Source organism: Tachysurus vachellii, chromosome 4 (genome assembly GCF_030014155.1).
Source record: "Tachysurus vachellii isolate PV-2020 chromosome 4, HZAU_Pvac_v1, whole genome shotgun sequence".
Lineage (NCBI taxonomy): Eukaryota > Metazoa > Chordata > Actinopteri > Siluriformes > Bagridae > Tachysurus > Tachysurus vachellii.
The window spans coordinates 26,969,270-27,197,754 of NC_083463.1; the positions used below are offsets into that span (position 1 = coordinate 26,969,270).

General features: G+C 38.1%; 17 protein-coding genes, 1 long non-coding RNA gene and 1 other non-coding gene across 29 annotated transcripts; 8 read left to right on the plus strand and 11 right to left on the minus strand.

Moving 5' to 3' along the window:
* Positions 1–14,482: 14,482 nt before the first annotated feature.
* kcnj3b (potassium inwardly rectifying channel subfamily J member 3b) lies at positions 14,483–31,715 on the plus strand. Its single transcript, XM_060868640.1, has 3 exons — positions 14,483–15,728; positions 18,292–18,508; positions 29,014–31,715. Exons 1-3 carry the CDS (start codon positions 15,060–15,062, stop codon positions 29,727–29,729), a joined length of 1,602 nt encoding a protein of 533 aa, XP_060724623.1. The 5' UTR covers positions 14,483–15,059; the 3' UTR covers positions 29,730–31,715.
* Positions 31,716–39,985: 8,270 nt separating this feature from the next.
* ino80db (INO80 complex subunit Db) lies at positions 39,986–49,243 on the minus strand. The gene is made up of 10 exons (XM_060868641.1): positions 48,291–49,243; positions 46,751–46,997; positions 46,000–46,667; positions 45,839–45,923; positions 44,975–45,184; positions 44,211–44,308; positions 42,729–42,862; positions 42,279–42,511; positions 42,046–42,200; positions 39,986–41,911 (listed from the first exon to the last, which is right to left on the minus strand). The coding sequence occupies exons 2-10, from the start codon at positions 46,966–46,968 to the stop codon at positions 41,202–41,204; spliced, it is 2,511 nt and encodes an 836-aa protein (XP_060724624.1). The 5' UTR covers positions 46,969–46,997; positions 48,291–49,243; the 3' UTR covers positions 39,986–41,201.
* Positions 49,244–49,374: 131 nt separating this feature from the next.
* On the minus strand, positions 49,375–58,928 carry ndufs1 (NADH:ubiquinone oxidoreductase core subunit S1). Its single transcript, XM_060868642.1, has 19 exons — positions 58,792–58,928; positions 56,795–56,877; positions 56,446–56,537; positions 56,223–56,330; positions 55,659–55,735; positions 55,488–55,569; positions 55,216–55,346; positions 54,271–54,456; positions 53,992–54,126; positions 53,750–53,864; positions 53,480–53,625; positions 53,198–53,326; positions 52,933–53,062; positions 52,156–52,316; positions 51,665–51,819; positions 50,684–50,859; positions 50,437–50,571; positions 49,818–49,890; positions 49,375–49,648 (listed from the first exon to the last, which is right to left on the minus strand). The coding sequence occupies exons 2-19, from the start codon at positions 56,871–56,873 to the stop codon at positions 49,557–49,559; spliced, it is 2,202 nt and encodes a 733-aa protein (XP_060724625.1). The 5' UTR covers positions 56,874–56,877; positions 58,792–58,928; the 3' UTR covers positions 49,375–49,556.
* Positions 58,929–59,575: 647 nt separating this feature from the next.
* Positions 59,576–62,472, plus strand: eef1b2 (eukaryotic translation elongation factor 1 beta 2). Its single transcript, XM_060868644.1, has 6 exons — positions 59,576–59,736; positions 60,861–60,983; positions 61,176–61,308; positions 61,496–61,559; positions 61,847–61,972; positions 62,270–62,472. The coding sequence occupies exons 1-6, from the start codon at positions 59,657–59,659 to the stop codon at positions 62,422–62,424; spliced, it is 681 nt and encodes a 226-aa protein (XP_060724627.1). The 5' UTR covers positions 59,576–59,656; the 3' UTR covers positions 62,425–62,472.
* Positions 61,350–61,425, plus strand: LOC132845095 (small nucleolar RNA SNORD51). The gene has a single exon (XR_009648396.1). It is a non-coding gene; the product is annotated as a small nucleolar RNA SNORD51 (small nucleolar RNA).
* A 361-nt stretch (positions 62,473–62,833) lies between the features above and the next one.
* Positions 62,834–69,515, plus strand: zdbf2 (zinc finger, DBF-type containing 2). Its single transcript, XM_060868645.1, has 7 exons — positions 62,834–62,947; positions 63,700–63,801; positions 63,888–63,932; positions 64,019–64,052; positions 64,349–64,448; positions 65,456–65,586; positions 66,797–69,515. The coding sequence occupies exons 3-7, from the start codon at positions 63,896–63,898 to the stop codon at positions 69,111–69,113; spliced, it is 2,619 nt and encodes an 872-aa protein (XP_060724628.1). The 5' UTR covers positions 62,834–62,947; positions 63,700–63,801; positions 63,888–63,895; the 3' UTR covers positions 69,114–69,515.
* Positions 69,516–69,885: 370 nt separating this feature from the next.
* Positions 69,886–85,808, plus strand: adam23a (ADAM metallopeptidase domain 23a). Of its 4 annotated transcripts, XM_060868648.1 has the most exons (27): positions 69,886–70,139; positions 70,716–70,939; positions 71,747–71,823; positions 72,258–72,321; positions 72,397–72,479; positions 72,783–72,846; positions 72,947–73,019; positions 73,145–73,230; positions 73,334–73,399; positions 73,640–73,708; positions 73,885–74,051; positions 74,500–74,584; positions 74,699–74,786; positions 74,895–74,946; positions 75,082–75,181; positions 75,637–75,708; positions 75,889–75,975; positions 76,887–76,967; positions 77,089–77,139; positions 77,271–77,334; positions 77,417–77,522; positions 77,635–77,754; positions 79,114–79,282; positions 80,189–80,300; positions 82,169–82,259; positions 83,526–83,722; positions 84,476–85,808. In XM_060868648.1, exons 1-26 carry the CDS (start codon positions 70,061–70,063, stop codon positions 83,536–83,538), a joined length of 2,343 nt encoding a protein of 780 aa, XP_060724631.1. In that variant the 5' UTR covers positions 69,886–70,060; the 3' UTR covers positions 83,539–83,722; positions 84,476–85,808. The 4 variants fall into 4 exon arrangements, with proteins under 4 accessions (XP_060724631.1, XP_060724630.1, XP_060724629.1 ...); XM_060868647.1 differs by lacking the exons at positions 82,169–82,259; positions 83,526–83,722 and adding an exon at positions 80,503–80,593; XM_060868646.1 differs by lacking the exon at positions 83,526–83,722.
* Positions 85,809–85,820: 12 nt separating this feature from the next.
* Positions 85,821–93,044, minus strand: dytn (dystrotelin). 2 transcript variants are annotated; one of them, XM_060868651.1, is made up of 14 exons: positions 92,887–93,044; positions 92,498–92,572; positions 92,062–92,251; positions 91,894–91,979; positions 91,661–91,761; positions 90,476–90,547; positions 90,231–90,394; positions 89,878–89,989; positions 89,568–89,701; positions 89,337–89,499; positions 89,182–89,255; positions 88,946–89,096; positions 87,204–87,846; positions 85,821–86,884 (listed from the first exon to the last, which is right to left on the minus strand). In XM_060868651.1, exons 1-14 carry the CDS (start codon positions 92,903–92,905, stop codon positions 86,697–86,699), a joined length of 2,172 nt encoding a protein of 723 aa, XP_060724634.1. In that variant the 5' UTR covers positions 92,906–93,044; the 3' UTR covers positions 85,821–86,696. The 2 variants fall into 2 exon arrangements, with proteins under 2 accessions (XP_060724634.1, XP_060724633.1); XM_060868650.1 differs by having other exon boundaries at positions 89,337–89,517.
* Positions 93,045–93,628: 584 nt separating this feature from the next.
* Positions 93,629–97,286, plus strand: casp20 (caspase 20, apoptosis-related cysteine peptidase). The gene is made up of 6 exons (XM_060868655.1): positions 93,629–93,825; positions 94,740–95,036; positions 95,142–95,167; positions 95,392–95,500; positions 95,837–96,359; positions 96,760–97,286. The coding sequence occupies exons 1-6, from the start codon at positions 93,630–93,632 to the stop codon at positions 96,908–96,910; spliced, it is 1,302 nt and encodes a 433-aa protein (XP_060724638.1). The 5' UTR covers position 93,629; the 3' UTR covers positions 96,911–97,286.
* casp8 (caspase 8, apoptosis-related cysteine peptidase) lies at positions 97,238–103,202 on the minus strand. Of its 3 annotated transcripts, none has more exons than XM_060868654.1 (10): positions 103,061–103,202; positions 101,304–101,614; positions 100,584–100,683; positions 100,311–100,479; positions 100,099–100,151; positions 99,886–99,916; positions 99,667–99,752; positions 99,454–99,571; positions 98,813–99,302; positions 97,238–98,280 (listed from the first exon to the last, which is right to left on the minus strand). In XM_060868654.1, the coding sequence occupies exons 2-10, from the start codon at positions 101,591–101,593 to the stop codon at positions 98,151–98,153; spliced, it is 1,467 nt and encodes a 488-aa protein (XP_060724637.1). In that variant the 5' UTR covers positions 101,594–101,614; positions 103,061–103,202; the 3' UTR covers positions 97,238–98,150. The 3 variants fall into 3 exon arrangements, with proteins under 3 accessions (XP_060724637.1, XP_060724635.1, XP_060724636.1); XM_060868652.1 differs by having other exon boundaries at positions 99,667–99,761; XM_060868653.1 differs by lacking the exon at positions 103,061–103,202 and adding an exon at positions 102,653–102,786 and having other exon boundaries at positions 99,667–99,761.
* Positions 103,203–104,806: 1,604 nt separating this feature from the next.
* Positions 104,807–111,459, minus strand: catip (ciliogenesis associated TTC17 interacting protein). Of its 2 annotated transcripts, XM_060867182.1 has the most exons (9): positions 111,053–111,459; positions 109,917–110,102; positions 108,063–108,118; positions 107,892–107,978; positions 107,549–107,716; positions 107,118–107,242; positions 106,858–106,934; positions 106,649–106,737; positions 104,807–105,642 (listed from the first exon to the last, which is right to left on the minus strand). In XM_060867182.1, exons 1-9 carry the CDS (start codon positions 111,147–111,149, stop codon positions 105,430–105,432), a joined length of 1,098 nt encoding a protein of 365 aa, XP_060723165.1. In that variant the 5' UTR covers positions 111,150–111,459; the 3' UTR covers positions 104,807–105,429. The 2 variants fall into 2 exon arrangements, with proteins under 2 accessions (XP_060723165.1, XP_060723164.1); XM_060867181.1 differs by having other exon boundaries at positions 106,649–106,934.
* A 308-nt stretch (positions 111,460–111,767) lies between these two features.
* pnkd (PNKD metallo-beta-lactamase domain containing) lies at positions 111,768–117,998 on the minus strand. The gene is made up of 9 exons (XM_060868657.1): positions 117,816–117,998; positions 117,041–117,156; positions 116,274–116,386; positions 115,928–115,986; positions 115,226–115,318; positions 114,896–115,062; positions 113,834–113,920; positions 113,529–113,644; positions 111,768–113,369 (listed from the first exon to the last, which is right to left on the minus strand). Exons 1-9 carry the CDS (start codon positions 117,977–117,979, stop codon positions 113,196–113,198), a joined length of 1,089 nt encoding a protein of 362 aa, XP_060724640.1. The 5' UTR covers positions 117,980–117,998; the 3' UTR covers positions 111,768–113,195.
* Positions 117,999–119,656: 1,658 nt separating this feature from the next.
* LOC132844026 (uncharacterized) lies at positions 119,657–122,832 on the minus strand. Its single transcript, XR_009648326.1, has 2 exons — positions 122,761–122,832; positions 119,657–121,091 (listed from the first exon to the last, which is right to left on the minus strand). It is a non-coding gene; the product is annotated as an uncharacterized LOC132844026 (long non-coding RNA).
* A 3,723-nt stretch (positions 122,833–126,555) lies between these two features.
* On the minus strand, positions 126,556–161,905 carry ube2o (ubiquitin-conjugating enzyme E2O). The gene is made up of 20 exons (XM_060868658.1): positions 161,254–161,905; positions 147,991–148,050; positions 147,624–147,734; positions 146,746–146,843; positions 146,383–146,446; positions 145,690–145,833; positions 145,297–145,406; positions 142,545–142,695; positions 142,336–142,438; positions 140,006–140,345; positions 137,204–137,358; positions 136,319–136,431; positions 136,066–136,188; positions 135,440–135,529; positions 134,749–135,013; positions 132,928–133,380; positions 132,317–132,453; positions 131,972–132,175; positions 131,081–131,138; positions 126,556–130,699 (listed from the first exon to the last, which is right to left on the minus strand). The coding sequence occupies exons 1-20, from the start codon at positions 161,710–161,712 to the stop codon at positions 130,035–130,037; spliced, it is 3,903 nt and encodes a 1,300-aa protein (XP_060724641.1). The 5' UTR covers positions 161,713–161,905; the 3' UTR covers positions 126,556–130,034.
* Positions 161,906–166,748: 4,843 nt separating this feature from the next.
* On the minus strand, positions 166,749–174,771 carry LOC132844027 (ADP/ATP translocase 2-like). Of its 2 annotated transcripts, none has more exons than XM_060867184.1 (4): positions 174,634–174,771; positions 171,982–172,468; positions 169,147–169,287; positions 166,749–167,889 (listed from the first exon to the last, which is right to left on the minus strand). In XM_060867184.1, the coding sequence occupies exons 1-4, from the start codon at positions 174,742–174,744 to the stop codon at positions 167,735–167,737; spliced, it is 894 nt and encodes a 297-aa protein (XP_060723167.1). In that variant the 5' UTR covers positions 174,745–174,771; the 3' UTR covers positions 166,749–167,734. The 2 variants fall into 2 exon arrangements, with proteins under 2 accessions (XP_060723167.1, XP_060723166.1); XM_060867183.1 differs by having other exon boundaries at positions 166,749–167,892.
* A 3,126-nt stretch (positions 174,772–177,897) lies between these two features.
* On the plus strand, positions 177,898–182,027 carry aanat1 (arylalkylamine N-acetyltransferase 1). Its single transcript, XM_060868659.1, has 3 exons — positions 177,898–178,226; positions 179,487–179,641; positions 180,405–182,027. The coding sequence occupies exons 1-3, from the start codon at positions 178,079–178,081 to the stop codon at positions 180,708–180,710; spliced, it is 609 nt and encodes a 202-aa protein (XP_060724642.1). The 5' UTR covers positions 177,898–178,078; the 3' UTR covers positions 180,711–182,027.
* A 3,184-nt stretch (positions 182,028–185,211) lies between these two features.
* On the minus strand, positions 185,212–208,483 carry LOC132844831 (inactive rhomboid protein 2-like). Of its 2 annotated transcripts, XM_060868660.1 has the most exons (19): positions 208,294–208,483; positions 203,509–203,593; positions 199,948–200,097; positions 197,655–197,782; positions 197,284–197,467; positions 196,971–197,186; positions 196,511–196,639; positions 196,241–196,356; positions 195,914–196,120; positions 195,161–195,272; positions 194,913–194,987; positions 193,656–193,817; positions 192,772–192,857; positions 191,809–191,872; positions 191,265–191,359; positions 190,950–191,025; positions 190,362–190,462; positions 189,941–190,094; positions 185,212–186,558 (listed from the first exon to the last, which is right to left on the minus strand). In XM_060868660.1, exons 3-19 carry the CDS (start codon positions 200,086–200,088, stop codon positions 186,139–186,141), a joined length of 2,466 nt encoding a protein of 821 aa, XP_060724643.1. In that variant the 5' UTR covers positions 200,089–200,097; positions 203,509–203,593; positions 208,294–208,483; the 3' UTR covers positions 185,212–186,138. The 2 variants fall into 2 exon arrangements, with proteins under 2 accessions (XP_060724643.1, XP_060724644.1); XM_060868661.1 differs by lacking the exons at positions 203,509–203,593; positions 208,294–208,483 and adding an exon at positions 200,224–200,416.
* Positions 208,484–210,070: 1,587 nt separating this feature from the next.
* Positions 210,071–223,678, minus strand: acox1 (acyl-CoA oxidase 1, palmitoyl). Of its 2 annotated transcripts, none has more exons than XM_060868662.1 (14): positions 223,434–223,678; positions 221,662–221,821; positions 217,957–218,117; positions 217,193–217,300; positions 216,770–216,889; positions 216,412–216,527; positions 216,067–216,236; positions 215,516–215,678; positions 214,947–215,137; positions 214,630–214,806; positions 214,228–214,333; positions 213,472–213,615; positions 212,409–212,615; positions 210,071–211,454 (listed from the first exon to the last, which is right to left on the minus strand). In XM_060868662.1, the coding sequence occupies exons 1-14, from the start codon at positions 223,540–223,542 to the stop codon at positions 211,404–211,406; spliced, it is 1,983 nt and encodes a 660-aa protein (XP_060724645.1). In that variant the 5' UTR covers positions 223,543–223,678; the 3' UTR covers positions 210,071–211,403. The 2 variants fall into 2 exon arrangements, with proteins under 2 accessions (XP_060724645.1, XP_060724646.1); XM_060868663.1 differs by lacking the exon at positions 217,957–218,117 and adding an exon at positions 219,780–219,940.
* An 84-nt stretch (positions 223,679–223,762) lies between these two features.
* ten1 (TEN1 subunit of CST complex) lies at positions 223,763–227,289 on the plus strand. The gene is made up of 3 exons (XM_060868664.1): positions 223,763–223,959; positions 226,340–226,497; positions 226,577–227,289. Exons 1-3 carry the CDS (start codon positions 223,871–223,873, stop codon positions 226,708–226,710), a joined length of 381 nt encoding a protein of 126 aa, XP_060724647.1. The 5' UTR covers positions 223,763–223,870; the 3' UTR covers positions 226,711–227,289.
* Positions 227,290–228,485: the final 1,196 nt, after the last annotated feature.

The window sequence follows — 228,485 nt, forward strand, 5'->3', positions numbered from 1 at the left end:
AATGTTCATAATGGTGCATTTTCATAATGGTGCATGTTCATAATGGTGCATATTCTTAATGGTGCATGTTCATGAATTGGTGCATGTTCATGAATTGGTGCATGTTCATAATGGTGCATGTTCATAATGGTGCATGTTCATGAATTGGTGCATGTTTATAATTGTTTGTGTTCATAATGGTGCATGTTCATGAATTCAAATACACTGTGAACAAAGGTATGTCTCAAGCTGAGATTCATTTCTACACTCTTAGTTAAAACGTGTACTACGTGCATGTTCATGAATTGATGCATGTTCATAATGGTGCATATTCATAATGGTGCATGTTCATGAATTGTTGCATGTTCATAATGGTGCATGTTCATAATGGTTCATGAATTGGTGCATGTTCATAATGGTGCACGTTCATAATTGTGCATATTCATAATGGTGCATGTTCATGAATTGGTGCATGTTCATAATGGTGCATGTTCATGAATTGGTGCATGTTCATAATGTTGCATGTTCATAATGGTGCATTTTCATAATGGTGCATGTTCATAATGGTGCATATTCATAATGGTGCATGTTCATGAATTGGTGCATGTTCATGAATTGGTGCATGTTCATAATGGTGCATGTTCATAATGGTGCATGTTCATGAATTGGTGCATGTTTATAATTGTTTGTGTTCATAATGGTGCGTGTTCATGAATTCAAATACACTGTGAACAAAGGTATGTCTCAAGCTGAGATTCATTTCTACACTCTTAGTTAAAACATGTACTACGTGCATGTTCATGAATTGGTGCATGTTCATGAATTGATGCATGTTCATAATGGTGCATATTCATAATGGTGCATGTTCATGAATTGTTGCATGTTCATAATGGTGCATGTTCATAATGGTTCATGAATTGGTGCATGTTCATAATGGTGCATGTTCATAATTGTGCATATTCATAATGGTGCATGTTCATGAATTGGTGCATGTTCATAATGGTGCATGTTCATGAATTGGTGCATGTTCATAATGTTGCATGTTCATAATGGTGCATTTTCATAATGGTGCATGTTCATAATGGTGCATATTCATAATGGTGCATGTTCATGAATTGGTGCATGTTCATGAATTGGTGCATGTTCATAATGGTGCATGTTCATAATGGTGCATGTTCATGAATTGGTGCATGTTTATAATTGTTTGTGTTCATAATGGTGCATGTTCATGAATTCAAATACACTGTGAACAAAGGTATGTCTCTCCAGATTTTTTTATGATTCAAATCCTGACATACATTATGTACGCGAACCTTACACAAATTTTTATTACAGTAGCACATCTTATGTGTATATACATCATTAAGTAACTGGAATATATATAGTCATGATAATATGAACAAAAGAATTGCCAACGCATGTCATTTTTGGGGTCAACTTCTTATGTGATGCTGAACATACTTTTCAAACATCAATTATGTCATATTATTTTAATTCATATAATATGTTTACAATATACACACATGCTATATATGATATAAAATTGCAATTACTCTCATTTTCTTCTCTTGAAAAAGAGAAGAAATTTGACGTTTTCGTATTTTTCCTCTTGCAGTAACAGAGATGTAACAACAGAGGGTGGTGTTGTTCACCTTAAATGTGAGAAGGCTATTTTCACACTGAACTACCATTGAGTATTTATCTTATATAATCCTATACAAAGCTTTCAGCAGGTCTGTCAGATAAAAAGCACCTGTCAGATTTAAAAGCACTGCCACCAAAATTCTTTTCACCAGAGCAAAAACGTTCAAAAGTTGAAAAGTTTAAACATTTCAGAAAAATTAATCAGGTCACAGAATAAAAAGAGGGAAAATTTGTCCCATAATTCTGAAAAAAAATTACAATGCTTACCCTTAGTGGCCAGTATATTAGGAACACTTGTACTTGTATTTGTTCTAATCAGCTCATACATAGAGCTGTGTAAAATGCTGACACTATAATTTACTCAGGTTTGAAAACAAATAACATTCAGTCCTGTGGCTTGTCTGCTTTGAGCTGATGACTATTCAATAACTTTCATTCCATTATATTTGTATAGCGCCTTTAATAATAGACATTGATTCAAAGCAGATTTACAGAAATATAAAAATTCCGAATAAAAATTACAAAGTTAAAATGGTTACTTTTCATTTCATTTCATATTTATCCCTAATGAGCAAGACTACAACTGTGTGTGATGATTGTGAAACCAGGAACACAACACATTGAACAACAATAGAACCACTGAAAACTGGAAAAAGACATTTTGTGCATGTACACTGATGGGGTGAGTATTTATTTATTTATTTATTTAATTTATTTATTTTCTAGCTGCTAATACCAGCAATGCTTGCTTGACCTAATATAGTGTATACATACATACACACACACACACACACACATATATATGTATATATATATATATATATATATATATATATATATATATATATATATATATAAGTTACAGTCTGTAACTGATAATGGTGATTTGGCATATATATATATATATATATATATATATATATATATATATATATATATATATATATATATATATATATATACGTGTGTGTGTGTGTGTGTATATATATATATATATATACACACACACACACACACACACGTATATATATACGTATATATATATATATATATATATATATATATATATATATATATATATATATATATATATATATATATATATATAGCTAGAATTCTTCTAACCTAATGTTAAATAAAAAATCTGCTTAACGAAAGCTTAAACCTATGAAGGATTATACGTTATTCTTTGCTAAATAAAATCAGTTTTTATATATATGTTTATAATTAGTCTTAGTTGAGATCTCAGCTGAGCAACATCTGCTATACCAGAATCTGTGAATGAGATGTTACTAGAAAACATACAGTATTTATTATATCTAATGCAAGATATGATATCTAAAGCAAGTTGCTATACACATATAAGATATTAATTAGAACACATAAACAATGTTTTGTATATTTTGTACATTTTATATACTGAGAGTCATCAATTTCTATTTAAATTAAGAAGGGTAAAACGGTGTGGGGTTCTAGGTACTAAGCTGCAGTAAACTGCGTCAGAGCTATTTTATAAGACACACTGTATACTTTTTCAAGCTCCTTGGGTGGAACAGGTTAAGCACAAAAGGTGCTTAGTTTTACTCAAGCATGGCATTTTACTCAACTGCCAATAAACTGGAGCGTACCAAATGTAAACAGTTTTTTTTAAGAACTGAGAGTCCACTCTTCTGCTGTCTATTTTGCATGCTCTTTCTCCTACGCAAAGCTTTTCCATGTGTACATGATTCATTAGTCCAATCCAGAGGGAGAGAGACAGAGAGAGTGGGGGAGGATGGCAAAGGAAAGAAGTGAGAGAGAAAAAGAGAGAACGAGAACGAGCAAGAGAGAGAGAGAGAGAGAGAGAGAGAGAGAGAGAGAGAGAGAGAGAGAGAGAGATTGAGAGAGCACCAAGGACATACTGCTATTCTTGTCTGGGTGTTTCTGTGCAGAGCCGAATTACACTCTCGTCAAAAAGCTGCCTCTGTGAAGAGCTTTCTCCTCTCTCAGCACTTTATGTGTATCTGTGTGTGTGAGAGTGGGTGTGTGTTTGTGATAGAAGAAAGAGAGAGAGAGAGAGAGAGAGAGAGAGAGAGAGAGAGAGAGAGAGAGAGAGAGAGAGAGAGAGAGAGTGTAACAAAAAAGAAGATGGCATGGAGAGGAAAAGGTGTAGATGGGTAGAGAAGAGGGAGGAGAAGCAGAGAGAAATGTACGAGAGAAAAGAAAGCTATTTTCAGAGACAGATTTGGACAGATTTAACTCCCCAGTCATAGTCCTTACATGTTCAAATATGGAGCTTTATTTTTTAAAAGAGAGATTTAAAATTACTTTATATTTGAAATGACTGCTTCAATCCTAAGCTTGGGTTCCTCCCTGTACGGTTCCCCCCCATCTCCCAAAAACATGCTGGTCTATCAGATCGGCTTTTGCAAAATCACTGCTATGTGTAAACGAGTGTGTGAATGTGTTCATGCATGGCATTTCCAAGATTCACTCTGGATTCACTGCACAGTAATGAATGGATTTAGCAGAAGTCACATGAATGAGTCAGTGCTGCAACCAAATCGAACAATAGAGAGATAGACTTAAGAAGTTTTAAATTTCTTTTACATAGCATATTGGTAACACTGGTCATAATACATCCATCCATTTTCTGTACCGTTTATCCTACCCAAGGTAGTATGGAACATGGAGTCTATCCCAGGGGACTTGGAGCGCAAACAGAGGGACACCCTGGACAGGATGCCAACTCATCACAAGACACAATCACAGACGCTCACAATTTATAAATGCCAATCAGTCTTTAACACATGGAGCTTATTTTTAGGACATTATTCATAATAACACTCTACGGTGTTTGTAACAATTTATAATCACACCCTCCAGTGTCACCCAAATGAGGATGAGGTACCCCTTTGAGTCTGGTTCCTCTCAATGTTTCTTCCTCTTCCGTCTAAAGGAGTTTTTCCTCACCACAGTCACCTCAGTCACCTCAGGGTAGTTCATTAGGGATAAATACAACCACATTTATATATAAGTCTAATATAAATCTTAAATCTTTGTATAAATCTTTGTATAATATTAACCATTTGTACTTGTTGCAAAATTTCGTACGTTTTGTAAACCTGCTCTGAGACAATGTTCATTATTAAAATCGCTATACAAACGAAATAGAATTGAACTGAATCGAATTGAACACCAGATGTGCAAGGCAAAGTTGCTTACCATTAAAGCACCTCCCTCAGATGTATTCATTCAAACTATGAACTATGCAATCTTATATATCTTAAACAAAGACTGCTTCTGTATTGAGCTCCACTATCCACGATCCGCTTCCACTATCACAGAGCCTCAAGTAAAATGAGTCTGAATTTCGATCAGGTGGAATGTAGGCCCTGATGAGTGTGGATTCATGCTGGGGGAGCCAGTGGAGTGTGGCACGGTTGTAACATTCATTTTTCTTGATTGAAGTCCAGATGATGTGCCACAGCATTCACATTCTTTATATAATCACATAGACAAATTTTAGACCTACAGCAAAAGATCTCTGAAACTGAAAGTGTTGTTCTTCTAAATATTATCATAGAAGATTTTTTCTCCCTGCCACTTATTATATGTCTAAATTCTTAATATAATGTTTTACCTCTAACAAAGGTCATGCAATATGAAGTAGCATATGTAATGGCATTTAAAGGCAGTTATTTTTAAGTCCTCTGCCATTTAGAGATTTAGCACATTGAAAGAAATAAATTTCACCTTTGATGAGTGCAAAATAAAATGCATACCTGTAGGCCAAAATTAATCCAACCAATTTACTTATAAATAAATGACATTTAGTGTGTTTTATTTCAGTTGTTTCCTTTAGTGTTTTATAGTCCCTAAATGTAAAATGTCTGAATAACTTTATAGCTTAACATAACACGAAAAAAATAAATAAAATTACATGCCAATTTAATTATATACAGTATTTCTTAAGTTATTGTTTAGAGATTTGTTGAAAAACAGCGGGACAATTTCCTTTTCAAAGACTATATCATATGCAATATTGTAAATTGTATCCTAATTTTTATTCAGTGTTTGCTCTATACCTTTTTTTTTGCAAGAAAATAAGGTTCTATAATAGAAAATAATGGTTCTAGAAAATAAGAACCATGAAGAAAACTCAAATCATAATAATAACATTCTAATTACTTTAATGCTATCTTTGTAAAGCAGATATCATTCATGCTTGCAGATATCATTTAGTTGCAATAATAAATGCATGTTTGACGTGCATTGTGGGTAATGCATACTGTCATACATATCTGCCACCAAGAATAGTACTGGATATGATTACTAAAAATGATGAGTATAGAGAAATCTTAATAGAACTGATTAAAATGGCTGATATTTCACTTATATCACTATATAGACATGTAGCTTTGGGGCCGCATAGAAGCAGGAAAAAGAAAGCATTGTTTTAGTGATCTGCGTTAACATTTATACACTGTATTGTTATAATGTACTGACAATTTCATGTGACTCGAGAAGAAGCCTGGTGATCTGTATTGGACATTCAAGCATTTGACATTGATGCTTTTTGTATTTGAAGTTTATATGAGGCACTGATTGAGCAGCTTATTGTGCTTTTTTGCAAAGAAGCAATAAGCACAAAATTAAAGAGCAAATATATTTCCATTAAGTTAAGGATAGACATTTTCAGACTAAAAATTTCTCCTCCGAATTCTTGGACAGCTCTGTGTGTTTTGTTCATAAGTTCATGTTGGAAAGGTTTAGTGCTGATTCTAAATGTGACATTTCCTTCTGGAGTCTGTTGTTGTTGTCTCTCAAAATGATGTCCAAGACGTGTCAATGTTAGTAAACTATGTTTTCATTGAGCTTATGGATGGAAAAAAAACACTGAATAAGTCAATTTTGATATATGATGACTAATGTGATAGATATAATGACTAATATAATTCTTGTAGTCATGGTGCAGTATGCAGATACCATTTATTAGAATTTTATAGGCCCAGGGATTAATTTCTCACCACAAGCATAAAATACCACTTGTAGAAAATTAGTATGAGTAAATTAGCATGAGTGCCCTGCGATGGGTTGGCACTCCGTCCAGGGTGTATCCTGCCTTGATGCCCGATGACACCTGAGATAGGCACAGGCTCCCCGTGACCCGAGGTAGTTTGGATAAGCGGTAGAAGATGAGATGATGAGAAATTAGCATGAGGATTATTTTATATCTAGTTTCAGTATGTTTGATGATTGATTTTTACCATGGTGTCTGTAGTGTATTTTCTGGGCATATCGAAGCCCATGTATGGCCTCAGCTGCAATTGTATATTACATTTACATTTCTGGCATTTAGCAGACACTCTTACCCAGAGTGATTTTTTTTATTTCAATTTATACAACAATTGAGGGATAAGGGCCTTATTCAAGGGCTCGACAGTGGCAGCTTGGTAGACCTGGGACCTGGGAATCGACAACCGAGAGCCTTAATCACTTGAGTCACCACTGCCCTAATATACCTTAATATAAATTGCAATAAAAATAACGTACTACATTAGAAATTAAGCAAAACAGAAGTATTTTCACTCTCAGACTTTGACTCCACTGTATTGTTCCATACACCTTTTTGCAACTATTAGAGAGACTCTGACCTGCATTTAAAGCCCTGTTTCAATTCTGCCTTGTTTCATTCTAAATAAAGGCAGCTACCCACCAACTGTCTCACCAAACTTCACACTCAGATGTGAAGTTAATTTTCCTTGTCATGTTTCATGAAGTTAATCATTTTTAAAAGTAAAGAGTTGACTCCTTGAGTCTTTAGGATTGACTCATACTTTACCTGAAATCGACTCCCAGCATCTTCCGTGTCAACTGACTTGGCTCATAATATATTTATTTCTGTATGTTAAGACAATTCTATTATGTATTAAGTACTTATATGCTAATTTGTTTAAATAGTATAACTTCTTGCTTTGCTATTAAGTCGTGCAGTGAACACCATAGCATCGCTTTAATGAATCAAATGGACCATTGAGTCAACTGGACTCATTTGCATATGTGTAACAAATGAGAAAACAACATGGATGAGACTCAGACACGATTGATTGGATAGATTCCAAACATGCCCAAATTGTTAATTGGTTAATAGAATCAAAATTCAAATCATAATTAAATAAATAAAAATACACTAAAATAAACACTAAGCTCAGAAAAACAAGTAGTTTCAATTAAATGTGCATGAAAAATGACTCACTCATGTTGATTTCTAAGCAACATAATGAGCTGTTCACCAAACACAGGTGGTGGAAAAATCCAGAAGGATGGGAACCAAGGACACTTAATATTCTGTGTATTTATGTTTGATTACATTGTCCTTGAAGAGTGAGAGATAATGGTGTCCGATAAACTCCCAACTGTCCGGTGAGGAAAATGTGGTGAAACCTTGTCAGCTGAGGGCTTAGTGCTTGATAACGAGAATGGATAAAAAGAGTATGGAATTGAGTCTCATTTTGTAGAAGCATGGATGATGTGTCGGATCAGCGCTTATCATCAATAAACTTTGCTTTTCCATTCAGATGAATTTGGTCTTTACTTTTCTGTATCATGCTAGATTCGGCTATTCAGGTCAATGTGGTGACTGGAGTCAGATGGATTATTTTAGTGAAACAGGTTTTTGTCTAGGGTATTTTTTTACCACATGTTTTTAAATAAAATTGTATTTGGAGCCGTCTGGCTGGCTTTTAAAAAGAAGGCCTCATTTCAAATATGGGTGTAATGAGTTTTAGGTTCTTTCCTCGAGCAGTCACAGCTCAGAGCCATGTTGTTAGCGAGCAACACTGAGATCAATAACAGATCACTGTCATGTTAGAAACTCCAACATTCTGGACCAGCAGCAGCTGACTCGGCCCTCGCTCTAGTTGTTACAATATGTTATATAAGGTCTGCAAGATGTGACATGCCATGTAGTATAAGGATTACAAGTTGTGTATGTGACGTCATTAGAATGCGGCAACACGTGAAGTGAAGTAAAGAAAGCACAGAAGAATATGCATGTGTGAGGCTCTTTTATTTAAGGGTGAATACATAAGTAATAGAGTGAACTGCACATAAAACACTAGTATCCTAACTGCTCAACCTGATAAGTATGAGAGATATTCAACCAAGTGCCAGGCATCTTTGTTACAATGCTCACTATATTTTTTGTTCCATATCTCATTAGATTTAACTACTTGTCTTTTTTAGACATTTCTCCATGTCTCCATTTCTCAGTGTTCCTCCTGGTGTCCTCCATTTCAAATGTAAAATGTATGTGTTTGGTTTTCATAAGAAAACGACTGTGCTGCATTCTCGACTAACTGGATACAAGCCAGAGCTCCCTGAATAAGGATTGCAATATTATGCATGTGATGACACATATCCTGAAAGGACTATGCATGTCCAATTTTAGCATTTCTTAAAGTTAAAAACTAGGATTGAAATAGGTATACGTCTTAAAAAGGATTTTTACAAAATACTTGCTAGTTTTCAGGCAAAGGATTTAATGGTGGATTCTAAAAAAACTCAGGGCCAATTACAAAGACTTCTGTTTTATATTTATTTAACCTAACTAAGTTATAACACGTCTCATAACATTAGATTGGTCAACATACTGAAACGTTTTTTAATCTTTTACATTTTACTGACACATCAGCATGAAACAGAAAGGAACATTAAAATTGAATTGAGGCCAAGAATAGGCAGCAAGAGAGCACAACAAGAACTACGATGTACAAGATTAAAAAATAAGCCGTTAAGATTATTTCCCAACATACCACATCAATGATTGTGCTAGAAGTATGTTTAAAATGGTGCACCATTAAAACACAGTTAGCAGACGCCCTTATCCAAAGCGACTTACATTTTATCTCATTTTACACAACTGAGAAATCATGGGTTAAGAGTTTTGCTCAGAGGGCCAGCAGTGGCAGCTTGGTGGATCTGGGCTAGGAACTTACAACCTTCCAATTGTTAGTCCAACACATTTAACTCTAGATGTCCACATCCCACAATCCCATCCCATTCCAATCAATACTGAAGTAGAACCTTCATAGGACCGGTACATGGTTCTCTATCTGGAGAACAGTGTACAACCTGTGAAAACCTTTATCTATGTTCAAGCTTTGGGTCAGAAAGGGTTGACTGTGTGCAAAGAAGTTGTTCTCCACCAGATAATCCCCATACACACTGAAGCCAGTGTAACGCACAGGGAGGTGACCTCCTTTTTTTTTACTGTATTCCCCAATTTCCACTTTATTTGGGATTGCCAAGACCGCAGACCAATAACCCAAGAATTCCCTTGCACATAATATTATTATTATGGGTCATGAATATTATGCTACCTGTATATCTCCTTCAGATATAATCATGCTCTGAAGTGGATCTGATACATATACTGTACAAACAAATAACCTATGTCAGGTGACTCAGTCAAGTTTAATATATAGTCATTTTTTTCAACATTCAGAAACCAGGCTGGAAAAATGAAGTACAACCTATAATTCAGTGCAACCTTTCACTGCAACAAGAAGTTACAATAATCCTTATCTCTCACATCATTTTGGAGAAATTTTGATCCACTCTTCTTTGCAACAATCAATGATGTTTGAGGGCATTGGGGTTGAGGTTTGGACTTTTCTTATTTAGCCAATCATATGTCAGTTTGCCAGTGTGCCTGTGATCATTGTCCCATTGCATGTCTTAATTTTGACCCAGCTTCATCTGCAGTGCAGATGACTTCATGTTTGTCTCAAGATTATTCTGGTATAAAGTAGTTTTATCACTGACTGCAAGTTTGCTTTGGCTGCAAAAAGCCCAAATCGTCATACTTCTACTAGAATTGGTATGAGGTGTTTGTCATGATGTGATTTTTTTTAACATGGTCCATTGTATAATTAAAAAACACCACCTTGATCTCACCATTTTAAAGGATTTTGTTTCAGACCGTTTATGCTTTCTTCAGATACCTAAGTCATGTAGCTATATTGTTTTTGAAGAGAAGGAGATTTTTCCTAGCTACCCTACCATTCCCATGAACAGAAAGAAATTTTCAGGTCACATGATGCAGCATAAACAGTGTACTTAAAAACATCATGCCATGGAATATATATGAAGCCCTGAAACAAGACACTCTTCATCAGCAGATGATCATCAGATCACCATGAAATATTGCAATCTCTAAACCTGAACAGCAAAAAAACAGCCACTGTCTTCACAAATTTAGACTTTCATAGCATCTACAACCTGATCAAAATTTGAGAGGGTGATGAGTAGAAAACTGCTTTTAGCACAACCTTGGGACATTATGAATATTTAATAATGCCATATGGCCTGGTCAACACCCCCTGTCTGATACAGGGATTGATTCCATCCTCTGAGAGACGATAGGCAGATTTATCATATTGCACATTTTGTTTTATTCCAGTTCCACAGTAGAACTCATGTAGCATGTTAAATGGTCCTTCTGAAAATTAATAGCTAATAAATTATTTGTTAAAGCAAAATCTTATGAATTTTTTACACCCCATTTTGTGGTATGTCCCTAATGGGGAAAGTGTTACCATGAATGGCAATCCCCCTGAAGCAGTGAGGCCCTTCAGAGGATTTGAGGGTTCCTCGTTTTTTATTGTCATTTCATCAGAAACATTCCATTACCACATCACTCAACTAATTTTTTTAGGAAATGTGGAACAACTAAGTCATAAGAGCTTAAACCACCGCACTCACTCTAAAACATCCTGACCCCAACCTTTCAGTCTTTCATTATCAAAGAAGATACCTCAGAAGAAAGAGCCAAGGCTATTTACTTCACCTTAAAATAAAATTACCTCTCTTACCCCCGTTTCATTTTATTTTTACTTCTGGAAAGATAAATACTACCTTTGTCAGAACAAAATTACAGTAAAACTCCATATAACGAATACAGTATTTATCATGTACAGATGCTATGCTCTACTTTTTTACTCTTTTGCTCTGTGCATTTTCTCAGCCTCTGTATAATGTTTTAGCTTAACAAGTGTAGCGTGTCTAGTGATGGACCAGATTACATGTAAATGACTATTTATGATGTCATATTCAACTGTTGTTTGCAAAGAATTTAAACATTCTAAAATATATACTATATATAGTTGCTACATTATTTTCGCCATGTGTACAATAGTTTTTTCATCTACACAGAAATGCAAACATAGATGAGAGGAAAATGAATATAACAAGCAGACACAGATTGTGCATGCCACTCGAACCGGGAACTGCATGCCATTTAGGCAATTTAAACGTGTTTCTTGGTTTGATATGATGCACATTAGAAAAGATGGATATAAGACAAAAAAAGCCAAATTGAGCATAAACAGGTTGAATACAAAGTAATTTTTCTTCCAGGCAGAAATGCAGTATATCTTGTATATAGCTATGTTCAATTGTATAATATTGACCATAACATCACCAACCAGAATTATATTAACTGGAATAAAGTGTATAGGAGACACATTTAAAAAAGAATCATTCAGGACTTGGATCTTGAAGGCCATATCGTGAGGTGAGTTTTTAAATAAACACTACTTGTCCAAAAGTCTTCCTATCACACCCATTAATAGACGTTCTCCAAAAAGAAAGCTGCATCCATACAGTTGTACAGGATGTCTTTGTATGTTATAGCGTTAAAGTTTCCCTACACTGAAACTTAGAGGACCAAATCTGTTTTATCATCACAATGCCCCCGTGAAGAAAGTCAGGTCCATGAAGACATGGTATGAAAAGAGCCCGAGTGTCCTGCACAGAACCATGACCTCAATCCCACCGAACACCTTTGGGATGAATTGAAATGCTGATTGTGCATCAAGCTTCTTCAGCTGACTTCTGTGTCTGACCAGGTTAATTGTTCTGTGACTGAATGAGCAAATCCTCACAGCCACACTCTAAAATCTAATGTTAAGCCTTCTCAAAGATTAGTTGCTATTATAACAGGAAATGGGATCTGGAATGGGATGTTCAATAAGCACATATGAGTGTTATGGTCAGTTGGATCGGATTTGTTTAAACATGGCTCACAGCTTTCCCGGAAAAAATAATTCTTAACGGGTCTTTAGACAAAGTTCGTCTTAGCTTCCTTAATATGTTCTACTGACAAAGAGCTTTAAAAGAGTTGCAGAGTTTTACATCAACCATTAGTCTTGTCTACAGAGGCACAAATAAAAGAAGTGTTAATCTTTATATATATTTAGTTACAGTGTACTGCAATGACCCACTATGCAGCAAACCTCATAAGCACATACCTTTCTCAAATCTGAACCTGTTGCTATTATACGTCTGCTTTGAAATTGTGTCTGTGTTTCTGACAACTGCCTCAAAAGACATTTTCACAGATGGCCTGTAACAAGAGCACCTGTATTCAATTAGTAGCTACTTCTGGGTTTTATCAAAGAACTGTGAACATCATGGTTTGGTTTGACATATAAGGTCAGCGATAGTATGAAAGAATGGCTGGGTCAGTGAGCAGATTTTGAGTGCATAGGTAAGACAGGAGTGGTGGATGATGTGTGATGACAGTGGTGTTATCTAAGTGAGGTCCAGAACAGTTCAACACAGTGGATAGCAACTAAAGCGCTACACAATCAGCCCTTTTTAGAACACAGGCCATTTAAATGCCACTAAAATAACAAACTAATGTTTGGGCTTATCATATTGGTCTCTTACAGTGAAGAGGCAGATTCAGAGAAAGCAAACACACACACACACACATAAGCAAACGTCATTAGACACTGCGTCACAAATGGCATTTGCAAATTGACAAATGTACTCAGCTCTACTTCGTCAATTCATTCAGACACCATTGGGATAATTACATCATGTACATGTATCAGATGCATTTGTTATTTTGGTGCTTTTGAATCTCTTTGTTGCTAAATACAGTGTGATAATAAATGTCTGCTTTCTCTGTAATTTAGATGTTTTATATATAGTTAGGTGTAAGGATATACTGTCATATATGTAGTTAGATATAGTTTGAAATGGAATATTTAAATATTAGATAATCCTTAATTTAGATCATGCTTTTCTGTTTTGAAAGCATCAAAAACTGTTGATTAAGATCTAATGTTAACTCAGCTCATGGACATTTGAGTTTAAACAAATTTTCAACAACTTGTACCAAAAGTACCAACATTTACTACTACTGCTACAAAACAACAATAACAACAACAACAATAATAATAATAATAATAATAAATTTAGTTAAGTCAAGTTTAAAAAGGCAAAGTATAACATCATAAAGAACATACAACCCATTCCTCCCTCCATCATTTAGTTCCCAGAAGTTCCTTTCATGTGCCGAATCTGCGCACTGGAGGGAGTTGGAGAAGAGAAGGCGCGCAATGCGCAGGATCCGTTAAGTGTTTAACAGCGAGCATTACGACTCATTCTATTGATTCGGTTCAAATCAACAAGCACGCGTCAATGAATCATTTAGGTGTGTTTTGATTTGTCTGCTCAGAGAAATGCTCACTATTAGAAGAGAAATGCTCACTACAAAATCAATTGTGTCATACAAGGAAGCAAGGTGTCACATTGGCTAACTGAAACCCAGTGCCTTTGTTTGATAATGGGAATAAATCATTCTGCATTTAATGAGATCAAGATAATAGAGAACAGAAAATATTGGCTCATGCATTTCAAATTTCATTTCAATTGTTTGGTAAAACCACACGTCAAAGCACAACTTCTAAATTCACGATTCGTTCGGGAATCGTGTTTACGAGTCGGTTCTCCCGACTCGTCTTACAAGAGTCATTCTGAATGCACCGATTCGTTCCTGAATGGCCCTTCGCTATACTTGACAGTAGGGAGAACGCGGTGGAGCAGAGGATGAATGTCGGCGCTAGTGCACATACAGTGACAAGGGAAAGTTGGCGCGGTCTTTTAACGTCTTTTCACGAGATTTTTTGGCATCACCCGAAAAAGCAGGTCTGGATACTGGTGCGGCTGCGGCGCTTAACTGATCCAAGAGCGCAGTTTCTTCGTGTGTGTGTGTGTGTGTGTGTGTGTGTGTGTGTGTGTGTGTGTGTGTGTGTTTTCAAGCTGTCATCATAAATAGGTTTGGAAAATTTCCAGCTGAAAGTCAAAACCAGATGTGAGATGCATCTGCCCGTCCCATGACAGAGACGCAGCGGAGAGAGACTCCTGTGGCGCAGCGGAGAAAGCTGAGGCGTCGGATTTCCATCACTTCCAACACCCACACTTCTCTCAAGCAACACTCTCAAAATCTCTTTATTCGCAACTTTTTTTAGTGTCGGCGTGAGACATGCGGGAAAGGCAGGCGTCTGCGGGAGAGCTCTGAATAAAGCCGAGATCGGAGACTGCGCTCAGGGAGAGAAGCGACAACGCTCAGCCGAACCTGCCTTAACTTCTTCAGCAACACAATGTCAGCGTTGCGGAAGAAATTCGGGGACGATTTCCAGGTAGCGACGACGTCCTCGAGCGGCGGCGCTTATAAGCAGGAGAAGAAGAGAAAGCGCCAGCGCTTCGTGGACAAGAACGGGCGCTGCAACGTGCAGCACGGCAACCTGGGCGGCGAGACGAGCCGCTACCTGTCGGACCTCTTTACCACTCTGGTGGACCTCAAGTGGCGCTGGAACCTGTTCATCTTCGTGCTAACGTACACGGTAGCGTGGCTCTTCATGGCCTTTATGTGGTGGCTGATCGCCTTTGTGCGCGGTGACCTGGAGCGCGCGCGCGACGACAAATACACGCCGTGCGTAGCCAACGTGCACAACTTTCCGTCCGCTTTCCTCTTCTTTATCGAGACCGAGGCCACTATCGGCTACGGCTACCGTTACATCACGGACAAGTGCCCCGAGGGCATCATTCTTTTCCTGTTCCAGTCCATCCTGGGCTCCATCGTCGACGCCTTTCTTATCGGCTGCATGTTCATCAAGATGTCGCAGCCGAAGAAACGCGCCGAGACGCTCATGTTCAGCGAACACGCGGCCATCTCGATGCGCGATGGCAAGCTCACGCTCATGTTCCGGGTGGGCAACCTGAGGAACAGCCACATGGTGTCCGCGCAAATCCGATGCAAACTTTTAAAAGTGAGCCTGTTTACTTCTAGAGTACTTCTCTACCGTTAAAGTTTATCTGATGAACCCGTGAGTCTTATGTCTTGATGCTTCGTTACGCACAGAAACAAATGCGCATAATGGCAATCCAGTTGTTTTGTCACTTAGTCTAACATTTATCCATTCTGGCATCTAGTTTTGGCATGCTTAAATAGATTCATTTGATTTCGTAAAAATATACACTGTCACAATGCAGCTTTGTAGAATTTACATTTAGAATTTACAGATTTCTATTTTGATTCGTGTTAAACAACCCTGAGGTGCAGGAAAAACTCAATGAGATAACATGCAGAAGAAATCTTGCCAGAAACTAGACTCATAATGGAACCCATCCTTATCTGTGTGTAACTGGATAGTGATTTATAAGTCATTACTCAGCAGTAATAGAGTAGAAAAGACGTTTGGTGTTATCAACACAGTTTTAATGATTATGGCAACAGTTCTCAGAAATCTACAGTATTCATGATTATATTTTGAAGACAGTGGACTCTTTAAGGTATCCATGTAAGATCATGTACCTGTGCTGAGAGTGATTCATGATTATCTGTGTGTGTTGAGATGGTTATTAGTGTGCCATAATTCTTTGTATAGGTTGCATAAGAAGGACATAGTCTATGCTCATTTTAAAACATGAGGTCTGCAACCTAAGGTCTGAAAGTACAAGTTGTTAGGGTATAAATAAATGATGACTGATACAGTATGTGATTCAGTGCTGAGCAGAAGTGACATAATGGGTTCAAAAACCTAGAATAAGCTAAGAAAATCATAGGAAAATTGTTGTGTCGGCAGAGGAAGGTTGTTGACACACAGAGGTGGCTGCAGGCAAAAACAATTTGTGGGAAAAAGAGAAAGGATAGCATTTTTGTCTGAGAGCATGTCTGAACTTCTTCTTAGGTTAAAGCAGAGATTGGCTTTGGGTATAGAATCCAGATAGATAGAAAGGCTATGTGAGAAGGATGCTAGGGAGCGAGTTAATAAAGACATGCATGCATGCAACTGTAAAGCATTGTTGGATTAGTGTCTGGGGAGGCATTACAGCCAATAATGTCAGGTATTTGAAAAATGTTGACAGTAATGCTTATATTGAAATTATATTAAAAAAATCTGAAATGAAAATGTCAAGAGATGTATCTTAAGAATGTGTGTTTTTCTATATCAGCAAACATGCATGTGGTGTTCTGTATTAGTCATGTGGGTGGCACAGTAGGCAGCATGGTGGCACAGTAGGTAGCATTGCCACTTTCCAGATCCAGTGTCCTTCGTTCAGTCCTAAACTACAGGTACAGTCTGGGTTGACTTTCAGATGTTCTCCTCATGTTCTTGTGTGTTTGCTCTTGGTTCTCTGGTTCCTCGTAGTCTAAAAAAAACAAACCATAGGTGAACTGGCTACTGTTAATTGCCTTTAACTTTGAATGAGTGTGTGCATGGGGTACAAGGATAGCATGACATCCGATGATAGGCTCAGGATTCAATCTGAATAGGTCCAGGTTGAAAATAGTTATTGAACATGAATGAAAACGTGAAAATAATTAGCCAAAGTAACAAAGCATTTGTGCAATTTGTTTTTAACTTCTAGCGTATATATTAGTGACACTTAAAGTCATTTTTCTAATACACAGTAATTTAAGTATTACAATCTTGAGTCTTTTTTTCCTGAGCTTTGATCAGAAGTTGAACCGGAACAGTGTATCATTAAAACTCGCTTCTTATTTTATTCCAACAAGAGTTTAATTCTAACCAGAAACCTACAGATGAAATATCTGAAACAAGATAAGTGCATAACAGGATGACATCCAGTTGTTTGTTCATGCAGATTTAATTTGAGACTGGTCGTTGTATTAATTAATCTAAATCTTTCTTATGAAGTAAGATACACATCTAATGAATCATGAAACATTTATGACCTCTTCTATATGCATAAAACGTATTATAATGGATAGCATAGTGGGTATAGTCAGAGCATTTATAACACTGCCCTATCGCTTTAGCTCTGTATTTTAGTTTATTCTGATTATAGATATTGTAAAATTTTCAAAACAGAAATTAGTCAGGACTCTACAACTGTCCTGCATATTTCAGTGTTTTCACCTTTTTTGACTCATCATTAACTAAAATGCCAGAAAATAGTAAAATTGGGTGTTAAAGCACACCAAAATGTGCAGGATTAAGATGAAGAATTAGAGCAATGCATTAGAGTAAATAGTATGGAAATAAATTGGTGTGGAATTAAATTTTCATCCAAGAAGTATGGTGAAGATATCATGATCCATTGTAAAATAATCAGCGATCCTCTCACCAGTCCTATTACGTTGTTGGTTGTTGTCTCTGGTTGTCACTCTGTATTTTTCTCTTTCTCTCTCTAGCCCAATAGTTGGGTGTGGATTTTATTTTAGTAAAAAAATTTGTTTTGAATGAAGCACAGATGAAAATGTAAGCCGTCATTTTAGCCATGCATCATCGATGAAGTCTGGTGTACCTTTTGAAATGCTGTTTTTGAAATTAAGCTCGCTTTCTCTAAGATCTTCTCTGTCTGTAGTCTCGACAGACTCCTGAGGGTGAATTCCTGCCTCTGGACCAGCTGGAGCTGGACGTTGGCTTCAGTACAGGAGCCGATCAGCTCTTTCTTGTGTCGCCTCTCACCATCTGCCATGTTATTGACTCGAAGAGCCCGTTCTATGACCTTTCACTGCGGTCCATGCAGACCGAGCAGTTTGAGATTGTGGTGATCCTGGAAGGCATTGTGGAGACCACAGGTAAGACTCACTCCACAAAGCACATGCAAAACCACACCTATGACGATTGGCTGTTTTGTTCTGGTTTAAGTGCACATCTTACATTTATGAATTTGATGATTGTGGTCTGGAATTATAATTTTTGATCATTATGGTAATGTAGGAAGTACTACTATACTATCAACTACGTTGAGAAATGGTAGAAGCTATATAGAGCTAGCTAACTAGGTGAACTCCATTTATATATGTACTAATCAGTGCGGAAATTGGTTCAATTTATGTCTTGCTTTGGCAGATAGACTGCTAGTTCTTTACAGGCTTTATTTTGCTTCACAAAGCTATTCACCCAATTTATGTAACTGTATCAAATTTTCAAACAGTAAATAGGAACTAACTGCCGGTAGATGTTGTGAGTAAGCAAACTGAAGAAATGGCATTTGTCAGTTCACTGTTTTATACCTACTTAATTTGAATGCAATTAAGAAACTCTGAATTCAGTTATATGTGTTGTTGCTATGTTGCTTGCTGCTGTTGCTCTGTGTCATGCAAATACACAGAAAATGAATTGTCATCTGTCTCTTTGTCACTTGAACATCATTCTTTTCACATACTGGTCAATGATCAATAAATAAAGAGAGAATAATGAAGTATAAACAAGTATAAGCAGCTCCAGTGGTATTAGTAGTCAGAATTGCTAGAAAGTGTGCAACAAAGAGGTTTTTACAGTATATCAATGATACATACTTCTAAAAGATTTAAGGCTAACTTGCAGTAGAGTGCCAAATAATACATCCGATCATTGCAATACCAAACAGGGCTGTAAGTAACATTGATCAGATGTGGCCAATTAGTCCCCCTCAACATTTCACAGTCTTGATTCTGCTCTCCTGCATTACTTTACACACAGCTATGTATGATGTTAAGGTGACAAAACCTAAACTAAAAAAACATTTAAATTTTAGCGCGGTTTGCCTTGGTAGTCTAGCAGAGCTTGTTGGTGTCAAAACAAGATGCCGGGGTTTACAAACGCTTCAGGTTTAACTGTGAAGGGCTGTGAAACGACTGACAGTAATATCCAGGGAATCAAACCTTTACATATTTCATAGAATGTAATGCATTTCTGTTCATTCGACGAGACAAGAAACATTTTCCAGAGCAACAGTCGGTATATTAGGCATAAGATTAATAACAAAAGTGTGAATAATGAGAGAGAATTTAATGAACTTGGTTAACTAGCTTTCATGGTTGCATATAAAAAATTCACTTGTCTAAGGAAATAAGATAAATAAAACACACAATGGAAGATTTATCAACCTCAAACTTAAACCAAAAACATTTATGAAAACATTTACATTTATGATCCAAACAAGCCGCTCTAAATGGTTTACCCTCACCCCCATTTTCAAGACGTGGTTACAGCTTTGTTACCAGGTAATGGTAAAGCAAAGGATGTGCCAGATGGACATGAACATCCACACACGCTCTCTTCCAATCATTCTTGAGTCTTCCAACACTTTCCAAACACGTGTCTTTAGGGATTCTGCAGAGAGAACGTAGAGTTAGCCACCACAAGGTTATTTTTGTTCTAGTTAAAAAAAGATACGAAAAAAACACGATTTTTTTGTTTTGTTTGGGGTGTTTGAGAGTATGTACACTGTTGTCAGTGGGTGTAGGTGGCTAATCACTAAAGCATTAGACTGACTCCTTCGTGCTGTAGAGGAGTGTTAGTGTCGAACGGAACACTAAAAAAAGAGAGAGAAAGCAAAAGGGAGCGAGAGCAACAGCCTTGTTATGTAAGACGTGTGAAACATAAAGGGAATCTTTATTTAGCACGTCGCATCTCAGTGGTCTTACATGGTGTAGGATCAGCAAACCTGTCAATCATAAGTAAGTTCACCTGTACTTTTAGTGCCTCAGGCTTCAAATGTACCAAATCATGCAAGTATACCAGTTTGAATAGAGCAGAATGAAGAAATATATATACAAAGCACGCTGAGCCATACCAAGACCAATAAACAACAACCCCCCCCCCACACACACACACACACACACACACACACACACACACACACACAAACACATCACAATGTGTCTGAATGTTTCACACAGTCTCCACACAGTGTACAGTGGTGTTCCACTGACAGGTCTTCCACATGAACAGTGCATGCACAGCAGCAAGCAGTCTGAATATTCCACCCACAGAAAGTGAGCGGATTTGTAGGTAAAAACAGAATTATGTACAGTTAGTCAGCACACTGTTCTCCCCATTGTGAATCAGTTTCCATAGCAACTAAATCTCCTCCTCCTTAAGTGGGCTCAGTACAGTAAAGTCGCACAGCCTGTTTGAGGTACAGAGAAGTATGTGAGAGGAACACTGATCTGTTTTTTTCCCTTCGTGTGTATTACATAAACACATAAACTAGAGATGGACAAAATTGAAGTTTTAATGATTGATAAGCTCATTGTCACACTTTTTATTGTCATGGTATAGACTTGTAATTGAAAAGAGGTGGAATTAAATAACAATAATGATGATAATAATAATAATAATAATATATACACGTATATATAGAAATGCAAAAAATCAATTTGATTTAAGTAAAAAAATATAAGCAAGTACTAAAACATGATATAGTGTGAGATTATTGATGTGATATGCAACTTCTTTACCTATAACACTGATTTATTCCACATAATTTTCTACAGAAATGTACACATTTTTATTATTCTATATTCAATAGTTATTTCTTTATATTAGGGACTATATGTAGTTACATTTAATGTCCATGAAATGAATTAGATCCTCCCATCACTTACATTCTAATACTGTAGGTGTTAACCGTCGTTCCTTCACCAGACTCCTCTTTCTTTTTTTTTAAGTGAAGTGAATAAGAAATATCTTGTCACGAGCAATTTGTCAATATGTGCTAAAGATTAGATTATTCGATTATTAGATTATAGTATCAGAATAACTATATTAAATAGAAACCCAAAATTCACTTTGCAGTGCGCATTATTGTCAGCTGCTATTATAGAAAATTAGTGTATATCTTCTGACCAATCAGAATCCAGAACCCACTTAATAAGCGTATTCTAAATCAGGGTTTCTCAAAACCTTTTACAGCCAAGCCCCACAGAACAAATTTATTTTATTAACCTAAATAAGCTTTCCAAATATTTTTGTCATTATTTAAATAAGTGTATAAAGATATTTTGGTTATTTTTTGGAGCCATAGAACTTAGAGGCATTTTTAATTCCTATAACTTCCACTAATAGATCACATTGGTTCTGCTGACATTATTTATAGACGTCTTTTTTTTTTTTTTAAGTTTTGAGTTTTGGATTAAATAATTTCAGCAGGCGTGACCAGGAAGGAACATTACAATCATCTAAAAGAATGTGCTGGCCACTTTATTAGGAAAACTTGAACATTCATGCAGTTATTTCTTCAGTTGTTCATGTGACAACACCACATGTAAAAAAAAAAAAAAAAAAAACAGAGCTTTGTTAATGTTTAGATTAAACATCAAAATTTGGATTGTAATCTCAATGACTAATTGTGGCACAGTTATTAGTTCCAGGGAGGCTGGTTTGGGTATTTTAGAAACTTCTGGGATTTTCACACACAACACTCTCTGTTTATACTGAACGGTGTTGTAGTCCTGATGGTAGAAATGTCTTGTTGTCGAGGTCAATTGACAGACTAACAGACCTGTCTGAGCGGACGAGAAGGATAAGGTTACTCAAACGACACTTAAAAGTCAGGTTGGGCATCTCAGAATGCACTATGCAGTAAACCTTGAGACTGGGCTACAACAGCAGGAGACTATATCAAGTTGCACTCCATCATCCTGTCAGGTCTTGTTTGGCTTTTCTGCTTATCACTGTTGTAAAGTGATTATTGAAGTTTAATGTTTTTAAAATCCCTGAAAATTCATCAGCTTCTCAAACCAACCTGTTTGGCACCAACATGCCACTATCAAATTCACTGAGATCACATTTTCTTCCCCGTTCTGAAGTTTGATGTGAACATCACCTGAGGCTGTTAAACTGCATTATCTGCATGATTTGATGCATTATGTAAGTGTATATTAGCACTAATAATAGTGATAGGGTAGCGATTTCTCCTGCTGTAGGAAACTAAAATAATGACAGACCTCCAGGTTAGGCTCAACAGATGCAACTTTGAGAGTCTACAGTATAAATAACCCATAAAGAATTAAAGGAATATCCCAGAAATCAGTCGGCAACTCAGCAACATTCCATTCTTTCAGGATAATGTATTGAAATTCTTGCCCATGTTACTCATAGGCTACAGATGCAGTGGGTAGCAATTAGGTTAAAAGATGCTGAAAAGATTTTGTCATTCATTGGATGAAACCTAGGACTTCAGCTTCCTGTCAGAGACACTCTCATACTTCAATGCATTTTCTGATACTGTAAGCGGCTCCTCTGTGTCTTTTCCATAGCTGGTGCCTATTATATCACAGCCAATATTTTGAAATCTGCCTGACTCAGATGAGCACATGGCACAGGTCGTGTAGAGATTAAATTAGTGTATCGTGTTTGAGAGGAACTTTAGACTTAGAAATAGAGTACATACAATGTGTTAAAGTCACTGTCCTTATGTGGACTATTCATGTATTCAGCAGAGGGATGTTTAGGTTACGAGGTATTGCAAATGGTACACTGAATGAGAAATGATAATCAATTTGGCTTTGTGCTAGACTCCCTTATGACTGTGGCAAATTGGAAGAACTCGGCTACTTCTCCACTCCAAAACCCCTGAAGTCTTGTCCCCTGTGTCAGTGGGGAAGACTGAGTTCAGCTGGATGGTCGATTACAGCCAATAGCTTAGTGATGTGCCGTGTCAGTCACCACACACTCACACACACACACACACACACACACACACACACACAGAAAGAGTAAAAGAAACAGATTATAGTAAAGCTGTTTAGATCAGCGAACACATAATGGCACACAAAATGAGACATCAATACAGATAATGATGATCATAATGGAGGTAATGATGATAGGTAGAGGTAGCTTATTAGAAAGAGACATAAAGTATCCAAAGGGAGCCTGCCCACCTGCAGAGGGATCAAGGGAGAGCAAAAAGTGGCATGAGCACAGGAGCAAAACAATGCAAGTGAGAAAAAATGCAAGCGATGGTGAAGCATAGCGAGAAAAAGATGACAGAACCAGGTCATTGAGAGCACCTCTGTGCTAAGCGAACAGCGCGCTTAATGACGGTCACCATAGAAACACATTATCTCTGTTGAAAATATAAATTGCCCTCGTAACTGTCATCTAGAGGAGTGTAGTGATATGATGTTTTGGTTTGTTTGTTTTTAATCTGAACACGATATAATATGCGCAACCGCTTCTCAAACAATCGCCGGTAATGAAATTTCATTGTAATGGGTGAATATGGGGTGATTATGTAAGCACCGTTAGAGGAAAATCAGGCTGGAACCTCACTTGCCATGCACACACACATATGCACACACACACTCTGTGAACATCAGAAAGCCTGTTTAATATTTCATGAGCTGAATAATAATATTTCACACTCTTGTCGAGTCAGAAATGTTAGTTTTACAATGGACAAGCACGAACAGTAAACTTTCTCATATGGTGTGGGTGAGAGACAGACTGTGTTTTGGATAGGCTGGGTGATGGGTGCGTTTGTGTCTAATGGTTAGATCATGGTCTGAGCTAGTTTATGTAACCTGGGGGTGTGTGTTCTCTGCTGCAGACAGCAAGGTCTCGGATGATCCTCTGTCGTTTCCATCCTGAGCTTTCTTTCCTGTGTTTGCAGGAGCAGCGATAGACAGACTTGCTCTCCAAATGACTTTAAGTGCCACTTTAAGCAGCTCAGAGCCCCATTCAGGGATCCCCAAACAATCCAAATACCCTGTCTTCCCACTGCCTTTAACACTGCCATAAGATCATGAGAACCCTTCAGATGCACCCAAAGCTCTAAACACAAGTCCAGGTGCTCTCGTTTACTACTGTTGTACCTTGGATTTTGTCTCAGTACTGTAAATATTTCCTTGTCTTTGGTGCATGGTGCTGATTGTGAACACTGAGTAAATCCTTCCATTCTACTTCAGATGGATTCTTCTGTTTTGAGCCTGATCTATTAAGGTTAACCATCTCACCTATTTATTTTTGTGCTTTCTGTTAAATTTTCTCAAATCTCAGCTCACATACATGATGATACTACATCTACTGTATAAATGTTCACAGCAGATGCATGTCAGAGTATTAAGAGCACGCATCTTGTTATATTCTAATTTCCGCTATGTCATATTTGTTTACTTTTTTATAAAGTATAAACATGTACTTACATTGACATAAAAGGTCAAGTGTGTTAGTAAGGTTTCGGGTCAAATTAAGCTACCAGAACAGGTTCACCGAGCCTTGAATTTAAAAATCTCGAGAACTTAAGTAATGATTTTATGATGATAGTCTCTCCAAATTTCTCTTATAGGTGTTCAAGAAGGTGGAGATCTTGGAAATATGAAGGCCAAAGCACAGGATTTAAATGATGTGAAAATTAGAAATATGCCTTTATGTTCTGTTGATCTCTTGATTTATGACTATATTTATATTTTATATAGAGTGAAATACGGCTGGTAGGGCAAATGTGTTTTATTTTGTTTGAGCTGATTATAAAAAAAAACAGAATACATAAAAATAATGCATTCTTGTGAGTGTGTGTGTGCATGCGTGTGTGTGTGTGTGTGTGTGTGCGTGTTTTAGAAAGCTTGTCGGAAAAATTCTCAGGGTGGTTGAGACTAGAGGTCTTTATGTATGTGTTAGGACTGTGGTCCAAAAGATATCACCCATGCAGGAGTTGTATCTTGTTGTGAGTGAGCAGTGTGCAAGATAACCATTGATCACATTCATTAATATAAACATGTGGCAGTCATCAATATCTGTCTGCTCTGCCTCATGGTGCTTTACTTTAGGCTACTAATTTGTTTCGATTTTGGGAAAAAATGAACCAACATTTGTTAGAAAATATATCACAGAACTAAAGCGCTGCTTTTTACGAACTGAAGTGATGTTGCTGAGGAACTCTCGGGGGCAGAATTCATAGAACGCGCTTATAGTGCCTGCCATTTTACCTCTGGGTTTTTTCCAGTGTTTGCAGGGGAATAGCATTAAGGTTCATAGTTAATTTAAAAACCTTCTAGGTTAGATCTGTGTTTAGTCATCTTGTGTTCTTTACTTCACTAGTACACGCACAGGGCAGTCGCAGTAATACAAACGCTTTATTTCTATATCTTTATCCCATGCAGTTGCTAGAAAAATGGGATGTAATTTCACGATGCTGTTTCATCAATGCCTCTTCTCTATACAGGTTTGTTCTCACAAGGAACTGAGTCCTCAAATAATATGGACAGAACAGGCCATATGATGCTATCAAACTGCTGTCAATGGCCGGGAGTCGAGCAAACAAACTGTCTGTGCTCTTATCGTGGGAGGAATGGCATATTCTCTCTAAGTTCTTTCAGAGTGACACTAGCCAGTCATTCACTCAGCACAAGGTAGATAGCATGTTCCTCTGAGTGGTTTATGCCGCCCTGGGACACAGCACAAGCAGTTTGAAAAGACGTGGACGTTGGTTTTGTGTGTATGCCCCACTCTCCATAGCTGCTGGGCGATGAGGAATGGTGAGAACTGGCAAACCCAAATTGAAGAGAAAATGGGGGGATAATCTCTTTGGAACATTGTAATAATACGGCTGATTAGGATTGGCTGGCAAAGATGGTGATTGGTTTGAAAACCAATCAATATGACACAGCATGATGTTCTGTTACTTCGATGCACTACAACACAAGCGATTAAAATAGCAGAAGGAGAGGCAGAGCGAGGGGGTGCGTATTTGTAGTTGGTGTGTTGGATGTCTAGAAAACTCATTTGTCAGTGCAGTTTTACTTCACTGAGTCATTTATTAAACAGCAGTTCTTACTCCCCTGCGGGACTCCTAACACTATCCCATTAGATTTCTTCTGGATGGCTGAGAAACTTCATGTGCTCTCTGTAGAACACATCTAGACTGTCTGTCTGACCACAAGAACAAGCAAATGTTGATGAGGGGATCAAACCACAGCTCTGAATATACGGTTACATCCATGGTCTTTGGTGAAAACAGATAACTTTTGCGTATTGCACCTTTTCTGGCCTTTCTCAGGGTTATTTTCTTCCAGACAAAAAACACCTTTATGGTTTTTTGTTTCATTTTTGATACAGAAAAGTTCTGTTTCTGGATGTCTGTGAAAAATCTTTTAATAGTCTTTGTTTTATGTGCTCTAATTAAGGTGACGCAGTGTGGTTCATCCACAGAACTAACGAATTTCCCTCTGTCAAAGCTCTTGTTTTCATGCAGCCAAATGGTCTGTGAACAGACGTTCCCGTGGGTGTTGCTCAACAGTAAATGCTACTCCCATGCGCATGCATATATATGTGTTTGTGTGTGTGTGTGTGTGTGTGTGCTTCTGTTTGTGTACAACAGTACAATTTGTTCTTACCAACAAAGAATGATACCGTAGTGAAGATTAATACTGACAAATGTTCTATGCAGTTCAGCTGAGTTCAGAAGATTTCTAGACTGAAAATGGAAACTATCCTCCTCTGGGTGACACAGGATAGTGGGGAATGGTGGCATTGGTTCTCCAGGGGCAAGTGGGACAGACCTGTACTGTACACATGTACATTTGCTTGTTCATGCAGTTATCTATTCAGCCAATTATATGCCAGTAAAGCAATGCATAAAATCATGTAGATACATGTCAAAAGCTTCAGTCAATCTTCACATCAAACATCAGAATGGGAGGAAAAACTGACTTTAACTTTGGCAGTGTTGTTGCTTCCAGATGGGCCAGGTTACGTATTTGAGATAATGCTGATATCATTGAAATTTTCACACAGAACAGCATCTAAATGGAGTAAAATGTTTTTACCCAAACTGGACAAACCCCTGGACAACCCCAGCCCAAATTCACCTGTTCTTTTTCCAGTCTGCAACAATCCAGTTTCTATGAGTCTGTATCAATGATAGCCTCAGATTCTTGTTCATGGCTGAAAGGAGTGGAATTTGTTGCTGTATTCCTCTCTTGTAGCTCATCCACCCTCAGGATGTAATGATACTGAGGTGTTCTGAAGTGCTTTTCTGCTCAAAACAGTTGTAAAGGGAGCTTATATGAGATTCTGCATCCTTTCTATCCAGTCTTTCTCCAGTCTTTCTTCAGACCTCTCTTATGAACAAGGCATTTCCACCAATAGAAAATCCCAGGAAATCATCAGTTTCAGTTAATTATCAGTGGGATACACAGACCAGCTCTTCTGTCACCATCAACTGTGCCGTAATCAAAGTCACTAATATCACACTTTTCCTCCATTCTAATGTATGATGTGAACATTACCTGAAGCTCTGTGCTTGAATCTGCATGATGTGTATGGTCACATATTTAATCCAATGTTTTTACATTGCCCCATTTATTATGATATAGGTCTTTTTAAACCTAGTGATCCAAAAAAATGATTCTAAAAGCATCCCAGAGAGTTCTACGGGGTCCAGAAAATACGCTGTTACATACTTACTCTGTGAATGTTTTCAGCGGAGGTACAATGCAGTTAATTACAGGGTTTCCAGGGTAACAGTTTTTTGTACACCCAATTGAGCTAGTTTTAAAAATATTCTGTTGCTGTTTCATAGAAAATAATGGGAATTACATCTAATTAATTTCCACAAACAAAGCAAAGTGTTCAGACGTTGTGTCTATGATGTACAGAACTATTGTAAAATACAGTATATTGCAAAGATTGAGAGATAGTAAGTGGAGTTAAGGGGTGGATCATGACCGCACGTCAGAAATGCATGAGGACCACTGTGACCTTGTTTCCCACTGAAAAGCTGAAAGAAAAATCTGTCTCTCTTTTCCAGCACCTGAACATTTTTGGCTTTTGTGTGGTTCTTAAGATGAACTTGCACAGAAAATGTGCTGCCACCTGGCAACTATGGTTATAAAAACAAGATGTTAGACTACACATGACACAATGACACAGTACGGTCACTGATCATCTATAATGGGGTTACTATTAGCCTGTAGCCTAAGTTGAGTGTGATAGTGACTCGACTTAATTTTGTTTGTAGCTATGTCCTTATTGTCACACTGTTAACCTGCCACACCTAAATCTATGGTTGTGAGCCAGTGCAGATGAAAGGTTTATAATTAATCATGGTATATAGTTGTAGAAGAGTGGAGACAGGCAGTACTGTTTGTTCTGCAGTTTATTTGTTCATGTTTATATGTGCAAGCTTTGGTTTAGGAAATAAATGACCTAAATTACTGGGAGAATATTTGTACTTGAGAAGTGTTGACATTTATAATTACACCCTGACAGACTTTCAGTTAAAAGTCTAAACTTGTCATTACTGGGTCTCAGCATTGTGTCATGCCATTGATTTTTTTATATAAGTATATATGTGTTTGTTGGTTTGTATTAGGCATGACCTGCCAGGCAAGAACATCATATACTGAGGACGAAGTCCTCTGGGGTCACCGCTTTTACCCAGTCATCTCTTTGGAGGAGGGCTTCTTCAAGGTGGACTACTCACAGTTCCATGGTACATTTGAGGTGCCCACGCCTCCACACAGCATTAAGGAGCAGGAGGAAAGCTTGCTGCTGTCCTCGCCACTCACCGCCCCATCACTCTGCCACAGCACAGGAGGCCTGACCGAAGGCAGCAGCACCATGGACGGACTAGAAGCCCTGCAGAGCGATACCGAGACCGGCTCAATTAACATGGCTGCCCCTTTGGCCAGCACCAAGCTTCCAGCTAAGTTACAGAGGCTTACAGGAAGGGACGGCATGCCACGCAAGTTGATGCGCATGAGTTCTGAGATCACGTACAACCTGGGTGAGCTGCCCGCCAAACTTCAGCGAATCAGCTCAGCCCCTGGCGTAGCCGAGGACAGGCTTCCACCAATCAGCTCGCTGCTCAGCCCAGTAGAGGACAAGCTGCCTTCTAAGCTAGGTCTAATAGGGGGTGGAGTTGATCCTATCAGCCAATCAGTGACGGACCTGCCACCGAAGCTGCAGCGACTAGCCGGAGGTATAGGAGGAGTTGGGGTCGGAATTGGAGGACGAATGGACGGGCACCTGCCTCCCAAACTGCGAAAGATGAACTCGGAGAGATTCACGGGGTTAAGTCTGAAATGAACATATACTTGCTTTCTTCATTTACCTCCTTTGTAAACTGGACAATAATGTTACATATGGAACAATTTATATATAAATATAACTTTGACCTAATATTGCTTAACACAATCTGGCATGTTTTTTTTCCCACAAACAGCATGAAATAAAGATACATATCCAACATGTTATTCATAAACATGAGAAACATGAGAAATATTAACCTCATAGTCCAGAGCTTTTAAATGATTCACTATTCTTATCAAATGTTTAACATTATGTTTATGATGTTTCACACCATAAATATTCAAATGTTCTTTATGGTCTCTATTCTTCAATGTATGGTAAGAAATCCAAGAAGTCAGTGACTCCTTGTATGCCTGATTTACTCGTCGCTCGTTATGTCTGCTCTGAGGTTCTCCATCTATTACACAAGAAAAAAGATTATTATTTAATATGAACACATCACTTTCAAAAAATTCATGTCTGGCATTTTAGTATCCAAAAAATTGCCTCGAGCTCATGAATACTCTATTGCATGTTCAATATTTGTTCATAACCAAAAACATATGATCTCAAATCTAAGAACAAGCCTTAACTTGTTTGATGTTTTGTTAGGAATTGTGTTTTTCTGTTTGATGTGAGACAGAGCACATTACTGTGTGATGTATTCACTCACCGTGATGGGCTGCTTTACTGGATATGAGTCTAGAGCATTAAAATTGTGTTTGTTTTTCACATATTTAAAAAAAAAAAAAAAAAAAAAAAAAAGAAATCTAACTTTGTAATGGTTTTTGTGTTTGAAAGCTGAAGCAATAATCCTTCGGATTTCTGTGATACTTTTGACTGAACATTCTTGTACATGTGTTGTGTTAATGTTTTGGTTTCAGAATGTTAAGAAATATTTCTGGCCAAAATTGAATGTGCCAAATTACAGAGTTTTTAAACACTGGAATAAATGTGTTGCACAAATGTAAGTGTCTGTATGCAGATGGTGGATGATAGACAGCTATCTGAATGATGGAGCTCTTACTTAAATATTGCTTCAAAGACTTTTCCCGTTAATACCCTATCAAAGTCAACATTTAGTACTTTGAATATGTCTTCTAATATGGAAGTGCGTGATGCATTTTTAAAGAGATGGAAAGATTTACATGTATCTTGTGTCTTTGAAGACATTGATCAACGTTAGAAGCAAAATACCATAAATTACTCATTTCATCTTTAATCTCACACCTTCTTCAAATGAATGCTTGTTAATGAGCATATTAGTTAGACGTTTTTAATTGTGACATCATTACTGTATTTAATTTTATTCATAAAGTTGTTTATATTTTCATTGTGTTGCCTCTGTGTTAAAAAGGATGTGACTCAGAACACAACTAAGTGTCGAATGACATTATATGGCGGCCAAGAAAAAAATAGGGTGGCTACAAAAACATGTACTACCAACATCCACCGATCTGCTCTGCTTTCAAATTACTGTATAAACAGCTTTATGGCTGAAAGTCGTAGGATAGAAGTTTACACATTGAAGGATATTGTTTGCTATTTTTAAGTCATGTCTTTAAAAATATCCAAATAGCAAGCATGATAGTCAGAAAGGTCAGCTTGCCTGTAGTGTCCAAGCCTCATAAAACTTGGTTCTGCAATTTGTTCCTTTGTGTAATTTGTAGGTTCAGTGGGCAATGCTGACTCAGTCCTTACTTCTACTTTCTCCAAAGACAATTTTAAAAAGATGGGATTGACAAAGTGATCCACCTCGTTCATGTTTATTACACCTGGTGTTTTAATTCATGCCTTTTCAACGATGTGTACAGTCTGGGTTAGAAAGAAATCAGCCTCACCCAGCCTGTATACTGTGGATATGTCTATATACTGTTATGTTTCTTTTTCTTTGCTTGGTTACACAAACTAAACTGAACCTTATTTTATGTACAGTATGTTTTCTTTCAAAAAGCAGAGGACATTGCCCTGTTAGCCTATTTCTACCAGATAACTCTGTTTACATGAACAATCCTTCATATTAAAGTATTTACCTCCTGCTTTAGTGACATTTACTGAAAATTACTTTCTTATATAATTAAGACAAATATCATGCACTTTATTTCTTAATTTATTTTTTTGACATCTTTTTTATGTAAATCAACCTAAATCCAACAATAATCAGCATTTTGGGAAATTGATCTCTGATTAGGGATTGGATTCTAATAAACAAACAAAAATATCATGAATGCAATTGATCTCAAATCAGAGACTTTTGGTTCTGGATATAGAAAATATATTGTGGTTTAATGTGTTTCCATTCTAGTTGGTGGGGTTTGGACATTGACTTGTACAGCAATCAGCCATAATATTAAAACCACTTGTGCTACCAAAACAGCTCTGAACCATCAAGGCATTGATTTTACAAGAACTCTGAAGGTGTGCTGTGGTATCTGGCACCAAGACGTTAGCAGAAGACCCATTGTAGGTCATTTTTGGTGGTCGACAAGGGTCAGCTTTGGCTACGCAGCCCCACAAACTGCAATGGACTGTCTTCTAACACTTTTCCATTATAGCCAGCAACTTTCTTTTGCAATATGAAGTTGACAAATGATTGAAAAATCTTTGCAATACATTACTGAGAACCAAAAAAGAAGCGCTTCAAAGTTCCTCTGTGCTAAAATAATCTCATGGTGCGAATCCTCAGACTTATTAACACGTTCCCTCTTCACAGGAGGCCAATATCCTGAACTTTATCTGCAGAGAGCTAATTATAAAAAATGTCTCGGTGTGTCTGTGTGAGAGACAGATAAAGTTACAGAGGGAGAAAATACAGTTCCAGAATTACTGGCACCTCCCTGTAAAGATGTGGAGAAAAGGTTAGAAAAATGTCAATGGTTAATTAGTTTAATCTCACACTGAAAAGTACATTTAGACTAAGAAATCAAAATTAAATGTTCATTCATGAATTGATGAATTTATTTATTCATACACATTCATATACATGAAACAGGAAGTATCAGAGTTTAAATCTTTAGTAAATTAAACACAAAGATTTTCATAACTTTTTTAATATCAAGATAATAATGACTTGCTTTAACAAGAAAACAGTTTGAGCATTCATTTTTATATTTTATATATATGTATTTTTATTCATAACAAATATTTTGCACTGAAGAGGAGAAATATTTAGACAATTCTTAAAAGATGCTCACATATCGTGTTATCGATTATACTGTATATCAACATATCAAAAAAATGATAGTGAAGATCTTTCTGAAAGGCAGACAGCATTATGATCTTTATTTCTCTGACCTGTTTGAGGGAAATTTTGTCACACCTAATGATAAACTCATTTCCCTGCAGCACAATTTCACCTATTTTGTAAATCATTTTAACAATTTACCAGCTATTGGCTTAATAACGTGTCAGTTGTGTTATTGTTCTGTCAGTGGGCAGTTAATGAGGTCTTTAATGGAGCATTTTTGCTTTCAGATGAAAATGAAATCACAGCCTTTATGAAATCGTTCTTCATACCACACAGAGCTGCCATCTTTATTACAGGCTATAAAGAAAGAACTAAATCTCGGTTCATCTTGATAAACGCATTTTACAGGCATATATTCTGCATAGAAAGAAGCTGCCTTCAAGTTTTCTGTCGATTAGGATAATGTCCCCAAATGGAAAGGTTAATTACATGGAAAATACTGAATTGGCACATTTTGGTAACACTCAAGTCACAAATCACCAAATACTAATCACATGGGACAAATTACAGAGGTAGCGATGAGTGCTTGCCTAAAAAGGGCCTTCATTTAAAAAGTTTCTGCTGTTTCTTAATCCACCATATGCAAAGGCATGTTTTTGAAGCCATAGCTCATTAAGCTACAGATGCTTCCTGGGCATAATTAAGACTTTAAAAAAAACAGACAGTGTGTGAATATTTGTTAAATTATTCATGACTTCTTTAAAAGCATAAGTCTGATTTAAACCCTGTCTACGGTGCGTCTCTTAATCAGACATTTTGTCAGCATTTTATGGCGTTTCTGTTCATACCTCAGCTGAAAGGCTATCAAATCAAAAATATCCATTTTTAAATAGGCTGCTTTCAAACCCTCAGACTAAACTAAACTGAACGAGACCTTTCATATATGAAATTTGTAAAGAAAGAGATGAATGAAAAAAACTGCATTGCAGCTCAAGAGAACACATTCCCTTCGCTCATCTTTGTATTAAATTCGTACATTGTTTACATAGGATTAGGAAAACGTGCTTTATTTTATCAAGACCTTTTATCTAATTGCTGCTGAAAATTAATCAAATTCCTGCGGCTCTGCCTACTTCACTGCCTTAGTAAGCTGTGCTCTGGGCCTTATCTCTGATCAGGTGGGAAAAGTAATTATTTTAAATGCCTGATTTTTTTTTGCAGGGAGAAATTGGCTGAACACATGACTTAACGTAATTGGAGTCTGTCAAGGGTGCAGATGCATCAGAAACATATCAGGCAATAACAACTGGTGCACAATCTGTTTTTTTTTTTTTACAGATTAAAACATGCTTGACATGATACTTAATGTCTGCCACAGTTATAAAGAACATGCCCTCTTCCCTTACTAGCACATTATATTAAGTGTTTAAGATATGAAATCGAACTCTGTTTATAGGAAGCCTAAAATAAAACCATTTGACTAAAAATGTATTCCTTCTTCTTTTCATTATGATTTTTTGGAAATGTAAGTTAGAATGTAAGATAGAATTCCAAGACAATCTAGAAACAATTTCGCTTCTGAATGTAAAGTTTTTGCCTCTGAATATATATATATATATATTTTTTTTTTATTTTTTTATTTTATTTATTTATTTATTTTTTGAGCTGTTAACAAAATATTTCATGATTTCATTCTACCACAATGGCTGATTTTGTTGGTCATAACTCAGCCTAATTCACCAGTTCAGCGCTGTTAAGTTTCTGCTACCTAACAGAATAGAATAAACACTTACAACAAATACAACTTACCCATAGAAAACACATAATTTCACTGAATGAATCCCTTTTTTTAGTGTTTTTTTTTATGTTAGAGTTAAACACAAACTTTCTCTTTTAAAGGACCTTGCAAACTATGAGTAAAGCTTATACTGTAGATAAATTAAATAAAAATGACCTAGAGTGAGGGCACCCTGTTAAACCTACAATCTTGCCAGGTACAGACAGGTGTTGGATAAAGCTCTGGATGGCAGGGTGGATGTGTGGCTGGGCAAAAGGTAGAACATGCTGGGTCAGCACGGATCAGCACCATAGAGACAGAATACCACGGGGTTGTGAGAATTTGGGGAAAATGTGTCATTAAGACTGATTTCCATTTCAATTCTTTAATGTTTTAACCGAAGGGTGTAACGGTATAAATTATATACAATTATTTACATTATATAAAATGTAAAGAGAATCGGTTTGAAACAATATTAAAAATAGTACGCTTGGTCTCCTAGCATATATCAGATACTGCACTAATCATCATCACATCACTGTTTATGATCATGTGTACTCGCCATCCACTTTATTAGGAACATCTCTTCTTACATTCACAGTTATCTAATCAACCAATCATGTGTATAAAGAAAATCAGGTAGATACAGGTCAAAAGATTCAGGTAATGTTTACATCAAACATTAGAATGAAGAAAAAGTGTGAGTTCAGTTACTTTGCTTGTGGCTTGGGTTTGTTGACAGATAGGCTGGTTTAAGTATTTTAAAAACTAATGATCTGGGAATTTCATGACAGAGGTCTCTAGAGTTTACAACAGTCTCTAGAGTTTATACAGAATGGTGCGAAAAAACAAAAAACATTGAGCAAACAATAGTTCTGTGGGAGGACATGCCTTTTTGATGAGAGTCAGAGGGAAATTACTCAAGCTCTGAAATAGCAAACTCCACACTCTGTCTAACATGCATGCATAAAGAGTCAGGTTTGTGATGCACTGTACACAGAGGTGCTGTGGCTTCTGCAGTTAGAGATATCCAGGTGTTCTCACTCACTCACAAACACACACACACACACACGTTTCTTTTTGTCTCTCTTCTCTTTTAAGGTCTCACATGCAGTCTATAGAGATAAGAAGAGAAACTGAGAAAAACAGTTTCTCTCTAGCTCACATACAAATAGACTCTCCACAACACACAAACACACACGCGCACACACACAGTTATCCTTCTCCGCTGCATATTTATTAACGTAGCAAATAATTTTAATGTAGCAAAACATTTCACTTTTATCTAGACCTCAGTAACCAAAAGGTTCCATTTTGCTGCAGATTTTAAGTGGTTTTAAATGTCAAATGTCCCCACAAGGTCACAATTGTCAGATATTCCTTTCTTATTCTATATATTATTGTAGGACATTTGGTCCTTACCAAGATCTAAAAACATGCACCTCCTACACACACGAACACACAGTTCCTCTCAATCTCTTTTTACTCTCTAATATATACACTCTTTCTCTCTCTCTCTCTCTCTCTCTCTCTCTCTCTCTCTCTCTCTCTCACACACACACACACACACAGAAATAGACACTTGTGTGTGTGGGTCTCTCTCTCTCACACACACCCACACACACACACATACAAACACAGAAATAAACACTTGTGTGTGTGTGTTTGTCTCTCTCTCCCTCTCTCTCGCACACACACACACACACACACACACACACACACATACAAACATAGAAATACTCACTTGTGTGTGTGTCTCTGCCAACATTTCTTCAAATAATAAGAAAGAAAGAAAGAAAGAAAGAAAGAAAGAAAGAAAGAAAGAAAGAAAGAAAGAAAAGATATGTATGGATACTATGGATATGGATATATATGGATATGTATGGATACTATACTTGGATATGTTGTCGTTTGTCCTGTCATCATTATACTCATTACTGTGAATCAATCAGTGAATCAGTGAATCAGTGATTCTCTGGAGGTGCGCGTGATTCCTTCGCGCCCATTTATAAGTTAACTGTGCAGTCGGTAGTGAAGGCGGTCGGGTGTTTGGGCTGCTTTCCATCTTCTACATTGAACATAAGCCTTTAAAGAGGTTGTTGGTTTGAGAGGATGGAAATGGAAATGGAAAAGGCCACGCCATGAATGTTTCAGCAGGCGGAGAGAGCGCGCGGCACCGAAATAGCACCAGCGGCGCAGCTCGGAGCGCGCGCGAGAGAGTACAGCGCGAGAGTGCGTTGCTAGGTAACGCCCGAGCCAATCCGTGAGCGCTCTCACACCCCCGCGAGCGTTCTAATGACGGAAAGCAGCTTTGCATCATTACCGCCATCATCGAAGTTCCCGCCGCTTATCGCATTATTACTCACGGGTAAGCGAACCTTCAGCACTCCCACACACGCGTGGATTCGGTGTGGGAGTTCAGCTCGAGCTCTACATCATGTTCGGGTTGTCTGTTAAGGACTTGAACCACCTACCGGTTCGCCACATAGGTACGAGTCCTGTTTAACTTGTGCACGTGCAAGGCTCGTGCGCCCTCTGCTGTTTGTACCACGCATAACATCTAACCAACGTGACAGCTGCCCCCCTGAAATAAGCCTTGCCACCTCAGCTGCCACCCTGGGAGGTATTCTGGGAGCAGGTATAAAGGAAACATGTAATCTTACCATGCGTTATACTTCTAAACTGAACAGCTTCAGGAAAATTCAAGTTAAAAGAGAAATCCAGTTGTTATTCCTTATTTGTGGGTCTTTTATTCAACATCACTGTTACTGTACTATCAAAATACTGACAATCCTGTAACATCACAGCTGCTGAATAGGAAATAATCAAAAGGAAATAAAGAAAATACAGCAACAGATGAACACATTATCACCACGAGCACAAAGCATGCCACAAGCTCACGTTATTTACAATAGTATAATGTAGATATTCTGATGCATCCCTTGTATATTATAAAGTATAGAGCAACTATGAAACTAGTATATTAAAGCAAGTGTGTACAATTTATTTTGAAGCAAGGAACAAATGAAATATTCTGCAAATGCTACCTTGCCCTTGGATACTACTCCCTGCTGCTAAGGTATCAGGCACATAGAACATACTTTTTTTTTACACACTTGTAAATAATGATAGGTGATGTCAGGCCCTCAGGGTAAAATATACAGAGACAGCAGGAGAATCCTAGCCTTTTCAATTTTCAAAACAAATTGATGCAAATGATACCACAATTGCAGCAAATTATTTCCATAATGGTACATGTCATGGAGAAAACTAATTTCCTTTCTCTGTCATGCTCTTCAGTGCCTTTTTTTTTCGGATGCTGCTCATATTTTTCCATGTTGTATATAGTAGTTCTACAAAAAAAAGCTTCTGTTGGACAACAGAAACGTGGCAGCACGTTAAGCCAAACTTTTATTCATATTATGAAATCCATATTTATATGAAAATGCAAATCACAAACACCCACAACCATGCACTTGAGTCCCCTGGTAAAATAGAAGGCAAGAAAAACTTTTGATTACTGGAGTATTTTATATATTGCTGTTGCATGTTTAATAACAACACAGTGTCTCTTTTTTAATAAAAAAAAACCTCTTTTTTTTAATAATAAATGTCTTCATAAAAGCAATTTTTATGAATAAGCTTTGAAGAGATCATTTATAAACTCATTTGAAGCAGGTGTTTTTGTGCTGAAGTTTTCATCAGCATCAAGATTAATTTTTTCCCCTTAAATTCTGCACACAAACTATGTTTTTTTTTTTTGTAATTTTGACTTTTGCATTTGTGGAATAAAGTCTTATTATATGTGCATTAATTTATCACTCATGTTCTTCTACCTAGAGCAAAATTATGTTTTTCTCCAGCCAAATTTATAAATGTATGCATGCATTATGTCAAAGCTTTCAAGTAGATTTGCAGCCCCAATATGCAATATTCAGCTTTATAATGTATAATAGAGCACCAATAAAGCTTTTATGTAAAGAAATAAAAAATACTTATATAGACACGTGTTTGTTTGAAGTCTAATACAGTGTAAATTTATTCTAAGTTTATTACACAATCTGCGAACATGGACTCAAACTGATGAAAGTTCCATTGTCTTCCTATTGGATTGCTTTCTAAATAATGCAATTTCACTCCTTTAAGTGCTTTAAAGAAAGAAATTTTAATGAATTCAACTGATTTACTCAGTGTGAAATAAACAGTGTTAAATAATTAGGGCTAATTATCAAAAAAGCCAAATTTAGCTCTCAAATTAAAATTTAATTGTATTTGTATTGATGTTTTCACAAAGCAGCTGAATGTAGGCACTAATGAGCTTCTCAGACGACATGGTGCGGTAAGGTGGGGTAAGCACAAGTAGCACCAAGTCTGTTTTGTACTATAAAAGTGCAAAAGTGTTAAAAATGTGTAAACAAGGATCAAGTAATTAAAGTGCAAAAGCAATAATAATAAAGTTTGCTCAAAGCTCAAATTGTCACACTATGTGACTTGAAATTTAAACAATATATTTTGAATGACTTCACTATAGATATAGTTAGGTTAGTATGCTTAGGGTAATGTTCCTATCAGAAGACTGACCTGACCCTGTCTCAAGCATCTTGAAAGATGGAACTGGTATTCTTTTGGTTTCATCCAGTTTCCCTACATCTCATCAGAGCACAGACTGACAGTTCTGGGTTTGCTCTAACAGAAATGTCTTCTGGGAAAATCCTAATAGGATTTCATATGGCTTTCATATTTCTAAGAGAAACTGGTTTCAAGCACAACTAATTAGTTGTTTGTGCAGAAATGGGGGTAAATACTTAAATAATTTTGCTTTATATTAATGTTGATATTTAGAATTATTTCAATCCCACTTCTATATTATGTGCTATATTGTATGGATTCAAGGCATATAATCCTGTTTACATTTAGTTACTTAGTGCATGCTGCTTGCTGTGCACTTGGTTGTGTAGCTGTCAGAGTGCCCATGCTGCCATCTGATGCTCCTACAAATGGCATGTGAACATCAGAGCTGGACCCTGGAGCGATGTTAGAAGGTGGCCTGGTCTGGTGAATCACTTTTGTTTTTTTACATCGTGTAGAAGGCCGAGTGTATGTAGGATACCTAGGGAAGAAATGGCACAAGGATGGTTGTGCTGGTGGGAGGCAAGCTAGCAGAGGCAACTTCTTACAATCTTAAAATAGACTGATTCATTAACACCAACACTAACATCATCATTATCTCTAGAGACTAATATATACTGTATATATATATAACATGCTACTATGCATTGCTTGAACTTAACAATTAAAATAATAGAGACGTTGTCTAATAGTCATAGCAGATTTAATTTACGCATTTCTGATAAAACAAACAAAAAATGTGATACATCTGTGTTTATCACATACCCACATCCACAACCTTTAGTAACAAAAAAGTCAAGACATTTCAATACATGAAGCAGAGGGGGCGATAAAATTCTATTGGTTATAATAAACAAATCCTTCCATCATTCAATACATTCAGTGAATACAAATACAAAAAAAAAAATACAGGTCCCAGCTTCTCTGTTTATGCAGGAGTAATATACTGTTATTGACACTGATGAAAGCAGCATTATCTGAGACACTGGCAGGCCTACTCGAATGAAACACACTTTTTTCTCTGTTCTTATCTGACACCAACTTGTCTTTGACTGAAATTTCATGCGATGTGAGAATATGAGATTGGTGTGATGTTACCGTGAAGATAATTAATACAATCCGTTCTTACAGAGGCCTTGAGATGATGCAAACATTACTGATCTTTGATCCGTTACACAAGCGACAAAACATCTTCCAAAAATTAATCGCAAATGTGGAAGCCAGAAAATATGGATTCCTGGCATCAGGGTTACATTACATATACAGAATGAGATGTTCATAACAAGGACATTTTAAGCATATCTATAGCTCTTCTTCAAAGGACACTATTGATTTGCAGCACACTGATTATGAAAAGGTTTACATAGCTTTCATGGCACTTGACACTAAAAAAGCAGAACCCAACAGCAGAACAGCTACGAAAAGCACAAACACCAGCCGCCGATATAACCACTTTAACTGTTACAGGACAGGAGGAGACAACCGATACACCTGTGATATCTTTCAGCCATTGTTTTGTTCCATCATATAACCATTCCATATTATTTCTAAACGAGTAACCACATTTCTAACAGTAAACCACATGTTTGGACTCATCATTAAAACTAGCTGTGCACATCACTACTCTATAAATATATTAAATATGCATATATAAGAATACAAGTGGTGTGCATCCATGGCTAAAATCCATCTAATTTATCTGTCGTAGAAAATAAGCGTGCCATATACTCTTGCTTGTGGGGTTTCCTTATTGCTCTGGGGTGTGCAAGTGACAGAAAAAACCCATCAGGATATTGGAAGATAGAGTAGTTAAGCTGAAGAACCCATGCAAGTTATAAAATTAAAACCTTCCCTGAATACTAAGAGATGTGCACTTGAAAATGTTCATGATGGCCGTTCAGGTCTGGTCCATAGTGGGCGCTGGAGCGCTGTGGTGAGGCTGCAAGTCAGCAGGAATTCCGCAGTGGCTTAACAGAGTAGAGAGTGAGTGTTTGAGCTGCCCTGGAAACAGGAAGTCCACCCTGGGTGAAGAAGAGGAAGCAGAAGTGACTGGGATGGTCAGGCTGCTCTCAGGTAGGGCAGAAAGCGTGGCGGTGGGTCGGCAAGGGGCTGTTGGCATGGGAGTAGGTGGCGTGGACAACGCTGTGGACATGAGCAGGCCGTCTGAGGTGATGAGATTGTGGAGCTGAGTCGAGTCACTGAGGGGCAGAGCGAGGACACCCCAGGAGCCGTGCGACACGTCCTCATCCACCAGATCATCTTTGGGGTCATCGATGTGCGTTAAGTGACGCCTCTGTGAACGAGAATTGTCTCTTAGGTGACTTATAGAAGAAGGGGGGGAGCGTGGGGAAGAGGGGAAGGTGTCCTCTGTTGTCGGAAGCAGGCTTGGGTCCAACTCCAGACTGGACAGGGTCTCAGCTGAAAGACGAGCACCAAGCAGGTCCATGACACCGCCTTCCATCCCACGGCAGTCCGAGCCCTCCACTGGACCCAGCTCAGCTATACTGCTCAGGCATGCCAGGGATTCTGGGTAGGACCCCATGTCCTGTAGGACCCGCACCAGCTCCTCAGCTTCCTCTGAAGTAGGTAAGAGCTCATTTTGCTTACCTGTGTTCAAAACCATAACGTTATGATGGTTAAAAGAAGTTCTAAGCGCATTATGGTTCATATGTCACAATGGCACTAAATCTCAATTCATGACCAAAGCATCCTTTAGTAAGGTGTGATTTCTGTTTTGCTACCTTCAAACAGATCAAAGTCTTGCAGGTCGTCTGGGAATCGGGACAGAACATCAAAATCTTCCTGATTCAGCTCCAGGTCATGAGGAATGTCACTGATGTCACTAGTGATGTCATCCGGAAGCTCATCAGCACTCAAATCAGGGGTCAAAGGACTCCTGTCATTATAAAAAAAATTAGACAATAAGGTACATACATACAAATACAGACACACAAGCTCACACACAGAATATTACCTTATCCCAGTTGCTTGTGTCAGTAGGCACAGGACAGAGGGTATTCCGAGGTTACCCTGGGGCAGTGCAGGGGGGATGGGTTTCTGAGGTCGCCGTACTGCTCCTCTTCTACCCTTCTTCTTCTGTTTTTTGCTCAACGTCGGAAGTTTGGCCTTCTTTAGCCGCCGCCGTTGCTGCAGCTGCTGCTGGTGATGGTACGTTCTGCGACTGACATCTCCACGTAGGAAGTTATCCTGCTCCGTGTGCAAGAGAGTACACATGTGACCCACATATACTTGACCCATACTAAAAGACAGATGACTCGCTTGCCTATAACCATTCACTACAGTACAGTTGTGAATACATTCAAATACATTCAATAAAAATAACGAGAAGAGTCTGATCCAATTGTGCTTATCAGAGGGTTAGAGCCCACCCCAAAAAAATAAATAAATAAATAAATCAACGCACCATTTTCTTTGCATGTTCTTGACAGAGTGGTGTCTGATGTGTGATGTCGAAGACTGGGACAGAACACTGTGCCCCATCTGCAAAACGTGCAGTGCAGCTTGAGAACAGCTGCTGTGACCTGTTGTGCAGGATATCTGAGCACCACCACTAAGGACCAATACGGTATACAACACAAAACAAGAACATACACACAATAACACTAATAGATTAGAGTATAAACACATCAGATCACGGCTGTCCCAAGTGGAAGGCGTTTGCACGATATTATGCGCACATGACAATATTTGAGTCCTACATTTAAATGAAACAAATCCAAATATCATTTCCATACAACTGAACAGCCAGCAGTTGACTAGTAATATCATTATGGTTTATTTTTCAATGACAAATCATTCTCTGTGATCAATAACAATCATTTCATTTACATATGCTGACAGATGGCAAATACACCTCCTCTTTATTCTCTTCCTGCCTGAGGTTCCTGTTGTTTGGCAAAGCTCATTCTGAGATTAAGTAGTGCTTGATCTACAATGACAACTACTACTACTACTACTACTACTGCTACTAATAATAATAATAATAATAATAATAATAATAATAATAATAATAGCTAGATTTGTAAAGTTCGTCGCGACAAACTTTTATGTTGGCTTTGACGATGCAAGTATTCGCAAAGGGCGGTGCTTTTTGGAGGCGAGTGGACATAAGGGTCAGTGTTACTTTTGGAAGCAAGTAAACAGAAAGCTCGGGTGCCAAAACATTTGGAGGTAAGTGGAGACGAGCATGTGCTGTCATCCGAATACTCTTGAGGAAGTTCTAGTCATTGTGTTTTGATATGTCACAAGTCCATGTTGTGCTAATTATTAATTTTCACGTGACATCACGTGACGTCACGTGACCTCATCAGAATACCTGTGAGGACGTTCCCCTCATTGTTCTGAGTGTTTTGATATGTCACATGTCCATGTTGTAAAACAGTTTTTTGATTTTGCATATTTTGGGGGCGGGGCTGCGGGACAATCAAAAGGCCAGTCGGTACACCAATTTAAAACTTTGTTCAGAGTCTCACCTTAAAGGAGCTGGCCGAGTTTGGTGTAGATAGTTTGAAAGCTTGCCGAGTTATAAACCTCAAAAGTTTATAATGGGAGTCTATGGGAAAAAAGGCCACTTTGAGACCCGGTTCCCGGAAGTACCGGTACTCAGATCGCTTAGAAAAGTAACAGCAACAAACTACAGACCAGGGTTTACAACATATCCGAATTTGGTGCATGTGGCTCGAAAGCCCTAGGAGGAGTTACTATTTATACATTTTTGTCTAAGCTTAAATAGGAAAACAGAATGTTGACTTCTACAAAGTCAACATAATAAGCATTTTCAGGAGTTGCTCAACATCTATTTGGCATGCAGTATCTTCTGCTAGAATTGTATAGTCAGTGTCCACGCATTGACATGGCTGTGCATTAACCATGTTTGAAAGGATACGTTGGAGGCAGTGTCTGGTGAAAGGCAAGGAGTGGTTAGTGCAGGCTTTGCCGTTAACCTGGGCCACACACAGTCCTGAGTCTGAGCTGCCTGCAGTACTAGCAAAACAGACGCATCCGATTAGCATCTCATTTACTTTCGCTGACACTGAAGACGGGTCACATATTTCCATGGGTGTTAATAAGTCCAGTCGTTTGACATAGTATTTTTAAACATTTCAACACACACAAACACCAACACCCACACACACACACACATGCACGCACACTCTAACAGAGATCATACTTTGTCCCCATTCTGATTTCTGAACATTAACTAAAGCTCTTGACCTGTGACCTTATACACACCCATTAAGTACAGTAGAAACACATTAAATCTACATTACAATTTTAACATTCCTTACATATTTCTTTCAGTATTCAGAACCTAGATTTCTAGATTTTTCTAGAATTCCTGCATTCATGAAGTTTTTCATACACATTCTTGCTCCTAACTAGAAGAATATTACAGATATTAGAAGGAAATTCACTAAATGCTTCTATTATTGTTGTTGGATCAACAATATTTCATACTGCATAAAATATTTATAATGTCTTCTTAATTAGTTGAACGGAAGTGCAATAAATATATCAAAGTCCAAAGCAACAAATACATTTAGCAACAATTAGCTGGTTTGTAGAGTTTGTAGAGTCTTGCCTTAATGCATGGGACACATTTACATAATAAAGCCAGAATCAATAAGATGCTCTTGGCTGTGTGTTTACCTTGAGATTTCAGTATGACGCTGCTGAATTATTTGAGCAGTATGATCAGAGTCATGTGTGGCTGCCTGAAGCAAAGCATTACGGAGAGTGTGCTGGGACTGTCTCTCTCTCCTGAACCCTCTTTCCGATCTACGCAATTGTCTGTGCTTTTGCCTCAAATAGCCGCAAAGCCCCGCCAGTCGCTCCCTGCGGGAACCAGAACCAGCAGCCCTGTTGTACAGAACGAACACAGATTAGATACAGATTAGCACGTCTCGTGTCATCTTTGTTTTAACCTTATTACGTTAAAATAAAAGTTCATTTTTCAGGTTAATGGAGACGTGCAGTCTGAAAGCTGCTTGTTGCAAGCTGCAGTCATGAATACTCAGCTGGATGATGGATTTCTAGCTGTATTGTAAATATTTACATTTTATATTTTTTACATACAAATTCTACATATACCAGGATAGAAATGGTATTAGTTCATCTTTTAAATGTTTTTGACTACTAATGTGAGATGATTGAGAGGATCGGGGCTTCCAGTGGTTCAGTTAATATCAGAGAGTTAAAAAAAAAAAAAAAGATTGATGTGCTGATTGGCTCATCTACAGTTATACATCATAATGATGCTCCGACACAAAATGTGCAAAGGCTTGCAGTGCTGGTGATATGATATCATCAGAGTAATCATCACAAATATTGTTATATCAAGCTTCACTCAATGGACTAAAATCAATGCCACGGTGTTGGCACTTTTGTTACTGATAACCACTGTGTTTCATTTGCCTCTGCATATCAGACATTTGACTGCTTATCTATAGGATTTGTAAAGAACAACCAGCTGTCACCGCCTATCAAAAGAAAAATCTCTATTCTTCCGCACACCTTTTTTCCTGTGGGCTCTGATATTCAAACAATGTCACTTTCTCCATTTGACTCTCTTCGTCCTCTCCGCTGTCCTCGAACAGCTCTGCAATAGAGATAGTTAGTAAAGCTTAAACGCTACATAAGAAATTACTGCAGGACACAAATCAGTAATTACACACCAAAATGAGGTCTTGGATCTTCATGCTTTCTTCTCTGCTGCTCTATCAGCCTGTGAAGCTGCATCAAGCATGGAGCCTGATGATGCGCTGGTGCTCTCAGCTCCTTTGCTGGGCCCAAACATGTGCTTGGAGTTGAAGGTACAACTCTCTGGGTAAGAGCAAGCTCTGCATGCATCTCTGGCTTGGGATTGGTGGTGATCAAGGTTTGATGGCCAGCCTGAACAGGAGCTGTTGTGCATACTGGTCCTGATTTAGGTTTTGGATGTTGTGAGATGGATATAAGAGGGGATTTGGATGCTAAAGAAGCTTGGGCAGGTCCTACAGCATGTTGAGAATGAATAGGAATGGGATGTGGGGAGATGACTGGGGTCACGGTGTGATCTTTATGTCTTTGTTTATGATTAATTGAACGGTTTGTGACTTTCTTCCCCAAGTTAGGGCCTTCTTTCTTCACTTTATCAACCTTAAAGAAGGCATAGGGGTCCAACGGGAGCAGACGAGTAAGTAAGGAGGGTGAAGTTGGCAGTAAGTGGTCCAGGTCATTAGATGCTTTCAGAGCCAGAGAGGGCACAGTGATGTTAAGGGCCAGAGAGTCAAGAGTGTCTTGCTTCTTCTTTCTCTCTTTCTTTGGCAGGACACCCATTACTTGGAGGTGACTGCTGCAATATCTGATTAAAAAAAATCAAAAATAAATGTATGTATACTATAAAAATTTGTTTAAAACAATAATGTAATATATAACAAAACTTACTTGCGGTCTTGAGTCTTTGGGATGGGGTTGGTGCAGCGCTGACTGTTGTACTTGGCTACATATTCACACTGCCTAAAAGGGGCGCTCCGGTCCTCCAGAACATGTCGAATGCAAAAAGCGTAGCCATTAAGCCTGCGCTGTTTGCAGAGCTTTGGGCTGTATGAACAAAGAGGCTTGTGGTCCACCTCCGAATAGTGAATATGTTTCCCTTCATACATCCCAAGGCTGAATCTCTCTGAAACATCAGCTGGCAGAAAAATATCTGATTAAAACCTTTCATGAAAAGCACACGTCTGAGGATTGTTTGACATGAGGACTATAACGGTACCATAAGCCACTACATGTTCATTACAGTACCATGTAAAAGATACACACTAATGATGGAACCTCTCCAGTAACCAGGAAAGGTCCAATTAACTACTAAAATTCTCAAGGGAGTGGATAATCTTTATTATAAATGATGCAAGTACTAATTATCAGCTATCTCCATTAATAGGAGGTCAAATACCCAGAGCCAAACTATCAGAGCTCTCTGTAATCCACTTTATATAAAATAAAATGTACGAGTCGTCCTGTTAAAACTTTTAATTGGTTCCTCATAATCTTCACAAATCTCCATAGAACACTGTTTCTGATTATAAGACTGAGGAAAGGGTTTGGGATGGGTTTTTTCCCCCTTATCTCCTTTAAATAATAATGAAACACCAGTCACACCTACATCCACACTGTGTGTGCGTGCGCGCGCGCGTGCGTGTGAGCACGAGTCACTTTTGTGCATTATAGACTAATAAATACTGATTATGTTGCATGTGTCCTTGCATTTCGAGCTTTTTTCTCCTTTCACAAACTACACCAAGGCGTGAAAGTGTGGTGTTATAATAATTATTATTAAAAAAAAACACGGTGCAATGCTGAAAGTATGAGTTTAGTAATTCTTGGTAAAGCAGGTGCATTGAGCGCGTGAAGGGATAAATCCTAAAATGTTAAAGGAGTAAAAAAAAAAAGTGCACGGAAGGTTTTGACATGCAAAGCGAGTTTAAACGCGCAAGGGGATGGCGGCCAAAACCTCCCGCCTCCTGCTCTATCTCTCACACACACGGGTCGCGTTATCAGTTACTTAAGAGGCCAGGATTAGGAGAGACGCTTAAAGTAGCGCGCGCGCGGTCACCGTTTGATCATTCCGCTGCGGATGAAAGAGGGACAACGAGAAAGATAGGAAAGTGATTAGCTTGCTAGGTGGAGTTGGACCGATATGATGGATTTAAACACTAAATCATCATATTAACAAAATTACATCCACGGTACATTAACGATCTGTGGTGTATTCTGTTTAATTCGTCGTGATTAGTTTGTTTTAATGCGCAAAAATGGTGCCGTGACGCAAAAACAATAGTAAAAAAAAAATTCGTTTAAAAATCCCAAACGCGAGACTGTAACTGTAGACTTTTTTTTTGGAATGGTCATGTTTATCAAACCAGTCGTGTTTTTTCGTCGTGCATGTTTCCATTTTAAGTGTTTTTTAAGCTAAATTCGTAGTTACCGTGGGCCTACAGAATCCTCCTGAGTCACGTAGGAAGCAACCCGCTCCGCCTCGCACTTGCGCGGGCTTTCTACTCACTCCGACTCCCGTGCTGCGCCAGCTGCTCGCTTCCGGTTTTAGCTTAGCCCGCTAGCGCTAGCGTTAGCCGGACAAGGCTCGCTTTTTCACCCACTATAGACGGCTATTACGAATGACCGGCTTAATCCCGAGGTGTTTTCTCCGCGTATATCCGGCGATGGTCCTGATTTGGTTCCCGCACGCACCTTTGAGCGAATGTCGGGCGCGTTTGGATGTCGGTTATTTGGATAAAAATGCGCGTATACATGGAGCACAGGGTGTTGGTTTGGTCGCCGGATCGAGGCTTCTTACAGCACTACTACAGGCACCGGGGGGACATGACAACAGGCGACAGTGCAACAACAACCTCCGCAACCATTTTGGAATTCAACTTTTGTGTGTTCAGCTTTATTCTAAATCCCCTTCGTTTCTCAAAGCTGGAACATGAATGAAGAGTTTGGTGGGATGATGTTAGAAGTGCGCACACGTCAAGTTTGGCTTCATTTGACTTCCCTCGTTATTGATTTTAAACTTGATCTCCCTCAAGTCTCCTCCGGCAGCTTCATCACTCGTCTCATTCAAGCTTTTAATGAAATTCTGAACTTGACTTTACAGGCAATGCGACACAAAATCGCACGTGACACTGACAACATTGTCTCATTCTCACTATCCCATAATAATAGCATTCGATACAGACAATAAAAAATGAAGTCGAAATCAGAAAAGCAAATTACAACTAGGCTTGAACACACAATGTATGAGATGATGCCCCCTATCAACCTCCATATAACGTAATTTAAAAAAAAAAAAAAAAAAAAGTGCCACAATTAATGCAGATTTCTACAGTGTGAACATAAACATAAAAGTCATGTCTAAAATAAAAGAAAGAACTGAACGCTGAATGTAAATAACGAAACTGAATACGTTTTATCAAAAACCGCCTCGCAGTTTCTCTGGCATTCGTAAGATATGGTTTGCACAGATGTAGTGCTTTTGCCAGTGCAAATAGTGTACATGAGGACAAACGTACATCATACATCTTTATTAATTAAGAGCTTTTGATAAACAAAGCAGTTCTCCCTCGGTTTCGGGAAGGTAAATGTGTACAGCATTCTTTTTATGCACGTTTAAATAGAAGCAAGATTTAGCAGAGCAAACGTTCAATTTGTTCAAGTCTAACAGATGATAACGGACCAAGACGTGTACGTTTTAGCAGATAGCAGGCTCCTCTACTGCTGCTGCTCCTTCTGTCACAGCCTTTACACACTTGGCCATTGTCTGGGAGGCTCTGCTAATGGAGTCTATAAAGGAAAAAAAAAAAAGAAAATACAATAAAATTGTCAGATTATAGTTCAAGCGCAGTGTGACCGTGTGTCTGAAATTCATCAGGTTCCTTTAACAGTAAAGTGCTAATCTTTATTTTAAAATAAAGTTTACACAGCACTATAGTAAATGGGTGTCATTCGTTACCTGTCATGTAGAAATCTTTCACTGAAAGCTGAGGTGGAACAAGAGGCTCTGCAAGGAGGGACTGATTCACAGCCTGGGAAGAGAAGAGATTAGATATATAATCTAAATACCTGCCAATGATTACATAGGCATGGGGTGGAAAAATCAGTAGCCTGGGATATTAGTGGTTTTGCCTTTTTTTTTTTTTTTTTTAAAAAACTGATACTTGCAATTTGATGATTATTTGGTGCTGTAACTATAGTACTTGTTCTGTATCCTGCCATCAGCTGCACTAGTAAGATTAAACGACTTTCATGATGGACGTCTAAACGTTTCTGAATGTGGAACGCAATATTTTATGTACGAAAAGAAACACCACAGCTCATAACTAATGATTTACTGATCAATTTGTTTTTGTCCAGGGTACAAATTTCTTAGAAAAACATGACTGCTTGAGTTATCCACTATACAGGAATTTATATACTTATTTGTATCTGTATTAATGCACTTAACTACGTAGCCATGTTAACCACAATTTATTATGTTATGCTATCATTTTTGTGCCCCCACATCATTACACTTCAATTACACAATTAGCACATTCAGTTGTCTCCCAAACACAAACAAGAAAGACACTTACCATAGCAAGCTCATTAGCCTGTTTGAAGTAGTTTGCTTCCTCCACATCATCGTAACGCACCAGGTTGGGTGCCACCTCTGCCAGTCTGTTCCTCACCTCATCTAATGTCTCATAGGGCAGTGTGACTCCAGCAAGCTAGCACACACAAAACAATACAATATGGAAAAAATCCTAAACAGACCAAAAGGTGAACCCAACGTAAATGAATTCAGTAAGTGGATGAAATCTGATGTTTTTCCAACTCCACCTCAGAGATGGCGCGAAGGATCTTCCAGTCATCACGAGCCATACCAGGTGGAGTGACTGCCACCCTGGTTTGCTGGGCACGCCCCTCTGTATTTACGTATGTGCCGTTCTTCTCTGTGTATGCTGCACCAGGAAGGATGATGTCAGCCATGAGAGCGCCCACATCACCATGATGACCTGCATGAAGAGCAAGAGGGGTGATGGTTGTGAGACACTCATTGCCCTGCGAATGCAATTAATATAATCTACACAGGAGCTGAATAATGTACTCGATTGTTCAACTGTCACATACATACAGTATATTGCGATATGTGTTGAAATGCTTCCACTTCAAACTTTTTTTGAATTTTTTTTTGAAGTTTTGAAGTAAAGAAAATATTAACAAGCACAAACCATATTTATTTTAAACAAATTGCAATTGAAAATCAGACACCAAAAATGTCCAAAAATTTATTCTTTGTAATTGTCAACATTGGCTTTGCAATAGCTTTGATGTGTCTATAGTAACTAGGTTTTTGCAGCATTGTGGTTTAATTTTTGCCCATTCCTCTTGGCAAATAATTTTAAATCCCAGAAGTTACCAAGTTCTTCTCTAACATGTTAATTATTCCTTTGGTGATGTGTAATGCCCCAGTACTGTTTGCAGAGAAGCAACCACGTATTATAGTAAACTTACTTTCTTGAAACATAAGCTAAATTATTGCCAAAAAATTCTACCGTTTTGTCTTTTGTCCCAGGAAAGTTCTTAAGAGGTGTAGGAACAGAGATGGTTGTGATGCATCTGTTTATTGTTCTCTATGCAAGTATTTATCCTGCTGCTTTCCAGTTGTTCTGCAACTTATTCTTTTTCGAATGACTACTTGTTTCATTGGTTTGCAAAATTGATTGTGTAACATCTTTTTCTGTAAGTCACTGTAACAGCGAGTCTGTTTAGACATCTCTGCTCTTGTGAGGTAACCTGGGGTGGACTAGAAGGACTCACCCTGATAGATAATGAAAGTGTCTTTGGGCAGGTCTGCTTTAGTAATGCATCCAGCATCAGCTCCCAGCAGGAATAACACTTTAGGGGGGTTCTTCCTGATAGCCTCCACGCCAGGTTTATAGCCCAGATCCAGTGCTGCTACCTGACTTGCCACTCTACACACACACACACACACACACACACCTCTGCATTAAATCAGCCTACAGATGTTGATGTCCAAAGGTTAAAACCATTAGTTCATATATAGAAACATTTGGTGATACTTAACTTTCTATTGATTATAACTTAAGTTTAAAAAAATCCAGTAAAACTTTATGGGGGAGAAAACTGGTCTAGGATTAAAACAGATTTAATGAACTAGTTGTCTTACTAATACACTGACAATCTATGAAATCTATCCAACAATGTCTGAACATACACTTGACACAAAGTTTGTCACACACAAGGCAGTTGCTTTATAAAAAGATAGACATACATGAAACTGGACTAACCTGTGCAGCACATTCAGGACCTTCCATCCCTCACCAACCCCACTGCTAACACGAGCATTCTGAGCAATTGTGGATACAGCACTCAAGATTGCAGCACCATCTGCCCTCTGGAGACAGGAGCTTCCAACCACCACTACTGGCCGCTTGGCCTGGGCCAGCACCTAACCCCAGGAGACAGTGTTATCAGTGTTAAAACTGCCATCATGGATTGACTCAAATGTTCCACATAGTCCTTGTTCAACAAAAAGGTGCTGGTGCTGGTTCCAGAGCTGATGCCTAATACTGACATTTGTTTTACTCATTAGGCAGAAAAAGTTAGTTTCCTACCACCTCCCAAAGACAGAAGAACTGGTCTACTATGAATGGATCCAAGTGTGAATATGTGTGTATAGTGCACTCTGATGACCTGGTGTCTCTGTCTAGGTTAATTTTTTTTTTTTTAAACCACACACACACCAGTGGTGTAATTCTTTGGTAACAATTGACATATAATCAGTTCTGATTCATGATAACCGATTAATGATTGTTGCCTTGATTCATTTCAGTCATTGCCTTTTAAATTGATCAATCTAATCAATCTAAACTGTTAAATACATCATGTATCATGTTTTGAAAATAGGCTCTGTATTTACCTTAAACCAGATAAAGTGCTTAAAGCTGAATGAATGAATGAAACAAGCCAACAAATTTCTTCTATCAGTCAATTGTTTGAACCAGAGTCAGCACCTCAGCAACTATACTGACCCTGATAGACAGCAAGAAGAAAGACGGAGTTACCTGGCAGTAAGGGTGGGTTCCAGCAGCTATCTCCTGCAGTACCTGAGCAGAATCACCCAGGTGATTGTAAGAATAGCTAAGATCCACCTGATGACCCACCACAGAGACTTGCAACTCATTATGGAGCCAACTAGAAAGACGAGAGAAATGATTTCAACATTACTTTAAAATGTAATTTGCATTAAACACGTACGGAAGTAAGAACGATAAGTGTTAAATATATTTATAAACGAGTTATAGTAATTCCGTGCAGACAGATGAGCACCTCTTGCGGATGCGTGCATTGAAAAGAGGAGCCTCGTAGCGTGGGTTTGTTCCAATCAGAAGAAGCTGATCACACTCTTCAATGCCAGATATACGAGAGTTCAGCAGGTAATTAGAGCGTAGATCGGTTCTGGATGAAGGACAGAGTTCAAAGTGTATTTTATACACATACCATCCATGCACACATCTCATATATGTATATGGACTCGTATATAATAGCATGCGTGCTAAATATGGGGTTTTACCAGAGATGAATAAAAAGAGATTAACTAATGGAACTGACCCAGCACCAGCCATAGGGAAGATCTCCTCTGTGCACAGGGTTTCACTGTCCAACTTGTTCAGCAGGTCCTTCAAGGCCACCAGAGACTCTGCATCTACCAACCCACCAGCAATGGCTGCAACCTCAGAGCCCTGGACTCCCTGTAGCTGCCAATACATTCACACATTTTATTAAAAGAATAAAAGGTATATACATACATAATTTACAGACAATTTACCACACAAAATATTTAGCGCTAGTTCATGTCCCAAATCTATTTTAGATCATTACCACTCCAGCTACACGTGTGAGAACATCCTCCCATAATGTGGGCACCAGCTGACCGCTGGCATCCTTGATCATGGGCTGTGTCAGGCGTTGCCTCTTCAGTCCATCGTACGCAAACCTGAGTGAAGAAAAAGAGAGGAAAGAAGAGGGAAAATTAAGAATAAGCTAAGAATTCCATTTAGAGTACGCTCCTTATAAAAGGTTTAGCAAAACAAGTAATGTTTTTGAGCCAGCTTGAAGTTTACCTGGTTTTGTCCGAGATCCACTCCTCATTGACGTCCTCATTAAGGCGAGGCAGGATCCTCATTACCTCACCGCCTCTTGTACTCACCACGATATTAGAACACACCGCATCAAGCACATCAATAGATTCTGTCTTTCTGTTAACAGAAATAATACACACAATGGGTCACACCAGATGCTGGTCTTTATAAAAGGCTTACTAAACACTCCGATAAGAGTTTCATTTACAATCAGAGCCTTCATCTATAGTTCTATGTTACTGACCATTTTAACGGTTTTACCTTGTCTCCCAGGGTCGGGCTGTGAAAGCGTAAGGTTTTGATGTCAGCGCTCCAACAGGACACACATCGATCACATTCCCGGACAACTCAGACATGAACATTTTCTCTACGTAAGTGCCAATCTGCATGCTGTTGCCACGTCCTGTGGTGCCCAGATCCTCCACACCAGCGATCTCACTAGCAAAGCTGCAATGAAACAATATTTCAGTGATTAATCAGGTGTTCCGCAATGGAAATCTTGCAATGCCTCTTCTGCAATGTCTGTGTGTCTATTCTCCTAAATTCTTTTTAAACCTAATCTTAATAAACAGGTAAAGAAAAGCTGCTTAGGCTCTTTTTACACTCTAATCAAAGCAACAGTTTTATCAGACCAAGCTACCATCAGCTAAGGAAAATATTTTAGTTTACAACCTGGATAAAGACTTGTCATTAATTAAAAAAATCTAATTCAGAGATGCTGCTGCGACTTCACTGAATGCAGTCAGACTCGGTTTCTGGTAAGTGCCCTAAAGTTATTTCCAGTATTAGCAATAAAATCATTTTGAATCAGTTTCATAAAAAAAAAAAAAAAAAAATTCTCACTCGCCCCCAACAATTAATTTGCTGGGAAAGATTTTTTTTTATTTTTAAATAAATAAAACCTCCCCCCCCCCCCCATGTTTAACCTTTTCAAAATTTTATTGAAGAATAACATTCATTAAAATGTTATTCACTACGTGCTTTTTTTTCTACCTATAAATTTACTGCAATCAAAAACTTTAAATGTAAAATATTTTAATAAAGACTGACTAATATGCCTTTTGAAATCATTTACACTCCGTTACACTAAGTGATTGATTTGAGTTCTATTTATCAATCTTGAGGATATAAATTCATGCCTAAAATTCAAATGAAATAAAAATGGATATATGTATGACATAAAGCACTGGATCCCAGTTCACTTACCGGACACAGCGTGTGCACTGAATGCAGCGTGTCATAATCGTTTTAATGAGAGGACCAAGGTTTTTGTCCTCCACTGCTCTCTTCCCCTCTGTAAATCGACTTCGGTCCGAACCAAACATCATCGACTGATCCTATAACAAAAGGCCAGTGTTCAAGAGAGAGAGAGAGAGAGAGAGGAAGAAAGAGAGAGAGAGAGAGAGAGAGAGAGAGAGAGAGAGAGAGAGAGAGAGACAGACAGAGAGAGAGAGAGAGACAGACAGAGATCTTCCTACCTGCAAGTCACATTCTCCTCCTTGGTCACAGATTGGGCAGTCAAGAGGGTGATTGGCAAGCAGGAACTCCATGACTCCCTCTCTAAAAAAAACAATAATAATAATAAATCAATTAGTATAAGGATTTAGGACGGCTTAACTGTGGCTGTAAAGTTACAGGAGAAATAATACCTGGCCTTTCGCGTCTTTTCAGAGTTTGTCAGTATGTTCCAGCCTTTCATGACAGGCATCGCACACGCAGCAACCGGCTATCATTAATGAAAGAACAAACATTATAGCTGACAGTTATACTTTGACTGGAGCGTAGAACAAGAGCTGGTTTCATAATAACAAGAATATATTCTGGTACCTCTGATTATCTCAAGTCGGTTAATTAACCAAACACACGGCGCTTGATTCATCAAAGTGGTCAAAATTGATTGTAAATAATTCATTTTCATTTTTTTTCAGTTTCATTTTCATCTGTATGATCAAACTCACATCTGGTTAGAGAAGGTATAAAGGTTACTGTATAGACGTAACTTCATATCATCGCTGTAATTATGTAATTATATACATTTTTACAGTCTGTCTTTCTGTGTTGAATTCATCAGAAATATTTCTAGATAATTCTAATCGGACACATGCTTTAATAAAATCTCAGCTGTAAACGGACTACTGTGGTATATTAGATATTTATTTCTAACGTATTCTGCAACTGTTAGAGTTTTGGGGTTACTTTTAAGAAAACAACACCTTTGGTGCTCGCTCGATCTCCACCAGACACATACGACAGTTTCCTGCCACAGACAGACGTTCATGGTAGCAGAAGCGAGGTATCTGCACTCCAACTTTCTCACAGGCCTGAGTAAAAAAAAGAAAAGAGCAGTTCAGTATTTCAGATCACCTGTTAAATGTTTACATGTAATATAATCAACTAATGCCCATCAGTAAACACTGCAAGCCAGTGCTGCTTCACCTGGAGTACAGTTGTCCCGGGTTCCACCATTACAGGCTTGCCATCTACAAACACCTCGACCATGTTACTCGAAGCCCGGATTGATGTCCTTACTGTAATATAACATAATTAACACATCATAATTAATCCTCTCAACAATTAGTGTGCTTCTGGGTATGTATCAAATTCTATCAGCTTTGAAGTGAATGATGAAAGATGTGATGCAGAGCTTTAAGCAGACACATGGAAAAAGATCTTTACTGTGATATTAAAACAATGTTTCAGCCCTGACGGATCTTCAATACATGTGATTTGTTGCTTTTCAGCATCTTAGCTCACCAGTTAAGAGACTTTGTGTGTGTGTATGTACCATTGCTAGAGGTAGCGAGGTTCCCTTTAGAGTGGGCTGCCCCGGCCAAGGCCCGACCAACTGATGGCAAACGCAACATGACGCTGCCAAGAAAGAAAAGACTGTTACGGAAAAAACCATCAGCTTCATCCGCATGAGGACATACACATTAGGAATATAAATTTCTTTTTTTTTAAAAATTGTTTTATATAAGTTCCTAAATCCAAAAAATATTTTTATTCCCACGTTGCTTCATCAGCAATCAGGTCTGTGCTGAACTCAGAGTTTACAATGACCCATTAGTTCCTCAGGAGCTCTCGGCTGCACTGTTATAAACTGTTGTAGAAAGTACATTATTTACATTTACACTATTTACTAGAGTGTCACCCATATGAGGATGTTTCTTCCTCATATTCTCCCAGGGAGTTTTTCCATGTCACCATCACCTCCGGCTTGCTCATTAGTGATAGGGATAGATATATAGCATTTTAAATTTTAAGTTACTATTTTTTAAATTAATTTTAAACTTAGAATTGTATATATTAATTTATTTATTTTTATCCTTATTTTTTTCCTTCTTCTTCTTCTTCTTATTATTATTATTATATTTATTTATTTTTTCTCTGTCTTCTGTTTCCATACTTCTGTAAAGCTGCTTTGAGACAAGGGGAATTGTTAAAAGCGCTATACAAACAAACTGAATTGAAAATTAAAATTAACCTTATCGCAATTCACACAAAAAGCAATAGAAAATACCAGCACTGTCAGTATGATGTGTTAATTTGTACATTTCGTGTCAAAAGAGTCCCTTAACCTCTGCTTCATCACTCGAGGTCATAAATGATCTCAGCCGGAGATAATCACAGGACTGTTCATTTTATTTATTTAATTTTTAATCTTGTTCACAAAGATGCTCAGGTCAGTTTAGCTGGTTGTATAAACAAACATGAAGTCTGATATAATCTACAGAGACTGTGACCAGGCAGTTATTAAAGAGTAATGAATAGATGCTATAAATGTGTTTTAATTATACATGGTCTTTTGAATTTGAATGCTCACTCATGCCTGTAGAAAATAAAAGTCTCTTTGTTTTTGTTGTCCTCCACAGGGTTCCAGTGTCAATGTCCACCTTTAGTCTCGATCAGATGCCATGTCAACCTTTCTGTGCCTCTAAATCATTTGTTTATTCTCATTAATGTTTTTGTATTCATCAACTAAAGTCCATAGGTTTGAATCCTCTTCAGACATTATTTGATGAGCAAATTATTATATAAGCAATATTATAAATAAATAAATAAATAAAACATTTTCTCACAGAAAACTGAAAGTGGGTTCTTTGCTGATTTTTTTTTTTTAAAGAGAAAAGTCAGGATAAAGGAGTCTGCAAACATACTGACATTTAATATTAGATTTATTGTTGTATAATTAGCTGAGTTACCTGTTCACTTGGATTGAAAAACAAACAATTAGCTCTATAAATAATGTTAATTTGCTCGAAGACGTTTCTGGAACAGAAAATACTGTTGCACAGATTTAAAAGGTTTCAAACATTTAAACATTTAGATTATGTCCAGAAATCAGTTCTAAGCGGTAAATAGGTTTATGGTTAATGTTCCAAAATGAAAACTCCAGATCTAGGGGAAAGAAGAGAAACAAAAATTGAAGCAAACGAAACGCAAACTAGTCGAATAAACGACATTAGAATGTTCTGACAGGTCAAATACGTGTCGTAGGAAAAGTGCATAAATGTAATGAGCTAAAAACACAGGAGTAGCTGCACAGAAACGCATTTTAAAACCCAACACCGTTATGTGTCCACCTGTGTTGACGTTTCGCAGGTTTAGCATTGCTAATGCTAAGAAGCTAAACCGCTGGTCAAACCAAGGACAGAGAGAACATTTAATCATTTTACACGTCGCACTCGTAATAACATGTCTATAGTTTCCTTGTCTGATGGTACAGACAATCAGAAGCCAACAGTAAGCCACTGATACTGAAAATAAAATCGTGTATCTTACCTTGACGCTATTTGGCCTTCTGGACCAGAACAGCGCAACCGTAATGCATTCACTTATGAAGGAGTTTGTAACACGATATACTTCCCACCTGTATTCCGACTACTTCAGTATCCGACGCGATGATTGGGTAGACCTCAAATTCACCGTTCACTGTCAAGCCCCCTCCCGCCCCCCGAGGACACAGACAGTATTTCATTGGCGGATATTGTTTTTGTGTTTGACTAAAAAGCCAATCATAAGAAGCAATATCAAATACGGGTATAAAAAAGAATACTTTTTCGCGATGTCGGAAATTCACCATTTAATTTTAATAGGTAAAGAAAAACTATGGTTACAATTGCAATTAAAATAGCAATATCAGTTATAGAAATAAATTATAATTGCAAAAAAATATATATATATTATGATGCCCTTCTGGTTCAAACTCTGACCCATTCTCTTAGGTCAGAGGTTAACGCGTTATTTCCGTGTATCTGTTTTTTCTTCAGTGTACATAAAATAAATTAAAATATCTTGTTGTTAACTTAGTGTCAGCTATAAGAAAATAAAAATGCACCTTGTTTTATTTTCAGATGTTATAAAAGTTTAACTAGTCGTTCACAAGCCTGTTTGGAGTTTATTATTATTATTATTACTATTATTATTATTATTATTATTATTATTATTATTTTCTATATTTTACAGGAACTCAAGCTGAATTTTTACATTTGTTTAAAAGCCTGTATGGGACAAAAGGAGGAGGAGGAGGAGGGTCATGGCGTCATCACTATAAAGGCTTTAACGTGTTCCTTTCTCGTTCCTTCGCTCTTCCTTCGAGCCACCGAGCTGCCATCTGCCCACGTGGTCTTTAGACTGTATTTCAACAATGGGCTTTGGTGATTTGAAAACATCCACAGGCCTTAAAGTCTTAAATGATTTTTTGGCAGACAAGAGCTATATCGAGGGGTGAGTAACTTTAAACGCGTTTGATAACGGTTCAATTACCTGTTAGCTGCTGGCTAGCAGGCCTATGTCCGAAAATCCGGGTGCGCGTATATACGGCGTTTTAAGGGCAGCCGCAGGCACTTGGGGGCGTAAAAACTTGTTAAAGTTTAAAATATTTAAGTAAAGCTTAAAATAACGTTTAAGCTTTAAAGGTTACGTACAGAAATCACAGAATAAGTTAGGTATTTCCGCGTTTTAAGTAAAATAGGCAGGGTAGCGACCCGCTAGTTACCGTAAAACTCTGTATATACGCGCCTCCTTTGACCGTGGCTCTGACTTGTGTATACAACTTTGTAATGCACAATTTTTATTACTTTTTAGTATTGTAACTCGGTTGTATGCGTGTTCTTTTGTGCAAGTATGCTTTATCTGCTAATGCAAATTATAATTAATCTGCAAGCCCAAATTGGGAATGTAGATTTAAGGAAAAGTACACATGTATGTATTTTTTTTATTTTTTTATTTATTTATTTATTTTCTGTGCTGTTTCTAGTTTTAAACACAAATCTGTTGTGAACATTTTTATAATGTCTAGACTCTATTTACAATTCTTCTATTTTATGCATAAATGATCAAATTGTATCCTCTTTGTCTTTAGCTTTAAGAAAACTTATTTAAAACCACACATTCCTGAGCAGTTGAGCTATTGTAATGTAAAATATTTTCTTGGATTTTATTTTATTTTTTTTAAATGTATGAAAGTACAATCTCCTTGTTTAGATTTGTCATGGGCAGTTAAACATGGACAAACATTAATGGACCTGCTTCGTGTTGTGATTGCAACCTGAATTCCCAACTTTCCCAGTCCAATCTCTCTGAACCATTATCAATCCATGACCCCTATACAGCAACAGGCAACTATCCATAGTACACACATGGATGATTATCGACAGAATTTGTTACAATCATTATATACATGTGGGTGGATGTTGCCCTGAGTTTTGTCGGAATCTCCATTATAGGAGATCTTTGAAACAATTTTGGATTTATTAAAGCATCTGATCAGAGCATTAATGTTAATGAAAGCAGCTCATAATTATTATTGGTCTCCCTGGTGTCCTTAATCAATCTGTCTTGTCTTGTAGCTTTGTACCATCCCAGGCTGACGTTGCTGTATTTGACGCCCTGTCTGGTACTCCACCTGCAGACCTGTGCCATGCCCTTCGGTGGTACAACCATATCAAGTCTTACCAGAAAGAGAAGGCCAGGTAACTATTACCATGTCATGGCACCAGGAATAGTAGAATTTTCCCGTTTGTGATGAGTTTAATATCACCATCTTTCGCCTGAGTAGATGATGCACAATCATTTAAACACTGATGCACCTGGGATGCAGTTGGCTTCTTTTGTGGTTATGTGTATGAAATGAGAACTTACTCTGCCATGTTTGACTACATTAGCCTCCCAGGAGTGAAGAAGCCTCTGGGTCAGTATGGTCCTGCCGGTGTCGAGGACACGACCGGTGGTGCTGCTCCTGTGAAGGAAGAGGAGGAGGATGACGACCTCGATCTGTTTGGTTCTGATGAAGAGGAGGTCAGTTTAATGGCATTGTGTACCAGCAGGAAATTCTTCTCCTGGTTACGTGATGAGTACTTTTCTCACCATCTTTCGGCTGATGTTGTGATGGATCTTTTCATATCTGATGACCAGTATTTGTGGAAATGAGTTTAGAACTAATTTTCTCTGACTTAACTAACCCCCTTTCCTCCAACTTTCATAGGATGAGGAGACCAAGAGGATCAAGGAGGAGAGACTAGCAGCCTACAATGAAAAGAAGTCTAAAAGTGTGTTTGTTTTTTTTTTTTTTTTGTTTTCTTATTTTTAATCACTTCTTTTTGTATTGGTATAACTGTTACAACCCTTTTTTAACATCAGGCATAACATTTCCTGTTGGAATAATTTTTGGCTGGCTAGTGTAATGATGATTATCTCACCATCTTTCGGCTGATAAATGAAATGATGGACACTTTTTCTACCTGAATTCTAGCCAGTGTTTTGTGTGTCTTACTCCTGTTTTTGTTTCTTTTGTGATTGATTTTACAAGTCAAACCATTTTATAATGCTCCTACAGAGCCAGCCCTTATCGCCAAGTCTTCCATCCTTCTGGACGTCAAGCCTTGGGATGATGAAACCGATATGGCCAAACTTGAAGAGTGTGTTCGCAGCATCGATTTAGACGGCCTGGTTTGGGGCCAGTGTAAGTGTGCAGTCTTTTAATTTCGATTTTGGCTAAACTGATTTCAGTCTTGTTCTGCGTTATTTACAACACAGGTTCCCAACCCTGGTCCAGGATTATCCACAGGCCTGAATGTTTTAGTGTTTTTCCTGATCACAACTCCTGATTCAAATGGTTTACTAATTCCGTCCTCTCTTAATTGAAGAGTTTATATTAAAGTTGGGAAGATGTTAGTGTGTAGGACGGCGGATTCTCTAGGTCCAGGGTTGTGGCCAAGCGTACGGTTCTATTTTAAATAATTGTTTTATCCATTTACAGCCAAACTCGTGCCTGTTGGATATGGCATTAAGAAGCTGCAGATCGCGTGCGTGGTGGAAGACGACAAAGTTGGAACTGATCAGTTGGAGGAGCTCATTACTGCTTTTGAGGACTTTGTGCAGTCCATGGACGTAGCTGCTTTCAACAAAATTTAAAATGTCTCAGTGAAATGCCTTGCACAATAAAATAGCACTTGAAATTGGTTTCTTTGTTTGATAATTCAGTTGGTTCTGACCACGTATAAAACCCACACAGCCTGGGTTTTTCTTTGAGAGAATTTGGGGTTTTTTGTTTTTGTTGCAAACAACTTTACACACTATTAGAAGTAGTGACTTTGAGTAATAGATGAAGTTTCTTGACCCACATTTTATGGAGAAGTTCTGGAGTTCATCACTTCATGAGGTAAACAAAAACCTGACTGATATTTGGGCCTTCAAGGAGCTGGAATAAATATGGAAGGTTTTAGGAGAGTATAAAGGACCCAGAAAGATTCAAATAACTCATTTTGACTGCACATTTCAGTAGTAAAACTTTATTAAACCCCATTATTAAAGTCCTGGCTGTGGAGATCAGGGCGGGTTCCCGCGCTTTCCGTTGACGTCACGCCCCGGAAAGAGCTGCGCCAAATACGGATGCCGAAGGGATCTGAAAGTAGCATTTTCAATCCGATGAAAGCAAGTACGGAACCCAGTTTTTATTTTCGCAAATCATTTTTTTCATATGCACTTAAAGAACTCATGTCGTCCTTTGGTCTGCCAGCTTGTCAAATCCACAAAATGAATAAATCGCTAGAAGTGTCGTCGTGCTACATAACAGTGGCTTTGCTAATAGCTAACATGCCTGAAACATCTGTTTGTGTGTTTAGGGAATTTCTAACTGTTGTATCTGGTTTTAAAAGAAAGTAACATTTGTAAAAAGTAAAATATTATCTGCTGTAACCGGGAAGATAAATGTGTTTAGAAAACATCCCGTTAACGAGGCTCGTCTTTTGGATGATGCTAGCGAATTTGGGGTGTGTCCCAAATCGCTTCACTTTACCTCTGTAGGTGCACTACATAGGGTTAGTTAAAGGGGACGGGTGCATGGTTTCTGCACCCTACACTATGCACTATATATCCTAGATGATGTATTTGGGCGGAAACGCCTGCAGGCCAATTAGCCTTAGCTTGGCTATTCGAGCTAACTTGTATTTTTGCAAAACAAGTTAACAAATTCAGATTCTAAAGCAGAACAATTTTTTTATATATAGCTCATAGATTTCCAAAAACAATGGAGATCTTTTGGGATATAAAAAAAAGTTATAGATAAATATATATAAATGTAATGTGTTCAATAAAGTTTTTGTTTGTTTGTTTGTTTGTTTAAATGTTAAAGCCCACAATTCTCCAACATGTCCTTATTGTCATTTTGTGTGTGTTGCTTGGTTTTAGATGAGACCTTTAAGTTCTCTCACGTGGTTCCTTGAGGTATTGTGTATATATGTAGTTATGTGATTAGAAATCCCTGTAAAGTTCATCAGCTCTCCTCCTGAGGTGAGTATATTGTATAATCCCCACAAATCTATGCAGATAAGTGTAACATGATGTCACAGAGAAAACCTAACTATTGGTGTTTTCAGACAGTAACATGCCTCTGGAGGAGGGACCAGCACCCACTGCTGAAAGTAAGTATTGTAGAGGTTTCTTTCACTCTTTCTTTTTCATTCACTGTATTGTATTTATCTGACCCACCCATTTTTTATTTCTGTAGATGCAGATAGGGAGCAAACCAACATGGCCGAAAGGTGAGTTTATGTTAAAGACAACAAAAACTTTTTTCAAACTTTTTTTTTTTTCCTAAAATATTAGTATTCCTTAATGGCATTTGATCTGAGATCTGTAGCGTTTACTACATGCTTTTACAAGGACAGATAATATCCTCACCAGGGTCACAGTGGAAATATGTTCTGTCCTGGGAACAATCTAGATGGGCTGTACTTATTAAATATTAGTAATAAAGTACCCATTAACATTGGTTTGATTAGTTAAGCACTGTTCATGTTTAAGGCTCAACAATTTGTTAATTTATTTGACACCATAGGTCAAGCAGCATGGAACAGCCGGTCGCTGGTCCCTCAAACCCTTCACAGCGACAGGGCTTCTGCAGCTACTGTCAGGTCGTGTATAACAGCATAGAGCAGGTATATTACCTTCTTATTCTATTCTGTGCATTGTTGCTTTTAATCACCAAATACAGGGGTTAATGTCTAACACAAGCTTCCTTCGAGACTCTTAAAAGCAACCAATCACATCTTTTAGAACAGCTACTCATGCTGTGACAGTGTAACCCTAAGGAAACACCCTAAGGAAATCTCTTCTACATACATACATCACACAAACACGAACAACTAGCTAGTGTCACTTTGATGGATGGGGAGAGAAACAGTGGCTGGATTCTTCGCTCCCAGCCCCGGATTTAAATGGTTTGTCATGTTTAGTGACATGTAATACAGCATGAATAGCTTCTCAAAAAGTTGTGATTGGATGGATTTAAGTGTCAGTATGGATCCTTTTTAAAATACCATTACGAACCCCATATGTTACAACATGCGGCAATCAATATATGTTTAAACAGAAGAGATAATACGTGAAATAAAAAATATATATAATTGCCTATTATCTATTATGTTTAAACATATATTGATTGCCCAGTTGTTGTAATGTATGGGGTTTGTAATGATATTTTAATAAGGAACCATATTGATGTAAATTAACAAGCAGCTGCTAACTCAGTATGCATTTGAATATACTGAAATTAAAACGTTACACAAATTGTGCTGACGTATGACAATTTCAAATTAATTTGCGATATGTGATTGAGAATATTCTATTGAGCACACATGTTTAGGAAAAGGAAAATAGATTCAGAAAGAATACTCCTTAACTAAATAAAATCAAAGATGAATCATGTTTATGTACAGACCACCCACATTTCCTTAACTTAAATTCACTGCTATATTCCAGGCAGCACAACAGTAAATCTGTAATCAATGTGTCGATGTTTTACAATTTCACAACTAGGCTTGCTAGAAGTTTTTATTTACAGCTGCACAGACTGTTAATGTGATGTTTAGGAGCTATGGTTTTAGTTGTTCCTTCAATTTATATTATAAACTAGCTTGCTGTTTCCTTTTGTGGAATTCTGTAGCACATCCAGAGCACCAGGCACAGAGAAGTGGTGGTACGACCAGCAAGGACAAATGTATCCTGTGGAAACCTGATGGAGCGATTCCTCCAGGACGTGCTTCATCACCATCCTCATGGCTACAACGACACACGGTGTGCCTAATAACTCATTACAAATTCTAAGCTCATCAGATCTGTGCAATTCCAGCATTATGGTTGAGAATTATGAACTCAGGTCGGATTTGGCAGTCTAATAAAAATGCTGTGAACACAGGACACAAATTGTGTTAAGGCTTACTACCAGCACAAAACATTTACTAGCAGTGAATCTTTCTGGTAACTTACAGTCTGGTAACCAGAACATATTTATATAATATCATATTATGGGTATAAGTTGCTATACATTATACGTGTATCAGATTTGAAAAATGAATTTCATTTTGGAACTGGAAATACTCAAATTACACAGCTATATTTTAAAGAAAACAGTATTAAATCTGTACACATATCTGTTTGATATGCAAGATCTCAGAATTGGAAAAGATAAAAGGGGAGTTGTGCCATGTCTAATTTTGACTTAAAACTTTATCATCATTATAGCATTGGAAATAGAAAAATGGAAAAGTGCCACCTTATATGTGATGTTTCATTAAAAACACCAACCAATATGTACAAATATATTAATTTACTTGTTTATTTATTGGCATTCAAGGAAAAATAAGCATGACTCATTTTCATCAAATTCTGTTCATATTAAGCACTCCTGCAGAAATCCTATCCATCGTATGACAGGAACTTAAATGTATCCAGAAATTATGGGTTTGAAAGTATTTGTTGTGTTGAAATAAATACTCTGAGCAAATACTAGACAAGCTAAGAACACTAGATAAATCAATTGTGTGATGTGTCTAAACCTTTTTAGTTTTTTGCAGGCTATGTTATATGGTTATGTGATTAATTGCCGTCTCAAACAGCTACAGTAAAAATAAAAAAATGTAATTAAAAAAGTTATTAATAAAGCCTATCGTAGACTTGGTGTTGGATAAACAGTGTGATCAAATATGTGCATGGAATTACTCATTTTAAAATCCAACAGGAATTGTGAAGGTTAGTTTGTTTAATGAACTAGACAGTACTTTGGTGTATGATATTTATCATTTCTTTGAGATTTGCCTGTTGAGATGTATATGGATACTTTTTTCTTTCCACAGTATTTGTTCATAATCTTAATTTTGTTCTAATCATTTGTTAATCTCATACTAATCATATACTAGGAAGTATTGTACTAGGAAGTATTGTATTAGGAAGTATTGCGTAAACCACTAATTTTACACTATTATTTTACGTTTTTCTATCTGTTTAGTCCCACCCATGCTGACTTACCTTGCCTCAGTAAGGTACCAGTTCCAAGAGAAGTATTATCAGAAGTATACTGTAGATCGGAGGACGACGGGCTTTCTGTTGGGACCAGAGAGGAAATGCTCAGCTCTGATGAAGAATTCTGTCAGATGGTGCAAGCTGAACCCACTACCACATGTAGTATGAACCAAGAACATGCAAGCACTTTTGTGGCTAAGCCTTTGGGTGTTGCGATAGAAAAGAGTGAACAAGCTGGCTTTAAAACAGTAAAACTGAAAATTGAACCCCCACTCCCTGAAAGGTATTCCCCCACACAGGGGTTCTTACATAGGACTAGTAGTGAGTCTGGTATGGACAGACAACACGCATCAAAAGGGACAACACAAGCAGTAACTTTACAACTCAAACAGCCTTGTAGCTCTCAAACTCCAGAATCCCCAAGGTTTCAACACAGGAAGGCACACAGAAAAACGAATAGACATAGAGAAGACAATGATTCAAGCCCAGGCCCCACTACATCACCAGTCACAAAGTGCATTACCTCAAAAGCCCAGCATGGGCAATCACAGCTAACTAGGACTGCAGTGCTACCACTCTGGAAGGGGCCAAACAAGGTAAGGTCATTCAGTGAAAAGTCAGACGAAATACGGGCGATTATTGAAGAGGTCATTGAAAGGCACTGCTATGGCCGCAGTCCTAAATCCAGCCAGGAGGACGAAAGCGTTTTCCACCTGAGTTTGCAATCCAATGAGTCTAAAGACAGTGATGAATGGGACAACACCTTTCAGGCAGCTTTGCAAAAAAACACAACCGAGGATAAACGTCTTGCATGCCTTACGCAGGTACATATAAACCTTGAGGACCAAGGGTACAAAGCCCAGCTGGACACAGCATTGAATACTGTGTTAGAAAGCGAGAATACAGAGCCTGGGGAAGCTAAAAAGAACGAGGCTGAAGAGATCATTCCAGATCTTCCACACATACCACCATCCTTTGTGGGAAAAACGTGGGCACAAGTAAGGTATGAGGATGACTTAAAGATAGACTGCCTGGTGAGAGAGTTCCGACAGGGCTGCTTTCGTTGCTATTTTGACAGTGAATCACTGGCTAATTTTGGGAAGCACCACAGGAAAGATAAAAAGAGGAGGAAACAAGAGGACAAGGTGGCTGATTTTGAGTGTAAAGATGTGTTTCCTCTTATTGAGCATCATGAGGATGACTCAAAACACATACCTGTGTTTAGGAAGACTAGGCATCGAATATACAGAATGGCATCACGCTGTCAAGTGGTGAAGGTGAGCCATGGAACACAAACTGCACCCTTGAACTTCCCTCTAGTGCGGAGAAAAACATTACCTGAAACTGCCACTTTACTCAGTATATGTGAGACTCAAAAGGACCCAAGTCCTGAGAGGACACCAGACATGAAAACAAGAATGTGTGCACTCAAACTCCCTGAGTCCTACTGTAAAATTATGAGCCCTCTGCAGCCGAAAACTGTGGTTTATGTTCTTTCTTCCCCAGATGGTGGGCAGGGTTCCTTTAAGCCCACTCCTGTTAAGAGAGTGGGCAGAAAGCGGAAATCAAGTGATGAAGAATGTACAATTAAATACAAGTACAAAAAGACCCCTCTCAAATATTATGACCCCCTGACCAATAGAATTCTTAAGAATCCACCTAGAGGGATGCCCTCAACCTCTACAACCAAATCACTCTCCCACGTTAGACAGTTATTCCGTAGTCTCAGTCCAGACATCAACAAGGAACTCCAAGGTTCAGTACAGGGACGATCACCTCGAGGCTCTAGAAAGGGTCAGGGTGAGAGTAGCATGGCAGACCTTTCTGCATCTACCTCTGGCTCTTGGCTGGACTGTGGGGGCCCCTCTGAGCCTGGCTCTTCTGTTTCCAGCAAGAAGGCCCTGTTCAGCAAATCCTCCATCTCTAGCGGCAGCCGTTTCCTCCTGGGGCAGATAAGGTCATCTGCTTCCCACACAGGCAGCTCCCATTCAAGACCAAAACGTCCTTCACGTACAGGCAGTTCTCTCACGGTTCCAGGGACAAAGCCAACATCAGACCATGCACAGGCGCAAGTGGACCAAACACCAAGTAGACGTCGGAAACAGGGGCAGAGAGGTACAGATAAACCTCTGACTCCAGCCAAAAAACCATCCTCACCTTCTTACAGGACCAAGCGGAAGTCAACCAAAGCCAGAGCAAAGTCTAGAAATGTTCTCCAGCGGAAGGTCAGCACCCGTGTTGCTACCGGATATAGAATGTCAACTCGGAATAGAAATTCCACCAGCACTTCACCCAGATCATAAGCTTCTTCTAACGTGGATGTCTTGGCCCCTAAACAGTATCCAACGGACTCACTGCTAGCAGCCTACCCTATTGGGTTTGGTGCTATGAAACCTACTGTACAACAGGCAAAACATTAATTTATAAGCCAGCATTTTAGCTTAACCTCTTTTATATGTGAGGAGAGATATGTAGGCAGAGTACTTCTTGTTACTGTCTATTAATTGCTGTATAATTTTGCACAGCTGGATTTTTAGGTGGAATTCATTCTGTCTGTATTTCTTGTTTCCTAGTCAAATCATGCATTTCTAAAAAGGGTTCAAGGGAATATTTTTTACATTTTTTTAATGAATATTTTTGTCCAGCGGTTGAATATTTAATAATGATTGCACATTAAAGTTTATTATATAAATGTATTTCTTTCACTTTGTCTTTGGCATTTCTTTTTCACTTCTCTGGCCAGATTTGTTGTTCGTTTGAATGAAACACCCTTATAATATTTGTTCTGATATTTATGCGGATGTTATTTCCTCCCTATCATGAATAATATGAAATGGTGAAATAATACGAAAGTGACAGGCCTAACTGTTATTACCAGGTAGCCTTTCACCTAATGGCCTACTTCTTAGGTCCAGAAATATTACAACGTGTCCACTGTGATTAGAGAAGAGAGTGTCACTGTGTGCCAATGGTATTCGTAAACGCAGAGGCAGATGCTGTTGGGAGAGAGAGAGAGAGAGCTGGATGCATTGCGCATGCGCAGTGCTTCTCCTGATGTATGCGCTGCTTGGCCACCGCCTTCCAGTCTTACAACCTTCTTTCCCTCAGCTTCCCTGTCGTCCTCGCTACTATCCATCCTTCCATCCTTTTATTTCCCTTTTATTCTTTCCGCTCGCGCAATCATGGGCCAGGATCTCCGTTGCGATCTGATGCCCTGATGTCATTATTTTAAGGTATTCAAATATGAATCATGCGTCTGATATTCCATCCGAGTCTGCTCGCTAGCGTCTTAATTACACTGCTACCTTCGTTTTCCTCCGCCTCAGTGGGTAGGTACTGTTTACTTGTATTAAATATGATAACATATATGTTATGATTCATGCTCAAGGCTGTTAACCAGGCGCGCTTTGCGTGTTTGACTGCAATGTGCTCTAAATGCCTGCGCCGCGTTAGGACATCCCCATCATCCATGGAATAAGCCTCCATTAGCAGTCCACTTAGTTGGGTTTATTGCTTATGCGCTTGTATCAGCTAGTCTCTAAGTAAAACACGGATCTTTAGCAGGCCTCAAAGCTTTAACAAACAAACATCAGTGTAAAAGCAATAAATCTTTGATATACAGCTACAATCCTAATCCTTATATGGCCGTCTTATATTATTCACATATGAGCTAAATACACAACTGTGGTCTTGTTGTGGAACAAGACATCATTACATTACCAGAGAAGTAGGTGCTGGATTTTTCTGAATTAACTGAATTGACTTTCAAGGCTTTCTTTAGTCTACATTGGAATTCTGTTGTTTTGTAATTCATGGGTCACTCAGAGCCATAGCTGCTTTTGTAGCCCTGTTTGTTACTAACTGAGGGGATTCCATTCAGAAGTAACAGCATGTTGGTCCTGCAGTTTCCGCGGAGAATGAGGTTGTCGATGAGCGAGGGTCTGCGACACTGTGGCAAGATGCAACGACAGCACCCGAGACTAAGAGCAATGAGAACGTTACAAGCAGACAGGAGAAGGAGGTGGCCATCACTTACCCCTTTCGCTTGGTCTACTACGTGAATGAGGAAGCAGAAAGCACATACCATGACTTGGACACTCGTGCACGAAACCAGGCCAGTGAAGGCCAGGTGAGTTAGTCCCAGATGTACGATCAGAGATGGATGAGCAGGGGTGCCAGGAGGATTTTTTTATTTATTTATTTTTTTGCATAAATCCACCCCAACTCACATCCTGGACAGTTTTAGTATATAGGAGTCCCTGTGCATCCTCCCCTCCTTTACGGCACCCCTGGCTGTGAGAGTATATGTAATTCATTTTGAATTGGTGGCCTGATAGGTTGGTCAGTATAGCAGTCTTTAATACATGTACTTAAATCTGAATGCAGATGTTTGCATTTGATTGTATATAGGTGATGTGCATATAGTTTTGAGAGGTATAGTCCGAGCATATGATGGAATGCTGACTGAGCACTTTATTGTTGTGAGGCAAAAACTGCAAGTCCACCTGCCCCCCCTTCCTTCCTCCCTCCCTCTTTCTCGGCAGCTGCTGAGAGTGCTGCATTGTGTACATCATCAAGCCTGGTGCGTGGACTCATGCATTCTTTTTTTTTTTTTTTTTTACTAAAGTAGCAGTTGTAGCAGTTTGTTTTACCCCTATAGAGAGATGAAGGGCTTGCAGTTCACATGTCCTGCCTCAGGCTGCCAGTGCAGCATTTCAGCCAAAAACAGCACTGCTGCGTAATTTGAGTGTTTTTTTTCTGCATCTTTAAGTTAAGCTAAATAACTAAAGTTCTATAGAGTAAGTGTTTTTCAGCTATCCGTTGGTTAAATGCTGGCAATTATAATGTAAACGTAATCTTTTACTGTTGTTTCGTAAACACCAGTAAAAGAACATGATACATTTGTGTGTCTGTCTGTCTAATAAAACTCCTTTAGGTCATCCACTTGGCACAGGCAAGCTTCCAGCTGGACGCCTTTGGTTCTACTTTTATTCTGGATCTTACACTAAACAAGTAGGTGTAGCGATGTGTATTTATTTTGTTTGCAAAGAGAGGGTGAATTGTGAAGCATTTAGCAGTGTCACTCACCACAGCGCTTTCTCAAAGGAGCCGCAGTTAGTACAACGTAGACTGTAGAGACTGTTCAAGTGAACACTTAGCAAACGAAACCTCTGGGATTAAAAAGAGTCCAAGGGATTTCAGATATGCGTCTGCTTCTCGTGGGTGGTGAGTGGGTGTGCGTCTGTGTTCATATAAGTGCAGTGACTCATTGCAGTGTCTGAGTTTTAATATGTAATGTGAACTGAAATAGATTGATAACCTGCATTAGTCTGGGCAGCAGTTCTAGCCTCATAGGGTGCTATAGAAATGTAATCAATTATTCAATAGTTTATTATAGTATTGATATAGTATGCCAATTAATTAATTCATTGTTTTATTTTTTTTAGTGATCTGCTGTCCTCAAATTATGTTGAGATCCACTATGAAAAAGACAAACCAGTTTTCTCCAAGGTAAAATGCACATATAGCTTATAAACACACCGTTTTAGACAAATCTCATGTTACATTGTGTCTGTGTGGTTTCAGGGAGGCGAACACTGCTACTACCATGGTCAAGTAAGAGGGAAAGAGGTCTCTCATGTTGCTCTGTCCACTTGCAATGGGCTCCAGTAAGACACAGCATCAGTCCTTGGTGTTTGTGGGTGTGTGTGAGTGTGTGTGCACACAAACCTTGCTAATGCTTGCGTGTGTGTTTGGAGGCCCACTGTGAAGCCAGATGGCAGGTGGGGCTCATGAAAGGCTTTGAATGTCATCATGTTAGTGTGTGGTGGTGGATAACAGAGCGAGACAGACAGAGAGGGCCAACATGTGCTATAATAGCAATTATGATATTTTATATCACAAACACGTGAAATGATTCCTCTTGTTTTTGCAAATTTTCAGTCATTTTTTCTTCTGTTCCTTGTCCACAGTGGAATGTTTGACGATGGAATGTTTGTCTACCTCATTGCGCCCTTGAACCAAACTCAAGCTGCGGTAAAAATCACAATGTGGTCTTTTTCCATTTGCTAAAATGTACTCTGCATGACTATATTTGACCAGTTTCAGTCTGCATTATTTGACCTTTGACCTACAGGGCACGGGGCCGAGGGCCCACACCTTACATCGGACATCGTCACTCCGTATGGGCCGCGACCCTGCTGATGTTGGTATGAACCTGCAGTTATAAATTTTTTAATTCTTTTTTTCTTAAGATTCCCAGTGAGTTACATGGATCTTAGCCTGGTTTCCATGGTTACACCTCTCCATCTGTCTATGTCTTTCTCTCTTTCAGCTTCTGAGGACCAGGGGGAGGATGAGGAGGAGGAAGAACAGATCTTGTCCGACATGCCTTGGCTCAGGCGGCGCAGGAAACGAGCAGTGAGAACCCTTATTCCATTATTTTGCCTTTTTTTCCTTGGATCTCTTGAAAATTCTCTCTGAGTGTTTATACTTTGTAGTTATGCTTTAATGTCTGTTTTAGGTACCACAGAAGGTGTTTGATGAGATCAAGTACCTGGAGATCATGATAGTCAGCGACCACAACACGGTTGGTTTATAAAAATGAAAATAAATGTGGAAAAAAAATGTACTTTATTAGTTAATACAAAGTTAAATTAATGAATGTTTATTTCTGACTGTATAATTCACATGATCTGATCTGAAGTATAGCTGTTGGTCACAAGGGGGCACAATATAACAAATAACAATATAACAACAAATAAACAAATGTAACGGTAACCCATACATGGTTTTGTGTAATATTTACATCATGTTTTCATTTTTCCAGTTTAAAAGACATAAAAGCAAAAAGCATACAAGGAATTTTGCCAAATCAGTGGTGAACCTTGTAGACGCTGTAAGTAAAATAAAAATATATAATATAAAAAGCCACAATGCTGCAGCATGATTGTTTATTTCAATGCCAACACCAAACCTATATTACCTATTATTATTATTATTATTATTATTATTTATTGTGTATATATTATCCATATTCTATCATCTATTGTCTATTATATGCCATACCTTCAGATATTTAAGGAACAGCTTAACACACACGTGGTGTTGGTTGCTGTCGAGATCTGGACAGATAGGGACAGGATTCCTCTCAGTGTCAAGCCTCTGGACATGCTGAAAGATTTCTCCAAGTACCGGCAGCAAAACATCGGCGTCAACGCGGATGCTGTTCACCTCTTCACGTGAGGCTTCAGTGGGGATTGATGGATCTATAGTCAAATAACATATAACTTTTATTATGTAATGCTTTTCTTAAAATCAAGGTCACATTGAGTACAGCAACCATTGTCAGGACATTTGTGAATGTAGATTAATTCACATGGGTAAAATAACCTTTTTTTGCAGCAGTTCAACAGGCAAGTGTTTCAATCAGATGATGTAAATAATACATAGCCCCAAAACTTGCTCACCACAGGCCCAAAACATGTACAAATAAGTACCATGTTACAGAGCTTTTATCGTAAGTATACTGAGGATTATGTCTTGTAACATAGGTTATTTTTTTGTAGTTAATTTTCAGCAAGGAGAATCAATTTCTTTTTTTTTTTTTTGGAATGTCTTTTTTGTTTTTCCTTCATTTATACAGTATAGTTGATTGCTATGCTGAAAAAAGTATTGTCTGTGTTTCAGGAATGTTACATTTCATTATGGCCGCAGCAGCATGGCCTACATCGGAGGCGTATGTTCCGTGGGAAGAGGAGTAGGGGTTAACGAGGTGAAGCTGATTTCCAAATCAGCTCTAATGAAAGGTTTGCATTAATAGAACATCAGTTAAAATGCTTCAGCCTCTCTCTCTCTCTCTCTCTCTCTCTCTCTCTCTCTCTCTCAGTTTGGCAGCACTTGGACGATGGCGGCCTCTCTCTCCCAGAGCCTGGCACAGAATCTGGGCATCCAGTGGGACCCTGTTAGCAGGAGAAGTATGTCTGAAACTGTGTCATACTCCACAATTTCTTTTTAACACGCCTCAGGGGTGATATACGGCTTGGATTTGAGCTTAATGTTCTGTCTGTTTCGTGCTTGTCCAGAGGAGTGCGGCTGCATGGATTCCTGGGTGGGATGCATAATGGAAGATACCGGGTATATATATTTACACACAAAACACACACACAACACACCAATGTCGATTTAAATCTTGTACTTCCTTCCATAACTGTCATCAGAATACAATCGATTTTACTGTAAACAAAATTTCATTTTCATTTTTCATTTCAGAGTGCAGCATCCTCGCAGGTTCTCCAAATGCAGCATCACAGACTTTAAAAACTTTCTGCTAAAGGGAGGAGCTTCCTGTTTATTCAACAGACCTAATAAGGTGATCCCAAACACCACTGCTGTGTCCAAATTCGCCTAGAATCCTTCCTGAATAGTATCTGAGAGAATCCACATCTAAAAATGTGTTAAAAATAAATCAAGTATAATAGTATAAACGACATAAGGGAATAACGAAGAAAAGAAAAAGAAAAGATGAACTGCACCAAGGTGATTGTTTACGGCGACAGTGTACGTAGCTAAGCAACATGACATGTCAGTTTGTCCCAGTACTTTTACTTTTTTACTACAAACTCAAAAGTGTGTAATACTTCTACACAATACAGACTACATGCTTTTAGTGCGTAGTATAAGAAGGCGATTTAGGATGCACATATCTTCCCTCACACAGTTCGCAGATCATTCAGCTTAAATACTTCTCTCTATACATTCACACAATCATGAATAATCACAGTGTACAATACTGTAAGTCAGCGATAATCTTGTGTCTGTTGGCAGCTCTTCGAGGCTACAGAATGTGGCAATGGGTATGTAGAGGTGGGAGAGGAGTGTGACTGTGGAACCAGGATGGTGAGTTAATATCCACCATTAATACCACTTATTATTGCAAAGCAGCACATATGAATCTGCATTAGTGTCACTCCTGTCAAAGCTGTGTCTTCCGATCCGGTCTCTAATGACATCAAAAATGTATGAGCGTTGTAAGAATGCAGTGTGATGTGCATGTGCGTGTGCGTTTTTCTGAAGCAGGAGTGCTATAAAGACTGCTGTAAGAAGTGCTCGCTGTCTAATGGCGCTCACTGTAGTGATGGGCCGTGCTGCAACAGCACCTGTCTGGTAAGAGCTCAGCACTTCCTGGTCTTCGTTCTCTTAATGGTGAGGGGGGGTTGTACGAAGAAGCATCGCTAAAAGCATCCAGGTCTTATTTATGCTCCTTACTGAATTACAGAAATAAATGTGGCGCTTGCTGAAATTATTGGATAACCCCATCCAAGTTCCAGCAATCTATGGAATTTACATTAAATATAACTTATAGATCATGGTTGTATCTCTGTTTTATGGTAACAGCCTGTTTTATGCCGCTTCAAAACATCTTTAATTCTTGCTTTTCCTTTCAATGATCTGTTGTGTTATGAGCTGATTGGACAGAAGACGTTGATAAATTTTCTAGACCATTAGCTCTGACAGTCGTGTCGGCTGTAATTCAAATCGCAGGTATACATTATTAATATGTTATTGTTTCTATAGTAGAAACATCCATTTGGAAGGAGTTGTGTGTAGGATGCTCTACATAATCTTAAGCGTAATACAAATAAATAAATAAAAGGATAAGGAATGACTGCTTATAGCCACTATAGCGATATAATAGCGAGTGATAACAGGAACTAGCTTGTCTCAAGGATGTTTCACAGCATTGACATAACTATAATTGTTTAATAGTACAACATATGATTCTGTAAAAGATATAAAAGTATAAGAGGAGGAAAATGATACGGTGTTATTTCAGGCACACATTACCTCACGCCTTCTTTGATTATTTTGCCATAACAACACACCCCATCATGTTTTATTCCTTATTCATGAATGCTTGATTTAATATTACTGAATAAACCAACTTCCTCCTTTGCTGTTCTTTGTGGTTAACGTTGGAAGGTAATTAAAAAGGTCATAGTTCTACAGTCAAAACTTCAAAACACAATCTCTGATCTATTTCCTTCTCTTTTCTTTTCTTTTTTTTTTCTCAACAGTTTCTTCCAAGGGGCTACGGCTGCCGCTACTCTGTGAATGATTGCGACATTTCAGAGTCTTGTTCAGGAGATTCAGGACAGGTTAAAACTTACACGGTCACACAGACAAATCTCATGTTGCGCATCCTTTCATGATTATGTACTCTCCGAGCTGAACGCTTAGGGAAGCTAATAAATGTTACTAAACTGTCTTTTCATGCAGTGTCCTCCCAACCTACATAAGCAGGACGGGTATCCCTGTCAGCTCAACCAGGTGAACCATATTTAGTCTCAGAGTAAAATATGATGCCCATTACTGAATAAGGCAGGCGATTGCAATTTAAACGTGTACTTTAAGCTTTTCACCAGAACTGTTGTTTCTTACTGCCCCTTTTGCTGCTCCAGGGCCGATGTTATGGAGGTGAATGCAAGACCAGGGACAGCCAGTGCAAATACATCTGGGGTACAAGTGAGTTATGAAAAAACAGACAGATAATGCAAACACTGACTAAGCCACAGAAATATAATGTGTTCTGTTTTTACCCTCTCAGAGGCAGGAGGCTCAGAGAAGCACTGCTACGAAAAGTTGAACACCGAGGGGACGGAGAAAGGAAATTGTGGGAAAGATGGAGAGAAATGGATCCCCTGCAGTAAACAGTAAGTGCACATTTAATTGTCATTAATTGTTGAGCTTGCATGTTGAGATTCTGCTACAGATCTTGATGTGCATGTGTCAGAAAAATCTGCCTTGAACGATCTCCCTCTGCAGTGATGTGTTCTGCGGGTATCTGCTGTGCACCAACATTGGAAGAAACCCCAGGATTGGGACGCTGAAGGGCGACATCACGCCCACCACTTTCAACCATCAGGGACGTCTGGTAGACTGCAGGTCCGTACCGCCGTGTGTTTCAAAAATAAAAATGCTTTACAAAATAGAAGAGTGCTTTGAAATGTTCTAATATAAATAATCAAAACAAAGTTTATATAGTAGGTCTGATTGAGCTGATGGAGATCAGCTGCATCATGGATTAGAACACATGCATTAGAAACTATGCATTAGAAACTAATCTCTACAAGACTCTCCCAAAACCCTGTCAGTCAGAATGATCCTCACCAACAGCAATCTCAGTGGTATCCTCTATCAAAACATAGCTTATGCATAATACATAAACTGTTCAAAACATTATCTATTATGGTTCATTACTGAATTTGTCAATCAATCTGGAAATATTATAAGGCTGCAAGAGATTTCACCAGAGATATCTTTCCTGGGCCATCATTTATTGGCATAAATTGAGAAACAGCAGCATATATTGGCATAAGTATTGTTAATGAAGGTTAATAAATGATTACTTACAGTTGCTGTGCGCATGCAAATAATCATGTCGTTATGATACACAAATAGACCATGGAAAAATATGCAATGTGAAAATTCTTTTCAAGCAGATTGTTTTATGTGAATTATTTACCCACTTGCCCAGGACCACCCACCACTGAAGACGAGGGTCCCAAGGGTTCGTGATGTATCTCCTTGCTTTATTTCTGTTCTAAACAGACAGCCATAAAACTTTAATGCATAATACATATGCATAGAAGGGTGCATAGAATGCATAGAAGGGTGCGGTAATAGAATACATGCTTCCACCAAGAGACAAGAAGCCAGAAATTATATGTTTTTAAAATTGTTTCATCATACGCCATATCCCATTGGTTCAAACCACCATTGCTGGTTTTCCCGACATCGCTGAAGCCGATGACTTCCAATTAAATTGTGCTAATTGTAGCACATTTATTGGACTACACAAACTGTTATATGAAGCATATTTGTCATTATTAAACTGTTCCCTGCTGGGCAAGTGGGTAAATAATTCACATAAAACAATCTGCTTGAAAAGAATTTTCACATTGCATATTTTTGCATGGTCTATTTGTGTATCATAACGACATGATTATTTGCATGCGCACAGCAACTGTAAGTAATCATTTATTAACCTTCATTACCTTCATCTCTTGCAGCCTTATAATATTTCCAGATTGATTGGCAAATTCAGTAATGAACCATAATAGATAATGTTTTGAATAGTTTATGTATTATGCATACTGTATGTATTCAGGATTCTGGTTTCAAACCCAGAGCTTCTAAGGCTAAGATCTGTGAGATATGAGACATGCCATGACTCATGTGTCATCTCATTCTTGTTCCTTCTCATTTCTGTTTGGATTCATCTCTTTCGCTTCGCACCTTCAGCGGTGGCCGTGTACTCTTGGACGATGACACTGATCTGGGTTATGTGGAGGACGGGACACCATGTGGCCCCTCCATGATGTGCCTTGAGAGGAAGTGTGTGCCTATTTCCTCCCTCAACCTTACAGCCTGTCCTTCTGGACCCAATGGACGCGTGTGCTCTTCACATGGAGTAAGTCACAAAATTAAACATGCTTGTCATACATTGTTTTCCAGTCCTGGGGATCTAATATATGGATCTGTTTGGTGAATAAATTTCTTTTACACCGGTTCTGGCCAATTCCAATTGCATGTTTATATTAATACGTTAATGTTTTTACTGTTACAACAAGTAACATAGAGGTAAATAATTTTCTTGACTTATAATAAAGATATGTGAAAAGTTTTTTAGCAAAGAAAACCTCAAATCATTTATCAAGGTAAAGGATTCTCTAAGGATATATTTATTTAAGGAGTCTCCGGTTTCAGGACTTTGTAACATTCAGTACGTTTTCCACCAAAGGAGAGTCTTTAGGACATAATATTCTAGCTTCTTGGAAACAAGACAGTTTTTCTGCATGAGAGAGTTCTTTGTTAGCTGCAGAAAACATGTTAAACATAGCAAGAAAATCTGTTTGTGAACGATTGTAACATTTCCAGTTTCAGTTTTCTAATTCTGATTCTCTCTAGTAATCAATTTACTTAAAAATAAAAATGTTTTATTTTGCGTTTTTGCTGAAACATATTGCTGAATAAGCTCCAACCTTTCTCTCCCACTAAGCTGTCTTCATCTGAATCAGGTGCAATTATAGCTGCACTAATGTTAATGAATGCATTGTGCTGTGTACCAGAGAGAGCCGGCACTCTTATTCCCAACAAAGGTTTTAATGGTAATGTGCTGTGGTGAATGGATCTTGCATCACAGAGGCTCTAAACAGCTGCTTTATTGATGTTGTTGATATCTGATATGTGTCTGGAGCATGGGTGGGGCAGTTAAGTTGTCTCTTTGCCGATTTCCCAGTAGATTCTTGGCTGTCTTTATACCATCCGTGCTGTAAATGAATGATCATATTTTGCTGCATTTATCCTTTATTCTCAGGTGTGCAATAATGAAGCCACATGCACCTGCGATGCCACCTGGGCCGGAACAGACTGCAGCATGCACGACCCACCGAAAGGACCACCCACCACTGAAGACGAGGGTCCCAAGGGTTCGTGATGCATCTCCTTGCCTTATTTCTGTTCCAAACAGACAGCCATAAAACTTTAATTGCAGTGATACCCAAATATAGACCCTCAACCACATACAAAAACACTTCTTCAAACTGGGCTTCCCCATACGCATATGGATTCATAGCTTGGGGTTTTAACTTACATTTTCTCTTCTGAATCCCCCCTATTTCCTCTGCGCAGTGAGCGTGGCAACTAACAGGCTGATAGGGGCAGTGGCAGGGACCATTCTGGCCCTGGGGGTGATTTTTGGAGGCACTGGGTGGGGAATAGAGTAAGCACTTCTTATCCCTTTCAACGCCACTCCCCAAACGAGTGGGAGATCTTGTGATCCCTTGTTTACGTGTCTGTGTGTTTTCCTCCCAGTGGCTTTTGTCCATCGTGGTTGTTGTGCCTGTGCCATGTGATTGATCGGTGTTGTGTAACCTGCTGGATCGATCAGTAAATATCATTTTCTCCCTTTTTCCTTGACTGTAATCACTTTGGATATTATCATTATTACTCTGTGTGATGCAGTGTTGCATTGCTCTCCTTTCTGGTCCATGTGGGGCATTTACACACAGAAAAAGAGAAAATAAGAAAGGAGGATTAACAGAGATGTATAGAAATAAGCAGATGCGTATGAAAATGCAGAATTTAAAATTGTCAAGCCTACTTATGTACTAAAAGTACTCTGTATGCAGCCCAGCTCCAGAGAGTGCAAATGTGTTACGGAGCCTCAGTGTATTCGTTTATCTGTTGCACAAATTCTGTGTGTGTTTATCTTTCTGTTTGTGTTTAATCCTACTACTTTTTCATTAGTATCAGAATCAGTAACAGTTAGAAAGACCGATACACACGTGTTTCCCGTGCTCTAACATGATGCGTCTCTTCCTAGTAGCAAACACAGTAAATAGAAATACTATGAGTGCTCTTTGCCATCTCTTTTGTTCAAACTCGTTTTGTCAAAATAACCCATCTTATTAGGGTTTATTACATCTGCCATTGTATTTCATGCACGCTTTGTCAATCAGTGCTGATAGGTTTTTATGGCTATATCAGTGAAGCATCCTTGAATCGATTAGCCCCAATGCACAGAAAACCTATCACTTGACACAACTGTCAACAATAGGCTGTGTGAATGTACAGTCTGGGCCAGAATGAAATTATCCCGGTTCTCTTCTTCAACATCATATTGTTTTTGTTTTTTTAATGATCTATTGTTGCAGCTGTTGTTCTTTGTTCCATAGAAGGAAAAGAAACAAGTTCTATAAGTTATTTCTTTACCGCAAACATGAAGATGTGTATTGATGGATTTTCCTTCGTTTATGTGTATTTAGTTCTGGGCCCTGCTAAAATGCCTTAGTCTTGCGTCATATTTTAGCTCTTACAATAGAAAAATAGGACTATTGGTTCTTTATTAGTGTTTGTGTGTTGCTCAGGTTGTGTATATGTGTATATCTGTGTATATTTGTAAGCTTAGTCTTGTCAGACCCCCAGGCACTGTTACTATGTTTTTGTCACTAAGTCATGTTGCCCTTAGCGAGTGTTTTGTGGATTTTTAATGGGTTATTATCTTTACTAGTGCCAACCCCGACCACCAACATCAACATGCTCCTGTATATACCAGTAATATGTTTTGTTTGGGCTTTTATGTACTCTGCCATTTGTATCCTCCTGATAACATCCAAGACACCCTGAGAAACTTTTCTAAGGCTCTCGAACAACTAGTGCTGGAACAGCTAATGCAACGGAGCTAGCGAAGGAGAATATGACATCCTCTTTCATTTCATGTGTAAAAGCCTACGTGCTGTGTGTACTGCCCTACACAGCTTACATCGTGTCTCTCTCCCATCATGCCCCTCTGCAGGTCCTAGTGCCACCAACCTTATCATAGGCTCCATCGCGGGGGCCATCCTGATGGCAGCCATAGTGCTGGGGGGGACGGGATGGGGATTTAAGTAAGATTCACACCGCATGCTTCTTACTGCCTGCCTGCCTGGTTCAGGCTAACACACACGAAAACACACATGCATACACATAGCAGCATCACACATACATCAGGGCCTGAGCTTCTGCTACAGATTATTACATAGCATAACATGCAAGAGTGGCATTTCTGATGATGTGGGCTAAAATCTGTGCCTATAAAATATACTAATATAATAAAGTAATAAATATGTCTTGTAATCAATATTTAGTTAATAGTAATCTGTAATAGTAATCTGTACTTATTACTCATGACTAAATTCACATATATATCACACACACACACACACACACACACACACACACACACGATAACCTCTTTGAAATCATATAATGTATATATCAATAATTTGATAATATTTTAAAATGTATAAATACTTGATTAATAAAATGTGTATTAGAGATCAGTCACACAGTTAATCAATTCAATCTGGTTCTAATTTATTCATACAAAATGTTTGGGATCGGCTAAGCCTCTGTAGACTGTAGCAGAACCTCCAGAAAACTGGCCCGACGCTTGAGATGCATGCGTGCAAAATGATAAAATAACAGTTATGAATCATGTTTCTATTAAAATAAGTTGATGGGAACAAAGAGGAAGATGCTAATTAACGATCAGAAAATTTGAGTACTATTTTCTCTTTACAAACAAGATGTGTGAAATTTAAATTTCATTCTTAATCCAGTCCATAGTATATAAACCAAAATGTTCTTTTGATAAAACTGTTGCATTGGATTTTTAAATGGATTTGTAATGCTTAAGCAAGTGCCTTTTTGTATTTTTTTATTGTGTTAAATGTAAACATTTAAGTTCATAAAATTTGTTCATTATAAAAAAAAAAAAATAAATTATTATTTGCAAGGAAGTATAATGTAGCTAATGGGCTCACTAGCTAGCTAACCTTGGAAAGTGTATAGTAGTCTAGGGGGATTTAGTTCACTTCAGCATGCTGGTCTGCACATGGCATCTTGACCACATAAGGTTTGTGCATGTGGACTGGCACCTACAAGACAGAGCTATAACAGGATGCTGTGTATAAGAGCATTGCACAAAGGCCAAGCTCACCTCGCTGGGCGGGAGGGGACGGTTTTCCAGGGTTCATGGGGAGGGGATTTTGGTATTTAGGGGTCGGGTTTTGATTTATTTTAGGGGGAATTGGGGTGGGATGACCACTTTCTGACCCGCTCTCCTCGCCGTGACCTCTCTTTCAATCCCTTCCCCTTCCGTTGTCTGAAAGGGTGAAAGTATGAGCGAAGAGGGGTGGAGGTTGTGTCGTAGGCAGCCTTTGTACCATGGCTGGCTGCTACGCCTCTCTCTAACCTCGTGGAAGGCCCTGGCCCCCCCTCGAAAACCTAGAACAGAGCAAGACCCCTCACGCCCCCACCCGGACCCGCCCGACACTGCTGCCTTTACTGCCTGCTTCACTGAGACCTGGTACAGATACGCGCTGCACCGCACCTGCATGCTTCCCCGAACCTCCTCCTCTGTCCCCCCACACTCAGCGATAGTGGCGTCTCCCGCCTAACCTCTATGTGGACAGGTGCATGTTAAACTGCTGGGATGCCCCACATCACACCATGCTACAGGGAGATTGTGTCAAACCTCCCTCTGTCGTTTGTGACTCTTGTTGCCTTTCTTGTTGTCGCTGGTGGTATTGTTCGTCGTCGTTCATGTTGTGGGTGTGAACATCCTGTTCTGACCCTCAGTGTTGTACACTGTTTAGTCCCTTTTTTGTGTGTGTCACTGTTCTCTCCCAGGAGGTAACGTTGTTTTTCCATTTCCTTCTTTGTCTTTCTTATGCACACTCACACCCAGTAGGAGGGACACTTCTACGTCCACTCCAACTGCACAGGAGGGCCACTGTTACCCCATGCAACCCAACAATTTCAAACAGTGTCACACTTAATATTTACAGGAATAATATTCTGGAATACTTAAATACTTTAATACAGCAGTTTGTTAATTCTTAAAAATCAAGATCAAGGCAAACAACTTTATTTATCAAGTTCAATACAAGTACTCGCTCATATGTGATTGCTTTCATATGGTGATTGCTGGGTTGCTCGGGTTCAGTGGTTAAGTTCAGTGTTCAGAAAGAGCTTTTGTGGTGTAACTTTGATGCTTCTGGCATTGCCTGCACTAACTCCTGTACCTTCTGTTCCCTCTGCGTTTGGCCACGCCACCAAGAAACGTCAAAAAAAGACGGTACGACCCCAACGCCAGTGCAATCTAAAGGACCGGAGACTTCAGCATCGCCTGGTTTCCCTTGGGATTCAGAAAGTGAGCTACCTGCTGGACTGTACCCTCTACTGCTGCTGACAGCCAGTTAGCTTTACTTGAACACAAGAAAAAAAAATGAAGGAAGACAAAGATGAGTAGAATTTTTTTCACACAGTCTTGTACCCAAAGCCTGCCCTAGTCCCCTCTACTCTTCCATGACCTTTGAGCCATTACCCAGTTTAGGATGGTGGTGTGTGCTTGTTCCTGACTTTCTGGCTTGATTTGGCATGACCATCCCTGGCTCTGGCACTTGCATGGCAGTGGAGGGTCACTAGCTCAAAACAAAGAGGAAAAAAAATGGAGAGCAAATATTCCTAGAGAAGAGCAATCTAGAGAAGAGCATACACCGAATATGCTGCATTGATTGTGGAATCATTGCCAGGTGGGACTCGCCTGTGGTGGTCATATTGTCCGAATGGACCTAGATCGCCAGACACACACTTCGACATGGGAAAGAAAAAAAAACTCATTCTATTTTGAGACACACATGAGAGTTTGATCTTCTGGTCTCAATATTGTTTTACATGGACATGAATTTAAACAGCTTTTTCTTTCAAGTTTCAGCATGTTGTATTGCAGGCATTTTATGCCACATTAATGAACAAAAAAAAACAAAAAACAAAGAAAGAGCATCCAACAATTTGGCCAGCAGCTTCTTTTTCTGCTTAATGAGTTCACCTTAAATCGCCCCACAAATGCACAATTAATTATATATGCCTGGTAATGTCAATAACCGCTCCCCTTATTATACTGAACCACCATGTGTGGTCTGTCCTAACGGTTAATTGGAGAGCTGCATGAAAAAAACTGCACTGGGCGCGGAGCCATGTGAAGCCTGCCACGCTTCTTAAGGTAACTGCATGTCAAAAGGAAAAACAGTTAACTTTTACTTACTATGCAAAAAGGAAATGTCGCACAAACCCTATGAATCAGTACCATAGAGAAATGATACAAACATCAAAATTGCTTTCATTAGGCAGTCTTTTATATGCTTGGACATGTTGGTATTTTAAATTAATAACTTCTATTTAAAATGAATGTTTTAAAAAAAAAAGGACCTTTAAAAATTGAATATTTGTTACCATACTCATACTTGTGGGACAGATAAATACAAAATACTTGTAAGTAGTCAGTACCGGGCAATCGATTGGATCTGGTGGTGGGGTCATTTTGGGTTTTCAAGGGGTTTCTCCACTGACTTAGGGCACCAGATGTTAATTATTATCTCCTTAACACTTAAAAAAAAATCTCATTTTCCCATGGAAACTTACGAATAAAGACGAATAAAGTTAATAAAACATAAAAAAAAGTTTGTTGGTTTTTCTGTCTTTGGAATTTACATAGTTAGTCAGTTTGAATATAAAAAATAAAGTGAAAGAAAATCGATGAATCAAGAAAGTACAATTTGCAATGCTGCTCGATTAGTGATTTCCTGCATACAGACAAGAAGGTTTCTAGTGTTTAAGAATGGGTAAAGAAAAATTAAAAAAGGAAAAGGTTTTTATATTTCTACATAGTTGTGAACCTGACTCACCTAAAGTACCATCAAATTCAGCCATCAAAATACTACAAAATAAATCAATAATTTACAACACCTCTTTATAAATAGTATTACATTTAAGAATAAAAGGTGTAGGGTTTAAGTTCGTTAAAAAATTATTTCATTTTGAACTTCATGTATTTGACAGTCAAAAAGGTCACAACCTTCTCACAAGCACATTCTTAGAATTCTTCATGTTCTGACAAATGTGACTTATGTGTCATCCGTGATGAATATTTTAGTCCCTGTTTTCAGTTTCTAGTTTTTCTAGTTAGGCCAAGAACCAGAAATTCTGAATTCTACATTTGAATTTTAGTTTTGAATTATACTGAATTGGGTATTTCAGTGCTGGAATATTAACAAGAACAACTATTGAAGTAGGGCTGAGTGTTGAATGACATGGATTGCTTAAGCATGATTAAAAAGCTGTAACTGAGTATGTGCGTGTGTGTATGCGTGTGTGTGTGTGTGCATGTGTGTGTGTTTGTGTGTGCGTGTGTGTGTATAAATTCAAACACAACCTTTTTTTATATTGTTTAGTTTTTATATTGTTTAGCTGTGTGAACGCAAAAGATAAAGAATCCTGTTTCATTGGTGGGAAAAGAAACTTGCTTGATGGCACAAGGCTTTGCCATGTGGACTGCTGTTTGCTGACCTCTGTTCTGTGTCCTCTCCGTGTGAAGTGATTGATTTGAGAGAAGTAACAAGATGAAACAACGAATCTCCAACCTCTCCTGCTGCCTCTAGCAGTGCTTCTGTTTGCCATGAACCACATCCTGTATATCAAGAACAAGCATAACCATCTATAAATAACATGAATGTTGGTGATGTTGCTATTCACATGACTTACAGTAAGACTTTAGTCGTTATTTGAAATACAAAACAAATCAGAAAACCAAGACAGAACGTTTACAAACTTTCTTTTCTATGATGACATCAGATCTGCATTCAGATAAGAATCTTAAGTGTACAATAAAAGTGAAATAAGCCACATGTCCCTTTGGGTACAGAAACACTGTACTGATTGATGTGATTTTCTTAATTTCCCTTAATTTACACAAAGTAGTTCAATTGACCTTCACCCTGTACACTTGCCTGTTAGTGTGGATAGGAGCGCACCATGAAGTCTCTCCACAAGGTCACAAAGCTCTTCTTCCTCATCTAAGTTTTCTGTCCCAGAATCCCCCACATTGACAGGAACGTCAAGGGTTGTATAATTTCCAATAAACTGTTGTCTGTAAAGATGTGGCTCCTCTTCCTCCTCCCACTCATTCTCCTCCTCTTCTTCAGACTCCCCAACATGTTCTGTAAATACTACATCTGTATGCCTTTCCTCTTGCACCTGATTCAGAGTCTCTTCTCCTTCTGCTTCTTCTTTTACTCCTTCTTTTCCTCCTCCTTTTTCTTTTTCTTCTTCTTCTCCTTTTCCTTCTTCTTCTTCTCCTTTTCTTTCTTTGTCTCCTTCTCCTTTTCCTTCTTCATCTTCTTTTTCTTCTTCATCTTCTTCTTCTTCTTCTTTTTCTTCTTTTCCTCCTCCTTCTTCTTCTTCTTCTCCTTCTTCTTCTTCTTCCATCTGCTGTTCTGTCTCACTCAATTCCTGATCCTTTTCTGTAGTAGTGCATGAAGCTGGACATTCAGATTCTGTAAACTGCTTCTGGGTGGTGTTATCTCTACTGGGTTGCTGAGGAGGAGTGGAGATGTCACTTCCAAACTCATCTGTTCCTCTTATACTCAATGCCTGAACAAGATAAATATCAAGAATATTTAACATGTATTTTCTAGTAAAAAATAAGTCGAAATGTGAGACAGAATTCCTAACTGAGCCATTGAAGAAGAAGAAGAAGACGAAGAAGGGCCTTGCTAGAGAGCACAACAGTGGCAGACTGGTCGACACAAAACCTTCCAACCAGTAGCGCAATTCTTTAACATGTAACACACCACGGCTGTATATTGTGTTTAGCTTGAGAGTAGCAATGCCAAAAAGGTTGCTGCTGAAAATCTGAAATTTGGTCATTTTTTGGAAGTGTCCTATGCTCATTTTTCTCCTGCCATCAGGTAACCTCAAGCCTATAAAAAGGTTGTTTGTCTGCTTATTTTCAGAAGTCATTCATTCCTATTCTACCACTCTATTCTGATCAAGGTCATAGTGGATCAGGAGCCCATTCCAAACACTGGGTGTGAGATGGGAATACTCCTGAATGGGATCACATTTTACTGGCATGTTTTCAGAAGGGTGAAGGAAGCCAGATATTCTGTAGAAATTCACGTGGACAGTAATGAGAAGCGGCAAGTTTTCCTGATGTTCAGAAATGTTCCTAATAGTTGAGATCATGGTAAGATATACTGTTTTAAAAGGAATATTCCAGTGTACTTTATCCTCATCTTCTTCTACAACATTGGTAGAGTATGTGCAAATACCACATATAAGTTCACCATGTTTCTCTATATGTTTCACCATGTTTCTCTGTATAAATACAGAGAAACATTTATTATGTATAATTACTTATAAATAACTAATGACCTTCAAATCACTTTTGATAGAAGTTTAAAAAGCAACTGTTTAATTCCATCAATAATTACACATATTCGTTTAGAATACTTTCATGAACACTTCAAGTCTGTGGTATTTCTAAGTGATTAATTCTGCAGAAATGAAATGAAGCATAGACTACAGTAGCATTTTTATTTTGTTTATATTCGGAGAAACTGTGTAGTGCCGTGTAGTAAAGTCAATCAAACCAGGTGTACGCAATAGTTATACCAGCCTTCAAATATCATTTAAATCATCAGCATATCTTTCTCTCTTTCTGTAACTCTTTCTGATTTTTTCCACTTACATATCTGACTTGTCCGAGCTCCTGCTCCAGCTGTTGGTTGTGCTGGATCAGCGCCCCCATAGTGTCCTCCAGCTCCTTGCACCTGTCTTCCAGAGAGTCATGCTCTGACTGTGCAGCTACTTTCCACACCAGAAACTCTTTCTCCAAAAGCCTGACAACAAAGAAAACACACATACACACACTATAGCCATCGCAACACACTGTTTAATGTACATTGAATGCACGATCATCGTTACCCTTTATCTCTCTGCAGCTCTTTCATAGTGTTTTGCGTGATGCTAAGGTCCTTTTGGAGTAATGACATCTTTCTCTGTAACACACAAAACTAACTTCAGATACAAGAGAAATCAAAATTGAAAGAGAGAGCACTGCAGTTTTAGTAAAGAGCTACCTGAGGCTGGGTGTCAGACTCATCTGTCTGGAGTGATTTTGACTCCATGTTAAGTTGCGGAGCAGGATGGGAAAGAGGAGGAGGGAGAGGAACATTTTCAGAGACAATGATGTCCATGCCTTCCAGATTACCCACACACTCCTGCTGCTGCAGCCCTGATACACTGATGGAAAGAGCACACCTTTGAAGAGAACATTTACATTAATGAACACATACAAACCTTTTCTGTACCTGTCATGTGTCTCCTCATTAGGTCTAGCTATAAGAGCTCTCCTCCTCTCTGTTTCTCTCCTTGTGTAGCGCCGTGGCAGAAGAACATGGCGGGCACTGGATGCCAATGATGCCACTGATTCCTTCCATGAGGGCTGGCGTGATGTATAATATATTATCATAACCAAGAAGATTTAGTTCCATGGGAATTATACAAGATAATAGGTAAGTATTTCCACAAGCCTGTATTAAGTATTAAGCATGCCTTAGAAGGGCATTATACTTAGTTTTGATGAGTATATTACACTGGTAATTGCACTGGCAACAATACCTGAGTGCAGTATTCCAGGACTGGATGCGAAGGCTTGTGCTTCCTTGTATGTTTCTTGCTCAGGAAACAGTTTTGGCATAGGTGGACGTTCAAACACTTCAAACAGCGATACCTGCAAAGATATCACACCTGCCCAAGGTGAACAAATGCACAATTCATTCAGGCTTTATCTGTCACATGCACATTTTAACGGTAGCTATTCAGGAACAGGAAAAATGTGTGTGAATAACAAAGAAAAAGGATGATGTGTTTATGCAATCACCAAATGAGACATTTTATTATTTTACACAATTTAATTTAAAAAGAAAAGGAAGGCACATCCCCCACTACTGTACGTGGACTCAGAAACGCACCTGAGGCCTGTGATGGGGAAGGCCTTGCAAGTGTGGCAGCGCACTCTGTGCTGTACTGCTTCGCTAACTGAAAGTCTGTAAAGGGTGGACAGCCACAGCAGCAAACGGGGCTCTGACTGCAGCCAGCTCACAAAATGCTCCTCCTCTGTCCTCCCACTGATAATCTATGTAAAGTCGAAAACACACTAAGCTCCTGGGGAGGTCTGTGTATGAACAGTACATCTGTGTGTAGAAGTAGAACGTACCCCAGTGAAGCAGGATTGGATTGCAGCCTCCACAGGACCAAACACATGGCTCTCCTGAACCACAGCTGGCACCTGAACAAGCAGTGGATATGGTGGTCAATGGTTTTATATTAGTATGGAGAAAGATATCTACATTTTGAGCAATTACCATCCTCATTTGGGAAGAGGGTCAGAACTGAGTGATTCTCTTCCTTAAGTCACGGGGACATATGTATGAAAGTATGGGACATTTTAGCCGAGACACCATCACAATCATGGTCTAGGTTGCTATTGCTACTCAGAAAGTAAATGAACAAATGGGACTGCTTGAGTACATCTGAATTCAGTCTCAATCTCCTCTGTTGTATTTATGTAAAATGACTGGGGAAGACAGTTGTCCACAGGAAATTTCTCTATTTATACTATTGTACCTTGCATTGAAAGTCAAACTCAGTGTTAAATACACACAGGGAACCAATGACAAATGAGAACAAAAGAACACATGACTAACAAAAACCAATCAGAACATGACGCATACACTATGCCAGAGAACATGAGGGCAAGGGAAGCAAGATACAAAAAGTAAGAAACAGGTTACAAAATAAAAGACTTGAAAACCAGAACATGAAACAAAACCCAAAAACAATGTTACAACTATTAATATAAGCACATTATAGACTGAAGAGGGAACTATCACTGCCAGTCCCAAGTCCAGATAAAATGGGAGGGTTACATCAGGAAGGTATCCGGCATAAAACCTGTGCCAAAATCGAACATGTGGACCAGATGATCCACTGTGGCGACACCAAACTGGGAGCAGCCAAAAGAACAACAATTCAGTTCAATTCAATTTATTTGTGTAGCACTTTCAACAGTTGTCATTGTCCCAAAGCAGCTTTACAGAAACATAGAAACAGAATAAAAATTTATATCCAACATCTAACCCTAATGAGCAAGCCTGAGGTGACGGCGCCAAGGATGAGATGATATGAGGAAGAAACCTTGAGAGAAACAAGGATGCCCATCATCATTTGGGTGACACTGGACAGTAAATAATGTAAATGTAAATAATGTCCTTTCTACAACAGTTTGTAGTAGAGTGGAACTGTGCAACCAAGAGCTCCTGAGGAACTAATACTAACACAATGGAGGTTCAAAAATGGAGTGATAGTCTTCAACAAATATCAACTGATGAGGGCTTCTCACCTGACTAAGGTCATCAAGAAGGTTCCTGAGACTGGCACGGCTAACAAAAGTGTCTTCCGTGCCTTGTCTTCTGCTACAGCTCACAGCCAGCTGGAACAGAGCTGCAGAAAACAAATAAGAAAATGACTCATGGCTGTGCATATTAAATATAGCTGTACATTATATAATATATAAACCAATTATTGGCAACATATGATAAAAACGCAAACTAATGCTATGCACATGATTCGCACCTCTGTGTTTGGCTGAAAGTGTGTCCCCTGAAAGCACTATCAATACCGCTTCCACAGATCTGAGAAGGACAAAGCCAGTCTTCTCCCTATGAAAAACATCACAAACCCAATTGCACATATGATGCATACATACGCATACTAAATGAAAAGAATGTTGAATTTTCTTACCTGTCATACAGCTTGAAGAGAAGTCTGGCAGTCTGCTCTGTAGCTTCTGGTACCACATGAACAGGGAATTTCTGTAAAACGCCCTTGAAGAGTTGTTCTAGGCTCTGTTTCAAGTTTTCTTGGGAAGTATTCCCAGAGTCGCCTACAGCCCAGAGAGCTGAGCGCAAATCCTGGATCGAAACCATATGCACTGAAACACAGGCATGAATAATGATAACTAGGAATGTACTACATTTTTTAGTTGTTGTATCAACAATCAACCTCAGTGTGGTAACATCACATGATTATTTTTTGTATAAAAGCAAGCTTTTTTATTATTTCATAATTAATGTAATTGTATTAAAAGCAGTTAGAAGAAATCCTTAAGCAATTCAGTAGTTCAGCCCAATTACAAAAAATGGTCTTTGGTTACAAGATTCTATAATAATAACATTACTGTAGCATAATTTCTGCAGGGAACGAAGCTTCAGTGCAGCACGGTATACTGCAGGACAGGCATCATTCAGGCCTTCTATAGGGAAAAAAAAAACAGAACCACAGATCAAAAGCAGAGCTTCGTATTTCAAATACACCCACACACACACCACTATATTCAGTAACAACTACAAGAACAAAATCCCAGTGTTATAAAACACAGACAGTATAACTAGGGTAGCAGTGGATCCTATATCATCTCAGGCTGTTTGTTTTATGATTATGTCACACTCAGATACACACTATGCACATTCTCTTGCAATAGCAGTAACACAAGCTTTCTTTCCACACATGCTGCTATATTAGTAAAACATATTAGTAATCAGCACACTGGAGACTTATCAAACTTACCTCTTCCATTCAGATCCATTGCAGCAGCTCATAAACAGAATACTCTTTTTATTCAGAGGTTTACAGTGGACTTAGACACAAATTAAATTATTTGTTTTGGGTTTTGACGTATATAGGCCTGGAGCTTTCACAGGGGACACCCTGGACAGAGGGCGAGTCTACAGTCGCGCGCACACACACACACACACACACATACACACACCCCTATTCACATACGACAGACAATTTAGAGATGGCTATGTAACTTAAGTGTGAATAGCTCCTGATTTGATCAAAATTACCTCCTGATGATGGGAGTAACCATCAGAGGGGTTCTTCATCACTTGCCTCTTCTTTTTTTTTCCATAATTCTATAGACCATCACATGAGCTTTGTGCATGACATGTTCCATCTTTTTGACATTTATATATATATATATATATATATATATATATATATATATATATATATATATATATATATATATATATATGTATATAAAATATATATATAGATAGATAGATAGATAGATAGATAGATAGATAGATAGATGAAAATAAAGTAATAACCAGAACATGAAACAAAACCCAAAAACAATGTTACAACTATTAATATAAGCACATTATAGACTGAAGAGGGAACTATCACTGCCAGTCCCAAGTCCAGATAAAATGGGAGGGTTACAATGGGAAAATGGGAGTGTATATTTTTAGCATACATATATATACATATATATATATATATAAAATGCTTACAAACTTAACATGTATGACGTGAACATCCGTTTTTTCTCCGCTCTGCCAACAACTGATTTCCGGGAAGAAATCAGAATGACTCATGACCAAGAAACCAAGAATTATCTGTTATACTGTATCTCTAAAGCATCTTGTGCTCCTTCCGGTTTGTCTGTCGATACCGCAGATCTTTTAGCGCGCTGTTTCTCTACTCGCGACGACTGTGGTGAGTAATTTAACGTAAATAATGATAAATAAACAACACAATAAACAAACAGAAAGGACTGTGTTTAGTTCTGAGTTACACCTGAACCTAAAAACGTCAATACAATGTTATTACGGCGTGATTAAATGCAGACGTACAAAGTAAATAATAAATAAATTAGCCGTTAGCTAAGCATCTACTTTGCCCTACTCTTTTTTTTTTACCTTTGCATTCAGGAGCAGGTGAGACAGCAGCTTATCGTCTCCTCACATTTATTATTTTGATTGTGGTCTATTCCAGTCTACAACAAGAGCTACACACTTACTTGTCTTGTATTACCTGCTCTTTAAATATTTACTACATAGTTCTGCTTCCTGGATGTAAAATGCACCTGTCTGTCTTCTCCTGTTTTCTGTTATCAAGAGCCACAAATGCTTGGTATCTAACCAAACAGGTTAGATTTAAAGAGCAACATGAGTGAAGATTACGAGTAAATGCAATTACATAACCGTGATCTAAAGTACAAACATACTTTAGCAATTCATCTAATAAAATTAGGATTATTAATTTGAGGGAATAAGCTATAGAGTTTCCAAGCGACAGGTGCAAAATGAGCATATATTAAAGTTATGGGTTTATAATGCTTCAGTATGCTTTCAGTTCTGTGTGTACAGCATGAAATTGCCTCCTGTAAAGGGCAAAGCGAAGTCTTTCTGTCATTAGTTTGAACATTCATTCATTCATTCATTTTCTGCCGCTTATCCGAACTACCTCGGGTCACGGGGAGCCTGTGCCTATCTCAGGCGTCATCGGGCATCAAGGCAGGACACACCCTGGACGGAGTGCCAACCCATCGCAGGGCACACACACTTAGTTTGAACAGTAATGTATAAATTAGAAGTCAATGAAATGTGCTGTCTGATTCTGTCCTAGAGCCATGGAGCGTCTGCTTGAAAAGAAAGTCTTCCTTATCAGCACCTTGTCGGCTGACCCTGTCTTCATCTTGCAGCATGTCCAACAGGATAAAATCATCACCAGTCGTGAATACAACAATCTTAAGCACATTAATCATACACATGAGAAAATTGTCACTAACCTTCTGGACACTGTAATGAGCAAGGGTGATGCGTCGTGTCACAAATTTATGGAACTTTTGCAGCAAAAAGAGGTTCAGGACACTTTCCCTGTGCTGAAGGAATTTTTCATCCCTGCACCTACAGCACACAATCAGGGTATGAGAACATGGAAGCCATCATAGCATTTTATTTCTGTGAGTTGGAATATACAGTAGCAACAGTTGGTGAAATATATATTCTTGTTTTTTTTTTCCCTTCCAGATAATAAAGTCAAAGCAGGTGATGAGGTAATTCAAAATGTATAAAATCCCTTCCTGTAGCAAAACAGTTCAGTTTGGTCCAGCTAGGCATATAACCTTCACATCCATAATAATAATAGTATTATAGTAGAGGTATCAGCACATTGTCCTGGAGAATTTCGGAGATCATTTGGGCTGATTTTGAGTATTTAACTATGTACCAACATGAGTCAAATGCATAATGATTTAATTACAGAAAACTCTCTTTTCAGATTAATGAATACAAAATGTCCAGCGTACCACGTGGTCTCTGTTTGATCATTAACAATATAACATTTGTTTCACCCAACCAAGTCCGTAACGGATCTATTTTGGATGAAGGTTAGACTTTTTGTTTTCTTTTTGTAGACTTTTTTACCTACATATTGTTTGAATGCGAACATTTCAAAACGTTGTGTCTTATGTTTTCCATTTGTGAAATCTTTTTTAAAGGGATGACGTTTAAATACTTTAATACAAATACAGTGAACACGGTATTAGTAGTAGAGTGGAGTAGAGTAGAGTAGATATGGACTGATACTATTAATAAAGAACTACTGTAGATGCCAGTAGATCATCTCACCAGCAGATCTGATTATTCTGACATGGAAGTTATTTTGCTCTAAAACATGAATCATTTGTGTGAAAAATGGTCTTTTTGTGTTGTTTGTTCAACAGAGTCTCTCCAAAAGTTGTTCCAGTGGCTGGGTTTCAGTCTTCATGTGTATAGAAATCAAACCGCAGAACAGATGAAGGTTCTGTTGAAGACCTTCAGCCAGAAACACCACGATGGAGATTGTTTTGTCTGCTGCATCCTGAGCCATGGCTCCAAAGACGGGGTGCTTGGCACAGATAGAGGCATTATTTCCAAAGATGACATCTTTGGCCCATTTAGTGGAAATTCGTGTCCAAGTCTAGTCAATAAACCCAAAGTATTTTTCATCCAGGCTTGCCGAGGAGACCAGCACCAACTGCCTGTTGAAGTGCAGACTGATAGCTACGGGGACGTGGAAGCAAAAGTGGAAATGGAAGACAAAGAATCATTAGAATTGGATAGTTTTGAAATGACCACCATACCATCTGATGCAGATTTCCTTGTGGCGTGGTCAAGCACTAATGGATACGTCTCGATCAGGGAGAAAGCTTCAGGTTCTTGGTTCATTCAGTCCTTGTGTGAGCAACTAAAAACACACTGCCCAAAGTAAGTACTGAACAAATGTAACCTGCTCCTTTGGTTGTATTCACAGAGAATATTAGCTTCATTGTTACTTCTGTTTTTAAACTGATTTTAAACCATCTAAGGGGAAGTGCAGGATTTGCCCCATTGCTAGTGAGTGACAAGCTTATGTGGTATAAATATATCTTCAGCAAATGCTGATAGTTTCATTTCAAAGAATTGATTTACAGCAATTATGTAGCAGACGATAGTATAGTTTATGAGCACTTAAATCATTTCAAATATATTACACACCTTTTTTGCCATTTAGGAACCTCAAAATACTTTGTGAAAATCCCTTAAGTCTACACTCATGCTGACTTATCATTTAGCTGACTTATCATTTAGCCAAGTAGTAATGTACTTTTTGTTATCTGTTTTCTAGGGGTGAGGATGTCCTGTCTATCCTGCTGCATGTCAATAATGAAGTCGGTGACAAAACTGCTAGAATTCGTCACGTGGCTCCCACTAAACAGATGCCTGTTCATGAAGTGACCTTGAGGAAGAAGCTGGTGTTCCCTGTCCTAAATTTATAATGAGCATTTCCTAATGGGCATTCCCCCTGAGCATTATTCATGAGCATTAATGATCATGTCTATGGATGTTGAGCTCCTGTTAATAGCTCAACTTTCTGTTACTATTAATTATGTACTCTAAGCCATAATGTATAAAATAGGAAACATCAGGAATTTTTTATGAAAAATAATTGTGCTGTTTATTTTACTTTTGATAAAAAAAAATTTTTTTCCAAAGCTAGTCTCATGCGGGACATATTTTGATTTATAAAGTAATAAACATTCAGCTGAAATAACATTTGTTCAGTGTAATATCCACTTTGCTGAATTAAAGAAAACGAGAAAATGTTAGGGGGAAAATCTGTTTATTAAAATAAAACCTTTTTTACGAAATATAGACAGGATTTTGTCATCATTGTTATCTATCACATCCTATAATTTATACATTTCATTATAGATCAAATTATTTTATTTAACATCATACATATCTACAAATTACTTTAAATGTTGTTGGGGGGCAATGGATGAATGAATTAATATGAGGGTGACTCAGATACACACCATATTGTTTTATTTTTCATTGTTTATTAAAAATAACTGACACAAAAGTACATCATTTGTGTCTGTTTTGATCAGTGCAAGTGTTCAAGCTTTTAACAGGATTTCTTCTAACACTATGTATACATATAGATATCAGTTCATCATGTACACCCACTGAAATTAAGGCCTGCATTTGATTCACCCTCATAGATTTATAAAATCTTATTCAAACATTAGCAGGATCTATATTCAGTATTACTATAACTTTCTCATCTTGATATAAATGTAAACAGTTCAGGATTTCTAATACAGATAATCTAAATTCAGTTAAAGATTCAAAAATAATGAAAGTTACTGCTGAGAGTGTAAAAGGCTCAGCAAAAAATAGTTTTCCCATTTCACCGATGGTTAAAAGACATGGTCATACGTCCATGTCTGAGAATGTCTTATCCAAATGTGTCCAAACAACTGAAAGACCCTGGAACAAATTTTGCCAATCAAATGATTGGGTACCTTTACAAAAGTAATTTAGAACAAAAATAATCAGAATTGCAAGAGCAGAACACACTGGCCTGCTTTCCTATTAAATTAGATGGTGCAATTTTAAAAATATAGGCACCTAAAAAAAAAAAAAAAAAAGAATCCATGATGAATCAGGATTAAATCCTTTAAAGAGAAAGTATAAGCAAATGTAACGGAAGACAGAAAAACTGCAAGCCATTCAGTCCATAGGCAGCACCAGTTTCTTAGTAAGAGTGTAGCGAGGCTCAGGCATCTGCTTGCAATAATTTAACTCTTTCTCACTCACGCTGCTGTTTACCCTCGTTAGTATTGACAGGATGTCTTCATTTCTGTTAAAAAAAAAAACAAACAAAAGATTTCAATTCTCATATTATCTGAGGATATAACTGGTCACAACAACAAATTAAGGACATTAGTCTAACTAACAATGTGTGTTTATGGGTTTAAGGGACATGTAATAGTCTAGTGGATAAGGTGATGGTCTACTGATCAGAAGGGTGTGAGCCTGAATCCCAGCTCCACCAAGCTGCCAGTGCTGGGCCCCTGAGCAAGGCCCTTAACCGTCAGTTGCTCAGTTGTAATTATAATAATAAAAAAAAAAAAGGTAAAATGCAAGTCACTCTGGATAAGTCATGCCATAAATGTATTGTTAAAGATGAAAAGAATTTTAAATTACAGATTAAAAAAACAAACATGTCTGAGATTTTGCTCAGTCATATGTAGGGGGGAAAATAGAACTGTAAAGAATAAAGAACTGTGTGTTTGCAGCAGTGGCATATTCAAAAACACTGACAAATTATTTTGCTTTATAGAAAAAATATGTTCTAAAAATAATAAATCCAGGTTTCCCCACTCACGTACCTACTGCAGCCTAACTGCAGGTATTTGCACAACTCCTGGATGAAAATGGATCCGGTTTTTACGTGACGGAAAGATTTGTAGGACTCCACAGTTGCCATACCAATGAGGAAGTCTGCTTCAATAGGGACACTTTTGAGAACAGCTCTTTCAGCATCATACTCAAACTGGTCATCTTCCGTTCCGTCTTCATCCCACACACTCTGCAGCTTATTGCCCTGACATGCCTGAATGAAGAAGAGTTTGGGCTTGCCAGTGAGCATCTTACAGCAGGCAAATGGTTTTGTGAGATCACGGATCAGAACAGGTTTTCCGTCAGTCCCTAACACGGTGCCCTTCTCACCATGTGAGAGGATGCAGCACACAAAGGCATCCATTTTGGAGTGGTCCTTCTCTGAAAACTCCTTCACAGTTTTCAGCATGTCTGAACTCAATAGATCTCTTCTTTCTTCCACTTTGAAATGCATTCTCTGGAATACTTCAGTAAGTGAATCTACACAACAATAAGAAAGTGTGTGGGGGAAAAAATAGCAAAAGAACTATTCTTAATTATATGAAAGGAATAAAACAGAGCCATCACACTATGACAGAATCTAACTTTCAGTCATGCTCCAATTAGCAAGAAATAAGCAAGAAATAAATACCTTTATCTGCATGTGTCCCTTTCCTTTCACCGAGATTAGAGCTCGGGTGAAAGATGTGGTTGTTAATAATCAGACAATATCCTACAGGCCGCTGGGTCATGGGATAACAGTCATCCACCTTGAGGAGCACACAATTTGTTAGTCATGTTATGTATTATTCATTAATGCTTAATGTTATAATATTGTGATATACTGAATTGAATTTGAACAAACATTGATTTCATTTGCTGGTGATGTTTCGGAGGCTTGAAATTTTTGAGAGTCTGTGTCCATACTCTCAATGGACAAGGAACTGGTCACTGGGGAGATTGAATGAGATGGGAAAATGCATAGAAATGAAAGGACAGTATAAGATTAGTGTCTGCTTACATTGTGAAAATTCTACATGTTTAAAAATATTTACAAGACCAGAACAAAGAAAGTCAAACCTACATTCTGGGTTTGTTTCTGCTATGGACATATTCTTCATCGAGATCCAGGGGCACACCAAGGGAAAGAAGAGATAATATTGTACAAAACACAGACAAGGATTTCTATAATGTCTATATATTGTACAACATCAGGAATCTTTTTGTCATTAATATCACAACTTAAGGTTTTTCTGGTGTTTGTTAATTTAGCCTAGTCTTGTGTCCCTATACTTACAGGCAGAAATTCATCCTGAGGCTGTACAGGCAGATGGTTTTCTTCATCCTGACCTATACAAAAAAAAGGATGAGAGGGTTAAAAAAAAAAATAGTCTTAAAAAAGATGGCAGAATGCATTCCAAGACATAAAGAAATGAAGGAAGGAGGAAGGGTAGAAGGATGCAAGCAAGCAGGGAAGGAATATGGAAAGAGATGGAGAGACAGAATTACCTGGTGTTGAGATGTAAACAGGATTCGTTATCTCACTTGCCTTCTTGAATCTCTGTACCCTATAAGCTAGCTCTTTACTACAATTACTCAGAACATGTTCTAGTGCACCCAGGTTGTCTTTTCCAAGCATTTCCGTTTTCTCCATCTCAGCTAGGACCTCCAAAAAAGTCTGCAATATTCAAGAATGCATAAAGCAGAGTAAAATAGAATAATATTGTCAGTATTTAAGTTCTCAAGCACTCAAAAAATAGTCTTTGAGCTTAATATACATACAGCAGAAGCCATTTTTGCTTTAGGTAGGTTGTGCAGAAGGAACTTTATGTCACGAAGGTTTTCATCTGTTACATTTTCAGACAGCTCATACAGCATCTTTCTAAAACACACAAGGTACAAATCAAAAGTTTACATTTATTTATTCAAAATGAATGTGACTACATTTTAAAAAATACTGAAACATGATTAGAAATATTTAATAGCACAGCATTAAATATTCAAATATAAAACCACAGGTGTTCCAGATAATGTAAAAAAAATAAATCCATTAAGATTTTTTTAAAGGTTAAAAATCAATAATAATTAATAATGAAGCTTACTATGTGTAATTTAAATCTCCAGTGTCAAGCTCTTTGTAACAGTCAGAGGTAAAACCGTAACTAAGTTTTCCTCTACGGTGACATTTATGGTATGTGGACAATGCCGTTACATCATCAGTAATAAGAACAAACCAATCATTTCAGCAACAATAAACACAACTATAAACAGGTAGGTAACATTCTTCTTTTACATATAATGACAAAAGGACATTCTGTTATTGATGAATATTAAACTTCATGGTTCTAACCAGTATAGACCACACTGTCGTTGATCGTTTTCTAGAACATGCTAAGCTGTTGCATTTCCTAAAATATGTTAGTACACCATAACATTTCTGAGGAACAGCAGATTAGTCTACATGCTTATACAAAAGATGTAATTCTTCCTGTTTATTTTTACCTGTACAATGAAACACCAGAGCTCTGATATTCCAACTGCTTGCTGACATGTGTTTTGTTAGTGTCCAGGATGGGTAGAAGGTCATAACGTCTAATAGTGTAGAGCAGATCAGGGAGAAAGAGTTTATCCATGAGCAAATCTTGCTCTGTGAACCGGAGGAACAGATCTTTCGCATCCTTCACAGACTCCAGTCGTTTCCTGCCAAGGTGATCCATGCAGAGAAACTTCAGAGCTGCAACTTCACTCTTTGTAAGCTCCTCATCAATCTTATGAAGTTTATTGAGATCCATGTTGAGTTGAGCCAGAAGATACTGTGGTGCATGGTAGAGAACATTTTAAGATGCTCAAACTGCAGTCAAATATTAAATTATCTCACACTGTCCTAGCATATTATAGAAATATTAATATAGGTCATATTTGCCATCTTTGGGACTGTAGGTAAACTACACTGTATGTCCAAAAGTATGTGGACACATGATCGGCACACCAGAATATCCTTGCTTACTATCCCAGTCCAAAACCTTAAAAATTGAGTCGTTCTTATTTGCTCTTCTTAGAAAGCTTTTCAGTAGATTTTGGAATGTGTTTGTGGGAATCTGCCAAATAAACATTAGTTAGTTTGAGCACCAATGTCAGACAAGAAGGCCTGACACAGTAGACACAGATTTATCTCAAAAGCATGGAATGGGCTTGGGGTCAGGGCTCTTTCCAGGCCACTTCCACACCAGCCTTGGTAAACCAGGACTTTACAGACCTCACTTTGTGCAAAGGAGAACTGTCATACTGCAACATATTTGGGTCTGACTGAAACATTATAATTCCCTTTAACTGACAGAAAATTATAATGTTACAACACACAAAAACCTGCGATGTACAGAATTCCCACATATGGCTGTGATGGTCAGATATCCACATACTTTCTGCTAGCTAGCTGATAGCTTTTCTGTGGTTCTCCATATTAGAATCTCAATCTTATTCCTAATCAAATTTGCAGTCAAACAAACAAAACAAAACAAAACAAAAACTCTAAAGGGTCTTTTTTTTTTTAAATGTAATGACTTAACTTAAGCTCAAAGAGTTGAACTTTTGAGCCTAAGTTTTGTTACTCCTAAACAGCTAACTCTTTTCATTTCTTTTCTACTTTGTGAAAGACTAGTGAATGATACATAAGACTAGTGAATGATACATGATAGTTAGCTGATTTATCCTCTTTTTATCTTAACTTAGTTGAGAAGTTACTGAAGATGAATGAAAATATTGATATAAATACAAATACAAACATGTGTCTGGATAGGAAACATTAAAAAAAATTCTCAGTTGACAAAAGATAAACGAGAGATTTCACATACCTCAAAAATGTTTCAATTTCCATGATCTACACTGTAGGTTTATTTGTTTAGAGACTCTTTAAACTATTATTTGTATAAAAGTGACTCAGTATTCGTTCTCCAATCTCCTCCCGGAAATAAACAAACTCGAGTTTTATATATTTATAGCCTATATTTTAACTATCATTAGATTTTTTTTTAGAAATTTTTAGATTTTTTTTAGAAATAAAAACAAATCGTTATAACATGACAGCTAGTTTACACCAAGCAAAGTTAAGTAAACAACAACGTCGACCCATAGAAAATGCTAGTCGTCTGAGCTAATAGCAAGCCTACCAGCTAAAGAGCTAACGTAGAACTAAAAGTAGAATTAAATTAATAGTTAACAAATAGTTAAGTTAATAAAAATCCGTCTACATCATTTCTTACCTTCGCATTTAGAAAAGGACGAGGTTTAAACCTTTCGGACCGACTCAATTTCAACTTACTCCCAAAGTTACAGGACAGAAAATGTTCAATGTTTCACTCTGCTTTCAGTTTATATACTGTATACTGTATATGTTACCTGGAAAACAACAGGGACTTTTTTTGTGTCTTTCGTGTTAGAAAGTGCAAAACTTCTCATCTGGAGTGTGTTTTGACACAGGAACACAAATGAACACAGGAACACAAAAGTTTTGACACAAGAACTTTATGAATTTATAAATGGATTTTTTGACAGGAAATAGATGTGATTCATTTGTTCACAGAAAGTTACTTTAGGGTGAATACTTTAGCAAGCCTCACATCCAAAATTTTACAAGTTCATTTATGATGAGACTCACTCAATGAGAAATACTGCACATGGCCAAATTTTAGAAATGGGGAAGTCGAAGTTTGATACCATTGGAATCCTTTTACAGAAGGAAATGGAAAGAGTCCAAGAAAATGCTATAAAGGTTTTGGTCATGCTCTACTGCTCATAATTAGTCTGTTTTACAAATAATGTTCATATCAAGTATGTTAAACGAAGCCCATTGTTAGAACTGTATAACTGTAGCTTTGCACTTTGTACTTAATCTTAACCTCTAAGTGGAAAGAAATCTCTTTTTCTTTTGCTGTCAACAATATTGGAGTTGTTATTAGAGAAGAAAGAATGTTTGATTAATTCCAATCAGATTTAAGAACTCAGCAGCACTGTGGTACAATCTGTGTCCACACCGAAGGAGAATATGCAAGTTAATTACAGATGTACTGGTGGTTGAATTTTTTTGCTTTGGCTAACACCACTGATTTTTAAACATGTGTTGTTTACAGTACAGTATATGTGTTTTTTCTAATTTCCTGCGTGCTCTTTTGTCCCTAGTTTAAATGACATAGACATTCCTCCCTAGGAGAACTATAGTACAACAAGCTGTATGACAAGCTGCTGACTACTATCGAGGAGATCTGTGGATGAATGAGGAACATGTTTGCAGAGAAATCTGGCTAGCTCATTCAGCTAATGATTCAGTAAAGAGTGTTTGTTACCTTCATAGACATACACTAGACACTCATCTATATAGGGCTCTGATGTTTGTGGTTGTAACCAATCATGTCATGTAAATATTTATAGCCTATATTTTAACTATCATTAGATTTTTATTTTTTTTTAGAAATAAAAACAAATCGTTATAACATGACAGCTAGTTTACACCAAGCAAAGTTAAGTAAACAACAACGTCGACCCATAGAAAATGCTAGTCGTCTGAGCTAATAGCAAGCCTACCAGCTAAAGAGCTAACGTACCACTAAAAGTAGAATAAAATTAATAGTTAACAAATAGTTAAGTTAATAAAAATACGTCTACATCATTTCTTACCTTCGCATTTAGAAAAGGACGAGGTTTAAACCTTTCGGACCGACTCAATTTCAACTTACTCCCAAAGTTACAGGACAGAAAATGTTCAATGTTTCACTCTGCTTTCAGTTTATATACTGTATACTGTATATGTTACCTGGAAAACAACAGGGACTTTTTTTTGTGTCTTTCGTGTTAGAAAGTGCAAAACTTCTCATCTGGAGTGTGTTTTGACACAGGAACACAAATGAACACAGGAACACAAATGAACACAGGAACTTTATGAATTTATAAATGGATTTTTTGACAGGAAATAGATGTGATTCATTTGTTCACAGAAAGTTACTTTAGGGTGAATACTTTAGCAAGCCTCGCATCCAAAATTTTACAAGTTCATTTATGATGAGACTCACTCAATGAGAAATACTGCACATGGCCAAATTTTAGAAATGGGGAAGTCGAAGTTTGATACCATTGGAATCCTTTTACAGAAGGAAATGGAAAGAGTCCAAGAAAATGCTATAAATAGTGTAATAGTAAAGAGTGTTTGTTACCTTCATAGACATACACTAGACACTCATCTATATAGGGCTCTGATGTTTGTGGTTGTAACCAATCATGTCATGTGATAAGTAACTAGTTTATTTATTTGACATATATTTCAGTTCGATCATACAGCTTGAAAGGTTAAAGGCCATGCTCAATGACTCTTCCAGTGCAGTCCCGTGTAATCAAACTAAACATTAAAGCCTGATTTCTTTCTAGCCAAACTGCAAATTCATTCTGCCTATTAGTGACAGTAATGTACAGTCAAATCCCATGATAGAGCCACTATACAGCCTTTAACCCTCTGCTGTATGCCTTGCTGAGGTATGCAAGTGCTGTACTGTAATTTAAATATAAAGGGAAGGTTTACATTTGACACAAAAGAAAAAACTTTATTAAATTATTCACTGCAAAACATTAAAACCTGGTTTGACTAGGATTTATCTTGTTCAGCTGTTATATTTTGTGACGTGAAAACGGTGTTTTCTGCTGGACGCTGAGAGTCGAAAGGAATAAAGAAGTCATGGGCAAAGGATAAAACATCCTGAGGCTTTCTCAACAGCAGCATTTGTAGGAAGTCAGCCAGTAGTGCTTTAAGCTCAGGGTGCTGTCTAACATAGGTGGAGTGATCAGCCTTCAGCTCTTCCTGAAATGAAGACATTAGAAAGAACAGACAGATACTTAGCCTCTGTTCATACCATGAAAATCAATTACTGTTCTGAGATAGTGCTATTCTCTTCTGCCGAATGAAACTTTTAACACAGTCCCCAATGTACATCGCACCATTTTTATAATCTGCTCATATATGCTTGGTGAAAAGTTATTATTTTTGCTGTTAATGACAACAGACATTTCTTTAAAATGATGCTCATGCATTTCTGACCTTAAAAGATCTGTTAGATCTTTGCTACTGGTTAATGATTAATAATTAGTAAAATTTTGTGTATTGTGTATTGAAATTTTTACTGTGGAGCTGTTTGTAGGAATCTGACCTTCCGTGAACGTTACTGGTAGTTGTTTGGGACTAGAATTTGTTATTACCAGAGATTGTTTTTGTAAAATATCAGAGTGCGCTTCTAGGCAGACCTTGGTAAGGATAAAATTATCCATATCAGGAGATGGGCAACTAAGCCAATGATTGATGATGTTTTTTCCTTATATGTTTTCTTGTTTGAATCATGTCTATAAAATCTCAATGTAATGAATGATTGGTGCGCAAGCTCTCTGATGCTACATGAATAGTGTTGGGTCTAGTTGCGCAGCACCACAAAATAAATTGTGAACCTTGCTCATGCCTACCAGTATGATTTTTGTGTTTTTCTCAGATCCTTACAAACACAACACTCATTTGTCAAAATTCACAGTTCTACAATACTTTGAGGGGGAATTTCCTTGTCACTGTTATTGACTCTAGACTTAAGTAGCAGAAATTGCAAAAAGGCATCTGATCAAACATGATAGCTACAATAACTGTCATTGCTAGCTGATTAGCAAGCTAGTAAATGTTCTGCATTACTAAATCATATGAGCTTGTTAACAAGAGAGTGGGGAAAACAGGATTAAAAGTCTCTCATATATGTTGTTTTCCTATTGTTATTTAAATCATTGAATTTACTTGAAGAATGTATTTGTTTCTAATCATGAATAGCTACCTTTCTGTCAAGGAACTTTGAGTACAGTTCGATATCCTCTTCCCAGACCAGGGGCTTTTTCTCACAGCCTGACTTACGATCTCTCTCATCTAAAAACAAACATAACAGAACATTACATTTAAAAAATGTTAGATGTACACCAGAAAACATCAGAAAAGTGTTTCTGATGAAGATATAATCAGTGGAAAGTAAAAGACCAATATACAGACCTTCACTGACTATAAGTGGAAGCTGTAGGAGGTTCATTGTTACTGATGAGCCAACCTGCACTCTGCTGGCTAAATGTCTGGGGTAAAAAAGTAATAAAAGCAGACAACATAAGTCTCATGACTCCATCATGAGATCATATATTTTATACTGTAACTAAAGTAAACAGACTATCTGACTGTTTTGAATGACTATTCAAAGATTTTATTGAATTGAACAGTCCCAGAGTATTCCTTAATCAATAAAGAGGAAGAGGTCTTACCCATCTGGCAGGAAGTAGCAGTGCCACGTTGCAGGGATTTTTTCTGCCGAGGAGACAGTCCTCTCAATGCCAAACACCTCCACCACCTCTGTGCCAATTACCTGCTTCTTGACATCCAGCTCCCTCTGAATTAGTGTGAAACAGGCTTTAGATTATTACTCTTAGTAATAATCTAATATTAGTACATTTTAAGAGAAGCTAATCCACCAACAAAAGTGCCAATTAAAAAACACGGAGATGACAGTTTTACACTCAAGCCTCTATTACAACGAGCTGGAAAATAGAATGAATTTCTTGGTTACAGAATTGCCCTTTTTGGCAATAGAGTACACAGTTGTAGATGGGAAACTATTTATAATTGCATTATCTGGTGTCACCCAGTTGAGAATGGGTTCCCTTTCAAATCTGAAAAATCTACCATAAATACATACATAGGTTGACACTCCAATCTGGGTGTTGGTATCAAATGAGAGGAATGTCAAATTTTCTGGAACTTTTTTCCGTTTAGCCAAAATGCGCAGGATCACCAGGTTTGAGCTCTCAGACAAAAAACCTTGCAGAGAATCCAGAGGGAATGTGAATGCTTGCTTTTTCACTTCCTACATGAAAGCAGAAATGTACAAAAACAGTTAACCGAAATTCATGCACCTTCATGCATCATCATCATGCATCTTACTGTAATTTTTTTCTTAGACCTTATGCAAACACGTGGAGTTGAAACATTGACAGTTTATATATTTACATAGCATTAGATAATAAAACCACTGCACTTACATCTTTCTCTGTGATGATTGTGTTCACAATGAGATGACTGCCTTGCCTCATAATGTGTAACTTCTTTTCCAGTGTATGTTCCTGCAGCTGCAGCATTTACAACACAACAATGAATGAATAAGCTACGTCTGAATATTTTCTAGAATTAAGTATTAGATAGATAGATAGAACCTTCATATATTCATCATGATTCTCCTCTAGTGTAGCTAGGCTCCTGGATAAATAAGCTGTAAGTGGAATGTACAAGTACAGTTAATTATAGTACATTTATATATATATCTCTATCTATATATATATATATATATATATATATACACAGGGAGTGCAGAATTATTAGGGAAGTTGTATTTTTGAGGATTAATTTTATTATTGAACAACAACCATGTTCTCAATGAACCCAAAAAACTCATTAATAGCAAAGCTGAATATTTTTGGAAGTAGTTTTTAGTTTGTTTGTAGTTTTAGCTATTTTAGGAGGATATCTGTGTGGGCAGGTGACTATTACTGTGCATAATTATTAGGCAACTTAACAAAAAACAAATATATACCCATTTCAATTATTTATTTTCACCAGTGAAACCAATATTACATCTCAACATTCACTAATATACATTTCTGACATTCAAAAACAAAACAAAAACAAATCAGTGACCAATATAGCCACCTTTCTTTGCAAGGACACTCAAAAGCCTGCCATCCATGGATTCTGTCAGTGTTTTGATCTGTTCACCGTCAACATTGCGTGCAGCAGCAACCACAGCCTCCCAGACACTCTTCAGAGAGGTGTACTGTTTTCCCTCCTTGTAAATCTCACATTTGATGATGGACCACAGGTTCTCTATGGGGTTCAGATCAGGTGAACAAGGAGGCCATGTCATTAGTTTTTCTTCTTTTAGACCCTTTCTTGCCAGCCATGCTGTGGAGTACTTGGACGCGTGTGATGGAGCATTGTCCTGCATGAAAATCATGTTTTTCTTGAAGGATGCAGACTTCTTCCTGTACCACTGCTTGAAGAAGGTGTCTTCCAGAAACTGGCAGTAGGACTGGGAGTTGAGCTTGACCCCATCCTCAACCCGAAAAGGCCCCACAAGCTCATCTTTGATGATACCAGCCCAAACCAGTACTCCACCTCCACCTTGCTGGCGTCTCAGTCGGACTGGAGCTCTCTGCCCTTTACCGATCCAGCCACGAGCCCATCCATCTGGCCCATCAAGACTCACTCTCATTTCATCAGTCCATAAAACCTTAGAAAAATCAGTCTTCAGATATTTCTTGGCCCAGTCTTGACGTTTCATCTTGTGTGTCTTGTTCAGTGGTGGTCGTTTTTCAGCCTTTCTTACCTTGGCCATGTCTCTGAGTATTGCACACCTTGTGCTTTTGGGCACTCCAGTGATGTTGCAGCTCTGAAATATGGCAAAACTGGTGGCAAGTGGCATCTTGGCAGCTGCACGCTTGACTTTTCTCAGTTCATGGGCAGTTATTTTGCGCCTTGGTTTTTCCACACGCTTCTTGCGACCCTGTTGACTATTTTGAATGAAACGCTTGATTGTTCGATGATCACGCTTCAGAAGCTTGGCAATTTTAAGAGTGCTGCATCCCTCTGCAAGATATCTCACTATTTTTGACTTTTCGGAGCCTGTCAAGTCCTTCTTTTGACCCATTTTGCCAAAGGAAAGGAAGTTGCCTAATAATTATGCACACCTGATATAGGGTGTAGATGTCATTAGACCACACCCCTTCTCATTACAGAGATGCACATCACCTAATATGCTTAATTGGTTGTAGGCTTTCGAGCCTATACAGCTTGGAGTAAGGCAACATGCATAAAGAGGATGATGTGGTCAAAATACTCATTTGCCTAATAATTCTGCACTCCCTGTATATATATATATATATATATATGTCTATATATATCTATATATATATATATATCTATATATATATATATATATATTGATTGATTTTTTTTTTACATTTTTTTTTGTAATTTGCAGAACTTTATTCAACTTTATGTGCTGAACTCACCCGTGATAGAAGTGCCACAGGGGATATTGTCGATTGTTCCATGGCTGTTAGCATGTACCAAATAACAAGGTTCTTCATTATAGCTGGCTTTCTGTACACTAACACAGAACTCTCCTAGCTCTCTTCCAGTGTCTGAAACCGTCACCATAGAGTCCACAAACAGGCACTGATCTACATCTTTAGGTTCTGAGAGACAAATAAGAAACAATTAAGTCAATTTGAATATAATTCGGACATTCTGATAAAATTAGAATTGATTTTACTTGACTTTGTTTACATTTTTCATTAAGTTATGAATAAAAAATGTATTTAAAAAAAAGCCTATCTATACTATATGACCAAAAGTATGTAGACACCGGAGTATTTGACATGCTACACGGGGGCATGTGGCAGCCTAATGGTTAAGGTGTTGGGCTACCAATTGGAAGGTTGTGAGTTCAATCCCAGGTCCATCAAGCTGTCACTGTTGGGCCCCTGAGCAAGGCCCTTAACCCTCAATTGCTTAGTTGTATAAAAAAAAAAATAGATAATGTAAGTTGCTCTGGATACAAGGGCGTCTGCTAAATTCTGTAAATGTAAAAACCATGGGTATTAAAGTCAAGTTGCTTCCCCTTTGCCAGTGTGATGATGAGGTGTCCACAAGCTTTTCTGATCTGATCTGAGGATCTGACGTGACATACAGCTAAGTATGGTGACCCATACTCAGAATTTGTTCTCTGCGTTTAACCCATCCAAAGTGAACACACACCCAGAGCAGTGTATAGTGTAGGTCTTGCCTTGACAGGCTGGATTCACTGTCAGTGCAAACACTGCTTAAAACACAAATCTGAACTTATTAGCCAGTCTGTTAGCTATTTCTCAGAATTAAAACTATCTCACGCTGGAGGCAGTTGCACCTAATTATAATGACAACTGATAACTAGAATGTACATTTCCTGAAGAAAATGTGAATGGTGCTTGCATAAAGGCTGGTGAAAGTGCGTCCTCTAGTGGTAAGAGTACAGACTTCTGTCATTACCAGATGGTAATTGTTTCAGTTTAATACTGATCCAAGAACAGGCAGCTCTGATAAGGGACCATCTCAAAGTTTGGACAGGATACTGGGGTCAAAGTATAAAAATTATGGAGTCACTTACCAATGCTGGAAAGAAACTCTAAAGCTTCGTTGGAGGCTTTTAGATCTGTCTTTTCATGTAACTCCGCGGTTTCGTTCATATCCATCAGTGTAAACATTGATTATAAAAAGCTTAAAACAGAGTACAGTGGGTCTGAAGAAGCTACACTGCCATAAGGTTCTTTAAAAACAGCTAGTTGCTTGCTAACTGTAAATGTGCTAAGATTTAACAAGCTAGTTAAATTTACAAAACAACTGGTTTCAGATAGCTCCAATATACCGTTCCGTACCGTAGCTTGTTAAACACGAAAGAAAATGAAAGAATCAATAATGTAAAGTTACAGAGATGTTACGTTCATTCGCCAAACTCGCTCGGTCTTTGGTATCCATAGCGACGATGATGCGAACTTGTACACCACCGTAAATCTGTGTGTAGCTGCGCCCCCGATAATCACAGACAACAGCGAGTTTGACTACATACTGTAATGCATTCATGCATCCATGTACTAATACGTATGTTATAATATAATAATGTTGTACAACATACCTGTACAATAACAGGTAAAATGTTTACGTTGTTTGTTACCGATTTCCCGGAGAAATACTACCATAATTCTACACCATTCTGTGTTATTGGTGTTACCGTAAACCCTTTAATCGCCCCGCACAAAAAAAACAGAGTTCGACACAAAGGCTACAGAGGGGGAAAAGTGAATAGATTTAATAATAAAGTGCAATTGTTCAAAAGACTCATTATTAAAATCACTACAGTACATCTCATTTTACACTGGTTATAGTACTAAGTTAGCGTTGCACAAAACAGTCATTTTAAGACCTACCCTATAGGAGCAGGTCTACAGTTACACAATATAGCCAAAAGCCCACCTCATTATTGTTTTTTTTTGGTGTTTTAAACACTTATTGCTAACAGGTGCATAAAATCAAAAATTGGAAGTAAAATGTGTTGTAACAAAATTGCTTTAAACAATCCACTGCCATAGGATGACGCCTTAATCACAAGTCAGTAAATGAAATTCCAGCCTTGCTAGATCTGTCCTGATCAGCTGTCAAGGCTGTTATGGTGAAAATGAAGCATGCAAAATCAACAAAAGCATAGGCAGGTAATTCCAAGTGCTCCAGGGCTTCAAGAAATGGGTTTCCATAGCCAAACAGCTGTACACACTATTACACAATGCCAGTTATCTAGAGTGGCTTATAGCACACAGTCACTGTACTCTGGAACAATTGAAACATGTTCAATTCACCCTTCGCTACCTGGAAGTCTCTCTATCAGGAATGGATAGCACCAACAGTAAAGGTTGGTGGAGGAAGCAAAATATTCTGGGACTGTTTTTCAGTGTTTAGACTAGGTGCCTTAGTTCCAGTAAGGTTGTTAATATTAGTTGCAGTTAATGTTAATGCTAAATCAAAAATAGCCATTATAAACAATTTTGTTTCCTGTTCCATCATGACTGTGCCACTGTGCACAATATGAAGTCCAGTCACAAATGGTTTTCATGTGGGTTTATGCTTGGTGTGGAGGAACTCCATTGACCTGCTCAGAGCCCTGACCTCAATTCCAGTGAATACCGATTATTTCCAGTCAAAAGCTACTCCAGACGAGTGGAAGCTGTTATAACCTTTGGAAAAAGGTGTGCATCACCATGACATGGCACTATAACAGTCTTCCAATTTGAACATACTGCCTGGAGACTAGAGTCCAACCAATTGTGCCTAACAATAAGTGTATACATCACTGTAGGTATTCATAATGAAATGGCCTGTGAATTTCAGAAGTATGAAAGTAGATATACATAATACATGATGCCGAATAGTGATATAAATTTGTTCATTTGGACATTTAAAAAAAAAATAAACCAGTCTGTTCTGTGCAAAGCTAGTAATGTTTACGGTTTATGTAGTTTAAATATACAATCTAATCTAGGTTAGACTAGAAACCTCTCTATTCACTAAATCACTACAATATCTGAAAAAAACTTCACACATAGTTATATTTAATCACATCTATCTCAATAATGCTCTACATCTTAGTATCAGGGTATTTTACATTTTACTTCACAGTCTACATTTCTGTGCGTGGTCTCCTTATGGAGCAATAGCAGGCACTGTGCGTGAGAAATACAACAGGGCCAATTGGAATGTGTTCAACGGCCCTTGTAAATGTCCTTCCGTCTGCGTAACTCCTCTAAAACCCGAGCCCTATAAGAAGTCCAGTCTTCATCATGGTTCTGCTGCAAGCCCAGAGCTTGATGAAGATCCAGAGCATGGCTCCTCAAAAATGGATTGTACTGCTTCTCTTCTTCCAGAGTAGATGGGCTCTAAAATGAAAGGAGAATTTTTTTTAATGATAAATTATGGGGCATAGACGTACAGGTTCACTGTAGACTATGTTCCAATGAGATCATATATTCCTTCCAGAAATTAACTAGATATATAAAGTATATTTATAATTATGAAACTGCAGAAGTCTTCCTCACTGTGCACAGTTGTTGACCTCGTTGTTGTAAGACCCACTGTAACTTCTGTTCACGTGCCACATTACCAGGCTCCACCTCTGCAGCAAACAGCAGGTTATCTTCAGCATACTCATGCCCTAAGAAAAAAATGATACAATTCCATCACTGGCATTCATCTCTTTATTGCTATGTCAGGGCTCATAACCAGGTATAACCAGAACTCTCAACATGAGCTACTGCTATCTGCTATCACTGGAAGACAGATCAACAGGAAAGCTGTGAAAAATAAAAAATAATGAGTTAGATGAATCACATTAGAGCCTTACCAGGCCAGAGCAGTGCGTCGTCATTCAGTGAGCTAACTGTGTCCAGTGATGATAACATCGTTGAAGCAGTTCCTTCAAACATTCGCCCTAAAAAGGCAAAGAATGTGTGATATAAGTGTAACAGAAATTAAGAGCTAACCACAACAATACATTTAATACAGTGTAGTTAATGTTTTGTTGACAAGTTTATACAGTTTATTGATTTTAATTACACATTAATTTTGTGCATATTTGGTAAAACCTAGTCATTTCATGTTACCATATATCATACCATATTATGACTTGAACAAAACAAGCCCACAAATTAAGACAAAGTACAGAAATGGTGTCAGAATTAGCGTGTCTGTGGTACGGCAATACTGAAATATCACCCCTTGGAAGTGTTTTGGTCTTTCACTATTAATTCAGCATTTAGTAATTTCCAACTTTGTGCTTTGCATTTTGTGGATTTTTGCAGCCGCCTGTAAATGAGAATCAGCTATGCCATGATTGTGTTTGGTAATTCATGGTTTACTGGCAGTTTACCAAAGTTTTGGCAACTTTCCAAAAAGTTACCAAAGTTACCAAAACTTCGGTAAATATGATGTTGTTTTTACATGGTCATTTAGACAAACTAGCTACGTGCAGATATTTCTTGCATGGCACACAGCCAGTGAGACCGTCTACACACTTAAAAATAAAGACATCAAAAATAAACTGTTGTACTTTTCTGGTACACCAAAAAGAGAATAATAGCATTTGAAGCCATTGATGCAATTCGACTATTTTCAACCGCATGTACTGTACCATAACAAATGAGGTCCAACCAAAACAAGTTGGACAGGACATAGTGTGACAATAAAACTTAAAACTATTTAACGAAATAGCATTAAGGAATGATATCCAAATGGTATCCTTAGTCTATGACCTAGTGAACCAGTGTTGATGTATTCATTGATAAACTTCAAAGCACTTTTACATGTTCCTCTGGATAGATATGTTCCTTCTACCAAATACCGTAAATGGAAATGGAATACAGATAATTATATAAGGTAGCTGGATTCTTGAAATCCTCAGACTTACCACAACCTGAGAGGAAGAGCAGATCTCCTGAGAAGAGGCTGCTGGGACCACCAAAAAGTCTGCCATCCAGGAGGTAGATCATGTGCCCCACAGTATGACCAGGGGTATAGAAAGCCCTAAACTGTAGCCGTGTCCCAACATCTATGACATCTTTGTCTGTTACAGGGCTAGACAATCCCGACAAAGAGCTATATTTAGCAACACTTAAAACATTTTGTGCGTTGCACTTTTGAGCACAGCAATGTTTATAAAACTGTTGAGGTAATGTGGGGATCTTTAAAGCACTAGTATGAAGCTGAATGTCAGAATCCACTAGTGAAATACACTTACTGTGTAAGACCAGGGATGTTATCCATAGCATTTCCATACACCCTACATGAGCTGTGGTGCCTTTTTAGAGCTCGGTTTCCTCCACTGTGGTCCCTGACAAACAAAATCATGCACACATCTATGTTTACATATAATGGATATGAAAAAGTCTACAAAGCCCCGTTAAAATGGTAGGTATTTTTGATGTTAAAAATGAAACTAAGAAGAAAAAAAAATAGATGGAACTTAAAGGACATCATCATCAATAGGTGGGAAGAGAGAAACGCAACTAAATGTCCACAAACAATGTGGCAAAATGTGTTATGCTCTGTTAAGACAAATTCCAACAGAAATAATAATTCAATAATTCTTAAAGGTACGTTTGGTGCAAGTAAAGTACATATCACCAAACAAACCCCATACCCATGGTGCAGCATAATGGTGGCATCATCATACTTTGTGCTTTTCTTCAGCCAGAACATTCTGACATTCTGAACTTTTTTATATCATAAAAATCTGCTACTTTAGACTGTAGACTGTAGATTTTCAAGAGGGAGACCCACAGTTTACATTTCACATTACTATCCTACAGGTACCTCAAGGCCAGACCTGAAATTTATTTGCTTGACCATGACTTGGCTTATCACAGCTTAGATTAGAACGTGACACAAAAACTAAACTGTGTAAACTGTGTAAAGGTCAACAGCTCTTTTCTCTACTCACCAGTGTTTGTGTGTGCAAAGTATGGCTTCTAATGTCACCCCTTCCTCGTCCAGACAACTCTGTATGGATGTAAGTGATCAAACCAAGAAATAAGACATATGTGCAATCCGGATATGTTACAAAAAGGGTCTTGTGGGTACCAAAGATATCCAATAATTATACTTAGTATATGTGATAGGCTTACAATACAGCAAGATAAATAAAATCAAATTGCAGTGCTTTCGGTATGACATTCCAAACACAAAGGTACACCGAAATTAAATGGATATAAACAGAAATGCCTTAGAAAACTTTTAAGAGAAAGCAGGGATGTTTAAAAGAAAAACCATGTCCAGGGGACACACACCTGGACAGAGCGAGGATCGGCAGGGTCCACCACCACGGCAAGGTCCGAAGCTGTGTCAATGATCACATAGCTGTAGTTGTCAGACAGGATGGGTAATGGAATGATCTTGATACCTATTATAACACAAATGTAATGAAAAATAAGAATGTGTTCATAAAACCTGGAAAGATTTTTTTATTCAAGATTCAAGATTTTTATTTGTCACATACACAATTAGATAGAGCATATATAACCAGCAGTGAAATGTGAGTCAGGTCCGTGCCATGGACAGTGCGATTATTAAAAAATACAACACAGATGAAAATATAAGTAAATATAGCTATGAAAGAATGAAATAAAAGTAAACAATAAAAATATAAAAAATAAAATATAAAAAAAAGATGTATACTGTAGAATTAAATATAGAATGGAAAATAAATGTGCATGAAAGTAAACTGTAGTCTTAACTATACACAGGGATGTATCTAGAGGGAGATAAAGTTAGAGTTTCTATAGTACTAACCTATTAACACAGACTTGCATGGCATACACTCCTCACAATCTGAGTCTAATAATAAATGGACCTTTATTTAAAATTTATGGAAGGAGTCTCAAGTGTCAGCACTTTGTATCTATCGGTACGTTTCTGAGCGTTCAGAACAGAGGATTTTGTAAGGACATTGTCGTTTCATGACATTAAATATAACTACAAATTATTATAAGGAATAACAATCACACATTTCACATGGTGAAAACTTCTACAAACCACCGCAGATGGTACTCCTCACCATTTACTATTGTAGGCTCAGTTCTTGAGTGACCACTTGGGAACTTCTCTCTTGCTTTTCTCATCTGGCGTTTGTAAAACATGTAGCCAAGTTTGGTCCGTGTGTATAGAGAATACCTGGATAAACACAAGAGACATTCTCCTTCTTGACACAATGCTGTTTAACAACCTTAAAACCTTCCTTTTGGGAAGGAATTTGCCAACAACTTCTCAGTGACAATCAGTGCAGTTTGATTTGTGGCAAACATCTTATGTCTGTATTCTTTACTGTCCCTTGCTCTTATAATAATAACAATTAATAATAATAACAATGAACAATAATAATAATAATAATAATAATAATAATAATAATAATAATAATAATGTGATAAATACTGACAATGTAAAGAACAATAATTATTGGATTTGTATCTTTTTTCCTTTTCTGGGGATGTTAAACGTACAAGGACATATAAATACACTTTGTACAGATGTTTTCCTCTTTCTTTCTTTTTTTATTTCTAGCACCGCTGTAACCATGACAACGTACAATTAGTTTATCATAGCATGAGAATCTCACAGCTTAACCACGCGTACAGTCACGATGCACGACTCTAGACTAAAAACACACAGTTTGTGCAGTGATGTCTGACCTCATCACGCCTGTCTCTTTAATCTAAAAACGACAAATATCTGTATATACCGGAGATCCGCTATAAATAAAAAACCTTTTTATAAAAGATGTGCCATATTCGATCTATCTATCAACCCATGTAATGTACATCACCCTTACTTACGCTATCCAAAACAGCGGTCTCTCTGTGCGCGCCATCAATTCCGCAACAAGACCTCTTTTCCATGTGGTTTTCGCAGGATTTCTGAGAAGTCTGTATATGTAAAAGCCCCCACAAATCGACGCAGCGACACCAAGTAAACACACGGTCCAGTCCGGAAGCGCCATAATAATGGGCGTGGCCTCGATGACGTGACCGCGTGGCTAAATGCCAAAGCGCCCCTAAGTGCTCACTAAAGTTCACTAGATAGTGACCAGTAGAACACCTTATTGTTCAGTGCACTTCTACACAGAGCATGACGCCATTTGGGATTTAAACATGCGCCAGCAAAAACATAGACCTAACGAACTATCCTATTTGGTAGACAAAATTGGTTGGAGTTAGTAAGTTCTGGGTGTGGTTCTACAGCACAGAAATCTAACAATAAATAAATGCACTAGCTTTATTTACAATCTCAGTTTAACCCTACTGCAGTATAGGCTATTAGTTATAGGGTAGTCAGGTCAATTAGACAGGTACATTCAATGTTTTGAGTCTCTACACAGTAATAAAGTGGTGTGTGAGTGTAAATATTAGACACAGTGGGGATCTGATCCTGCATTGGTATCACTGCCATCCTCCAGCTCCCAAGTTACCCGGTTTGATCCATGAACACCGAGCTTGGTTTAACATCTGTGTGAAGTTCATACAGTATGTTCCCTCTGGGTCTGCATGGCTTGGCTGCAAATGCTCTGGTTTTCCCCACTTCCCAAAAACATGCATGTAGATAAACTTAGCTACACATTATTGCCCCTAGGTATGAATGTGTGCACACGCATGTTACCTTGCAATGGACCCATGTCCAATCCAGGGTGTATTCCCACATCAAGACCAAGATATTTACAGCATTTAGCAGACACTCAGAGTGACTTTTTTAATTTCAGTTTATACACCTGAGCAATTGAGGGTTAAGGGCCTTGCTCAGGGGCCCTGCAGTGGCAACTTGGTGGACCTGGGATTTGAACCAATGACCTTCCGATCAGTAATCAAATACCTTAACCACTGAGCTACCACATCCCCAATATATACAATATTATCTTGTATAGTATAGTGTTATTTATGTCTGTACTTTTGGGTCACAAACACCTGGAACCAAATTCCTTGTGTGTGTCAACACGCTTGGCCAATAAACCTGATTCTGAATTCTGACATCCCTGGGGTAGTCTCCAGATCCACCAAGTCAATAAACAGGATAAATACGGTAATCGAGATGGAATTAGAAATATTTGACACATAAATAGGTTCTATGTGGACTGTAAGCATCACATATCCGGGACTGAATTCTAAGCCTTGAGTATTTGTATAGTTTTTAATAACAGCATTCAACAAAACTAATATATTCAAGATACTCCCCATTTTATTATGTCTTTAGGATATGTCCCAAGCCAAATACTGTTGCACTAAGCAGAATGTTAAAATAGTGTGCCACTACGGTACTAACAAGAGTATCTAACTTAACCTATACATGAACCAGCAACCCAAGAAATTGTGGCACAATTTTTTGCACCATAATTATATTTAACCAACATCAATCTGCTTTATTTAATTACAATATCATTTATCGAGACAAACAGCTAACAGCAAAAAGCACAAACTATTTGACTTTTACTGTTGCTTACATAGTCGTCAATATGTGTCGACAAATATTAAATAATACGGTAAAGTCATTCCTCGTACTTATTCCTTAACATGATGTACACATTTCATGAAAAATATGGAAGTAATGCATTTATTCCTCTGTAATCATGCCCTTGAACCTACAAGGCCAAACTAAACCAACATAAACTTTAGAAGTTTTATCGAGATTGGCTTGTTTGTTTGTTTTTATTTTGCTTTTATTTCACGTTCCATACATTTCATGCATTGGCACAAATGAAAAATGATTCATATTTCATGACCTAAAATAATAAATATTTTACATTATATACAACCATTCAGACATAGAACCAGTGGCCGCTTTATTAGTTATATTTACAGTGCGTTTACATGGACAATCAGGTTCATCTTGTTACATTGATATTTACCTAATGAAGTGACCACTGTGTGTGTGTGTGGGGGGGGGGATGTTAGTAAGGTGTTGGGTCACTATTAGCCACAAGAACAGCTTTATTTCACCATGGCATAGACTTTACAAGGATCTGGAAGTGTGTTGGAGACATCAACATTGCTCTTCCAAATGTTTTCCAATCATTCCAACTATCTATTTTGACGATATCTAATGCATTAATCCAAAATCTCCCATGGGGACAATGTAATCGAACATAGACCACTGCTATCAGGATAAAAATGTTGATCAGCAGAAGAACCTGGTATTCATTTGTAATTACATTTACTTCTAAGAGGAAGAGTGTTGTTAACCCATGCAGCGAAATAATAACAGGTACCAGGGGTGTGTAAGTCAACTCAAATTGTTGTCAACAAAATTTGTTGTTGTCATGTTTGTTGTTGTTTCCTGTAGTGTGGAATTTAAATTGCACCACCATCAGACAAATTGTTAATACACAGCAGAATGAATAATCATGATTTCATGTTATTTAGGATAAAAACTGAAACGATCTGCAAATTAAGATTTGTCAAAACAGGTGACTTTACTTCAGCTGTCAGGCTGTGGTGAGTCTGTGTCCATTGTAACCTGGAGTTCCTGTACTTGACTTACGGGAGTTGAGCCGCTGTAGCCCATTAACTTTAGGGTTCGACGTGCTGTGCGCTCCGAGATGCTCTTCTGTACACCGCTGTTATAACGCATGGTTATTTCAGTTACTGTTGCCTTCCTGTCAGCTTGCACCAGTCTAGCCATTCTCCTCTGTCCTTTCTCATTAACAAGACGTTTTCTCCCACAGAAATGCCGTTCACTGGATGTTTTTTCTCTCTCACGCCATTCTGTGAAAACTCTGGATACTGTTGTGCGTGAAAATCCTAAGAGTTCAGCAGTTTCAGAAACACTCAAACCAGCCCGTCTGGCTCCAACAACCAAGCCACGGTCAAAGGCACTTAGATCAGATTTCCTACCCATCCCAGTGTTTTGAATTTCCTTTTGGAATTTACAGTCCCAAAAGTGAAGAATCAGTTAAACAACCTTGAGGTAGTCCATGTAGCTCCTGCCAATCACCACCAACTTTTTTGGAGGGGGATGGAAATGACATAATTTTCGGCCTTTTCCCCAGACAGGTCTTTATTCCGTATGCATCTGCTTCATCTCTGTTTCTGTCTGTTTCCCTTAAGGCCAAACAATAATATAAACTGCAAAGAAAACAACAAGTGTTTAACACTTTCAGGGTCAGAAATCCTGTTCATTAAGAATAAACTAATGTGTGTGTGTGTGTATATATATATATATATATACATAGTACTGTGCAAAAGTTTTAGGCAGGTGTGAAAAAATGCTGTAAACAAATAATGCTTTCAAAAATGGAAGTATTAAACATTTTTTTTTCATAAATGAACAAAATGCAGTGAATGAACAAAAGAGAAATCTAAATCAAATCAATATTTGGTGTGACCACCCTTTGACAGCAATTCGTCTAGGTACACTTGCACACAGTTTTTGAAGGAACTCGGCTGGTAGGTTGTTCCAAACATCTTGGAGAACTAACCACAGATCTTCTGTGGATGTAGGCTTTCTCACATCCTTCTGTCTCTTCATGTAATCCCAGACACACTCGATGATGTTGAGATCAGAGCTCTGTGGGGGTCGTGCCATCACTTCATGCTGGTTTGAAGGCAAAAGGTAGTAACACCAAATATTGATTTGATTTAGATTTTTCTTTTGTTTGCTCACTTTGCGTTTTGTAAATTGACAGAAATAAACACTCATTATTTATATTTCTAAAAGCATTCTTTGTTTACAGCATTTTTTTCACACCTGCCTAAACCGTTTGCACAGTACTGTATGTATATATGTGTATATATGTGTATATATATATAAGTATTTGAGTGATAGCATGTATTTAACTACACAGTTAAAATGCTTACAATCCATCAAGGTTGTCATGTCTGGTAATATAAACAGAGTAAACTTCTCTGATTCTCTTCTCTGAACTACTCTGAACTAAACTTCTCTGACTTCTCTGAACTACTGATTAATTCAGTATATTGTATGAATCTAGTAGTCATTTTTTTATTTTGCTGGCATTATTATCTTTTTTATTATTATTTATTATTATCATCATTATTATCTTTCAAGTCATTTACCAAAGATCATTGTTGAGATAACTCTGGTTGTTATCCGGTTACATGCATATAAACCTCCTAATTGCCAGGATTTTAACTGTGTGTAAAGGCTTGCATACTCTATATCAGAAGGTTATAAGGAACCAAATCACCCTGAGACTGACAGGCTTTTGGATAAGTTTACTGCACATCACTGTTAGGAACTTTTATGTTGATCTTGTAAACTATGAGATCTAAAGTGATGTGCAAGAGGCTGCAGCATAGACCTTCTGGATCAGCATATTTTAGTTATATGTCTAGTTTAATGGGTAGTTACGTGGCTAGTTAAATGGCTAGTTTAATGGGTAGTTACGTGGCTAGTTAAATGGCTAGTTTAATGGGTAGTTACGTGGCTAGTTTAATGGGTAGTTACGTGGCTAGTATAATGGCTATTTAAATGGCTAGTTAAGTGGCTATTAAAATGGGTAGTTAAGTGGCTAGTTTAATGGCTAGTTAAGTCGCTAGTTAAATGGCTATTTTAATGGCTACTTAAATGGGTAGTTACCTGGCTAGTTAAATGACTAGTATAATGGCTAGTTAAATGGCTAGCTCAGACCTACGCTAGTCATATCAAAGCTGATACAAAGTCTATCATGTAACATGCTATATATTTAAACTGCTCATAAACCCTTCATGTTTTGAGACTAACAATGAAAACTATATAAATTAGTACTGATAGCAAATTAACTTAAAAACTCACCTCTGCTAACAAAAAATAATAATAATACTGCTTCTTCTTTCTTCTATTTAATAGCGTTATGGTGAATTAGTGCCACCATCTGGCCTGGCGTGGAGAAGCGCCAGGTTAGATATACAATGATGCCTGGTTAATTTATGTAATATTTTATTCCCTTCTCCAGCAATTTGTTAATCATAACCTCTTGTTCTGCTTTGTAGGAAAACATAGTCCATATATATTTTATATGTATATATGAAATGTCCTCCAATCATTTTTTCTCTAGCTCTCACTACACCAACCTGTCTCTTTATTTTATACAGGTGTCTTCCTGTTTCATTCCCATCTACCCCAATATAGTCTAATATCTACAACAGGCAAAGGCTCATGCCGGCATAATATGTATCGTTGTTGCAACACTCCATAAATGATTTCCAGTCTGCATCCAGACCTCTCTGTAATCATGTATCCTAAAGAGACTGCGCCATTATCAACTATTCCTAATTTAACATCCTACACCATCTGAAGAGCTAGCAGAATTGCTACGACTCATTTACTCATCTTCAGTAAATGCTTTACTCTTGTTAGGGTCATGGTGGTTCTAGAGTCAGTCCTTTGGAAAGCTGGATGGAGACACTAGAGCTGTGAGGTAGCAACACTCACATCACGTTTTTTATTAGCCGAGATTCACATGCTAATCCAAAACTCACCTAACTGTTGCTCAGTCAATTTGACTTATCTGCTTGTCTAGACATCTTATGACATTTAGACCCTTCTTGCGTTTTACCTTAAATAAAAGGACAATTCATATTTAGAACAGAGTACTTTATTTAAGTAAACAAATATTTTGTGTGACAAAAGAAATAGCAGCGATAAAAGAAAACACATGCACAGCAACCTAAATAACAAATTCACACATTGCTTTTCTTAAATACTCTGGAAAGCTTGGCTTTGATTGCAGATGCACATGTGAAGGAATAGTTACAGTGATTACATTCAAAAAGAAACTTAAAGCTTCATCACTTTGAATATGATGCTTCTATAAAGTGGCCACACTCTGATTTGGTTGCTATTTTTGCATTTAAATATCATGCATATAATACAGTCAATACAAAGAAAAAAAAACATTATTATACATTATTAGTTTAAGTTCACAAAAAGCCATAATCGAAGCTTCAATGCACCTTAACAGCAGCTACGATAATAGGATGAACACCAAAAGATATACTTTTCATAGAAGAGACAATTCCGCAATTAGTTTGTTGATGATGGCGGAGAACGGTGTCTAATGACAGGTGTTCGACTGACTGTCAAGGACACAGCATGTGAATAACGGCATATGGTTTCATAGAATCCATTCAGTGAGGTCCTCTGCCTTGTGGATGGGGTTGGGGCTATCCTGAAAAAGACCCATCCTGTAAGATAGAAACAGCTTATCATAGGTTGAAGGTGATCAGTCAGATGACATGCTTTGATGCTTATAGGTTATAAGATTATGGATGAGATTAAGATGTGTTAAATATTTCCAGCAACAATACTTCTGTAGCATTTAAACAATGCTCCTTTGCATGCCAAGAAAATATTCCCCACATCTTTACACCACCACCAGGATAAAGAATGAATACACAGTAGGTTGAATCCATGGTTTACACAACTATTAGCAAATTGAGAATTTCTGAATGAGGCAATGGTTTCCCTGCTTCAGCTATCCAACTGTGGTAAACCACCGAGGCCTGATTTTGTACTTGCCTTATGGGAGTAGATGATGGTCTTTTGCTGTAGCCCATCCACTTCAGGGTCCGACGTGTTGTGCTTTCAGAGATGCCTTTCTGTGAACCGCTGTTATAGCGCATAGTTATTTCAGTTATTGTCGCTGACCTGTCAGCTTGCACTAATCGGTCCAATCTCCTCTGACCTCTCTGATTAATGAGTCGTTTTCGCCCACAGGAATGCCGTTCACTGGATGTTTTTTCTTTCTCTCGCCATTCTGTGTAAACTCTGGATACTGTTGTGCGTGAAAACCCTAAGAGTTCAGCAGTTTCTGAAATACTCCAACCAGCCTGTCTGGTTCCAACAACCAAGCCACGGTCAAAGTCACTTAGATCAGATTTCTTCCCCATCCTGGTGTTTTTAAATTTTCTTTCGAAATTCAGAGTACAGCACGTGAACTCTAGCCCTGAGATACCAAATTTTTACACAGTTTGTATAGATTATTTATTTGAGCTGAGAGCACCAGCTCACTTTTTCTATCTTTCTCCTTTTTCCTGACTTTGACTCTGCTTTAATCCGTGTACTTTTTCCGCGTGCTTAATCTCTTCCCTGTAGGATAGACAGTGATGTATAGCTGAAAAAAGCAAAACACATCCATTTTTAATATAGATAAGAAAGCCTGTTAATTATGAATACATTTGTTCAAGACTAGAACTTTACTAAAACATAGCAATCACTCCAGCGTATAAAAATTTAAAATAACATCTACTAGTACTGATATGATTCACAGCAAAACCTTTATTGTTTTTAAAAAAAAAAATGGAAACACACCAATATGCTACCTGCTATGCTTGCCTTTGACCACCAGGTGTCACTGGTGTTCAACATGCTGAAAATCTTCGACTAATGAACTCTTTTGGAAACAGTTAGTAGAGAAGCTTCATTGCTTTACAAAGCTTTATTTTTGCCATCATCAGGATGAGCCCACATTCTGCTGCAATTTTGTTCTTTTTTTAAAAACTGGTCAAAAAACATTAGCGTCTTGCAATAAAAAACGTTAACTGCGCGCATTCTTACTGATACTAAATTAGTCATACACTCACCTCACCCAAAACAGCTTCTTCTTCCGCTTGTTTTATGGTGGCTGCCAAACAGGATCGCCACCTATTGGTAGCTACAACGCACGCATTCAAAAAAAATTGGTGAAAGGTGCACTACCGCCACCTGCTGGTCACGAGTGCTGTTGCAAAAACCGTTCCCCCACTTTATGAACACATTTTTTTTTCAGTTTTCTCTGCTCTGTTTTTGAATCTCCACTGATGGAGATAAAATGTGGAATGACTAATATTAAATTGTTTAATTGAAAACTAAACAGCATAGATAATGTAAGATCATTTGTTATATTCTATCTCTAATATACTATTTGCTGATTAAAATCGATGAACAAACAGGGAAAAAAGTCGACACCACAGCATTTTCCCAAATTTCCCAAAATTTCACTTGTTTTCCCAAAACAAGGTGCCTCCACACAGCTCTAGGGTCCACGGTTTGAGCTTAAGTTATTGTCTGTGTAATTTCTGTGCATGTTCTCTGGTTTCTTTCCACCTTCCAAAAACATGACAGTAAATTGAATGAGTGGTGAATTTGCCACACTGAATTGCCCCTAGATGTGAAGGTGTGTGTGTGTGTGTGTGTGTAATGTTAAATTCTATGTGTTTTCCTGCCTTACTCACAGTCTACCCCTGATAAACTCTGCATCCACACTTATGCAGTTGGGCCAGCGCCACACAAAGTGGTTACTCAAGATGAATGAATAATATTTAAAATCAATTAATTAAATATAAATAATTTATATTTGGGGGTCCAACAGTCAGTCTACTCATTAAAATGCTTTATTTTGCTTACTTTTTTGTATACAATTTGTCTTTTCTAAACCGAGTGAAATCTAGTATTCGGTACAAGCATTTGTGTAGCCCTGATTTTGCTATAACGACAGATTTTGGTTTCCAGATATTGCTAGTTCAGCTACTTGCTTCTGTAAGTCAAATTTAAATAATGGGATTTTCCCCTCAGAAACAGATCTATTTAGAAAAAGAAACAAACAAGATCTCTGGTTCTGCTGACCAAGAGTTTAATGCTTCACTTTATACATTTGAATTTTTAATGCAACCAAAATAAATTGTTAAAAAAATACAAAGGAACAAAAAGAAAATACAGTAACACACACTCCGCAATTAATATGCCCCAAGCATTCACATTAATCACTTGAACTCATGTTTGTTAAATATATATATAATCTATGTATTTATATATAGTCATGACTTCTGTACAGAGGAAATCAGGCTACAAATCTTGTTTTTTTTTCTCATTAGTTTACCAATACAGGCCACTGTGGAAATGTTCTATATCATACAGTCAAGTCTTGTGAGCAGCCGGAAGGCTTAAAGCGACATGTTACATGCTTTGGCTGTTGTCTCTCGTCAACAGGACTGAAGGTGGATTTTTACATGAGGCGAGAAAAACGGGTCAGAGCTTCATGTGCTTGATGTCTGATTTGTTTTAAGACTTCACATTTGTTTTCATTGCAGCAGAACTGGTGAGGGTTGGATGTCAAAGTTGAGCAACAGGATATCAGCAGGACAAAGACGCAGTTAAACATGGGCCATGTCCTGAACCAATTCCTAATTAGTGGAGATCCACAGGGCTGGAATTAAGCAGCATTTCAACCAAATCCCAAATAGTCCAATATGATACATTCCCAAAACAACACATAAAAAACTAATTAAAAAAAACTCAAACAAAAAAAGATCCACTGATGTCTGTTCTTTTGTGGGAGATGCACAGACTGACCAGAATGGAGATGGACTGTACTGCTCGAAAGATTAAAGTTCAATAAAAGGATAAAGATCTTTATAATACAAAGAACTTTCCTAGGCTAATTTTGGAGGACCTGGGGAACATGCAGTTTAGTGCATTTTCCTGCTCCAACACAGAAAAGCAGTGCAAACATCTATAGTCCAATTCAGTGCCATTAAGATCCAGCAAAATTCACCTTGATTCATTTCTCTCTGCTCGAATACATCCACACTGTCAGCAAGAGCCTGCTGTTTAGCTGATGGAAAATGAAAACTAAACTATATTTAAATAGGCACGGCATGACTTTTCCATGTCCAGTTTTATAAAGTGCTTCACTGGACATCTTCATTCTAGTATATCCTGACAAATATATACTCAGGAAGGTGGAGAAAATGCAATTCTGTCACATTTCTGTGAAATGCATAAAGCTATGAGCAACCGTAAATAATCAGGTTCCCTCAAAGAAATTTACACAGCAATCCATTTACTGATCAGCATAAAAAATAATAAAGGGTGGCATGTAAAAAAAAAAAAAGAGAGAGAGAGAGAAACAAGAAAGGAAGAGAGAAAAATTGGAAGAGAAAAAAATTGGAAGTAGGAAAAAAGAAAAAAGAAAGAAAGAATGAAATGAAGAAATGTGAAAATGAAGGAATGAACAGGGAAAATGTGCTGAATGTGTGCACACTAACACTAGTTTTCCTTCCTTGCAGTAATACTAGAATGCATCTATTAACCTGCGGATCTAATGAGTTTCCAAGAAACCCAGATTTAATGCAGCATAATCAGGTCTTTTCTGGTTAGAAGCCGTGTAGGTCATCGTTCAAGTCAATTTTATCGATGAACACTGAAGAAAAAAAAAAAGCCTGACATATAAATGATATGTGAAAGGGCTGAAAGACTGAAGCATGTACAGGGTGCACACTATAAAGACGAGTACACTATTAAAACCTGCCACCTTTCACTTTTACAGCTCTTCTGGTGTGAACAAGAATAACCTTCTTTCTGCCTGCCGCAGTTTTCCTATCATGCTTAGGGAAGAAAATTGCAAAACAGTCTAAAATTCAGAGTTTCTACCTTAGCCAGATTGTGTGCTAATACACTGTACAATAAGCCTGTATTTCCAAACAGCCACGATTTTATCTTTCACGTCCCCTCAAGCTGTATACACTGTGCGTTTACAGGAAAAAGTACTCCAGTCGCCACCTGGTGGTCAGAATAAGATATGTATACAATATTCACCTCCCTTTTTGTGCTACATCATAATACTGGTTGATCCATAAACACAATGTCTCAAAAGAAAGTGCTAAATGCAATCATACCTAAGAAGAATACATACAAAGTTGGATAAAAGGATCATTTCACAACATGAAAAAGGGTTGGGATTGTGCTTCTGAATATAACTCCTGTTAAGAATAATCTGCAGTGTGTATTGTATGGCGTCGTAAAGTGTGGGGCAGTGTATGAAAGATATGATGTTCACTAGCTAAGGGAAAGGATGGAGAAGATGTGAAGAGAGAGACAGAAAGAAAGAGAGATATGTAGGGATCGTGTCTATGCGCTTCGTTCAAGCCCAGATCTTTAAAAGCTTGTCTCTTCAAAGTCTAGCACAAGTCTTAACACTTGCTTGTGGATTATAAAGACAATGAGTAGCAAAACTGTAACATTTCCTTATAAAAAGTGTAAAATGTATTGTACATGAATGGAGTGAGTTTAAAGAGAAGGCAGAAATGAGCTACACAGAACGAGGTCTCGATGGCAGATGTAAAGCAACTCCAGTGATCTAGTTCTGAGAATCGAAAGAGTTTACTGTGTCTTGTTTGTTTTTGCATGTAAACTTGGTAACCAGGTGTACTAACTGATTATCAGGCTCACAGCCACATTTGGGCAGTTTTATGACATTCAGTATACATGTAGTTGTGAGTGTGTGTGTGTGTGTGTGTGTGTGAGTGTGAGTGTGTGTGTGTGTGTGTGTGTGTGTGTGTGTGTGTGTGTGTGAGTGTGTGTGAGAGAGAGAGAGAGAGAGAGAGAGAGAGAAGGGGGTGGGGGTTGGAGTGTGTGTGTGAGGTTTGGGGCAAAATATGACAAAACCTTCAAGCAACACTAATGATAAAAGAGCTTGACTCAAAAGTGAAAATGAAAGTAACAGAGCAGCACTTTATGAGGAAATGAAGAATAGAGAGCATGCTGGGAAGTGTAGTTCTCCAGTGACGAAGAGGATGACAATCAGACGAGCCAAAACATCACCATGACATGGATGAGAACAAGCAACAACTCTTCTTTTTGCCCAGAGGTCAAAAACAAAAAAACTTTGTGCAAAACCTTTTGCTTGTTTCAGTATCATGAAATCCTCTCCGTCAGTTTTGGTCTTGTGGCTCAGGATTCAAGACAACGCCATTTCAGTGTTGAATGGTGTACCTGTCCCAGCGCTCTCATAATACTCTACCTCATAGATCACTAAAATTCAACATAGGTCTTTTTTTGTGATTCAAAAAGATTTTTGTCATCCTCTTTCTCCTCCTCCAAGCGCCTCAGGCATCTCAATATCTCCCTGAGAGACCAGAATCGATATGAAAGAGGTGTTTTTCACAGCAACAGAGGGGTTTAGGACAACACAAGAAAAAATAAGAAAAAAAAAAACGCTTGGCTAGCTGAAGGAGCATAGCCTTGCTGGAGGTTTGCGGGTTAAAGGGATTGAATGCAGCTCTCAGAAGGAAAATATGAAGGATGATTGATTATTTCTCTTCCGGGATGCCAGTGCCATTCAGTGCTGCTCGATACTGAAACAGGACGCCACGCATGCTCTTCACAAAGCCTTTTGAGAGGGGAAAGAGTGGAAAGCCGATGTCCGGGTAGCCACTACGTTCAGGAAGGAAGCTGCGGTAGCTCCGTCTCCGCTTCTTTGGCCTGACAGATGGCTGAGACTCCTGTGTCGCTTTGCCACCCTGCTGTGCAGGCTCTGCACCTCTGGATCCATCCAAATCTGAGCTCACGATGATGTCTTTGGAAGCACCGAGACCAGAGTCTTCAAGATCTTCCTCACCTCTGGCTTCAGGTTTGCCTGTAGGACTGCTGTGCGCCAGTGCCTCAGGAACCTCCTCATCTAGTGGCTCAGCCCGCATGGTGCTGGCGTTTCGAGCAACACGATCAGACACGGCCGTGTCCAGCTCCAGCCAGGACTCGAGTCGCTGCACAAGTCTCCAGCCGCTGGTACAGAAGTGCTCACGGATCTCCTGATGGAAGACCTCAACCGGCTGTGCCAACAGCTGTGTCATGGACTGCACCATCTTAATGAGGGCCATCTCGTTGTAGCAACGACTGTTTTCATAGCCCTCCTGCAGGCCACGGTCACTGTCAAAGCCTGCCTCATTGTAGTACGGCTCATTGACCAAAATTAGGCCTGGAATGAAGAATGTACATGTTGGACATGGTTTAAACATCAATAGAACATCTTATACTTAGCAAGGTCACATCTATGCATGCACTGATACTGATGCTAGTATGGAGCTGATGCATAATACAGCATAAGCCACCCACTTGTTCCTCCCCTTATTCATATTATTAATGTTTATTTATGTACATGTTATACAGTACCTCATTTTCTCAAGCTTTACATGTTATGTTGCTCTGGACGAATTAATCAATCAAATTCGTATCAGTCAGTCATTGCTTTAGTAACCTGGCTAGTGGGTTCACTAACAGTTTCATGCTGTCCTGGATAAAAATAAATACTGTTGTATGATTACTTGATGCTGTGTAATGCAGCAGAGCAGTAACTTACCTTGAATAGAGATGAGCACCTGCAAGAGACTCGACTTGCTCGTCCACCTCTCTGTGCCCTAAGGATACAAAAAAAAAAAAATATATAAAAGCTCTGCAAAGATTAAAAGAGGATCAGAGGGCATGAGAAAATAAGTACTGCAACGAATAAAGCTTATGAAGCTAAATAAAAAGCTAAAGGCATGAGAGGAACACACCATGGCGAGGGTTAAACTAACTCCTGAGCTTTATCATTTAATTGTGAATCTCCCGTATAAATGAAATGGACATTTTTTATAACCAGCCCCAACTTACTACACCGTTTAATTTACCCTCTTATCAGCTTACCCTCATGGTTGAATATCCAACTGTACCACGTCAAAAGAATAAAATCCAACATGCACAATATAATGGCTCATCACAAATATTTCACTATAGACTTATTTTTAGACACTTCTTTAACATTTTCAACCGACCCATGTGTCTTGTGTTGGAGCTATGAGTCATGTTGCTAAGAAATAACAGACATAGGTTTTTTTTTTTTACAATCCGGCCTGACTAAATCACACACTTGCAACCAATATCTAACTAAAAAAAAAATCTGCATTAGCAAGAAAATAAATAATTATGTATATTAACTATATACACTAGAGCTTCAACCAAACTTTGAGGTTGCAGCTGTACAGTGTTTGTTACTAAGGCCATGTGTGTTACTGTAATCAGTCCCAAGACATGCTCCTTCCCTCTTGGCTGTTCGTACACACTCGTGTTCTGTAGATGTGATACATTTCTGAAGCTGACAAGAGTGTGTTTAAAAACAGCGCTGGAACATGGCCCAAGGCTTAGTTCAAATCTGTCAAATGCACACAAAGGAAGAAAGCCAGATAAGCAGAATGAGTGGCAGGGCTCTTACCTTGCCAATCCATGTTCCTAGCAGACTGACACACACTTTGCCGTTGTCGTAGAGGTTTGGGTTTAGGCGTCCGCTGCACTGTGACAGGTAGCGGAATAGCGGTGGCACAGCGGGGTAGATATTGGGCAACTGGATGTCAAACAAGAACAGGCCATCCTCATATGGTGTACGTGTAGGACCCTTGATTAGAGCTGAGAACAGGTCCTGGAGAGGTGGGACATATAGGACTGAAGTCAGTAAACCAGACATATTTCCAAGCATTTGATTCCCCAAAAAGTTATGTATCGATAGAATGGGATAGAAATCAGTTCTTATTGGCTGCGTCTTATTATGCAATGCACTCACCATGCGGTCCTCAAATGTTTTGACCATTATGCCATCAGGCAACGATGTGGCCAGCAAAGCCATCTCCTTTCTGACTGTACTGAAGAACTTCTTAGCTTCAGCTGGCTGGAACTCCATCTTCTTAAACGTGTGGGTATCTAGAGCAGGCAGGTAAAACATTTCTCAAGTTTAATTAAAGTGCATGGTCAGGTATATTGCTTTATTAACATCTGGGATGTTACCAGATTGCCTCACTCATATCAGTCAGGTTGCTAAAACATTTCTGGTACAGATGAGTGACTGATGATTTAGACATGCAGTCAGAACAGTCTGAGAAAACGAAAGCTGTCCTTTCATCTTGTATCTTATTTTCTCTTATCTTATAACTTGGTTAAAGGAAACATGTACATTTCTTTTTCCCCCAAAACAGTGTCTTTGGTGATAAATTGTGCTTTTTGAATATCCAACAATATTTCAAATGTCTTTCTTGTACTATTTAGAGAATTATTAGTATATTAATATGAATCACAATACCAATTTTTTCAGAATTTGTCATTATCTTATTTAGAGGTTACATCCAATGTGGAATCTCCTTTCATACTTTGTAAATAATAAATTTGACTAATTCACACCTGGTGCCCACTCGAGTACAGAGAATACCTCGCCCTTGGCACTGGTGAAAGTGACACCAGGTTTACCGCCGCTTTGCTGGCACAGGACAGGCGTATCACTGGGCCACTCCGAGCGCACCGGTGTCTGAGGCTCAGCAGGGGCGGACACACGCTCCTCTTCCATCTTCTCCTCTTCCGCGATGGCCACATTGTCCAGTGTTTTCTTCAGGTTCTCCTGCAGCTTCTTAATGTCATCCAGAAAGCGCTTCTCCTTTGTGGGCTTGACATCGGCTGGGGTGGCGGTGCCAGTGGCGCCTGTCGGCTCGGCTGTGGGTGAGGTGGGCGATCCAGTCCACAGCTGCTCCACTGTCATGTTCTTCAGGCTTTCCAGGATCTTCAGGGCTTCTTTGAGCTCACGGAAGGCCAGCCGCGGTGTCTCCTTATTGGGTTTCTCCTCACTTGTTGGTGCTCCACCTCCACAAGGAAAATAAGTGAGAATTAATGTTCTCAGATTGTTACTGAATAACCTTTTATATGCTAACTGACTGTATGAACTGCTCATTTAAATTTTATATTGAATAAAATTTTTTATAGTCTGGACCAAGTAATACAAGATCAGTTGGGGTGTCCTAACTTTTTCACATGATTGTAGTTACTACAACAGCTTGTTCACTGGGACTTTACTGCTTGACAAAAGGTTAAAAACACTGATATGGTCAGGTTTTCTGTTAGGAGAAATTACTTTAGTATAATATAAAAATATAAAAATAATTATTTTTATAAGTCTGTTATGGCGGGGGGACACGACGGCTTAGTGGTTAGCACGTTCGCCTCACACCTCCAGGGTTGGGGGTTCGATTCCCGCCTCCGCCTTGTGTGTGGAGTTTGCATGTTCTCCCCGTGCCTCGGGGGTTTCCTCCGGGTACTCCGGTTTCCTCCCCCGGTCCAAAGACATGCATGGTAGGTTGATTGGCATCTCTGGAAAATTGTCCGTAGTGTGTGAGTGAATGAGAGTGTGTGTGTGCCCTGCGATGGGTTGGCACTCCGTCCAGGGTGTATCCTGCCTCAATGCCCGATAACGCCTGAGATAGGCACAGGCTCCCCGTGACCCGAGGTAGTTCGGATAAGCGGTAGAAGATGAGTGAGTGAGTGAGTGAGTCTGTTATGGCCATTTAAATCTTTGCCTATATATTATCATTATTTAAGTGCTTGCTGCTGCATTTGCAGTTAAAGGAATCCTAAATGTTGGCAACTTGTCTTTGATTACTACTTTAATTTGATGCATCATCAAGTTTGGATTGTAGTATTTATGATAGAGACCAAACCTTCAAACTGACCAATTGATTTGTTACTTCAAATAACGCCATCCGCTCAGGGTTAGATACTTCATGAGCACTTTACCACACAGGATTAAAACCACAGTCTAATGTGGATTCCATTAAAACCCCCATGTACTAGTTTCTAAAACAGCTGGTAAGAAATGACAATTAACAGTAAAGCTCTCGGTATACTTAATGCACAGATAACATCTGTTAGGTTTGTGCAGAAGACAAAAATGTCTGCCAGTGTTTAAAATCATTTATATTCAAACTCTCTGGTATGATCCAAATGAGGATGGGTTCCATTTTGAGTCTGGTTCCTCTCAAGGTGGCTTTTCCGTGCCACAGTCGCCTCAGGCTTTCCTCATTAAAAGATAAGTTATATATTTTTTATATTCTGTTCTGGTTTGAGACAAAGTACCTAGTTTACAATCTCTCAGACTCTGCAGTTTCATATTGTTTCAATACCAGATGCTAGGATGAAATTATTTATTTATTTGACATTTGTTCCCTCATTTTCTACCTGTAGGCATTTCAGGTGTAGCAGGTGTCCCCTGTGTCTCTGTGCTAGCCATGGCACAGGGCGTCGAGGCTTTAACCTCAGGCACATTTTCTGATTTGGGGGTGGAGTCTTCTACACCTGTCCCCGCCTCCTCCTCCACCTGGCCATTATCAGTCTCCCAGCTGTCGCTCTCATCCTCCCACTCCTCTGAAGAGGCACCGCTGGTGCTGCCCTCACCCGAGTCGTAATACGTCTCCTCAATCTCTGACTCGACATTGTATAGGTGCTGAAAAAATGTTAGATGGACATGTTATCAAATGAATGTTGGAAAATTCAACCTGTTTAATAAATCAAATGTCTGACACGTACTTCGTAGATGGTAATAAGACAATTATATCTCACAAATCATCATTACACAAAGTAAAGCAATAAACAAACAAAACTGTCTAATCATTACTGATTATAAATAAATAAAAGACATTTATTAAAAAAAAAAAAAAACTTTTAGTTTAGATGCTGCCTAACAACCATCCAGTAATTATGTGTAAGATTTACATCCTAATAAATATAATGTTCTTGTATAATAAAACTGTTTGTCAGAATACCGATGGAACTGGTTAGAAATATGAAAATACAGGATATATGAAGAATATATGATGGATAAAGACTAGAGGCTAGAGATGTAATGTAATGATGATGAATGGACAGATACCTGGGGCAAGACGACAGATTTAGAGTTATCAGCCCAGACTACTTCCACCTTACTGCTGACATCAACTCTGCACACTTGTCCCACAGTCCTCTGTACGCGCACACACACACACAAACACATACAGACACAGACATGTTGGGTACAAGACACAGATAACAGAGTAGAGGGGTATATTTAGACAGACATGTCACATAATAACAGTAAACACATCTTTATATTGTATTTTCTTCTCGTATCTGAAGTTTTTTTATTTTATTAATTTTATTATTTTTTCTATTAAAAGGTGCAATTTGTGTGGTGCTTTTTTCTATTCAAATATTATTCATATTATATTCATATAATAAAATTATTATTATTTGATTAATTATTACCCCATAATTGCCTCGTTACAATGTGGTAGGGAAAAGGTTTGGTAAATAACTGAAAAAACATATCAACATATGTCTACTGTGGTCAACAAGAACACAGGAATTAACTTCAAAATAACACAACAGGTCAATTTTCATGTTTTTTCAAACCTTTTCAGAATAATTAAGCTAGCTGTAATAAGCATCAGCCCAAAATACATTCAAGAAACCTTGATCAGAACTGGAAGTTCAGGAAAGTGATAATGGAAGATACGTTACTTCATTGTTGAACTCCTCTGACCCGGAGTTGCCTATCCGTATGACGATGTCCGTGGTGTGAAAGTGGAAGTCAGGGTGATCTGATATGTCGTAAACACTGACGTCTTCTTCTTCACCAATCACCTGGAATTAATGCAACAAAGTAAAACAAACAAAAAGTGGCTGAAACGAGACACTTCACAAAAAAAAAAATTGATGAAGGAAGTGTAGGAAAGTTCGTCAACCAGGCTGTGAGGCTAAACAAAGCTCTTACCTCCACATCGTCTCCTGTAGAGTTCAGTTTGATCCACTTCACCACACATGTCCTGGCCTTGTGGTCTCCTCTCTGAATCACACCATACACGCTCGGGTCCTGCAGAGCTTGGCCTGTAAATCAAGCATTTGCTTTATGCCTTAACAATAAAAGGTTACAGTTATTTAGGCAGCATACAAATTAGTTTAAAAATATTTAATAAATGAAGTAGAAATAGAATTTCTCCCGTATACTCAATCAGCCAAGACAAATCTGTTGTTCGTTGTTTTCTGCTTTAGTTTTCCTACTGGTGCTACCGGGCTAGTGTAGCATAAAAAAATATCAACTTACAAGTCTATACAACACAAGCACTAGTGAGCTCATTGAAGGCAGAGTGCACTGATGACAAGGTTTCTGTATCATTTGTTAGCATTGTGAGTAAAGTAGGAAACATTAACCAGTAGACCAAGGAAGATGAAGCTACAAACAGTTAACTAAGAATTTAGTGATAAAATAAATCTAAGGATCACATTATAAATGACAAATTTCCAGTTATTCACAGTGGATTTTTCCTTTGTGTTTTGCACATGTTTATAAATATGTAAATTACATTAAGTCACACTAAATCACTTCGGCAAGTCCATGTGACATTACTGAAGAACTGGATAAGGCATATATTTCTGAACAAATCTGGGTAAGAATATTCTAGCTATATTAAGATGTACAAAGAAATAAATGAAAGACACAAAATATGTCTGGGCTGATTTTTTTTAAATTTACATTTGTATCAAATGTTCCAACAACAAAAATACGACCACTAGTGCATGTTATATTTAAGCAGGAAAATCACACACTGCTTATTAAGAGCAAGTTAGTATGGCATTAATGTAAGAGTGGAGCACTTACTGCGTTTGTCTACTACGTAGTCTCCAGGGCAGAACTCGTGGTTGTCCAGGTGTTGGATTGGGATGAGATCGTTAGAACGAATTCCTGTCTCTAGCCGACCGTCCTTCCACATGACATCAGCTGAAGTAACCGTGGAAACGACCTCAACAGCCACTCTGCGTGCACACACACACATACACACACACGCACACTTTTTAAATTCTAACAACTTTAACACTTCCATTTATACTAGAACAGCTGATTCTATACGTCACTGCACACCATACACACATGCTGCTATATAAAGCATAGCCGTGCCGACAGTTTGACTCCTCAGAGAGACAGAAATGAGAAGAAATTGGGACACAGTTAAAAAAGGCCTCTCTGGCCTGGCTGCCGGTTTTCTATTATGCCTCTATCTATTTCAAGTGCTCTTTTTGGATCTTTGTTCACGTCATCACAACATGATAACTAAACACAAAAACGACGCACACACACACATACATGCACACACATTTTGTTTTGATTCACATTACACCAAGGCCCCAAGGTAGGGAGTGTGTAAAAGACACTTACTGATATTTCAAACAAAGCCAGTGACATTGTAAGACACAGACAGTGCAAGAGAGCGGTCAATAAACACGTCTGTGTGTGTGCAGGGTGTTAAATATCCCCTACTGCGGCTGATTAAGAGATGCTTCACTGGCAAGAGAGCTCATAAAGACTCTTATAGACCTGGTTTATATTTTCAGAATGTGTAGACATTCTCACTCACTCACTCTCACTCATTTTCTACCGCTTATCCGAACTACCTCGGGTCACGGGGAGCCTGTGCCTATCTCAGGCGTCATCGGGCATCAAGGCAATGTGTAGACAGCAGACTATAATACCACTAAACTTCTGTATAAACAGACTGGGTTGAAAAGGAAAGCTTGAAAGGTTAGTAAAGTAGCTTGTATATAAGAAGGGGAGTAACACAATGGAACTACACTGTATGTTTATATGTATCTGTCGTCAGATTTAAACCTGAAGTGGGTTTGTCATATTATATATTATATATATATATATATATATATATATATATATATATATATATATATATATATATATATATATATATATATATATATATATATATATATATATATATATAAAAATACACACACACACACACACACACACACACTTAACTAGAGTTGAGGGCTACACTGTGGTTTTTTTTTAATCCTGCAACTAGTGAAGAGAATTTTTCCTAATGTATGAAAATAAGATCTGTCCCAATCCTAAAGCTAATGTTTATCTAGTCTCAATCCAAAGCAAGGAAGAGGTGAATATTGCAGAGCAGGAAATATCAAAGATTAGAAAGGAGGAGGTGAGGAAGGTTCTGAGGTGAATCAAGAGTGGAAAGTCTGTTGGTCCAGATGACATACCTGTGGAGGTCTGAAAGTGTCTAGGAGAGACAGCAGGGGAGTTTCTAACTAGATTGTTCAACAGGATTTTAGAGATTGAAATGCCTGAGGAATGGAGGAGAAGAGTTCTAGTGTGGCTCTTTAAGAACAAGGGTGATGTGCAGAGAGGTATAAAGTTGAAGATCCACACAATGAAGCTATGGGAAAGAGAAGGGGAAGCTAGGCTAAGAAAGGAAGTGGATATTTGTGAGCAGCAGTATGGTTTCATGCACAGAAAGAACACTACTGATGCAATTTTTGCTCTGAGAATGTTAATGAAGAAGTACAAAGATGGTCAGAAGGAGCAGCACTGTGTGTTTGTGGATTTAGAGAAAGTGTATGACAGGGTGCCAAGAGAGGAGCTATGGTAATGTGTGAAGATGTCAGGAGGGGCAGAGAAGTAAGTCAGAGTAGTTCAGGATATGTATGAGAGGAGTATGACAGCAGTGAGATGTGCCTAAGGTCAGACAGAGGATTTCAAGGTGGAGGTGCGGCTACATCAAGGATCGGCTTTGAGTCCCTTCTTGTTTGCTATGGTGATGGACAGGTTGACAAATTAAGTCAGACAGGGATCGCTGTGGACAATGATGTTTGTGGATGACATTGTGATCTGTAGTGAGAGTAGAGAGCACATGGAGGAACACCTGGAAAGGTGGAGGTTTCTCTGGAGGTAGAAGAGGAATGAAAGCCAGTCGTAGTAAAACAAAAATACATGTGTTTGAATGAGAGGGAGTGAAGTAGAACAGTGATCAAAAGACATGAGGCAGAGATGGCGGTAGCAGAGATGAGAATGGACAGGATTAGAAAAGAGCACATCAGAGGGTCAGCTCAGGTTGGCAGGTTTGGGGACAAGGACAGAGAGGCTAGATTGAGATGGTTTGGACATGTACAGGTAGAAGGATGTTGGATATGGAGCTGCCAGGTAAGATGTCAAGAGGAAGGACAAAGAGGAGATTATAGGGATGTGTTAAATGAAGACATGAAATTAAATGGTGCAATACTAGAGGATGCCGAGGACGGAGTTAGGTGGAAACAGATGATTCGCTTTGGCGAACCCTTACGGGAAAATCCAAAAGTAGAAGAAGAGTTCTGTGTTAAATCATTGCAGGTTGGTTAATTGGAATTGATGGCTAAAAATAGCAGTTACTGGGTAGAACAGAGAACATCCCACTGGTTAGCTAATAATTTTAGATATGTTTATCCCCAATATGACTGATACACATACATGTGAATGTGTTCATTCATCAGAGCTGAACAGCTCACCTGAAGGGGTGTATCCAGACTAGTGTATCACTCTGAGCTGGCCACCATTTACACCAATTATATCCAACAATAATGCAGCACATTTTACACAATTAATAGAAATTTAACTTACCTGTCTCCTGGTTTGAACTCTCGAGAGAACTTAGTCTTCTTCTTCTTGTGTTTCCTCTTCAGGTTGCGGATAGACAGAGGGATGCTCTTCTTTCTGCTCGGGCCGCTGTGCAGCGAGGCTGTAGAGCTGGCCGAGGAAGTAATTGAGCTTGTATCGTCCGTGTCTTCTGCTGCGTCCTCATCTGACTCCAGCTCCCCGAGTAGAGGCCACTGTGCCTGACGCATTGTAGGTTCCTGATCCCTTATTTCCTCTACTGCTTCATTTGGGACAGGGCCATTATTGGAGCTTTGTTGGCCAGAGTTCTCCTCTGTATAGATATGAGGTGCCTCTGATTGTTGCTCTATTAAAAATGTGAATAATAAGAATAATTAATATAAAAACAAATACTAATTAAATAAGGCAATTACACATAGGCACTAAACCTCCCAAAACCAAGCACAAGCTGCTTGCTTATATTTGAAATTCTTATTGCACTGAATATTTCTAAAAGAAAAAGTTAAAAAAAAAAAAAAAAAAAAAAAACACAAAGGAACTAATTCTTTTTTTGTCTTAAATTGACAGAATAAGCCTTTGCATCATTTTAAAAAAATAGTAATTATTAAAGGATTCAATTATTATTATCCAAGCTTTGATCATTGGAATCAACAACAATGTTTGTTATGCATATCAGTGTTTTATAGAACATGAACCTCAGTCGTATCAGCTCGGTGGCACAAAGACTTTTGATTAATTTAAAGTATCATAAATAGGTCAACCAAACATGTTTTTGGGGAACATTTTTGGACTAGTTTGCCAATGCCACTACATCACAGGTCAGCGCAACAAACTTGGAGGAAAGAGCCATCTACCCACCTCCACAAACAGATACCCACGAGTGACGAGCGGGTAGAGAGAAAGAGTATAAACCTGCATTGCCAGAATTCAAACCATTACACACAAAATATATTGTTTAACTGGGAAGTAGCACTGAACAGCTCAACAGACAAAGCCAAGATAGAAACAATCTAATCAGAACTACATTTTTACCCAGAATCGCTTCCTCAATTAATCTTTATGCCACACTGAAAACCCAATACTGCTTGCATACAGTGATACCATACTACATACAGAGAAGGTGGAGCTCCTGATTTTAGCACTTTGACCTCCTTTTTGTCTATTTATACAGATAACGGTGTGTTCTACAGTGTCAAAGCACAGCAGTAATCGAAAATGACACGTTCAAGACTTGAACAAAGCAGTGTATGATTTAGTCTTCACAGTGCTAAACCAGAGTTTATCTGCTTTGATATTAAAGACAAAAATACCTGCAGTGCAAAAATAAAAAAGATGCATATTTCATACCCTGAGCCTGATTGGCTGATATGGGGATTATGAAGCATTAGAAAAATGGTACAATTTTATTTCAGTGGGAACAAAGAGAAAAAAAATGCAGCAGGAGAAGAAGAAAGGTTCACGTTTGAAACTATGAGCCATGGTAGAGACTGCGGGACTCCGTTTGGTGACTCATGCACCGAATTCCATGCCAATTTGATCTGCCCTCAACAAAACCATCCACCCCTGAAGCCTTTAAAGGAATATACTGATTAATAAATCAGTTTTCTCTGCAAGTGTAAGCTTAGCCTTCGTCTTCATTGATTAATCATTTAGATGTATGCATGTGGCAAACCCTTTCATCCAAAACAACTTGTAAGCAGGTACAACAGCTGATGCCAGCAGTGTGGATTTGGACTTCCTGGCCACTTAATCAAAACCTTACCCCTAAACACTCCACATACAGGGAGCAAAAAGGCATTTGAGAAACTCAGTGATGCAGTGGAGCCTAGCAAAGAAATGTCAGGTCATCAATGACATAACAAGAAAGGATGACAAGAATTTAGCATCATCATAGGAAGGGCAATGAACTGGACAAGCAAGACATTGAAGCAGCACTTAAAGCGGCTATTACTTAAGTGTAACTGTACAGCTCTATGAATTTAGGGCATCTATGTGACCATCCATAGCAGGAGAACCTGATTCACAGTGGAGCAGAAAGCACTCGTCAGAAGTAGAATTAACTCAACTGTTGGTCTGTTACAATATTTCTTTTGAACAAACGGTTTATTAAGTCACAATTTTCAAAGTGAGATGGAAGAAGAGCCGCAGGATGTAAATCCTTTACAGATTAGCTTTAGGTTAGATTATCCTCTGATTCACTTGTAAGTGACTCTATAAAAGTACCTGTCATTGGCTAATGTAATGGGTTAACAAAATAGAATTGAGCGACTGAGAAACGTCATCTGTCTGCTTTCAACACTGAGAACAACAGCAGAGAAATAAACCCGCAAATTCACCTTCAGCTTCATCCGTTTTCCCAGCCGTCTGCACACTGTTAGACTGTGATTCTGCGCTCTCCGTTGCCTTCTTTCCTGGGTGCTTTTTAAACATTCGTTTGACCTGTAAAACAGGAGCAGAGACGTCTAACTCTAGGAAGGCTGTTTTTTTTCTGTCTGTATGAGAGTTAAAGTTAGTAAAAGTTTCTGTGTGTGTGAATCCACCTCACCTTCCGGATGACTGGGTCTTCAGGTAAGACCGGCGCCCCTTCTGGCCCCTCACAGGTGATTCGTGTTGCATCTCCTTTAGCGGGAAAGACGTACAGAGCTCTCTCGCCCAGCTGCCTCTGTGTGTGATCAAAGTATCCCAGGCGCTTCACTCTAAACAGATCAGACAACATAAAATCGTATGATCTGGCAACACAGCTTGATTCAAATTTAGTAACATATAATTAATTTAATTGAATTGAGTTTACAAATAATTCAAACAAAGTCAAAAACAGTCAGGTAGACGTACATAATTTGACAATTTCAAAATATCAACAGCAAAAGCATGTTGTCTACATAGGAATATCCTATGCCTCCTAAATACTTTCTCTCTTTTGAGTCATACATTTAACAGTGTGCACGCAACAAGAGATTATTATTCCTAAATAATGCATTATGTTCATTTTTTTTAATTATCCATGTTTGCACAACCTGCAGGGTTTTTTTTTCCTGAGTGAAGAGTTAACTTTTAGATTAATAAAGGTTTAACATTGCCAAGTAGGTCATTCTGCCTGAGACTGAGGACACAACGTCAAGTTGTCTGAATTAAATCCAAATAAACCTTGTAACATATTGCTGTTTAATAAGTTAATTGTATGACACAGCAAAACAAAAGGAGCAAAGTCTGTGTGATCTGAAGGTCACTTAGATTTGCTCTCATTTCCCAGGCTGTATCATGTCTCAGTACAGCTATAATAGACACTATCGTGCACAATCTTCTCCCTTTCTTAAGCCTGAATATGAGCGCATGTACTTACTTAACATTAAATAATTAGCCAGGTCACGAAACAGTATGTTTAAAGATTCCCAGTTTACTCAGTAGCCATTAAATCACAAACATGAATGTTCATACACTTAGTAGGCTTAATCTTTACAATGGTATCTAGTTCATTTGAAATGAATCAGATTAGTTAACCTTGGTTCGAGTAGGATTACAGAAAAGTGCTTCTGAACAGCTGTAAGTGGACACGTTTTATTGTTGTCGTTGAAGCAGAATCAAATGTTTAGAAGTGAAGTGATTTCAAGTCAAAGTTTCTCTGCATACTCATTTCACTGGACCATGAACATTGTAATCATTATAAATGACTGGTATTGTGTTGTCTATTGTTTTTTTAAACACAGTAAAGATGTTTTATTGTGTTACTTTATTTTTAGAAGATGATGTAGTGCCTCCTCCGGATATATTCAGACAGTACGTTTTGCTGTGATCCAGTTCAATGTTACTTTGTGTTGTGTTTCATTCTGTTCATTGGCACAACACTGGGTTTACATTATAGTCTAGCATGTTGGTATTTTGGTTTAGATTATATTTGGTATAGAAATAATTTCTTTCATCAAGATACTGCACACGCATCTTTTTTTTTCTTTCTTTCTTTAACCAGGTGAGTCAGTTGAGAACCAGTTCTCATTTACAATGACAACCTGACCAATTTCTATCTTTCATTTTTTGTTTATAGGTTTGGTCTTATCTTCACAACCTAGAGTTTCAGAAAAGATTTACTTGCAAGAGGTTACTGCAGTGGGAAATCTGAATAGCTATAAGCCACGCAATAGAGATGATCGAGTATTACTGCACTGCTGCAAGGAGAAATTTCCAGCAGAATATCAGAGCTTTACTGTAAGCAACACCACTTGACAGCACTGCAGTGCACGATGTTCATTCAAAAGCAAAACTGGATGAATCTAACAGTGTATACTGTGTTATACAGACTACTACTGAGGATAGGTTTAGTTCATCACTGCTGTAGATCGACACCTTAATATTTATAAGAAGGGTTTATATATTTAGGGTAAAACTTGTTAAATATAATTCTAAAAATTTAACCCCTTAAAACTGAATATTCTGAATTTTACCATGCAATGATTCATTGTGTTTTAGGCTCCTAACATTATTCTAACATTATTTAAATAATGCAACCCATGATAAGGGCCAGATGTGGGGTAGGGGAGGATTGCCACATTGAACATTTTATTAGAAAAATGCAATATTTACACCAATTAACAGGATTTCACAGAATTCTACTTCTGGAATGAGAAAACCAGCAACTTTATACATAATGATCAATGGAGTTATATAAACCTCACCATAAGCATTGGTGTGAAATTAAAAATAATTGTTGTTCTGCGAGCGTTATCTATTTAATCTAATAATCATGTTAGAGACAGACAGACAGACAGACAGACAGACAGAGCTAAGGCAGTCAGTCACAGAAAGGATAGACAGACAGATATTGAGGCAGGTAAAATGAAAGGTTGACAAAAAGGGGGATAGAGATAGAGAGAGACAGACAAAAAGGCAGGCATACAAAAGGTAGACAGAAGGGTAGATAAAGGACAAAGAAATAGAGAAACAGATGGAAGCAAAAAAATACAGACAGACAAGCTTCTGAAGGCTTTATCTGGTTATTTTATAAATAATGTAATCATAAGCAGTTACAGATAGGTATGGCGGTAGGTAGGTAGATAGATAGATAGACAGACTGACACTTTTTCAGTCACACTGTTCCACTGTTTATTAGTAATTAGAAATAGATATTTAAAAGGTGAACATGAAAAAGGAACCAAAATAAAACTGTTACTCCAGCGATGCTAAATAAGAATGGTTTTCATTTACAAATACAAATTAAATAATATCCCAATTATGTGATTTCCATTGCTGCTGAACTTCATACAGGAGACTACTGTAGTTGTGTTACTGTGAAATGGTGTTCGTACCTGCAGAGGTTCTCCTGTGTGATGGTGGATGGCGGGGGAAAGACACTGTCCGAGCCTTGAGGGGAGTAGCTCTTAGTGATCCATGTGACTTTGAGCTCCACAACCTGCACCTAGTGAAGACATTCAGCAATAATGGATGAATGCTAGCTGCTTAAAACTGATGCTCATCCCCAAAACTGTGTTCACAGAGTCTAAAACATATCTTAAGAAAACTGAAATATAAACAGTGCACAATTTTTTTTTTCACTTTTAAATCTCATTAGAGTCACTCTAACAAAAATATAACTTATAACTTGTGAACAAATATTTTACAATCAGTATTTGTATGAATATGAAAATAGATAATAACATATAATGCCATGCATTTAATGCATGTATTTAGACGCGACCTACCTCTTCTACCACCACTCTGAACTTGCTCTTCTTGCTGAGGACTGGCTTCACTCCGTACAGCCACTGCACGCTGGAGAAGACCTTAGCCGGCCCAATGAGGACTTGACCCGGGTAAAAACCGTATGCCTCGTCAAAAAACAGCCCCTGACACACAGTGAAAGATGAAAAGTTTAAAGCTATGTATTAGAGAAAAACAAACAACAATCTTAATCCAAAAGCTAAACCTGTCAATCATTGTTTTATGGAGTACTAAAATTGGACTGGTAAATATGGTAAAACTGGACTGGTTTATGCAGGGGAACCACATGCTGAGATGCTAAAACAGATGCATACAGACAAACAATTTCAACCATTTTCATATGATGGAAGCAGCTGAGCGGATAACAGAATATTGTGCTTCAGCAGTGAATGTCATCTCTACAATTCCAGGAAAGTACTGCACTGGAAGAAAAACTAGTACTTTTACAGCAGTCTCAATAAATAGGTGAAGCAATGGCCACTATTCAGAGGCTCTACACAAATCATTTACATGAACCATTGCAGATATTGTAGCAGATCCTCTGTTGTGGCTTTCCCCTTGTATAGTACTTAAAATAGACCAGAGACCTGCTACAGTGCTAAAGACTTTTAAGGGTTACAGGCTGTGACAGATTTTTGACACAAGTTTATCTATTTATCTAGAGGAGCTCTTACTGAATCGCTGACATGTGGGTAAACATCATAGAGTTTGGATCCATCTTCTTCACTCATTGAACATCTGTACAAAGATGATTAAGCAGTTTACAAACAATCACACAGAAAGCCACATCTTACTCTAATGCAAAATCTAATGAAGTCTGAAAACACTTGCTTAAGTTAAACTACTTAAAATCAGTAACTACAACAGAAGAACATTAAGATTAAAGTTCTACACACAGATCAGGCTGGATGAGGAGACTACTACAGTGATCGGAAAGAAATCTGCCTTCAAGTCATGGTCAAGATAAAAAGGTGTCTCTGAACATTAACTCAAAGACAAAAACAAAAACAAGGACAGGAAAGAATAAATGAGTATACCTTGCGCCATTGGACAGCTTCAGGATGATGCGATTGCTGAGGTCATACACTTTCCCCAGCCAGAAGTCATACACAATGTAGTCACCATACATAAAAGACTACAGGGGGATCGGAGAAGAGAGGAACAACAACTATGGGCAAAGATTACCTTATTTCCTGGTGTACAGATATGAACAAAAAAAAAAATCATTCAAAGCAACCAATACCTAAAGTAAAATTACAGGCAGCAATCATTTCTGAAAGCTGAACATCTTTAACAGTTTTGTATTTGTGCATTTTGGAAAACTGTAATTGCCAACATTCATTCAGTAAATGCTACTGGAATAATTGAGCAAGTTGGGAATTTGTGGAACATTTGTCTGTTATTGTTAAACAATGGTGAATATTATTAGTTAACTTATTTTAAATAGGCCAGTTGACCCAGTTATCAAACAATATCGATAAAGAAGCATTTCCCAATTATGGCTACAGGTTTTATATAACAGAGACCAGAGGAGAATGACCAGAGCATTTCTAGCTGACATGAAGACTACAGTAACTCAAGTAACCACTCTTTACACTCTTGGGGCTGAAGGGCTTAAAGAGCAGAAGACTGGATAAGATACTAGACCAGATTCACGGTACTAGGTTCTGGTTCAGAACAGGGATCTGAAGCAACATTTGGCACAGGCCAGATCAGGATGAGAAAAAGACCAGGTCAGTTTCTCCTCTGAACTTCTCTCTCATGACAAAGACCTTTTTAGCCACATAACAGCTGCAGAACAGCTGCTTCTTAATATTTTTTGCTTGTCACACATTTTTTAAAAAAGTAGATAGTGAGTATATAAATTTTTTTTGCAGGGATAATAAAATCAAATTTGAAGATAAAGAAAACTTACCCAGATGTGTTGCAGGTCCCGACTGTTTACAGGATATAAACAGCAGTTGGTCCCCACCAGTTTCACAGCACACTCTGTGTTAATGTTGGTCACTATACCACACTGCTTATCCTGCAGGACCCAAATGACACACAGTTGCTCACAGCCTCCTTACACCAGTACCATAACATGTTTTAATCTCTAATAGCTGGCCGCAAATTAGTTCCGAGCAATTTTATCTGTGACAATCGGTGGATTAAATCAGGTCTATTAACATCTGACAGCTGAGAACAGCTTGATTTATAAAGTGTGAAGTGAGACCCGATTAAGGCCGGGGGGAACTGTGCACTGCGCAATTAACATCCGAGGTGATAAGTGAGCAACTCACATTTGAATTCATTCGGCGCACAAAGTCTCGAGGCACAATGGATCGATCTTCAAGTTTCAGCTGTGAAATAGAGAGATAGAGGGAGAGAGAGAGAGAAATCAGAGTTAGTGATAATTGAAACAAGCAGTCACTTGTCCCCTTTAGCAAAGGCAAGCTTTTTTCAGTAAAGTTCCAGCAGTAACAAGAGCTTGAGGACTGGATCACCCTTAAGTTCTCTGTGCTAGATGGAGGAGTGTCAGTGCTTTGTGAAAATCAGGTAAAGCTGAAACTTTAGGCTTTTCAACATAGGAACGTCTTTGCAGTTTCTCTGCAACATAAGCTGCATTTTTGTCTTATTAACTTTAAGAGTGAGAGGAAAACAGAGGCTGGTGCATGAATAAGGGTAGAGGAATGAATGCTATAATGTAAGCGCTAACAGGAACTTGTTTCACTAAATATACAGCGGGTAAAATAAGTATTGAACACGTCACCATTTTACTCAGTAAATATATTTCTAAAAGGTGCTATTGACATGAAATTTAGACCAGATGTTGGTAACAACCCATTCAATCCATACATGCAAAGAAATCAAACCATAGATGTCCGTAAATTAAGTTATGTTTAATAATGTTAAATGACACAGGAAAAAAGTATTGAACACGCTTACTGAAACATATTTAATATTTTGTACAAAAGCCTTTGTTGGTAATGACAGCTTCAAGACACCTCCTGTATGGAGAAATGAGTTGCATGCATTGCTGAGGTGTGATTTTGGCCCATTCTTCCACACAAACAGTCTTCAAATCTTGAATGAACTCTGATCTTTAGTTCTTTCCATAGATTTTCAATTGGATTCAAGTCAGGTGATTGGCTGGGCCATTCTAGCAGCTTTATTTTCTTTCTCTGAAACCAATTGAGAGTTTCCTTGGCTATGTGTTTGGGATCATTGTCTTGCTGAAATGTCCACCCTCATTTCATCGTCATCATCCTGGTAGATGGCAGCAGATTTTTATAAAGAATGTCTCTCTATATTTTCCCATTCATTCTTCATTCAGTTATATGAAGTTTGCCAGTACCGTATGCTGAAAAACAGCCCCACACCATGATGTTCCCACCTGTTGGTACGGTATGGTGTTTGTGGGGTGATGTGCAGTGCCATTTCTCCTCCAAACATGGTGTGTATTATGGCATCCAAAGAGTTCAATTTTGACCAGACTATATTCTCCCAGTATTTCACGGGCTTGTCCAAATGTTGTGCAGCAAACTTTAAATGAGCTTCAACATGTCTTTTCTTCAGCAGTGGAGTCTTGCGTGGTGAGCGTGCATACAGGCCATGGCGGTTTTTTTTTTTTATTTGAAAGGGACAATGCACATCAATCAACATTTTTTGTTTACACTCAAAATGTAAATGTGCCAGAATTAGCTGAAGAGCTATTTTTCATCTGCAGTCCCTTGGCAGGTCAACACAATATCATTGAGTGCATTACTTATTGTTTTTTTTTAAACAACTGTACCTGCTGATTCCAGGTCTTTCTGAATCTGTCCACAAGTGATCCTTGGCTCTTAGACAACACTTCTGATAATTCTTTTCACTCATCTGTCAGAAATCTTGCGAGGAGCACCTGGTCGTGGCCGTTTATGGTGAAATGATGTTCTTTCCACTTACGGATTATGGCCCCAACAGTGCTCACTGGAACATTCAGAAGTTTTGAAATCCTTCTGTAACCAATGCCATCAGAATGTTTTGCAACAATAAGGTTGCGAAGGTCTTGAGAGAGTTCTTTGCTTTTACCCATCATATGTTTCTTGTGTGATACCTTGGCAAGGAGACCTTTTTATAGGCCATCAGTTTGGACAGAACCAGCTGATATTAATTTACATTGACAAGGGGCAGGATTGCTTTCTAATTATGTTGGCTTTGTAGAAGCCAACATTCTGTTTTCCTATTTAAGCTTAGACAAAAATATATCAAGAGTAACTCCTCCTAGGGCTTTCGAGCTACATGCACCTTTCGGATATGTCGTAGACCCTGGTCTGAAGTTTGTTGCTATTGCTTTTCTAAGCGACTTCCGGTACCGGGTCTCAAAGTGGCCTTTTTTCCCCATAGACTCCCATTATAAAGTTTGGAGGTTTATAACTCGCCAAGCTTTCGAATTATCTACACTAAACTTGGCCAGCTCCTTTAGGGTGATACTATGAACAAAATTTTAAATTGGTGTACCGACTGGCCTTTCGGTTGTCCCGCCCCCAAAATATGCAAAATCAAAAAACTTTTTACAACATGGACATGTGACATATCAAAACACTCAGCCCAAGGAGGGGAACTCCCTCACGGGTATTCTGATGACGTTATGTTATGTGAAAACAAAAAACATTAGCACAACATGGGCATGTGACATCAAAATACTCAGCCCAAGGAGGGGAAACGCGTCACCGGTTTTCAGATGACGTCACATGCTCGTCTATACTTGCCTCTAAATGTTTTGGCACCCTAGCGCTCCACTAGATTTCACAAGTTTTATGTACACTTGCCTCCAAATGTATCACTGACCCTTATGTCCACTTGCCTCCAAAAAGCACCCGCCTTTGTGAATACTTGCCTCGCCAAAGCAAACATCAAAGTTTGTTGCGACAAACTTTATAAATCTAGTTACTGATTGTCTTGGCTTTCCATGCCTTTTTGCACCTCCCTTTCTTCATGTGCTCAATACTTTTTCCCTGTGTCATTTAACATTATTAAACATAACTTAATTTACGGACATCTATGGTTTGATTTCTTTGCACATGTGGATTGAATGGGTTGTTACCAACATCTGGTCAAAATTTCATGTCAATAGCACCTTTAGAAATAAATTTACTGAGAAAAATGGTGACGTGTTCAATACTTATTTTACCCGCTGTATGTAACTATATACTGCTAAAAAAAAAAAACATGTACCGTAGTTTAGCAAATATAAACTGTAACAACTTGCAAATTGTTGTAATATAAAAGAAATAAAACTCTTTATGATGTTATGAAAATAATCAACTTTGGAAGGGTAAGCGTTACTCCGTTCATGGAACATATTCAAACATTGGACCTCATTTAATCTAACTTTATATAAACGAATGTATTTGTGAACTTTGTTTTTGGAAAATTTATACAAGACGTGTGGTGCTGATGAAAGTCTAATCCTAAGAGTTAAATTTACATATAAGGAGTATCACTAAGGTGAGCCTCATATGAGTTACTTCAAATAGAATAATTGTTGAGGAATATATAATACATATAATACATTGTACATATTGATAAGATTTTTCTTTTAATAAATATTCTAAATCCTAAATTTAAGAAAAATCGAACTAGGCAGTTTGAACAAACGAAATCACAACAATGAAAAAAAGATGTTAAAGTTAAGTGTGTCTGTTGCAGCTTATGCTCTGCAGTGGCTGAGCTGCATTATTGGATTGCATTATTATTTTAGCACACGCTGTGCTCAGGAGGTGATCTTTCACCCTCATCATCATTTTGATGTTCAGCTCTTTGTAGGTTTAATACAGTTTCGTAGGTGTCACCAAATGTAAATCAGCTGCAGCATGAACGCACTTGGTGCCTTATGGGTGATATTTTTTCTTCCTTTTTTTGGGGGTGGGGGTGGGGTTGGACTTGGAGGTTCTAATGCAGTGTTTTTGACATTTAAATAAATCCATGAATTAATCTAAAATCATGTGTTATTCTTCATGGTTGTTTTTTTTTTTTTTTCTCTCAAAGAGACATTTCCCTTTTTAACTAGAGTGCAAACAGTAAATCATCATTAAATGACTCATTGAAAGACATGTTGATGTGTTGCATTTAGTCTGTCTGTGGCTGGTTTCTGGAAAGCATGCAGAGTCTAAAAATCCTGTCTGTTTTGTTCAAGAAAACGAATTAAAATCACAGGGGTGACGAGACACTTTGCTTGTTTTTCTGTTACCTGTGCATTAGATCATTCAGGCAGCAGTGCTGATCCGAGCTTCCCAAAAGTGTCGCAGCAAGAACACAACAATTTTGAACTGATCGATATGATGTTATTTAACATATGCCAACACAAATCCAAAGATAGTGTGAGCCAAAAACTGAATTAGCACCTTTACACAGCCTGAAGAATCCAATTAAATGCACACAGCCTGATTGTGAATCAATATCTTGAGACTTTTCTGCTGACGTGGAAACTGGGTGACTATAAATAGCCACCAGTAGACTGGGCAACATCCTAAATCTCACAGTCATAGTGTACTGTATCTTTGGTTCAACAGATATAGATGGGATGAGCCGATTGGCTGGAGATGATGTCATTTATGCAGCCGAGCTGATCAGGGGAGAGGCATCGCTCTCCTCAGCCTGCATTTCAACAATAGGATGGATGCGGCTCTGACGCCGACACCTCGGTGACTCACTTGTATGTATTAGATATGCAGCACCATAACACCGTCCACCTGCCCCCTTTCTCTCTGTTGCTTGTCTAAAAACCGTGCAACAGAGTGAGCATAACAGAGCTTTCTTGCTAAAGCTCATGCCCCACCTTGTATCTCAGCGATCGTCTGCTAGTCCAAGCTGCAGCTAAAAAAAAAATGTAACCACACAGAACATGTACTGAATCAAGATCAGCTGTCGATCTGTTCTCAAACCAAAACTCTGAACCTGGTGTTAAACGTCATAGTAGCTGGCACATTTCCAACTAAAATTAGGCTTAAAAGTTAAAAAATAAATTAAAGTGAGCAGAAAAACAAAATGTAGACATTTTTTTTTACAAAAACTAAATAAGCTGCTGAATGTGTATCCATCAGTAATTTTATATACATCATTTATAGTATATTATGTATATTAGAGATGTAAGCATATAGGAATACGTCATCCAGACTGAACGTTGAACATAAATATAAACAGTAGCTGCACTACAAAACTTTCCCATACACATCACTAATTGAGACTAATAATGACCGTGAGTGACGTACGTTTTTAAAAATAAATAAATAAAAACTTTAATATTTAAATCCAAACCAGACAGATACACCTGTAATGTGTAAGCATCTTGTATATACACACTGTGTACATTATGTTTTGCTGCGACTTACTAATTTCTTAATCACAACTTGAAAAAAAATATCCAAAAATTTTTGTTTACGAATTACAGCAAAATCAAATCAATGCTGATCCGATATAAATAACGAGTCTCACAATTCAGTCCTATGATGAAATGAACACTAATCACTTAACCACAGCGCAGTGCAGCCTGAGCATCATCAATGTTTAACTAATGCATCACTAGACAACACAGTACTGATAGGAGTTCCATCTGTAAGACAAATCACAGGATTTTATATAAATGTGCTCGGTTTTATACATCATTTCTATGCAGGGATATACATGGGATGCTCCGATTAAAAATAAACAAAAATGTAAGCAATGATATGGAGAGCTTTTCTGTGAACATTTATAGAAGGAGTCTCCAGTGTCAGAGCTTTGTAACATTTAACAGTATATCTGGTCCTTTGGGACAGAGCAGCAGGCATTTAAAAATTTTTTGAGGGTTATTAAAAATAACTGGTGAGGGAATGAATGTTTATAGCTACTATAATGCAATGATAACAGGAAGTGACTTGTTTCATAGTTATAAGTTCTTGTTTTGTGGAAAACAGTCATCAGGGTGGTAACAAATCCCACCAGTCGCTTATTATTTTCCTGTAACATCACATCCTGTCGAGTTGTAATCCTTCCTTATCATACAGGCTTCAAACAATCATATTTTACATCAATGTCAGGAGGGTTTAACGCCTGCTACACCTGTCTCTGTCTAACAATAAGATGCAAAAAAATTAAAAAAATAAAGTAACAAACAAAAGTCATCTATCATCACAGTCATGTGGAGGATACTAGTGGAGGATACTAGGTGAAGATGATGTTTTGCTTCGCTAGGCTGAGCTCAAAATTAGGAGGCAGGGATTGATTACAGCAAAATCAATATGGATCTGCTCTGCCACCGTGTTTGTTTTTACACGCTGTGCTAATAAGCAGAATGCTACCTACATCCCAGAGTAAGATAAGGGGCAGAGGGTGGGACTGCAGCAGTGGACTGCAGCAGAGGAAGAGGCACGCCTTAAACTGCAGACACGCCCACTCACACACACACACACACACACACACACACACACACACACACTCCAATTCCTTCGACATCTCCTCCACTTTTAACATGCAATGTTGTGGGTTGAGCTTTGTACAACAAACAGGCTGCATGAATGTTTGAAAGGAAAACAACCATGTAAACAACCATATTACATGCAATTTTGAATATTTATGCACAGACAATCGACAACCAAGAAAAAAAAAAGAAAGTGCATCCAAAAAATCCCAGATCTCCTCTCCACATGTCCTCATTATAACCAAGGATGTGTTTTCCACTCAGAGGCACTTGTTTCCATGGTACACAACGTGCATCAAATGATGCATGAATAATATACGATTCCACAGCTTGAGTACTGGACAGATGAAACGAGTGGGTTTTTTTGTGTGTTTGCAACGAGTGTGTGGCTAACATTTTACACTATTAGCTATAGAAGTGTTTTGGTTGTTATCGAGGTATGAATTACCCATTTAAAAGCACAAAAGTTGGAGATTAAAATTAAATGAAGAATTAAAAAGAATTAAAATAAAAAAATTCAATGAAGAATTAAAATTTACACAAGTTTGACTTTGTAAAGAATGACATTACCATAAAATCTGGCACACACTTTCTTCATTTTGGATCGTTTCATATTAAAGCACAACCATTTTAGAGGACATGGCAACCAAAGCAGCTGGCAAAGGGCATTGAGGTGAAATTCATAATATTCCAGTAAAAGAAAGCCTTTTTTAAATAAATTAATTAATTTATAGAGAATACTAGAAATAATGTTAAATGTGATGATAATTTTTTCCAGATCTGGTGAAAATTGCCTTTGATCCAAAAACTCGAAATAATATTGGACTAAATAATGCAGTTCAAACTTTAGAGATCGACACAAGTGCAATACAGTATATTCACATCACGCAGCATGATGCAGCTGTACCTCCTGAAGCCACACCTGAACTGAGGTGAAGAAACAAGTGGGAGACAGAGCTCTACACGCTCCAGCACAAGGACACAAATATACACACACAGCAGGCTATGTGTCATAATTTGCAGCTCCTGAGTCAAGTGACACACACATACTCACACACACACATACCTCACAAGCTCAGACAGAAACATATACGCACAGACATACACAAGACACAAAGACGTCTTACAGACACAACCACAGAAAGAGAGAGAGAGAGAGAGAGAGAGAGAGAGAGAGAGAGAGCGAGAGAGAGAGAGCGAGAGAGAGTGAGAGATGAAAATGCATCATTTCTGCCACAGAATTTTCTGACCGTTCCTCAGTAAAACTATACATACGTATATAATGATACCCAAATCAAACATACACTGGTAGATTTTATTTCACTGTAACAAAACTTAAAGTATTCTGTATTTACCTTGACCAAAAGTGAAAACAATTATAAGTGTGTAGAAGGGTGAGGCAACTTTTTTTTATTGGGGGAAAATGGAAGACTCTGTTTTGTGTATCTTTGAGTGCTAACATGCTAACTAAATACTAAAATGTGGAGTTTCTAAACACAAAAGGTGTCAGGTCCGCAGATAAAGACACGCACACAGACACGCACTGCATCTCTGCATCGAAGTCAGTCACTGATTTAGAATCTGCTCCTGAAACTAATCCAAATATTCAACCAGATAAATTTGATCTCTCTCTCTCTCTCACACACACACAGGGTAGGCACGCAGACACGGGGCACGCAGGCACGGGCACGCAGACACGGGGCACGCAGACACGGCGTAGGTGTGCAGCTTCAGACCTGCTCCTCTTTGCTCGACCTAACTATATTAAAGTACAGGACAAGGGAAACCTGAGACAGAGAATACAGAGCCCAGACTAGTTAATTCCTTTAAACACTCTGATATATCAAACACCTGATGGGTCCATTCGCTGACACTTTCTAATGGTGAACCATTAACACCTATGCTTCATGCCTCCTACAGTACCTCCTTTACAGCCACAGACTGAAGGTGTTTTTCCATACTGCTTAACACACTGGATTTGACTCAGTGAAGCCCCCTTGCCTTTGGGTTCTAAACCTGGTGTTTCAGATATCTGGTCCTGGGCTCAACTTAAGTCAGGTACAACCAAAACCTCAAGTTACAGAACCCTGGACACATGCTTAACTGGTTACTGAGGTTACTTAATTTAACCCTTCACTCAAGAATAACTCTAATAGCAGACATGAGCAGTCAGGTCCATAAATATTTGGACATTTACATTATTTTCGCTGTCTATGACAATATAACAGTGTTGAAATTAAACAATGAATATGAGCTCAAGGTGCAGACTTTCAGCTTTAATTTGAGGATATTTACAGCTAAATCTAGGGAAATGTTTAATGGGGAAAGTAATCACTATCAGAGCTAGTCTTTTGTCTTCAGTTTTACCATCACCAAGTGAAATACATGCTCAATTGGATTCAGGTCAAATGACTCACTTGGCCATTGCAGATCATTTCACGTCTTTGCATTTAAAGAGTCTTGGGTTGCTTCCTAAGTATGTCATGGTAATGGTGTACTTGGACTGTGCAGCAATGTCCAATACGTTCTGAAGAATTTGGCTGCATGTGAGCACATAATATAGCTTTTATTATAACAAAATGATCTAAATGACCAGAATGTTGCTCCTGTAATCTGGTGTTTGAGGCTCATCAATATTTTTAGTAAACCCTCTGCATGTGCTCTGGAGTTCTTGATTTTTGACTTTCATCAGGGAAAGAATTCTTGTGTTATCAACAGCAGCCTGGACTTTCTGTGTTTATAAGCTCACCTATGGGTTCTTTCTTTTTAAGAATATACCAAATTGTTGACCTAATATTTTTGACAATTCTCTTATAGGTTTGTTTTGATTGACATTAATGATGGCTTACATGCCCGGCAGTGGCAGCTTAACAACAACAGTAGTTTCCAACAGCAAATGCCACACTTGAAAATCAATGCTAGACCTTTTATATAATTACTTCCAAATGAAATAAAGAGGGAATAACACACACCTGACCATGGAACAGCTGAGTACCCAACTGTTTAAATTCTTTTGGTACCTTAAAAGGGACCTTTCACTGGATTTGTTTGTGAATTGCCTAAAATTAAACCTGAGCGTTTGCACTTTAAGTATTAATCAGTATAAAATTTGACAGTCCACTATACTGTAGTAGATGGCATAAATATCAATAACTATGCCAATGTCCAAATATTAATGGCCTTGTCTGTAAGTACAGTCTACAATACAACAACCTATATATTTACTATGTCATTAGATGGAGCTTTGTTTACTTTCCAATTAGCAGAATAATTATTAACATTTTAAACATGTATGTTTTTACTGCATATGCAATAAAATGTGTTGCTTAGTGGAGTCTGGCATCTGTTTTGTAATTGCTTCACATTTTTACAACAAAACTGGTTAAATCTATTGAATAAGAAAACATGACATGAAGGACACAAGACAGAGGCAGCACACTGCTACTGGTTCACACCGAACCTTCTGCATCTGATGGCCTCCAAGTCAGTGCGATAAGGCTTAACGCAGCAATGACACAGCAAACACTGACCCTAAGCTAACACTCCCAGACCCTGTCCGACGCAAGAAACACAGGAGACCTTCGCAGTAGTTCAGGACAACCTGACTGTGTTTATGTTTCCAGTAAACTGCACCAGTGCTCCCTCACACACATGCTGCCCCTGCCCTCCACACTCCCTCACATTGCATGTAGGGCTATCAAACACACACAGTTCCATGCTATAAAACAAACACAGATTACTGATCATGATTACTAGACGGTTCTTTACCATTTGTGATAATTACAAACAACAACACTCTGATTATTCTCTCTCTCTCGTCTGCTTTCCATGCATAATATTTGTCTCACCTTAGTTACACATATTAATCTCTAATGATGCAATTTCTCTATTTATTGCAGTATACAAACCAGAGGTCAAGCAAAAAAAAAATAATACTGCATTAACATCTGTTCCTCCATCTAGACAGGTCAGCTCAACATCAGATGATTAACAACTTAAATAACTACCCCTGTAGAACTGAATATGATGTTGGGTGTTCAGAGTCTATCACAAAAGAGGAGCTAATCACCACTCAAGGACAAAAGTGGCATCATAAGCATAGATGCTGAGCTGCGTTTTGATGATGCTTTGATGACAACAACTTTAAAAATATTGAAGTTATTTGAATACAGATGTAGACAAACAATGATAACTGGCCCTGCACTACTTAGCTTCATGGCACAGTGTGGCGGCCATATTGTTAGTCATTCCTAATAAATGATTCGATATGTGGAGAAGGGGAGCTCAGTTTTTTAGGGGTGAGGGGGTTTAGGTGGCTGCAACTATATGTTTCAATGCATTTTGCTTGATAGGTACTACACTGGATTCAACAAAAACTACTTTTTGGGAAGGTTAAACCACTTGATACAAAAAAAATGTTTACTACATGTGTGTTTCCACAAAAACTGCCATTATAAGGCACTTTAAGGTGAATGAAACAAACTGTCTTTAGATAGATAATCTGATAATCTAGCTATAATAGTCTAGAATTTTTGACACCTCAATATCATTTTATTATTCGAAAGGAATTATGGTCTGGTTTGTTTACAGATGGCTAGGAGTAATGACATCACTTATGAAATTTGCATAAGTAAAAAAAATTGATTGATTATGAAGTATGTATATACTATAGGTAGGTTTAATGTGACAATGTCCCGATGATGATTTGTAGTCTACTGCTGGTTTTCTTTTATTAAAACAAAATCAATCTTGAGCTTGTCCTATCCTTATATACAGACACTCATAAAAGGATTTATCATCATCAGATGCAATTACAATCAAAATAAATAACTAAAATATACGAAAAGATACTTTAACTTATTTGCGATTATGAATAATAATACTATTAATACTAATACAATACAAGCAGCTATGTAGAAGGTCCTAGCATCATTTCTTAAAATAGTGCCCCTGGTGACCAGTTCTTTTTAATTTATCAACAACTTTATCATCAAAAAAATCACTTACCGATTGACACAGAGTTGCATTATATAGGAGAATTTCATCTCAATCAAACCTGAATCAAGCAAAGAAAAAGGGTTTTGGGAAAAAGGGGATTTTTTTTTAACAATTTCTTGTTTGCCTCTTGGTCTTTGTTCCACACCATTTTGTGGCGTAGACTAACATATGAGCATAATAAGCACCTTTGGAGCTTGGATCCCTAATTATCAGCTTTTATATCAGCAAAAAAGCTGCTCCAGTCAGGCTTTTTATTTATTTATTTATTTATTTATTTATTTTTAAACAAAAATGCCTGGTGTGTTGCATTATTTGCAACAAGCTCTGGACTGTGCGCAAGCCATAATTCATCTAAGTGATGATTACAATACAAAATAAAATATTTAGCAACTGGTAAAGGTGCCCCGGTAGATACACATTGCAGTCCTTGACTTGCATAATATTTTATGCATTTTGTATTTCCTGCATGTTATATTAGTAAGCAGAATGCTCAATACTTGAAACTGTATGATGAATCAGACTTCAGAATTGTATTGAGAAACATGTAGCTCCACAAGGTTACACTGGTCTTGTAGATACTGAAGAGTTTCATTTAATGTTGCACAATTTGAATATCTTATTGCCATTTCAAAACTGCCATGGCAAAGAAAACCATGCTGTTCACGGCTAAAGAAATCAGTGTGCATGGTCAGACTTTAACAAAATTATTTTGTTGAAATGCCGTGATGTTTCTAAAGCAGATAAGATGGGGTTGGGCTGATCAGGTGTACTCAGCTAACTGTAGCAGTCAGTATTCACTGGTGAAAGCTAATAAGCCAAAAGCATGCTTTCGGAGCAGGTGAACTCTGAAACTATGTTTTTAAGTATTTTTTTTTTTGGTCTGTATTGTGGCTTTTACGTAATAGTTCAAAGAGAAATCCGTGCTAATGCATGGTAACATCAGCCAATCAACAATGTTAGCATTTCATATTTCCAGCATGGTGTGTCAAAGCATTTGAGAATCAGGCCACTGGCTCCCAGGAAATAAGTCCCTGTGGACTAAAGGTGGCAACACCCAGGACATGGGACAATGCAGCAGTGAACAAACCTCATGGAGAAATCCAGGTTGAATACATTTAAGGGTTGGTTTGCAGTTAATGGAAAAAGCCAATTATATTGAAATAATCAACATTTGATACATCCTGTTGCCAAGGTTATACATTTATCTGCTCCAGTAATACTGTTTTATTTTAACAGAAGGAACATCGGGGCTCTAACGATAGGCTTTGCGTTGAATGGTCAAAATAAAGGACGTTTTGGTGTTTTGCCTGGCCGGTAATAATTAAAGCTTTTGTGTGCGGCACACAAAAGCCAAACTGCAGGAACGTTGTAAGCTCACAGTGTCAAAACATACAAGCTGCCCTCTGCATTGTCTACATTATTTCAGACTGAACTGGACATCCAGAAGGAGACAGAACCATCCAACAGAGTGATTCCCATCAATACTCAGGCTCTCAGTGGGGATGGGTAGTAACTAGGTGAACATTTTCTTTTCACAGCAGGAAAAATAGGATTTCTTTACCTAAAGCCAGTTGTCTAAAACAACAACGTTAAAATAAAGCCCATGTCTGAAAAAAAGCAATCTAGCAGGTTCTTTTAGGTTTTTAGAAAAATTAATTGATTTAATCATTATAAAACAAACTCTAGAGCTAATCTAGACTATGAGGTATATAATAATCACACTAGCTATTTGTTTGTTTATTTACAGGTTGCAGTGTTCTAAGAAAAAGCATTTTTATTGATGTTCTACATGTATGTTTATCTCCATTACCGACCCTCAGAGGCACAGAGCTACTATGTGCCAGTGCTTTGAGTCACATCATATGGTGGGGAGTGTCAGCTTAGGGTGGGTCGAATAAAATGCAAATGAGTCGCTGGCTGTGAATTAATCGTTAATCAGTAATTAGCAGAATAAAGATTGACAAAGGAAGAAACAATCAAACAGAACATGATCACTTAGAAAGTAATGCCAATGTAGGTGGCCTGGATTGTGATCACGATGATGATAACGGATCAAACAAGACCGAAGCATCGACGATGCGAACAATGAAAATATCATAAAATAAGCGGATGTTATTTTTTTCACCTTCGTTTCCCGAACATCCTGCTTCGTGCCCTCGGGATACCACTGCACGCGCACGAAGCCCCTACCGAGAGGCCATGTCCGTGACTCTGGTGCCCCGTTCTCAGTGTCCGAGTTCCCGGGGACGCGGCCGCCGCCTCCACCGTCTCCTCCACCGCCACCGCCGCCACCACCACCGCCGCCGCCTCCTCCTCCACCGTCTCTGCCTCCGTCGCCATCAAGGTCCTCATCCTCGTCTTCGGTCCAATCCTCCTCTCCATGGATCATTCGCACAAGGCCGAAGCGCAGCGAACCGCGGTGCCGACCGGACACCAAGTCATGCGAGAAAAGGAGCCGCTGCGCGCCGCCCGCCGATGGAGACAGAGCCACGGAGGGAGGCTCTGAACCTGGACTCGCCGCTGGAGAAAGGCCCGGAGTCGGACACGGTGAGGATGCTGCTTCTGCCGCCACGGGGTCCGCCATCACGACCTCTGCTGCTGCTACTGACCAAGAATAAAGAGAGTGGAGAGAGAAAAGGATGGATGGATGGATGGTTGTGGGGGTAAAATCCCAAAAGCAACCCGTAACTGGGGGACCAGCACGTGTTTACGTCGTACGTAAGGCTCAAGCATTGGGAGCGCGCGCGCCGGCACGCGTCATTAATACAAAACAAGCACAGCGCTATCGGGATGCGCGCGCCAACACTCATAACGGGCTTTATTACCATCACATGCTGTTCAAATATAAATAAATAAATAAATAAATAAAATATGCTAATAAACTTACACTAAATTAGAATTTAGTCATTTTGACTTTTGAGGTATTTGTTTGTTATTTCGCTATTTATTCTGTTCATATTTATTATCCATTTTATTCATTATTAACTTATTTTTGTTGTTTTCATTTATTTTATTGTTTCTACTAAAAACTATTTTACAGGCTAGCTTTATGTTTGATACGTGATTTATACGATCGCATATCCTGATACCCTATCATCGTTGTTAATGTTGATGTCTTAATTTGTTTTTAAACACATAATTCTCATCTCTTCTCATTTACAGTCTAGCAGGGAAACGTTTGTGTTTGATTTTCTCTACAATTCGTTAACGGACCAATCGCGTGTCTGTGATTGGTCAGTCTCCACCCTCGCGCAGGCGTCCCCACTTCTGACCTTTAACAACGGCAGAAGCGTCAATAGTGCCGCCATCTTGGAGGGGAACATTGTCCAGTTTGATTGAAATTGAATGGAATTTAAAGACGGATTAGAGTGTTAACATTTTCTCTTACACTAAACAAACACCTTCTATATACTGGCATACAACCATGACAATATATAGCAATGAAAAAAAATATATATATATATAAATCCTACACAAATAATATTGACCTATAACAATGGGTTTTCACATTATTTTGTCCAACAGGACCACTGGGTGTCAGTAACGTTACACCAGGGCGAAAGGTAAAGGTCTCTTGTCTCGCTTGAACCCAGTGTTGCCAGATTGTCCTATTTTCGCACTTTAAAAACAAGACGACAGAGATAAATCACCTTACATCTGTAAAATGTAAACAGGGATGCTTGTAAACGGCTCACCTCCAAAACAGGGGGTGTTTTATTGTGAAACAATGACAAGAATTAACATTTCATTACCTTTGATAACGACTATATTAAGATGTTGGCCTCGGTATCATTCTAAAATGAATTTCATAAAGTTTTTCAAAACTAACAATAAGGTGTAGAAAATCTTCAGAATTTTCCAAATTTATAACAAGTATAATCTAAAAATGGTGATTGATGGTTGTTTAGGATAGTTGTGGATGGAAGGTGTGTATTTTTTGAGGTGTGTACAGTATTTTGTATGGTTTAAGAGATATAGAGAACCTGGCAACCCTGGTTAATGATACTACCCCTTTTGTGTGTACTTAGAAAACAAACAGGTTTTAAAGGTGGGGTCTCTGTTTTTTGAAAGCCAATGTTGGCATTTGAAATCACCAAAACAAACATGCCCCTAACCCAAATGGGTCCCACCCCTGTTTTGATAGCTCCGCCCTACACATACACCAGACAAGTATAACCCAAGTATAACCCAGACATTTTTATCAATAAATGAACTCAATGAGTAATACTATGGTAATACCAATATGTTTTTGTAGTACTGTGTGTTGTACCTTGAAAGGTTTATCTCTGTTTCACGCAGAAGACGTTCAGTTCTCTCCAGCGCTGGAAAGCTGATCCTATATTAACACGGGTCCTGCTTCTTGCCTTATCGTAAGCCTTTCACTTTCTTTCTTTGTTTTTATCCGCCATGTCAATGTTAAAACCGCTTTCTGCTAATGTCACACATGCACACTGAACACTCTCTCCGTCCATATCAGAATCAGAATCAGGTTTATTGGCCAAGTGTGTTGACACACACAAGGAATTTGGTTCCAGCTGTTTGTGACTCTCAAAAGTACAGACATAAATAACACTATACTATACAAACTATAAAAGACAATGCAGACGATGAGATACAATATAGACAGAATAAGTATTAAATTTGAATATAGAATATGACTGATCAGTTATGTACATAAAGTGTTGGGAGTGCAAATAACAATATTGTGCAATATTATGCTTTTTGTACAATATATAGCAGCAGTAGTGTGTGTAATATATACAGATGATTTGATGACTGACAGTCCTGATAATGCAGTACTTATAGATATGAAGCAGTGAATATAATTATGATGAGTTGTTGATCAGTGTGATTGTATGGGGAAAGAAACTGTTCTTGTGTCTGGCAGTTTTAGTCAGCAAAGTTCTGTAGCGCCTGCCAGAAGGGAGGAGCTGAAAGAGGTTGTGTCCAGGGTACGAAGGGTCAGTGGTGATTTTTCTTGCCCGGCTTCTGGTTCTTGTGTCGTACAAGTCCTGGGGAGTGGGCAGTGGGGCACCAATTATTTTTTCCGCTGTTTTTACTGTGCGTTGCAGTCCGTTCCTGTCCTGTTTTGTTGTTGCACCAAACCAGATGGTGATGGATGTGCACAGGACAGATTCAATGATTGCAGTGTAGAACAGCATCAACAGCTCCTGTGGCAGGCCATACTTCCTTGGTTGGCATAGAAAGTACATACTCTGCTGGGCCTTTTTGATGATGGAGTTTATGTTGCACTCCCATTTCAGGTCTTGGGAAATGGTAGTGCCCAGAAACTTGAAGGACTCCACAGTTGACACCGGGCTGTTTGATATTGTGTGGGGGGAGTAGTGTTGAGGGGTCTTTCCTAAAGCCCACTATCATCTCCACAGTTTTGAGTCATTCAGTCCAGTGATGGAGGGTTTCTTGGTGACCGGGATGATTGTGGAGAGTTTAAAGCAGGAGGGGACTTCACACAGCTCCAGTGATCTGTTGAAAATATGGGTGAAGATAGAAGCCAGTTGATCAGCACATGCTTTGAGACAGGAGGGGGAGACCCTGTCTTTCCTTGTCTTCTGTCTCTGAAAGAGCCAATTCACATCCTCTTCACAAATTGTGAGTGTGAGGTTCCTGGCCTGCTTATACAGAGTTTTGTCCTCCCCTCTGTAGGCATCTTCCTTGGCTTGTCGAAGTTTTTTCAGTTTGGCTGTGAACCATGGCTTGTTGTTACTGTATTTGCAGAAGGTTTTGGTTGGGACACACACGTCTTCACAAAAACTGTTGTACGATGTCACAGTGTCAGTCAGTTCATCCAGGCAGTCAGTTCCAGCCTCAAAGATACTCCAATCAGTGCAGAACTCAAAACACTCTTGTAGTTCCTGCTTTGCCTCACTGGTCCATCTCTTCACTGTTTTTACTATAGGCTTAATAGATTGACAAGACACGTCCCTTTCTACTCATTGGCTACACGTTAGTTTTGTTTTTGTTTTGTTTGTTGGCCCAACACAGTTTTCTGAAGCATTTCTCAAACAACTGAAGCATTTTCTCAAACCACCTTTAAGTAGTTTTAAACAACTAGTTAATTAGTTAATTGAGGATATACGGTGCATTGCAAAAGTATTCACACACACAAACCTTTTGTCTTTTTCCTATTTTGTTGCCTTACAACCTGGAATTTAAATGGATTGATTTTTCAAATGATTTACAATTGAATTACACAACATGCTTACAATTTCTGAGATGCAAAATATTTTTTATTGGGAGCAAACAAAAGAAATACCAAAAAAACAGAAAACTTGGGTGTGCATAACTATTCACCCCCTCAAAGTTAACACTTTGTTTAGCACCTTTTGCAGCAATTACAGCTGTAAGTCTGTTTGGGTATGTCTATGAGCTTAGCACATCTAGCCACTGGGATTTTTGCTTATTCTTCCAGGCAAAACTGCTAATTAAGTTGGATGGGTTTCGCTGGTGTACAGCAGTCTTTAAGTCACACCACAGATTGTCTATTGGATTGTGATCTGGGCTTTCCCAACACATTTAAATTTTTCTCCGTAAACCAATTGAGTGTGGCTTTAGCAGTGTATTTAGGGTCATTGGTCTTGCTGGAAGGTAAACAAACCTCCTTCCCAGTCTCATCTCTTAGGGCAATCTGAAGAATTGCCCTTTATCCATCACTCCTTTGATTCAGTTTCCCTGAATTCCCTGGAAGAAAAACACTCCCACAGCATGATACTGCCTCCACCATGCTTCACTGTGGTGTTGGGCTTGTACCAGACATAGCGTTTTCTTTTATGGCCAAAAAGTTTATTCTCATCTGACCACAGTACCTTCTTCCAGATGTTTGGGAAGTCTCACACACGTCTTTTTGCAAACTCAAGACGTTCTTTCTTGTTTTTTTCTTTAGGCAAGGGCTTTCTTCTGGCCACTCTTCCATAAAGCCCAGCTCTATGGAGTGTACGACTAATAGTGGTCCTATGAACAGACACTCCAGTCTTTGCTGTGAAGCTCTCCATCACCTATAGGGTTATTGTTGGTATTTTGGATGCTTCTCAAATTCATGCGTTTTGGTGGGTAGCCCTCTCTTGGCAAGTTTACTGTGGTGCCACATTCCTTCCACTTTGCTACGGTGGATTTAATGGTGCTTCATGGGATATTCAATGTTTTGGATTTTTTTTGTAACCAAACCCAACTGCTGCTTTCTTGATGCTGCCGTTTGCTCAGTGGTGTTGCAGGTTTTTCAGAGCAAGTATATATGTAATCTGAGATGACATGTCACGTCCACTGCAGACAGGTGGACTTAATTTAACTAATTATGTGACTTCTTGAGGTAATCGGTAGCGTGCCAGAACTTCATAGCAAAAGGAGTGAATACAAATGCACACCAATTTTTTTTTAAGTATTTTGTGTAGATCCACTACATAAAAGCCAAATGAAAATCCTTAAAATTCCAGACTATAATGCAAAACAAAATAGGAAAAAGGCAAAGGGGTGAAAACTTTTACAAGGCACTGTATAGACCTAACAGATAAAGTAGGTAATTAAAAACATTCACACACTGCTGAAGACCCAAATGTATGTGCAAGTACTTTTGAAAAATAAGCTTAACTTAAACCTGGTAAACACCTGAGACAATATGTCTCACACATGTCTCTTTCCACAACAGGAGACACGGTGTAAAGTTGCAACTAAAGTAATCCAAAACCATTTAACTGCAGATGTTGTTACATAGGTGTAAAACAAGACAGGTCACTTATATTAAATTCATTAATATATAAAAATTTAATTTATTGTAGTTAACACACAAACTAAACAGGAGATGCCGACAAAGTGGAAATAAAGAATTTGGTGCACACAAATACAAGAATAAGCTGAATGAGAGTGACATGACAGAACAAAACATGTTACATTTTCGTTGAGCGTATAGTAAAGTCTCTAAATAAAGTTAGGTTCCACATGCTTGCTTAGCCGTGGGATTGAGAGAATAACTGTGCTAACATAGTGGTTATGCTATGCTAGTTAGTTAAAATACATTACATTTACACAGACAAAGTGAGCTTGCATTTCACAGAATAGCCAATAATTGTCATGAAATCTTAGCAAGTTGTCTAGTTAGCAACAACAACAAAAAAAACTACCTGTGATAGAGGTACAAATCTAGATGTCAAATGATTACAACTACATTTAAAACAATCTTGCGGAGAGAAACGATTAGATAAAATATAGTACAATTTGGAGTTGATTATAAAACTATTCAGTAGGGTTTGTATCCCTTGATGCAAAAAACATGTCTGGTGAACTACATTTGAGTCAATTGGAAAACCGTAGATTAGATATTTCACATAAAGTGGAAAGATAATAAAAGGTGATACTGAACTGCATAGAGTGCAGACATTTATGATGACATTTCTTGTCAATGAACGATGAAGTTCCCTATTTAACTGTGTTCCTTAATAATACACAGACACACACACACACACAAGCCCCTTTCTATGTGTGAAATAGCACCAAAGGGCTCGTTACTTCATTTTGTAGTATAATTTGTATAATAATAAGTTAACTTTGTGTTATTGACTTTATAGCACTTTCTCCCTAGTAACAAAAATTGACATTTAAATTATTTTCTTTATCTCGTCATAAAACACTAGCACCAGGGCACCTCCCATGCCCCTGAGTATATTTGACAAAGTTCCCTTGTAGAAAGCCTGGATGCCTTCATCACGAGCAATCTTCTTCCAGCAATCCACTGTGCCAGTGTAGATGACGTCTGCTGCAATAAAAAAAGAGGTCACAGATGAATTGGCATACAAACATGACTGCTGAGGCATACAACACAAAGCTCTTTGACATTCAAACAATGACCAGATTACACACACCTGACCTCACTCTCAAGACTCTAAACACCAAACACTTTAGACACGTGTGTCATGTTATTTGATTCCTTGGTTGCTTATCTGTTTTTATGCTATTCATATTTTAGGTTTTATCCTGCACTTGTTTACTCTGTTTGCCCATGGCCTAAGCCTTTCCTGTTTTATGACTACATTTTTGGATTATGTCATTGTCTTGTTCACTCTGATAACACCGAGTGCCTACAAAACAGGTTTAGATTCTCATTTCATCAGGAAATACCCACAAACCACTATTTACCTAAATGCATGCTCTATTTAAATTGTAAGCAACATGATTGCACACTAATATAAACTCCAATGAACAAATTGAGACAGGTATAATCATGCAATCATCATTACCCTACTGGCTGTGCCAATAAAAACTGGTTATTATGGCCATTATGCTTAAACAAAGTTCTTTATGAATAGCAAGTAGGAGTGTGAGATTTAATTGAACAAAAAACACAACATGTAAAAAAAGGCAGCAGGATTCCATATGATTTGCATGCGGCATGAGCTGGACAAAGGAAAAACCCTTCAGAAACTCTTTTGGTGATAATTAGACTTTAGAATTTACAGGGTTACAATTCTTAATCAAAGATCCACAGCTGCTAGACACTTTTATTCAAACAGACATGGTTAAAACTTAGATTTATCCAAAGAGACATTTCTAACTTCAAACAGTTATCTATACCTAATATCCGAGTCATAAAGTCACACTTAATCTGGAAGAGTTTTTTCTACACCAGATGGTCAGTGTGACATTTTTTTCAGCTGCCTTGGTGTGTTTCACTGTTCTGACATGATCTGGCTTTTTTTTTCATATATTAAACACATGCCAGAAACCACATATGAAAAAATATAAAACAAGTGGACATGGGTTAAGTTGAATGTAATGATTTAGACAGCTATAAACTATTTTACTCTACAGCCATGTTCAGCTTTCAATGTAGCTACAGTGCAAAACTGAAGTAAATTCTGGACATCAAATATATCTTGATCAACTTCACTTTAACTACAAAGACAAACACGTTATTTTTTTAAATGCATCTGAAGATATTCAACCATGACATGTGGTATGCTAGTCTTGTTTCTGAACCAGCAACTGAATACTACTAAAACTACACACTTACCCCCTTTAAGTCCCGACTGCATCATCATTCTGCGGCGCACCGTATCAAATGGGTAGGAGATGATTCCAGCAAGTGTAGTCACGCTCTGTGCGATCATCCAGGTAATCACAAAGTGAGTATTCTGTGGATCTGGCAATGTACCTGTACAACAGATCAAGACACTCAGGATGATATCCATTGTTAAACTACAGACTTAAACGCTATTCAGTTATGTGCATGCGGTGGAGTCTGCCATTTTTCTGCTATTGTCTCAAGTTAGGAGATGTATTAAGTTCATGGGTAGCTATAACTGCAGTATTTCACACTGAAATGTTTGTTTTGGCTTGTAAATACACAGAGGAACTACTACATGCAATTCAAGGCTATTTTAAATACATAACTATGGCACTTAATTAATAGTATCCTTTAAATACTTATCCTTTTTTGCTTGGAGAAAGCACCATAATTAATTTAAAGTGAGTTATAAGCTTTGAATAGTCTTTGATTAAATCTGAAACCAACAATTCATTTTGAAAAAATTAAAAAGATACATTTAACCCTCCTATTGTCCTCCTATACAAATTAGGAGCGCTGAGTCAACTTGACCTTGTCTGTTTTGACTGCTTATAAAAAATGAAGTATATATGATAGCCTTTTTTTTTCTTCACCTTTTTAGTCAAACTTGTTTCCAACATATTAACATATATTTTGCAAAAAAAATATATATTTATATTTGGTATAATAAACCTTATTTATATACAAAAATGCCTAATTTTTTAGTAAAAAAAACATAAATTTTGAATTATTTTCACTATAGAGGCACAAAAGTTAATGCACAATTACAGGCTGGTATATTTCAAGGGCTGGAGATTGTTTTGAAACCATTTTGACCATTTTTAATGACAGCAAATAATAAAACCTGTTTTTTCCAGGCCAAATTGACTTGAATGCTTATAAATCAAAAATTCTACAATTATTACTATTCTGTGTGTAATATCTATTTTACACTTGTAATATCTATTTTACCCACCTGATGTCATCTGATCAACCAACAACAGGCCACACACATACACACACAAACATGCCATAATTTCATGTGAATAAAACTTCGTTTACCTCCCTATGTTTTTTTATTATACTTAATTTATGAATGATTGTTTTTATTTTTTTGGAGGCCCAATGAATTGCAATGCCCAATGCTTGTGTGTGAGTATGAGTGTGTGTGTGTGTGTGTGTGTGTGTGTGTAAAGCTTGTTGGTAGATCAGATTTTGCCCCCAGTTGGACAAATGCATCGAAGTGTGAAATATTTACAAATGAGTAGCTTTTGTTTCTGGAGGCCTAATGAATTGCTATGTCCAGTACTTGTGTGTGTGTGTGTGTGTGTGTAGCATCATTTCGGTAGATCATATTTTGCCCTCTGCTAGGCAAAGGTAGATCAAAAGTGAGAAATATTTACAAATGTGTAGCTTTTTTTTCCTGGAGGCCTAATGAAATGCAATGCCCAATATGTGTGTGTGTGTGTGTGTGTGTGTGTGTGTGTGTGTGTGTGTGTGTGTGTGTGTGCGCATGTGTGTGTATGTGTGTGTGTGTGTGTGTGAAATGTTTACAAATGTGTACAGTAGCTTTTGTTTTGTCTGGAGGCCAACTGAATTGCAATGCCCAATGCTTTGAACAGTGTTTGACTGTGTGTGTGTTTGGCATCATTTCAGTAGATCATATTTTGCCCTCTGCTAGGCGAAGGCATATCAAAAGTGTGAAATATTTACAAATGTTTGGCTTTTTTTCTTTTCTGGAGGCCTAATGAAATGCAATGCCCAATGTGTGTGTGTGCATGTGTGCGTGTGTGTGTGGGGTGTGAGTGTGTGTTTTGGGTGCGTGTGTTAGTGGACATTTTATGTGTGCATTTTTGTGTCTGTATGTATGTTCATTGCGCTGAAAAGGGCAGAAGTGTGACCTATTGCCCCACTAAATGTGGCCGGGTCAAAATGACCCAAGCTGTTCCAAAACGCAAAGTATATATTGTTCTGAACACATAGTTCAACGAAAATATACAAAATTAATTTTGCTTGCAAAGTTCATAATTTGGAAGTTCAATCCTGCTAAATTTCAGGCAAATATGTGGAAGAAAACCCAAGTTATGACACATTAAAATCTTCCAGCCGGGTCAAAAAGACCCAGGGAAAATAGGAAGGTTAAATGAGTTAAATGAGCAAATCATCTTATATCACATCTTAACACACTTTATGATTTATCCTATGGCTGTATTTGTTGTGTTTACAATTCACTACTGACACACTGTATAAAAAATTAGAGCAAGTGCTGGATCAAGTGCTATTTTATAAGCTGCTGAATAGTAAGTGTGGAAGCCTGTTCAATATAACATTAAAAATATTCCTGTGATGACTACAATTAGAATAGAATTATTTATGCTGTAGTATATTGCCAATATACTAGACTCCTAATAAATGATTATTTCTTTGCTTGGTGTATATGGGTGAGATGGCCTGGTTTATACAAATCTTTAGTCATGTCACATATGTGTGTCTTGTTTTCATGTTGCAGTGCAATACATTCAAAAAAGAATCTATTTTCAAGTGTAAAGGGAATTGCTTGTCTTTTAGACAAGCAATTACCTTTAGGTAATTTTAGATTATATTGAAAAAAAACCCACCTTGACGGCATCTACTCAAGATTAATTTGGCAAACTTGAAAAGTACATGCAGGTATTTTCTCAATGGGGGATCCCAGCAAACATTCTTAAGCATGAACATTTGGATTTTGAAGTCATCCAAAATGGCTGTCAGTATGCACAAATGTAAATCTAGTTGTAACTAACTGTGAAACAGTGCTCTTACTCTTGATGGTGTCATAGATGCCAAAGTAAGCAGCTCTGTAGATGATGATGCCCTGCACAGACACATTGAAGCCACTGTAAAAACCTCTTGGTCCATCGGCTTTGAGTATTTTCCCAAAACAGTCACCCAGTCCAGTGAATTCCCTCTGTGCTCTCGCCTTGCCGATATCTGCTGCTAGACGAGTGCGAGCAAAGTCTAGTGGGTAGACAAAACATAGAGATGTGGCCCCAGCGGCACCACCTGATGCCAGGTTACCAGCAAAGTAGCGCCAAAACTGTGTGCTCTGGTCCACACCATCCAGGAATAACTTCTTGTACTTGTCTTTGAAGGTGAAGTTGAGAGCCTGTGTTGGAATGTATCGGATCACGTTGGCCAGGTTGCCTCTCCAGTATGAGAGGACGCCTTGCTCTTTGGGGATGCGAATGATGCAGTCGATAAAGCCCTTGTAGTGCTTCGCTGCCACGATTTGCTTGCTGGCATGTTGTACCTATAGGGAGATTTGACTCAAGTTAGATCTTCAGGTAAGTCTGCCCTCAATGATCCATCAATGGTGTATTTGTGCCTCAAGCTCATTGTTTCTTATGATTGCCTCCAGTTTGTACTGCAATCCTGACCAGATAAAGCAGCTACTTACAATGTATGATGAATGAATGTAGATCAGTCTTTACAGAGATTTCTAAAAACTCTCAGATCAGCAGTTCAGCAGTTCACAGTTCAGCTTTGTAATTATGAGAGGTCTATAAAGTAGCTCTGTAATCTACTAGACCACTGCTGTGTGTGTGTATGTGTGTGTGTGTGTGTGTGTGTGTGTGTGTGTGTGTGTGTGTGTGAGTGTGTGAGAGAGAGAGAGAGAGAGAGAGAGAGAGAGAGAGACACTAATCTGGTAGCACTAGCCTTCCTGTAACTTTCCTTTGTCTTAAATTATATGATAAGATACCATAACCTGATCGGGTGACCTGTTGGTTAGACAAATGTCTACCTCAGGAAGTGTAAATATCTAGATATATTATATACTAGATATATAAATTATACACCACCTTAGAGGGCATATGCTTAGGGATTATACAATCTTTTACTGTACAGGATCATGTTGCATGTTTAAGCAATTATCATAATGAGGAACAAAACTAGCTTTAGTTAACTATGCTAAAGGTTTATGCTCTTGAGGTTAAAATCTGCTTAGTCACAATGTTTAAATGTCAATAAGTTTTTATGCTGTCAGCAAAATAGTATCTCCTGGCCCTTATCCCCAGTATATATGAAGCCACTGACATACTCAATGTCATTATAACATTATTTTAATATTTTTGATTTATAATTCATTCAAACTGTTTACAAGATCAGCAATATGCTTCTCCAGAAACCAGAAACTTGCTTCTTGTAGTAGTTTGGTAGCAGTCTTTTTTAATATGGAGTATTGCTCATACTTGACATTATTTAATCACAGATAAGACTAGTACATACATGAAGATTTGGGCATGTGTTTATGGAAAAGATACTTGAGTGAGATAAATTTCTATTATGTTGTTAACATGATCCAAACTAAAGACATCATATGAAACCTGTCTTGTCTGATCACCTCAATTTGTCATAAGAGGATAATTAATGTGCATTGTGTGAATGAGTTTCTGTAAATTAAGGAATTTTATAGCACTGTGCTTTTGAATTCTTGTATCTGACCTCCAATCTGGTCAGAAGGTGTTTCCTTAACAGCGGCTAAGACAATAATACTTGCCGTATTATAACGTTTAAATTAACACACTATAATACAATATTTTTCTAGGGCAACAACTCATTCACATGACTTTTATGGCAGACACTTGAAAAGTCACCAGTAAATGTAAGCTATTCATCCATCCATCCATCCATTTTTTAAACTGATCATTCTATACAGAGTTAAGACGAGCCTGGAGCCCAACCCACAGGATTCAAGGCACAAGGTATAGGGATAGTGTATCGCAAGGCACAATCATACCCACAGTCACATTATGAACAATTTAGAGATGACAACTAACATACAAAGCATGTCTGAGGACTGGGGAGAGGAAGCCAGTGAACCCAAATCACGAGGAGATGAAAAATCCACGCAAATAGGTCAGAGGCAGGGATCGAAACCTCAACCCTCAAGGTGCAGGGCAAGTAGAAAAACCAAAATATTTAATAATTAATATGGTCTCTAAGGAGACTTTTTTTACACTTGTAGAATGAATCTTTAGTGTCAGCTGTGTGTAACGGACAGTACGTTTTACGCCACAGAACAGACACCCTTTTACGTTCTGGTTACATGTATTTATAATCTGTAAAAGAGAGTAAATGAGAGAAGCTGGTGAGTTGACTGTTTGCAGCTGATCTAACATTGTGACAACAGGAACTGACTTCCCTTGTGCCTACAAAATGCCCTTATTGTTTAGAAATGAAATTATATGTTGACACTGAAACTTTCCAGTTTTTTTGTAATTTAGACAACCTAATAATTCTATATACACTGCATTTCATCCACCTCTTACTAAAGCAGTTTGTACATATCCAGAAAAACAAGCCTATGATTGTTTGCCGAAAGCACAGACATATCATTTCATGCGCATGGCACATTACTGATTTCGGGTTTACTGGATTTGTTCTGGATGGAGCAGTTTCACTTTGTTTACTTACCTGAAGGAGCAGCTTGACTCTCTCGAGTGGAGCCACGACGGTCTCTGATACCGCAGCAGCGACGCAAACAGCCAGGAAGTCCTTGGCGAAGGAGACTGAGGACTCGCTCATGTTCTAGTCTACAACTGCAGTAGCAGGTGTCGGAGATCAGACATCAGAGGGATCACCTGGAAACGGTGATGCGATGTTGGGCACCTCCCAGAAAACCGAGTGGACACGACTATAGTAACGGAGACAGAATGGAAACAATAAGAGAACCTTCTTATTCTTGTTTCCTCAGATTCATCCTACAAGGAACCACAGGGAAGGAGGAACCTGAAATGCTCTGTTATTATTATTATTATTATTATTATTATTATTATTATTATTATTATTATTATTATTATTATTGGTGTTGGTGGTGTTAGTGTTGGTAGTGTTAATTAATGAATTCATTAATTAATAAGTGAAGGGTTGTGTGACAGCATTACAAATAAAATAAAATCACAGTTATCGACATATAAAAATTATTATTATTTGTGGTTGGGTTGTTCAATTAAAATTGTAAAGACAACAAATATTTTGTATTTGCAATCTAAAGATTTAACATAATTTTTTGATTACTATCCATGTCACTTCCACGTGCAATATTATGCAATGAGATATGTTTGCTGATTTAAAAAAAAAAATAATAATAATAATTATTATTATTATTATTATTATTATTATTATTATTAACAAATAAATAAATAATTATATATATCAACTCATATATCAACTATGTATGTATATATATATATATATATACACATATATATATATATATACGTATATATATACGTATATATATATACGTATATATATACACATATATATACGTATATATATATATATATATATATATATATATATACATATATATATATATATAGAGAGAGAGAGAGAGAGAGAGAGAGAGAGAGAGATTGGTCATTTTTACACACATCCACCTTAAATCTCTGTTCTATACATTTTCTCCGTAATTGTACATTTTCTGGCATTAACACGTTTATATGTTTATGTATTTGTATGTTTTCATTTTGTTCCTGAGGGAAACTGAGGTGGATTCTGATGCTTTATCGCCACCTATTGGTGTGGGGCAAATACTCATTTTATGACTTTTCAACAGGTTAGAAAACTGCCATGACTAATAACCTATATATTTATAAAACATATACAAAAGAACACTGATCAGCCACCAGAACACCTCTGGCCCACAATCACATTCTTTATGAGCTTTAAGTAAGTTACAAGGTGGGGCCTCCATGGATTGGACTTTTTCATCTCATTTTCTCTACTCATTTTCAATTCTTTCTCTTGTTCCTCAAACCATGCAGTGTGGCAAGATGCATTTTCTTTTCAAGATACAAGATGCATCTGGTGACAGAGTGAATACAGTTACCATGAAGGAATGTACATAGTCTGCAGCTACATTTGTATATATATATACTGTATATGAGTGCCAAGACCCAGGGTTTTCCAGCAGAATACTGCTCAGTGAATCAGACTGCCTCTGCCAGCTTGCCTTCTTCCCACAGTATATTCTGTTACTCAGTTTAGCCATACACATGTACAAAGAATCATGATTTGTCAGACCACCTCCATGGGCCAGTTCTGATGCTTAAATGCACATTGTAGATGCCTGTTCTAGTGGACAAAACTCAGTATAGACATTTTGACTGGTCTGTTACTGCAGAGCCATATATGCAAGCTGCATTAACTTGATCAGCAATTTGTGCAACAGGAAGCACGTGGGATTCTCTTCACCTGTCAGTGGTTTAAATCTTATGGTTGGTAGGTGTATATGTAAGAATGTTAGAAAGTAGGGATGAGCGAGTACAGCATTATCTGTATCTGTATCCGTATCTGTTAACCATATGAATTATCTGTATCTGTACTCGGAGTGGGTGGGGCCTAACCCGGAAGTTGGCGGGGCTTGTCTTGAAACGGGCGGGGCTTTAACCGGTAATAATTAATTTGTAATATTTATAACACTAGCTTACTACCTTTATGGTTTTATGAAATACAGCAAAAACGTGTCAGACACTCAGTGTCTGGTTACTGGTTAGAGACAGCTGAAGGTTTAAAAAAGAAAAAAAATGTCCGACAGGCAGAGACGCAATGCGAGTCGCATTCTACCAAGCAAGCACCACGTCTGAACGAACCCACGTTTACTAGAACTCTACTGGTTAGTAAGTACGTATTATTAACGTTACAACCCGAAGTAAAAAGCTGAAGAATCCCTAAACGTTAACGGAAAAGACCCGCGAACCCGAGTGACTGAGGGAGAGACAGAGAGCTGTTCTGTGTGTGACTGTGAGTGAGCAGAGCGAGATACAGCAACACAATACATCTGTATGTGTGTAGGGGAGGGGCGCTGTGACTAGCCTATCACTGTAGGGGAGGGGCGCTGTGACTAGCCTATCACAGAACGCTGACACAATCAGCTAGCCAATGATGATTTTCATTCAATCCGAGCACAGATATTGACTCGTATTACTCGTATAATACTCGTACTCGGCAGAAGTGCTTTATCCGTACCGGATACTCGTTTCAGCCTAGTATCCGGCTCATCTCTATTAGAAAGCTTGGTTTCAATAGGACCTTTGTAGCCTGCTAGTTGACAACCGATCCTCATCCATCTCCCAAATCTCTCACTTGCTAGCTCCAAGTGCCACAGCCTGCATGGATGAAGTCATTCTACACATCACACTATTAATGTTCTTATTGCTTTATGAAATGGATTATATATAGCACGTCTCATGGGCTAACAAAACAATATGTCATGCCATGAGTGAGTATGCTACAAATAACTTATTATAAATACTATAATAATAATATAGTAATAAAACTATAACTAGGATGAAAATGAAAGCCTAAAGCATTGAACAGGTATTAACATGGTTTTTCAGCCAGTTATTCATTCTTCTTTAGAATGTGAAATTAATATTTATTTTATAATAAAAAAAAGAGAACAATTGGAGTGTGTTGGGAGGTTTGTTTTATTAACAGCAGAAAGCTTAGAGAAACCTATTAGCCTGTCAGGGGACATCACATGTCTGTGTTCCCACGTGCTCCCATTCAGCATTGTATAGAAATAAATAACACTTTATTATGAATGAATTGTAACAAACACACAACAGAACAGGGTTTGTTCAGCTATTCAGTTTTAATTGCATGCCACGTTTCGTTCACGCGCACAGCTGAAACAAAAGCAGCCCATTTGTGAATTTACATCGCCATCTTGCACATAAGCCATCTATCTATTAGCGGTGACTAAAAGCGTGTAAGCGGCTGAAGCTATAAATGCGCCTGCACGCGCCGCACCGCAGACCACTTTCCGCTCGAGACGGTCACGCGCTCTTGCTGTGAATACAAAACGACACTCAATAACACCGTCGAAGAACTTTTAGACTAAGCAGGAAACATGTCCACGGTGAGCGCGCTACCTTTCTTCAAACCCCTCCATGCGTCCGTGTCGCCCGCGAGACAGCGGCGCCACACACTTCCGGCCAGCGAGTTCCGGTCCCTCAACACCGAGGACGCGATCAGTGTGTTCGAGATCGAGAGAGAGGGTGAGTTACAAAATAACACTGTTTATTATAGCTTTATACACGAATAACATTTCAAATCATGTCTAATTCACTTCATTCATTTATTATTATTATTATTATTATTATTATTATTATTATTATTATTATTATTATTATTATTATCCAGGTTACTATCCTGAGGGTTTGTTTTAGGATCCATAATTTTTTAAAACTAAAAAAACATCAGTTCAAACAATAAAAACATTTTCGATGCGATTCAGACTGTACACCCTTAAGATTCTGGGAAAAATGTTCCCTTTATACTTAAAGTAGTTTTTTTAAATAAATAAATAAATAAATAAATAAATAAATAAATAAAGTGTCTGAAATGCATTTAGGTTTGTTTATAAGTGATTATTGTTTTGTTTTTTTTGTTGCACTCAAGTAGATTAATCTGTGCATTAAGGGACATAAAGGTTTATTTGTTTAGTTCCATTATGCTTCAGTATGTTAAGAGACACATTAAAGTTCTACAGCACACTAGAGGGGAATATATATGTATTTATTTATTTTTTTTTACTTGAGAGCAACAAAAAAAAAAACCCAAAAAAATCACTTGAAAACAAAACTAAATGCATTTCAGACACATATGAACATAACTGAATTACATTTTAAATACTGATTCAAAAGACTACATTCAGTGTATTGAAACTGTATATTGAAACATTCATGCTACATGTGCTATAGTAGACAGTAGAAGCATGTAGGTTTCTTTAAATTTGTAAAAAAGTACTACATAATAACTAATTTTATTTTTTTAAAAAAAGCAGGCACATTTTTGCTCAACAAAAACTATAAATATTGTTTTTGTTATTTATATTGTATTAAGTTACTTAATTTATGCTGTAAATGTAAGCACTTTTAGATTTTAGATATTGATTTTTAGCTGTATATAAAATACTTCAAAATAATTTTTTGTAGTTTGTTTACAGATTTGCTTTTAATTTGTGTAGGAAAGAAATATAGAAAACAAAACTAAGACTCTTTCTATGTATCTATTTATTTAAAAATTAGACTAAAAAAAGTTTCTAGAACCGAAATAAAAATTTTAACCAAAATATTAAAATGTGCTTTTTTAAAATCAAAAGGTATTACACTAACATATTTTTGTCTTGTGTGGTACAGCCCTCTATTTATGTCCCTTAATGGGGTTTTGAATGAATACATTAGTTTTGGCAACTAAATCAAGGTTAAAAAAAGAAAGGTTTATATGTGTCACTGATTAAGCCATGCCCTCCTTAGCGTTTATCTCTGTGTCTGGCGAGTGTCCACTGCACCTGGATGAGGTGCGTCACTTCCTCACCCTCTGCCCCGAACTGTCCCTTGGCTGGTTTGTGGAAGGCAGGCTCGTCGCTTTCATCATTGGCTCGCTGTGGGACCAGGAGCGTCTCACCACAGTGAGTGTACTCACACACCACAACAAAGAGCAAAAACATTAAAACAGTTTAACAGTACAATAACAAATTATAGAATTTTGCAGCCTCTGAGAATGACATGGGTAAGACATTTTAACAAGACATATATTTATGGTTCTGCTTCAAGCAATGGTTTAATACAAATAAACTTCAAATTTAGAAACTTAAATTAAAAAATAAACAGGTATAATTGAATGTACAATCCTGTCCACAAATAACAACAATGGATTATCCTCCAAGTACGTTTGCACCTCATTCAGGCCACTATTTTTTTTTTTAAATACAAATCAGGTATGAAAAAGATTCAGTGACATAATCAAGAAACACTAAAATATGCAAACCACCAGGAATAGGACAAAAATGAGAGCAAGACAAAAACGGCCTTTAGACTGAATGAATGAAAGTTTTTAAATTTGATATAAAACTGTGAATTCTGTTGGACAAAGAGTGAAAGTGAACTTGAACAGCCTCATACACCTCAAACAGAAATGAGAATCTGATAGAAGTAGTAATGTAGTAGAAGTAGACTAAAGTTAGTACAGAAGACACACGGAATAAATGAACAAATGAAAAAAACAGATAAAGCTGCACTCCTTTTAGGAAAAAAAAAAAGGTTAACTTAGAGATCCGAGAGGTCCAAGTCTTGTGTCCTGACTACATCATGCATAAGTAATAAGGTATATCAGGAATCTTGAAATCCTATCAGGTCGTAACCATGTCCTCTTTTGTCTCCTGTTCCTTATAGGAAGCTTTGACCCTTCACAAACCTCACGGTACCACGGTGCACATCCACGTGCTGGCGGTGCACCGTACGTTCCGACAGCAGGGCCGCGGTTCCATCCTGATGTGGCGCTACTTGCAGTATCTTCGCTGTCTGCCGTACGTTCGCCGTGCTGTGCTCATGTGTGAAGATTTTCTCGTGCCCTTCTACCAGAAATCCGGCTTCAAGGTTCAGGGCCCGAGTGAGATCACAGTGGGGCCGCTGACCTTCATCGAGATGCAGTACGCCGTGCGTGGTCACGCCTTCATGCGCCGCAATAGTGGCTGCTGAGTTGACTCAGCTGCCGTTGCTACTTTACGTTACCCCAGATGCCAAAGCAGGGTGGAGTGGGAGGCTTATTCTGGCGGGGAAGTTTTGTCACAGCTTCTGCTTCGAGTCTAGCTTCCGTCTGTGGTGTCTAAGTGTTTGCCCACATTTGTAAACGGGAAGTTGTATTAAAAAAAATGAAAGGAGGGAAAGAAATAAATTAACAAACCATTCCACCTTCGTACCACCTTCGTAACGGCTGGTTTCATGTTGTTCATACATTTTCATCTTTGTTCCCTATCATCCACAAGATGTTTTTGTGTTCTTTTCATTAAGAAACACTATTTGTTCTCCTTGGAGCACTTGTGCTTTATTTTTCTATCACATTAAAAAAAAAACAAAAAAACCTTCATTATCAGAAAGGAGGCAACGGTGGTGTAGTTAAAGAACAACAAACCATATGGAGGAGACAATAAAAATCCAAATTCTCTACTAATGAGACGGTATTGGGGTGGATTGGGATTTTAAGTGTCTCCTCTACACATTGTTAAATATACTCTCAGAAATGTATCACCATATCAGTACTGTATGGTCATATCACCCTGTCCTACATAGTGTGCATGTGTTATAATAAACAGTTCCTTGGGCGTTGAGCTGTAACGCTATTTCAGCCTTGTTGTTAAGTATCTTGTGGTTGCTCTAGATGTTTGTCTTGTAAAAGCATTAAAGCAGCATTGACTTGACACCCTGCTACTGTACTCTTCTCTAATCCGAGACCTAGAATGATCGATTCAAACAAATTAGCTTGTGCTCTGCCAGGACAACACAAGGACAGGTTTCTAATCCTGCACGTGTAAACAATATTCTTTAAGGCCCTGAGGAAACTGCTTAGAATTGTTTCCATCCATTCTCTAAAAAAACTAGAAAAATTGTATGAAAGAAGTCATTTTGTAAAGAATTCATTGTATTTAAAAGTTAACCAGAGAATTCCTCTTTAATTTTTTAGCTTGTAAGCCTACACGAGAGCTGAACGCAGGATGTTTAGCTACAGTGATGCTAAGGTTGAGACGGCTTGATCTGCATTAGAGAGCATTATCAGCGGGTTTGTTTCCAGGACCTTAAGTAACCTTTCAAAACCTGTACATGGATTCCAACATTCAAAAGCCACACAATTGGTCAAGTTAAATACGTCCAATATTAACCACCCCCTTATTCTGGATAGAATTTTGCCTTTTGCAGTAGACATGCACCACCTTTGCCTCTGGAGTCTTGCATTAAGAGATCTTTGATTTTGTACATGTTCTGTGTATATATAAAAATAATAAACCAGATTTTTCACTATTTTTGCTGCACCATTTTTTAATCTTGTAGAATAGTGACCAAATGAATGCAATACAAGTTACCAAAAACTTTCTTTTATTGAACCTAAGCACTTATAGTACAATTTCCTCCTCTGTGAGAAAACCAGAGAGTATATGCAGAATGTGTGGATGAGCACATCAACTTACAGTACACCCCTTTATCTGAGTAAAAGTGTTTAATGGCCTTTTTTTAAATATATGTATAATTTTGCTTAGAACACTGTCCAAATAGTAGATTTATTTCCAGCTCTTCCATTCTTAAGTAAATGCCCCAAGGCCATGTAATATTATTTTTTTACTTATGTGTAAAATATGCAAACTAGAAAAGTATTGTCATTGTGTAACATTTATTAAGAAAACTTACTGTTTGGTTATTCATATAAATAACAGAAAAATTACACAAACCAGGTGATAAAATAAAGTTTGGTCCAGAACATTTAATGCACATTTAATTTTTTTTTCATAACTTGAAAATGTAAAGATCATCCTTTCCCTTTTTATTTATACATTTATAAGGCACAGTACCATTTTTTTTTAAGTAGAAAAATTATTTCAAACCAGAAATGTAATGGCAGTTTGAATAAAATATACAAAAGTGATCACTACATGTACAAAACAATACATTGGGTTATTTAAAACGCAGTAATGTAAACATTTGAGTCCACCCAGGAAGTCAAGTGCTGCATCACAGGCCACAAACAGTATGTATCATTATTTGGTCTGCAGTAACCTGTATGATGACGACGACATGCTGGAACATCCAGTTCTCATGTAGAGTATTGTGCATGGCAGACAAATGGCAATGAGACGTTCGCACCGTGTCTTCTGTCCTCAGAGGTGTTGCACAGCAGACGCTAATCCAGCTTTGCTGCATTGAGCTGATGACTGAACATTAATCAAATCCTGCTGTTGTGAGATCATCCCAATCAGGCTATAGTCCATTTCATGCAATGTTTTTTCTCTCTACAAGCCAGACACATACCGAGACCACAATGTCTCATCAGCAGACACAAGTGAGATTGCTGGAGAGATCAGAATTGTCCAGATTATTCTGAAAGCTCAGATATTAGATTTATAGGAGAACATTAAGAGATAAGAATTCCTCATTTGATAATAAACATCACTATTCCTCATTATGAGAAATGAATTGTTCAAGTTCAGTGAAATTCTAATAAAAATGTCAGGAATTAAATAGGTTGCGCATAATGTTATAGGAAAATAATCAAAGTGTTTTATTCCATTTATACCATAGCAAGTTGCTAATGCTAACTATTTTAATTATACAAATTCAGTTTTCTGATTTTACAAAATCAACAAAGGGTACAGTGAGCGCCAAATTACACATTGTGGAAGATCTGCACAATTTCTTTAACCACGGTCTTTCCCTCACCTACATCTTTTTTGTCTCTCTATTAAAAGTTAACCAAGAAACAGCAAATTTCTGCATCCTGAAGATGTGTGAGAAAAAGTAAAGGAACAGCTTTAGCCAGTACAATGCATCAACACTGGAGTCTCCTTCCAAACAGGTTCAGATAAAAGCCTCCTCTCTCCTGTGTAAAATTAAACATCAATAATATTAAAACCTGAGGAAATACCATCTTGGTATGAAAGTGTAATTATCGTACATGCATACACCATCCGGCCAACATGTTCCTATTAGCTTCAAAATCACAGACAGCCTTTTTTTTTTGTTCTATTGACTTAAGTGAACTTTCAGATTTCCGAGTGCTGCTGAGATCACTTGACCATTTACAACAACCTAAAATAAACTGTATTAGCATCAGTCTGAGCTGAAGGATAAGCAGAAGCCTGTGGTAAGTGATTTCCATCTACAAAGGTAAGTAAACTAGTACTTAATGTATAACCAAATGTTTGTGGATACCTGATCATCATGCCCATATGAAGACTTCCAGAAGCTGCTGCCACAAGTGTGTATCATGTCTTTGCATGGCATAAGATTACAAATTCTTTTAACGGCTCAAATCTGTTCCAGCATGGTAATGCCACTGTGCACAACGTGAGCTCCAAGAAAATGTTTTTTCAAGGTTGTTCTTCAAACCCCTGACCTTAGCCCACTGAACACCTTCAGGATGAACTGGAATGCTGACTGCACTCCAGACGTCCTCACCTAACCTCAGTGCCTGACCTCACTAATACTCTTGTTGCTAAATAAGCACAAATCTCCACAGCCATGATTCAAATTGTGGGTGTTTTGGTATGTTTAACAATTCTCTGTCCCTAGTAACACAATTACTCAAGTATTTATAGGCATAAGAAGTTTCTTGGTGTGGTAGTGGCATACCCTGGTGTCATAACAGTTATACCAGGACATGAAGAAAAATTATAGGGACACTCCAGCATTATTAAACATAATCTCGAACCACTGAAAATGTTCCGCCTGGGATTTTACCTCAAAAAGTAATACAGACAGTTTCCCTGGAATAGAAACATAAAAAGAAAAACCCGTTAGCTTTGAATTATGAATACAAAGTTAAAGGTCAGCTGTTGAATTGCATCAAGTGTTTCACAACTATTAACACAAATTAAAAACTGCACCCCTATAAATGTAAGGTGCTTACACGGTCAGAAAATAACTGGTGTTGGCAGGGAGGCCTCCTTTAGAACAACAACTCCTTGTAACTAAATTGTATGCTGAAATACCTTTAAAATATTCTTCACAAAAAAAAGAAGCTATTGAACTAAAACCTGAATTGTGGTCACCTGGATCTTAATTGGGTCAAATCTATGAGGAAATCTTCTGATGACATTAACTAAGTCACATGGAAAGACCAATAGATGAACAGACCATAGCCAGAAAATAGGGTTTGAGTTCCCGTATACAAACATCAATTATCTCTGAATTACAAAGAAGGAAGGAAGGCAGCTACTGAAGGGAAAACAATTCAGACTTGCTGTGACTCAAAATCCACCCAATAGTTTCAGGGGCATAAAAAAAGAACGCTAATCCAGCTTTAGTGGGCCTTAAGGCCTAATTATGTTTCTGAAATTGTTAAAAATGTCTTATCTAAAACTTAAGTACTAAAGGTAGAGAAGATGCACACATGAGGGCTGGGGTTGTACCCTCAAGTGTGCATCTTCTATACCTTTAATGCTTAACCTTTAGATAATTAGACCTTAAGGCCCACTAAAGCTGGATTAGCGTTCTTTTTATGCCCCTGGAACTATTGGGTGGATTTTGAGTTTGGTGGACTTTAACTTAGGGTAATAGTTGAAATGTACACTACAACACCAGATACAGCTTTTGAGAGCACTATCCCAGCAGCAAGGAAATTGTGTTTGGTTTAGGATGCTAGAACAGCTGGAGGTTTGTGCAGGAGGTAGTGCTGTTGCCTCACACCTCCTGGTTCCCCAGCTTGGGTTACTGGGAGTGGAGTTTCACATGTTCTCCACAAGATCATGTTCATAGGGCTGAATGAGTGTATGGTGCCCTGAGATAATCTGGTATCCTATCCAGAATGTATTCCCGCCTCACATCAAGTGTTCCGGTAACAGGCTCCAAATCCACCCTAACCAGCAGCAATTGCTGCAGATGAATGAATAATTAATGCAGCACCGACCTTATCTATATCAACCTTTCAAAAATGGAGCAAGATTAGGTTAAACAATGCTGGAGTATTCCATCAACCAGAACATATAGACACAGGCATCATTCCTGATCTGCTACAGTGTTCTATAGTGTAAGAACATGGCACTCAAATAAAACAATACTAGTTTAAAGCAAAGTAGACCAGGAAGTAACCTGATGTGGTATTTAGTGTCAATAAGAAATTGGCGCATCAGTAGAAATATTGTACCAAAAACTCCTGAAATGCAAGTTCTGCACACATCACCGGACCTCAAGAGTAAATGTAACTGCCTTGATAATGACCCAAAACATCAGCAGTACCAGCAGTGTAGCATCAACAATTTGTTGTTGTTTAATTCGTTGCTAATCCCTTACTTCTTGATCCTTTACAGTACTTGGCTTAAACCACACTCGGTCAATATTTATTTGGATTTGCATGCAAGGTAGCACACAGGCAGCAAACCCTCTGTCCTCTGGCTAGCGAATTGTTAAAACCTCTAGCGTCTTAGTGGCCGAATGGGTCGTTATCATAGCGTTCACAAAATTTGCTGGTGAAGGGGATGCAGGTGAGATACTCAAGCCATTTCCAGTTGATGGGGTAGATGTAGAACCAGACGATGAGCAAGGAGAACAGGCCCACGTACACGAGCATTGACAGGATAATGAGCACACGTTTGCGGTACTTGTCAAAGGTGCCGAAGGTGACGTAAGGCAGAAAGGAGAAGGACAGCAGCAAGCCACTGAGGAAGCCGAAGATATGGGCAATGTTGTCAATCCATGGCAGCAAGCCACAAAGGAAGAGGAAGAGGACAAGGCCAAGCAGCTTGAGGAAGGCATTCCATGGTTTCTCCAACATCTGCCAGCCCTGAAAGAGCTCCACAAACAGGCACGCTAGCAGACCAAACTGAGAGCCTGCTGGACCCACCTGCATTACAGGAAAAGAACAGAGAATCAGAATGAGTTCCTGATATCCTTTTTTCCTTTCCCTCTATACATTTCCCCCCACCCTCATCATCTTCCTCAAATTCCTTCAACCATCCTCTCTAATCCGCACCTTCTGTTTCGATCTTCCTCTACTTCCTTTGCCCTGTTTTCTAACCAGCTTCTATCGTTCTCTCCTTCCTCACCTACATCAGCCTTCCTCTCTTTGCCTCACCTAACCATTTTCCATCCTTTAGTTCCCTTCATAATTCTTCATACTTTAGCAACAAATGCTTGTATACCAAATCATTGTTTGGTGTTAGCTCAAGCCTATAACTGTGATGTCATGCTTAGGTTACAAACATTAATAAATTGCTATGAGGAGAAAAAACAAAACAGCAGCATTATATGAGGAACAGGTGCAGAGGGCTGATTTCTGACGTCTGCATAAATGGGTCTCTTTTGTTATTAGCCTACAGGGGTGAAGGGTCAAAAAAGATGACCAGCAATTTCCTCCCTCTCTCTATTTAATTTTTTTTTAAATGCATACACACAGGGCTGCAATTACATCAGAAAATGGAAACAGACAGAAATGACAGGATTGAAAAGAATCGGTACATAATGTAATTATCAACATGTGCACCAATCATGCAAACTGACATAAAACCATCTGCCTAATGTGAATTTATTCACTACTCGCACAATCCAGCCACACTAGTGATGCAACTACAAGCTCTCATGATTTTAATCATCCGATCCTTTGCTTTCATTTATTTTTTCTTCATTTTATTTTATTTTTTTTTTAGCCTCCTTATTTCTTATCAAGAGTTTTGTTTGTAACACATCACTCTTTGTTAACAGGTTAATCATCAAGCTGAGAGAGAGAGAGAGAGAGAGAGAGAGAGAGAGAGAGAGAGAGAATCAGACAATTCTGTTCACCAAGTTCCATAGCTGACTAAATGAATACAAAAGAACTTTTTTTTAAGAAATAGAACTGACAGTGACTGTATTGACACACACCTAATCACAGCACGTCTTTCTTTTACTCCCACAACAGAAAATGTATGGAATAATGCCAGTGCAGAGAACATGAATAAACACTAAACCCTTGCCACATCTTTAAAGCAAGGGGAGAATAAAAGAAACTATTTCTCCTCTTTCTGGAATCGCTTTGCGATGTGTAAAGCTGTTGACTCAGTAGTACAGACCATAACTGTTCATTTTGACCTGATTAGACTGACGTCATTGCTGGACAGACGGTTAATCTAAGACATCTATCCAAGGACAAGCGAGGTGAAGACACCAGACAAGTGCTTTTACACACACACACTTTTTCCTTTTTAGATTCTGTACAGTAAGCAGATAAACTAAGCATATTAACTTTTTTTTGTTTTTAATTGAAGGAACCCATCCAATTGCCCAGTAAAAACAGGTAGAAACAAATGATCATAAACTGAATAAAAAATACAAAAAATAAAACAGTTAAATTAACTACACTAATTAAATAATTAGTTACATAACTGGGCTCATTACACTAATTATCCCCTCATGCCAAAAACAGGTATGCAAATCTTCATACACTTTCCTTAGAGGCCATCTGCTTAGTTTTAAATAAATAAATAAATAGATGGGTGAGATAGCTTTACTTGCAGTTTATTATACAGACATATATAAAGCTTAAATAGAACTCTACTGTATAGAATAATTAATCGGTGACAGAGCTGCTATGGCCTGACGTGATGGTGAAGAGATTCCAGCCCAAAACTGATTATTTTCCAATAACAGCACACACACATGTTCATAAGAGTTTTAATCCTCTTATACAACCGCAATTAATATTTTATATTCAATTATGAACCCCTTTTTCTCCACTTCATGTTGTGGAATTAACTTCTGGGGAAAATGAATTAATTCCTATGATCCAGTACATTATATAAAATGAATTTTTTAGTTTATCATATAAATGTATGTTACTAAGAAAAGTCCAAAATTGACTGTTACAAAGCACTAGAACTGGAGACTCCTTCCATAAATGTTAAACAGAAAACTTAAACCTAACATTGTTCATACAGTGAAACTTGTTCAATAGTTTTTAATTTTAGTTTATTACTCTTAAATTGTAATTTGAGGTAAAATTTGCCTTTACTATAGAAAACATAACGTATTCAAATGAATGCATTAATATAAATGATTTAATGGACTTAAAGCTGGCTTTACTGTAAGAGCTGCTGTTACTGAACATGAAATCAACAGTTCATTAAAGAGTCAACGATTTAACGGCACAGTGGTACAATGGTGTACTATAAAATAGAAAACAATAGTCAACTTATTAGAAATATGGACCATCGCTGCCTTTTTCCCCTTGAAAACTGAATCTTAATGACGTTTTGAAGCAAAGAGAGATTAGACCATAAATGGAACAGGTTCCACAAATACACCAGGTCTTAACAACCGCATAAATATGAAGGAAACATATGAGGCAAGAGTAAGAGGATCTCAGTGGGTCAAATCAGGTTAAATCTGTTCTTGTTAACGGTTAATCCGTCTCAACTCCAAAACATGTGAATGTTGCGAAATGACACAGTAGGAAAGGTTTCATCATCTGCAGTCTGGATTGAAAAATGTCAGAATCTCAAACGTGCTTGTGATCATAAAAAGTTTAATGATGACTGGAAATAAGGCTCGGATAAGCGGTAGAAAATGAGTGAGTGAGAGTGGAAATAAGGCTCCTTCTTGTACTAGTGAAGTGAATGGAGGTGGAGTGGTGTAATGACCTCTCTTCCTGCTCTAGCTTACTTTAGCCTTTGCTTGTTCAGCATGAGACACCTTTCTAACACCAATCATCTAGACGTTAGTAATCCATGCTTTTTTCCATTAGTGCACCAGCCAGCAGCTAAGCAGGATTAACTAGGGGTGAACAAGCACACATTGAGCGCATACTTAAGGACTTACGCTAAGAAATTCTGATTGAAATGATCTTTAAAACATTTACAGCTTGTTTAATTTGAGCAATATTTTTAATCTAATATTTATAATTTTTTTCATTCTATATTAGTTAATGTGGTGACATTTAATGACCTCTTATGAAACCTAACACACACATACACACAGCTACAAGAAATGCCATTGATGCAGCACAATCTTTTTTGTTAGGCGTTTTAAAGTCTATTATTTGAGGTCAAGAACTTTTATTTTAAACTAGATTTTAAAGATAATTGGAATATAGAGGAACCGTTATTTTAAAATGATGCATCAGAAATTAAGATCCCTTTCTTCTTAGTGTCTATGCATGGACTGCCAAACTGTACTCCATATTGCATGTACACAGTTGCTCAATAAATGATTAAAGCAATAAAATGTTTAAAAGGTTGGTGTGATGTCATCACCTCTGCTTTGTACGGCAGGAAGAGAGCACTGGCTAGGTTTCCTGTGATCCCGCTGAGAATGTAAATGATAGAGATGCGTACCCAGCCAGCAAGTTTCTCCAGGTCTCGGAGTATAGTCATCTGGAAGACTACGGACACCAGGCAGTGCAGGAGACTGACGAGGACGAGGCATAAAATGAGACATCTTAGTGTGGTCACATGATCATTTGAGTTTACAAGGAACATAAGTTTATGGGAAAGAATTTAGTCTTTTAAATCTGACTGTATGTGAACAATGGAAAAAAAAATTATTTATTTAATCAGCTATAATCTAATATGAATTAAATCAGATGAGGAATATAATATTTTCTGAGGTAACTTATTCACTGATATTTAATTTCTCGTTTTCCTTTTGAAATTGTGTATCAAACAGTCTCCACACCCTGCATGCAGGAAGAGAGAAAGCCAGAGTCGGTAGAACTGGTCCGGAACATCTGGGTTCAGAAATGGCAGCAGGCCACACACCTCATCTAGACAATGAACCTGCAATGGCGCACACATCACATCTATCCAGTCAAACATCCACCACTGCTTCTACGCATATATTCAAGCACCCATCCTTTCTATCTTTCCAAGTGTCCACACAAGCATTCATCCATCTATACATTTGGCCATCCGTCCATACGAACATCCATCCATAAATACTTGTGAATTACAGAATCCATTCAAGCATGCAGGTACATTCAAGCTATCCATCAGAGCATTAATTATTTCCTCTAAGCCTATAGTTAAGCATACATCCATCCACTCACCCACCACCCAATTGTCCATTCAAGCACAAGCACACACCCATATCTATTTGCGCTTCCATCCGTTCATCAATCCAAGTATAAAAACATGTTTTATTCTAAAATATGGGCTGTTCAATGTAAATAATAAATCCACCCAGATTTTTTTTTGCTTAAACAACAAGCAATGCTAAGCATCAACAGCTAATATCATCATCAGCAATACATGCGGTGTGTGTTACCTGAGAGCAGAGCGTGGCCTCCTCATGGAAGTAGCCATGCATGAAATCACAGTATTCCCGTGTGGCAATCTCACATCTGCACACATACAAGTTACCAGACATACAATTACCTGTTACTCACAGCTGCTTTTGCAACATGGATATAACAAAATATTTAATAGGAAATAATATATAACATCCAAATACATTATAGTGTAGTACACACAATACTTTTGTTTAAAAAAAAAAAAAAAAAAAACATAGTAAAGTCCATAAAAAAAACATCACTTCATGCAAACAGACAGATACAATGAAGAGTAAATATGGTAAGGTTACCTTCCTTGCGTCCCGATACAGCACGGACGGCCCCTGATGGTGCAGTCCATGTGCCGGTAACCAGTGTGGTTCAATGTGCCTTGGTCTGTACAGATCTGGGAGAAGGAAATAGAGCTTCAGTACTCAAAAGAATGCCCAAAAACAACAATGAAACTTCTGCTGCAAGCCACATTGCAAACAATCCTTTTGTCAACAATCCTTCTCATTGAAAAACTGTGAATTGAAATGCATTTAAAAGATGGTCTCATAAGCATTTAAGGAGTGTGGAATTTCTTCCCCCAGCCCCCCCTCCCCCCAAAACCGTGACAAGTGAGATAGAATATGAATCAAGAATAGGAATAAGAAGATAAACTTGAATAACTAACCAATAATGCAGATGGTTTTTATTTTAAATCATGTTAAATAGTACTATGAATTATGGTACTAATGAACTAATAGGTTTTTGTTCAAGGGCTCTAACAGTTCTGGGATTGGACCTCACAACTTTAACCCCTGAGACTGAGGATAAAAATTACATTTGAGGGAAATAGTTAAGATGACTCACCGGCCAACGTGTGATGTCGTCAGGCCAAACGTGCGGCTCTGCTGAGGCAGGCTCTTGACACGTCCTATTCCCAGAATGTATTTCACACCGAAGAGAGAAGGAAACAAAATAAAAAGTAGTAAATTCTTACAATAAACCGACACCAGGATATTCAGGAGTCAGCTGATTGCTGGCAAATTAACTAAGCAGAGGTTCATTAGAGTTTGACAAAGCACTAGTGCAGTAAACATTTGACCTCTAGCTTTATGCCACAGATACATTATATGGACAAATGCTTGCGGACAGCTGACCATCACATCCATATGGGCTTTCCCTAGACTACTGCCACAAAGTTCAAAGCACACAGTTCCAAAGAAGGTCTTTATACTCTGAGGCATTACATTTTCCCTTTAAATTAACAGCATTTTAAAAGCAGCCTGAAATGATCCAGCATGGCCATAAAAACATGCTCCATGAGAACATGGCTTGCTGAGACTGGAGTAGAAAAAAAAAAAAAAAACCTGCGCACCCTGAACAGATCCTTGACCTCAACCCCACTGAGCACCTTTATGTTGGATGAACTAGAACGCATCAACACCCCATCACTGCACTTGCATTAGTGACAAACAGCAAATCCCCACAACCGCTTTTCACAATTTAAAGAAAAAGCTATGCCAGAAAATGTAAAATATTATAACAGTGGGACTAAAAGTGGAATTAGACGCAGATTCAAAAGCGCATGTAGAAGTGATGGTCAGTTAATCGTTTGGCCATATAGTGCAACTCTACTTTTCTTTATTTCTTTGTTAACTGCAATATCTCAGTATTAAATCTGACTTCTGCAGTGCATTATGAAAATCCCCAAACCCCCATAAAGAAATTACTATCTAGACGTTTAGCTGACGTTCCTACCATATATATCTATATATAAATCCTGTCTCACACACACACACACACACACACACACACACACACACACACTACCTGGGGTCCTGATGGCACACCGCCCCTGAAGAGCGAATGATATCAACATTCTCTTTGCTCCATTTAATGAAGGTGGCCAATGTCTCCTGCAATAATGGAGGACATACACAATATTTTAATACAATGATAAAGTGGAAATATTTGAATCTGTGTACCTAATATTAAGGCTTTGGTAGCTGCATGTGTTAACTTATTTAGAGGTTAGTTAGGAGAATTGGTCATTGTCCTCTGATTTCTACCTTTACACAAAAGTTAAAAAAAAAAAAAAAAGCATCATTTACATAATTCTTCCTTTACTTTAAAATCACCTAAGACATGCTGAGTGTCTGATTTCGTTTTATAACTAGGATGATTATGCTCAGAGCATAAACAATGGAGAGAGATAAAGATGGCTGCAACCATTCAAGTGTTTATTTCATGCTTACATGACTACACTAATTCACACGATGGCCTAAACCTTATCCGCAACTCAGAGTAAATACTGAAGAACTGTTTCAAGTTTCAAGAATCTGTAAATTACTTCTTGTGCTGATATCCTTACAAGACTTGTGTTATCTGCATCAGACTGATATATCATTACATTTACAGGTTGGCAGAGCGACTTATCCAGAGCGACTTCTATTTAATCTCATTTTCAATCTCTTCGTCCTGGGATCATCAGTATTAATTCATAATAAAACTGAGTTATGATCAATTTTATTCCATAATTGATGTTTTCATTATATCCTCATGGTGGCAGCAAATATCCAGTATTTGAGATTAAGATCGGTGTTAAGATCGTAATGTACAGTATTTTGCATTAACACCTGATGTTGACGGCCACCTAGCTGAAGTGCACAATAAGCTATTACACATTTAATACAACAGTGTGAGGACTTGTGTACCGAGCAGTCTTTCCGAAGCGTCTGTACACATCCAGAATTATCATTTTGCACACAGCAGCCAGAATCCTTTTCCTCATCTTTGTCACGTTGCATGCGGGTAGCGATCTTGGTGTCTCTTCTAAGACAGGGTGAAAACTTCGCTCCCAGGTGGATCAGGTCTACCTGCAAAACACACACACTTGTGTTAACAGTTATCATTAGAAAGTGTACACTGATATGTTCAAGTTCATTTTAATTCAACGGGCTTGAGGTGACTAATGTCTTAAAATAAATACATTATTTTGTTACTCTTATATAAGCTTCTACCTTTCAAGGACTAAATCTAACCAGTCAGCAAAACAGACAATACGAAGAAAAAAAAAAGTATAAAAATGGCATTAAAGTATTTAGGGATTAAAAAACCCTACCTGAAATGGTCCTTCGAGGCAAGTAGAATAAAAGTCCATGTTTACATCACATTAGAAATATAAATGATCGTTTCACAATAAAAAATTTTTTTATATATTTGATTTGTCCATTTTTGTTACTGTTTAATGAAAGTACACTTGTGATGTGTAACTTGTATTTTTAATTTTGCAGTGAGTCAGAGGGGGCAGATTCGGGGTTTGTTGGTTAAAGCACAGGAGTAAGATCATGCTGAGGAAGTGCCAATGTTTATTTTTCTCAAATGCGTCTTATGTTCTCTCCAATGCCCCCTTTCCACCAGAAAGAACCGGGTGTTGGTTCAGAGTGTTGGTTCCACTGGTGAGCCTTCTAAGAACCGGTTTGCCTTTCCATGGGCTAGAGAGCCATCACAGAGCCAAGTCTTACATCACTGTATATAACGTTATACAGCAACGTTGGCACAGCAGCGGCAAACACAAACACAACATCAACAAACTGTGAGGCGTTAATGACGTTCTCTTTTGTCTTGTTGGTCACAGTAGCCACGCCCCCAGCCCCTGACACAAGTGGTTCTTAAGTCTAGACCAGCAATGTTTTGGTGCTACTTAAGAACCACTTTTCCTGGTTCAGAGCCGGTGCTTTGGGTGTCGAAAAAGAAAGAACTTATTTTTAATTAGGCTCTGAACCAGCACTCAAACTGCCTTGGTGGAAAAGGGGCACAAGATGTCTTAAGCATAGATTTCTACAATTAACAACTTTCCAAAATGGCATTCCAAGTTTTTTGATCGGTAGCCTAGGCTCTGTAAAGATATCGAAGAGAACAGTTTGCTAGAAATTGTGTTGGAACAAAAAACAGACACTGGAAATACTCACGGATCCTGGGCCGATCCAGAAATTCTGCTGCTGAACATACTTCACACTTTCATACACCCCTTTGTTCCTTAGCACCTAAAAAAAAAAAATACAAAGGTTTGTGTGGGTGAGAAGAAAAAAAAAAAAAAAGAACAGTGACTCAAAGGAGGTAAGGAAGATGATGGGAAAGACAAAACAGAACAGTACAATAGTACAGACTTGCTAGAATATAAAAACTGTTTTAAAGACCAGAAGTAAATGTATCGTACTAGTTGATTGATGGTTTGCTGGGCGAAGCCGACCGGAGCGAAGCCGTACGTACAGCAGGCCAGCAGAGTGATGACTATGTGCACAAAGGTGATCCAGTAGGTAAAATATGGTCTGAAAATGTGCAAAGATGCAGAGATGTTCATACACACGATGTATTTTAAAAATGTGGTTCCCGAGTTCTAAGTCACCAAACTGATGTTACATGTGTTACATGTTACATTCAGCGGAAATGACACTGTTTGGATCAGTAACATAAGAACATCATTAAGTAAGGAATAAAACATGATGGAACATGTAGTGACAGGAAAGTTATTGAAGATGCTGGTGTGGTTTTTGTGTGATGCTGTGGTTTCTATGATGAACACCCTAAAAGCTTTCCAATATCATCACATCCTTTAATGTTTAGTACCTCGTACTACAGCAATTTGGCAAAAATAAGCAATCATACATTTTATATGCTTAGAGTTACAGTTAATGTTGTGGAACAGTACATTTAGAGAAAGACTTTATTTACATTACTGGCAGTATACCAGTATAATGTCCAGTATAATGTCTCTGTGCAGATACTGTTTAAAAGTTTACTTTTACACTTATGTATCCAAACTGTTTCACGTATTTTGCCACTGCTAAGTTTTTCTACAATTTAATCTTTGACTTCCTAATACTTTTTCTTACACCAACCTCTTTTTTTAACCCACTCTCAAAGTAATCAGCGATAATATGTTACCAATAAAAGTGATATTTTTCCCCACCTGTGGCTGTGGAAGTCATCCAACTGTTTTTGCACTTGGCTGCTCAGGCTCCGCCGATAGTGTCGATCTAGCCAATTCCCCACCACACCCAGGCCGTACTGACGTTTGTGCTTATCGAAGGCAAAGTGCTTTACTCGGGACGCAATTCGGCCTCCGCGGCGAAGGGCGGGGCTTACTATCGCGGCTGGAGCACGGCTGATATCCTTACTGAGCACACAGATAGAGGGGGAAAAGTGATATACAGAGAGGAAGAGATTAGTTATAGTAAGAAAGAGTGATAAATTCAATTCTGCATCATGTCTAAATTTAGAGACGTTGGGAACTCACAAGCTGGGGTAGCGTCCTGCTTCATCTACCAAACCATCCACAGCCAATGAAGCAGACAGAGGCGGGGACTCGAACACATCATCTGCCATAGAGTAGAAGTCCTCATGCGCATCCATCTGCCACAAACACACACACTGTTTCAAAAGCTCATTCTAGCAAGTCTCAATCATATTCAAACATCAAATCGATCCAATTTTTTTTTTGTTTCATGAAATATCCCACCATTAACAGAATTAATAAAACAGTAGTACACAGATGGCAGACTCTTGCCTTGCTAAAGAAGACTGAGTCGGAGGTGTCTGCTGTGTCCACCGTGTCCTCCTCCATCCAGCTGGGCCGAACAAAACTCCTTCGGGGGACGCTTCGAGACAGCTGGGTTCCATGCAGACCAGGACGACCCTGTACACACACCACCCCAATCACACACATTTATTTCATCCTTGCATACAGCCAACAAATCCAATGTAATACAATATCATTGTATAATATAGCAGAAGTACCTGGACAAAAGTAAAGATAAAAATAGGACACTACTAGTCTCTTTTTAGCAATATTCAAAGCTGATATTAAGCTAAGTTGTGGGAGTCAGTAGTCCGTCCCCCCCCCCATGTTCACAAAAGTACAGCGGTGGATCTGATCAGAAAACATGTCCAATATTAATACTGCAAATCCTCAATTTTTACCAGCACTGAAAATCTTGGAACATCTGCATATTCATACATACACACACCCTGAGTAGGTTGGAGGCTGCACGTATGCTCATGCGGGCCACAGACTCTCTCTTCCTACGTGGAACCCGAGAGTGAGTAGAGCGCTGACTGGTGAAGGAGCACAGAGAAGAGACCCCTGGGGTCTGAGGGGGAGGAGCATGAGCAACATGTGGGGTCCTTGGCCGGTCCACTTCGTCGTAACGGAATTGACGTCCACGGGCCAGAGGGTCCACAATCTAAAACAGAAGCGGAAACTTAATAAAAACAAAGAAAATGTTTACTTTTCTGTGCAAACACGACCAAGTACAAGCTTTCAGCGTGACACCTTAGTACCTTTGGCATCTTGTGAGTGGCAGGCGAGTCGAGGCTGTGGTCGATACTTGCTGCCTCATGTTGGTCTCTGTACTGAGGTTTCAGACGGCCATAACGTAGACTACAGTGGCGCAGACTCTTCCGCTGCCACACCTGCTGCTGACTTTCACAGTCCGTACCGACGCCAAACCACTGTGCCGTGTTTCTTTTGGTGACACACAAAAACACACATATGAGAGAGAGAGAGAGAGAGAGAGAGAGAGAGAGAGAGAGAGAGAGAGAGAGAGAGAGAGAGAGAGAGAGAGAGAGAGAGAGAGAGAGAGAGAGAGAGAGAGAGAGAGAGAGAGAGAGAGAGAGAGAGAGAGAGAGAGAGAGAGAGATTGGAAGTTTACCTGCGGATGCTCTGAGAGAGAGATGTCTGTCTGCGGAATGCTGCTCTCCTGTTGGTCGCCCCGCTATCTGACAATTCCTCGGTTGACTGCTGCATACTGACACTTTTCTTTACTGATGGTCTTAAAGGCTGGACAGAACACAAAGATTTTAATATTGCATCATATGCTCAGACACCAATGGGAGTAAAACACCAGATTCTGGAGCCACACACAGCCCTCTAATGGTAAAAGAATCAGTCACCATTGTGTGAAATAGTGGGTCATCTCTCGGGCAGCAGAGGGCTCGGACATGACAAACTGACAATATAGACTTCATTGACACTGGTCGTTCTTGAACAGCACTGTATTAAGGACAGGAACTAATGTTGATTAAATAACAATAATGACTTTTCTTTCCTTTTATCTTTATAGACTGTGATCTATCAGTGTTATGCACCAAAATGTCAGTAGTTACATTAATCATTAGATTTAAGGTGTGCACATGATGCAATGTAGCTGACCAGAGATGGAAAATAAACCCAACACTTATACATCCTTCTCTTTGGCCCATCCATCACGCTGGCATGTAGGACTAAGTTACAGCTGGTTTTTGTGCCTGACTGTCAGCATGTGTCTATACTGTACATATCTGTGGGTGAAGGTGATCTAGGAAGCATGAGGATTATTAGGGCCTGAGCACCGAATGGTGCGAAGCCCTATTGTTTTTCCTCGGGAGTATTATTTTATTTATTTTTTTCCCACACATTGGCCAATTGGGGTCCCTTAACATGCTCGAAAACTCTTGAAATTTGGCACACACGTCAGAGTCGTGCGACACTAGGTCTGGGCAAAGGCTGGAATACGGGTGTGGCAGGGGGGCTCTGTAGCGCCCCCTGTAATTCAAAAACAAACATTGGTGCACAGAACGGGCAATTATGTACGCACATGTACGAGAGTTGGTACGCATATAGATATACGCTCATCGACCCGAACAACTTTCGCGCTCTAAACTATGAGCTCCGCCCAACAGGAAGTCGGCCATTTTGGATTGTTTTATAAGTGCATGCGGTGAACTTTTAAATACTCCTCCTAGGGAATTCATGCGATTGACATCAAACGTTGTGAACATGATGCCGAGACATTGCACTTGCTAAATTGCGAAGGGATTTTTGATATCTCGAATGGTGCTGCCATGGCGAGGCGACAAAGTTATGGCGAATTCAGAGAAACAGAAAGTGTCTAATATCTAATGTCTTAAAATGTCTTATTGTGATGACACGCGGTGTGTATGTTCGGCCAAGGATTCCGATCACACCGATGTGCTTATTGTGAGTCCCGGGTATAGCGCCACCAACAGGCCCCAGGAAGTGTGTCAGTCACAAAGGTGGATTTTGTGTCAGCTGCATGCGGTAAACTTTTAAATACTCCTCCTAGGGGATTCATGCAATTGAGACCAGACTTGGCCACCATGACGCAGAGATATTGGAGATGCAAAATTGCGAACGGATTTTTGATATCTCAAACACTGTTGCCATGGCATCGTGTCAAAGTTTACTTTTATTTCAGGCATATTTAAGGCTTTTGGCGTGCTTAGATTAACTTGAAATTTGACACATACATCACATTTGTCGGCTGTTAAGTGTGGACAAAAAGGTGTCTCTTATGTGGCTCACTAGCGCCACCATTTGTCTAAAATGTGGGGTTTCATTTACCTACAGTCCCCAAATGGGTCAGTAACAACATAAAATAGTCCACTGATATTTATCCACTTGATGCACTTGCCCACCGTGCATTGTTTTCTGGGAGGCACCGTATAGCGATAAACAAACGTGCGAGGGCCCGCCATCGCTGCTTGCAGCTATATTTAATATTACATTTGTTTTGTGAACACAAGCCTGCTCACTGGTGTTGCTATGTTCACAGTTTATACGCAACACAAACTGCAGTTCCAAGTGTTGCTTTTGATTTCGATTTTATGTTTATGTGCCTTGGTTTTGGTTCTAGTCCTGTTTTTGGTGTGCTACCACAGTGTTCACCTGTTTTGTGTTAGCCCTTATTAATTCTGCCTATTTATACCCTGTGATTGTGTTTTAACTTGAAAATTACAGCCTTGCATTTCTAAGTCTTGTCGTTTCTAGTTCCTTTTCCACTTATTGCTGCTGAGTACGACCTACTTGTCACATTACACCAGGTTAATAAAACCTGCAGAAATTTTTCTTGATTTAATCCTTCAGAAAAAAAAAAAAAAAAAAAAAAAAAAAAAAAAAAAAGATCTGTAGTATGGAACATTCAACTAGGATGTGTGCAATTATACCTTTGACTCGTTCACAGTTCTCTCTTGAGCATCGCTGGGTGGGATTGCAATCACCAGGCTGGGAGGCTTCTTGTTCTTTAACCTACTGTCTGATTGGTCACTGTTGCTGTTTGGATCCTTCCCTTTCTGTGATGCCATCATCACTTCCTCCTATAAAAGCAAAAGACAAAAAAACAAAAAAAAACAAAGGCATCTTCAGTTCAGTAGTTTGTCTTTCATACAAAAAGAATTCAAAAACTGCTCAATTGCATCAGGTTTTCAAGTAATAAATCTTACCAGACATCTAGGTGTCCTGCTTTAGCTTTGTACTGGATTAATGCTAATAATAGCTAATACATAATAGGTTAGAAAAGTACTAACTGCACTTTAACAAGTCACTTGGTCACAAAACAGCTTTACAGACAAAGATATAGATTATCATTAATAATCAAACTACATGTTGAAAAAAAAAAACTTGAGAGGAACCAGGCTAAGAAATAACGAGAGCAATACGAGTTAACAGGTTTTATATGTTGCCTTAAGCCTATAACACAAGTCAGTTTACGCATCTGTGTGAAATTGGCATGACAAAATGAATGAGAAACATCTCATAAAAAAGAAATTTCCTCAAAAGGTGTATACAATGCGAGTTTATCTTCCTTGCTTAAAAACATGTCAACCATATTTAGTTAAAAAAAACAAACAAACAAACAAAAAAAAAAAAAAAACATGGCAGTTGTATACATGGGGTTGTATCCTATATAATATATATATATTCAGTCTTCCACCTAACTGTACATTAAAAAAAATTGTAAGCAGTTAGATTAATTAAAGCACACTGTATAAAAAGCTTTAGCAGGCATTCTCAGATTGTAAGATGCCAAAAGCACTTACCCAAACCAAATTTCCTTCTGAGAGATGATTCAATAACCACTTCCCTTACAACGCATGAGGCGCCGTCAAAGCTGTTTCTTAAAGCAGTACATCACTGAAAGCTCCCTCTCTTCTCGTCTCAATAACACGTACACTATCAGCGGTGCTCATGAAAACCAAAAGCCAGAGATCGATAGCGAGCCCTCAGCGCTGCCCCTCAGAGACGCATCACCATCAGCAGCTTTGAAGTAACCTGACACGAAGGTGCTCAATGTCAAACTGCTCGCTACTACAGCAGGGCCAGGGTCAGTAATGAGAGACTGTCTGCACTGTGTTTTCAACATCATACGTTGCATCAGAAGAGAAGAATATATATAAGTACAGATATGTTGATTAACTGTTTTTTTTTTTTTTTTTTACAAGACAGATGGTGAAATTTGTGAATGTGGGAACTAGTTCACATATAGATGACAATTCCTCTTAGAATTAAGTTTTCTATTGGATCTTTTCTTAGAAGCCATTTATGCTCTAATTCAGTCTTCATCGCTCATATCAAAGCTCATTTTTATAATCAGAGTGCCTGAGAGAACACGACTGAGGAGCATGAGAGAGCGCGAGACATGACGGACTGCGAGAGAGCGCATGATGTCTATGTGACAGTTTTGTAGATTTGGAAAGAGTATGATGTGAGATACTGTGCACAATACTGTGTGGAAAAAGTGTTAGAGTATGATAATGTCAGAGAGTACGACTGAGAGAATAGGACATTGTGTGTAAGAGAGTTTGAGGGTTGTTGCATGATAGCGTGAGAGGGAATGGCATCGTGAGAGATAACATTATATATTGTGTGAAAGACAATGCCAGTGTGCAAAAGAGTGAGAGAGAGCATGGCAGTCTGTGAGAGTACGAGTGTGTGTGAGAGGGTATGACACTCCGTTATAGAACGTGTGAGTGTATGCATGTGAGCTTGCATGTGAGCTTGACTGCAAGAATGCAAGTATGCAATGGATATCCAAAATTTTGCCTTTATAGTGTTTAAGTTAAATTTGTAATTAAACACCAAGGCTCTAGATAGAAAATGATCTGATTGGCAAGCAACAAACAGCAGAGAGCAGAGCAGATGTGAGAGCCGGATGATGTAGCTCCAGATAAACATTGCACAATGGAAACATGGCACTGTTTACCTTAAGTCAAGCTTCTAAGAGGAGTAAAGCTCAAGTCAAGGTTGGATTATTACAATAAAAAAAAAAAATAAAATAAAAAAAAATAAAAAAAAAATAGCAACTGCTGGCAACAACACATTAGTGCATTAGACCAGATGCCATGAGCGCTGTTATTGCGAACTGATTCCTGAACATATGAGACATGAGAAAAATGCTGAATAAACACTCCTTTAACCTTGAGTGAAGCTGTGGAACCGATAATGGCATGTTTTTATATCTTCAAAAGCATCACAGTTCATTAGAAAAAATGCAAAAATTAAGAAATAAGTGTCAAAGCAGTACAGCATGAGTTCCCACAAACAACGGGTCTCTCACAAAGGCTGTCTGTTTCCTGCTGCCTTCAAATGCAACAAGCTCTTAACCCTAGAGATGCTCCACAGGCTCTAAAGCAAGAACAGTAAAAAAAAAAACAAGATTTATATCACCAAGATTTATATAAGACTAATGGCGGTCATCAAATCAATCTCATTTCATCCCCACAATCCTACACAATCGCACCCGTCGTATCACACCCAATGCTATCCCATCTAATCCCCCACAATCCTATTAAAACCCATTCTTTCCCTTTCCACCATATCCTGTCCGATCTCATCTTATTCCATCCCAACCAACCCTATACCAGCCCAGCTTTTATACATGGCTTCTGCTTTTGATTAGGAGGTGCACAGTGTACATTGTCCAGTTAAGGTGGTCTTAATTCGGCCTTGAATGACTGAAACTGCAGAAAGTGAACCAAATATGTTGTATATTATGGCTAGTGGGAAGCAGGAAGTGCAGCTGAATTGCTGCAGAAATAGAATTGTGAATATCTTGACAAAAGAACAGTCGGTATGTGTGAATCAGAAAGGCAGCACAAGCATGGGCGAGGGTTTGGACATATGGGGATGCGTTGGCGTGTGGGTGTTGGATGTTCAGTACAGTTTAGTTGTAATGATTCACTTCTCATACAGCAGTTTAAAACCCTTAATGAAATGATACCTATTGATGGTCCCCAGAAGATCTTTTTTTTAGGTTATTCTTAACCACATTAAGTAAACATCATTAAACATGTAAATCTATGAATCGATAACCTTCAAATCCTAAACACTCTAAACACTACAGTGTATTACAGGATTAGGGTGCTCGTAAACCTGGGATTTGAGAACGTTTACTTTCAATTCAAATCATCTGAACCTTCTCTCATCTATTCTGCATTAAAAAGGCAGATAGGAATAACTATGGTAACACTTAAAATGAAAAATAGTAAAAGATAAAACAAATTTATTTTGGTCATTCATTTTGGACCAAACATGAAGAGACATCTCTTAGCCTGTGTTGTGTAGTATAATGATCCTTACTTGTGCTTATTATTTAACCATGCGCACCTGAATATAAACCAAAGAGATACAGAATTTCCTGATTGGGTAACGTAACACACACAATTTCTCTTGTTCTCTCTTTTTACACAGCAACACATTCAGAGCTGTTAAATTTATTTCACACTTACTTTTTCTTCACTGAGGGACTGCTGTCGTGTCTGTTAGTTCTCCATCCCCTCCTGCAGCTTGTGACTCCTTAATGATGCCAATCAGCTGAACAGAAATAGAGAAAACACACACACACAATATCACAGAAGAAGAATTAGTCTAGAGAACATTTTAATCTTTTCACTATACTTGAAAGATGTCTACATAATGATTTCAAAAGCTGGGCATAAACACTGAATAACATAGGATAATGCGTGAGTGTTAGACTTAACCAATACTGAAAAGATTGTTACTAAACACTGGTCTAAATTGTCAGTAAGATACAATGATATGAACCTTGTATAAACTTTATTTCCAGCCTGAGAACAAGTATTCAATCCTGCTAAAAAAGAGAAGGTAGTGCAATAAATAAACAGCGATAAAATATTTTCAAATAAAATTTTTCCCCAAATCAGCCTGCACAGGATTTTCCAATAACCACCAGGCTGCTAATCATCCGTTCTCATCACAGGAAATTTTAAATTCCCTCCTATCTTTCTGCCTATTAAACAAAAACCTCTACACATGCACAAAAACTAAAATCTACATTATAACTAAAACAAACATACAGACACTGAATACAAATACTGAACTCCAGGTTTGACCATTTTCACATAAATCTTCAGTCCTATTAATTATACTTAATTGATGTCAGCTAACATCAGCTTTCCCACACCCTCACCACCTCCACCAGGGTTCGATTCCCAGGCAGGGAAACAACCTAGCAATTGAACGGTTAACTCTAAGCCGAAACCAAGCCCAGGTAAAATGGAAGGGTTGAGTTAAGGCGTCCATCCGGTATAAAACCTGTGCCATTATCAAATATGCGAGGTGAGCCCTTCAGCAAAAACATCAACAGCAGCATGGAGGAAGGGGCATTTTTGCTGGAAGGAGAAAAATCTTTCTTCTGGCATATTTTTACTTGAAGCAATATCTTTAATCATATTAAGTAGACTAAATCTGCACTTTGTGAACTAACTAACCAGTGTATGAACTAATCAATGTATAAATAAAAAAAGCCTTTCAAGTTGCTTACTTGTCTGTAGACATACTGGATATGATGTATTGTTGTTTTTTTTTAACCTCCTGAAACAAACCCTTATACATTTCATCCTGCGCAGTTACGAGTTTGTGAATGGACGCGAGGCTGGTGTTATCACATGACCAGAAACAAGTTTAAACAGATCGGTGGTGAAATACAAACATCGTTACAATGCGGGTTACAGTTTCATTTCAGAGCAAACCTGTTCTATCTCCCAGATTTATAAAATAAACATGTGGTACAAAAATAGGTAAGAAAAACTACTACTTTGGCAATCAGAAATAACAAGTGTTACTGTGTATTAAGTACAGACGTGTGTGTGTGTGTGTGTGTGTGTGTGTGTGTGTGTGTGTGTGTGTGTGTGTGTGTGTGTGAGACTCCATCTGACCCTGACTCAGCATGAAATCATACGACAGCACATGAGTTTGAGGTTTCTATGTAAAATGTTTTCGGACTCGGTCTTCCTTTGTTGAAGTCGACTCGTATTGGGGGAAAAAACCCCGAAAGAGGAAACCACAGACATACACAGAGTTTGAATCATTTCTCAACTGTACAGTACAAACAAAAAGCAAGTGAGTATTAGGATGAACTGTCATCTTTGTGTTCTTTTACATTAGGCATCGTTTTTCTCCTCTAGAACATTTTCTGTGAAGAAAAGATGGCAGAGCAAATTCCTATACTGCACAGAACTGAGGATTCAAAACAATTTCACTCAGGGCTATCATGTGGGGTTTTTTCCCTTTTATCTCCTGACTGATCAGACCGAATAGTGATCAAATCTGAGATTTATGTCTGATATGAAAATATTGCATTGCTTCAGAGAGAGAGCAGAGACTGGTTAAAGCTGCTGTAATTTTGTAGATCTAAAATAAAAAACCAGCACTGGATATTATTCTTCACATCATTTGTTTTTCTTAAAATAAATCTCCCAGACCTCTGACACTTTCATGACTTAATGATCATAGATGTAGTGAGCTAGCTAGAATGAATCGAGCTGTAGACTAGAAACTGTTTGTGTGACACAAACACAAGATATCACCAACAATTGAACGAACATAACGAAGCCTCAAACAAAAGACAAACATGAGGAGCTTGTGGGTTTTTTCCTACTTTATAGCTCAAATGCAAGCTCGAAAATACCATCATTCTGCCCTCCCTCTTCGGAGGCAAGTCGAATGCAGAACTATTTCCCATTTACTGATTAATGGACAAAGCAAGAACAAAAAACCACCATGGTGTCATCTTATCCGGTCATATATGACTCATCATCAGTCGCGTACAGAAACATTACGAAGTAAAATCAACCTTGGAAGGAAGAAGCAGATTTTGCTGGTGCCTCTGGTGAAATGTACGTAGCACATAACGTGTATATACATCTACATATAGCTACTGCTATTTCTCAGTGCCAAAGAGCATCCCACCACTCAGCAAAAATAGGAACATGAGACTTTTTCGAATGCAAGTCGTCACACCCTATGAGGTCAGATTACAGGTCAAAGGTCAAGAATCTCATAAATCCCTTGGGACTATGTTCTTCATAAAAGCTTTCATTTTCTTTCCTTTGATGTCTGTCAAAATAGTCTGAATTACTGTAATGATCAGGGGACCGTACTGTTATCTTTTAATAATTTTATATCTTATAGAATAACAAATCCATTGTTTTAATGTGCAAAATGTAAGCCCCTATGTATAAAGAGTTACTCATCAGAACTCTTGCCTCAGATCCCATCATACCTATAAAGATCTCTTTGTCTTCAGAGGAATAAAAAGCTTCTCTGGTTACTGAGATTATTTTAATGACAGCATTTCTGCTGGGAGTCTGCATGAGTCCGGACATGCCTGAAGAGAAACCAAAGACTCTTTACAGTAAGCATGCTTACAGAAAGCAAGCCGTTACTTAACCCTTTGTTTCAGGAACGTAGTACTTGGATGCAGAGATGCATGAACAAAGAGTCTACTTCACTTGTTGCCAGTTTGCAAGCTACAGTATAATCAAACAATCTAAAAAAAAAATCTAAAATGGGCCTTGAGATTTACACAATAGTGAAAGAAAAAGCTTGGTTGGTGACATTAACAAACTGAGTGCAGAGATGTTTCCAGAAAACACTTCTGCTTTTTGTTGTGCTAATTTAACACAAGTTAAGTCCCTCGAGTGCATATTAGATTTTTTTTTTAAACCATTTACACAAAACAGGCTCAATTCAGGTAACGTTTTAAAATGCACCAAAGTATTTTCCAGAGTATTTTCAATACTACTCAAAAAACTTTCGAAACGTCGTCATCAACTTTCAATGACGTCATGTCCAAATACAAACCCACACCACAGTATAGTCCCAAACACAACATGGCACCTGACAGACATTGTACACTGGTGCTAACTTTAATACGCAACCTGAAATCAATTATGTCAGAAAAAACTACTTCCATTATGTCTGGAAAATAATCCTGGTCAGGGTCAGAAGACTCCAAAGCCTTTCGCAGGAAGGCATCATTCCACTGCACGCACAGCGACACATTCATTTAACTAAAAATCCAATAAATCAACATGTATTTGGGTGGTCGGATGGTAAAGCCAGCTCAGAACTCAATTTATGTTGTTTCTGTACTTTTAGTTAAAGACGGAAAATGAAACGAAATTATCAATGGAAACAATTAACGGCATAACAAGTGCACAAGCTGAGTTCTGCAGGTGTCAGTGTTATATGGTGCAGCTGTGGTTTAGGTGCAGTTTCAGAAAATCCTCTGTGGTGCTGTGGGTTGCTTACAACGGCTGAGAATTTTTGGAAGACCAAGAAAATACAACGATCTCAGTTATGGAGCTCTTCATAAGCAGGAGAAAAAAAAACACCAAGCAGAAGATGCTAAAGATGCATGAGTAATGACAATGACAAACATGCATACAAACAAATTCTATTTATGTGTGTGTATGTATATATATATATATATATATATATATATATATATATATATATATATATATATATATATATAAATAAAAAGGGAAGTAACTTGTCAAAACAATCTAATCCGAAAGTAAGAACAACCCCAACCTCCAGACCACACACAAATACTGATAGTCCAAAATCTATTCCAGTCAAATGAACACAGAAATTTGCAATTAAATTTTTTATAGCAAATTAGCAAGAATAGTTACTAAAAGTATTCTACTATTGCATTTTCTATTCAAGTTGTATTTCTTAGCTATAAAAAAAAAAAAAACACAATTAAACTGTAACAAGTAACAAACAAGTAAACTGTAATACTTAGAGACAAAGTGAGCATTTGAAACTACGAATGAGGAGGAAAAACTGCAGCTGAAACACTTCAGGATCCTGTACTGAATCAAATGATTTCAAACTCGCAAACCAACTTCGCTTAAACGGGTTCGAGCAAAAGAATCGATTCGAGCAAATCGTTACGCTTATGGCAGTTGGTAACGAGCCTAAATATTCTATGTAACACAAAGAGAATTGAGGCATTTCGAAATTTGACAAATCACCCCTCATTTCTCGTCCCACCTAATAAAAAAAAAAGAATCTGAAGTATAATCTAGAGAAAACTATTATCTGCATTGTGAATCGACTCGTTATGGTTATTTACAAAGCCTCTTGGATTGGAGCTAACGTTAACGTGTCAGAGCGGCCAATGTTATTTATTTCCTTGCCATTTCTTTCGTATCATACACAATTTAACAAGTTGAAGCGAACTAATTACACTTTCTCACCTTCTGTAGGTGCGTAAATCCTCCAAAAAATAAAAAAACAAGTGTGAAGTTTAATCCAGAAACCTAGTTACAGGGTATAGAGCGTTTGGTTTGCAGCGTTTAACCACGGACTTTCTGCCCACGCTAACAAACTCACTTCCCTTAACTGGAAGTTCACCGAAAGAAAAACACACAGGGAGGGATTCAATATGTCGGCCTACCTTTAAAGACTGCCCCAGTTTAAAGCGCGTAAAGCGCGGTAAACCAGGAGGAGGCGTGTGAAATCCCTTCCGAAGTCGTTTTCGGTTGTAATATACCCAAAAAGGGAGCGACCATCATGGAAGGCCATTAATGTCACAAATGTCTGAAATCCAATTCTCTTCCACCCTACAGGGTGTCTCACTAAAGGCTACTGAATGTTAGCATATGTATCTAAGAAATTAGCAAAGGTTGTTTAACATCGAATCTTTTCAAATAAATAAACAAAACGACTTAAAGGACACTTATTAGGACACTTTCTGAATTGAAACATCAAATATGTTTATGCTGATATTGTTGTGCTGTGTTTTTGTTATCGCAGTAAGAATTTCTCAGCCATGTTTTGCTCCACTGTCACAGGAGGACATTATTAGTGTGTTTTCCATCGTGTTTAATGTCGAAGAAATGTTCATCAAGCTCAAACATAAGGGACAACATTACAATTTTGTTGATAACTCAAAAGGGTTTGCTAGAACTGAGACATGCTAACATATCATGTAACGGAAGAGAACGTTGAGAGAACGTCTCATTTATTCTTATTAAATTCTTATTTATTCTTATTCTTATTTATTCATTATTCCTTATATAATTTATACGATACCATTTAATTTACCGATACATTGAGTTATTTTTTTCACATTTCATTTTCACCTTTCTAAAATGTGACAAAACAAGTCATCACAAAACTCCTCATCCCTCAAATTGTGGCCTATATTAGCAAAGTGTGCAAAGATACACATTTTGAAAATCTACCAGAAATAGTAAACCATCAAGGTACATTTGGGATACACCTTTCAACATACTCTAGTTTGGGACACACTCATTCTAATCTCAAATACTATTTGAGAACGTAGGGTTTGTCAGAAATATGCTACCATGCCTTTTTTTTGCTGGTTATTACGTTGCCAACAAGAATACTCTGTAGTAAACAAGAGTATAATTATGTATTTCTACTCATTGGTAATGTTATTTATTTCAGTATAGTATTGTGTTTTAAACAAAACCCCACAACACCTTGTGCCATACTGTATTTCATTTCAGTGGTAATTATGTTTGAGGGTTGGGCCAAAACATTTGTATAGTCAGTTTCCTAGAAAGTCTGTCTCCCTTTGCTCATTTCATTTCACTGTTACCACAAATAGACTGTTCATGGTAAATATTGTAAAGAGGAACACAACACCATTTGAATGCAGGAGTATATTCAAAGAGTAACAGGAAGGTATACATTTTTATAAACTATATGTACAATAGAAAGATATTTGCTCTGTGGGCAAATATTTACTCCTACAACTCTGCATAAAAAAAAGTTATAAATTCTAACAAAGTGGATATACTGTAGATGTTGGAAAGTGTTTGGTTTACACTTTACATAATAATTCAGAATTTTATTCTCTAAATGTAAATTTATGAAAATACGTTGATCTAAGAAACTGGTAATTTTCACTAACACTGACACCTACTGGGCCAATGTGTCTAATTATAGAGTTTTCTTTTTAGGTTGTGTGAACAGAAATAACAATATAACACAAAAATAAAAGGCTTGAATTGGGAATATTTTATTTGACAATCAAGTGATCAACCAAGACACCTGATTTCAGAAATTTCTGTTGTTTTAGCATTTTATTTTCCAGAGTTAGACTGTAGTTTTATGACCAATTCATTGCAGCATAAATCAAACTATTGGTCAAAAATCATAAAGTAAGCAAGACTAACGTACTCACACAATAGTAAGCTTTCATTAGAACAACAGACAGAAATGCAATGTCCATGAATCAAACTACCATGTCAAAAAATAAAAATATTATAAGATGACTAAAAAGATTTGTGCCATCAACAGTTGCTCAAACATCCATAATATTAACATTCTAATTTCTTGAAAAACAGAGCCAAAATTTCCGGACAATCAATCAGTGATTCAAGACTCATCCACCTAACTTGTGTCTGGTTAGAGAATAATATTATTACACAACACGTTGTATTAAGTGCTTTTATGTACGAAGCAGGCTCATTGTCGATTTGTACTGCTTCTGATCTTGCATTTAGTTTCTTCTTGCGTTTTCAAATAATTTTAGCAATTTCTATTGCTGGAAATTCCACATACATAATTTCGCATTAAAAATCTTTTCTGAAATCAGGAAAACGGACACGTTAATGTGAAATCTAGTAACTCACAGGAGTATAAGCACTGCTGGGAATTTTTACAATTGACAAAAAATTACAAACTTTACATCATAATACAGTAAATGCTCCTAGAGTCTCCTCAGTACAGGCTGTAATTCATTTTGCTCATATTTCACTCAATATATTAATGCTAATATCAAATGAAAGACCTTTCTATCACCTTTCATTCACAAAATGAGCCAAAAACATGATGTGCAATTAAAAAACACATATAAAACATATTGAACACAGATCTGGACACCAAAACAGTGGGGGTAAATTAATAGCGCAAATCAAAATCAATAACGAACATGAACAGACTCCTCATATAATGCAATACTCATTTTTATCACGTACTGACCTGGGACCAACAGCACCATCTATATTAGCATGTTACCTACAATGTACATCAGTAATAGCTTATCGGTTATGTTTCTACTGTAGTGATGGGTTGGTTCTGAATTTATATCCCGGAAATGCCACCAAGCTACAACAAACTTCATGACTTCTAAATCACTTCAGATTAAAGAATTAAAATGGAAAAAAACAAAAAAAAACAACAACAAAAAAACGGATCAAAGAGTAACAACTGATTCATGTGGTCTATAACTGCAGAGAATCTATCAGATGAATTTTACGTGATTGAGAGGTTATTCTCCAGTTAGAAATAAGTGCCCTTAAATCATAGCTGAAGAGACGTGCCAGCTTCACGCTTACAGTTTGGACTGCAGAGGTTTCATGTACTTGTAATATGATTCATGGACCTAAAGTGAAGAAGAGAGAATAAAAGAGGGGTGTGAACGGTTGTGATTTCATGTAGTCAGAAAACTACTAAATTAGGAAATCTGACATGATAATTTACAAGTCATTAAACAAACTGTGCAGAATGTACAAGATGGATAATCAGTACTTTGTTTATGAAGTAGGGAAGAAAATGTGACAGGGCTTGCTGTTACAAGAAAATAATCAACACAGTGATTTTGTGTGTTAAGAAATGGCTTGTTGCATGTTTTAACCATTTACAATTGTATATAATGCTTGTATTTTAGTTTGGTTCCTGTTATCACTTACAGTAAAGCCTTATAGTTTTATTGTTTCCTCACCGGTCTTTTCTTTTTTTTACTTTCTCAAAGTTAAAAAGACAATAAAGACCAGTTTGTCATGTTACCGAGAGAAATAATGGATAAAGCCCTCGATCCTGAAGACTTCCCTATACTGAAGAACTAAATAAATCGAGAAAATGTCACAAGATGCTTTTTTTGAGATATTGTAGATAACATATGACTGGAAGCAAATTGTTTCCAGTTTCCAATTGCCAAATTTTCAAACATTTATTTGTTAAGCATTTTAAAATAGATTTTTTTTTATTTTGCAGTATCAACGTATTTGTCTGTGAACAAGCATTTTGCATCAAAAATATGCCTTATATTTGATATTTCTTTCATATCCCTCATAGCTACGTCATGGTGTAGTGTACTTTGCCTCCACCAGCTGAGTAAATGCGTAATTATTTACATGACCTAAAGTAATAAAATGCTTCAAGTTGCTTTGAGGTTATTCCAGGTTACAATAAACTGCATTGTTCAGGTTTAGGATGTTGGAGTATATTCCATATTACAAAATATATGCCAGTATATGAAGAGAGCTCATTCTTATCCTGTTAAGCAATGACAGAGAATAAAGCAAATCAATAGTATATGTATATATTGTTGATTTACCTCCGTACGGTTGAGCGGAGATTTCTTGGCCCAATCGAACATGCTCTCGTAGACGTTCCCGTCGTAGCGGCCTAGCGCCGAGTTAAGCATGTCGTCACGGTAGTCGAAGGCATCCACCAGAGCCACAGCGTTTGGACGGATCTCAGCCATCAGGGTCTTAATCCTCTGAGTGATCTGAGCCAGCTGAGGAACGGTCAGTAAACCAGCCTAGAAAATGCACATGCGACAGAAAAAAGATTTCAGTATAGCTCACTGTACATGAGATTTCCACATTGGGCTTTGAGTGTGGTATATGTACCTATAGCAACGTATAGTGCTCTAATGTTAAATATAAAGTTTGCTGTGTAAATAATTGCTTCTTTAGATTAAGTACAAAAGCCTGGTTTATAATGTATGTTTATACAGTGTATGCAAAACTGTGCACATATCTGGGTATTGTGTTTGCATTTATATTTTCACCCATGTAACATGAACATGTTCACCACAGAGCCAGAAAATGTAATAGTCATGAATGAACAGACAAGAAGGGGATCAATAAAAGTGAGCTCTTTAAACCTGCAGCATATCAGCACTTTTATGATACTTGTTCATTGTTCATTCACCTGCTTGATTCACGGCATCGTCAATGTGTAGACATGATGCGATATAGAGCGTGAGTGCATGGTATGTCAGCCCATCAGTGCACCTCTGTTCACCACGCTTTCCCACAAACCCCCTCTATTAACTATATATACAATAATCCAGACTATCATCATTAAAAGTTCCACATTTGCTTAAATTTTGTAAAAGAACAACTCACATTATACCAAGATATCTCAAATGCTGTGAGACAGTCTTCCGTTATAAGCAGTTATAAGCAAGAAAAATGACTCACTTCCCAGTCACGCTCAATGAAAGCCCCTCCCAAATTACTTAATGTTACTATTAATATATTCCTAAGAACATTGTGTCATGTGTGAGTTGTCGTCAGTCGCATGGCTCCAATGAGTTGACGCAGGTTAAAGTGTTGTTAAGGAATACATTTAATGTTTTATAAATGTGTGTGCGCGCGAGTGTGTTAAACCTGCAAAAAGTCTCCCGAGTTGTTGGAAATGCCATGCAGGGCATAGAGCAGAGCGAGAGTGCTGAGGACGGAGTAGATAGATGTGTTACTGATCTCACTCAGCTTAGCAGCAAACATCTTCACCACTACAAAGTGACAGTGGGCCTAAACACAAAGACAAACACACAGTGAGACAAAACAATCTTCAAAACAAATGCACAGACAACCACAAACACTGGAATTACTGAAAAAAAAAATCCAGAGTGGTTTGATAAAGCTTTAAAAAGCAACCACATCCTGGTAGAAAGCTACACTATGTCTCCATGATAAAAGCATCAAATTCATGATGACTCAATCGGAGGCTAAAAAATAAAACCTGTGGCTGTTTTGTTGTGTCTGGGTTCAGCATTGAATGTTTTCATCATGTCACACTCTACAGTGGGGATTGATATGAAGCTCATATGAAAGTAGAGACTCAGAGCTTTTAAGAGTTTGTACTTTTTCAGAGGGGAAAACACACGAGTCCTGACTCATTTTATATCAGACCTGCAGCGATACAATGTCGTTCATTTTATATCAGTTTATCAATTATTAATGAAATTTATAGCAGAACTTCCCCGATTTCTGCTCAAAAATGAACTCAAACTGGAGTCATTGTGGTGCAGGCTGGGATCAGGTACACAAGTATATAAATCATTCGGATAACATAATATAATAATTCCACCAGATTTTCACAAAGGTGTCAAACTCAAACTGAAGAAAGTGTCAGAGTCGTACGTCAGAGGCTCGGAGGAGCTCTAAGGAGCTGTTGTTCCATGCGTCCTCTTGGCTCTTGCTGCGCTGGAGCTCTGTCTGAAGGCTTTTCGCTGCCGTTTCCACCAGGCTAAGATCAAATACATATGCAACAGGTTGGGTTAAAAGAACATGCTGATAGAAGAATCTTAAGAAATGGCATTCTTTAAATCTTTAAAATCAAAGTTCTTCTTGATCTCTTGCTGAACTCCTGAAGCAATAAACCCCAACCTGAGACTTTCCCTCGGTAAAGATCTGGTGCTAGTCCCTGTGGTTTATTTATAAAGCTTTTTTATTGTGATCATTAATTTTTGGCAGCACTGGAGAGGGACAAATTCTGCACAACTATGATATTTAGTAAAGCAGCGCTCTGTGTATGTGACCCACTGGGCAGCACGGAGTTTGTATGCCTCCACAAGGCTCTGCAGGTCGTTGATGTTGATGACTGTGGGTCTGGACCCAGTGGGTTGAGGCTGAATACGCTGGTGAGCGTCGTTCAAGTACGAGACGATGCCACTCAGCTGCTTTCCATCACGCACTTGTCTGTAGCTCTTCACCAGGTACCTGAACCGCAGAAATAACCACAAACACAGGAAACTGTTACACTTGTTATATCACTTGAAATTATGCACAGGGACAAAGAATGTGAAAAATTCACGTCAGAGGTTTGTAGCAGATATCTGCAATATGTAGGGTGTGTGTACCGGGCCGTCTGCAACATCATGACGGTGTTCTCGCCCTCGTAGGTGCACGTGGCCGTAAAGGTGACGTAGATGTCCGGCAGACCGCTGCTTCGAGAGTAACCGTGACCTCCGCATGCCATCCGACACACTTCAATCCCTGCATTCACAGTCCAGGTAGTGAAAGCTTTCAAACCTGCAGCTAGAGCATGGAGCTGAGAGAGAGAGAGACAGAGAGAGATATTAAAGTTAGCTAATTGTTACGAGGTAACACATCCGATATAGCAGTCAGAATTATCATATAGATAGAAAACACGGACACAAAAAACACCACAAGATTTTCTACAGTTAATGCAATGATTGTTCTGTTTTTTAAAAAATGCATCATTTTATATTTCATCTAGTATTAATGATTGAATCATTAAAACTGCAATTTACTTCAGGTTTATAATATAGCATGTTATTAGCCACCTTACAAGGACATAATCAGGACATTAAAATCTCCTGTAAAGTTGCACTTATAATTCCTTGACTGTGTATTATTAAAAAGATTACTGTAACTGCACCCTGTTGACTGAACCTCATCCTCGTACCTCAGGAAGCTCGCTAAAGTCTCCCTGGTTGATGTCTCCAGTGATGCGATTATACATGTTCTTCATGTACTGGCCCACAAAGGTGAAGGCGTAGGCCGTTGCTAGCAGGGGGAAGAGTTTATACTGCTGAGCCTGGTAGTCCAAGATCTGTGGTTCAGGCTCTCTGAGTGTAGAAGACACCAGTAAACAATATGAGCTCATACTAGACTATTAATAATTGAATGTGAGGAACTGTTTAAATAGTAACTGCTAACGGCAAACGTGGAACAAATAATTCCTAATAATTTTCCAAAGAAAAAAGGACGTGTGTTCACTGACAAAGGTGAAGACTTGAAATGAAAATGAAAGTGATTTAGACATAAGAGAAGGTAAGTGGAAAGGTAACAAAGGTTTACAGCTGTTAGAATGTAAGCAATATGAGTGACTAATTGGTCTCAGAGATGTTTCACAATATTAATCCTAACTATAAATGGATAAAAAGTCCATGTTTATTCATAAAAAAGCATTAGCAAATTTCTGTAGTATATGAGGTGAGAGATTTGATCTCTCACCCAGCTCGTAGCTCCGACTGATGCCGGACGGCACTGTAGCGGATGGCGATGGTGCAGGATTTGGACAGAGCGATGGCTGACTCTCCTACAATCATGGCACGGATGAACACCATGGTGCCATAGGTCAGCTTATCACTGGGGGGTTTCACGTACGTGCCATCAGGGTGGACCTACACACACACACACATTATATAAATATATATATATATATATATATATATATATATATCTATATATATCTATATATATATATATATATATATATATACACACACACACACACACACACACATACAAACACAACTTTAGACACAAATATGTTTCACATCCTCATGTGCCGCTTACCTTGGAGTACTTCATCAGCATGTTCTCACGTGGGATCCGAATGTTGTCCAGCTTCAAAAATCCATTATCCACCTCGTCAAAGCCAAATTTGGGGCCAATGTCACCTACAACCACACCTGCAAACATGGTGGACTCAAATCACTAACCTTGCACACGTCATTCAAATAGTGAATATTCACAGCCCCTAAATTCTGTCTGTTTTAAGGAATATAAATGCTCCAAACCAAAATCGATCTGAGCTGGTCGTATCTAACCCTTAGAATTAACAGATTCTTTAACACTGGCAAAATCCACCGAATGACTCTTGTTCTAAATAAATAAATAGCTGTCAAAACATAGAAGCATGAATCAAACATACCCGGCAGAGGCTGGTGGGTTTTCATACACCGTATAGGGACGATAAAGGCGTGGAGTCCGTGACACTTGCCGTGTGTGTACAGCTGCGCCAACACGATGGCGTGATTGGACGTCTTGCCCACTACAAATCAAATGCACAAAGACATCATGCTTAATTCTCCTTCCGAACACAACACGTTTCACATGAGCAAGCTGTTACCGAACAGGGACTGACGTGTTTTTGTTTTCCACACTATATATATTTTATGTACATGCTTTTTTCACACACTGCCTTCCCTTTCCCATCTGTACAGTTAATTCTATCTCGTGTATTCATACATTTTTAATTACTGGTTTTCTTTATTTTTTCTCTTTTATTCTTATTGAATTTATGAATTGGTAGTAAAATTATTCAGTAGGGGAAAAAAAAACAAAAATCACTCACGTCCTCCTGGCCACCACTTGATGGAAGTGACCGTGGGGCTGTTCAGAACGAACTCCTGCGTGGAGGGGTCGTAGGTCGCGGTGGTCTCGAGTCCACGGATGTGTGTTCCTGAAGAGCATGGATATGAGCTCATACAGGACAAACGCAGTGGAACTGAAGGTTAAACTTTACAACACAAACAAATTTGTTATTGAGAAGAAACAGAGGATGTCAAATTCTTTAGCTTGCGGTCCAAAGTATAAAATATGACAACATACAGAAGCTGAGGAAGAATTAAACTTATAACCTATAATCGAAATGTAGTTGATGTCTCAGAAGCTTATAAGCTTGAAGCTAGTCATAATTCCTACTCATTTAACTGATCTGACTACCTTTGGGGTAATTTAGAAGAAAAAAAAAAATCGCCAATTTATTTTTCATTTGTATCTCGAAGTTATTTAAACAGCTAGTGGGTCTAGTAGATGTTTGACAGCTGTAATGTGGTCTGATCTAACCCCAAAAGAACCCCCCCTTTTCTGATAGAAGGATTTGTAAAAACTCTGAGAAAAAGAGATGAGGTGTTATGGGTTAGAATTAGATGCTGGACATGATCTGATTATTGTCAGGAATATAGAATATTCGGTTTCACCCCAATATCAAAACTGCTGAAATTTACACCAAGTAGAGAAATACTAATTATTTTCCCCATCACATTTTCCCTGGTCTCCGCACTAGAAAAACGTGCTTTATGTCTAGACATCTAATCCCCGTAAATGTGAATGTACCGTGCCCGAGCTCTGTCTGGGCATAGGTGCCGATAATCTCCAGGTTCCATGCGGGCGTGAAGAGGGTGTCCAGCTGATTTGGCGAGGCCTGGTTCAGAAGCGTGGTCAGAAACATGCCCAGGTGAAGGTCCAGTGGTTCTGAGCGTCCATTGTGTACGCATCTGCGGTCGCAGGTCAAAGGGTTAAAGCAAGATGGAGAGGTTTTTGTAGAGCCAGCCAGGAATTAAAGATGAAAAGGAGGGTGTTGGCAATGGGAGTGTAATGTGTAGTGAAAGAATATGAGTAAGCAGGTTGGATAGGGACAAAGACAAGAATAAGGAATGGTTAGTGTGAGGGGTGAAGAAATATGGAGAGAAAAACAAATCTTGAATCTTGGGGTTAATTAACCATCACTTCCACAACATTTCATTATTACTAGTGTCATTTAGGTGAATCAATAAATAAAGATATTATACAGATAATCATTAGGAAATAAATGGATTTGACTAGACAAAGCGAAAGCATTCAACATTTTAAAAACATCATAGATAATCACATGCACAATTTAGGAAAGATGTCTCTGTGCTTGAATTCTGTCCCACATGTAAACTGCTTTAGAAAACAAAAAAAACAAAAAACAAAAAAATTATAACCATTTGTTTGTGTGAGGCAGATTTTTTGTTTGAGGCAGACTTCCTTTACTCATAAGCAACATTCACCTTGCAGCTCATCAAACCACACCTGTAACGACTGATGGATTAGGTTTGAAATGAGAGGGAATTTAAATAAAAAGTTATAACAAAGTCGATTTTTCGTTTTGGAATCAGCACAGAGGCCAGAAATCTTTACAGAAAGAAAGCAGGTAAGTCAAATTAAATCATCAACCATGCACTTAGGCCCCAAGTTCATGGTCATCAGCCAGACATGCAAAGAAAAAAGAAAGAAAGAAAAAGAAAAAAAGATGGAGCTACTGTAGAAGCCCTGACTGAAGTACCTGAAGGAAAAGAGATTCGATTCTACAAATTCTATAGACAAAGGTTTTTGTTTATTTCTTTTAAAAGACTTTCTCTCTCAAGCACATGAGGGAATGCTGTCAAACACCCACACAGGCCACTAAGACTGCTGTCAAGGGTCAAGGCCTTTACTCAGTCATACTTTGGACCGCAGTGATGCAGAGAAAAGTCTGCTACCAGGACCTGCCTGCGCTTATTCCCCCAGGTTTTAGATCAACTAATACAGTTTTAAGATGGTATGCATACAGTGGTCTGCAAAGGTTTGGGCAACACGGGCCAAATCTGTTTTTTTAAGTTCATCAAATATGATATGCCTTCTACAACAGAAAATATTATTATTAATATTGCTGCAGAAAATGTGTTAATTAATAGAATGTCATTTGCCAATGGGTGCCAAAACTTTTCCGTTTACTGTCATGGACTGTTTTGGTTCCATGAACAGATTTAGCACATTATGCACTTCCATATTTTAGGGCTAATAGGTTTATTTATTTATGTTTGTTGAGTTACTGTTAGGATTAGGGGTGAGTACGATGATCACAAATATCTTCACAATTCTCAAAGACATACATATTCTATGATACACAATATATAAGGTTTGCTAAAAACCCTGTACTACATTAGGGCTAAATAAAAAACTTTTTAAAAAAAAGAGTCATGTTGCACTCTTAGTAAAACAGGCACCATCACAACAAATAAAAATCTATATTTCAAACATATGATTATTATTAGTTGTGATGAAATAAGACCAAGTTCTGATAGCAGACTCATGACACCCTGTGAATCTGCATGCACATATTCCATGATTCCATAAGAATGAGAATGACTGACCGTGCCCCATCTCGGTCTGGGCGTATGTGCCGACCACTTTGAATGAACTGGCCAGTGGCAGCCATTTGTCACGCTGCTCAGGGGTGCACAGGTTGGACAGTGTAGGGATGAACATCACGTAATGGAGACCGAAAGCCTCATTGGGGGCTTTTTTAGCCACTCTGCAGGAATGTACGCACATCTTAGCTACACTATACATTTTCTTTGCCCCATTTAAATGATTCTGCATCAGTATTGCTGGTATAAGATTTATAACTCTAGAGCAAAGGGTCTGATGTGTTTATCTGATATGCATGCATTATCTAACTGCCTTAAGTTGCATAATTGCGTATAAGTCTGAACTCTGTATTGACCTACACAACTCAGTAAGTATAATAATGATAAAACTGCATAAGACTGATCATGCGCGGTAAATACATACACAAATATATATTACAATTTGCTGTTATTAATGACTTCTGCATTAAGAAATGCTCTTCTGCGTTTTGATGATGCGACTGTACAGTTGGCGTTTCAACAGTCGCTATTTGCTTAGTCTTGTATATATTTTGATGTTTTTGTCTTTAACAAAGAACAAGGCAACGTCTTTTTTAAGCAACTTTACGTATATTGACAGTTTTAAGCGCAAACAATATCAATATCATCCTGATTTAATATGGATAAATGAATTTTAAAATGTGTTTGAAAAAGCTTTGTGGTTGGTTTTGTCATTTTGCCTGAGAAAGACACAAGCGCTTGATCAACCCAATCAACTGAATGATCATTCTTGGCTTCCTAAATGCTTCAGATAAAAGAGTCTTTCAAATGATTCAGTGCAACAAGAGATGCTCAAAGCTACAAAAGGGATGCAATTTTTTCTCTGCCTTGTCATGTCTTCATGAGGCCTTAAAGAGAAACGCCTTTTTGGAGACATATACATCTCCATAATTCAATCTTTTGTAATGAACTATGCACACAATGAATAAAATCTAAAAACCATTGAGCATAGGTTTATTCTCAATACATACTCTGTTCTGATTGTACTACTGTACCCTCTCACTCACGTAGGTTTGGGACGTGGCCAAAAACCTGCAAGGGCAATTTTAAAAATCAACTGCTAGAGACAATATTAAAACGAATAAAAATCAAAGTGTACTTTGAAATAAACAAATTATGTGGGATCCTAATATTCACTCTGGCAAAAATAATCTCATATCACATCACACATCATAAATACTAGTATGAGTACCTATTAAAATGCAACTCATGCAACAAAGTAATCATCCTTGTAAAGGATCCCAGGATCTGGCACGTGTTAGATCTATTATGGGGAAAACTCAATTGTTCATACTACTACTACTACTACTACTACTACTACTACTACTAATAATAATAATAATTTTCTCTCAATCCACTGCAATCGCTGGCTTTCTATCTTGGCCTACAAGTTCCTGCTCAGATAATCTAGAACAAACTTTTTCCCCTTTATCTACAATTTATGTATTTCTGGGCTATGTAATGATTCCCACTGCTGAGCTAAGGAGACTGTTCAGGGTTCTTCCTACTACCTACAGTCTACATATTTTTTCCATGGCACCATCACACATGGCCTGAATACGCAGGAATAAATAAAGGATTGTATTCTGATACATACATATACATACATGATATTTTTGGATGCAATACAGTGATGAGGACTGCAAAGTGGATTCTTTAAGTTATAGCTTAAAATCATGTCTAGGTGTAACTTTAGGTGTAGTTAATGCCGCACCTGAAAACGGCGAAACTTTTTTTTCGCATATACTGTACACTCGAGGGGAAAAAACAGATGTCATGCAGATAGAAATGAGAGACAGTCTGCAGTAAGGGAAAAAAAGACTCAGACTCAGAAATCTCTCAGTACCTCTTATAGAAGTATATCTCCTCAGGATCAGAGATGCCAAAATCTCGGATCTTTGAAAACATCTGGACGCTCTTCTTCAACGCCGCATCATAGCGCTCACTGCGGGACAGGAAGTTCGGGTCTTCTTGCTGGAAGTCAGGGTCATTAATCACCAGAGTTTCTGTAGCACAATGACAGAGCAGCATATAAACAACAGTAAACAATAAACAAGCAACACGTGTCAAATATTCTTTAAATTTTAGGACCACAATCTTATGAATAATACAAAGCGACTAAAATATTTACATTCATGGTGTCTAATATTATCCACAAAGGGCCAAAGTGGCTTCAGCATTTGAATATTGCTACCTTTAGTGTCATACTACGAGTTCACTTATATTATTATCATGTACACTAATCAGCTAAAAACACTGACAGGTAAAGTGAATAACTTTATCTTATTACAGCGGCACATGTCAAAAGTTGGCAGGCAAGTGAACGATCATTTAATGGAGTTGGAAGAAGTATAGTTGGGGAATGTATGCATGCATGGATCTGAACACATCTGACAAGATGCACGTGAGTGAAGTTTAGTTCCTCTGGTCTGATCCCGCAGAAGAGCTAGTGTAGCAAAAACGTCTGAAAAAGTTCATGCTGACTATGATAGAAAAGTGTCAGAATACAAAGTGCATCACATCACACCACTGAAAAAGTGATAATGACCATGTAAGCATCAAAACTGGACCACAGAGCAACAGAAGAACATGACCTGGTCTGATGAATCATGTTTTCTTTATGTTTACCTGCTTATTAAACCCCACCCCTTGACAAGTGACACTATAACAATATAATCAATACTGTTTACTTCACCTGTCAGTGGTTTTAATGTTATAGTGATCAGTGTGTTATACAAACACACAGTATACGTGCATGGACTTAGAATATCCACCATATACTTCAGATTACATTTCATGCGCAGCATTTAGCAGACACAATTATGCAGAGTGACTTACATTTTTATTTCAATTTATACAACTGAGCAATTGATGGTTAAGGGCCTTGCTCAGGGGGGCAGACTGGTGGTCCTGGGATTCAAACCGGTGATCTTTCGATCATTAGTTTAACACATTAACCACTGAGCTACCACATCACAATTATAAAATATAGGTTTTATTACTAATCTTTTAACAGTTTCACATGCCACCGAAGACATACATCGGGGATGGGAGTGCTGTGGGACGCAACAAATATCCATAAGCTGACTTTTCTTCTTAACCGAAATAAACATTAGGTCAAAGACCACATTTTCCTGATGTAAACAAACAGCAGGTATTTATTTATTCATTCATTCATGCTTAGTAAATGCTTGATCCAGGCAGGATGAACAGAAACAACTGAATTGCTTTGGAATATTGTGGATGGGTTAAAAATAATAAACTAAAGAGACAGATGAAAAAAAGGTTAATTGAAAAAGTGAACTTATTATTAATTATTAGTAGTTAACACTCATTATTAACAAGAGTGATGAAGAGGTTTCTTTTCCCATCTCAAGGCATTAAAAAGGTAAAACATACAGAGCACAAAGTACTTATGTAGAATTTGTTGCAAATAGTTTTTACACAATAAAACACATGCAGCCTCCAAAATACAGCAAATTAACTGTCCAACACAATAACATCACAGTGCTGCTTAGTGTAGTTGAATATTAATTAATACGATTTAACAACTATATCTCTACACTTTAAAGCAAAGGAAAGCTGATTAATATTCAGCCCATGGCTTGTAAATCCGACCTATTTCTCTTCTCCTTCGGGTCTTCTCTACACTTCCGTCCAATATGTTTGTAAGGATTTCCGACTCGAACGTAGCATTTTCTCTTTCTCGACGAAGGTCAGGATTCATTCTTGCAAATTCTGTTGCTTTTCTCTTGATCAGAAAAAGCTGAGGACGTTCACACAAACACAGCTGAACGTTATTTGGAGAATAACGTATTGTATAATCTTTCAACTCTGGCCTAGAAACATACGTGAACTTCGCTTCCGGAACACGTGTTTTGACGTGAGTTTTTTTTCAACCAATAGGAATCCTAGGATAAATGGGGCGGAAGTTTGGGTCCTGCAGCTTCAGTTCAAACATGCTGTTATTTTGATGAGTCTGTATAATGTGTTATTGAGAAATAATTAGCAATCTCGGCTAAATAAAGTTTAACCAAACCACTTTTAATGCAGTAATGCTTCCCTCAGCGGCGGTTTTTCACTTCCCCTGGGAAATCAATTCAGATCTGGTAAAAGATGGAGCCTCTATAAGGACATTTGGCAGGTACTTTATCTCTATTTAATAACAGACTGGTTAGGGCTGGACGATATGATCAAACAGATACCGTCACGATACTTGAAGAGATCATGACGCACGATATTGTAACTATGGCCATGTTTGTGCTGAGTTGTGCAAACTTGTATATCTTTACACTTAGGGCAGTTTTCATAGAAAAGCTGATGTATTGCTGTTAATTTATGGAGCTATACCAAATTGTAGATTTAATAATATAAAATAACCCCTTTTGCAACTTTAACACATATAAACTCCAACTCCTCTCACAAGGCTTTCAAGACTTTGGACCGTGTTTGTGGATATTTGTGCTCATTCAGCCAAAAGAGTTCATATGTGGCCAGGTACTGATGTTAGACATCCAGTTCGTTCCTAAAAGTGTTCGGTGGGTTTAAGGGTCACGGCACGGACTTGGTCATGGAGTTCCTCCACCGCAAACATGACAAACTGTGTGTTTATGGACCTTGATTTTTACACAGGGACACAGTCATAATAGAAGAGGAAAAGGTCGTTTTTATGGCATTGTTTGAAGTAGCATTAACATAAATCTTCACTGGAATGAAGCAGCCTTACCTAAACACAGAATACTATTTCTTCTCCATCAAACAACACTGTTGGAGCAGTTTCTCCTGGCATTACGCCAAACCCAAATTCGTCCATCAGATTGCCAGGTAGTAGAGTACGATACTTCACTCTAGAGAACGTGATTACACTGCTCTAGAGTCTAGTGGTGGTGTGCTATACAACACTCCAGTGAACACTTGCTATTGAGCATAGTGAACTTATGCTTATGTGCAGCTGCTTGGTTATGAAAACCCATTTCATGAAGCTCCTGACACTTTGATGTTGCTTCCCGAGGCAGACTGGATCTCTATAATGATTGACTCAACAGAAAAGAACATTTTCACACGTACTTGGCTGCTCCACTCTATGAGTTTGCTCTAATGCTTCAGGGAAAAGCTGTTGTTGATCCAGTACACTTCCATTTCACAGTAAAAGCTTTTACAGTTGACTAGGGCAGATGTAGCACCACAGATATTTCATAAACAGACATGACACAGATGGCATCATGAGTCTGCCATGTTTAAAGTCACTCAGCCCTTTAGGATGACCCATTCTACTGCCAGTGCTTTTTCTTTGGAGATTGCATGGCTGTGTGCTTGCTTTAGTGCACCTGTTATGCGATGAATAAGTGTGGCTGAAACCCTGAACTCAGTTATAAAGGGGGTGTCTATATACTTTTCTGGCATATGGTGTATTTTTATGCGCTTTTAGATGAATAAACTGAAATGTTCATAAATACTCTTTAAAGATAAAAGCCTAAAGGTTTTTACAGATTTAACAAACAAGCAGTTCCAAAAAAAATGAATGAAGAAAATTCAAGAAATGCTTTTTATGAAAAATGTGATGTAATAGTATGGCATCCAGGGGGCACGGTGGCTTAGTGGTTAGCACGTTCGCCTCACACCTCCAGGGTTGGGGGTTCGATTCCCACCTCCGCCTTGTGTGTGGAGTTTGCATGTTCTCCCCGTGCCTCGGGGGTTTCCTCCGGGTACTCCGGTTTCCTCCCCCGGTCCAAAGACATGCATGGTAGGTTGATTGGCATCTCTGGAAAATTGTCCGTAGTGTGTGAGTGCGTGAGTGAATGAGAGTGTGTGTGCCCTGCGATGGGTTGGCACTCCGTCCAGGGTGTATCCTGCCTTGATGCCCGATGACGCCTGAGATAGGCACAGGCTCCCCGTGACCCGAGGTAGTTCGGATAAGCGGTAGAAAATGAGTGAGAGTGAGTGAGAGAGTATGGCATCCCACTGAAGGTATATTCTACCACCTCGTATCCAGTGTTCCCAGGAAAGGCTCCAGATCCAGAATGATTCTCCTGATCAGGGTAAAGTAGTTACTGAGGATAAATGAAGGAATAATACTGTATACATTATATTGCCAAACGTCTCCACTGCTCTAAAGTTCAGTGGTGTCCCGCTTTAACATTGCACTTGGTGATGTAAGGCTGGATACAGCTGCTCGTCCATGGAATTCCATTTGTCCATTTGATTAAATCACAGATTCCCAATCCATGTCCTGAAGTTATGTCCTTCACACTTTTTCCCCTAGTCTAACATACCGGATCCAACTAATCGGCTAATTAACAGCCCTTCCTGACTTAAGGTGAGTGTATGAGATCAGGGAAAAGGTTCAGGACAGAGGGAGTTCCAGGACCAGATTTTTAAATCATGATTCTCACCAACTCCAAGAAATCTGGTAAACATTAACGATAACTGAAAAAGTTGATCAGTGCTGGAAGAATGCCGAAAATGCCTCCATGTGATCATTTTTATATCTTTATAAGATATTTTATATAATTTTCTACCCATAGACTTACAGATTATCTACCAGAGGAGTCCAAAGCCATTCTTACATCCAATCATGCATCGGTGCAGTACCAGGTGTCGATCCAGACCTCCTTTGTTGAGCCATTTGATTCAATAATTGGGGCTCAATACACTGTACTTGGAGAGATTGAAAAGTCAGAGGGTAGGTTGTATTATCATTTACGCTCATTACGTAAACAAATGACTCAACAGTTCTGCTCATCATCAAATTTTTGTTTTAGGCCACGGTGAAGCCATTGTGCGTGCAAGGGTCTTTAATTGTGTGGACGGTGTCGATGTCGCGCTGCTACAGAAGGCCATAAAGGAACAGAGGACATTTTTTAGGGAACGAAATGATGAAGGTGGTGCACAGTAACACAGAAGCATATCTCACAGTAGGGAAGATCAGACTGTGTCTTGATAATGACATTGTTAAAATATAATTATTAGCATTTCCATTAGACACATTAAGGTTGTATAAAATCATAAAATGCTCATGCATAAGAAATTATTAATGGTAACAAATAATATTTTGAAAATGTCAATTAATCCTTAAGCATCTTTGGTGTGATATTAGAACAAATATTTAGTGCTGATATGATAATGACTTGATGAAACTTATGCAAAATAAAAATAAATAATAAATGAAAGTGGTAACCTTGAAAGTAATGACTTTAGGTGTAATTCTAGATTTAACTTAAGGAGTTAAGTCACTATGACACCAACTTCCTAAACTGGGATATGTGAAGAAAAGTATTTCACTGTGTTTTAATGTATATGCGACAAATAAAGGTTTCTTCTTATTTATCCAGCTAAAACGATACTGGGTCAGGTATAAATCCTGTATAAAAATGTCTTATGTACAGTTGTGTAAAAGTCACATTTTCCAGTTTGTGTGTATTGTTTGTATGCATATATGTAAAATCAATAAAACTGTATATCATTAGAATCATAACTTTGTACCCGCTTTGAGTGATGGAACCAGCTGTGGAACAAGAAAGGTCTTTCTATGTTTAACAGATTATATTCACATGGTTGCTTTTCCTCATTTGATCAGTTTCTTGGCAGATATGGTCTTTCTCAATCTCATATTTATCGTTACTTGCAGATACGGCATTATGTCCAGCAGGTTTTCCCTGATTACAGGATTCAACAGGAAGAACACTGTTTTTATAATCTAGTGGGTTAAGTGGCGGATTCTAAGCATATGGTTTCACAATTTACTTCTTATCATTTTAAGGTAGCTTGGGAAAAGGTTGCTGGTTTCAATTTCAGAGAACACACGGCTGTTCCATCAATGCTATACTACAAATAATTCAGTTTATAATTATACATAGATTGGACTTTTCTAAAGTTAAACTTCACAAGATTTATCCAGAGGTGTCTAGGATTTGTGATTGATGTCGGCATGCAGAGGGAACTTTATCTCGTTCGTTTTGGTTCTGCCTGAAAACTTCACGGGTTTTGGTGAAACTTGGAATAAACCAAATGATTAAATTTTTAGGTCACATCTCAAAAACCTTCAGGTTGGTGGTTATTAAGCCCCTTATTAAGAAACCTTATTTAGATCCTAACGAATTATCAAATTACAAACCCATTTCAAACATCCTTTATGTCAAAAATATTAGAAAAGGTCGTGTTCAATTCGCGTTCAATTACGCTACTTCTTGCAGGAGAACAATATCTTTGAAAAGTTTCAGTCAGGTTTCAGGGCCCATCAAATGACTTGCTCTTGGCTTTGGACCAAGACTGCATCTCAATATAAGTTCTACTTGACCTTAGTGCTGCATTCAACACTATAGATCACGATATTCTGCTAGACCTCTTATAAAATTACACAGGTATTCAGGGACAAGCATTAAGATGGTTTAGATCCTACCTGTCTTGTCGATACCATTTTGTAGATATTAAATGGAGAATCATCCAGTTTAATGGCAGTGAAATATGGAGTCCCTCAAGGATCAGTTTTATTACCAGAAATGGAATCGGCCATCTTTGGCTGTTCTGATACAGATTCATCGTTGCCTTGCACTTGGCGTCAATGCTGGGCATGGTGATGGCCAAGAGAATTATACTGAGGGAAATCTACTGTTCCCCATGTTTTTAGAGATGGCTTGAGGAAACTATGTCTGTCTTATATCTTGAAAATAT

Excerpts from the sequence above, each read along its gene's own strand:
- kcnj3b (XM_060868640.1), top strand. The coding sequence starts at position 15,060 with ATGTCAGCGTTGCGGAAGAAATTCGGGGACGATTTCCAGGTAGCGACG. Across the intron at positions 15,729-18,291 it reads TCCGATGCAAACTTTTAAAA|TCTCGACAGACTCCTGAGGG; the intron begins GTGAGCCTGTTT and ends CTCTGTCTGTAG. Across the intron at positions 18,509-29,013 it reads AGGCATTGTGGAGACCACAG|GCATGACCTGCCAGGCAAGA; the intron begins GTAAGACTCACT and ends GGTTTGTATTAG.
- ino80db (XM_060868641.1), bottom strand. The coding sequence starts at position 46,968 with ATGTATGAAGGGAAACATATTCACTATTCGGAGGTGGACCACAAGCCT. Across the intron at positions 45,924-45,999 it reads AGATCCAAGACCTCATTTTG|AGCTGTTCGAGGACAGCGGA; the intron begins GTGTGTAATTAC and ends TCTCTATTGCAG. Across the intron at positions 45,185-45,838 it reads CAGAGCCCACAGGAAAAAAG|GGCTGCTGGTTCTGGTTCCC; the intron begins GTGTGCGGAAGA and ends TCTGTACAACAG.
- ndufs1 (XM_060868642.1), bottom strand. The coding sequence starts at position 56,873 with ATGTTGCGTTTGCCATCAGTTGGTCGGGCCTTGGCCGGGGCAGCCCAC. Across the intron at positions 51,820-52,155 it reads GTCCTGAATGTGCTGCACAG|AGTGGCAAGTCAGGTAGCAG; the intron begins GTTAGTCCAGTT and ends GTGTGTGTGTAG. Across the intron at positions 49,649-49,817 it reads GAAAGATTTCTACATGACAG|ACTCCATTAGCAGAGCCTCC; the intron begins GTAACGAATGAC and ends TTTCCTTTATAG.
- eef1b2 (XM_060868644.1), top strand. The coding sequence starts at position 59,657 with ATGGGCTTTGGTGATTTGAAAACATCCACAGGCCTTAAAGTCTTAAAT. Across the intron at positions 59,737-60,860 it reads GACAAGAGCTATATCGAGGG|CTTTGTACCATCCCAGGCTG; the intron begins GTGAGTAACTTT and ends CTTGTCTTGTAG. Across the intron at positions 61,560-61,846 it reads CAATGAAAAGAAGTCTAAAA|AGCCAGCCCTTATCGCCAAG; the intron begins GTGTGTTTGTTT and ends ATGCTCCTACAG.
- zdbf2 (XM_060868645.1), top strand. The coding sequence starts at position 63,896 with ATGCCTCTGGAGGAGGGACCAGCACCCACTGCTGAAA. Across the intron at positions 64,053-64,348 it reads CAAACCAACATGGCCGAAAG|GTCAAGCAGCATGGAACAGC; the intron begins GTGAGTTTATGT and ends TTGACACCATAG. Across the intron at positions 64,449-65,455 it reads TGTATAACAGCATAGAGCAG|CACATCCAGAGCACCAGGCA; the intron begins GTATATTACCTT and ends GGAATTCTGTAG.
- adam23a (XM_060868647.1), top strand. The coding sequence starts at position 70,061 with ATGCGTCTGATATTCCATCCGAGTCTGCTCGCTAGCGTCTTAATTACA. Across the intron at positions 77,335-77,416 it reads CAAATACATCTGGGGTACAA|AGGCAGGAGGCTCAGAGAAG; the intron begins GTGAGTTATGAA and ends TTACCCTCTCAG. Across the intron at positions 79,283-80,188 it reads GCGTGTGCTCTTCACATGGA|GTGTGCAATAATGAAGCCAC; the intron begins GTAAGTCACAAA and ends CTTTATTCTCAG.
- dytn (XM_060868650.1), bottom strand. Across the intron at positions 90,395-90,475 it reads TCCAATCCTGCTTCACTGGG|ATTATCAGTGGGAGGACAGA; the intron begins GTACGTTCTACT and ends GACTTTACATAG. Across the intron at positions 89,256-89,336 it reads AGTCTGACACCCAGCCTCAG|AGAAAGATGTCATTACTCCA; the intron begins GTAGCTCTTTAC and ends TGTGTGTTACAG.
- casp20 (XM_060868655.1), top strand. The coding sequence starts at position 93,630 with ATGTATGACGTGAACATCCGTTTTTTCTCCGCTCTGCCAACAACTGAT. Across the intron at positions 95,037-95,141 it reads ACCTACAGCACACAATCAGG|ATAATAAAGTCAAAGCAGGT; the intron begins GTATGAGAACAT and ends TTTCCCTTCCAG. Across the intron at positions 95,501-95,836 it reads CGGATCTATTTTGGATGAAG|AGTCTCTCCAAAAGTTGTTC; the intron begins GTTAGACTTTTT and ends TTTGTTCAACAG.
- casp8 (XM_060868652.1), bottom strand. The coding sequence starts at position 101,593 with ATGGATCTCAATAAACTTCATAAGATTGATGAGGAGCTTACAAAGAGT. Across the intron at positions 100,152-100,310 it reads TGTTTACATCTCAACACCAG|GTCAGGATGAAGAAAACCAT; the intron begins GTAATTCTGTCT and ends TTTTTTGTATAG. Across the intron at positions 99,762-99,885 it reads AGCAGAAACAAACCCAGAAT|TCTCCCCAGTGACCAGTTCC; the intron begins GTAGGTTTGACT and ends CATCTCATTCAA.
- catip (XM_060867181.1), bottom strand. The coding sequence starts at position 111,149 with ATGTTTACACTGATGGATATGAACGAAACCGCGGAGTTACATGAAAAG. Across the intron at positions 107,979-108,062 it reads ATCATGATGAATATATGAAG|CTGCAGGAACATACACTGGA; the intron begins GTTCTATCTATC and ends TAAATGCTGCAG. Across the intron at positions 105,643-106,648 it reads CAAAGTTCCTTGACAGAAAG|GAAGAGCTGAAGGCTGATCA; the intron begins GTAGCTATTCAT and ends TCTTCATTTCAG.
- pnkd (XM_060868657.1), bottom strand. The coding sequence starts at position 117,979 with ATGGCGCTTCCGGACTGGACCGTGTGTTTACTTGGTGTCGCTGCGTCG. Across the intron at positions 117,157-117,815 it reads AGACCGCTGTTTTGGATAGC|GTATTCTCTATACACACGGA; the intron begins GTAAGTAAGGGT and ends GTGTTTATCCAG. Across the intron at positions 115,063-115,225 it reads AACATCCCTGGTCTTACACA|CCCTGTAACAGACAAAGATG; the intron begins GTAAGTGTATTT and ends GGGATTGTCTAG.
- ube2o (XM_060868658.1), bottom strand. The coding sequence starts at position 161,712 with ATGGCGGACCCCGTGGCGGCAGAAGCAGCATCCTCACCGTGTCCGACT. Across the intron at positions 145,834-146,382 it reads ACCCACATGTCAGCGATTCA|GGGCTGTTTTTTGACGAGGC; the intron begins GTAAGAGCTCCT and ends ACTGTGTGTCAG. Across the intron at positions 136,432-137,203 it reads CTACGTAGTAGACAAACGCA|GCCAAGCTCTGCAGGACCCG; the intron begins GTAAGTGCTCCA and ends CTTGATTTACAG.
- LOC132844027 (XM_060867183.1), bottom strand. The coding sequence starts at position 174,744 with ATGAGCGAGTCCTCAGTCTCCTTCGCCAAGGACTTCCTGGCTGTTTGC. Across the intron at positions 169,288-171,981 it reads CATCTATGACACCATCAAGA|GTACATTGCCAGATCCACAG; the intron begins GTAAGAGCACTG and ends TCTGTTGTACAG. Across the intron at positions 167,893-169,146 it reads GCAGTCGGGACTTAAAGGGG|CAGACGTCATCTACACTGGC; the intron begins GTAAGTGTGTAG and ends TTTTTATTGCAG.
- aanat1 (XM_060868659.1), top strand. The coding sequence starts at position 178,079 with ATGTCCACGGTGAGCGCGCTACCTTTCTTCAAACCCCTCCATGCGTCC. Across the intron at positions 178,227-179,486 it reads GTTCGAGATCGAGAGAGAGG|CGTTTATCTCTGTGTCTGGC; the intron begins GTGAGTTACAAA and ends TGCCCTCCTTAG. Across the intron at positions 179,642-180,404 it reads ACCAGGAGCGTCTCACCACA|GAAGCTTTGACCCTTCACAA; the intron begins GTGAGTGTACTC and ends TGTTCCTTATAG.
- LOC132844831 (XM_060868660.1), bottom strand. The coding sequence starts at position 200,088 with ATGATGGCATCACAGAAAGGGAAGGATCCAAACAGCAACAGTGACCAA. Across the intron at positions 197,468-197,654 it reads CTCTCTCAGAGCATCCGCAG|AAACACGGCACAGTGGTTTG; the intron begins GTAAACTTCCAA and ends TGTCACCAAAAG. Across the intron at positions 191,026-191,264 it reads TGTATCGGGACGCAAGGAAG|ATGTGAGATTGCCACACGGG; the intron begins GTAACCTTACCA and ends GTATGTGTGCAG.
- acox1 (XM_060868662.1), bottom strand. The coding sequence starts at position 223,542 with ATGAATCCTGACCTTCGTCGAGAAAGAGAAAATGCTACGTTCGAGTCG. Across the intron at positions 221,822-223,433 it reads CCGAAGGAGAAGAGAAATAG|AAACTCTGGTGATTAATGAC; the intron begins GTCGGATTTACA and ends ATTGTGCTACAG. Across the intron at positions 214,807-214,946 it reads ATGATGTTGCAGACGGCCCG|GTACCTGGTGAAGAGCTACA; the intron begins GTACACACACCC and ends TCTGCGGTTCAG.
- ten1 (XM_060868664.1), top strand. The coding sequence starts at position 223,871 with ATGCTTCCCTCAGCGGCGGTTTTTCACTTCCCCTGGGAAATCAATTCA. Across the intron at positions 223,960-226,339 it reads TCTATAAGGACATTTGGCAG|ACTTACAGATTATCTACCAG; the intron begins GTACTTTATCTC and ends TTCTACCCATAG. Across the intron at positions 226,498-226,576 it reads AGAGATTGAAAAGTCAGAGG|GCCACGGTGAAGCCATTGTG; the intron begins GTAGGTTGTATT and ends TTTTTGTTTTAG.